The sequence below is a fragment of the Camelus ferus genome, chromosome 7 (genome assembly GCF_009834535.1).
Source record: "Camelus ferus isolate YT-003-E chromosome 7, BCGSAC_Cfer_1.0, whole genome shotgun sequence".
NCBI lineage: Eukaryota > Metazoa > Chordata > Mammalia > Artiodactyla > Camelidae > Camelus > Camelus ferus.
The window spans coordinates 30,230,581-30,518,938 of record NC_045702.1 but is presented as its reverse complement, the minus strand read 5'-3'; the positions used below and the strand labels follow the sequence as shown (position 1 = coordinate 30,518,938).

General features: G+C 34.3%; 1 protein-coding gene and 1 non-coding gene across 2 annotated transcripts; both read right to left on the bottom strand.

Moving 5' to 3' along the window:
* Positions 1-108,766: 108,766 nt before the first annotated feature.
* On the bottom strand, positions 108,767-241,612 carry TFEC (transcription factor EC). Its single transcript, XM_032483645.1, is given in 9 exon segments — positions 108,767-115,084; positions 115,921-116,068; positions 121,453-121,528; positions 125,123-125,179; positions 126,940-127,054; positions 144,955-145,041; positions 156,134-156,385; positions 241,390-241,472; positions 241,475-241,612. Coding segments are annotated over 9 exon segments (1,308 nt in total). The 5' UTR covers positions 241,584-241,612; the 3' UTR covers positions 108,767-114,703.
* Positions 173,366-173,469, bottom strand: LOC116665143. The gene has a single exon (XR_004321706.1). It is a non-coding gene; the product is annotated as a U6 spliceosomal RNA (small nuclear RNA).
* Positions 241,613-288,358: the final 46,746 nt, after the last annotated feature.

Genomic DNA, 288,358 nt, shown 5'->3' with positions numbered 1-288,358 from the left:
GGAGACGGCGGTATGTTGGGAAGCTCAGGTTTGCCTCTTTGGAATTTCCCCTGGATCCAAGAAGTCGGTTCTGGCCACAGAAAAGAATGAGATTGCAGCATTAAATTCTCAGAATCTGGGAAGCTAATTTGGTGCTGTGTTGACAAGGGCTCGGCAGAAAGGGATGTGGATGCCCTGCTGTTCCCATTGCTGCATTCGGTGGAGGCCAGATCATGTGTTGGGGGAATAACATCGGGGGCTGAAGTGGGAGATTATTTTGGACAGTGGCAGTTTCTAGGCACTTCGGGCTGGTGGGCTTGAGGTTCTGAAGACCACGTTTGCCCTCCATCACCTCTTCGGTGGGCACCTAAAGTAACCAAAAAAAGAAGAAAAAGGGGAAGGAGAGAAATATTAGCATTACAGAGAACTGATCTAGATGATTCATTACTTATATAATAGGAATCTTAGATATTAATAAACCAATAAACCAACAAAACAGACTCTGGAAAAAATTAACGTTTTTATTTAGAAAATATATCCTTCTTTAGCTGGAAGTGGGAGAATGTTTACAGTCAACTGAGAAATAATTGAATACATACATCCACATCATACAGTAATTTAATTTTGAAAGAGTCAAATAATGGGGGGAAATACTGCTAAAAGAAAATATACAACACTGAGAATATGTTAGTCTTGTCGACTTCATGATTTATCTTGATTCAGTATAGTTAATATTTTCTGAAAACTACCTTTCTTTTCATATTTTGAATAATTTTTGCTTAGAACCCATATCTGGTGTCATGTCCCTCAAAGCATTGTCGTTTTCTTGTATTTGGGTTTTATGTCTTTATTAAGTTTGTTAAAGATTGTTTATTCCTCCCCTTTTCAAATACTCCTACCTCCTGTATATGTTGAATCGTAGTGGTGATAGTGGGTACCTTTATCTTTTTCTGAACTTCAAACATAATTCTGCAAGATTGAAACATTAAATGTATTGTTTAACATAAAGTTTTCTCTATGGGCTTTTGCTTAATTCAGTTTATTGGGGCTCCTGTGAAATGACTATTTGTCTATTGCTCATTTTTCTATTGAATTGTTTATCTTGTTCTAATTAACTTCTAGGGGTTTTTTGAATATCCTGCATGCAAATCATTTCTCAGTGATATAGCTTGGAAATATCTTCTATTTGTAACTTATCTTTTTACTGTCTTCCTTGTATAATCTGATGAAAATAAGTAGAATTCTGATGTAGTTTGTTAACTTCCTCTTTCCTGTTTTGCTTTATGTTTTATTTATCTTGCTTAAGCAATGCTTCCATATCCCAAGATCATCAGTTATTTTGTCCTTTGCCATAATTTACCACTTATATTTAATCCACTTGAAATTTTTTTTTGCATTATCAGTGAGGTAAGGGCCAAATTTTATTCTTCCAGATGAATAAACCAATTGTCACAGAATCATTTGCTGAAAACTCAGGCTTTCCCCTAATTGATCTGAAAGGTCATTCTACAATATTACGACATAAAAATTCAATGTTTAACATTGTGTGATATTTGCTATAGGTAACCTGGTATTTTTTTTTTTTTAATCTGGTATGTATTTTTGATCAGGGTTAAGGAAATTCCCTTCTATGTCTAGGTTACAGATCTTTATCATGAAAGTACTTTATCAAAAACGTATTTTACATCTTTTGAGGTTAACATATGGTTTTTCACCTTTTAACATTTAATGTGATAAATTACAAACGTTGTTTTTAAAAAAATATTAAAGCAAACTTGAATTGCCTGGACAAACTCCACTTTGTCTTTCTTGCTCTGTCTCTCTTCCTATCTCTCTTTTTCCCCTCCTCCCTCCCTCTTGCTGTTTGTTTACATTATTTGAATTTAATGCCTATGATTTTGTTTAGGAGTTTACATCTATGTTTATGTTTGAAATTGGCTCATAATTTTCTTTCTCATTTTTGTTAGGCTCTGCCAGGATTAAGTCAGCTTCATAAAATGAATTAGGAAATATTCTCTATTTTAAAATATCTTTGGAAGAGTTGGTGTAAAATTATTACATCAATTCATTGAATGTTTGGAAGAACTTATTAGTAAAATTGTTTAGGCCTGAAATTTTCTTTGTGGAACAATTTTAAACTACACATTTAAACCTGTTGAAGGCTATATAGATTTTTACACATCCATTTCTATCCATTCTCATGTACCTTCTCACCATTTACTTTGGTGAGCTATATTTGTGTAGGAATTTGTCCTTTCATATAAGTTTTCAAATTTCTTGTCATAAAGATGTTTCTAGTTTTCTTCTTATCTTTTTATCACTTTATTTTTTGTACCCCGTATGTCCCTTTTTACATTATACTAAAGTTGTTTTTGCATCTCTCTCTTCATCTAGAGATTTTCCAGAGGTTTGTGATTTTTACTTTTTTGGGAGAGGGAAAAAGGCAATATGTTGCTTGGTTGATTCTTTGTTTGGATTCGTTGATTTTTTTTTCCTTCCTTCAGTTTACTACTATTCCTTCTTTAACATGAGTGGATAATTTGCTCATTATCAGCCTTTCTTATTCTCTAATTTAAGCATTTTAAGGCTATGACTATTCTTCTAAATACTGCTTACCTGCATTCTGTAAGTTTTAAGGGGTAGTATTTTCATTATTGTTATTCATTATTATTTTTCTTATTTCCATTATAATATTGCCTTTGCTCTATGATTTATTTAGATATGCAATTTATAGCAATTTATAATTTCACAACATATTGGAGCTATTAAGTCATCTTTTTCAGCACACACAAAAGCAAGTTTCCATGCTCTGCTTAACTTTCTAGCTTTCTGCCTTCCCTCAATATTTGGATTTTTTTATTATTATTATACAAATTCACTGAAACACCCAAGACAACTTTTCAAATATTTTATATCCAGGACTTTAGATTGTTTTCAGAGGGATAGTCAATCATATTATACATTTCTTATTTTGTGGTATAGATACTTTAAAATTTTAAATTATTTTCAGTGTAAAATGTGTATTTTGTGATAACATGCTGGCATAGTTTGCTGTGTACTATTGCTATATTTTATAACTTTTCCATAAAAATAAGGCATTTAGTTTGAAGAAAATAAGAAATTCAGAAAATCTTTGTCTAAATAATGATAGATTTTTTTGGATGATTGTATTTGATTGTTTAAAGCTAGCAAGTCATTGGAATCACCAAAAAGCCCATTATAATAGAAAAATAAATATTGTTGAAAAAAAAATTCTAAGCCCACAATGGAGCTGCTCCTGCTCAGGGTACCACATCAACAAACTGAAAGTTAGATAACTTTTGTGTCTCTGTGACTCCTCCACTTAATCAGAAGTGCAGTATATTCAGTCAGCCAGCTCCCAAAGCCAATCCAATCCTGGGACAAGAAGCCAACTCTGGGCCTTCTCACCTCAAGCAAGGTTAACTATATGGCCCCAGCTAATCAGATACTTTTTTGTTTCTTCTTATTATTTATCCTATAAAAGCTTCTTGCCCCCTGCCTTATTTTGCAGTCTTCCAAAAGGAGACTGTCTACTTCATGAAATGTTAAATAAACTTTGTTTATATCACCTAAATTGTCTTCTTTAATCATTTATTAACAATTATCTACAAAAAAAAATTTGTTTTATGAGAAATGTAGGTCTTACGACTTCAGAAAATAGATTTTTTTAAATAGTTGGGACTGTTTTTAAGATTGATGGCATGCTTAATATTAAAAACAAATCCCTTTTATATTTAAAAAATAATACAGAAAGCAAAATAGAAAATATTGAAATACTGATTTTTAATTTAAAATTAACATTCAGAAAAATGACAAAATGTTCATGTCAATTATACTCATGTATGAGAGAAAATATCTTGAAAAATTGATACTCTGATATTATATAAACCTGTTTTCTGATTTAGTAAATGCCAACCTTACCAGATGGTACATACCAAATGAGACAGAATTGAATAGTGTCTCACCTGCAAATGTTATGAATAATACCTCCCACTTCCAAATTGTAGGTATCAGGGTCTTTAAGGTCTGAAGCACTTTTTATGGCACAAAGTAAAATATTAAAATATGGTAAAAATACTGAAAAATTGACCAGTGTTAACTGTAGAACTTTTCCTGGAATATAGTTTGCACATTTCTTAATTAAATATTCCTGTGGTAGGTAGGACAGTTGTCCCCTAAAGATGCCTACATCCTAAACTCTGGAACCTGTGATAACATGAAGTTATAAGGCAAAGATGAATTAAGATTACAAATGGAATTACAGTTGTTAATCAACTGACCTTTAAAAAAAGGAGATCGTCCTGGATTATCTCAGTGGAGCCATTGTAATAATTGAGGTCCTGAAAAATGTGGAAGTCAGAAAAGGGGCCAGAGTCAGAGAAAGACTTGAAGATATTATGCCGCTGCTTTTGAAGATGGGAGAAATGGACCAGAAGCCAAGGAATGCGGTGGCCCCTGGAATCTGGAAACGGGAAGAAAATGGATCCTCCCTATAGCTCCAGAAGGAATGCACAGTTCTGCTCACATTTCGTTTTAGCCCAGTGATACCCATTTCAGAGTTCTGATCTCCCTAACTCTATAATAATAAATTTTTATTGTTCAACCTGTAAAGCAGGACCCTATGGGGCCTTCTCAGAACAGACCATTCCCCCATATCCTCTGTTTTAGCTCCTCTCTGAAGTACATAGATAATAGTATCTGATGACCATTTCCTGAGTTGTTTTACAGATGCTAAAACCCCCATGAAATGGAAGACATTAACTACTTGATGACCATGAGCACAGATCCCCCAGGCCTACTAGAGCCTAAGGATTGATAATATTGATTCCTGTGACACCACCCTGTTACCTCACCATCAACCAATCTGAGAATTGTGCACAAGCTGATCACATACACTGGGACTACCCTCCCTCATGGTGCCTTTAAAAATGCTTTGCCAAAACCCATCAGGGAGTTTGGGCTTTTTGAACACCAGCTGCCCCACACTCCTTATTCAGAGCCCTATAATAAGTGCTACACTTTCCTTCACCACAACTGGGTGTCAGCAGGTTGGCTTTATTGCATGCAAGCAAGAAGACCCAAGTTTGGTTTGGTAACAAAACCACTAAGTTTGTGATAAATCGTTACAGCAGCAACAGAAAACTGATACAATTTAACTTTTTAAAATGTATTAAGATACTTTGCAAAGGCCAGCTGGTATATTCTATCTGAAAAGGTTATAATTAAAGACATTTCAAATTGGTTAATTTGTATGTAATGGAGGCATCAACTTTCTGCATTCCCACCAAATTGACTTGAGGTCAGATATTGTTTTTATTCTTGATCCATAAATTACTATGTAGGCTCTTTTTCCATATGAAAATCTAGTCAGGAAGAAATATGTATTTTTTTAGGCTAATTCCCATGGGAACATCTTAAATGGGTTACTGCTGCTTAAACTGGACACAAGCCCTTTAAAACAAAGTAAGATGAGTACGTCTAAAGAGCTATAATTCTGAGATTTCACTATGAAAATCTGTCATCACTAACAATTCAAATAATATTTTAATATTAAAAAAAAACCTTTATTTAGTTTAAAATTTCTGAACCACAGACATTACTGTACTACCAGGTTAATACTTTGAGAGGTCAATAAATTATTTTAGGAAAGAGTAAAATGCAGAAAATTATGTTTTAGGAAAATAAGAAGTAGCAATATAGGAAACAGTTTGATTTCCAGCCAAGATGGTTGTAAGTTCATGCTTTTGGACAATCCCATGCCATGGTTCCAACTACATAGTGATGATACACAAAGTAAAAAATAAATAAATAGAATAAACACTCAACCTGACACAAAAATTAGATAGTCTTCCCCACTGACCACGCAAACAAAGCCAAAGAGTAGGCAGAAGGAATTAGCCTGCTGAATCCAAAGTCCAGAGAAAACAGAGGTAGGTGGGGTTCTGCTTGTGTAGAGAACTAGGATTAAAATGCTTTACATTTCATAGGAGGATTTCTTGAAACCAGAGAATACTGTGGATTCCAAGATGCTGATGACACAGAGACTGGACCTGTGCCTTATATAAAGCTTCAAGCCTAGAAAGGTAGCTGAAAATACACACATTGTCACAAGAAAACTGAGAAAAATTACATGAGGACTGGTATGCAAGAGCCCCCAAAATACCTTGGTACAGAAGGCATTTCTGCACATGGTAACACAGCAAATAAAAAACCATTCAATAGGGATGAGGAGAGAAATCATGAGAGTGAAAGGAAGAGAGAAGGAGGAGAAACAGAAGGAGAATGTGGAGAAGGGGGAGAAATGAAGTAGTAGTGATGGAGTAGGAGAAAGAGAAGAAAAAAGGAGAAAGATGAGAAAGAGAGAGAAATGGTACATGTTAAAAAGATAGCCACAAGTATATAACCAGAGGTCAATTCATCAAGATTAAAATAATCAATAAAACAGTATGAAAGCATATTTTTTTAAAAAAAAGCGTAGGATGCTAAAAACATCATTAACATCCATACAAAAATAATTAGCTGAGGATATGAAAAGAACAAATTTTAAATTTTAGATGAAACAGTTATCAAAATATAAACTTTTATACCTAGAATAAACTCCAGATTGAACTTAGAAGGGGAAAAAAAAGGTGAAACGAAAAGTTTCTGAGGGATTAACTCAGAATAATACTTGGGCAAAAAGAGGAAAAGATATCAAAAAAAGGAGAAGGAGGAGGACGAGAAGAAGAAGAAAAAGGAGGAGAAGAAGAAGAAGAAGGGGAGGGAGGAGGAGGGGAAGAAGAAGGAGAAGGAGGAGGAGAAGAAGAAAAAGGAGAAGGAGAGGGAGAGGGAGAAAGAATATTGCAGGACATGGAGCATAGCCAAGGCCCACAATAAATAACTGTATTCCAGAGTTAGAAAGCAGTCCTGGACTGATGGTGCCCTTGGATGGCAAGCAAAAGCAAATTCAAATCTTTCTAGAGAAACCCATCCCCATCTCCATTCTCACTGAACTACCACAGATAAAATTTCTAGAAAAATAAGCCTACAGTCAAAATCTACAAAACAAACAAGGAAATAATATACCATGAGCAAAAGAGAGCAGAAACAAAGAGATGACTGAATAAAATTCCAAGTCTTGAGGAATAGAAGTGACCAGGAAACAGAGTACAAGCATATATAAAAGGCATTAGAAATATGAACAAAGATCAAGAGAAAAGAAAATGATCTTATCTGAAAAAGAAATGAAAAGAACTTCTAGAGAGGGGAAAAATATAATTATTTGATTGAAAAATAAATGAGCAGAAGTAATAGCAATTTAGGCATAGATCAATAAAAAGAAAATTAGTGAATGGATGATATAGATGAAGAAATTACCCAGAATATGGCACAGAGACACAGAAGTAGAAAACATGTAAAAATTGTTGAAAGACACAAAGGATAAAGTGAGAAATACATAGGCTTATAGTGGCAGATGTATGTGTATATATATATTTATCACAAATATTTGTAGGTATATATATGTATATATATGCACAAATATATGTATGTATATATGTATGTATTTATACCAACTTAAGGCAGATAGTGCAACAAATTCCAAGGACAGTAAATTGAAAAAAAAAATTATAATCCATCATAGTGAAATGGCAGAAACTAATGACACAAAGACCACCTACAGAAAAGAGATCATCCTCAAAGGAATGGCAAACAAAACCATAAAGAATAGTTTGTATTAGAGTCTTGGGAAAATACAAGCCAGCCAGACACTAGCCAAATAAACTAGTTTAGTCATTTTAGTATCTGATAAAATAGAATTTAAGGAAAAAGAAGATACACAATTTCAAACACGTGATAATAAAAAACAATCTACCAGGAAGTCACAAAAATCTTAAAGCTATATGGAACTACAAGGTGGATTTGAGAATGGATTGGAGAAGGGGAAGATTGCAGTGTGAAGCCTGATGAATAAAGTAAGAAAAGATTGTCTGATGAACGTGGTATTAGAGGATGCAGTGGTGATCTTCAAGAGAGTATTGTTACTGAACTGATGGTCAGGTGAACTAGATTGAAGTAGGAGGAAGAGTGACGAGGTAAGAAAGTGGAGACTTCAGAACTGTGTGTGGGATGTGACAGAGGAGCAGCTATTTTAGAAGCTGGAGGAGTCGATGGGGCCAAGTGGTTTATTCTTTTTTTTTTTCCCTCATGTGGACATATTTTCAACAAAGGCTTAAGTTTTGTGATTTTTGCTTGACAATATGGAACATTATTATGATACTTTTATTTCTTTGCCCTTTTCCCCTCTGACCATGCAAAAGGAGGAATCAGAAAAAGAAGCCCTTTAGGGCCATGCCACTTGTTGGTTGAGTATGAGAGAGAAAGTAGAGAAGATTTTGGAGGAGCACAGCCACAAGCATGGCCTTCTGCCACCCTGTGATGCCGCCTGGCAAAGTGGTTTCATCAGTGTCCTGAGAGCTCAGTGAACAGGTAAGCAGCCCTTTCCTCCTGGGGAAGAGATGGCAAAGAAGTGAGAGGTTGTCATGGGCTAATTGTGTCCCTTCCAAATTCATATGTTGAAGTCCTAACCGCCAGTATCTCAGAACATGACTGCATTTAGAGACGGTCTTCAAAAGGGTAAGTAATGATGAGGCCCCTAGGTGTGTCCTAATCCAATAGGATTGGTTACTTATAAGTAGAGGAAATTACAACACCAACATACACAGAGGGAAGACCATGTGAAGATATATTGATCTGCAAGGCAAGGAGAAAAACTTCAAAAACACTAACCTTGCTGACACCTTATCTCAGATTTCTCACCTCCAGAATTGTGAGAAAATAAATTTACTGTTCAAGCTACCCAGTCTGTGGCACTTTGTTAGGATGCCCTAGCAAAAATAATACAGGGATGATAGGATGGAATCCTGGACTCATTCCTTCCTTAAATCCCCAAATCTGTTTATTTTTTAAATTAAGATATGATAGGATATTGCAGCCAAGCCCATGGTCAGGCCAGTAATCAAAACCAGAGAGTCAGATCAGTAGATCAGAGAGTGACCCTAAAAGTCCCAAGAAGAATAAAATGCAAAGCCAATTTTTGAACAATTATCCCTTTCTCTATTTCTTAGTCTTGAAGTGTGTTCAGATAATGTTATGCAACTCAATGCACCAGGAATGGTGTATGTTATGCTCAAGTCATCATGTAGCCCAAATGATACAACACTAAGAATTTTTAAATTATCTGGTTGAAGAACAATAATCACATTCCATTGTTGACAACCCACAGAAAGTAACTGATGGCCTCAAAGAAATTTAAGTTCACACAGTGAAACTCTGCTCTTGCTATCACAGAGAAGTCTCATGTGTTCAAATCACAAATGTGTAACTTACTAACGGCACAATATTTTGTGAAATACTTTAGTTCTTTGGCTTCCAGTGTTCTCAATGTGCAAATAAGAATAATAAAGCAAACTGTCCATGATATTATAAAGATCAAATTAGATAGTTTCTGAGAAACTATTTTGTTAACCTTAAGGCATGCTATTAGGAATATTATCTCATTATTATTTTTTTAATTTACTCTTAAGTAGAAAAGTGGCCATAAGGAATTTTTCTTTCTGAAATTTTTCAATAAAACCTATTTTTCATATAGGATCTAGAATTAGCATCTCATCTAGAATCTTATGGATTGGTTGCTGTTAACCATGATGCCCTGAATACTATTTGCTGCAAAAATGTCATGAAACCCAATTTTCTCCTTTTCTAGCACCTCAGAGTGCCATGTTTTACCTCTTAACTATGTATTTTTAAAAATAGATAATAGGAAGCGATGGCCATTTTGGCTTACTGAAGCCAGAATTATTCTGTAAAGAGTAGATGTTTATAAAATCCATCCCTCATAGGCTAATACAAGGGATCCTTGGAGATCAGCCTCCCTTTCAGGATGCGTCCAACTGAACATACCAACAGGCCAATGGAAAAAAAGAAATCCGTTTTTAAAGAGAAAAAAATTCACTTGATTTATCTTTGAACTCAATAATGCATGATAGTATGTTACAAATTGTGCTTAAGGTGGGGGATTTTAAAGTTTGAGCTCTACATACTCCCTCCCCCAAAGATTTGACACCTCCTGTTCTTCTGAGTGTCAACTGGGTAGATAAGGTGTATTACTTCTCTGGAACTTCATGATCTAGGTTTTCCACCCTTTAATATTTATGATGCTATATAAAGGCTGTGTGTACTTGACATTTCCAGTGCCAATTTTTGCAAATGGTCTTAACCCAGCCTCTAAATTTGCAAACACAAATTATTTGGGCAAATATTTCTAATAGTGAGATAAAAATGCAGTGTTTGAGGATATTATTTGATACACACAATTTTAGACACCATGCTGAAAGAAGGTAGAATAGGCCCCCTAAAAAAATCCTTGAAAACCTGGAAGTTTAGTTATATCCACAATTTTTTAAAAATCTAAAACAGGAAAAAGCAAGATAGAATTATGAAGTAGTTTATAGTACATACCACGTGATCTAAAATCTTCACTCAAGTCATTATTATTTGCAATTAGCTTCATAAAAGAAGACAGGTGGCATCGCATCTTCTATTTTATTCCTGGGGATTTGACTCTCATCTCATTTTCCCCATTATAGACGATACAGTAAAATACTAAAAACTAACCAAGAGATTTACAGGGATCAAATAAGTAGGAGGGGTACCTCTCCTCCTCCCAGGTGCATGAATGAAGGGCTCAGGGGAGCCTTTTTTCCGTGATTAACTGGCCAAGGTCCTAACTGTCTCTTTCATTTCACTCATTACAACATCAGCTTAATGCAGTCACAAGGCTTCCTTCCAAATTCCAGTAATAAAATCAATATAAAATGGAATTTTCCAATCTGCATTTAATTGTGATTTTCCTTTATTTGTGTTTTTAAAAAACTCTTTTCTAAAGCTCCATTAAGTGGTCTGCCCAAAGTGTAAGTGCCTGACTGATTGACAGATTATTTTAAAACCAGTACTTAGTATTTCTTTTTATTAAGAGCTGAGTGGCTTTTAAAGTAAAAACAATAGGGTAAAGAAAAAGGTCTTTGATCCACTTATTTCAAATAGAAAATCAGAGAGAAAAAAGTTATAAAGTCAGTGATTTGGATAGTATGTGCATTTCTTGCATCATATATTCATTGCTAGTCATAAATTGTTACAAGTGGACACACAATGCAAAAGGAAAAGGTAAGATTTACTGAAGAATTTTAAAGGTACTATGCAGTAGGTGATAACTGATCTTTTCTTAGTACTTAGAAATGAGTTTTAAAATATAAAACTAAAATAAATAGAAGTGGGGATTGTGACTCTAGTGTATATTTTATGAAACCGTAGGAATCAGTGCCTATATATAAAAGCAGGTGCTGCTTTCTCCATTAGTCTTTATAATGTTTTCGTAGTTGGATTCTTTTTAAAACTGTACAAAATTTAGGTGACTTGTAAATTTCTTTTGCTATTCTTTGTCATACATGTATATTCTACATATAGCTTTTCTAGATTACTTCCTGTTTTATTTACCCTTGGTTGATATTTGGGGGAAAAAATCCAGTTGGTAGAATTCTTACTTTAAACCCCATGGAACCAGTAAAACCTATTGGCTACATTCTGTTCTTATTGGGTTAATTTTAAACAATTATGAGGTATCTAAGAAAACAGAAACTCTGTATAACTTTTAATGAAAATAAACAAGAAAAAGTTTAGCAGCCTTGAGCAAGATAGGCTTCTGGTTTAATCATAATTTTCAAAAATCAGTCCTTTGAACAAATTTTAATTACCTGATATGGATAGCAACCTAGAACTTAACAATCATATATAATCTGGGCCACTGGTTTATAATGCTTCATGTATTTGATATGTCCATCTAATGTTTGCTAGTCATCAATGCATGAAACAAAGAGAAGAGATTAAATAAATTACCACGCTATTTGCAGATTACTTGTATCTCTTGGTCATGCCTCTCCAAATGGCAACTCCTCCAAGAAGGCTATTCAAATGGTAAAGCCTACTTTCTTTCTATGAAGTCTACATGAATGATCACTTCTAATGTGGTGGTGGCTAGAGAAAAGTTTAGTACATTTTGTGACCATTGGGCTCATCAACGGGTTTTAAAAAATTCTGTGGGCAAGTGGGGGAGCTGATCTTAACAAGCTGGGTCTAAATTCCATATCACCACGTACAACAAACTTTCCACAAACGTAAATTAACATTGTTGGGCTTCACCTTTCAGGCCTTGTAATTGCCCACTGGCAAGACCCAAGAAAGAGCCTAGAAGCAGCGACAGAAACATCAAGGATTGGTTGGATAGGGAATATTACAAGTTAGAAGCAAAAGTCTTGGAGCAACAGTACACGGCAGACAGCAGGCAGGACAGAGCAACAAGCTACACCACTTGAGGGAGGAGGAGGGTACCATTTATAGAGGAAGCTGATGTCAGATTGGCTCATCAGTTACTAGGGAAACCAGAGGCTGGGGCAGGGGGCAAGCACGTAGGCAGTTCTGATTAAGCCTGATAATTAAGAGGATTTGATAGTCCTGTGAATGAGCAGGGACTGGTCGAGCAGGGGATGTACAGAGAGCAAGAGAACAGCCATCTTGAATGGTCTGACCATACAAACATCCATGACCAAACTGAGCCAACAGACAAGAATAGGAATCAATATGTACAGCTGAGTTTTATTTATTTTTTATTTTTTAGGGTCATTCAAAGAGCTACTTCTAAACTCATACTGTGAGTGTCTTTAAAATGCTTTTTTTTTTTTTTTTTAGGGTTTGTGATTAATTTTAGCCTGAGGAGACTGCGTTAGAGCTCCAAATTTAGGTGATACTGCTGAGCTCTTGAAACTGAATGAGGGAAGTTGTTGAAAGTTTGGCCTAGAAACTAAAGCATGTTACATAAAGACAGGCCACAGCACGAAGGTAACATTGCAGGAGGCAAAACCAAAATGAGTCTGCACCCGAGGAGTTCGGCATACTTTGAGGGGGAAGGGCCGAGTAAATTATGCACCTGCACCAAAACTAGGTTCCTGAATGAAAGAGAGTGATTGATGAACCGAAGTGGGGGCTAAAATCACATTAGTAAGTGGAGGAGGGTGGGGAGTATGATTTTTCATAGGAGATACTCGTGTAAAAGTGTCATTCCATGCTGATTTTTAAACAGAACCCATTTAGAGGAAGGCGATTCCTAACTGCTTCCTGCCTGCCACTCTCCCTTTATTCAGTGTCTGCCCAGCCAACCAAGACTTTCTGGGCATCCGTCTTTTCTGGAACCCAGTCACCTCAATATGCCTTTATTGTTCTACGCACATTCGTATTTACCTTTGATGCCTCCTGCTTTTCCCATGCTTATTCCTTCTTTCCTTTCTAAGGCATCTTACCTGTTCATATTCCTTTTTATCTTTTCCTTATCAATAGTTGTGTTTAGCCACTATTCTGGGTTCTATGATGATCATTTCACTGTGTGTTTGTTTCTTTGATTTGAAAAATCACCCTGTTAAAATTGGGTAGGGCAGGCATACATCCAGTTGTCAAGGGAATTTTTTTTCCATTAATTTTGCACACTATTTGAAAATAGTCTTTTAGAAGGGTTACACTTTCCTTTTTCTTGATTTTGCTTACCTAGGAAGAAATAAATAAAAAGACAGTTAAGAAATAAAAGGAGGTAAATAACAGAATAACCAGAGCTGTCATTCATTGCACCACTACTTTTGGTGCTGGAGAGGTTTTAATAAAGTTCGATATACGCCTACCCTATGATACAGAAACTCCATTGCTATGTATATCTCCCAAAGGAATGAATGCTTACGTCCACAAAAAAATTGTACAAGAATATTCATAGAGACTCTAGTCATCATAGGCAAAACACTGGCAACAATGTAAATGTCTCCCAACGGGAGAATCAATTAATGAACCACATATATGCCCAACAATATGGGTGAATCTCAAAACAATTGTATTTAGTGAAAGACATAAATGAGTACATAATATATATTTCCATTTGTTTGAAGTCCGAAAATAGGCAAAGACTCACCAATGGTGATAGAAGTCAGGATAGAGCTTCCTCTGGGAAGGAGTATGAAGGAGTTTCTGGGGAATGGAAATATTCCAGTTTGCTCTGAGTGATGGTTACTTGAATATAAACATACATTAAAACTTTCTAAGCTATACACTTAAGATTTATGCATTTTACTGTATGAAAACTATACCTTATTTAAAAAGAAAAAAGAGGACAGATAAGATGTGGTGAAAAGAGCACAGGTTTATAAATAAGATGAACCTGAATTTAGAATTACAGCTTGAGTTTAATAATTCTATCAGTTTGAGCAACTTACTTCATTATTTTCAACCTCAGATTCGTCATTTGTAAAATAGGAAAATACCACCTACCTTATAGACGTGTTAACCACATTAAATTATTTCATGATAGTCAATCAAGAAATGTTAGTTCCTTTCACGTCCCCTGCTTCTCTGTTTTGACTAATTATTAGCAGTGGCAAGATTCCTAACAAGTATTCTCCCATTGTGCCACCAGACAGGTTGGTATGTACATTAAGTTTGAGGAACACGGCTCTAGAAGATTCCCAGTGCTTATCCACACATTCAGGGCTCTCATAAATTATGCATTAAGGTAATCTATTTAGCACGGCTTGAAACAACATCTCCTAATCTTATTAGATCAAAGAACTGCCCCCAACAAACATGTATTTTTTAGGGGGAAGACAACTATTATACCACCACAATATTTTGTTTTAAAAAAAACACCTTGAGAAACATAGAAGTGTAGCACATCTCCCAGTTCTGAATAAAAATTTTTGGTACCCTCTGGCATATTCCAGAAACACTGAGTTCAGGATTAGTCTGCAGGATATAACTGCAGCTCTTAGAACCAATTAATTTGCTGCTTTGACTCTATTAATACATATAGGACAAATAATCCAAGTATGTGATTCTCAAATGTGAATGAAGGGCAAATCAGAATCATATGGTGAATTCTCAAAAATACACATTGATACATGATTTAAATTCTACTTCAGATAAACATGAATGGCAATACAAGCTGGAGGAACTTGAAAATACTGTCCCGGGCCCCCACCCCACATTCTGTGCATTATAGAAGATATCTCCTAGTGATTACACTATGCACCCCCACCCAAGTGAGGACTATTGGTTTAAATAAATGCTTTTCAACTCTGATCACCCATTCGTATCACTCAGGTTTAAAAGCACCAATTCCAAAGCCCACCCCTAACGACTGATTTAATTGGCCTGGGGTTAGACTTGGAGATTGGCATGTTTTAAAGCTTCCCAGGTGATATCAATGTGCAACATGAGCTGAGAACCACTGGTCTGAGAAAAATAATGGTGTTCCTTTGACCCTATTGCCTAAACTACCCATCATTTTGTTCTTAAGTAAAAAATAAAGTCATTTCAGTGATGGATATTAGTCAAAAGAATGTCTATGCTGAAATTCCTTATGCAGGGGCCCTTGTCTGTATATGGAGTACCCGTGAACATCAAAGTGGTATTTCAGAAAGTAGAGGACAGTGAGGCGGTCGAGAATTGCTGCTCTGAGTCATTAAGATAATATGAGGATCTGGGCAGTTTGCACGCTGCCCTCCATCCATATTCATTCAGAGCTTTAAAACTGGGTATTCCATACAAGCAATTTGTAGACATCTGGGTGTAGAGAATCCTCTAAAAGGCTTTTTTCATTGTCTTTAAAAATAATCATTTTATAATTTAACTTCATTTGAACAATTTTTAAGTAAATGTAGTTATCAGAGTTTTTCCCAAGTCACCTAATTCATACTAAGTAAAGGTCATAGCAAGGCTTTAAAAAATAAGCACTATTCTTCTTCTTGAGAAAGAAACCACCATTAACAAAGATGTTTTTAAAGCTTCCATGCCTAATACACTAAAAACTTTATTTTAATATTTATTATAAGTCAAAACCAGTATTCAATTAAATGTGTAAGTAGTAAATGATTAAAAAAAAAAACACCTTAGGAATGCCTTATCTAAATTCTAGCCTTGGGGGCCTATTTCTTGTTTACTTGGCTGGCTTGTATATAAATACCCACTTTTTTACCATTTGGAAATAGAAATAGAGATTCATAAGTATAGGTGGGAGGTTTTGTGGAAAAAGAAATATCTATTTACATAAAATGGATCAATACTATCAAATGGGGGAAGCCTGAATAAGCCTCCTGGAATATGACTTAATGTGATTTTTTTTAAACCAACCCTACAAATGGTGTGGGCATGAACCTAACAGAAATCTGGGCATTGATGTGTTTTGTCTTTACTTGTGTTAACTGTATTATTAACACACACACACACGCAAGCACAAACTCTCATTATCAAATGATAGATTATGAATGTTTATTGAAGTATGTAATACTTTTTTTTTAGTAATGCTATATATAAATTGAAGCAGTCAGTTCTTTTATCAATTGAAGGTATTATAGTGTTGCTATTGATAGAACTTTTCTAGACCTTGCCTTATATAATTTAAACAGTGCAGGTCACCAAATCTTTGCAAGGTTTAATTGCTCTTCAGGGGAACAGTGTGGAGCAATTATATGAATGATACCAGATATCAACGATTAAGTTATGTGAAAAGACAGGGAAAGTTGAGCAAATTCTCAGTGGAAAAGAAAAGACTTCGTGTAACCCAATTGAAGTTTTAAAAATTATAAAGTGGATTGATAAAATTGATCCAAGCAAAGTCTTTATGCTTCAAGACCAGAGAAGTGAGTAGATATGATCTGAAAATTAGAAAGTTGGGAGCAAGGAAAAAAAGAAGGCAAAACTCTTTTACACAAAGGATAATAAGCATACGGAATAAATTACTATAAAGGGCCCCTGAAGCAAGGAGCATCATTGAATACAGGAGGGAATGAAATGAATTTCTAAAAGAAAAGGGAAGATAGAGAAGAATAGGAAGAAAATAGGCTAATGGAAATAGGGGAACTTTAAAAAGCAGGTGTGATGAGCAGGGAAACCTTTCACTGGGGTCCCTTCATTCCTTTCTGATAGCGCTGTTAAATGGCTTTTGGCATAGCCTGTAATCTAAAATAATGTCATAGCATGGTACTCTATGCTGTCACATTTAACGAAATGCTACATGGCATTTAACATTCGTCTAGCTTCAGGGATGTCTAAATACAAACCTGTGTAATGTAATTCTACTCTGCAAATAGGTGACTTGAGAACTACCCATCTTTGTGACCAACAAAGTTAAACTTTTCTATGGATGTCACATATTTAAAGGAATTCCTCCTTAGTTTATCGTTTTTAAAAAATAAATTAAATAGTTCCCATAAGCACCTATAATCTAGTGCATGTCTTAATAATAGATGAGGTGATTTTCAGCAGGACATGCAGAAAATATGAAGGCATATTAACCATTTGTAAACTATTCATAATGGGATTGGTTGTTTCTCCTTAAGCACACTGTCTTCTATTATATCTGAAAAGAACGCTCTGCTTTCTTAGCTGCAAGCATGAATTTTTTTTTTTTTTTAGGAAAGTGCGCTGAGGCTGAATACAGGATTTCAAATGATGGATGATTTGAAACATTAATACGTGGTTGCTAGCTAATTATTCAGCAGTTACTTCGGTGACTTAGATGGGGAATAGGTTACCTTTGGGAGACGGGATTCTACTTTCAAGTGGTGCTAACTAAAGTATTATTACCAAAAATTATATAGTACATGTTATCGCTAACTCTCTCCCAAAAGGTACAGATACATCGCTCCCTGGTCTAAAATATGCAATTCTTAATATAGGGCGTAGTCATCGAGTGCTCAGAAGATATCTACTTGGTTAAAACAGACAAGAAAGGAGAATTTCTTTAATTTAGGCTTAATTGTGAATTTTTAATATTCCTTTCATGGGTATAGTCTTTTCTAGACACTTGAGCAGCACATTCTTTTGTTATTTTTCTGAACACCAACAAAAATCACAAGAAATGCAGATCAGGACTATGGCTTATTAATGACTAACCCACAACTTCTTGAACTGCTCAGATATAATGGGGCATTTTCAGATGAAAAGTTCATCAATAAATGCATTGAGACCATTATCAAAGTTTGTTGACCTAGATGTCTGACTTTGAGATTCAAGTAAGATGTGGGACATGTCCAGTATTCACAGGCAAGGTCAGTATAAAGTAAATTGATGATAGACCATAACTGCCAAAATGCCCAAAGAAGATTATAGTTTTAAGAAATGGAATCTGAAATGCTATAAGTTTATCCAGAGGCAAATAGGGCAGGTTCCACTAGATTTCTAGATTTGGGCACCAATTCTATAAACTGTAAAAGAGTGGCCAGAACTGGCAGCGTGCAAATTAGGTCTAAACGTCGAACGCTTCAGTCAAGGGTGGAGTTGACAAAATCATGGAACTTATCTTACCATTCTCATGTTCTCTGACTCACCTCATCCCAAGCCAAGCCAGCAAAAGGCATTGCTAAATAATCATGGCATTCTTGGTACACAATCTTTCTTAAAACTGTCTTCCCAGGAGATCCTCACAATCTACTGGGCTTGGCATTGGAGATGACACCGCTTTAACAACTCTTGCACAGATCCTTACGTAGCTGTAAATTCAGAATAGGGCTGGAAAAATATGTCTATGGAAAGTATCAGAGCGACTGTGAGCAACAGAACAAGCCACTTTCCTATGAAAACAATGTCCTTCCTTTCTGATCTATTGCATAATGAGTAATAAAGGGCGTGGTGGGGGGAGGATTTTCAGTGTCAAAGGCACCAAAAGTTAGTTAGGACATATTCGTTTGGTGGAGACGTAATCTCAAAATGGGTTTTCGGTTTTTTCAAAACAAAGACTTTTTGGCTTAATTTGGCCAAAAGTTAGATATAGATTGGTAGGCAGGTAAGTAGCTGGGTGGACATATAGGTACATAAAGAAATAATAGCACTGATTCCTTTCAGTTGACGATGCTTTGAGACAGGTTATTTTGCAAACTGGTTGTGTGTTATAGAAATACAGAGCCAACAATACCATAGAGAAATATTTGTCCTGTGTTTAAATTTTAGGGGCACTAAATTTACAGTGTATATTTAAAGCAACACATACTAGTATTTTGTGGATGCTGAGAGGTTAATTTTCAATATGCAATCTCCCTTGGGACATTTATATTCTTCCAATCAGCATAGAACTGTCCATCAAAACTAACGGTATAATTTTTTTTAACTTCGCACTCTGAAATGTTTCACGGTTTTCTTTAAAGAGCTCCAGACAGATTAGCAATCTTCCTGTAAAAATGACCTCTGTCATCCTCCCCAGTGCTGGCTAGTTATTTCAATGCAGTGAAATTCAGAGGAGGAGAAGGGTTTCCCCTCTTTTTCTCCCTCTCCCTTTTAGATAATTTTAGAACCATTTGTTTAAGGCATAGAACTTATAGCTATTTTAAGAAAGAACTGATATTTACTTTAGAATGCAACCTGCATTTTGGTTTAAAGTTTATTTCTAATTAGACCAGTAGAAAATAAATAGTTTCCCAAAAGGAAAATACTTTTTTTTGCACAAATTGCCTCCCTAATTTTTGAACCCCACTAAGCATTTTAATAGATATGTGCCCTTAGCTCATCTTTTGCATGCTAACAATTTAATCTGAATACCAATATAGACACAAAATAAACGATTGTTTCCTGCCAGAGGTATCTGCAGAAGAAATCTTGGAGTAAAACATTGTCTTTGCAGCTCATTGTGTCTCTAATTAGAGTGGAAGGAGGCAGAAGCTTGCTGGTGTCAGTCTGTGTTTAGCATGCCCTAGAGCCTCAAACTCCTGTGGGTATCAAAGTGCACTAATTAAATGAGGGGTCCACAATACGGCACTAAACATCAGAGTGCGAGAAAGAGTCCAGTGTCCTCAGTGCCTTTGAGAATCTGTGGCCCACGCTAATTACCCATTGTTGAATTGACTTTCCATTCTGTGAGGAATGAATGGTTCCACTCTCCCTCCCCCCCACCCCCTCCCTTTTTCTATTTTACCATCTTTGCTTTGGCCGCCTAATTAATCTTATGGAAATCTCCCGAAGCCAGATTCCAGCAAGGTTGCCCCGATGTTTATAATTTGATTTGTGATGATAAAAGTGAAGGCACCCGGTGATGGAACAGTGTCATTTTCAACACTCTTGAGAATCGAAGAGGCTATCAATCTTTCCCACGTGCATGGCAAACTGATATCCTAGAAAATTAACTTCAATTAATAACAGAAATCCCCAGACACACGAGAAAGTGAAGCTGCTTTGAAAGAGAACCTTCAAAGATGTCTCTGGACTGTCTTTTATATGCAGACCTTTTTTTGTGTAAGAGATCCTCAATGAGGAAATGTGTGTGTGTGTGTGTGTGTGTGTGTGTGTCTGTTTGTCTTTTTTTTTTTCACTACTAATTTCAGGGAGGTATGGTATCATTCATACCTAGTGTAAAAAGAATTTAACCAGAGTTCTCTAGGCTTAATATCAAAGCATTCCTATCTTAAGCTCCAACATTTGGTGCCTTTTTTTTTTCTTTTGATTGGATGAGCAATGCAATTTTAAACATCACTTAAAAACTTTTCTTCTCATCGATAAAGACTTTATGTGGGCAATCAACATCTTAAATGTAATAATAAAGTATATGTGCATGTACAAACATATGTACACAGATAAAACTCACTGAAGTTTATGACAGGAAAGGGTTCAGGTGAACCTGTCCAATATAGTAATAGTTGGATTGAATAAGGAATAAAAAGCCTCTTTCCCACAAAGTTTTAATATCAAATATTACTTGATTTAACTCAAGTCTATTCTCTGTCTAATTATGTGCTCCAATTCTGGATTATACCTTAAAAAAGCAATCATGCTTAGACAGCACAATTTCAGTTTATTGATTAAAAGATTTTAAACATTTGTAATATTTTATCAGAACAACTGGAATGAATGCCCCATCCAGAATAATCTCTGAGATATACGCCTAATTCCTTCACTCCCTCTTCTCCTTCAGCTTCTTTCTCTGCTTATATTTCTATTTATTTTTAAAAGCCATTAGGTTATTAAATCATAATTCTTAAAATATTAAAAGAAACCTAATTCCCACCAATAAGCAGTGAGCACGTGTCAGCATTTTATTCAACTTATTAATAGGAAATCAGCAGGATGGCAAAACTAGTTCAAAAAAATGAGAGGAACTGGGCTTGTGTACAGCCATTGAAACAAGAATAGTGAAATAAGATTAGGAAATTACAAAATCGATTAACCCTGTGGTTCAATGACTATGGAACCTCCTGAGTTAAATTTTCTACTGGATAGAAAGAGTATTATCAAACATTAGTTTTCCAAAGGTTAACTTCTAACTTTTCAGAGTTGTAAAATGCCTAGGCTCTAGCCAAGTGTGAATTCTAAGTAAAACAAAGTTTCTTTCCCAGAGGCAATCAGGTGACCCTCAGACAAGGACAGCCCTGTTAGATAATTCTCTTGCATGACATTAAGGAAACAGAAGTTTTGGATAATTTTCTTTGACAAGGTGAATACACTTACCAGCTTTGTAATTTAAATGGATGACCAAAGTTAATACTGTTTTAAAAGTCAAAAAATCAGGAGGACATTGAGGTTCTAAACTGAGCAAAACAAAACAAACAAATAAAAGAAAAAAATCACTTAGGGCCTTGCTACCTGGACCATTTATGTATGCTGTATTTTGATTGGCTGAAACTTTGTTTCTATCCTGGATAGCTAGGACCATGTGTTTAAAAATGTAAAATTGCAGTTCAATTAAAATCGCACATTTTAAAGTAAGCAAATGAGATAGCCACATGCTGACGTTAATATTCTGAGATCTCTAGCAAGTAATTAACAACTACTTTTGCAAAAGAGAAGTAGTAATATCAATCTTAATGCTTTAAATTCCATGCATTAATTGTATGTCCCTTAAGTCATAGCTAAATTAGGTATCAGAATTGAACATTCTTATGTCTTTTCATTTAAAAAGATCATATCCTCCAGAAGTGTGGAAATTCATTGACAAGGAAAAACATTTTCTACCATAACTTACTTACACTCATGTTGTCTTCAGGATGTATAACATCAGCAACATTGATATTCAGAGATGACTTAAGATAAACCTTTTATTTCTTAAAAAATACAAGGTATTTTTAGAGATATGATTTCATTCTTACCACAGAGAAGAATTATTCCTAGCACATTTTTATTGTACACAATTCAATTATAAAACACTGTTTAATCTCACACTATATGGTATGCTAATAATGACAAATAGGATTTTTTCCCTATGAAATAAACATTTTCTTATTATGATTGGTTTTAATAAAGTGGAAAGAACCAAGACTGAGAATAAACCAGAAGTATCATGCAGATACACGAATACTATTAACTTGATTATGCAAAATCTGCCCATGGACACCCTTCCATAGAAAGAGACGATGAAATAAAAGTGTTTATATATGTATTGTTATGATTAACACAAACTTTATCTGAGAAATTGTATTGTGAAAGTCTAAAGGTGATATTTAAATTATCAAAGCATTGTAGAAAATGTCAGGAATGAGAAAACCCAAATTCATGCTGAATGTCAAAAAGATGTTTACTCTGGGTACTATTAGGTCATGCAACAAGACTGTCATATGCCAAGAAAAAATTCTTGCCTATGTGCAGGCGGATGTTTTAAAACATATCTTCACAAAGCTACTTCTTAAAGTTATCTAGGATTCATTTTTTCTGAATGATAGATGTTTGTGGCTTTACTAACACTCCCCCAAATCCAGCTAAAGATAGGATACATATTTTTACCAAATATATATATTTTTAAAAAACATTAATTCAGTTTTTGCCAAACTATGTAAAAAAAAACCTAGCATCCCAGATTGAGTTGTATTGTTTTACCGTATTTCCCTGTTAGCACTAAAAGGATCATTTCCAGATCCAGTAGGCTTCCCGTTTTGCCAGCACTGGGCTACCTCCACATAGCATGATTAGCTCTCATCTTAGAAATTGTTTAACACATTTCATGTTAAATAAAAAGGAACTGGATGATGTAATAAATGCTTTATATTCAGTAAGATAATCATCATATTTCATACATTCATTCTTAGAGAGTGCCTGTTTCCACCCTTCAGAAATGGCCTGCAAGTAGCCTAGCAATAATGTTAACTCTATATGGGCTTTATTCTTTGCTCAGTTAATCACACATTCAATTTACCTATCTTCCTGCCCATGTGCATTATAATGCAAATCAATTCAAGTAGAGATGTGAGAGCTTAGGAAGCCTGGCCTGGCGAGCAAGCTTCCTTTATTTCTTGCCTTAGAGCTAGCCAAGCTCCCGAGATGAAGATGAGCTTAATTAGAATTATAGAAGGATTTAAAAGTCAGTTAAAAAAATAGAAAACTATTCAAACTGAACATTCAATTCGCAACAAAGTAGAAGAAAGCCTTCGCTCCCCATGTCCAAACATATCAAACCCCAAAGGGTCAGAGGACAGTCTTGAAGAGAAAGCGGTCCTTCCCCAGGCAGAAAAGTACCGAACAAGTTCCACGCGTTTGCCACACGGCAGTCAGGCCAGTGAACAGGGCTCACCTTTCACCTGTCTGGCAGCTCCAGCTCTATTCCCTTCAGCCCAGATGTAATCCTGGGCCAGGTACACGACACTCCAGGTTCTAAAGGCCCAAGAGGCCCAGGAGATACAAGCACAAGTGCTGCAGAGTCCAAGTCTTCGAGCTAGCTAAAGAAAGCAACCTCTAATCTGACAGTGTTGAAATATACTCAAGCCCTGCACTCCAAGAAAATAGTGATGGTTAAGAAATCGCCTCACCCTCGTGTTCTGAGAACACCTTCCCCATGTGACTTTCGTAAGACGCGCTGATGTGCCCCTGCCTCTGCCTCATCTACCTGTAACAAGGCCAGACACAGACCCTCCAAATTCCAGGGGTTTTGCCTCGTAAATGATTAGCTGAACTGCTTGTTCCCACAGATCCATCAGGACAAAATGCTCGTTAACCAAAATTTGGTTAAGCGTTTCTGCATCTCTCAGGGCTCTGAATTCTGGCCCACGCTCACCTGGCTCCACTCCTGAGAACAGGCTGGCCCCATGGAAAAACATTCTCTGATCTACTCTCAGACCATGCCTCTCTTTCATCCCACTTCCCCACATCCAGTTCTTTCCAGCCTTGTTTCTCCCTCCTGATAGAACATAGTTTTTGCTGAATTCTCAGATACTTGCAAACCCTAGGGTCACAGGTCCTCCCAATTGCAATTGTCCCTGTCCTTCCTCTTGCAATAATCTTTAGGAATAAGTTTCTTTACTACGATTGGATTTGATTATTTGACAAATCTTATCAAGGTCTAGGGATTTTGGAAAGCTTTAGTTCTGCTCCTCATCTGAATCTTCCTAGATTTCTGGCAATAAACCTCTAAAAGATCCTCTAGACCTAAGTTTCTGCAAATTGTACACACGTTTCTGTGGTAAGCTTCATATGGCCAACACTTCGAGAGAATCAGTTTCATCCATGATTTAGCAGGAGGAATTTTTTTGTGTTTTTAAAATCACATTTTCACAAAAGCAAAATTTACAGAATCCTAATCATGCAGGCCTGTCTTAAGAATTTTAATAAAATAATTTAAACATTCCAAAATTTACCTGTATGGAGGAAATGGTCTGTCATAGTGGAAACCAATGATACAAGTATTGCAGCCATATCAAAGTCAAGGGAGCATCAAAATAGATTCAAATTCCATGACGCTGATGTAAATCTCTCAAGATTGTCCTCATCAAAGGAATTGGAGCTGGACCAATCTGAGCAGCTGGTTTTTGATAACTGAATTTGTAACTCAATAAACCAGTGGTTTTATTCATTTGTTTTGTTTACACACACACATGCACATACATACACACAAAATCACACAATCATTGTCTCCCAAATTAGTTTAACTTCAGCTACAATTGTTCTGAAAGCGTAGGAATAGAGTATCCAAGGTGCCGTATAATTTTAACAGTATAATTTTAACCAATAATTCTGTTTATATAAATGTACTTATATCAGTCTTTACCTACCCTATAAAAGGTGTGATAAGTCTAAATTAAATTTCCAACAGTGAACATATATGAGTTCACAAAAACAATATATAGTATGCTCAGTTAATTAAAATGTAAAAAAAGAATGAGAAATTCCAAACAACCGAAAATCTGGGGTTACATCATATCAGATGCTTCCTCTTAGGCTCCCAACAATGAATTTGGCAATGCAGATGAGACTAAATTGCCCTAAGAATTAATTTATTAATAGCAAAGAATTGCTTCAGTTTAAAAAGGTGTAGGATGCACGTAGATACCTATTTAAAACGTGGATTTTTAAAATTGCGGCTAACAGGATGAGACTTTGGTGTTTCTCTTGTGAAATCATCTTTAACAATAACAGCACTGAAGTATCCCTCCTTTAAAGGATTTTCAAGTTTAGAAGAAAGATCACTAGAATGTTTTATAACAAAGAGAGATCTTGAAGGGAGAAATGACATTATAGCGCAATAAAAAATGCAGATAAAGCATTTTTTGACAATCAACTAGGGAGAGGGTTTTAAAGTTGTAGACTGAGAACACTGGAAACTACCTGGTACAGCTGAGGATGGGGTTGAGGTCGCTGGGGAGAAGGCACAACCCTGAGATGCAGACCCTTAGTGCAGTCCAAAGACTGAGGCTTATGTTAAAAGATTAGAAAATATCCGCCTTGCCCTACATCCTACCACCAAGCTAAGATTTCAGTAGCAGTAACAGTTGAACACAGCTAGCAGAACTCTGAAGGGCAGAAGTTTTCTGAGGATCAGCAGAAAAGGAAGCACCAAAACCAAGGAGGGACACGAAAATAAGGTGACAAAGTGATGGCAAGAATTTGAAGCCTCTGATGCTCATAGTTACAACATATATCTTCACACTAAACACCTGATTGCCTCAATTTCTACTACCCTATGCACTGTGTTTTGCTTTCTTCAAGAAATTATACAATATGCCAAAAGGAAAGAAAAAACACAAGCTGAAGAGACAAAGTAATCAGGACCATATTCGAATACAATACAGATGGTAGAATAATCAGACAGGGAATTTAAAATTATTATGAATCATATGTTAAAAGCACTAAAGGAATATTTAAAGATAAACTGAGGCACATAAAAATTTTAAGAGTTTATATGAGCAAAAATCAACTCTGATTGGACATCTCTAAACCGAGAGTGGCTAGGAGCTCTCCACCAACCAGAAGGGGGAGACTTTCATAGACAAAAGATGGAAGCAAAGCAAGGGAATTATTTGATTGGCTATGTTTGCCTTATTTAGAAAAGCCTCCTCATTTAATTAATTTAACCAGAAAAAGTAGCAAGGCTAGATAGGCAATATCAATAAAGAGATGGAAGCTGTAAGAGTCAGAAGTAAATGCCAGCAATTAAAAATATGAAGCGAAAATGAAGAATGCCTTAGGTGGGCCCAACAGAGACTCAGCACAGATGAGGAAAGAATGAATGAGCTTTAAGGTAGATCCATGGAAATTATCTAAACTGAAAGGCAAACAGAAAAACAGTGAAAATAAAAACAAAAGAACATACCTTCAAAAACTGTGGCACAATATCAAATCGTGTAATATTCACATAACTGGGATGTTGGGAGAAGACAGAGAGAACAAGGCAGAAGAAATGGCTGAAGCAAGGGAAACTGACTCAATCTAACTTGAAGGTTTCACCATCATGCTTTTCAGCAGATGCTTGGAAAGCTAGATGTTACACCCTTGGCATGGAAATGCAACCTAGCCTGGGTATGATGCTAACCAAGAGAAGGAAGGAATAGTTAGGAAAATCTGAGAAGGTACTCAAGGTTTGTATGTATTCCTGGACCAATCACTGTTGACAGGGGGCAGGGACCAGACGAGCCATACCCTGTCACATGTCCCCCCTTGAGTCAGGTGGACTCAGTGCCTCTGGAGGGGAGACGGGCAGCCCTGCAAGCTGGCAGGTGGTTCTCCCATGGCCCTTGTTCAGATCTCCAAATACATGAATAACTATTTTTTAAAATACTTAACATATATTTATCTATGTAAAATTTTAGCACATATAGCAGTGACTTACCATATTTCTTACTATCGCTATAGAATAGAAAAATGTAAGTACTGTCAAGGACTGTGAAGGGTCTAAGATTTTACTCTACCTGCAAGTTAATAAGTTAGGCTGATACATTTTCATAGTTGCTGGCAGAAGACACCGACCCCTGAACCACAGAAGAAAGATGTTATTACTCAAGGCACAACAAGCAGCACGGGCACCAGCATGTGTCTATTAGCTTCCCTTGCCTCCCAAATCTCACAGGGGTGAAATGGGGCATCCAAGTGGATGTCACACATGCAGAGGGTTTGTGTTACAGCTGAGGAATCTAGGGAATCACAACCTTTTATAGCAGTCTGCAAGGAAGCAAACATGCCTGACCTTTTCCCAAAGGACGGCATTAGCTTTATTATATGGACAGTAAACAAATAGCATACCTTTTGCTATGACAGACATTGTCTGTATTCGTCCAAGGTTGTTCATTACACAGACATTCTTGAAAAGATATTCCAGAACAAAGGCTGTTGGTGACTCTGCTCACAAGTCATGTGGAAATATGTGAAACCCTGGAGAACTGTTTCCCAAACAGGATCTACTCATGAAAGAGATCAGATTGTGTTATGTCAATCTAAAACAAGGACATGGACCACACTAAGGGCACCAGCACCTTGATTAGAAGCATTTTTATATGCACTCTTAGTGTGTTTAATGGAAGAGAAATGTTTGTAAAAAGAAGTTTTTAAAAGTAGTTTAAATAGATATTATAACTATAACTACATAGTTTTAATGAAATAAGAAAGATTTTGAAAAATTGTTCTAGAGCTTTGGAAATCATAATTTTTTCATAAGGAAAAAAGAGGGAAATGTAAAAAAAAATTGAATGAGTTCATGAAAAAAGATAAAGACCTTCTCTTAAAATTGCTTATTTCAATTTTTTAAGGCTAACCACTTTCAATGCATAGTTAAATAGAAGGCAAAACTCTCGAGTTTTGTGTTCATAATTCAAATAAAAACACATATTGTTAGTTGAATGCCTAGAGTTTACCATGAAGATTGAGTCATCTAAAATCCTAGTTAATTTTCATGGGATAAAAATGACAATGTTTATAATAAGAACACAAAGAACATTAGCAGTTATTCTTCATGGACGATCACTAGGATATTAGAAACCCCTTTCCTTCTACCATCCAACATGCGCAACTTAACCCAGAAATAAAAATATACCTTACCAAAATGTCCACCAACAGCAAATTGAAATAACTCCATGTACCCCTTTGGAAGATCACTTCTCAGTGATGCCCACTATTACATTAAATATCTACATACTGATATGAATTCAGATTCTCATGTGTTTGATACCAACACAGAGAAAAGAAATTGCCTGGATGTTATATCTGATATATAGTGTCAATTATCTATCCATTTTCCAAAATAAGAGCTTCAAGATCTGTTGAAACCCAAAATGTTTTAACCACAGCAAAAATGGTTTGAAATCATATTCAGGCATACTACTTATCCAAGGAAGGACTCTGGAAAAATTAAAACACCGAAAAACTCATTCAAATAAAAGTATAAATGACTGACAGCTGAGCAACCAATCAACATCTATATTTAGCAAGAACTAGTGGGTTGTGGGTACTATGCAAAGAGCTGAACAAAAAAATGTACACTAAAACATTAACCATGTATGAAAGATGTTCTCTTATGCTTCACTTAATATCACTGAGATTCAGTTTTCTCATTCACAGAGTTCAAATTAGAAAAAGAACGCTATGTCTCTTCCAGGTCTAAGGTTCTTTGCATCAGATATCTATTTGGCCTGAGCTTAGGTGCCTTGTTAGTCTGTCTAAATTAGATGAAGTCATCAATGTTTGTATTAATACCCTTTTGCCTGCCCATTCTCCTCTCCTACTTTTGGTACTCAACCCTTTCTTCTTTCAGATGTCCAGAGCCAACATGGCCCTGTGTTTCTGTGTTTCTCCAATGCTGTGCAAGTGTTGGGACCATTCCAGTTTCTGGACATGTCTTATACCAGCTTGCGTATTAAAATTTTAAAGTCCAGATTTCCCTATTTGTTGAATATTTTCTCTTCAACTTGCCAAAGTGATGAAAAATTATGAGAAAATTAGTCCAGCTGTAAGTTTTAATACCTAATATGGAATTTATATATTATACTTCCCAGAGGAACTTTTAGTTTAACAGTGGATTCTTGGAAATACACATTCTAAATCCAAAGGAATATGAGTCATTTTATCCATTATTATCGTCTATCTGAATATAAGGAAACTTTTGTAAAATTTCCAATATAACAAGGTAAAGAAAAGATACGTTTGGATTTCATAATGTATAGACAGCTGCCTTTGTGCTCAGGATTGAGTCATCATAAGATGATTATTCCCCCCACTAAATAAACTCTGCTGGGAGCTGGTATTCCTTTTAAGAGGCAGAATGAATCCTATTTAATTATAGGCAACAATAAACCCAAGCAGTGCTCTATAGTAGAAAAATCATGGAGTTAAAAAAAAAAATAACCACCTCAACAAACACCATTAACTATCAGTATGCCTTAAATCTTACTTGTTTTTACCCTTCTCTCTCCCATTTCTCTAATAAGTAAAATTTATAAGGGAATGATATTTGGCCTATTATGTGAATCAAATATGATAATCTGGTACATCATACAAAAGTCCATGGGAGTAGATAAGCATGTATTACAAAGGAGAAGAAATCTGGAGATTAAAACACAGGGTATGGTTTTTAAAAAAAGACAAAAAGTGCTAAAAAAGAAGTCAAAAGAAAATATTTTCCAAATTTATTTTCCCTAAAGAGTAGGGAAGCATCCACACTCTTATTCGAACTTCTCATTATGGCGATTTTTAGCCAAAGGTACCCCTCAGCATCACTTGGGAGTTTTTCTAAAATGTGCACCCTGTTGAAGAACAGCCATGGGGCACATCATCAATATTAACTCAAGGGTTGCTGCAGTACATCTGTCTCCAGTCGTACCTGACCCCTGCTGTACGCACAGCCCAGGAGATGAGAGCAGCACTGGCAGCAACGTGGAACCTCAGGGAGGAAAATTCCTAGCAAACTTTGAATCTGCTTCCCATGGATTCAGTATGGTTCAAGTCACAATACACGTCAAAGGCCTGACTGACTAATGGACCACAAGGTATACATAGGAATTGGTGCTTCATTAAAAAGAGTATCACAAATGTTAACAATATATTTTTGAAATCCGATTTCACTCCCTCCATCCAAAGTAAATCTTTCATTGAAATATTGCTCCTACCGTAAAGAACTTTGCTCGTAGGAATCATATCATGTGGGATATTAACTTCTCATGGGTACAATTTACTAAACCACTCAATTGCAAAGACAGTCACTTCACTGTCCAATGATTCTGGCTTTTCCTATTCCGCATATAGTTGATGGTTTACTTTCAGAATGTGAATTGTTCACCTTTTGTCTCCAGCAGCTACAGCTGTTGAATTTTCCATTATAATCTAAACCTAAAGGACCAATTTTTAAAAAATTCTTAATATCCCAAGGCACCTTGCTGCTTTAGACATGAATATTAAATAGGGTGAAGGCTTAAAACCCTCGGTGGCAAGTCCCGTCAAGAGAGGCCACATGAGGACATTCAAAATACAACTAGCCAACTCACATTCTATTGTGGGATTAATTAGCCGTGAGCTACAGAGTCAGTGTTGTAGTAAAGGTACTTTCCCACAGAGCTTTTGTCACATGCTTCTGCCACGTCCACTTATTTTTTTCTCTCAGTCTCAAGTCATAGTTTGAGGAAAAAGCAGCTGGACATGGTGGAAGGAGCAGGAGACAGAGGAGGAGGGTTCTGGAGGATCCCACTCTCTTTACATTACACTTTGCCCAGACAGCAACTCACTAGTGACTTCCTCTGAGCAAGTCTTTCTCTTTTTCCAGATTGACACCATTAGAGGAAGCTATTCTTAACCCCCGGATCAAGTAAGCTGGCTAAAAATGAAAGTGAAATCTTTTAAGTTAAAAAATTTCATATCGTTGTCAGTTTGGTAAGATGAAAGAAAGAAAAAACTACTCTCCATCTAGCAGAGAAAAAAAAATCTCTTCTTTTCAAAGTCATATGATGTTTTTCCAGTATGTTGCTCAGAATTGAAGAAAGGGCTCATTTCTTAACTATCACCATGATTTTCACTGAGATTTATGTTCAATGATGCCTGAAGATTACACGTAAACCCTGACAGCAGTGGAGGCTAGATCCTGCCGCCTGAACTATAAAAAAGGATGATTGTAGATGCATCAGAAGGCTAATTAGAAAGTCTTACTTCTCTGCTCAGCCAGCTACTCTTGGTTTCAGTTACTTTCTCTGAGGGTGGACATCTTCCTTTTTTGTTCTACTTCTTGCTATAGTTTATAAAATGTTGAAAATTTAAAATGCATTTTCTCCCAAATAAAATTAGGTAATAAAAGTGAGATGATTGAAGAACTATGTGTTTTCTGAGTCACCAATTAGCATTATTATTTTTGAATTGGCACATTTCTATTTCTATCAGACCATTCCAATTAGGACGATTATACTGTGTTTCAAATCTTTCAGTAAAACTAATACTTAAAACTTTTTCTCCTTTGGTTAAGAGATTTAAATGTGTGGGTTTTGGGCTCCATAAATCTCTACATGTTCTGATTTTGTTTGTTATAGAGTACATTATTTCCCAGGAGTCTTTAAATATTATCTAACTCCTAAATGGCTATACTCATTGCAGATGTTGTGGGAGTTTGTCATAACCTTTTCAAGCAGGCATTTGTCTCTAAAATTCGTGTAGCTTCAAAAATGTACAGTGATAAGAATATATGATTCAATTGTATGATTCACTGACAAAGAATCAAGCCAATCTATATTGTCATTTAATTGAATATATTATAATGGCTAAATTATGGTCATCATGTAGCATAAAATTATTGATTAAAATACAATCACAATGATCATGAAAATTGCCTTTTTTGCTTTTTGAAATATTTTTTACTGAGACTAATGTGTTTAACTATTGGCTTTGAAAGATATAATCTATTCTGTGAATATATCTACATTGACCCCTTTTCTCTGAAGGGGAAGTTGTATATGAGTCAAAACTGCCTTCACAACACTCTCTCTCCCTCTAGTGTTTTGAAGGCAACCAAGACACCTATAATAATTTGAATACTTCACTTTTGTGAAAGGAATATTCAGAAATAATAGCAGGTAGATAAGAAAAGGAGTTGGTTTGGTCAGACCTGAGAAGCGCCAATTTGCCAAATAAAAAACACAAGAGATATTTAAAGGAAAAAAGCAAGGTTAGCAAGTTTACGTTAGTTTGTTCATGGTGCAAAAAAAGAGCTATATTTTCTCTCATTATTATGTATTCAAAAATAATGGCATATCCTCTGACAACAGCATTGTAAAAGTCAGTGATAACGTTTTTATTATGATAGCAGTAATTTGCAGAAAATGCTTAAGGTTTCATTTAATTTGGGGACTAGAACTAGATAGGTCAATCCTTTTGTTTTTTGTTACCTAAAGGTGTAAAGTGTGTGTTTTTTCTGACTGTTGGACATGTGTGTTTCTGTGCCTCCTGCCAAGAGTCAGTCCGCTTCCAAAGACCTCTCACTGTGGGCAAATCTCTGTCCCTAAGGCATGAATTTGACCACACACATTTTTAAAAAATTAATATTATTAATTTGATATTTTATTTGATCAGTTTTATTTACAGGAATTGAGAGATATTAACAAATGACACAGAACTCCTTAATATCTAGCCTTAAAAATGGAACCACAGGATTCTAAAGCTTATGAGTAAAAAACTATCCATGTGGAGAACTTGTAAAATCTCCAGGATAGTAATTTACTGTTATGTATCAGAAATATTTTTTGCCTTTGTAAGCTTATCTACTGAGATCAGGAACCAAGAATCTTCAAAATCACATTTACTGGGTTCTGTCTATAAAATCTATAATCTGTAAAACCTATGACCAATTCTTTCTCAGAGATTCCCAAGTTTGGGAATATTCCTGACTTAGCTATCAAAAGGTAACATTCTTGACTATCTGTGAATATAGGATTGCATGTGTCACAGAGCAAGACCAAGCCATTTTCCTGGCAGAACATTATAGGCATAAATATACAACAAGAGTAGCAAAAATGGTAGGTCTTGTAAGCTTCCTATATTATATGTGAAATAGTATAAAATTAATTCAAGTTAGACTGTAATAAATTAAATATGTACATTATTACCTCCAGAGGCTAAAAGCTAAAACAAAGACTTACTCTTAAGTATCTAAAATAGGAGATGAGTGGAAAATATTGAAGCATACTCAACTAATACCAAAGGAAGGAGGAAAAGAGAAATTAAAAGGATGGGGAAAATAGTAAGCAAAGAGCAAGGTGGAACAAATATTGTCAGATATAAAAGAAGAAATAGATAAATCCAAAACCATAGTTGGAGAACTTAACACTCCATTTTCAACAATTTGTAGGACATGCAGGGGGAAAATATAATTAATGGTATAGAAGATTTGAACAAATACATTAACAAACTTAACCAAATGACATTTAGATAACATTATACACAACTTCAAAATAACTCTTTCCAAGTGGGTATTCAGAGTAATCACCAAGCTATGCCATGGAACAAGTCTCAATGAATGTCAAAGAACTGAAATCAGAACAAAAAGTTGGCAGAAGAAACAAGTGCCACTACTTAGCCTCTGTCACTCTTGTCACCCTGTTGAAATCAGTGCATCTATTTCAATTATTCCTTTTCTCCATTCCTTCCCCAGTGCTCACTCACTTTGGCAAATAGTTGCAACTGAAGGAAGATTTATATATATATATATGATTATATATATTAAAGATTTCATATATATAAAAGATTATGTATAATATATGTATATAGTGTTGGGATATTCCCCTAATGACAACCACTTTTCCAATAATTCACTTCTGGGAATTGCATGGGGGATGGGATATAACTCTCTTTCATGGAACTTAGGGCAAGGTTTTTTTCCACCAAGCCTAAGGTTATATTCACTGAAGAGAGCAAGCAATGCCTTAGTGTACTTTTCATCTATTTCATCTTGGAGACCCCATGATCCATTATCAAATAGCAAAGATTCTCATGGATAAAACAATTCTCACCCCTGTTCCCACATTGTGTCTTTCATAGTAACTCTGCCTTCATTGTCTCTGACAGTAAAACACTACTTTAATGATTTCATAACTCCCATTGAAATGAAGGCGGAGAGGATAGTTAGAGGGTGAATGAGTGGACTGCACATGATACACCCCTATCTCCCTATGTATTGGGCTTTCTTCTTGTACATAGTATCGAGGGCTATTCACTTCATTCGTTGTAGACCACAGTTGAATTCTGCTTTTAGTTAACTAATTGGGGAAATGCTCATAACTGCTCAAGCTAGCACACTGAATCTAGCATCTTTGGCAAATATCCCTTATTAATAATTTTGCTATATTTAAAAATTATTTTTTTCTCCATGGTCCATCTGTTACTAAAGAATCCACATGCATATTTCTCAAGTTTTTTATTCTTTTTATCTGACATTTGAGTTCTTTTGACATATACATTTCTGTTCTTGGTTTTACTTGGTAATTGATCCCTTGGGCATGCTGAGATCTGACTCTGGCTAGAAGATTGGAGGTTGTGGGGCATGGTAGTGGTAAAGCATAAGAATAACTAGCAATCATCCTTGGTAAAGTTAGTCTAGGCTCTCCAAACAAGGTAAACCAGCCTGTTCAGACTGGAAGATGGAGCTGCTTTTGCTCAGGACAGTTTGGAGATGGGGTACTCAGAGTCATTTGAATCCTACCAAATGTCACTATTCTAATTCTCAGAGCCTCATTTTTCAGTTTTTCAAATTGAAACCCTAAACTTCACAGAAAAAATGTAGCAGTAATTCACTCTGTATTGTAGAGTTTCTGACTTGTCGAATCAGGTTCTTTACATAAATTTGAGTTATAAGAGATGGAATGTTCTTTTCCTCTGATGCTGCCTTGAGCTGAGAACATCAAGCCCTGAGCCTGTCATGTTCTTCCTCTAGCTCCCAAGTACAGTTAAACACAGTCAGGCTATCCAAAATTTTTGTACTCCTCATGCTCATCATTCTGTTATGTGGCAGTTACTATGCGGTCTGCCAAAAGTATGCCTTTAATGGACACTTTATTCCAACCAGACATGTTTTCTTAAGGAGCCATTATGCTGCTGGTTGACAAAGACTACTAGTGTTCTGTACTCTGCTTGTAACCAGACCCTCCTGCCTTCAAACCTAATCAGGTCAGATGACCCATTCTTTAATAAATATTTATTGAGGATCTATTATATTCTAAGCATATAAACATAAAAAGAGAGATACCACTCTGACTTCATAGAATTTGCATTCTTTTTTGAATATAGATAAAAAATAGAAAACAAATATATAATACAGTAGAATATGGGATGATAAGAAATATGGCAGGATGTGACACGATGTGATGTAATGTAACATAACAAATCATAATATCAGGTAGTAAGATCATTAAACATGCCCTTGGATTCATAAGGATGTCAGGGATACTATTTTTAAATAGAAAAGTTTCTTTTCAAGGCAAAAAAATTCTGAAAGTATATTCCCATTGGTTGCTGATTCTATATGTTTGATTTTCCTTTAAAAAACTGACATTTATAAATATTACTTCATATTTAATTGCTTAAATTATTTCACAGTACACTTAAAGGACCTTAGTGAGTTGTAAAGTCAAACAACTAAGTAGAAAATAAATATCAAGATCTTAAAACAAATTAATAATTTACCCGCATTCCCTGTGAACTTTAAACAGTTAATAATGCTCAGACTCCATGCCTCGTGTCAGAAAGCGCATCCTCCTCTGTGAGGTTGGGCTGGTCATACCACCCACACGCTTTTGATCATTACCTAGATATGCAATGGTCATGTCAGTAGCTAATTGCCCACGTTAGCTTCATCATTTTTCTTGTTAAAGAGAGATTTTTAAAATGAGCTCAATATATCAGCCTTTTTAGCAGAATTATTAATAATACGTAACCCTCATTTATTATTTGGTCTTTTTTTTCCTGAGCTCTTCTTTTTCTGATTAATTTGTAAAGCCTCTGAAAGACTGTTAGGAATCATTTTGCTCTCACTTCACCTTGCTAACACTTTTACGTAAAACTACAACAAATTCATATCTTACAATTTATTCTTTCTTAGTTATTCTGGTTTGAAGTTGGCCTAATTGTCCAAATTTATTCACTTGAACTTTAAACCTTAAAATAAAGCACATTTGACCATAAGCAGAATGAGATAAGATTCTGTAAATGGGTAAAGTATGAAAATGTGAAATAAAAAAAAAAAAAATATAAGGATCAACAACAACCCAAAAAATGCAGTGATCTGAGTGGAAACCTGGTTATAAGTTCCTAAAGCAAAGTTCACGAAGGAAACATGAATTAAAAAAATATCACTTTAATTATATTTCCCAAAAGGCATTTTTCTCCTGGTGCTAGAGCCTAAAAGAAATTTCCCATTTAAGCTATTTTATATGAACATTAACTAATATAAGTACGTGATTTTCACCAAGTTACTTAACCTTCCCACCTCATGTTCCTCATCTGCAAAAATGGCTTAAGTTTTTGTATCTTGTATATCTTCCAAAGTTGGTGAGACAATGAATTACAAAACTGAATCTTAGTTCAACAAATGTTTTCTATGCTTAGCATCTCAGGCACAGTTCTAGGTATGAATATAAGCAGTGAATCGAAAGTCAATGTCTGCCCTCATGAGTTTATGTTTTACAGGAAAAGGGAGAAAATGAAAAAGGGAGAAAATGAACAAATGAAAAGAGTACAGCATAATGGTAAGTGCTTTGAAGATAATGGTAAGTGCTTTGAAGCAAAACAGTGAGAGCTATGGGGAAGATAGATGTGTATTTTAAATAACCAACTCGGGGAAAACTCTTCAAGAAGGTGGCATTGGACCAGAGACTTGAATGAAATAAGGGAGGGAGCCACAGAAAGATCTGAGGAAGGAGAATTTCTGCAAGAGGGAATGTCAAGAACAATCTTTCTGAAGTAGGAATGAAACTCGTAGATTTGGGTGAGGGTGAGAATGCTAGTTGGCCAAAAAAGAATCAGTGACGAGAAGACTGAACTAGGTTAAGGGGTCAGAGATACAGGCAGGCGTTAAATCAGGTAGACCTTTTTGTCTGTGGCAAGGAGTTTGGATTTTATTCTGAATAGAATAGAAACCATTGGTGGGCTTTGAGCTGTTACATGACTTTATTAATTTTTTTAAATAAAAGGTCACCAGGATGTCTCTGTTGAGAACTAACTGCAGTAGAGCAAGAACAGAACTGTGGGGTGTCAATAAATCAGCATTTAGAGTAGTTTAAGAGGCTTAGCTTAGGGAAGAGGTTGCGTTTATGCTGTACTTTGAGTATAAACGTGACATCTGATGTTGGTGGGGCAGACAGTGTGTGTGATGAGAGGATTCAGGGGTGGCTCCATGGAGAACCAGGTTTCCAGAGGGAAATCCATAGTTCTGGTTTAGACATTTTAATTTATGCATACTCATTATTCATTCAAGTGTAGATGTCATACAGGCGGTTGAATATGCCAATCTGGAGCTCAGGGAGGAGTGAGGGCTATAAGTGGTATCTAAAGCCACAGGATTATACAATAGTAGCTAATGAATAAACATATATAGATACAAGAAGAGGGTGAAGGTCTTAGCGTTGGAGCACTTCAACATTTAAAGAACAGAAAGAAGATGGGAAGCCTGAAGAAGTGATTGAAAACTAAGATTCAGTGTAATAAAGGAAAACCAAGGGAGTTAGATATTCTAGAAAACTTGTGAAAAAAACCTAATTAAAAAACAAAGAAGTCATCATTAATGTCAAATGTTGAGATCAAGTAAATACAGGTGAAGAATAGACCTTGGATTTGGCAAGACAGGGACCACTGGTGACCTTGACAGTAAAGTGGTGAGGTTGAAAGCCTGAGTGAAGTAAGTTTAGAACATGAGGGATGAGGAAATGGAGACACAAAGTATACACAACTCTTGCTGGAAATATCTTCACCCTTCATTTATACTCTCTCAGGTTTACCTACATGTCTTTCCCCCAGATCCCCTTGTTCCTGAGCTTCTGATTTTTCTCCTTCCAGGTCCCTGAACAACCAACTTACAAGTCTGTATGTATTCTCATCTATGTCACATAATTTCCTATATGAAGTGGATGACCAGGTACATCATCTCCAAAGTTCTGCCCACTGGGAGAAGTTCCCCTCACCACTATATTTCAGGGTCATACTTGAGTGGAGCATCAGTCCATACGTAAATTAAGCATGAAATTTATTCTCTCCATCAGCTGGTTCTATGGGACCCTTGCAGCCACATGCATGAGTAATAGGTATAAATGAGTATAAGTACAACAGTGGTGGATGATGTGAGGGTCTACCCTTTGGCTCTACTCTTGCCTGATGCCACACATACCACTTCTGTCTTACAATAAATTGCTGGGCCCACTGAAGCTTATGTTTTAGAAAGCCTAACAGAGCCTGGCAAAAGATGGTCAGCTCTGGCTACACGATCAATTCATGTCCCATGATCAGATGCTCATTTACATATTTTTTTTGCGGGGGTGTTAGGTTTATTCATTTATTTATTTATTTTTTTAATGGAGGTAATAGGTATTTACCCCAGGACCTCATGGATGCAAAGCACATACTCTCCCAACTGAGCTACACTGGCCCCCACCCTTCATTTGCTATTAGAGCCTGGGAGCATCCAGCTGCTGTTTTTGGAGTGGTGTGAAATTTTCTGCTAAAGATTTTTTTCCCAGAAGTCAACGGGTCTATATTATGCTTATTCTCCTAGGAATGGGGATTCCACATGGCTTCTTTATCAACCACAGATATATCTAAAACTAATGTCTATAATCCCCATCTCAAAGGCTGCTTCCTAAAGAGCCCAACTACAATAGGTATCTAATGGTTTTCATCTTTTAAGCAAGTTTTAAAATAACAGATATGCTACAACAAAACCATTATTTTCTTTACATAAGAAAAACTAAGCAAGAAGTTGAAAGAACTTTCTAAATCAAATATAAAATTAATATAATGCAGCCTAACCATAATAGTATTAACTTGCTATTATTTGTCACAAATATTACACCACTGAGACTTCATCAATATGTAGTGTTTTAGGGGTAGGAGTAGATAGGTTATTCTTACAAATGACAATGGTGAACAGTGATAAATAGTTAGAATCTATTCAGTTTAGGACCACAACAGTCAGCTTTCAGTTATTTTATTGCATTGATTGCTGAGAAATAACCTAAATTATGCTAGCATGAAGATTTGGGGCTGAATCACCTTTTCATTTTTAAAACACATTATTTCAGATCTAGAGTCTGTCTGGCCAATTTAAAAAAGAGAGTTCGAGAAGCTGGACCCTCAACCTTGAGATGTTTCATATCTCTTCTGGATGGAAAACTATAATCTTTAATTACATCTCAAATCAATTTATTTAATATCATACCATTTTTGCTATAAAATTAATGTGACACAAAGGAAATATTTACAGAGTAAAAGACAGCCATTAAAAGTTTAATTATAGTATCTCTAGACAATATAACTCCAAGACACAATTTAAAATCAAGTTTCCAAAAGAAAGAATTTTGTGTGAGTACTAATCTACAGAGCTGACCCTCTGAAGTCTTTAAGTTCAAGAAAAATAAGATATTTCAGTTCCAGTTAATCAGTAGATTACTGACAGTAAAATTGCTAATGATACCTTGAGCCCTAAAATTGGATTTCTTTATCTGTTAGACAAAGCAATGGTTTCTAAAATGTGCTGTAAAGAGAAGGTAAAAGTACTTGGTCAGGGCCAAATTCAACTCCAGCTCTATCTTAGTCTCTATAAACAAAGCAACTCTGCTTTTGCCTACTTCATATTGTAAGCTTCTGAAAAAGAGTACCTTTGGGAGACGATCTTAGGGAGAAAAGGAGTAGTTTGTGTAGCATTGTCTTAAGTCTGCTGCACTATACATACAGCTGAATCAATCTGTGCTGATACTGTAAATTTCGACAAACCTATTCTGCAAGGTTAAAAACCTACATTAAGGGTTTGAGATTTATAATTAATGTCTCTATGTTAGTTGACCCTCTTGATTACATTGATGAGAATGTTTTGGTGTAGGGGAAAAAGAGGTGGGTTTTGTATGCACAAAAAGACTATTTAGAAATTCATTTTGGGAACTAATGGTTATTACTCAATAAAGTTACACATTCAAAACCCTAGTTTTCCCCTAATTGTTAAGTTCAAGTTGCAAATTTAATATTGTATTTGTGACATTATAGATTTTAATAAACATTTTTAAGAAGACTTTGAATAATGTTTGGTTGTATTTACATATATATAATCTCCATATATTCATTCATATATATATATATACTGATATATTTCAAGTGACATTTATAAATTTATAAGTTATTTTTATTTTTACATACTTTAACTCAATAAATTAGAGCTTGCTGAAACTAAATATGATTTTATTAATCTAAAAATTAAACATAAAAAGGTAGTGTGCTTTACATTTTCTTGAAATTCTTGTTCTGTAAAGAAACATAGTATGATTTCAACTTAAAATTATTTTTAAATAAATTGCTCAATTATACATTTTTAAATGGAGTAATAAGGCTTTACTTTAAATGCCAAGATTCTCTTTAATATCAGAGTAAATAAAATGGCAGCCATGCACACATTCTTTTCTAAGAAAATATTTATACTATGTTTTTCATTTCCCTTTACAGTAGATTTTGTGATGAGCTGCTGTGGCAGATTATATTTTCCAAAAATGGTCACAGAGATCTTTCTGGTCACACCTCACTTCCCATCAAATGGCAGCATCTATTTCTCTATCTCCTAAACCTGGGAAAGTTCTTTCCATTGCCTCAAAAAAATAGAATGCAGAAAAAGTGACAATGCCACCTTGTTGTAAGGAAGCCCAGGCCACACAGAGAGGCTACAACTCAATTTCAGGTCTTACCTGATAGCCAGCATCAACCACCAGACGTGAATGAGCAAGTCTTCAGATAATGTCGGCTCCCAGCCTTGAAGCTACTGCAGTTGATGTTGAAGGGAATAGAAAAGAGTTACCTTCACTGAGCTTTGCCCAAATACAAATTTGTGAGCATAATACATGTTGTCATTGTTTTAAGCCACTAAAACAGGGGGGTGTTAAGCAGCAGTAGGTAACTAATTCAGTTGCTCAAAACCCCCCTTACGACTGTGGCACCCATTTCTCTAGCTGGTGAGGGTGGGAGCAGCTGATGGGGAGGTTTTCAGCTGAGTCACTCTCTGGAAATAGCCCTCAGCTAAAGAGATTTGGCATACAACACCCTAAGTAACTTGTCCTTTTGGGGTCATCTCATACCAAATGACTGGTTGATGCAGGAATGCTAACGTCCTCTTGTCCTAAACACCATGAAGGTGGAAGAGTTTGAATTATCTGAACTCCCTATGAGACCCTATGAGACCTTCTTTGGGATGCATCACACATCAACTCCTCTCTTTTCCCAGTGGTATTTCCTTCACTTCCCACAGGTGTTGATCCTGAGAGCATTCCCCAAAAGAGTTCCTATTCACAAATCCCCAACTCAGACTCTGTTTCCCTGGAATCCAACCTAAGATGGCTTTCCGTCTTTAATTTAAAATCTTCCCATAGTTAAAAGATGCACTCTCACTAGTGAAGACAACATCTAAGCTTTTAAATGGAAGCTGACTGGATTCTTGTTGGCCATCCTGATGTGACACACTGAACCTTATTTATATTTGCTGTGTCAATAATTTCATTACTCAAAGGAGATGATCCTGTAGTCCAAATCCTTTTATTCAGTACTCAAAGAAGTCTGCAAAACCTACACAGGTACATCATTCAGAGTCCAATCAGGAGACAATAACCATAACGGTTACTTGAATTTAATAAAAAGAATTGTTAACTAGTAGAAGGTGGATAAAAGGGGTAAAAGAAGACTTGAAAACAGCAGATACAAGAAAGTAACTGCTACCTCTAAGCTGAGGGAGTGTGGACAATAAAACTAAAACAAAAACAAACTCAAACCAAGTAGAAAAATGAAAGACTAGGAGAGCCCTGGCCTCTAGGTTGAGATTCAGACCTCTTTCAATAGGGTGAGCATGGAGACTGCTTGTGGCAAAGCAACTTCCCCAAGGATATGAATGGGACCTAGTCTGTAGAAGTGGCCTGTAGTTGCTTGGTGGGTGTGGCAGGACAGAGCTGCTCAGAAGTGACCATTGGCAGGAGATCATAACCAAAGGGCACAACTGGACTGCTTCTGCAGGAGGCTCCTAGGCTCTCTCATTGAATAATAATACTGCAAGACCAGAACCCCAGAGGAAGTATCTTCCTGTTACAGGCTTGTAGTATCTCTCCAGTGCCCTCTGCTGATGATCCTTAGAATTTTGCCAGTTGTCAAAGTAAATATGTTAAGGGGGTCCACTTTCATTATCACAAAGCATGGGAAAGAGATGGATTTAGGGCTGAAAGAAAATGATTGATTACTGGCACATCAGGTTAAATATTCAATTGGATGCTGCATTTATTTTGCTCTTTACCTCTATCTAAAAGCTTAAATACCTTTGAACTTGACAGAATTCTGCCCAATTTCAAATTCTCAGTATCATATAATTCCAACTACATTTAAAATGCTATCTGGTTGAATTCTGGTTACCTCACGTGGCTTTTTATAACTGGCTTTTGCCCTTTAAGAGATCAGCTTATCCTCATGCTGCATAGGACAGTATTGTTATCTCAATTAACAAGAAATTTATTTCAAGAAAGTACATGAGAATAAGTAATACAGGAAAGGGAATCTTAGCTATGTGATCAATTTTCACAAGAAAGTAGGAAAAAGTCATGTAGTTGGTTGTCTCTGAAATCAGAACACACTTGCAATGGTAGGTAGGAGAATCCAATGTTGAACTAGTGACTGGATTAGCTGATTGCCCCTCAGTGGTGGAAATAATCCATTCTTAGTGTAGTCTCTTAAGCAGATCTCTATCTTTTCTTTGGCATCTACCAACCAAGTACTTTACTTTTACTCTGTAATGATTTTTCCAACCTAACTGGATATTCTAACTTAGACTTTATCCTTAACTGTAGTTTATTCTCCCTTCTAGCATCTGCATGTTGCCTTTTCTTTGTAGGTACTTTAGCCTCTGTTTCTGCTATGAACATGTTGATGTTCCCCCATATGACGACTTCAGATTACAAAGAAATAGACTTTGATTGGTTTGGCCAATGAATAATATCTCTTCTTGGAAGTGACTGCATTTCAGGCCATCCCATAATCTCCTGGCCATTCTATAGATTGGCTCTCATTGAGTTAATGGTCAATCCCTGATCCAATCACCTATAATGGGTGGTATGAGTTCATATGGTAGAAAGTATAGTCACCACCTCTATGTTAGAGATCAAATAGAGTTGCTTTTCTCAGTAAAGTACTGTCCACATGAAAGGGAGATATTTGAATGCTGGAGCAGACCAGAGACTTTGAAAGGTTCTCCCTAGTATAACACTCAAGCTAAAAACCCTGATTAAAGGGAGTTCCCCAAAGAAGCTCCAGTCAATGGTTCCCAACAGTGGCTTTTATCACTTTCTGTCAGCGCCATCAGCTGCTTCTGTTGACTCTGCTAACAACGATAGATTCTCCCATGGGTTTCTCTCTTTGACAGTGCCCTGTGTGCCTTGCCAACAGCTTGCAAACCCCTTGGAGAATGAAGAGTTCACAATTGCCCTCTCAGCATAATTCACAACTGAGCTACTGCTGAGGCACTTCTTTTTCAAGGTTATTTTCTATAGTCACCTACTATTGCAGTTGGAATTGGGCCATTTCTCTGAAGCCTCCTTGGTTCACAGTCAGCTCACGCTCATAAAGCACAATATGCCTTTTTAAGGGGAGAGTTTTACTGTATGGAGCTCACACACACACATGAATTTTAAAGGATGAAAACTGCAGGGATGGAAGGAGCATATCGGTTTAATGTAAATCCTACTAACGTGAATTTGGACTTGGCTTTAATTTTTACCCTTGTACAGACCATAAAAAAAGATATTAAACATCGATGCTGGGAGCCTGAAGGACTCCTCTGGATCACATGGTCAATGCCCCTAATTTTACAGATGTAGGAAAAAAAAAAAAAAAAACCCAAAAAAAGTTCAGAGGCTTTTTCTCTTTGTCAATAGATAATCTGAGATTAGAACCCAGGCTCCTTGAAGCTGAACTCCATCCCCTTTCTAAATATCATGCTGCCCCCTAGTGTTACCTAGGTTTCATAAGAACTTGTGATTTCATTCACAAGAACAAATTTCCATTAGTGTAAAGATTTACAAACCTAAAATGCATGATCCAAATTTAGATTAAATTTAAAATGATCCAAAGAAGATCTAATATAAAATATATTTTACAGTATTTTGTTATTTATTAGGATCACTGAGCATACTTGAAAATATGTTTGTCTTATCTTCAAAAATAAGTCTTCTAAGATTAAATTAAGGCCCTAGCAAGTAAAGAACAAAGTTGTGTACTAGGGCAAGGGGGCAGATTCACTTAAAACAACAACAACAACAACAACAACAACAACAGCAACAACAACTTTAATTAATTAAACTCAATCTTTCTCAATATACCAATGAGTTCCTTTTCTGTAGTTACAGGTAGGGTTAATTGGCATCCTGAGGCAACTTGGGGTCTATGAGAAAACTCACAAAATAAAAGGAATCAAAGAACCACTTTTGTAATAGGAGGAATTAATTATTGTGGAAAAATCAGGGGAAAAAAAGCCAAATTAGAGTACCATTGTGAGTTTTACCATATATTTTCTTTCACCCCCTTCCAACAAAAGGCTATATATTTATAAATAGAAGGGCAAAACAAATTGAATGCAAATAAGCAAATAAAAAATACTGACTTGATACATTACTAGAAGAAAAAGAATCAAAAAGTCTGTAACAGATGTAACGGGGTAAGACAGAAACAGAAGAGAAAATAGGGCAACTAATAAATGAGAGGAAGCAAAGAATTAATTATTACACTAAGAAGGCTGATATATTGAGCTCATTTTAAAAATGTCTTTAAGAAAGAATGAAGATGAAAAATTTAAATAAGGGGGAACTAATGAAGGCAATGAAAATTGCTAATAAAAATGTTGAGAGGGAAAATGTGGAATACACTGTAAAACACAGAATAGTGATTCAGAGGATCTTAAGCAGAATTATGGGAACTTTAAAAAGAAAACTCTGTGACTGATATACACAGTCAAACATATGAGCACTGTCTTGGATTTAATATGTTTAATTGAATTAGCTATGAAATTCCAAAGACATGAAAATCACACTTCAAATATGTATTATTTGAGAAGGATTTCACAGGAGGTGCAGAATTAGTACACAAGTCTGTAGTATCTTCTTTTTCTTCTTACCTCTAAGTTTCTATCTGATCATTTTTCAAGAGATTTCTGGCATAAAATGGCATTTGTTCAGCACTTTCCAATGCAACCCATTCTTCTAATGCAGTCCTTCTTAGTCTAACATCACACACAATGGTGAAATCTTGAAAACTTTTCCTCTAAGATAAGGAAAAAGACAAGGATGCCTACTCTCACCACTCTTTTTTGCACAGTACTGGAAGTTCTAGCCAGAACAATCAGGAAAGAAAAAGGAAAGAAAGCTTCCAAATCAGAAAAGAAGAAGTAAAAATATCTGTATTTACAGATGATATGATTTTATATATAGAAAACCTTAAAGACTCCACCAAAAAACTGATAGAACTGATAAAGGAATTCAGTAAGGCAGCAGGATAAAAAAAATCAACATTATGAAATTTTGTTGTTTTTATATACTCTAACAAAAAGCTATTTTAAAGAGAAAGAATAATTTCATCTATAATAGCATCAAAAACAATAAAATAATTAGAAATAAATTTCACCATGGAGACAAAAGATCTCTACACTGTAAACTCTAAGACATTGATGAAAGAAATTGAAGAAGACAGAAAACACAGATAAATGGAAAGATATCTTGTGTTCATGAATTGGAAGAATTAATATTCTTGAAATGTCCATACTGCCCCAAGCCATCTATAGATTCAATGCAATCTTTATCAAGATTCTAATGATACTTTTTACAGAAATAGAAAAAAATCCTAAAATTCATATAGAACCACAAAAGACCCTGAATAGCCAACATAATCTTGGAAAAGAAGAACAAAGATGGAGTCATCACATCTCCTGATTTCAAACTACACTACAAAGTTATAGTAATCAAAATAGTATGGTACTGGACTTTAAAAAGACACATAGATCAATGGAAAAGAACCAAAATCTTAGAAATAAACTCAGGTACATATGGTCAACTAATCTATGATAAAGGAGGCAAGAATATACAATGTATGCTCTCCCTTTTATGTGGAAGCTAAAAAAAAAATCCCTCTAAACTCATAGAAACAAAGTAGATTGGTGATTGGGATGTAGTGGGAAAAAAAATGGGTGAAGGTGGTCAAAGGGCACAAACTTCCAGTTATAAGTTGAATAAATTCTGGGGACGAAATGCACATCATGATGACTATAGTTAATAATACCATATATTTGAAAGTTGCTAACAGAGAAGATCTTAAAAATTCTCACCAAACACACAGAATACTGGCAATTATGTGAGGTGATGGATATGTTAAGTAACTTTATTGTGATAATCATTTCATAATATACATGCATATCAAACCATGAGGTTATATACCTAAAGTTACACCATGTTATATGGCAATTCATCTCAATAAGGAAAAGAAAACAAAAAGATGGAGGCCTATTAAATATTATTACTCTCAAGATATTTTTGATACAGAAACTGAGAAGCATTCTCTTTCAAAATTTGTAGTTAGGTTCTTAATTAAATTAATCACTACCTTTAATGAAAATGTAGGTGACATACGGTCAACTTTGAAAGAGATAAGGATTTGGAACACAAAATTTTAGAAATCATTGAATTTATTAGTATGTGTACCTGTGTGTGTGCACATGTGAGTGAGTTAGGAGTGGAGAGCATAAAAGGGAATTTTGAGATAGGAAAACGTGGAGAAAGATGTCTTTTTACTTACTAGGTCAGTGGGTCTTTCTTGGGTCACATTCTCTGGATGTTAATCCTTCTTGTCCAAGCAATAAGGGTAGGGGCCAATTAGATAATGAACTGTTTCATAATACCTGTGTAGCAAAAAATACAGTGGTCACCTATTCCTACTCAGAATCCATTTCTTTTCCAAGGGCAGAACATTAGTTTTCTGGGAAACATTTGACCCATCCCTGAGTCCAAGCTTTCGTATTGAATGGGAGGTGACACGGTCTTAGTGGCCTTACACCTCAAAGCAGAAATGAACACCTGACTCAGGCTAGGCCTGTCAGAGCCCTTCTCTGGATTTTTTTGTTTTTTTACTTTGGATCATAGATAATGTTAACCAGTACTTTTTAGATGTATGAGAACGATAATTCTAGAGTCGCTCGTTACCATGTTCCCAAATACTAGAATGTCAGTTTGCACCGAAAGGAGGTATGGCCAACATAAAGAGAAAAGCATAGACAATGATGGACCAATCGTCTTCAGGATTAGTCCTGCACTTTCTGGAATTTGTTTACATAAGATATCCTAGTAAGTTTCAAATACATTTCTTGCTGCATTTAAGCTTATTCAAATGGGTTTCTTATAACTTGCAACCAAGAGCTCTGGTGAACACAGTATAACAGTACAATGCATGTTTTCAACAGTCAGAGCAATTCTACTGAAGCAATATAATGGTCAGTGGATTATTGATGTGGTCACTTTAGAAAGGGATGATGGTCACAGTGTGGTCAGAGAGAGGAACAAATACTAAGTAGATTTATTAATTTAATGAGAAGAAAGCCAGGATGGGCTCATTTAGGAAAAATATTTTTCAACATGTAGCCATCAGACATCTGCATTATATTCACTTAGAGTGACTGCTCAAGTGCACATTCCTGGGCCCCAGTCTGGACCCAGGACATCAAAATCACCAGGGAAGTGAAAGGAATGTCCTTACAATAGCACCCCAGATGATTCTAATGTGGGTTAGAGATCGAGAGCCACTGCCTTAGAGTTGCCATTATTAGGATGCTAATAAAATGCAGTGTCGAGAGGCAATACATGCACATTAAGGATCCAATTGTGCAGAGTGCAGAAAAACAAAATAGAAGAAAAATCCAGATAGTGTTTTCCTATTGTTATTATGTGACAATGACCGAAAATGGAGAAAATGCAGATAAAAGCACACAACCTTAGAATAATAAAGTAGACTGAATTTATATATATATATATAAAGAGAAAACATTGACCTGGTTTTCTTACATATGATAATAAAGATAATTTCTACATTCATTTGATGCTGGTATAGGAATGTGTTTTATGCCATTGCAAATAGCCAACATATACATGAAAAATTAAAAATCCACTTGAAACAATGAACTGGTGGCCTATTATAAAACAACCACCCAAAATGTCTGTTCAGTTTCCCCTCGACTGTATCAGATAAATTTGCCACTGAAATGGTGATTTCAGCTTCTATTAAGACTGCCCATCTGATTTAACCAAATTTCCTCACCTTGAAAACGAACTAGTAACTTTATGGCCACTACTGATTTGAAGGATCTTAAATCAGAGACCCAAATCCAGACAATTTCCAGAGGAAAACTATTTGCTCCAAGTAAATTTCAAACCAAATGAATAAAATATCAAATGAAGAGCCATGGTGCATAAGACCATTTGCTCAATGCAATTCATTTTTGTATCTAGCCAGCAAGCAACCTTTTTTTTTTTTTTACAAGAAATGCAGGAGTTAATACCTCTGAGAAGAACAGCCACAATCTAACCATCTTGTCAAATCCATTCCCTGGAACCTCAGGGGCAGAGCCTTTCTACCAGCTTCAGAGAGGCCACATCAGCCTTTCCTTCCATTCCTCAATCTTCCATTGTCAGACGGTGTTGGTAATTGGTTTTTAATTGGTTCATTTACCCGAATGATTTATACTGCCTCAGGTAGACAAGATTTAATGACACCCATTACAGGGCTTTAGATTATTTCACAAATAGATATGCTGTTGTCCTTCAAGATTGAAGATCCATGCATAGCAGTATTATCACTCATACATCTCTGATGTAGAAAAGTCCAGTGCAAGGCTAACAATGATCAAAATAATGGCTTATCAGGTATGAACTGTGGACCCGGCATTTTACTAAGTGCTTTCTATATACATTGGGGCATTTTTATAAGAACAGAAACACACAGAAACAATGTCCGAAGAGTTGCATTTATTTTGAATAGAGACTGTTTAGAACTGTTTCTCCTCACCTCTCCAGATGATCCATTCCTTTGCTCAGAATTAGTCACTCCACTTTAAGCAGTAACAATGTACTGGCAAAATCACTAGAGAAACTAGGTAAGAAATCTAGGTTTATTCCTGATTCTGATAATAATTGTAAGACTTCTATGAAGTTACTTAACTTTCGGGTTGAGATCCACTCTCCTGAAAGGATTCTTGTTGTTCTGAGGTAATGGGGCTCACTACATACTCCTATCTCTCATTTGGATTGATTAGCTACTTGGGGTGCTGTCAGATCTTCTATAATATGACCTATGCTTGTACTTCAGTGTTCTCTTAGAACATAATTTCTGCCTTACAGGAACACAGTGAAATTTTTTAAAAGTTTCTTATAATTGGTTTGTAATATATACTATCACGCATGTGAATTGGGAGGTATTGATATTTAGATACAGATTCTAATGTTATTTATGTAAAACAACAAATTCAAATGGATCTTTCTCATTGAGTTTAGATAAATTTAGAGAGGCACATTTTAGGATTGGGGCTTTGTCCAACTATAAAGACAAACACTTGGGCATGGCATGAAGTGTCTTGCTTTAACAAGAAATAATCTTTGGCAAACTTAGATATTTCCACAAGAATATTTTTCCTTACTTGGTTTAAAGGTTTTTCTTTGTTTGTTTGTTTGTTTTTAGTGTTTACTTTGTACTTATAGCCACTGACAGACTTTTTAAAAATATCAATTTCTTCAACATGTACAATTTCTGAGAACAATATTACATTTTTCTGATTGTTTCTCACTGTATCCCAAGTTTAGGAAAGCAAATTTACAAAGATTTTACTTAAGTATTGTTGTGTCACAACCCTGGATTACTGCAGGCATATTTAAATGTGATCAGATCTTTACCTGTGCTAACATGTGCATGCCTTGATACTTCAAATAAATTCAACTCAGTTGGATAGAAATGTAACTGGAAGAAAAAATAGAGGAGGCAGAGGCTTACCTCAGAAACTTATCTCTGCTAAGGAAGCAAAAAGTAGCCTTTCAGTGTCTGTTGTATCTTTTTGTACCCAGATGATGAGCACGACAGGGCTGAAACCATTGCTGACTAGGAAAAGTTTAGCAGCAGCAGGTCTGTAATGTACTTAAAGGCATCTGTGTATATTTCTCTTTCTTAATGTAGCTCCGTGTTGTCCAGTATAGTAGCCAAAAGCCACTTGTGGCTACTAAACACTTAAAATATGCCTAGCCTGAATTGGGTATGTGCTGTAAATATAAGACACACACCAGATTTGGAAGACCTGGCAAATAAAAAAGAATGTAAATTATACCATTAATAATTTTTATATTGATCAGGTATTGTTATTATAAATTTTAGATATATGGAGTTAAAGAAAATACTTATTAAATGTAATTTGTTTCTTTTTACTTTTTAAAATGTGGCCCTCAAAAATTTAATTTGTATTTGTGGCTCATATTATGTTTCTACTGGACACTACAGATATGGACTCAGACTGCATCATCCCTGACAATTATTTCTCATCATTGGGCTGTGTGTATGTGTGGTTTCATATGACAATTACCTGAGGAAAGATTAGGAATAACACAGGGCTTTGAGTGGTTTACCCAGACCAGTAGTAGTCAAATCTCCCCTGGACGGTCTTGCTGAAACCCTGCTTTGCATCTCAGCTCACTACCATCCCTTTCTCCACCATGGTATCAGTTACCATGGTATCATTCTAAATTTAATAATTTAGACTTTGGGAAACCATGATACACATCACATCTAACACTATGTTCTAGAGATAGGTCTCAACCACTCACAACTATCAATTTATTTAATTATCATAACAATTCTATAAAGTAGGTTTTATTATAATCCACATTTGACAGATGAGGAAACTGAGATACAGAAAAGCTAATAAACACACCCAAAGGTCACAGAGCTAATAAAAAGTAAAATGAGGCCATCTGGAGTCAGAGACTGAGAACATATTGTTTACTCTTGTTCATTTTCATTGACCACAGATTGCACACCCCTCTTACACTCCAGTTGCTGAGTTCTTCATACTTCAGATCCTCCTAGATCCCTCTATTCCTTCCAGAAATGTCACTGTTTTTACTCTATCATGCAGAGCAATTTAGCATTCTTGGCTCCACACACATGTCCCGAGAATCAGTTTTTTTAAAACCAAATGGAAAAAATGGGGAAACTTTTTTAAGAGGAAAAAAAAAAAGTATGCCCTTAGAATATTTGTGAATTTAAATGAAACTTTGTTTCTCACCACTACACTTCCAATGACTTTGTGTGAGAAATATCTTCATCATTACGAAAATAAGAAAACTGAGTCACAGAATGTAAGTAACATTCCCAAAGTCATACAGCCATCAAGGCGTAGCAAAGGGAATCCTGCCAGGCACTGTACTAGTCATACTGCACATCTGTTCACATGACTTGAGGTTCTTCAGGCCCTCTGTCCTGGGGCCTTGTCTCTACCATAGCTTGAACACTGGTCCATTTAGATGGTCATAGTTCTGCCTACCATACATGAGTTGCCACCACACTGCCACCAGACACCACAGGGATACCTCAGCAACCCTTCCTGATAGCATGGCTTTATGTCATCCAATAACTTTAAGATCACCCCTCCCCACCATCTATGTCACTGTCTTTCTCCAGGTTATGGGAAAGGAATCTATAGTCATGTTTTATGGTGAGCACACATGGTGTCTTTGGTCAAAAACTTACATGTCTTAGAAAAAAACAAAACTCCTCAATCTATAATTGTTACCCCCAAGTAGATAAAGGGAAGATGAAGGTCAGGAAGTGCCATTTTGTCTCTGCTAAATAAGGAAATAAAAAATGCTTCCCAGACATAAGAAGATGGAAAAATTGAAGCTATTAGAAAAGAAATTATTAGTGGATCAAAAATAGTTAAAAGAAATGTGAGTGTTCAGAACTTGACTGGAGAGCAAACTAATCAGCCAATGAAACCCTTTTGAGTTAATAATGAATGTCTCATCTCAACTTGAAACAAATCTGTCTGCTCTATTGGAAACATATAATATCAAAGGAGAGGAAAGCTGTCCCATAAAGGCATGGTAGCATTTGAACATCAATTTGACAGGTAGTGTAATTTTCTTACTAAGGACCGTGAATATCATATTGAAGTCTACTACAGAAATACTACTCAAATTCTCCACATAAGTCATCTGAATAGGAAAAGTTTCAGCAGAAGTCAGAGGAGATATAGGAAAAAAGGCTGAGGCTGATGAATTTCACTTATGACCAAAAAACCATGACCTTGACTTATTTCCATTTAATACTAATCTATTATCTCTAAACCAGGAACAAGTGAAACTGAAATCAGTCAGAAGCCAGAGTTATTTCTGCTCCAGATTTACTCTAAGTAATGCTATGTCATCTGAATACATTTGTATGCAAGTGACAAGACTCAGAGAATGTTCAGTTCTGATCTGTGCTTTTTCTACCATTTTAAGTCCCAGGGAAAGATGATAGTGATTTGAACCCCTGTGTTTCCAGCATAGAGCACATGGCATGCATGTAGAAGATGAGAAAAACATTTTATTAATCTTCTGTCAGTGTTATCTTGTATAATATATTCAGCTTTTTATTACCCATATAGGGAAAAGTTTTGAGAAATGTCAAGCCAAAATTTCAATTGTTTTAAAATATGTTTTTCCCTGGGCATCCCAGAAGTCTGTCACTGTGTAGAGTGTGGGAAAACTTCGACTAGGGATGTCTTTCTGTTTCAATGTGATTTACCAGAATTCAGGAAACATAACAGAAACTATGATGACATCTCAACTCCTCAGTGGTCTCTGGATTCAGGTTTGGTTACAGCCAAGTCATTAAACAAACTTCTTTAAATATTTTTTGAATGGTATCCAAATCTTGGGTGAAACTTTATTCTGGTAGGACTAACATGAAAGTATGATATGGAACTAAAAACCACTGTTGACGTTTACATACAATTAACCTTTGCAAGTTCACAAGGAGAGTCACTTTGAGTACAAATCACAAACTAGAACTATAGGTTATTTATGAAGCATAGTGGGGTTTTTTTTTCCAAAGAGCCAATGTTTTAAAATTAGACTTATGTTAAATTCTGCATTTCTATTCTCTTTTGAAAAATTTGAAGTTATGATAACTTGGGACCCAGGCATTCTCAAGGCAATAATTTGCAGGGTCCAAGTATCTGAAGCCCCTTTAAATTTCCAGTTCTTCACAGCTCCATCCTCCTCAGGGAGCCAGTGGCCAAGAGCCTCTAATTTTAGTTATCTAACAAAATCCTACAAGCATTTCGTGTTATAACCTTGAACTAAAGAGTCCACGAAAATCCTTCAAGAGCAAAACTGATAAAGTATAACCTTCATGAATTTATTCTCTACTCCTGCTCTCAGAATGCAAACATCACTGCAGAAAATGGCAGTTATGAGAATTGGTACTAATGTTGAGTTGATAGTTTCTCACCTTCACAGGGCCCAGCAACATTTGTACTTTCTTTGCAAAGGTCCCTTTCACACTATATAGATAGCCTATTCCCTATTCTTGATTCTCTCTTTCCATGTTCCTGTTGTTACAAAGAAGCTGAAGTCCATGGAAGAACTCACTCAACTTACTGTCCTGCTGCTACACTTCCCCATTTCACCTCACACAGCTGTGTGACCTTGGGCGAACTTCTGAAGATTTCTTAACTTCTAATTTCTCATTAGGCAGTTGAAGCCCCTGTGCCTAGTTCTCGGAGGTGATAAATGATTAAATCAGATGGTTGATTTAATAATCAGTAAACAAGAACAGTGACCAGCAAAGAAATGTGTTTTCCTTCATGGTGCCACTTACCTCCTCTGTGGCTGCCTCAGAGGATGGACATGTTTGATCAAGTCCACCTGGTCTCTTTCTAAATTTTTCTTCCTAAATGATCTATCTTGTTTGATCTGTCACCTCCTTGAACTCTTGAAGTATAGTTCATCCATAGGATTTTGCCTTCGCTCCTTTTCTAATCTCATTCTACTTATTTTCCAAGATTATCCCAGCCATCCCCATGGATTCCCAACTACTTGCTTTATGCTGATGTCTCCATGTCTATATTTCAACTTCTTTGTTCATACTCTGGCTGTTGAATTCTCACTCCTGTCCATTCACCCTCACTCCACTGCCTAGGTAACATTCCTCAAGGCAAAACCGATCCTGCCAAAAATCTCTTTCAGTTTTGGGTTAACCTACAGGAAAAATTTCAAATTCTTTAAATTACTGTACAAAGATCCTTACAATAGGCACACGACCCATTTTCTATGTCATCCTGTATCGTTCTGCTACAACACACAGTGTGCCGTCCTAAATCTCTCTCCTCTGCCTGCTTCTTTCAGCCACTTTTCCCACTTTGTGCTTTTCACATGCCATTCCTTCCTTCTTCCTGGTATATATATTCCTCTTTCTTCCCCCTGATATGAATATTCTCCTTCTTTCTTTAAAATCTAGGTCGAGATGTACCTCATTATGAAGGCTTCTTCATCTCCACAATTGATGTTGTTGCCTAGTTCTCTGGGTTCCCAAAGCAATGATCAGTTTCTTTACATCACTCGACTGTCCTGCTTCTCTCTCACACCCCAAATAAATAGACCACTGCATTCATTTTGAGAATTTTTAAAGGCAGGAATGGTGTTTCACATGTGACTCTTAAAGCCCTAATATGTTACCTGTTGTGTGATAGAATAGAGAAAATGATAATTTAGTTCAACGAAACTTAATTTTGTCCTGACTTCGCTGTGTTACTCATCTCAGTCCCCACAGCAACCATATGAGTTAGGAGTTATTAATTAAAGTACAGAAAAAATAGGTTCAGTGAAGTTACTGGTTTAAATTAGTAAATAGCAAAATAGGAATATCTATCTCTAAAGTCTATGCTTTATTTAATACACAGAGCTCATAGTTCCTTCACTAAATGCTTGTTGAATTAGCGTATGATTCAATAAATCAATACAAGGTGTCAGATAACTCATTGCCAATCTTCACATAGGCAACTATCAGGATAGTATGCACTATAGTGCACTTTAGAAGTTTGAGCTATCTTAGTATTTATTCATCACTATATCTAATTAAATTCACTATCCTTTATGTTGCCAAATTAAATAAGCAGTGTCCCAGATAATAGTTTCAAAAAAGTACCTTAAATTTACCTACGGAACAACATATTTCACTATGTTTCTTAAATAACATACAAAGTTTCATTTGTACATGTTTGAATACACTATGAAACTAAATGTTAAAGTAATCCAATTTTAAAATTAATGCCAAGTAAAGCAAAGACACATAGATTGTTGTTCTATGTCTCCTAAGGTTATTGTTATAAGCTTAATTTAAATTTTAATTATTTTGTTGTAAAACAGGATCTTGGAAAATCCAAGCAATTATTAAAAACACTTTATGGGGATTACTTTTAACAAGAGACACTCCATTAGTCTACTATGTAGTATAAAATGTGTTTTTGGTAATCATTTCATATTTCACTTAGTTATAAGCATATTCCATTTTTAGCTGCATTATGAAATGCTAATAATAATACTATTAATTAGTAATACATATTCATTGAAATTTAGTGACTCAAAGACCTATCTAGCTTCATATTTGTATTGTCCTTTGGGACACATATTCCAGACTTAGCATCACATTTGACTACAGATAGAATAAGATGGTCTAGCTAGCCTAGTGTTTTTGCAACAAAGAAAATGAAGACCAGAAAGCACAGGCATCCTTTGTCTAACACGACCAAGCCAGGAGAAGACCAAGGACTAGAATTCAGTCTTTAGATTCCTAACCCAGTAAATACTTTTTCTATTACAGTTAAATCTATTTTCAATAGTGAAATGATAGAACAATGATTTGATAAAGACAGTTCCCTAGATAAGGGATCTATTGTCTTGCTTTCCTTTCTAAGGTTTCTTACTAGCCTTTACGACATTAATGCCTCATATCCAGTACATCTATAAATTGATTTCTTCAGTCAAATTTGTTTGAGCTGCTAGTTCGACTAATTTTATGATTAAATTACTGGTTAACAAGAGTGGCTAGTAAATTCATGTTAAAATAACTAATCAAAGCAGTGTTGCTTATAAATAAACACATTTGGTGGCTGAGGAAATATTTTATTCTTTATTCTATTGATTTAGTGCAGATTTAGCTTCTGAGTGAGGCTGTAGTCAATTGTTAAGGGTTATAATAAACTCAGGACAATTTTTTTACATGACATCAAATAATCACTTTGACTTACTTTTCGTCTTTCTTCTAGTAATTCTGGCATCATGTTTCCAAAGAAGACAATGTGTTCTGGATTTCCTTTGTTCACTTCTGGAAATCATCATGAGGAAGAAAAGTTGGTACTGTTTGCCACCTGGGAACTTAGGGCTGGAGGAGACAGAAAGAAACAGGAGTAATAGCTCACACGAGAAAGTAAACAGACAAAGAACAGATACAAAAAATGTGAGAGAAAAAGTAACAAAAGGGAATTTGGTGAATGTGAGGTATCACCATTACACAGTTGTGATAACAATTTCACTTAGTTACATTGCTTTGCTCCAGAGCTTAGAAACAATTTCAGCACCTAAAAGATAATTTTTCTTCTATTTAAATATTGATCTCACCCTACCTGTGTTAAAGAGTCATAGCATATGAAGTCAACGCCTAAACAAAGATATGTATTACAGAAAAGAAACTCATAACTTCTAGCTAGTGTTTTACTTCTGAAAAATGTCCAGAAATTGTTATTAGCGAGTAGTCAGGTCTCGTGCTCCTCTGTGGGGCTGCAGCTCCCCCACTTTATTTCAAATGCTCACTTCTCTGGAGATTATGTGACAAATGAGATGGGGTGGATGAGAAGTGATTTAGCCACCTCTAAAGATTATTTTCTCTGGTGCATCCAAATTGTCTAAAATAATTTTTTCCTAGGAAATAGATTTGGGTTTATTTTATATAGAGGAGGCTATTCTGAGAAAAAAAAAAGAGAGAAGAAGAAAGAAGCACATGTCAAAAGATGAAATAGTGCAGGAGAAGGATTCATTGCCTAGGTAACTTTTTTCTTCTCTCATTTTACTTTGCGATAAGTTCTCAATGGACTGATTCATTTAAGCTATGATTTTTATTCATATTTTTAAGCTGTTGGGCCTGATGTTGAAATCTCCCTTGTCACCAGTTAGACTTACTAGTTTTAATGATTTGGATTTTAAATGAAGGTCATTATATAATATCCTGCATTGCATGCAGATTATAAAGTCCTGCTGGCTTTGCCTTTTAATTAAATTATTCTTTCAAGTGGAATATAGGAGTAGAAAAGTCCATCTTCTTTTTATATTGAAGAGACTCTATAGCCAAACTTTTCTGTTTTATTACTAATGAATATTTAAAATAATGTTCCTGAATAAATGTTGATTGGATCTAAAAGAATTATTTGTTTAATAAATCTTATCCCCCGCCCAATACAATTACCCACATTCTGCAGATAACATAATCCAATATATGACTCTCTCTTCCCACGTGTGTGTGCGTGTGCGTGTGTGTGTGTGTGTGTGTGTGTGTGTATATATCCTCTATCTTGTCCTTAATTTTCCAACATCTCTGACACATAGCCAAACAAAAAAAGAGCCAAGAGAGATAAGACTTAATATTGAATCTGTTGATTAACACTCCAGAAAAAGTGATGAACTAAAAGTCAGGGCTAATGGAAGAGAAAAGCTTATTGGAAGGGACAGAGTGATAGGAGAAGCTCTGTGGGAAAGGCCCATTGCCTGGGGTAGGCCCATTCCATCCACAAGTTCAACTCTCTAAGACAGGTATCCACCATGCGGGGAGATGGGGAGAAAGTCACCGACTCTGGTTGGAACAAGAGCCTAAAACTTAGTATCTGGAGGGGTCTCTGCCCATCGATGTGCTAAGGCATGGAGAGCCAACAGTGACAGCCAACTTGACAGGGGCATGAAGTGTTTCTGGGCCATGGCAACAACGTCTCCAACTCAGATTGGTTTATAACTATTGTGACCACCTCAGCAGACTAGGAGACCAAGAAACCATGTATGAGACAGAGAAAACGGACAATTCTCAGGTTAGAAAGTGAACACAAAAAGCCAAACAATGAAGCATGATACCAGGAATAATCCATCCAGTAAGTCATAGTTCAGAACTAAAAAGTTAAAAATCATCCTTGAATAGACCCATTGTCTTAGGAAAGCTGACGGAAGGCTAAAAAGAGAGTTAGAAAAGTGAATTTCTGGGAGAAAGTAGTATAGCAGGAAAAATTGGTCTTTTTTCTTATCTATTGCCACCATGAACTGTGTCATAAATCTTAACCAGAAATGTTAGTAGATTACACCTGAATGCTTTTTAAATCTTCCATTTCTGGAGGTTAGTGCTCTATCCTCTCTGGATAGTCTCTGCTATCTAGATAATAAACATTGTTGGGTGGCACCCTTAAGTCAATGGCCTGATTAGGCTATCAACTTGCAACGTCCCTGCAACTCGTAACTAACACTATCTGCTGAACCACATGATTGACAACCTGAGCTTTAGTCTAGAAATCGGGAACCTCTGCATCCACTTGATGACTAATGATGCAGGGCCCCTTGTTTATTTGCTTTCTCTGAAATCGGATCCTGTTTTTCAGCGCCCCTTTCTAGGTTTGATAGAGAACTAATTGTTGGCAGATGTGGCGAGTATATTGAGCCAAGATATAGTATTTGTTTGCACTGTCTGAGTTTTCAGCCTTAACCAATGTCAGGTCATTGCAGCTGGTTTCTATCAAGGCTCTGTATACCATAGACCATCCACCTGATAAAACAAAATTTTCTCATGTGACCTTCAGTTGAAAGCCTTAAATACAGGAATTTCACCAAAATAATAGGGAAATTTTGTTGGAAATTCCTAATCAAGTTAATGAACAGCTTAATTTAATTTTTGTTTACATGTATATGACTATCTTACAAAATACAGGCAAAATATGTCCTTTAAAAATGTATTCAATAAGATTTAGTTTTAGCTCATCATGATTATTAATTTCAGGCTTAAAAACTATAATAAATCCTTATCCTCTACATAGGTATTTCTCATAAAACAAAGCTTACAAACCACTTTTTAGCCTTAGTGAAAAAGAGTGATCTCAGAGTCAAAACTACAGTCAACAACATGAACTGGATCCAGCAAACTAATTTTGTATTAACATTCCTTTCTTTATTGACAGGGTCTTCACTTTTCCCTTACATGCCAGAATCAGTATGGTGAGTTATTTTCATGACCTTCCTCGTTGTTTTAAATAAATAGAAGATTAGCATTTCAGCCACCCTGTTTACATTAAACTACAAATTCCATAAGCCACAGTAGTGTTTGTGTTTTCAACTTTCATGCATTTTCTTTTTTCCATGGGTGCATGAGTTCATTTGATTTGTTCCAACTACCCAAAATATTTTAAGAGTGCTGCACTGTGGAAAAGTATTTATTTGAAGTAGCTGTGGATAATTTGCAAACTTTATGATAATACAGTGGTCTTTACTAATGAAACAGAAAGGCTTTTATTCTGTAGTCTCCCTGACATGCAGGAAATAAAATCTCAAAGAGACCTAAGTTTTTATTAAAATGATTTTAGTTTTGGAACATATCTACTCCTTAGGTTGTAATGCATCTAACATAATGTGATTCAAAAGCAATTTTACCTGTTTTTATGCCATCTATGTAGTTATAAGATACTTTACAGTGCTGTGGAATAAAAATTTTCTGAATCTGAAAGTCTTGCTAAACTACATAAAAAGGTCTATGGTTAGAAAAGCACAAAATAAAAGGAATTTCACTTTCAGATAGGAAAATAAAATTTTGGGGAAAAGTTTAAGATATCTTCCAGTATCAAACATAAGGTAATCATAAAATAAGGTAGCTCCTCACTTTTCCAAAGAGAAGATCCATTTAAAGATTTTTTTTTCAGTCAGTTTGAACAGAGAAATACTTAGGGATGCAAGTGTGATAATCAAATGTCTACTTAAAATATTTAAAATAATCAACTTATTTATGCATATTAAAATTTATATTATGTAAAATAATAAAGTAATTATTAATATTGCTTAATTTTACTCTAATTTCATAATTGGTTTTAAAATTCTTCACCTATATCTTTGTCTCAGTCTCTTGATCATCGCTGAGGAAAGTTTTGAAGTTTTTAAACACATTTTTTCCTAGAGAAAATCATTTTTAGATTCATCTATGGTTACAGTACAGCTCCTCTTTTTCATTCTTGTGTGAATTATCCCTGGAAAGTATATTCCAAAAGATAAAGAAACCCTGAGCTTAACATTCAGACATATTTTTCATTGTTGTTTTGATCTCTAAACAGTAAAGTACATCAATTTTTAATCAAATCCAAAACCTATTGAGAAATAAAACTTCGTTAAATTTCTGTTTGTTTATAACAATCCCATCAGTTAACCTCTAAGGTCATGCAAAGCTAGCATTGATCTTAAAAAAAGTAAAGTGACTTGCCAAACAGAATGTTGATATTCAAAATAACTGGAAAAGCACTTACAGTGTAGATATTTTGTAAGTGCTTACATGTAAATTAACTAATTTTCTCCTTTAAAAAGATAATGGGAGAGATGGGAATCTCTTCTTATATTCAGGCATGCACAGAGCACTCTTCTTCCATATCATTCAATTATCAAGGTATTATTTTAGCTTCCAGATTACTCCCAAGATGAGTTACTTCAAATTTGTTGAGATATATATATATATATATATATCCATTTATTAAATAGGAAACGCATTCTTATATTTAATACTCAAAAGATATTGAAATATATGGTGAAAAGTCTCCCTCTCATCCTATCTGCCCCTATCGGTTACCTGTCCTGAGAGCAGCCAAATGTTATCAATGTTTGTGTATTATTCCAGAGATATTTTATATTTATATAAGCTAATATGTATGTATATTATTTTCTGGGTTTTTTAAAATACTAGTTATCACAGTTTGTGCATATTAGTCTATACCTTAGTCTTTTACTCAACATTATATTTTGGAAATAATTTCATTTTATAGGTTATTTTTAATATCTTGCTCTTACAAGTGACACTACAACTAAAAGTAAGAGACAAGAATTTTTATATATGTCATTTTGCAGGTAAGTTTATAGCATAACTTCTTGGAGGTAGAAATCCTGTGTTGGAAAGTAAGAACATTTGAACATTGATATAAATTGCCTTCCCAATTATCCAATAAATATTCCAATATTATCCAATAAATACTCAGTAAATAATTTTAGTGACTTTCCTTTTTCCATAGTAGAGTTAAAGTATTTTTTAAAGGATTAAATGGTACCAGCTACCTTAAGTGCCATTAGTAGATGAATGGATAAAGAAGTGGTATATGTATATAAAGTGGAATATTACACAACCACAGGAAAGAATGAATTCTTGCCTTTTCAACAACATGGATGGATCTAGACAGCATTATGATAAATGAAATAAGTCAGACAAAGACAAATACTGCATTATTCCACTTTTATGTGAAGTCTAAATAAAACAAAACAAATGAACAAACATAACAAAGCAGAAACAGAGTTATAGGTAGGAGAACAAACAAGTGGTTACCAGAGGGGAATGGGTGGGGGAAGGAAAGAAATAGGTAAAGAAGATTAAGGGGTCCAAACTTTCAGTTGCAAAATAAATTGATTCAGGGATATGAAATGTATACTGTGGGAAATATAGTCAATAATTATGTAATATTTTTGTGTGGTGACATATTGTAACTAGACTTACTGTGGTGATCATTTTGAAATGTATAGAAATATCAAATTACTATGTTGTCTAACAAGAACTAATATAATGTTTCAGATCAATTATACTTCAAAAACAAACAAATTCAGAGAAAAATAGATCAGATTTGTGGTTGCCAGAGGCAGGGTTGGAGGAAGGGGAATTGGATGAAGACAGTCAAAAATACAAACTTCCAGTTATACGATAAATAAGTACTAGGGACATAATGTACAACATGGATAAAATTAATATTGCTGTATATATATATATATATATATATATATATATATATATACACACACACACACACACATATATAAATACGAAAGTTATTAAAAGAGTAAATCTTAAGAGTTCTCATCACAAGGAACATTTTTTCTATTTCTTTAATTAACTTTGTATCTGTATGAGATGATGGATGTTCAGTACACTTAGTTTGGCAATAATTTCATGATGTGTAAGTTAAATCATTATGCTGTACTTAAACTTACACAGTTTGTATGTCAATTGTCTCTCAATAAAACTGGAAGAAAAAAATGAAATGAAATGAAATGAAATATAGTTGAATCACAAAGGTAAAATTGGAGTGAAATAACTCAGAAAAAACACCACCTCTCTGAATATTTAATAGTTAAGAAACAGCTAGAAATTATAAGACAACCATGAGGTGATCAAGGAGTGCAATGAGCATTGGTCAATAGGCTTTTGGTCAGTAGTTTACAGATGAGGAGAAATAGCATTTTGAAAATATGAGTCAAAAAGTGACTGAGGTAGATAACCAGCACTGTTCAGACTTCAAATCTTACTTAATCATTCAGTATAATTTTAGAATTTTCACATAAGCGGCATCATGTTTTATCATTGATATAATTTCTTAAGGCTTACCAAAGCAACATCTAAGTGACTAAAGATTCAAATTGGCTAATAACATGAAAAATTTGGAAACATCATTAATCAGAATAATCATCATATCATCAATTTGCCTGTCATAATTCTCACTGCTAAAGGTAAACTTTGAATTTCAACAACTGTTTTGGTTTTTCTTAATGTTATAATTCAATAGCACAGCTCGTATATTATTATATACAGGTAATTGCAATCAGGTAATAGAAACTTACATAGCTACTTATTGTTTTGTTTGCTTTACCACCAAAATATACATTAAATTCTAAACAATTTTCTAATAATTCTTCTTGCCTGTGAATATTACTTTAGCCCCATGATGAACAATAACATTTATACAAATATTTTATTCATATCTATTGATTCAATGAATAAATTTAAATTAGGAGTTGATCAGTTAATTCTGTCATCATGCACAAACTGTTTATAAGAGTTTGCTGCAGAATGTTTCTCTAGTCAAAATGGTCTATATGTTTGGAGAAAGTGAAGAAAAAGGAGAAAGTATGTTTCCATGGTGAGGAAATAACCAGTTACCTGACTTATTCATCCTGTGTAGTTAGTGTAATAAAGGTACTGTTCAAAACATATACAATTTGAAATCAGATCTTCTTATTACAATAGTAATAAATGTTCACTGAAGATATTTTAAGAAACATAGATATGAACAAAGAAAGTATAAATCCTATGCAAACCCATTTAACACATGCATTGCTGGACAGTCTATGAATATCATAGTGTACCTCTAGACCTCTACTGTTTTACTTGCCTGAGAGAGGCTTTTGTTTTGCTCCTGGTCTGCTAAGTAAATGCTTCATCAAGGTCTCTGATAAGTACAGTGAAACTTCCAACTCACCAGCTTTCATTCCCACCTGCCATGGCTTGGCCTTAGCTTACAGCAACAAAGACTTGCCATCTGAAAGTTCAAACTGCACTCTGTCTCTGCCAGGTACCACTCTGAACCTTGTAGCTCCTTCTCACTAGTAAGAGGGTTTTGAACTTCTACAGTACCTAAGTGGACTGTGGCTACATGTTTTCTTCTGGTTCAGGACTAATGGTGGCTGATCCTTTTGACCCAGTCCATGGTTCTGACTATTCCAATTGTCTGCTAGGGCTATAGCTTTTTCAACTGGCCCTCAAGCCATTTCTTTAATTTCTGGATCTGGAACACTTTTTTGAAGTGCTTCACATAACCTTGGATGGACTTCTTTGTTCTGTAACTCATCCACTCACGTAATGTTGAGACTTCTTGCCACTGCTTAGAAATCACATTGCCATGCCCCATCAACTGGTCTTAGGTTAACAAGATTCTTTGATGTCAAGCCTACATTGGACTCGAATTTTTCTGTGTTAATTTTGACTTGTGGTTTGAACTGTTTCAATCCTTTGTGTCTGTCAGATTTCTCCAGTATCTGTTCTTAAGAGCCTCAGGCAATTTCCCTTTAAATGCGAGCTTTTACGAAGTCTGATCATCATGGCAGCAAAAAATATGAGTGGCCTCTGCCTAAATACTTAAAGTCATGGCCCATAGACTCCCACACTGATCAGTCATGAAATACAAACTATCCTAGAAATTAAAGACTGCATATGTACAACCTAGTTAATCTGTTTATTCTAATGCTGAAAGTCAGTAATTCCAATTTTGGGGTTACTTCCACAGGTGGGTCCCTGTAGGGTAAAAATGCCACTGTCTGGAGCTATACTCCGAATGGACAATTTCAGAGTTTGAGAATTTATCCCCCAGGAAAATTCTTAGTTTGTAGAGGAAGAAGGATGACCTCTGGAGATAGGGGCATAAAACTTTTGGACTGAAGAATATACATTACATACCTCTGTAAGATCAGAATGGACAAATTTGAGAGACAGTTCAGGGGCTGCTAAAGGAATTCCTCAGTCATCTTGCTAAAGATGACATTAGGCAAAAAGCCTCTATTATCACAGTTAGCCCACTGGGAACTGTCTTAGCCTTTGCTCTAAGCGTGATCCTTTACCTTTATTCCCTTCTTTTTCTTAGGTACCACCCTCAGTCAGATCAACACCCCTGTTCTTTGTTCTATCTCTGATTTTCTATTTTATCTCTTTTACATAAGTTCTACTTGCTCATTACTTTTCTTTTTGATTAGCCTCTGACCAGCAATACAAGCTAAAAATGCAGTTTCTACCTCTGGTTGCCTGGCGCACAACCTAAATCACTGTCTCTGATCCTGTAATTCTAACACCTACAATAGACCTTGACTATGTCCCTCACATCAACTCTGACTTGGCCAAAAATTTCTGAGTATTAAGGGTAGTAGGGATGCATTAAGAGTCCTGGCTGTCTATATTTGGAGGTAACATAGCCTACAGATGGCATTAAGCATATATAAGGGAAAATAAAATTTTGTCAGGTATCTTATTTTTTTTAAACTAGCCTTTTGTTCAGATGATGTAGATTAGTTCAAGTTTTTTTTCAGATTAATAATTCTCTTAGTCAATCATATTATTTTATGCAGCAGAAGCCGTAACTTTCAGGATATAAAACAGTTATATGAGACTAAGTTCTGCAGAGAAATCAAATATTTTGATTGTTTTTTGTAAATATGTAGAGAATGTGAGCTTAGACTTTAAAAAACAAAAATGTAGAGATTTTTTATAGCAATCAATAGAAATTAAGAATTCTCAACCCTTTTCATTTCTTTTCTCTTTGATGAAATTCTGTTAGGTTACAAGTTCTACTATGAATAAGAAGACACACTGAGCATTCAGAGGACTGACCTATGAGATACTTTTTTCCTTTGCTGTTTGGTCCAGGGTCCATAAAAAATTGATGTTCTCTTCTCAGGTAACATGCTTATTTTTATCTACATGAAACTCATTGATCTCCTTCCAATTTGGTGTTAGCCTCTTCATTCCACTATCATTCCCGGGGTAACAAATGATATTTTCATAGGCATGGCTAGTAATCAATACAGACAAGCTCTGCTCATTGATCTGAGGAAGACCTTTGATCTGGAAAATCACCAATTATGGCTATTTAAAGTGGATTCAATCGGATTAGGCAGAACAAAAAAGAACTGGTATCTACAGTATTCTTTAATAGTTCTAAAACCTAGAAAGACACAAAGTTAAATACAAGGCCTTTAAAAGAATAAGGGTTAATTTTCATTCTTTCAATTTTAAATGAAGATTTTCCTGCACATTCCACTTTGTTTCTGAATTTTTTATGGCTGTATAATGTGATACTCTTATACGGGACATCCTAGGTACAAGGTAATTGACGATTTGCAGTGAGTTTCTGACAACCTTCAAATCCTAATTAATAAAAATAGATTCAGCTTAAATATTGATATGCTAAGCATTAGTCTTATTTTAACTGAAAAAGGTGGACTCCTGGTCCCAGCAAATTAAGTCTTTAATGGTATGCAGGCTACCTGGTTGATTGATCTATTACATTTTCAAGTGGAACGTGGAGTTACTATTATTTTCAGGCTATGGCCAAATTTGAATTCAAAATGAGAATGTGGATTGTTTCTTGCCCACATAAGACTAATTATTCCCCAGAGTGCAATCTATATTAGTTAATGTACAATGGTCTATACTGCTTCTGAAGACTATGAATCGTGAAATATACTGAAGGAAAAATGTAGAAAGCCAAGCTGTGTTTTCCCCTCTGTCTCCTCTCTGTGTGCAGGGAGTCCTAAATTCTGTCAGGAGAGCTAAACTACATGCTGTTTAATTTGTGGTTTCCAACACAGGTTATGTAGTAGAGAGACCTGGATTGAGATCCCAACTGACCTCAACTTGATTTGCTGCCTATGCAACTTGAAAGATTATTTATTCTCTTTTCCTCTAGTTTCCCTGTGCGTAATAATAGAATTCCACCTCACAGGTTTCCAGACAGAGAGAGATTAGTACCTAATAACAGCAATTCTTACAATTCTTATTTATTTAGCAGTTAGTACGTGATAAGCAATGTTCTAAACACTTAAAATTATTTAATCACTTCAACAACCCTATGAATTACATACTCTTCCCCTCTCCACTTTATAGATAAGGGAATAACTATAGAGAATTTAGAGTCATCTGCCCAACGTCATAAGCTAATAAATTATTGAGTGAGTACTAAAATACAAATAGTCTCACTCAAGGGCCTGTCCTCCTAATCGTTACTAGATGTATGCAAAATATTTAGGATAGAAACTAGCACATAGTAAGCTCTTAATAAATAATGTTGAGTGTTAACAAATGTAAACAATAAATCCCCCAAATTTCAGAAACTGTTAGATTTAAAGAAAAATAGTTTCACATCTAGCTTTAAAACCATTTCGTATTTCTGTCGGTTTTGGATCCTGCAGAAAAGTCCAAAGGCTTCTCTCCTTTCAGTGCTTACTATGGGCTAATTTGTAAGTTCAGTTCTTTGTCTTTGATGCTCTTAACCATCCCCATCCACCATCCACCATCCACTTCTTTCTTCTTAACTCTTTTCTCCCCTAAATATCTACCTTCTTTCTAATCTTTGCCTTTAGATAGAGTTCAGATAATTTTTGATTAACTGTTTATTTTTATCTCTAATATTCACTCACCTTTTCTGGGGAAACCTTGACCAAAATTCCTTCTGAGAGTGTATCCTCTCACCCCCTCTTTGTTTCTGGGCTTCTTCTGTTGGGCTGACCACCCTCCAGGCTCCAGGGATGACTCTGTGACACGCGAGTCAGTGGGAAGTTCAGGGATGGGTATGGGAGCCAATCACAGCCAATGGGATATTGCTGGAATATCTGGAAACAAATCAGTTTGATTTTTTTCTGTTATTTGCCTTGAAGTTGTGAGGACATAAAATTTGGAGCTGCTATGCCATGTGCAACCGTCAAAGAGGTACTTTTCTGAGACTGGAGTCAACACAGAAGTAGAAATAGATAAACAGGCTCTTGGTGGTTTCATTTAAGCACCCCCAGTTCTCCTACTGACACTTCCATGGTGTGATCCAATAAGTTCTCATTTTGCTTAAGCCAGTTGGATTAAACTTTCTTTCACTTACAACTAAAAGAATTTTAACTGAAACAGTTCCCTTAGGCTTTATGAGAATATTCTTTAAGACTCAAAGGGATAAAGTTATTGTATTGATATGTTAGTAGTGGGTTTGGATAGTGTTGATGGGGTATGTGCTGGAGACCTTTAGGATAATTGTAGAGGTAGCAATAAGAGATGATGAAATTATTGATCCCCTTCTCCATCTTTCTTTTGGTCAGAACCTTTTTCAAGAATTTCTTCATATCAATAAGTAGTCCTCAGGGCTTCTGCAGGCTTCTTGTTATTGTTCCCCTGGGGTTCAAGCAGTAATAAAAGAAGCACAGTTTTATCCTTGGAGACTTTGCGTCTTGCTCACTCACTCCCAGGGCTGACACTTTTAAGTGAATATCTTTCAAGTATATCAAATGTCTGTCTTGATGCTACAGGCTACTCATCTAGAAAACATCACGCGTTTAAACCCAGACAGTTTTCTTCCTGGCTATATTCCCTGGGCCTGGAATATAGAAATTCTGCAGCTGCCTTAGGAAACATATTGGTAGATGAAGAAAGACAATTTGAAAGAGAAAAAAAAAAAAAAAAAAAAAAAAAGCAAAGACCAAAGGCCAACTTACTGAGGACCGCAGAGGGGAAAGAGAGCAAGAACCTAGGTTCTTGCTGACAGCATGGGGCTAAAAATTATCAACCTAGAACTCCTCAACCACTGGACTTCTGATTCTATGGGAGCAGTAGAGATCTTCTTTCTGACTATCCAACAAGCCAATTCCCTTGCTATGTTAGGACGTCCTCCTTATTAAGTAGAGCCAGTCTTACGTAATAAACTAAAGCTGCCACATGCTCACTTTCCCATTTTCCCTTGCAGATCAGGCATGGGAGCACAAGCTAGATTCTGCCCTAGATCTTAACAGAAGCCAGTGACATGAAAGAACATGCACCATGAGGAAAGCACTTTGAGTGCAGGTAGTGGAACCAGCAGTGGGTATGTCCACCTTTCAGAGGCAACTGGGCAGCACTGCTAGCATCTGTTAGGTTCAGCTTTGGTGATGCCAGTGGTGAAAGTTGCACTGTCCATGCCCGAGGGTGATGACAATGGTGTTTTCATGGGACAGGGTTTGCAAGATGATTTCACTTTTGTCATTGGCTGCATAATCTCCACACCTATTTCTCTGATCATCCCAGAGATTTTTGAGAGCCATCATATTCAAGATTTTTTTCCCTTAAGTTAGCTAGAGTTGATTTCTATCACCTACAACTAAGAACCTTCTGTGATATAGAGAGATAATACATTTTGAGTGTTCTTTTAAATTGTTTATTATTGTTAAGCAGTTAGCTTCCTGCTATTTTTGCAGCTGAATAAATTTTCTAAATGTATTGACTAATATCTCAACAATCATGAATCTCTAATATCTACAAGGCACACTCTGTTGCTGTTACCAGAAATAAAAGAATTTCTAATCAGGAAAAAAACTTTCTAGATTTGGTAGCAATCAATCAATCAATCAATCAATCAATAAATAGAATGATTACTATTTTCTCCACATAGATAGTCACCAGGTTTATTTACATGACAGTATATTTCTTGATACAGTAGAAGAGTTATTTATTATCACTTTCTTTCAAAGTCTTATCTAACTAAGACTTAACGCTCCTGGTTATAACATGTCTTTAATGAGTTCTTTTATTTTATTCTAATTTTGAGACACTGCACTCCCTGACTTAACCTGGGGCTAAAATTGAGTATAGAAATCCCACTGTGGTTTCTGGTTCATCAAAAAACACACTGAGCTCCCCTCAAAGGCTTATTTCTCTATGTTTATAACAGAGAAGTGAGTGAATCCAGGATAAATAATGCTTTCTGGTCTCTTTTAATTATTAGAATGCAGAGCCTCGGTTTGACAATGATACTGCACAGCTGATGCAACAACACTCGGGGTCCAGACCCAGGAATAACCTAGTGGTAACAAAGACAACGCTCACCGTGCTCTCCCACCGTCAACTGCAGTGCTCTTTTTCCTGAGCCTCACAATTCAAGCTCAGGCTCTTCTTATTAATACACCCTTTCCCGACCCAGAGGTACTCTGTTTGTCTTATCTCACTCTTTTTCCACGTTGTAACTCACCTGTCCTAGTCATGTGGCTTGGAAGTCATGTGGTATAGTCACCTTTCACCACTATGTCCAGAGGATTTTATCTGGTATTTTCTGACAGAAGATGCTACTGGATAACTCAGTTAACTTTTTCTCTCCTTCACTGGATTCAGCTCATTCTTGGTGCTGTAAAAATAATCCTCTAGGATGTACTTCTCCAAATTCAGAACAATGATACATTTCTTGCAAATGAAGAGCTCTTTTTGAAATTTGTAGGGGCCATATCTCTGTAAAAGGAATAGTGCCTGGGACCACCTTGCCTGCACTTTTTCCCTTTATGGATTGCTGCAAGTTCAGGAGTATTATTTATAGCTGTGAATCAGGATGTTTCTTAATCTTCACAGCAGAACTACAATTTCTTGTCAAATGTTTGTTAGAGTTTAATAATATAATAATTATTATTAATAAATGTGGGGTTCAGAATTTCTTTCTTCATTGTCACCTTTTTCTGACAAATTCCTTTATTATTTATTACGTAGGAAAAGGCCAGAAAAAAATGGTAAATACAGTAATGTGAAATGAAGAAAAGATCTTGCCTTCTTTTAGAGCTCCATTGATTTAAAATGCATCATTGACAATATCACCATCATTCAAAGTACTATACTTTATTCAGGTGGCAGGTACTATTTGCAAATGAAGAGCTCATCAGAGACGGCTTCTTTTTTTTTTTTTTCCTTTCAGTCCCACAAACTCTTTTATTCCATTAAAACAATGAATTAGAAAAATTATGAAAAACAGCTGGAAGCTGCCTCTTTTGTTCTTTAACATACAGTAAAGTACTTCAATTGAGAATTTCAAGTGGAATTTATTCGTATGTCAGATTTATAGGATTGGACTAACCTCATTTTGAAAAGTTATATATTCTTCATTATTCTTCTTCCCGTATCTCTGAATGCTTTAACCAGTACGTTGCTAGGCTATATTGGTTGGTCGCTGATCAAAGTTGTCCTAATTCATAACTTTTGCTTTCCCTTTCATATTAGGGCTGGTTTCGAGATGAGCTACTATTTTCATCCTGGGCCACTCCTTTTAAGGTTAAAAAAAGAATTTTTGCTTTTCCTTTGTGCTGTTTATTCATGTAAATTCAATAAAAATAAAAGATACAGATGTGAGTTCCTTGAAATAGTTATGATGTTAGAAAGCATGCATTTATAAAATATTTCTCTTGATTCTGAAAAAATCATCTGTAAAAGTTTAAATATAATTTATACATATAAGAACACACATGCATAAAAAGTTATAGGAGTTATGTACCATATACTTACTTGAGAGAAGTAAGAAACAAAATAATATACCTTTATTTAATATTTTAATGCAAAAGATAAAAGAGCAAGCGATTACTTCATTACATAAAAATGGAGTTATCTAGTAGTGAGGATGGCAAACTAAGGCCCACAGGCTTGTTACCCATTTTTGCAAATGCAGCCATGCCACTCATTTACATAGTATCTATGGCTTTTCTGTGGCTGCATTCCCCTTACAAGGGCAGAAATGAGTAGTTGCAACAGAGAACTTAAGGCCTGAAAATTCTAAAATATTTATTGCCTCGTCATTGAAAGAAAAAGTTTGCTGACCTCTGATCTAGTACATATATTGGCAAAACAATATTCCTCAAGTTTAGAAATCGAATGTGGTAACTGTCACATTTTCTAAGGGTAAATCATAAATATATTTTGTTTTTAGATAACAAGGCATGAGACTTAGCAACTAGAGTCAATGAGTAAAAGGAAAGAACATTATGTCTCAAAATGCTCCATGTCCTTAGTATAAACCTCCACCACTTGAGATAAACTATAGGAAACTTTCTGTTAGACCTGAAGGAGCTATTCATCATCCCTACAAAAGATCTATCTTCATACAATGGGGAGCACAATGTTTCAGCCATTCCACCAAGAACCTTATTTTAATGTAAAAAGGCAAAAAGACCCATGCAAGCTAGTGGGAGGTCTACAGCCTGCTCTTTCATGAAACTCATCCTCTGGAGAGATGAGTCCAGAGCACCAGGGTAAAGTGAGGACATTTTTTAGTTAGCCTGCTTTCAACTCATACCTCGCTTTGGTTCTGTAACCCTATGATGTTTGGGGTTTTTAAAATTTCTAATTCCTCAAGAATTGTATATGGCACCATTGAGATAATCTTTCAATATTTAGCTTTCCAGTGTAGAGTGACTTCACCCCTTGAAAAACTAGTTCTATTAGTTGTGATTTTACATTTGCTTTACTATCACTGATTGTTTGAAATACTGTTCCATTTTTCCATCCCTTCTCATGCAATGTTTTGGACTTCATTGTTTGAAATTGTTCAGACATATTTTTATCCTAATAGCCACTAACCTTCATCTGGGCTACTTAATAGTTATTAATGAACACAGTTGTTCTTTTCAGAAAGAAATCCTCCTTCAATTAGGCATCTGTGTCTCCAATGATAGCGTGAAATTTGCAAAAATATGATATTGCTATTTTTCAATATGTAACAGTCTGCCCTGGTTAAAGATCTAATCTCTATGTTTCTTTGACCTCATAACCTTTTACCTCAACTTTGAGTCTGTGTTCCATTTAAAAATGTAAATATTATTAGTGCATATAGGAAAGATCATCTCTGTTTGAAAATTGCATATAAATAACTCCAGAGGACTGGAAAGGAGCCTAGGCTAGAATCACTGCATAAGGATTAGATCTGTATTACATTAACTGCAGAAAGAGGGAATTTCATTTATTAACATATAGAGAACTAGCAAGGAGGTTTGAGCCAAAATTTATAAACAACACAGAATTGAGCCAGTCAATGGAGCTCATGTTGAAAGATCTTTTCTCCACTATTGTCTCTCTGAATTTTAAGTTTCATACTAGTTATTAAGTATCAATACAGTCAAGTGATTAAAACAAAATGAAGGTTCTGCTTACGCTTTGGAATATTGAGAAAGCTGACGACTTGAGTCCAGGGGTCTAATTTCCATCCTGTTACATGTCTCCTGAAATGACCAGAGGAATATAAAAATAGACAGTAATCTGCATCAGTTAAAGGGCCAGAGAAGGGTTATCATTTCCATTGTCAGAAATAGCAGTGCATTTCTGCTAGATTTAGTGCAGACGAAATGACAAGGCACCAAAGGCTGGTTCAAAATTCCTCTCTGGAGAAAACGGTTCAGATTCTCAGGAAGCAATCAGAGGCTGGGCTGGCAGACCCCTGTCACCTTTTTAACTGGAAGCATGAACATTGGAGGCAAGGACAATCTATGGGGCAGATGGAGAGTTTAAATTTGGGATCCTTTTTACTGTTTTAGATGAAAAGCATTTCCATTCAGTAGTTTGGGGGAAGCCTGGCATTTCCATGTTTCTCAGAACAAAAACAATACCTAATAATTATAGAGAGTTTATTATGTGCCAGATAATGCTTAATATGAATTATCACACATAATGGTCCTATTGACCCTGGAAGTAGGTTCATATATTAAACTCATTTCATAGGTGAGTAAGCTAAAGCACAAAAAGCTTTAGTAACTTATCCAAGGTAAAATAGTAAGGGAAAGAGATGCTGCCGGCAAGTACGATTTTATATGGTCTCTTAGAAAGTCAACAGTGCCATCAGCTATCTTGGCTTCTCAACATTACACAGAAAATTCTACTGGGTAGGGTGTGGCTGGGTTTGTTTGGCCAACAAAAAAAAAATATATGGGATGCCCAGAACATTCGTATTTCAGAGGAACAATGAAAAAATTTGCATTTCCCCGGTACTTTGGTACATACTTCAACTAAAATATATATTTGTAGTTTTTCTTACATTAAAATTCAAGTAGGTGTTCTGTATTTCATCTGTTGACTGTAGCATGGATCCTGCATGACAAGGAGGCAGCTGTGCCAGGAGGAGGCAGAGGTGCAGCTTCATGACACACTTGGCCAGGAGGTTGGGCAGAAAGATCAGAGCACTTTATTCCTGGTGCACCAGCTCCACCAAACAGAGAAAAAACTGCAAAGGACTACTTCCTCTGCTGGAAAGTTCAGTATTTGAACTACCCTTTGCTTCTCTTGGGAAGCAAGGTTCTACACTGCTAGTGTAAATTTGCATTTACCGGCCCTCCAGCCGAACAGCTAAAAGCAGAAATTTGAACCACCAAGAAAATAATTCAGGGACCCAAAAGGAGAAGCTGTATTTATGGGCAGCCTTCTAGCTGGATTTATCTCTCTTTTTTCAAGAATAAGTGAATGAGTAAAAACCCAAGTGAAGATTGTCAAGAGACTCTGCAATATGAAAAAAATCATCCGTTCTGAAGTGTCTAATTCTATTTCTTTTAAATCTAGAGAAAGTAGAAGTAAATGTTTCACAGTCTACTCTGAACTACTAAAAATTCAATAAATCCAATATTAGTTGATCTCTTACTATGGTTGTGACATGCTCTGGTGAGATAAACTGAAACATAGGCCTTGCCAGCAAAGAAAATTTTGTAAAATAAATAAAATGTTAAGTGCTGTTGAACCAATCGATCAATCAGTAAGCCAATCTAACCAAACCAAAGGAGGAGTAACTATGTAGGAAGGAGCTATAAACAGGATGCTCTGGCTTTGCATGTTCATCCACTGTGCCTTAAAAGCTGAAAACATTTCCCAGACTCTTTTGCAGCTTAAATCCTGGTTATGATTTAGGCTCGAACAATTAAATGGCCCTGGGTAAGATTTAAAGGCAAAAATGTGGCAATTGCCTGAATTCTACTGCAGGCAAGTGTGCCATAGAGATACTAGGTTACTGGTAATGTTAGTAGACACCCTAGTGTCTGAACAGTATCTTTATGGATGTTGGGAGGTAGATGTCTCCATTTTCTACAGGCCTTCCAACAGTTCTATGAGCCACTTAAGATCCTGTAATAAAACATTTTGGCTTTAACTACCCAGAGTACCACACCATTTTCCACACTGTACTGTGATAGATACAGTCACTGTACAGGAAACACTCAGAAAATTATAGTATGTGGTTGGCTCCCTGAAGTAGTTACATTTGAAAGCAGCAATGATCTTGTTATCTTCAGAAGGTGGACACATGGTGGCAAAAAGTTACTTAAATCATCACCATCATGAAGGGAAAACATGAGTCTCTGATGCTGGTTATGAGCACTCAGCAACCCATAAAACCATTGCCTGGGTGGCCTACCCAGCCAGCAGCTGGGCTATACATATGATTCTACCACTGAGATGCACTCTAAGGAGATTTGAAAGGTAGAAGCGAAAAAAAAAATTTCTCTATTTCTGCTGGCAAGGATGGTCTAAGTGGTATGTTCCTTTTTTCTTTTCTTTTTTTTTTAACTGCACCATTAGCAGAGGTCTCAGTACCTGGTCATTAGATTTGTGGATGTCAAGGCAGGATGTACGGCATCTGTTTGGCTGTGCAGATTGCAACCTGGATAGCGTTGGTCTCGAGCTGGTATCAGAGCAATTTCCTCATGGCAGTGCTGTAATGATTAATCACTGTGGGTCCTGCAGATGCAGCAGCCATGTTCCACATTGGAAGGCAGCTTTCTGCTCAAACAGGAAGTATTATCTTCTGAGCTGACCAGGCTCTGCAGTGTAGTTATAGAACCACTCCTGAAATCTCAATCTGCAATTTGTTTCTTCAGATATTCTGGCAATTCTGTAAGCCAGAGCCCCTATAATATACTTTGACCTAAGCTAGGTAGAGAGAATTCTTTTCTATGACAGGAGCCTAAACTTGCAAAACCTTGACCACAGTGGTTGAGTTGAGAAGTAAGAAGACATAAGAACAGGCTGAAAATAGACCTGTGGAGGAAATTAGTATGGTTAAAAATGAAATTTAAAAGTTCAAATTTTCATTAAATGCAGCAGAGATTAGAACAGACACTGCAGAAAACTGAATAGGATGTGACAGATAAACTTAAGAAGCCCTCCGAAAAACAGGGAAAATACCAAGACATGAAACAATAAAACAACGTAGTAGACATGGATGTCAGGAGATATTAAGTATGTGGATATTGAGTGTTACATAAAGAGAAATTATAACTAAAGAGAGGCAGTAACTATTATAAACTGGGACAAGTGGGGCAAATCAAAAAAGAAAAAGAAAGCAAATTTAATTCGGAAAACTATAGACCTGAATGTGTAGAACACCAGGTCTCCTCCAGAGCTTCAAGTAAAATTTCCTGATAACATGTTTGAATTTAAAGGTGGATAAACAGTATGCAAACATTGAAGCTCAAACACCATCTTCCAAATACCCCAAAAGGAATAAGTTCTGGTTTACGTAAGTAGACCAAAAAAAATGTCTTTTGCTCTATAACATTCAGTAACAACACATGAAGTAATGTGTACAAAGTTTTGATGAAAACATTTTTATGAACTAAGAACTATAAACCTAGCCAAATTGTGTGAAGTCAATAAAAGGAGCTTGTGGTATGTAAACAAAACTCAGAGATATGCCACCCACAGACTTTTCCTGAATCCTGAAAGCAAGTATTCAATGAGTAATGGCAGTCAACCAAGATGAACCAAAGTAAATAAATTAAGACTATGGTAGGTGTAATATAAAAGGATGGGGTAGTGATCATCAAAACCCTAATTACAAAATAGAAATTAAAGTTGTAAAAACTTCTTGAAAGTAAAGATAAATAATGTAAAATTATAGTTTAATTTTTATAAATTTGATGTTTTTTAGAGTATTTTTAAATGGATAGTATATTTGGATACAAAGTTTGGTTCAATATGTTCCAAAAAACACCTTTTATTAGACCACATTGCTATAAATGAAGCACTAAGCACTTCTACATGAAAAGGGTGGTGGTGGGGAACACTTCAAAATAACTCCTTATACAAAGAGAGAAAATTAAAACTTCAAATGTGAAATAAAATCAAAGCTAAGAAAAATAGAAGATTGAGTTAAAAAGTACAAAAGAAAAAATTACGAATTCACAAACGCATGAACAGTAGAATGGTCATCAAGTGGCTCTAAAAGTAATACACAAACTCATAATAAAATACATTTGTTGTAATCAAAGAAGAAGATGATACAATAGAAGAAAAGGAATGTGCAAGTCACAAATCTAAAACTGGACAAACAAAAACCTAAGGTAAGGTATAACCTAAGGTATAATCCTATTCTAACAAAAGTGGAAATTTAAAGAAAAATGATTTTCAAGAAAAGAACACCACCCAAATTAAAACAAAAAGAGTATCTAAACAAATAGCTCTGAAAAGCTAAAAAAATTTAAACATCTAGAAATTTGATATAAACCTGTATGACTGAATTTTCTATAATTTTCAGGGGATTGACAACAAATTCCCAAACTGCATTAGTTATTCAAAAAAAAAAAAGAAACCACTGTGAAATGGCAACATACCAGTTCATTGACCAACCTAGCGTACTATTGATATTAAAGCCCAAGAAAGCACATATAACAAAAATTATGGACTAATCTAATTTTTAAATAGAAATACATAAATCCTAATATAATTAAGCAGTATTTTAGAACAGAATAGAATTAATCAAGTATTTTATCAGTTTTATTAGTTATTTATCAAATAATTTTATTGATAAATGTTTATAAGTTAATCCAAAATTTTCTTGTGTAAAATTTTAATTCCTCTAGCAAGTTTTTAACTATACATTTTCACTTATTTTCTTAGTGGCTCATCTAGAGTTTCCAATATATGCTTAACTTAATAGAATCTTCTTTCTATTTATACCAAATTAATTCCAGTATGATATAGAAATATAACTCCTCTATAGTTCTATTCCCTCTTCCCCCTTTTTGTGTTATTACTGATATACATTTGCATTTATGTATATTGCAAATACAACAAACATAATATTTATTACTTTATGTAATTTGTTGTCTATTAAAAATTGATAGAGGAAAGAAAAGCAGGTACATACTTGAAAAGTTTTGTATATTAACTTTCTGGTTTTCTTCACTTGCTCCTTCAGATTCAAGTTACCATTTGGTATCATTTTCTTATTCCAATACAGCTTTGATCCTACTAAGCTTTTTGTGCTATTATTGTCAAATATATTGCATTGCCATATGCTTTAAGCTCACTGATAAAATTATATAAAATTGGTTTATGTAGTTTTCCAGTCAATTAAAAGAAGAAATAGGCATTTATACTATCATTTTAAATTACCTAACTATTTACTTTTACTGGTGATCTTTTTTTGTGTGTGGACCTCGTTTATTATTAAATGAGAAATTACCAAGTACATGGAAAACACCCCAGTTTGTAGTTTTGAATAACATAAATTGAATAAAATGTAACAAAATATCAGTCACTGTTATGTATGATAAATACCAATTTCAAAGCCTTTTATTCACATTAATTCATACATTAATGTTTTCTAATTTCTATAAAAAGAATGTATATCCATCAAACTTCATCATTTGTAATCATCCCAGTCAAAGAATTTATTTCCCTCAAAGAACAATGTAGCATCTTGTCAAGAAGAAGTTTTCCAAAGAATGTGAAAATGGGATAACAATCTAAATTGGAAGAAGGCAGCCTCTCATATAAACAAAATTTTGAAATTTTTTCCTTCTTACTATTGAATTTTAGTCATAAAGGTTTACTTGTAGGAAACAAAAATCGAAGCATGTCATACAGCTGAGCTGGCATTCCCATGTATAAATGCCTAAGAGGATGCTAAGGAAACTGACCAAAACCACTTAACATTGTTTCCCTCATTTCTACTAGGAATAAATAAATGCAACTGAACATTGACCCCTAAAAGGGGATGGAAGTATTCTAACTGCTCTAGAGCTAATTTAATTTTTTAAGTGACACATTAGGTCTTTGCCTTGTACTCAACTTTCTTCCTTTGAGGTTCCAGTACATTTTAATTTGTATTGTTTTAATGTTATCTAAAGGGCTTTTAAACAGGTCTTATTTGTGAATGAATCTTTTTTTAACTCATCATATTTTCATTCATTTCTCTAATACATGACTATAGTTGTGTTTCAACAAGACAGATTAATAACAATTGACTGCCTTGATTATATTTATTCTCTTTTTGGGTGGTTTTAATATGCAAAATGAGTTAAATAATAAGCTACCCATGATACTTAGACCTCAAAATGAGAGCACTGTCAATTAGAGGCCACATATGATATAGGAACAGTGTGGGAAATGTTTAACATGATATAAGTATATACTTAATTTTGGGCTTCACTTTTAAGAAAAAGAACCTTGGGAGAAGAAAAACTAGAATTGCTCATCAGACTTTAAGGAAAATTAGACAACTTTAAAAAGTAAATGGAGTGAAAGTTAAGCACTTTGCTTTCCAAAATATTAATTTCATAGTAGGTAATAACTTCATTGCTCTCTGATTATTGGCAAAGGCAAGATGTACATGTTCCCCTTTTGAACACTGTATTAATGAAATTGAAGGTTGTGTGCTTTACGCAAAGTATGTTCTGCAACATTTTGAAAGCTTAGCTGGGAATCCCTGTGGTGCTGACTGAAGGAAAAAAGGAAGGAAAGTCTTCTCCAGTTTTTAAAAACCAGAAGTATTTTTCAGAAGTCATGTATGAAATAAACTGCTTATGAGAAAATGACTGTAATGCTGCCTCAGTTTTCAGTGATAGGGGGATCTGTTTAAAACACTCTGACATAAAAAATAAATCAGCTTTAACTTCAATTATTAAGTGCTAAAGTAGCATTCTTTGATAGAAAGGGGTGGGTTTCTGGCATTTCAATGATAAATATGCATGAAAAGAGTTGTGTCACCATGGAAACCAAAACCTCACCATATTTTTTTAGACAAGGCAAATAGTATAATAGAAACTAAGGATCTCTAAAAACAATGTTGAAGACCACTTTTAGGAATGTTTTTGCATTATTAAGTTTTAGCATTCCTTAGTTTTTAGCATTCATTTAAAGTTCTGAGGAATACTTTGGGGTTTTCATCAAGTCGATTTTGAAATTTCAAGCATTTTAATGAATATTTCTAAATAAGCATTCAGGCAATCGTCTACATGGTTGCATTAGTAACTAATGTGTTTTACAAACTTTGAATACAACCTCTCCTATAGGCATTTAGGCAGATACCTTTTATATTTTTCCTTCAGTTTCTGTTTCCTATGAGTGAATTCTGGACTAGAAGTGATGAAGATTAATATCTGAATCTAGTGATGTTTTTCTGGTGACAATTTTTACAAATACTTTCTGGAGTTTCTGATAGAGTGCCCCCTGGCTCTTTTAGCTGGGACTACCTCCTGCTAGGAGCCAATACATTTCGTATTCCCTCTTTCCCTAAAAGTACAGAGTTCAATTATTTTTAATGACTTAATTTTAAGTATATGTATATTTAAATGAAGGATATGGTAGGCAATTCAAATATACTTTCTGATATAAGAGGCTATATTTTTAACAGAAAAGATCACTGGTTCAAGATATCTAAATGTCTAAACCTAGTTCTATTTTTTAAAAAATAGCAATTTGGTCTTGGAAAAGCCATCTCATCTCTCTGAGACCTCATTTCCATGTTTATAAAATGGGACTCATTATATAGCCACGTGACCAGGATTATTTTGAAAATCATTGTTCATTTGAAAAATCTTAAAAAAAAACCCCTGTGAATTCTATTTCAAATGTAAGGTGAAATTAGGTTTTATTACAGATATAAAAGCATCTAGGCTAAATCTTGCATAATACCAATATATGATAAACTAAATTAAGTTTATTGCTCATAAAGTATATCTAGGTTGTGTTTATGCAACACCAAAACATCTGGCTCAAAAGTGAAAATTTATATAATATGTATTTTCAAATAAAATTTTACCTGCTTGCTTTCTGTATTTATTTTTTCAGCCATAAGAATTATTAGTGATTATGTAGTTACTGATGAGCAGTTCAGTAGACAACTTCAAAATTAAAATCACTGTGATAACCTTTTACCACAAGAGACATTATGAGTGTTTACCTGACTGATAACTATGTTACTTCAATGAGCAATGAGAAATATTTGATACAGCAGGTCATTGGTTTTTTTAAACTAAGTAAAATGTATACACATGATAATGAATAAAAAATATTCCAATCTTGCAGAGTGTCATTCTACCAATGGGTTTCTTCTAAAGAGGTTCTTACTCCTTCCACAACATTCTCCTCATTCTCTAAAATTCATAGTCCAGGGCTGCTGCAGACACAGCATCCTGGCCATGTCCCCTCAAGTTGGTGCCGTATATTTAGCATCACAGCCAGTGTTGCTTTTACATCCTCAAACTGCTCTTGTGAGGATGTAAAGCCTCTCCAACTTTGGGTGAGCCCTCATAGTCAGGAGGCACATAGCATGGCTTTCTGCACACCCTACAGTTCCTTAAAATGCTGTCACACTTGCACAATTAAGGGCACATTAAAACACAGACAATACATTGTTTACCCTATCAGAGCAACAGCTTTTATTTTTTTCCTGCAGGAGGAACTTTTTTTCTTACATAACTTTCAGAGTAAGTCCCTTATTAACACAGTATCAAGTCTGACTGAGTACTTGAAAAGCCTCAGAGTTCTATTTAACATGGTTAAGGACTAATCAGGTCTGATTCACAATCTCAGTGACCACCAGAAAAAATGCTTATGGAATAGTTTGTGACAAGAAACATGCCCATCTCCAAACAGAATAGTTAATCTTATAATACTCACTTTTCATTTACTCTTATTTATTTCAATGCAGAGTATATATTTAATAATTTCCTTTTATTGGACAAATTTATGTTTTTAAGTTCCTCACATCTTTAAATAAGTAGCAACATTTCTGGCTTCACAGATAGTCTCACATATTTTCAGAAAAATGTACATTTATTTTCAAAATAAATTTTCTTCAGTGCTTTCTAGGATCAGAACCTATTTAAACAAAGTTGTAGACTATCAGTAATACTTGAAAATCAGAACTAATAGAGTAACTTTCCTATTGAAAGAACACTTGAGTTATAAAACTTTGTATATGAAACTTTACATTTATATCTTTAACTTTACATTTATATCTTTAAATATTGTCCCTATTTATTATAAAAATTTAAGTCTCAGCCATTTTTAATGACAGAAAATAAGGAGTTGTTTGAACACGAGAAAATAAGGAGTTGTTTGAGCACATTTGTCCGGTTTTACTATAACAGACTGGAATATTATGGTCAATAATTAAGACAAAACAGAAACAGATCAAAATCATTCCCAAATCCAGATTATTCCTTACACAATGACTAACATCCTGAAATTTCTAATTACCTGAAACTATTTTTTAGCAATACCATCAAATATCATACAGACATAGCAATCACTTAGATAGTTTCTACAAAGAGCATCACTATTCAATATTGCTCCCAGAACTTCTAAAAGTTAATTTCTTACTGTACAGGAAAGACATCTACTTCTGTTTTTTTTTTTTTTTTTTTTTTTTTAACAAGTACAGATTTTAAAGCTTTATTTAAAAGTTCCATGAAAATCTTTGGTGTCATATTTTTGTTGCTAAAAAAGCACTAAAATTTCTCATCAAGTTTGATCAAATAACATGTTTTCAAGGTAAGCTCTAATGATGATTCTCATGACGATTTAAGAAAACATATTAGGTTTTAACAGCTTGGAATATCAGAAAGTAAAAAGTTCATATAGACCTATTTACTGACTATTTTTAGGTAATAAGTGAAGTAGTATGAGACATAAAATAGCAAGTCCTTTTTAAAAGAGACACTGCTTTAGGATATGCTGTTAAGCTAAAAAGAAAATGTCATTTACATATATTAAATAGCCAGTAACCTATTTTACCACAAAATTTTCCCTCATCCCTCCCTCTTCTATTTAGCTGTCTGATGTGTGAACATGTGAACAAATATATCACCAAGAAGTGAAAAAAATAAGAGAAAATAAAGTGAAAAATAAGATTCAGTGAAAATCTATCACAAGTGAAAATCTTTTCTTCTAAGAAAAGACACTCAAAATATACTACAACATTGGTATCCAAGTTTGAAAGAAAAAGTGACTTGAACTCTAATTATGAAATTAGAGTGTAACAGTTTATCAGCTATTAGCCACTTCTTTCAAAGTTGCATTTTAAAAATATCATACTATTTATCATTATTACTGATTATTTGAGAAACCTAGAATTAAATTAGTCAAAAGGAGATCTAGCTTTTCATACTGTACTTTTTTGAAAAAAATACCCCCCTATATTTGAATGCAAAATAGCTCAAACAGGTTAATGTATGGGTAAATAATCTGTGGTGTGAATTTAGGGACATGAGGTAGGTAAAATTTTTCTCAAGTGTCAATGATATATCTTTGTCCCATTTTATTTAACAATGTAATGACCATTAAAATGGTTGGAAAACAGGGTGGAGTGAGCAGGGTGGCGGAAATTTTGTAAAGAAGGGAAGAAAGCATAAGAATGCTTAGGGTTTGAAGTTGAAACAGGGTATAGAGGAGGAAACTGAGGTCCTTAAAAATAAATTTTGGTCATTCCAAGCTCTTCTAAAAACTTGACTGTATCCTTCTTTCTCATTCAAGAGTCCATCTATGCCCTTCTTAACCTTGCATAGGTGGTTTTACCTTCAATAAACAAGGTTTAGCTCAAGCTACGTGGAACACACCACCACAGGTATCCTCTTTTATATGGCAATGTTGTCAACCAATCATGCTTTGACATTTCAAGTTGAGAATTGGAAAAAGGAAGACTAACTGAAGAGATTTTTCTGAGGCCAGATCCACAAGGAACCAGGAGTAGAGGATCAGCATAAACAACAATACAAACAAGAAATTTTAATGAAAACTTTTAAAAGTGGAATTGAGCTATAAAACTTCAGCTATTTGATAGCATCTTTTGAATACAAAGCTCAATTTTTTTTCTTTTTTTAATTGTGTATTTGAAGCTAACATGTTTCTTTCTAATTTTTTTCAGGTACCTTTTTCTTCACTTACGAAATTTTCCAGGACACAAACTGCAACTTGTAAATAATTCTGGCTTGGCAAGTCCTCAGATGCACTCGCCGATTACATACTGTTCTGATTAGGCACGCCAAACACGCTACTCAGTATGTAGACATGTTTCAGCTCACGATGACAGTTGATGTATGATTCACTGTGCTGACTGCTCAAGGCATTTGTACTAGTTCAATATTCAGATTTATTTACGTCAAAATTTTGTTGTAAACAAAGCAATTGAAATGATGTATCAGATGGCTACTGACAAAGAGTTTTTAAAAACTATTCACTTGTACTTAAAAGGAAAAAGAAATCGCATAAATATGTCTAAGTCATATGAAAATAAAGTAGCTGCTTTTAAAAGTAAAATAAAGCCAATGACATTCCATTATGTTTCCTGTACCATTTTAGTTATCCGCCAAACTGAAAGAATTGTCAATAAGATGGTTTGAACCATTAGTTTCAGAAAAATAATTTCTCTGTTAAGAAAAAAATTCTTTAAAGAGAGAAAAGCCAAATTCTTCTTTTAAGTTCATACGAGTCAGAGCTAAATCCATGTGCCTGTTGCTCTTCCATGCACAAACTTCTGCATGACCTAGTCAGTGAAAAGTTATTGCACAAGCAGGATAATGTGCTATTTTACCTTAACAGCCAGCATTAAATCACTCCATCAAGGGAAACCCTCGTTAATAGCTTAATCGCCAGACGAAAAAACATGTAAATTTCCAAAAGTAAAATAAGAACCCATTTCTGGGTTTATCTCATAAATGGCACCCACACCCTGACTGACCACACAGGAAGGCCCAACTTATTTCTTAGGCAATAAACCAAGCCTTCACAGTGGAGGGAACACACTGTTGATCCACATCTTCTTGCATTCTTATCTCCGATCAGGGTTTACTATAACCTATAATTTAACACTAGGAGGGTGTACCCGAATAGTTCTATTTCCGCGGTGGACTTAAAAAAAAAGGCGGCAGGGGGGTTGGGGGGAATAGATCTATATATACATATGAATCAAGAAGTACATCCTTTAAAAATCACCAAAACGAATTTACATTGTCTTTCAAATAGTTTGTGTTGACCTCAGCAACCTCACGAAGGATTTAAAATGGAAGTGGGAACAAAAGTTAAGCAAATAACTTTCTAAAATGTCACAGGAGAATGAAAGAGAGAGAGATTTTAAAAAGGATTAGAAGACAGAGGGAGAAATAATGAAAGAGGAAGAAATGAGAAAAGCACTTGGAGGGGTGGTTCTAGGCTGTTTTACTCTCACTCCAAAACATAATAAAAATAAATCTTTCTAAGTACTGATTGCATTTAAATCTGAAGCAATATGATTCAAACCAATTGCATTCCTTTATAATTCCCTGATAACTAATAGAATAAACACATTTTTACCTAAAAGGCCATTAAGAAAAAAAAAAGTGTAATATGACTTTTTAAAGTTCGGAAATTGCTTATAACACTTTTTTCTTCCATATGTTCAACATCAGAATGTCAATAATTTGAATAAAAGTGATTTGATAAACACACTGAAATACAGTTATCAACTACCCTCCTTACGCAGTTATGTGGAAAAAGGCTTCATAAGGATGCAATATCACAGTCTTCAAGGAAAAAGCCTGCTTTGTTCCTTCACTTCTAATTTCTTTTGTAGAGATTTTCAGTTTCCATATTTTAATGACAATTTTTTTTACCATCTGATTTTCAAAATTATATTTTGAAATGCACAGGTTTGACTGTGGACTAATTTCAGTGACAAACTGGCTTGGAAAGAGCAAAAAAGAAGAGAAAAACTACCACTTTAAATCCTTTTTCATTGTTTTAATTTGGATAATTTTGTTGTTGGTTCGATCAGGTGTGGCTGATTGGGTCAATCTATACTCTTAATTAATTAGAATTTTCTGAATTAAATAAAAAATAAGAAGATCTGCTTGAAACCAGAGATAATAGTTCGTAAGTTAGGAATAGAAACACGAAGGAAACATACCTTTAGGGGTATAGCGTCCTCTGATAGATAAAATACCCTCCTGCATTGAATGCCTATCCTGAGAAACCATCTTTTTTAAAGATAGCACTTATTTTACATTCCATTAAAATGAGCCAATTAATATTCAAAAGTAAGTTTTTCCATAATAAAATGCTGTTAACCTGTCCTTAACTCTCAAAGCTTTTAGAATCTATACATCTCTGTGGTATATACACTGTCTATATTGCTACCAAGCTGCTATTTGTTTTTCAACAATTTGAGTCTTTTTCTCAACTACGAAAATAACCCCATCATACAGGGGTCCTACAGTAGTCACTTAACCTCTTTGAATAATCTCTTCAAATGTAAAATAAAAATTTGGGCTCTAAGACTCCTTCCTGTTTGTCATACCTCCTGCTATTATTTCAGCCACCTGAACAGCTCAAACAGATCACCTGCTTGTGCTTTTTTTGCGGGGGAGAGGATGAAAGGGAGGGCTGTCACTAACACAAAGAGATCAGAACTTTGTAAAACCATCTGTTCAATCTAGTCACTCAAGTTGAAAAATGTGCCCATCTCTTATTTAATTTCACCAATGGTTTGTTATTAGTTGACCAGTAATTCAGTTATAAAATATATTGATAGCTGTGAACTGGTGTTGAAAGAAAACATGTACTTAACTGCTTAATAAATTACAACTGGAGGAAGAGGTATCGGGTAGACTCTCTGGGTAGCAGAATAAAATCTGAATAATGTAAATAATGCATTATCTATTTTCTGCTTCTGTTTATAGTATAGTTTCTGATTCTCCAAACTGTTGTCTGACAGGTCTGTTTTCTCCTGGCCAACTGGTGGTATGTTTTTCAGCTTGTCAAATTTCCTTGCGCCCTTTTTCATTATACAGCATTGCTCTGTGCTTAGCCACTGTATCCGTGCATGCAGACACACTCTACCTTCAGTGTAACACTAAAATTGATTTGCTAGGCGCTCCTTTGCTTCTTCACATTTCACATCTTCCCATTGAATTTCTTGTGTCAGGAGCACAACGCTTTCTACTTCCATCCTCAAAAATCTGAACACTCTTTGGGTTTTCTGAATATATAAGTGGCTTTGTGACTGATGTCAGTGTGTTTCATTCTATAGTACTATGTTCAATGCAGATTTGTATTATTCTTTGAGAGTATTCAGAGTTTTCTTTTTGGATTCTTTCTGTTTTAACGTTATTGAATCTTGTTGGTCCTTTTGTGTGAATTAATGACGGGAGACTTTTTTTTTTTTTTGGTAAAAACCAGAGTTCTTAATTAGTATTTCCCCCAGAAAACATATATTAAAAACAAACAAAAAACCCCTTCATATTATAATTATGGATTTGTTTGGAGTTAATGGTTTATTTTCTATAAAAGGGATATATAAGGAAACAGCAAAAGCTAAATATCTCTACACAAATGAGAAAATATGCTTTCTTTTCTTGCAAAAGTGGAAGAAATGAATGTAAAATGATTCAGGCTTGCAATTATATGATCTAAGTTAGCACCAGATTGTGGATGTTCTCTGAAGAATTCAGAGCCTGACTGTTCAGTGCTCTTTGATAAGGCATATTTATTGTAGCATATTGTTTTAACTGGTCAAATTTTGAGACTTTTGGAAGCGTAGGTGAAAGTTCAAACTTCCTTACTAAAGTGTAACCATTGTGTAATGAAATACCCAAGATGATTCATTCAGTCAACCTGATGTCTACTCATCAAGGAAGAGAATAAGCTGAGGAGGTATTATATCTTTCTCTAGCATAACATGTTAGGTGCAGCATTCCAATCTAAAAGGTAGAATTGTTCCTTTGAGTAAAATAATTAATAATCCCAACAAAAGGAAAGCTGTTACGAGAGAGACCTCTAGTGGAAAAAAATGCAAGTGCCTCCAGAAGGGGTTTTATTGTTTATATGCTTCATCTGAGAAACGGAACTTGCATCTGCTGCTTAAGACAGCGTCCACAAAACAGCAAACTAAATTCCTCTTTCATCCTGAGTAAACGTGATTTGTTCAAGCAAATAATCCTTTTCAGAATGGAGACAAAGTACTTGAGGCAGGCTTAACTTCTTAGACATTAGATTTTGGAAAACAAGTTATAGGCATCTAAGAAGAAAGACAAGATTTGTAAAAGAGCACAACTGGAATTTGGAGGCACTACATAAGTGAGGAGCTATAGCTTTATTTGTTTGTTGAATTATATTTTAATTGTAGGTAATTTTTTTCCATGTAAAATATCAAAGCACTTCTCTATGCGTAGAGGGTGAAGCAGGGATTAGGGATTTTCCATCTTTTCATAAATCATAACATTTAATAAAAAAATAATAAAATACTAACTCAATGTTATTTTTAAGAGAAACGGCAAAGGTTGATAGGCGGTGTAAGAAGGCACCCAAGTACAGGTTATTTAAAGAAAATAATTGTCTCTGGATTAGAGTATCTCATTCAACTAGTGGGCTCCCTAGTTTTAAGATTAGTTTCCCTCCGTTCCTCATACAACTGCATTTAATTCGCCCTCTGATGTATAACTAATTTTAATCACTTACTACAACTTTCTACTTTAAACAATGTTAATGGTAAAATGATAATTAGGGTATGTTTTCTGGTTGGGGGTGTAGCAGCAAATCCCAGAGAAATCTGGGTCTACTAACTGTGTTTACCAACTAGGTAGTAATAAAACTTTTAATTTAAATTAGGACACCTACTTTAGTTCAGAGAAACACCGTGACCCAGAGCTACATAATTTAAGAAAGTGCTCCAGGCATAAGGATGAAATTGAAAGAAGTTGATAATCCAAAGTTGTAGTACTAACTCAGCACTGAAATATGGCCATAATTTTTAAGGAAAGTATTATAGCTGTAGGAACCATTTGCTTACAGTCACAATTTCTGAAATTTGCTTCTATAATAATGATAATTGTTACCTTTTTAAAAAATTAACCACAGTGGAACTTTAGATTTTGTTATTGTTCAGATGTTCGTCCAAATTTAGGAGAGGAGTATTTTTGTGAGGCTATTTTTTACTTTCAGTGTCAGTTGCTAGTTTTCTTATTCATTCTTAATTCTTCCTATTGTCTTTAATAAAACTCTCTTCAATTTCTTCTCAGGACAATGAAATTTTAGAGCCTATTTGCGAGGCAGGTTATTCACAGCCCTTATATTCCTCATACTAATATATCTCAGTTAATGCTGAAGAGGATCTATCTTTCCATTCTTACCAAAGTCTGAACATCCCATAAAACAGGACATCATAATTCCGAGGAAGCATGCTTCATGAATCTTTTCAAATTTGGGCTGGTGGCTGGCAGCCAGTTAAATGAGAATTGGTGGTGGGGGGGGGCGTGTGGGGGTGCTGGAGAGTGTCACTCAAGCTTTATTTCCCTGACTTTGTTTCCAATTTAGAATGGAGTTTCTACAGAGAAAAAAAAAAAGCTTCAAATTTTGGAGGCTTTGAATGAGATTTTTGTAATATTTAAAAATAATTATAATGGTTAAAAGAAATCATCTGAAGATAGAAAACCATAAAGCAACATATTTATCTATCCTTCTTTCTAATTCTTTCTTGTTTAAAATAAAGCTACTCACATTTCTGGGTCGTTGTGTATGTTCTTTAAATAAAACTGCACACTTTGGTTTATAACTGTTTTCCCTTAACAATTTTGAACCCTGTCTCTATTGGTATGCGCACTTTGTGAATGGGTCCCTTGAACTCTTTCTGATCTTAATAGCTCTCTCCATTCATGCTCCACAAAAAGACTAATTTCCACAAGCACCTTAGGACATGAGAAAGAGTGAAGGTGGAAACAAAGTCTTCCAAATTTGCCAGAATTCACACTGAAAAGGAAAAGTCACAATTCGGTCTGGCCAAAGGACTAAAACGCAAACTAGTCTCTACTCACCACCGTAAGCTTTGTTTGAGGGCCTCATTCACACACACACGCGCACGCGCTCACACATACACACACACACACACACACACACACACAACTTATACTGGCAACAGGAAAGAACTCTGCAAATACAAGTTCATTCTTATTTTGGGTTTGTTGCAAACCTCTGTCTTAACATAGTTATTAATATTTATACACATACTATTGCCCTTTTTGCTTCTCTCTTGGGTGCAAATGATGAGGGAATAATTAAAGAAAGGAACGAAGAGAATCAGAGTCCTTTGGGCACTGAAGATGTGGATTATTTTTCATTTCGCTTTTTGGTCTGGGGCTGTGTTTTCATACACTTTTCTTCAGACCGCATCAAATTGATTCAAAATTTAGCCTTTTTCACTATTAAATGTCATACTCACCCTTACTCCTATTCCAACAGCAGGAACCACCAAATAGGCACTGGATGTGCTGTTACAAAGAAACATTCTTTTCAAAAACAAACACCCTTGGAATGGCATTCAGTTGACCTGAGTGTTCTCATTTCTGCAGCACTGGCTTATTGTCTTTGCTCTGCCACTAAATAGATCACCTTAGTATGTCCCTAACTCTTCTGTGCTTTGGTTTCCATATCCACAACATGAAGATACCACTATTTTCCCTATCCAAATATTGATATAAAGATAAAGTGCTTTGAAGAATTACAAGTACAAGGTAACATTATGCATCTGAAAATGAAGAGAGCAGCTGTAGGATACTGTTAGGAGAATCCCTCTGCCTAATAGAATAGATGGCTGTACTTGAAATCTTCTAGTTTAAATCCTGTGCCCATTGCTTTGGGACCTTACTATAGTGGCACAAACGACTGACACTGAATTGTAGGTAAGGCTAAGCCGAGCTTTGAATTGAACTGTGCGTGTTCCCCTCCCTTTGCCGATAAAGCAGGCTATAGCCAGTTAGTGTTCAACACCATCTTCTAGCCAGTAAGTGATTTCAGGTTCCAGATGCAATTACACCAAAGAGGGCTGCAATGTCTAATCCCTGATTGTTCTAGGCTTTTCATCCTCAGGGAATTTTAGAGGAAAGAAGGACCTAATAGGTCATCTGGTTCATTCATACAAGAATTTTTTAAGTACCTACTAAGTAAGCAGGGTTTTCTCTGGTTTGTGAACAAGAACATTTCTGGTAGGAAATATCCTTGAGATGTAAGGTATTATAACCGACATCTTAATCAATTCAAGGTTTTTTCACTAGAGTTAAACATTAGGCTTACTTTCCCTTTATCATGAGAAATCACAAAGGTCAGTCAGTACGGATTTTCTGGAAGACCATTGTTCCTACATCAAGTATAAGGAAATAGTAAACGGGGGATTTTCACCTATCTTCTTTAAAAGAATATTCATATAGTATGGGCTTGCCTTCCTCACCACATACGTTATCTAAAATAGCTCTTCCAACTCTAAATACTTTGATTTTATTTTTGTTTGTCCATATAGTAAAATATATAGGAATTTGAAAATAGCACATATCAGCATGAATGTGATTTTGTGTTTGCATATTGTTCTGCAGGTATTTGCACACAGAAAAGAAGGAATAGAGAAACTACCACATAGGGATTAATGTGACACTGCTGAGGTTGTGCAGGTATAATTTCAAGTTGTGTTATAGTATATTGTACATATATCCACCTCCTTTACTAGATTATGAGTTTTCTCAGGGCAAGAATCATAAGAATCTTTGTAGCTCTAATATCCTGAATTTATTCATTTGTGCATTCATTCGACATTTATTGAACACCTGCTTTATGCCAGGACTATTGTTAAGAGTAGAAATTTTTATGAAGAGGAATACATGATCCTAGCCCTAAAAGAGCTCACAGTCTAATGGAAATAAAATAATATTATATTTATATGACTTTAGCAACTGCACAGTTTGAAAAGCACATTTACTTCTATGATATCCTTTGAACCTTAAAAACCATATGAGGTTGGTATAATTAGCCCCATTTTTACAGATGAGGAAAGTGAGTTTCTCAGAGGTTAATTATGTTGCTTCAGGTCACTCAACTAATCAATGGCAGATCACCGGCTCCAGGCTTCTTACTGCAAATCCTGTGGGTGCTTCACAAATACTACTACTAATCCAACAATACAAGATTGTGTCGTTCAGTTATTAGTACTGTTGGATTATTAGTTGTCTTGCTTCTTTTTCTTTTGATCAAATGAAAATATTTATAAAACATCTTCCTAAACCATCTGTCTTAAATCCATTCCATAAGTAAATTACATAGAATCAAAACTGAAACTCCTGATCTGACCAAATTGTGAACACAGAATCTTTCAAAATACATCAAAATATTCACATACCCTTAAAAATTTAGTACCGCAAATCTGTTTCAGTCCATTTCAACAGTCAAAAAAAAAAAAAAAAAAAAACAAAAAAACCCTGCTTTTGTGCATAAGGCATTGCATGCAATAGAAGGATACGTTAGTACTTGCCCTCACGGTTCCAGTTCAAAGAATTACTGTGCCAGAAGTTGTTTCCTCTGTTACGGGTCCAGGAAAATCTGATTCTTGTTAGTATCACTTCCTATACACAGGAAAAGTAGGAGAATGCTGCTTTGATTCAATCCAGTCTACACATAGCACTGTGCCTGCCAGGCTGGATTTGTATTAAAAAGAGAAAAAAGGATAATATGTTACTCAAAAAGCTTCTGTGTTGCAACCATAGGAGTAGTGGGGAGGGAGTCTGGGGCGACAATGGCATCCTGTGTATACTGAAGAAATATTATAATGAATCATTTAAGACAATCAGACCATATGATATGCATGCTAATTAGAGTAAACAATAGATCAAACCGGATACAAATTACGTAAGGAATTATCAATTGAGGAATAATTAAACAGTGTTGTGTTCTTAAACATCAACATGACATATCTTGATTGAAATAAATGTAGAAAGTTCTGTGGATTTCATCTTGACTTTGGGTCTATTTCATTCTCAAGTATAGCTACACAATAAGCCGGGGCACCTCTGGCCCGATTTGAATCAAGAGCTTCCCTTTCTGCTTTTTTTCTTTTAAATTTCCCCAAATCAAGGTTTGGGATAAAAGAGTGTTTAAGAGTACTGAAAATACTGTGTCATGGGGATGTTTGAGTATCTCAAACTGACCATTAGCAAGCTGCAGATCGCAAAGCAAGTATGAAAATTCTGCTGGTATGTATCTTGTTTATTCATTCATTCATTAATTCATTCAGTCATTCTATACATTTTTATTGAACCCTGGGGTTATAAAAATGATGAAGCATAGTTCTTTCCTTGAAGAAATCCACAGCTTAGTGAGGTAAGAGAGACAAATGCAATTATCTCTTTCAGTGAAAGTATATCAGTTAATACTAAAGATGAGAGTCAAAATGAAAATGAAGAAGGCCAGGTCACTTAATGAGGGTAGAAGGTCAAGATAATTATAAGGCCTTTAAAGAAAGTGGCACTACATAGTTCATCTTTTCCCCTAAGTGCCTCAAAGAGCTGCTGATACAAGGAAGACAGTAAATACTGAGTAAATGAATGAATGAATGAGTAAAATGAACATGGCACTCAAAGAATCAAAAAAAAAGTCAGTTTTCTTGGATTCTGTGAATAAACAAATGTTATGCTAAGGGTGAATGAAATAAATACTGCAGGCCTGATGCTCAAAATATCTAGAATTGGCCAGGTTTCTTTGGATGAGTAGCTTGACCCCACACTGCACTGCAATTTTCACCCAACTACCTCATCATTTCACGAATGGACTAAGTGAGAAAGGAGAGTAAGTCGACTATGTGACAGGCAGGGCACAACTGGTCTTCACAGGGGCCTAGTCTCCCGGGTACAGTCTGTATCATCTCCATATAATATTTTGGTTTTAGGGCTCCTAATGAGTCCTGAGTTTTGTTTTTTTTCCCCACATACTGAAAGCATCATCTGTTTTAGTGTTTTGCATATGACATCACTCTGACATACTGTAAACATGATAGCATATTTTACAGCACTGGAAAAATAAGCAAGGAAAGGAAATATCCCTCCTCTATGCTTCGGTCAAATATATTTTATAATTAACTAAACTTAGCACACATGAGGTTTCCAGAAATGTTCAGAAATGAACTTCCTACTTTGAGTAAATCTGATCTAATGAATGCAACTACTCACTGTGAAACTTGGAGATGCCTTGAAAATGTATTCTTTCCTGTTTCAAAAAAAATTAGTGCCTCTACAAAAATTTTTTACTGTAATTCTAGTTCTAGGTCACTAATATTGAAAAGCTTATGGCTCACTTTCAAGCTCTCAGAATGCAAATAAAGGACTAAACTCTGAAGGTTTCAATCAATTTTAAGCTGTTTTTTTCCCCCCACACTTAGCAGAATCACAGCCATGGGCTTGAGCTCATTTTTACTGAACAGTCATCAGGAAGAGAAGTGAGAATAAAATGGGAGGAATTAAATTCAAGTAGAAGACAAAAGGAGAAAAAAGGGATGGGAAGCAAACAGAACCAAAGAATTGAAAACAGGTCAGCTGTGAGCTTCCGCTCCAGCAGAAGGTCACATTGGATCCAAGATCTTAGTACTCTCCTGATGCTTTCAGAGGCAGGCCTTATACTTGATATTTGAAAGTGCAACAGGGCAAGAGGCTTATCATGCAGGTTTTTCAAAATTATACAAAAAAGTAGTATGTAGTCATTTCTGTAAGTATTACTAAAAAGCTCAGGTTACAGCATCCCAGCTTTGCCTGGCTTTTAGTTTCTCTGAAAGCAGACAGTTGAAAATACCCATTGGAGTTACTGCTTAAATAGATAGCCTCAACTTATCCTGTTAATGATGTAAGTCATCTCTGTAGTTAAAGCTTAAGTATGAAAATTGTTTTTTCATTAGGTTTTAATTTATGACTCATCTTAGATATGTTAATAGGATAAGGCATTTGCTTGATTAGTTTTTTTTAAAAATTAAGGAAAAAAGAATATATAAAGTTCAACTTGTCCTGTGTTCCTTAAAGATATAAAAAATCAAGTCCATATGTTAACATGTTAAAAAACAATGTAAAAGAAAAAAATTCTACTGCTTAAGAAAAAAAATATAACTTGTTTGCTATCTGTCTTCCTGCTGGCCCACACAGAGGAGTTCTGTTTCATTATCTTGAAGTAAACTGCTACTTGTACCATTATAAGCATAAGGTTTTTTTGTTGTTGTGGTTCTAGCATTTATTATGAATGTTTAAAATAATCTTTAGTACTTCAGCAGCTATTTATCAATGCATCTTATTAGCTATAATCTTAGTCATTTTAGTACATAGAGCCCTAATCTTCAAGTCTGTCAGTCCCATTTTGCATTACAAATCATTTGTAGTTTTATAACTGTCATTTCCAAGGACATCTGGAAAAGATGGATTTATGAAAGGTTACCATGCATTCTAAGAAGGCCGAGAATTAGCATGACTTTGTAAAGGTTCTTATAAATAGAGAAGGAGCCGTCACTGGCAATAAGGTGTTTTCTGCTTTTGTCAAGCGTCTTTATTTAAATATTAAGGGAGAGATAGGACTTTTGACCTTAGAGATCCCCATGACATGGGACATGGCAATGGCCCAATGTATTAGCTGTCAATGGAGTGCTATGGCCTGATTCTCTCAAGGCCCCTATTTATGGACAATGTTATAATAACCCTTCCATTAGGCATCCCCAAGGCAAATAACCTCAGCTTTAACAGAGTCAGTTTAAAATTCCTTAGAGTAACATTAAGAGACTATCTGGTTTGTGTCAGTTTAAGATCAACTACTCCCTGCATAGGTTCAATTCTGTAAATTTTAAGTAGCCACAGTTATTGAAGAATTATTTCATATATGCCTGCGGGTAAATATTAGACACATAGAATGTAGAAAGAGCCCCATCTACTTCTTTGATTTCTTAACCAGCCTCTTTAGAGGTTAACTGAATCCAAATGGCCTTGAGAATCTATTTTAAAATGACTCTTTCTATCTGTATACATATCTTTTGTTGACAGAAATTTCACAGAGTTGCTGGTTATGGTGTGAATAGGATTTGAAGACATCAAATCACAAGTGAAAGGGACAAGATAGTATTCATTCAATAGGAAGCAGGCATACTGCCCTACCTGTGTGGCAGGACTAAGTAATGGTTACAAGACCAGAAGTATTTGTTTTTTTCTGCCTTTTCACCCTGATTTTGTTTGCCTCTTATACTACTTTATCCCCAGGTAGGTAAATCTGGTTATGCTCAGATGAAGTGCTTGCATTTGAACCATGAATTATTACTGCCCTTATCTCTAACTACTTATTACTAGGCTTTGTGGAGAAATCTAAGGTCAAAAGAAATCTTTATTCTGTGGAAAATCAAGGCCAAGCTACCCTAAAATGTTTTGAAAAATCACAGTTGTCATCTTAAGTATTAAAACAAATCAGTGAAGATGATGTGAACCCTTCAAATATTTGACCGTGAAATGAACTGAGTGTCTCCTCTATAAACAACTTTTGTGTTTGGGTGCCTGTGACTTCACTTAATAAAACTTATCATTCCAAATTAAAAAATCAACCAATTCATTGCTGGCTATAGATGGCTTCTCAAGTGCAACCTTCATTGTTTCATATTCTTAGTCAAATATAAACTAATAAATTACTTTAATTTGGAATTTTTCTTTTTAAAAGTAATGGAAACTACAACAAATATTTATAGAGTGACTACCATGTATACATGGCATTTAGATAAGCATACGCACTTTTAAATATTCTTTTCATTCTTATGGTAAAAATCCAGCCAACGTTTAAAAGAATAGACTGAGCTTTACAGAAATAAATTATATGTTTAGTACTCGCCTATACTTTTTAATACTAAAGACGTTAAAGAGTAAATAATTGTTGTTTGAATTAAGTTTGTCCCACATCAGGTTAACTGCTTAAGGAAAAAAAAATTAAATGATCTCATGAGCTAAACTCCAGTGCTCATAAACAACGCTTAGCTTTTGATTTACAGTGAAATCACAATTCTCCATTTCTTGTTCCCTCTATCTGTGACATTGCATGTGAGACCACAGGGCAATACATGCCCTACGACATAATATAGGACGTAATTTAAAGGATTCTATTGATGCTGTAAATCACAAGGAGTTCTGCTGAAGCAGTTTATGAATGGCAGTAAAACACTAGGACTGGATTATATCATTAGAATTATGTACCACATGCAGGTATTATTATTTGTAATTGGGGATAAGTACTGCAAAACACATACAGGGGAATGTCATTTTTCTTAGTATTTATGAGCTTCTTTTATGCAAGAAGCTGTGTTTTTGGGTAAAATAAGAAATCTAAGGTTGTAGAATTTCTGTCATTCTGGAAAAAGCATTTGTGTGCTCTGAGAATAGGCCATAATAGTTAGAACATATTCTAACAGGTCATACATAATCCAATTGCTAGAAGCACAAATGATTATCTGCATATGGGCTACTAGAAAACTTAATAAGGTTTATTAGTACACAAAGAGACATAACACCACAATGACTATGACAGTATGATGTCTAAAAATGAGTTGAAGAGTATAAAATATCAACGAACCTGTTAGTGCTCTCTGTAAGAAAATTACAATTATGATGGACTTAATTTTCCACTGAACAGACTGGTTTTTGTTGACAGATAGCCATTCTGAAGCTCTGAAATTGTATCTGTATCGCCAAGTTTCTTTTCTGGGAAGATAAAATGACAATGGCAGCTCTTCAACTATTCTGGGCATATCTTTGATGATGAAGAGGAATTCCAGTCTTCTAGCTCGTTTTGCTGTATTCTTCTGTTATGAGTCCTAGTGGATGTGTCCATGTGACTAAACCAGATGGCCTGGATAGTAGCCAAACAGTTCTTCCATCTGCTATTTTAATTTTTTCCTCAAAGAAACTAAAATAACATATAGTGGGATATCACAAGTAATTTTAGAATATTCTAGGTAAGGATTTAGTTTCTTCAGATTAATTACCCCAAATGAGGTCAATCTCCAGCAATATTCTAAAATAGGTTAAGACTTGAGCATCTTCTACCTTTCTCTCCCAGGTATTGACCAGCAATGGCCATCATACCCAAGCTTACTTCCAGTCTCCCAAGAATCAAATAGGGCACTCCAGAGTTATTCCTCTGGATTATCACCTGTCAGAGCCAAGTTTTATCATTTTAGGACTTTTGCAGCCATATTTCCCTTTCCACAGAAACTAATTTATTCTAGTCTTATTCCTGCAGGACATAGATAGTAATTAATTGCCTAATAAACTAGCTGCATTTATTTGCAAAGGAATTACTATATGGAGAGCATTTTCAAGTGACTTTCTGGGAATGACTCTAGAATCAATTAATCCAAAGATTAAACATGAAGGCAAATAGAATGGGCAGTTGATACTGTGGCAAGCCAGTGTGTTAGCACTTATTTTGAATTGTTTGGGCATTGAAGTTCATTCATCCTGAAAAAAAATGTGTGTGTATACACATATACACATACCCTCATACATACAGACGTATATCCATATAAATATAAATAAACACAAATATATATGTATATATATAATTCACCCCCAAAACTTTAATTCCACTTAGATGAAAACATTTTCATACCTGCTGATTTTCAGAGGCATACAACATTTCCTAAAATTCAAGAAAAACTTTTGATATTATCATATGACTATAAGCAAGAATTCATGAATAAGACTACCTGGGTTCCAATCCTTACTACCTGTGTGACTTTGGCCAGGGTATTTAACTTCTCTGTGCCTAAATTTCTTCATAGAGCAATATAGAAGATTTAGTATTTTAATTTATATAGAGAACCCACAACAATGACTAACAAGTGGAAATTATCATATATATGTTTGTTAATAAGATAGTAAATTGTTGTCTAAGGAAGACAGAAGTTAATTAGCCAACATCCTGAAATACATACACAAATTTTTACAAAGCAAATTCTGGATTATTGAATTATTGATTTTGATTGTTATCTTTTGTTTCATAAATGTACTCATTCAACAGCTTTTTTAAACACACATGCTATGCACTAAGCTATTCGCTAGGAAATACACATAAAAGTTTTAAAAGATCCTTTTTCTCAATGAATTTAAATTCTATTATCCATTGAATCATGAGATATACATAACTAGTTATAATCCAAGATGGAAAGTGATAAGGCCATAAAGAAGGTGGAGATAATATGCTATGACAGTTTAGACATGGTAACAGTAACTTCCAGCTAGAAGCCTATGGAAAGCTTCTGGGAGGAGATAAAATTTGAACTGATTCATGAAGATTGATTAGCATGCAGAGATAAGAAGGATGATCATTCTAGAAGAACTTCGTCAGGGTACAAGGGCAAGGAAGTGAGAAATTCTGAGTGTGTGAAAGAGAAGATAAGACACTATCACTGTGGGAAGGAGATACAGAAGCATGTATACAAGAAAGTAATGATTTTGAATTATAGTCTTGCAGCTAAAAATGATCAATATAATATTGTCACACATTTTCTAGTTGTTTCGTGTATATAATTTTATTTAAATAATTGAGAATGTACTGTATATATGATTATAAATAATTGTATACTGATATGCATATGTGTATATATGTATGTTAGATACATATACAATATTATTTATTTAAAATAAATAAGTATTTTAAATGACTGCATACTTTTTTATAATAAGGATGAACAATTCATCATTCAGCTTTATAGGAAATATATGTGCTCCTCATATTTTGCTACTGTTCATAAGTAACTCAACTGCATTTCAGAACAAATATCCATGTGAGTGAGCTAGGAACTGGCTCTTTCCCAGTTGAACCTTAAGATGACTGCAGCCTTGTAGAGGCTCAGAATCAAAGGACAGTCTGTATTCCTGACCTACAGAAATGTTTGTGTTGTTTTTACACTATTAAATTTTGGTGTAATTTTTTATGTAGCAAAAGATAACTAATACACAAGGGAACTTTCACAATCTGACAAAGGACATCTATGGAACACCTACAGCAAGCATATTTAATGGTGAAATAATGAATATTCTCTACCCAAAAGATCAGAAATATATAAGGATGTCTGTTTTCACCACTTTTGTTCAATTTCTATTGTGGGTTTTAGCCAATGGAGCAGTCAGGCAATAAAAAGAAATACAAAGGAATCCACACTGAGAAAGGATGAGTAAAACTGTCTTTATTCACAGACAACATGTAGAAAATCTGATGGATTCTACAAAATTCAGGGGTTGGAAGGCTCAATTTTGTTAAGAAGCTATTTCTTCCAAAATCAACTTACAGATTCAAAATAATCGCAATCAAAGATTCAGCTGCCTATTTGCAAAAATGGCAAGCTGATTCTAAAATTCATATGGAAACATAAAGGATCTTGAAAAAGAAGAAAAAATTCTCAGATCTACACTATATGCATTCAAGACATGCTATAAAGGCACAGTAATCCAGACAGTGTGATTTTGACATAAGCTTATCAAAGAGGCCAACAGAATAGAATAAATAGTCCAGAAATACACCTACAAGTACATGGACAATTGATTTTCAAGAAAGGTGCAAAGACAGTTCAGTGGAAGAAAGTAGTCTTTTCAACAAGTGGTACTTGAAAAATTGGAAAGCCATATGCATAAAATAAAAAGAAAGAAAAAAACTAAATTAAACTAAACTCAAGGCTCCCCAACATACACACCATAAGAACAGGTTGAACCTCCCTAGACTGATAAAAACAATTTACTAAAAACTTACAGCAAGCTTCGTATTTACTGCTAAAAAATGTATACATATTTCTGTTGCCAAAGCATAGTTTTAAAAAGTTAAAACATAACCCTCATACAAACATAAAATAAACTTGCATAAAACCAATTGTATGACAGCCAGATAAAATTCCTTTGCACTGCCAAAGACAAAGATCATTTGCTTTTCTCTAACACAAGAATAATTTACATTGCAATCAGTTTTCTGCCAGTTCACATCTACCTCTTCAGAGCTGTAAAATCATTTAGTCAATAAAAAGTCAATCAAAGTTACAAGCACTGGAAAAGCATCCAGTACTCTCTTGTACATTTTCCCAACTTTGAATACCTTTTTCTTGAAAGGATAATCTTTACTGACACCACTAAAGTAAGGAAGCCCCAGTCATTGCTAATTTAACACTATACTATTGACAGAAGTCAATAACTTGATACCTAGGAAATGAACTAAAAGATACAAGCATTACAAAGAAAGGAAAAAGTTTTCAGAAACTGTCTATGTAGAAAATTCAAGAACATCTACAAATGTATTATTACAACTAACAAAAAATCTAGTAAGATTTTTGGATTAAATGTCAACATTCAAGGATCACTGGCTTAGACTGACAAAGGAAAAAAAAAAGAAATTTGAGTAAAAGACTCAAATTACTAAAATCAGGAATAAAAGAGAGAAGTTCATTACCAACCTTACAAAAGTAAAATGGATTATAAGAAAATATAATGAATAACTGTGTGCTAACAAATTAGAAAACTTAGATGAAATGGACAAGTTCCTAGATATACAAAAATAAATAGCTCTCCTATACCCCAAAGGTAAGTATAGAAAAAAATTTAATGTAAAAAATTTGCATCTTAATAGAAGAAAAAAATTAAAACAGAGACGTAAATCTAATAAAAAATACACAAGATCCTAGAAAAAAAATTACAAAACACTGTTAGGCACACAAAACTTGCCATAGAAGGAAAATTTTGACATATTAAAGATGTAAATTTCCCCAAATGGATCTTTAAATTAAATGTAACTTTAATAAAAATGATTCACAAAAATAGAAAACTATTTTTCATATTCACATGAAGACCTGTGAATAAAAAAGGCAGTTCTAAAGAAAGGGACTAGGAACCTATTTTATAATCAATGCTTGTTATAAAACTGCAGCAGAGAATTAGTGTGGTACTGGCAAAATTATATTTAACAGAAAAACAAAAAGGATAAGACAACACAGAAAAATGCTCAAGTATATATCATAAAATAATATAACACAATCATTTTAGAAAAGAGAGATAAGTCAATAAATACAATTTCTGTTTTAAAGGACATATCACCAATGATTTTTTTTAAAAAAAGCCACAGACTTCCCCAAGGGGAAAGGGCTGGAATGAATGATAGTCTACGTCCTTTCCATGCTGTTGAAGAAGACTATAAATGCTTTTGCCAACATTCAAATGTTTCAGAGTATGCTTTTAACATATTTATAATCAATGCCTTCTAACACTCATGGGTCATCTCTTTCTGCAAGTTATGTGGCAGAGAAAGACATTCAATACTACAAGTGACTGACTCAAGAAATATCCTAGGCACCAGTGTGCTAATCACACTCTCCAATTAGTACTGGGAAGGAGAAGTCGTAGTAAATAACTCGCTTATATCTTAACTGGTAGTAATCTAAAATTGGGGTATAAACAGCCTAATATTGCCAGATACATATGGCCATAATTTTAGCCCACAGAAAATCCAAACAGACTGTCCTACTATAGTATCTGTTTGGAAGATTAAGTTGTAAGCCGGAATATATGCAGGTAATACATGCAGAACTAGAAGTCGCTACCTGTCTCTATACCCATGTCTCTAAATCTAGTCTTCCTATTTCTCTACAATCCAGCACATTGGCCCAGACAAGGCAACTTGTTTCAAAAGTGAGGCCTTTTTAACATTTTCTCTCTCTTCCATCTAGCTTGGTCCTTTGTGTAGCTTGTATACTTATAGCTTTGTGATCTCTGTTCAAATGTCACCTCTCTGTGATGTTCTCCCTGATCATGTCTTCAAAGCATATATCTCCACTCTTATCACTGTCTATAATTTTATCATCCTTTATTTCCTCTTGGGACTAATACTACTTCAGAGTATTAGATATATATTTTTACTAAATTTTACTATTTACTATTTTTAATTTGTGAATTGTTTATATTCCCTATTTAAACCTAAGTTAAACGAAGGCGGCATCTTAATCTTATTTATTACAATGTCCCTGTATCGGTAATAATGCCCAACAAATCACAAACGCCACTTTTGTGGTGAAAAGTGCAAATATCTTAGATTAAGAAACTATAATCTGGGTTATATGATCTAAGACCTGTCATTTGTCACTTTTATGCTGAGATTTTGGATATTTACAATATATAAATAACTATTATATGGGGAAGCAACTTGAAAATTATAAAATTCTGTGCATTTCAAATTCTTTCTCTAATAACCAAGTTGTCTGATGGATGGATAGATGGATAGATAGACAGTCAGAAAGAAATGCTGGAATGTGTGACAGAACTATGATAATAGCATGCCACCAAATAGCTTACCTAAAAACTAACTAAATAAAAATTTATTGGGAAATAGCAATAGAGAAAAGCACCTCATCCTCAATAATAGTTACCATAGCTATTATTTACTGGATGCTAACTAAACATATGCAGGGAGCTGTGCTAAATTCTTTATGCGCTTTCTCTTATTTAATCCTCACTAACAACTTAATATGTTGATTATTAAGTGCGTTGCCATTTTACACATGAGGAGACTGATACACAGACAGATTAAGCTGAATAATTAAGGTTACATAGCCCTTAAATTGCAGAGCAGGGACTTGAACCAAGTCTGTCTGACTACAAAGACTGTGGGGCTCTCAAATATTACAAATATCTCAAATATTATATGCAGTCTTAACATCTAATCTGAAAGTCTCTATAAGACACTTTGAGTTTTCTTGTGTGCTAAATGAATGTGACTTGTCTGGAAAAACCCCTAAAATGACAGGGGTTACTCAAAAGAGTTCCTGAAAACCATAGAATCTAGAGTGGAGAGTACAATTTGAAAAACAAAGTCACTCAAAAGCTCAACCTTCCTTTCCTTTTATGAAAAGGAAAAATAGGCTTTTTCAAAATCAAGGTGATATATCTTCATCTCCTCCTCCCCCTTTTGCCTTTATCTTTTTTTCTTGCCTTTTCTCCTTCATTCCCTCTCCTCTTCTCCCTTTTATTCTTAGCCCCTCTATCCTTCTTTTTCTGTTTTTGCCTTTCCTGAGACCCCAGTCATACTCACAGTTTTGAAGATCAAATCTGCTGTGAGCAGCCTTCCTCTCCTTGATGCTCTCTTCAGTGATCTACAAAAACTAGAGCTATTCCACTGTACCCACTAATAAACTGCTCACACCACTCTAAATTGGATGATTTTAAAGCCCCAGTCCACACAGGTGTTATGATTTTCCTCATCTTTAATGTGTAAAAACCTTGAACTAATTCTTTACTGCGTACTCCTCCATCTCTTGACAAATTCTAAGTCCTATTCATCCAGTAAACCTTTACTGAATAAATAATTGTATTGTAATAATTATATCAACTACTCCTGCAGCTAGACTGGGGTCCTATGATCCGGTCATGTTGATCTGAAACCAATTAACCTGGGATTCTAATCCTAGGTTTAGTTCTGCGATGGTGACAAGCTACACAATTTCTCCTATCGCAGTTAAATACTATACATCAAACAATGAGGCAGTCTTATCTCTTTCTGACCATGGCTGGGAAAGTTTCTCTGCTTTTACGGACCCATATGATTAGATTGGCCCACATAGAAATAATCTCCCATTTTAAGATCCTTAATTTAGCCACACCTGTGAAGTCCCATTTGCCATTAAGTTATTTATAGGCTCCAAGGATTGGGATGTGGACTTTTTGGGGAACCATTAGTCTGACTATCACAGAGGTCTTAAAGCTAATGTTTGTATCAAGGTGGAGATCTAGTTATTTCTAAGAATACACCCCCAAAACAATATACGTACAAACACTCTACTTCCGTTTTGCTTCATCTGCCCTTCTTGTCTTCAAACACCGAAGTTAGAACTGTCATTGGTCACAGAACTGGAAGACCCAGATTGCAGAAAGTACTATGGATCAATGAGGATAATGGAAATGGAGACAACTGGGTCAGTAAACAATTAATGTAAACATACCATGCATCTGAATTTCTCTTTGACTAAATATATTTATATGCTTCAAAAATTTGAAAAAAATAATAAAATATGTACTGAAAATATTCCCACATCTACCCCTACTTTAACACAGATACTAGGTTCTTGTGCAACCTTCAACAGATTACTTTTGCATATACAGCAAATGTAAATGCATACTGCTCTCTTTCTCTTTATCACCCATAAGAGAACATTCTATACCACACTATACACGCAATGTGTGTGTGTGTGTGTGTGTGTGTGTGTGTGTGTGTGTGTATAAAACTAAGAGTTTATAGAAACTTCTCATACCAGAACACAAAGTAGTTTTTTCCTTCATTCCTCATTACAGGCACAGAGTATTCCATTTAATGAATGTCTGATAATTCTCATATAGGTGGGCATGTGGTGTGTTTCCAAAGCCATTTATAGAATACTTTCTTCTCTACTGAGCCTCAGTGTTTCCTTTATATTTAATTCCAATATGTACTTAGGCTTATTTCTGTCCTTTGGACCATTATTTGTGTCCCAGACCACAGAGATTCCCTCAGTGAGACTTTTGAGATATATTTTAGTATCTAGTAGCCATTATCTTCCCTCATTGCTCCTCCTTTCCAGCTGTTTTCTTCTTTTTCTTATTTGATTATCTTTTCTTATGATGTTTAATACCAACTTATCTGGTTTATATAAACATACCTGGTTTAATAAACTTTATAAATTAATTTAGGGAGATTTGAAAACTTTATATATTGAATCTTCCCATTGAGGAATATAGCATACCTTTCTACTTGCTCAGTTTTCTTTTCACACTAGGTTTCTTATATGTAGAATATTAATGAAAAGACTCAAAATCTAACTAGGTATTGTTGGGTATTCATAGACAGTGTAGGAAAGGTATTTAAAAGGTAAGCATTAGGTTTACTATATGTTTGATAATAAGACAAAGAGCATCCTTATCCCCTGTCTGGGAAGGAGAGGTGAGCGGTGGTGGAGCTATTTGAGAACAGTGTGCCTTGGTTAACCGTATCAGTATACTTCCCCCTCCTCCACCTCCTCTTCCTACACACACACACTGAAATAAATGCTTTCTTAGTCTGGGCCTAGGAGAAGTGACACAAAGGTCCTCTGACAAAGTGTCTGAATAACCTCAGTCCTGAGTGATAAAGAAGTGAGATTTTAAGGCCAATTACTCCAAATAAATCTAAATTTTCTAACCCCAAAGAATCACATTCTATGTACCAAAAGCATGTATGAGCTCTCTCAATTAGAGTAGTTTGACTGCCTCTGCCCAAAGAACCCTTACACATCTCTCTCTCTCTCACCTCTTCCTCTTCCACCAGACCAGCTCCTACTCAGCTTTTAGGTCTCAGTTTCCCTGAGACTGGTCCAGATGCCCTGATCTGTGTTTCCATAGCACCCTTAATTCTGCCAGCATAGCACATACTACACCTTATTGAAAGATCATCTTTTATATTCCCCTCAGCAATAACCACTGTTCTTTAGGGGATGCTTACTAAAGAAACAGTGAAGGAATTAAGGGTGAATTCTGGAGTAGAAGATTTCTCTGTATTCACTATTGTGGGATATAATATCTTTTTGTTATTATTTTCATTTCTGAAACTCACCTTTTAGATAAACCAAAAGAAGACGCAAATACTTATCTCTCTTCAATTGAAAGACTTGACAAAGAGAGGATGGAAGAGATTCATTCCAATGAATCACAGCCTTGAGTGAGCACCACTTCATTATCTGAAGAATCTGACACTTGAATACTTCCCTCACCTACAAATTAACCATCGCTTAATCATTTATTAAGAAAATAGTATGTTAAGCAAGACACTATGTTAAATAATGAAAGATATAAAGAAAGCTGAGGCATAATGTTTGCTTCCATTGCCCATCCATCTACTGAGAAAGGTAATATAGGCATGGCTATAATAAACAACAATACAAAGATAGATTTTTAAGTAGCAGTTAATGCTGTAGCCAGCAAAGACCATGACAATGTTGACTGGGGTGATGAGAAGAACCCTCAAGGTAGGAAAATCTTGAAGTGACCTTAGATTAAAGAACAGAGGTCAGACTCAGATGGCAGTTGGAAGAACTACCTTTGTCGATTTGAGAATCTGTGCAGAAAAGGTAATTCATCTATATCTGAAATCTACTTTTTATATTTACCAATGAATAAATAGAAATTTAATGCCAGAATGAATAAAGTCTCAGGGATCCCTGTCTTCCTGTCCTTAGGAATATTAGAATGGGTTTTATACAACTACATACTGCTTCTAACATAGATGATTGTAAAGTCCTGGAAGACTTAGAAACTTATTTCTTCTATGTAATTATATCAAAGAAGTATTTTTGAAGAGATAACCATATAACTCAAACACTATTCTTCCCCACAAAAACACACAGCATCACCTTTCACTTAAGTAAACAAATAAATTATAATCTTGATTATGGTATTGTTTGCGGCAATTTAACTTTTTCTGAACATAGCTCTTATTTTATTATAATGCTTGAATGATTCACATGCAATGTTTCCGATCCACTTTTCTTGGCTTGTGAAACTTTTTAACGAAATGCTAGCATTTGCAGGCACCAGATGTTCTGACATAAGGAGAAGCAATATGTAAATTTTAATCCATGCTAGGAACAATAGCCTGCAGGCACCTTTCTCTTATTACATGAATTATATACTTAACCACATTGTGGTCGATTCTATCAAAATCACCATCTAGAATGTTGTACTCTTGTCTTATGGTTGCCAATTAATGAAACTGATATATATTTAACATGATGGGTATCCAGTACTTAACCAATAAACCTTACTGTATTTTATCATTTAACCACCCCATAGCCAGAATTCTGCAGGTGATTTTAATAATATCATGACTTTCTAGGCAGATTTTAATATTCCTCTTGGTGGTTAGTAAAATTAATGTTTGTATTATATCTAAATGGTTTATGGCTGCACATGTCACTTATTTTAACAAAAATATTAAAACCTGTTACAACTTTCTTCCTTTTTTTCCATCATTTTGACTCAACTCAGAGTAGAGTGTGTGTGTGTGTGTGTGTGTGTGTGTTTCTAATAGATGAGGTTTGGGGCTAGCTTTAAATGTTGCCTAGATGTAATTTCCATTAAAAAGTAACAGAAGTAGAGCATATTCTTATATGTGGAGTCACTCCTACTATCAAGAGATTAGAAAATTTTTTGTAAGCTCCCACATAGGCAGACATGTTTCTATACCCAAATACACTATATATGTACATACACACACTACAAACAATCAAGTATAAAACCCATTCAGTATCTACTTTCTTCAGTCTATATAGTGTCAAAAAAATCATTCTCACTTACCTTTAGCTTATCAGATTGGTTCTTTTCACACAGAAATTATTATATTGATCAGCATTTTTTGGTATTGATAATGCTTTAAGAAAATATTTATCTGATATAATTTTTTTAAAAAGCAATGAATCTACATTTGAATATAGAATACCACCTTTTATAGTCACCTCAGAGCCATCCTATTTTATTATTTTTGAAGCAGGTATGTAGAAAAAAATTCATTGACATGGTATTAAATATTACAAAGTCTTAACATTTAGCTGAAATTCTTATTAATTTCATTATCAAGGGATAGGTCTAGTCAATACCAATTAGCAGCTTTAAAATGTTTTACATATTAAAATACAGCATTCTATTTATCCTAGATTGTCTGGGGACTATCTAGTATATTAAAAGGTTTTGCAGAGCTTCTTAGTGATTTCATTGCTACAATTATGCCTGTTAGCGATTTTGAAACATTTTGATAAATATTTTCCATAAATCAAAACCATAACAGCATGAAGAAGCAGATGGCAGGAGACTATATTTTAAAATCTAACAATTACTTTCATTAATAAGAAATACTGGATCACTGTTTTTGGCATGGACTATAAAGTAAGCAGTTGTCAGCTGTGAAATCTTGAGGCTGTTAAGTATCCTCTTAGATGACTAAAACACATTCTGTATTTTCCAGCGCAGTCTATATACAAAGGCAGAACAAAAAGTATATTAAAGCATTTAATAATTCTTTGCTTTCATTTTATATATGTGCAAAGAAATGTTGGTACATTTTAAAAAGCAAGTGTACAAAGATTCATGTATGTATTAGAGAACACAGTGCTTTCTATATTCTTAGAAAATAAGACACATTACTTTGTTACTAAAACTGAAAAATAGCAATAGTTATAAATTCTACAGTCTTATTATGCTAACAATGTTTTCTTGATCTTACCAATGTTAGATTAAAATTATAGGAATATTATTTCAACTATTCATATATATAAAATGCTATTAAAGTCAAAGATTTTTAACTACATTGTTATTATTAAGATTAAATGGCTGAATTAATTTTAGCCTTGTATGCCATAAGCAACTGCAATGCTATTAGATAAGATCCTTAAATTTGGTTAGCTTTTAAACTTCAGTAGCCATGTTAAAGAATAATATAATATGTAACTTCCTGACTGCATATAATTCTTTCAGCATATTTTGCATATTTTCTATTTTGTTTGTTACATATAACCACCAGCTTGGAATAACGTACAAGTAAAATTTATTTCTGTGGAAAAAGCAAAGTTGTAAGTACAGAATTTCTGAAATAAAATGGCAGTGCAGGAATTGGAGGGGTAGAATTGAAAACACAAAAGTCTTTAACTTTATTCTTGAAGCCTGTTGGATAAATGGAGGAAACAGATTGTTTACTGAAGATTTCATCATTAGAAAATACAATAGAAATCATTTGGATATGTAGAAATATATACACAAATCCCTTTACAGGAAAAACATTAAAAGTTCCCTTTTATGTATAAAGCAACAGATAGCAGTATTTCATCATTAAATTGGTTGAATCCAGTGGGAGTTTTTTTAATCAAAGTAACTACTTTCTGACAAACTCCTATATCCTCAAATTCTCTATGACTCTCACAGAAAAAAAAAATGTAGCACAGTAAATTTTAAAGGAAACTATTTTTATCAGATACTGAATACTTTGTTTACAAATTAGAAACCATACAAATGATAAAATATTGGTGTATACAATGAATAATGATTACAGGAAGGTCTAAGACACATTAGATCAGCAACACTCTAAATGTGTTAAGTATTTATTAAGTAAATGTAATGAAATCTCTGTATATGTAACTTACACTAACTCAAACTGACATCTTGTACTCATCAACAAGCAGGGCACTGGAAGGGCAAATGATGTAATTCCATGTAGCAGATACAGGCTGGGCCATTATCAATACTGAAGCAAAATTCAATCCTTCAGGTATTTTCAAGAAACCCAGATGGTTGATCTAGTGCTGATAATACGGCAAAATGATTAACTGATTCCAGTTTTCATCTACATCTTAGATATTATAAAGTTGATAAATATCAGCCTAGAGATATTATAAAAACATTGAAACATTTAGTTATGCCATTTATTTATTTAAATATCAAAATTCCACAGTATCAGAACAACAAAAAAATATTTTCATTATACTTTGAAGGATAAGAAAATTCAAATATGACAATCTATCAAAACAAAGAAAAAAACATTCTTTTTTACCTTGTGAAATCTAACTTCTGCCCTGACATAAAGGCAAATGAGCGTATCAAGTCAAGTAACTGATTGTGTCTAATTTTTTAGAAGTAACAGCTATTAAATATTTTATTTACAGTCACGTGAATGGAAAAGAGTGAGTTAAAAAAGGAGGAAGAAGTCTATTTCTCAATGTCCTTAGCTCATCTATTTATTATTTAGAGCTTTTGTACCCATATACAGAAATCTGTAGTCACTGACATCAAATCTGTAAACGGAAGCAATATGGTTCGAATATATATTCTCCAGTTATGGGGGAAATTTGAGAAGAAAGGACACTAAAAAGGAAAAAACATGAAGAGCTACATCTACTAATAAGATGCCTTTGTTATTTTAAGGTAACTGGGTGTTGGAAAGTTTGCTTAATGTGAATCCACAAAACGAAGCCAATATTTTAATAACAAATAGAGGAAAAAATTTGGATGGGACCTTATCTTAAAAAGATAGCTAAAAAATAATAAAAATAAAATTGTTTTATCTCATTTTTACAAAGTTTTTATTATGATTGCAATTATGCATTAATTCCTTGAATGAACAAGGCATTGTTAATTGTGTGTTCATATTCCAGTGACAGCTGAAGCTCCTCAAGACAAAATTGTTTTGTAAACAATATGCTTCTTTTCCTGTTTAAGTCTCATTTCTGCAAAAATATTCTAGGCATCCATCAATTTTCCCAAGGATCTCTCTCGGTCCTTAGATATTCAAATAATTTGCCTGAGGAATTTACATTATTTTTGCTTTGATTTTTGTATATATCATTTAAAAATGCTATTGCCAGATATTTACAACATTCAATAAGGAAACAACATCCAGTAGAGAAACTGATCCATAAATATATAACATAAGTATATCACAGAAGGTGTATATATAACAGGGATATTATAACGGGGACAATTATAAGTGAACAACTTTCTTAGTGAATAGCCTAGTGTTTGGTACACTTTCACTTACCTATGCAACTTTATCATTGTTCGGGTTGGGATAATGATATTCAGGTAACTAGGGCTTCCTCCTCCATCATTATATATGACATTAAGTGTGCACTTAGCTCTTGATAGATACGTAGTTACAATGCTATTTATTAAGCAACAGAACTGATGCTGGAATTCTTCATCTGGGATCCAGGGAGACATTTAGGAGGTCCTTCATGCCTCTTAATGCATACAAATTTGGGTCTGTATATACAGTTCTGTATTTTTTCTGTGGAGAGGGTCCATAACTTTCACTAGATTCTCAAAGCCTTAAAACGTTAAGAACTACTGACTAAAATTAATTATTGAATTTACTTCAGTTGACTGTGACAACACCTTTACTGTTTACTCTGTCTTTAAAATTTTAAAATTAAAAATCCATTTTACAATCCTCTGATAGTTATCATAATCTGAAAGTAGCAGCAAATATTAATACCATTTCCAGATCTCTTTTGTCCATACTCTATCATCCAGTGTCAAGCCCTTTACTAGCTAAGATTATAAGAAATGGCTTTCAAGTCTGGGTGGTAGTACTTTGGCAGAATGGGAAATGATGACAGAGTAATGACATTGTCAGTGTAAGTTTTCTCAGAATACAAAGAAATTAGAACAATGTATAAAATGAGAACAGAATTTACGGTCTACCTAGAATGAGGTGTTTTCCACTGACCCCCAAATATATTCCTTCTTTATCGTTTGCACTATTAAATATCAACAGACAATAAAATGGAACTTTGTCGTAAAGTTAATAATGCTCTCTTGAAAATTCTTGAGGGAGTGTATCTTATTGCTCTCTTTCACATGGCCTATTTAAGATGAATTTACCTATCTGTTGTCAGGCTATTCTTATAAATTAAGAAATTTTTCCATGTCAAACAATGAAAATTATTTTAATTCTCCAAGTTCTGAGCTAATGCTGTAAGCTAAGCTTGAGATAATTAATATATCATAAGAATTTAATATTTTCCCACTTTCATTAGCATTAAAATCTCAAAGTTTGTGATGATGTATTTTTCCTGTAATACCTGAAGTGCCCTTTCAAAAACTTATCCCAAAGTTAACATTCATGAAAGATCACATCTCAATTGCATTGGTAACATAGCAGTAGCATTTTAATTTTTAAGCTTCTCCCTCCTAGTTAAAAAAAAAAATCTATTTCTACTACATCATTTCATCTTGGTTTTCAAGGGCTTCCACAACTTAGTATTTTCCAGGACTCCCAACAGGCATCTTCTAGGGTGGCCAGAACTCTCTAAATGAATATCTCATGAAGACACTTTCCCAACTTGTTCTCACTTCCATAATTTGGTTGATGTTATTCCCCTAAATAACTTCTCCTTCATCAAATTATGCTTTTAAAAGGAGTTAAATTGTATTGTTCCCACAGACTTTGGTGATTCTCCAACCTTCATTCATCTTCATTTTCTCTGACCTTCTGTGTTTGTAGTTTACGCTGCACCATGTAGACTTTAATTTTAAATGTTTTCTATCTTTTGTTGTTTCTCAGGTAGTTTTGTTAACTTCCCAAGGAGTAAGATCTTGCTCATCTGCTCTACATTTTCACAGAACCCACTGCAGTTTTGAGTATCCCTCCATAAATACTCATTGATTAGATGATCATTCACGCAGGTCCAGCATAGAGCAACATGATTGGTCAGTCACCACCTAATGCTTAAAAGAAGCTCAAGGGAGAAAAATCTAAGTAAAGCAGCATAGATTTAAATATTCTTAATAAATGCTAACAAAGCTCAAAGATCACAGGGTACTCTAAGTACTTACAGGAATAGAACTTTATCCTCCATTCGAGCTGAATGTAATAAGAACGGTCTTCTGTTTTACTAATTATTTTGCCAGTTGGCAATCTAATTTTCAATATTTTGTCATTTTGGAGCAAAACTGTATCAACTAATTAATTTAGACCCAATTTTGGCTACAGTGATTAGTTTTATTTAACAAATTGACAAACTGTCCTAGTAAGGGGGACTTTTGATATTTTATTTGCTGAAACTGATTACCCAATATCTCTTATTGATGAAGAAAAAAAGATTTGGTACATGATTTCAGATGCTGACTAGAAAATCAGAAGAATAAAAGGGGGAAAAGGGCACATGCTACCTGCATTGTGTACCTGTGTGTGGGGGTATGTTTGTGTGAAGCAATAAAATTCTAGTCAATATTCTTGAGGAAAGTATTCAATGTGTTCCTTTTCTGAACTGAGCATGTCTCCATAAATATGCAAAAATGCTTTGAGAATTAGTGTGATTGAACTGACAAAGGGGATTACGGTGTAATTTTAAAATCCAAAGTTTTTTGTAAATTTTCTGTATTTTATTGTGGAAAATTCTAATGTTTATTGTAGATTCACTTTTCAATTGAAAGTGGCAGGTAATCCATCTTTTAATTATTTTCTCTATAATGCTTGAACTTCAGACATGTCTACCAGACAATGGAGAAAGGCAATGAACCACCAGACCTGTTGATCTTGATTCTTGAAAACTACTGTTATCAGAGTTAAGTAGGAAGGTGATGGAAGTAAATAAGTAGAAAAACATTTGTATGTTTCAGGTTTATACTCTGCAGTCTGTTTAGTTTCAATAGCACATCACCAAGTCACTACTTTTAAAATACCAGTAGAGACCTGTTTCTTCTGTTGTGCCTCTTACCAAGAGAAGAAAATTTAAGAAGATTTGGACTCAGTAGTCAAAGAGAAAATAAATCTTTTTTAGCGCTCCATAATTCTTCAATACCATATTTCTTCTTCTTGTGAATTCTTCTGTTATTTCTAATCAATCAGTTTTCATGAACAATATATTCCTTTCAGAAAAAATAAGCCAAAGCAATACATGAAACACAGAACTTAATTGCATAGCACCAGCATAGAATTGCTTCCCAGTTGATGAATTGAGACTGTTTAATTTTTATAACTCATCGCCATCAACTGAGCTAAAACTACTTCTCCTACTGCTCTCTTTGGAAACTGCAGGGGAAGTGGTAGACAGCAGAGGATCTGTTCCAAACGGAGATATTGTGTCATCCAGTAGCATGTCATCCAATCTTTGTTCTTCTTTCAGAGCCGCACTAAATGATAAATCTGTGAAGTGTGACAAAGGATCAGAGAAGGCCATAGCTTGATCACAGAGCTCAGGGCTTGTCCCCTGAGACAGAGTCAATTGTTGGCAATAGTCTACTGAATTCTGCTCAAGATGGGTCTGTTGTTTGGTGACATGAGCACCTAAATCAACTGTGCCAAGTGAAGCCAGGGTTGGCAGACCATGAGCACGAGCCTGTATTTCTAGTTCCTGCAATTTCAAATAAGAATAATTAAATAATGACTTTAAAAGTGAACTCAACTCTAAAGAATAAGCCAAAAATAGACCTAAAATATTAACAAACATTCACTTTGCAAATAACAGAGTGCAGTATATTTCTAATGCCTGAAAAACAACTCTGAGAAAAATACTCAGATTTTTAAAAAAATTCTACTCCCATTGTTCTTTAAAGGAATACATTACATACAATGGTCCCGTAGGGGCTCAGACTACAATACAACTATTTGGAGACAGAGGGAATCTTCCATTTATTCTCCCTGATTAATTTCTCACTATTTTCTTAGAAACAGAGTAAGTGTTTTACCTGGTTATAATAAGCATGCTCACATATTAAAGAAAAAAAACTTGAGAGTAATGAAAATCTATATTTTGAGATTTTGTGTCACATGAACAGATGAGGAGTGACAATATAAACTGGCACAATATGCCTTTCAGCAATGAAATCCATAGCAATGTTGCTAAAGAAATAAAAGAGAGGAGAATTTAATGTCCAATATTATCTAGAGAAACAAAAAAGTTCTGCTTATTATTATTTTTCAGCTGGGATAATATCATGTGTGTTTATAAAACTGATTCTTTTTTCTGCATTTTGCAATTGTCATTCATTACATACTTTAAAACCATCTTGGTTCTGGATATCTAATCAAAACCTAATCGAATCAACCTAATTCATAAACTTCTAAAAGGCAATAAAATTATCCACGGAAAGGAAAGATAATTGTTAATAAGAAAAAAATAAATTAGACCAATGAATAAAACTGATGACAGGTAAGCTACGTGGTTCATGACAACGTTCTTATAAAAACCTGAATCCGGAGTAGAAGCCGCCTGTTAGCCTGTTCTAATTTCTTCTGTCTGTGTTCTAATTCTCGAGCTCTCTGTTGTTCTTTTTGTAGCCACTTGATGTACTCCACTGATGCTTTTAGAATGGTTCCTTTGTTCCAGCGCATATCACTGTAGAACGAAGAGATAACCTTTTCACAATTGTGCGTGTCAGCAGAATTCATAAGAACTTACAAAATCTTTTACATTAATATGAAATAATGATTTACATGACTATTATTCACTCTTAGATATTATTGCTTCTGAATAGAAATTTTAATAGAATAGTTAAGAAGCCCTTATATAGTAAAATTAATCCCAGAATGAAAATAAGTGTCAAAAGAAAGTAATAAAGTGACTTTTTGTGGGAGAGCTAAATGCAATATCATGATTCTACCATTACAGTTTTTATATTTTTAGTGAAAATTGCTTTTATTATTAACTCTGAGATTAAAATCTATGTGCGGTATTTCTGCATTAATGAACTAGGAAATGTACATTACTGAGGACTTAAGCCTAAATTTTTTAAGATCATTTCAAATGTACCAATCTTTTAACCTACTTTCTAATATGGTTGCTTTTATGCTTCTAAGAAAAAAAAAAATAAAGTCCCTTCTGAATGATGATACCGAGTGATTGTGAAACAAATCAGTTTGGCAACATCACTTTATGCAATAGAGCAAAACTTTCTAGAATCATTAGGCAAGTTTTTCTGCAGAAAAACCAACAATACTTTTTTTTTAAGGCTGGATATCTATTTTTGAATAAGTTTAAGATAAGTAAATATAACTAGAAATTGCCGATAATCTTCAGGCTATAGCATAGAGAAATACGTTATTAAAACTTCAGGATAAATAATAAATCTGGAATTACAGAACAGGCTACTGATTTTAATATCTGAAAACATACATCAAAGCATTTAATAATACCTGAGAATTGATAATATGTATGGAGAATGAGGCCAAACTAATTGCTAAAAGTTATTCCAAGTTGCTGGAAAAAATCTAGATGAATTTTCAATTTAGATTCATGAGATTTCTTTTAATATAGCATAAAGTAAGCTTGTAGGGAAACTTTTAAAAGACATTACACTGCATGTATTTTTGGTTAATGTGATCTACATGAACTACATGGAACTTAATATGTATTTATTAAGTGCCCAGAACTGGGAAAATACTGCTTATGAAAAATCTGACTGGCATATGCTTCACTAGAAGTTCAGGTTAGAAGAAAATTCCATTAGCTGTAACAAATTAAAGGAAGATACATTTTTCTACCACAGGTGAAAATGCTTATTAGGTGAAAATGCCTGAATAAGCCACCTTCCACTGAAATGCACCAAACCATTGTCAGTGTCTGCCTCAAGTTTGAAAATGCTTTGTCAGTTCTCTGGGGCCCTAACAGCTGTTGATCTCATTCCACTCACAGTGATTTATCTGGTGGTGGGAATGGTAGGGGAAATGAGGCTCCTTTTGCCATTAAACCAAGAAGGTGTCTGTCACTGAAAAGTGTAGTGAACTCCTAAATTAAAACTCTAAGGATCAGCAGGAGCCTTATGGTCCTAATTTTGTTTCATTTCTTCTCATGGGAAGGAAAACTTGAAGGACAAAAGGAATAAGATGAAAAGAATAACCTCAGTCAACTTTACAGTTTAAGGTTCTGTTTATTTAGGTGTAAAATAAACATTCAAAGTGGTGGTAGAAACCACACAATAGGTTTTCCTACAGTATCTACCTGATGTCATTTCACTAAATTTTTTAAGGTTCACTCTATTTTAAAACCATTTTTATATATGAGATTTTTTCATAAAATATTCCAAGTTTTTCCAAACTTACTAAGGAGATGTTTGCTTCTCTCCCAAAATAATTTCAAGCAGCTAGTCATTTTCATTTTCTACAAAATAATTTTCTTTGAAAAACTTAAAACTTTGGGGGAGTTAAAAGCTTGAATGTATGCAGGGCTAAAGCAGGAAACAGAAATATATAAGTTGAAATAATAGTGCTGCCAGGCAGAACTATGGAAAAACTATCTGTTGTCATCTTAGTAGTACACATCCACTTAAAAACATTAAAAAAGAAAGAAAGAAAGAAAGAAAGAAAACAGCACAACACGCCTGATTCTTCTTGTTTTGATCAACATTTTATAACTTCTACTTTAGAAAGTCTTACTAGGTTTCATTTACTACCTCAACTGCCATTCTTACACAAAAGCAGAAGAAAGTTCTGACTGTAGAAGAAAAAAAATCAATTTAGTTTTTAAAAAGTAATCAATTTATATATATATATATATATATATATATATATATATATATATAAATAAATTAGAAAAAAGAATAATTTGATAGCATCAATAGAATAATCCATGCTCTGTTGGCATTTTTATATCTATGAATAGGACTTTTTTGGACATATGATTTAAAAAGCACATATAAAGTAGGTCACCACCATATATCTGTAGAAATGCTTTACTTTTTGTTAATTTTGTTTGGTTTTATTTTTCACTAATGGTTAAGAGATCATCATTTCCTGTTGTTTGTTTTTCATTTAATCTTCTCAACCTATTATCTCAACAACAGCTGTTTACTATTTATTTTCCTTCTGACCTTACTATTTTGACCTAGCAAAGTACAAATTTCTGAATGTTTTTGATACACAAAAATGGCAACTTCATAGAATTCAAAATGTCTCATGTGTTAGCTTTCATTTCCTAAGCCAACCCCTAAGTTTATTCTCGTCATGAGCTGGAATGGTCCTCGGAGCCTTTTTATAACCAAAGCTTCAGAGTTTCTGCTGTTTGCCCAAGAGCATGTGGTGTTTAGAAAATAAGTCCTAGGTCTCTTCTCTCAATTCAGTGCTTTCTGCAAATCTGTGGCTCTCTTCCTTTTTCAAACGCATCTGCCGTAAGAAATGTGTTTTCTATTGTGATCCAGTGCTCTCTTTGCATGTAGAACTGCAACAAAGATTTCATGAGGTACTGTTATCTTCCTTATGTGTAATATGTAATACTCTGGTATTTTTAGTGCCTACATATGACATAATACAATTAAACAATTAATAAACCCCCTTTCTGAAATCTACAAGGAAGAGAAACCACTGAAGAATGCTTATAACGAAGTTTTCCCAATTATGGTCCCTTTCAGCTCTGATTCTGTAATGAACTGATTTTTATATTCTAGATCAAGGGTAGACAAACTGCAGCCCACAGCCTGTTTTTGTCACTAAAGTTTCATTGGACTTCATCATGCTCACTCATGTACATATTGTCTATGTCTGCTTTCATGCTACAATGGCAGAGGGGAATAATTATGGCAGAGACTTTATGCTCACAAACCTTGAAATATTTACTATCTGGCCATTTAGAGGAAAGGTTTGCCATCCTCTGTTCTAGACAATGAATTAGAACTAGAAAGGAGCCATTTTATAACCAAAGTTTCTATAAAAATGTAGAATAATAATTATCCCTCACACAAGCTTTATAATTTTAAGGCATTCTCATACATATTATCTGATTATATGTGTGTGTGTGTGTGTATGTGTGTGTGTGTATAATATATTTGGTGCTTTATGGGCATGGTGACATCTAAAGATGTTCAGTTAGGCTTCAGAGTCCAATCTTACAGTCTCATCTGTTTTCTGCATATAACCTTGCCCTGGCACTGTTGGTTAGCTCTATCAGTTACAAGAGAAGCTCTCTTAACTGACCTTTATCTAATCACTTTCAGGATTAATTAATGTTCTCTGTTCCCTTTGTGACACTCATTGCCTGTTGTCAGAACAAAGTAGATAATAGAGGCCACTAGGTTACCTTCTGAGACACCCAGGTACTTCTGTTATCCTTGTGGTGACATGTACTTACTGACAGGCTGTTAAATGAATGCCTATTGTACTTACTATTGTGAGAGTATAATTAAATTATATACATGTTAGCTAATGAAATATGAATGGAAAATAAAGATTATTTATAAAAATAGCTATTGCTTTTAGGGAAAGTATATTAAAGGCTTTAGAAAAACTCAAATTAAACATCAGTAAAGATAGGTTGCTAAAAATATACTGTAACAAATTAAGGTGCAAATATTTTTTAAAAATCCATGTACACTTAGGTTGTTGGCACTTAGGTTTTTGTTTTATCTTTAGGAAATCAAAATAGACTATACGTTTTTGTGCAGTTTATGTTAGAAAGAAATTGAAACATATATTCAAGGCTTTGTTTGGCCTTATAGCAAATGTTTTGTGAATATGTGCATTTATATTTTAAGTGTGAATAAAAAGTCCTATCTGGAAAATGGGTGTTCTTTTCTGCTAATAGAGAGTTGCATGCTTAGACATTTCAAAAGACTTGAAAAGCTATTAGTAGGACCTACACCAAGACTGAGGTCTTCAGATTCTCCATCCAGTGCTCTTTCTGCCATTCTACTCTAGATGTCATCACTATCCTGAATGCCCATGAGAATAAATATGGCATTTCCTTCCATTGCAGATGATTAACTTGTCCTAGTAAATCAGCACATTTGAATTTAGGGAAAGAGTATTTACAAATTTTACAAATACCACTTTATCAAACACCATCATTTCTGAATAATAGTTAATTGCCAGTATTTGGAGAGTCCAGTTCTTAATTTGAACAAGAAATTTTTTTTTAGGTCATTATTAATGCTACAATGTTCTCATGATTTTGGAGAAACACTCAATATTCTAAATCGATATGTTGATTAATCAGCTATTTCCTGAAATTTATAACCTCAAACATCTTGTTAACTGACTTTGTGTCTGTATGATACCAAAACTTGGCTGAAAATTTAATTACAATAACCAATTTCTGGTTGGCATCAACCAGTATGTTTTTAAAATTCCATTTTTTTGCTTGAATATCTCCAAAAATTTGAAACCTCTGAAAATTCAACAATCCAATTTTTATGTACACATTTTTTAAAGTAGCTGATCTTTATTTGCTGCATTCTAAAAGGCAACCTGAAAGAAGACAACAAACTGAAAGTAATATGTCAAGTAATTCAAACTCCTGCTTAAGAAAAGTACCACTGCTAATAAGACAGTAAAGGCTTGCTTAACACTGCTTTGTTGAAAAAATTCATTTCTCTCCATGGCAAGTTGTGCTTACTTAACAGTCATTATAGAAGAGGAAAGGAGGGAATCAGGGGCAAAACTTAAGTTGGAAGAATTGCTATAACCATAAACTGAAGATATCGTTATCATGAAAGCATTTGATACTACTAAATTTGCTAATATTGGTACCATACAGAATGATCCACTAGGTACTGAGAAGAAATCATTTACTTATTTCCTATAGCTCAAAACGACAAGTGTGTAACAACCTTGATGCTTAATAACTCTCAAACTTGAAAAGACATTTTAAAATGAGACCAGCAGTAGCCTTAACTTAGCCATAAGCTGCTTAGTTTCCTAGTCATTGGCTCTCCCCTTCCCCTCATCCCTCCCACTCATTTTGGGGGTTACTGAAACCATAACACTATTAGAGAAATGATTTTTTGAACTCACGGATCATTAGACTTTGGAATAAGAGTGCCAAGCTCCTTGATTCGGTAATTAATATTATACCTTCTTCTTCTTTCAACTATTAAAAAAGAAATATTATTGATTATTCTCATTAAAGAAGAATTCACTTTGGTCAGTTGTAAATTTTAATAATAATATTTTAAAAACAATGAGCAAAAATTTTCCACTTAGTCAAAAGAATACTCAACAATAAAATAAAAATTTAAATGTTTTATTCTAAAAGTAAGAATAACATTAAAATTGTGATTCTATTGTTCACAATGATTTAAAAGCACTTACTCTCAAAAACAACGTTTTTATCATTCTTTGAAATCCTATAATATTGCTATAATATTTACTCATACTGAAATTATATATGTATATATATTCTCTCCTCTCATATCTTCTCATATACTCTACTAAAAGGCTAACACAGTTTGGCACATGATAGGTGTGTGTGCCCAAGTAGACCATGACTTCTTTAAGGGCAAGGACCATCTCTTACTTCATTTTGTATCCCCAGAGGGCTTGGCATATAAAAATAAATATATGTTGATTAGACTATAAATACAGTTTTCTAATTGGACAACTTTCAATAACATACAGAGCAATGATTCTTAAACTTTGGCATGCATCAGACACACTTGGAGGGACTGTTAAAATCTATTTGTATCCCATACCTAGAGACTCTGATCTTAGTAGGTCTGGGTTGGAACCTAAGAATGTGCATTTTTAACAAATTCCCAGGTGATGCTGATGCTGTTTGTCTAGGGCCCATACTTCGAGAACTATTGATATAGGTTTTTATTCAGAGACTCTTTTCTCTGTTTGTATTTCCATGCATTCATTGCTTAGGGAAATTTTACGCATCTAGCAAATGTTCAATAAATGTTAAATACACAAACCAAATATACAAATAAGTAGAATTCCCTATACTGACCCTGACCTAAGAGCAATCTTACAGAGCAAAGAGTACTCTTATAGTCTACTCTACATTTCCAGTATCAGGAACCACAACTTACATATATTTTCTCAGTAGATAATATTTTTAAAGTTTTTCAGGGAAATGAAGGAAGAAAAAATTCATGAAGAAAAAGAAAAATATATGTCAAAACAGTAAACAATACATGCTTGAAAAATAAGATCTGCGACTGGAAACAAGGAAAGACATGAAGGAATATCAATTGTCTTCATGAACTGACTCTACAAAGCAGTTTAACATGAATGAATTTGACCTTGAGGAATAATACATTGGGAGTCCTCTGAAATTAGGATATAATTGATTCTTGGGAGAGTTTATTTTCCCTCTTTACAAATCCTGTTTTCCCTGGGCATGTGATTCAAAAACTTACACCACACAAAAAAACTGAAAAGAAAATAAACAAAGATAAAACTGATAGAAATATATTTATATTTTACAGTGAGAATTTATGAATAATTCTATGTTCACACATACTCACTCCTATATTATAAAACAGATTTTTAAATATAAGATGAAGAGCAGCTATGAGGGATGTTCAGTTTTATCTCAAAATAGGAGACTGGTTTAGTCCTATAATGTTTCTTCAAAATCTATTATTTAAATGCACCTTATGTAAAATATCAGAAATTCCTACTCTACTCTTCTTACATTGTGCTCAATCAAATTATTAATGAATAATTATAATGAGAAGTTTGGTTCCTTAATGTTCTCAGATTCAGTACACTAGTTTGTAAAGGAGTCAAGTTTCAAGAAATTGCTAAATTATCTAATGCTATATGTGATTTCACTCTTCACAAAGTTTTTGACATATTCATTCATTTCTGTTCTTAGATTCAGGCAAGAGGTGCCTCTCTCCCATACTAAAGAGAAGCCCCCTTTAGGGCCTTTTCTTACCACACCCATCCCTACTGAGCAAGGCACCCACAGGGCAAAGGGACCTCCACTTCTTAACTACACTCTGGGTAATTTGCCCCAGGTATATCCTCCCAAATGCCCGGAGCCCACTTCCAGAGCCTGTGTAGACTGCTTCCCACGTCCATCCTCCTGAGGGAGATTCATGACTCCAGGGTGCTCACTCTAGGCCCAAGACACAGACAAGCAGCAGTTTGTAGAAAAATTTATGAACTTCAAAATATAAGATGAGGGCTTCACACTCATGTTTGAGGCCACTTGCAGCACTGAATGGAATAGGGGGTAGAGAGAAAAGTGAAATGGGCTGCTGGCTATGGGGCTGGCATTGCCCCACCCTGACATTGCCACTCAGAATTCCAAGGATCTGAGAATTATAATTTAACACCTCATCTTCCAGTCTTTAGGGAGGATAGAGCATACTTAATTTAGCACTTCTAGACTTGTTATAACTTTTAAGTATTTAGACAAATGGTAAGTGGGACTTTGTCCTCTAGCCATGATCTTCATAAATGTTAAGGGTTGGCCTAGATTTACATTAAAAACGTGATGTTAGTTTTTTTTGTGACATTGATATCTCCAAAAAGCAAGATCACTCTCTAATGGAATCCAGATTAGAAAACACTTTGATAATGGGCATACCGGGCACCTGTCATACTTTACATGAAATGACCTGTCGCTTAAAGTGCAAACAGAGGAAAGAAGGAGCAAGGAGAAGAGTAGTTAGTAGGTTTAAAACTAAGAGAGAAGTCTGCACTTCCTTGATTTATCAATTCATTCTGCCAGCAATTAGCTCCCCATACTCATCCTCTACTTGTCTCATAATCTGGACCAACACTTAACTGCTCTGCCTCTAACGGATCAGAATCAGATCACTTCCCTTTCCAGGACTACCCCAAGGACTGTTGTAACCACCTGCCAGTTCTTTCCTCACTCACATGGTCATTGTGACATAGGCAGGTGCTTTATGAACAGACAGATGCAGGTTTCACAGGTACATGTAAAATCTATTTCAACTGACCACATGTAAAGAAATTCCTGGTTTGTTTTAGAGCTTTAAAGTTTGTATTTATTTTTATTCTATTCTATACTTTTGTCATTTTTTGATTTGGTTCCCAGAACAAAAAGGCTTCACATTCAGTTAGTCAAGCTCACTTGGGACAGTTAAGAACTCGAGACATGACAAAGCATCTAAAGCTCACCTTGCCCCTAAACAACTTCCCTCGACTGCATTTATCCATCTCATGTGACCCATTATTGGAGTCAAATTGACCCCCAGGTAGGCATCTGAACCCCCTTGTTTTGCAGCAGTGGAATTCATCAGTACAACATAAGCAATACTTTCAGATAACTTATCACTAGGAAGGAAGGAGCAGATTGACACAGAAAGATAAGAACCTGGAGTTATGTTTCTTACTGTTTAAATGGGGTACATTTTCTAAAGTCACTTTTATCTCTTTAAACCTTGGAGTCAATGAGTCACAACAGAATTCAAATGTAACTCAATGTACTCATCTCTGTCACATGAAGCTCTCTTGAGAGGGAGAGAATGATCAAGGAGAGAACTTGAGATGTTTCACTTCATAAAAATGTACAGCTTTTCTGAGAGATCACAGTGTTTAAATTTCCCAAAATAGCTCTTCCAGTGAGATGTACAATTAATTTTGGTCATCTGACCTCAAAATATTTATGGAGCGACAATAAATATCACACATTTTAACCTCTAAGCATTTTGTCTTAAATAAATTAATTTTGTTTAGAAAAAAAGGAAAATATACTCACTGAGGTTGTGGTTGTCCTTTTTTTGTCTCTCTTTTGCCAAAGCTCGAGTATCAGTTTCTGATCAAAAGGAAGACAATTGAAACAGTACTTATTTCTACCTTACAATCTTTCTAGTCAACATAATTCAGAAATGCTAGGTAAAAATACAATATTACTTGCTCCAAATGGTATAATAATTTTTTGCAAATACTTAGAAATTTGGAACAGAGTGTTCTTTTAGTAAGAGGCAGTAGCAAAACCTATGGGCTTTGAGTAGTAAAACCTGGATTTCTGTTCTGGCTTTCCATTTAATAGCCTCGTGGTCTGTTACCTAAGTTCTCTGTGTCTCAGTCTCTTCATCTGTAAAATTGGTATAATATAATACCTACTTGATAATCATTGTGAAGATTAAAAGAGGTACAGTACACAGAATATATTAAACTACTTAACCGGAGGAAGGTATAGCTCAGTGGTAGAGCGCATGCTCAGCATGCAGGAAGTCCAGGGTCCAATCTGCAGTGCTTCATTAAAAATGAACAAATAAAATAAATAAACAAATAAACTGCTTAATCGTTTTTATTGTGGCTTCCAAGATTAGGTCATAAGAGACATTTTCCAGCTTCCACTTTGGTGTCCCTTGGATTGCCAGTTGTTATGTTATGGGGACACTTTAGCAGCCCTATGGAGAGGTCTACAAGGTAAAGAACCAAGGTCATTTGCCAATAAATAGTACTAACTTGCCAGACCCGTGAGTGAACCACCACGGGAGCTCATCCTCCAGCTGTCATGTGGCAAGAGTCTGTATCTCTGGCTAACATCGGGACTGCAATCTTAAGAGAGACACTGAGCTGGAACAAATTTTCTAATCCATCCCTCTATTTCTGAACCATAGGGGTTGTATGAGATAATAAATGTTTATTATTTCAAGCTGTTAAGTTTGGGGTAATTTGTTATACATCAAAAGATAATTAATACAGTGTTCTTTGAATTATTCTAGTTTTTAAAATAGAGGTATAGAACATTTGTACATTTTTACATTTGTCTTTTAAACCTATATTAATTAATTTTAGTCTAAGTAATTTGAACGTATAGACATTATTGAGTTATTGATTAGACACCAAAATGAATATATTGCATTTACTAAGAATATTGATATTAACTATATAAAAAAATTTTAAGACTAGTGTCTGAGTAACAAACTAAAAACTTGATACAGAAATTTCAACTGAATTTTATTTTATTTTTATGGAGAAACTAACACTGGACTTAAAAGTCAGAAAATCCTTATTTTGATCCACTTCTGCTCCTATTCAGCTGTATGACTTTGGGAAAACAATTCCTCTGATTCTTGATTCCCTCATTTATATACTGGAGGAAACTGACAGTGCCATTATAATTCCTTTGAGTTGCAACAATTTAAAAATTTACTATTGAAAACCAAGGAGTTTTTTAGCCATGTGAAAAAGTTAAATGTGAATCATAAAACCCATAAAACAAGCTCAAAAGGGAAAATCTAACTTCCTCTAATCTATTAATTAATTATTTTGCAGCCATGTTAGTAAGTTGCATCTTTCAATATCAAAATGAACCTATGTTAAGTGAAGAACTTAGTCAAGCTGTCATATACATATGATAGAGGTTATGTGTTTAGAAATATGCCCAATTACTAAAATAATTAATTCAGCTGAACTGTAAATTATATTAACTTATTGCTTGGTTGTCATAGAATAAGAATATTTTCAAATATTTTTAAAATTCTATTTAGCTTGGAAATATATGTTAGTCATGTCTTATGTAGTTGACTTTTAAAAAGGATAAAACTATAAAAGCAACGTTACCTGTAATTTCTCTTTTCATTGGTAGACTGCTTGGACAGGAAGCACTTGTAAGTCCCATGTTAGCTGGTGAAATTCTCTGCTCACCACTATACACGTCCAAAATACTTCCAGATAGCTTTAGAAGAAAAAGGAAGAAAAGATCAATCAAATTCTTGGTGAATATTGGTATATTTAGTTGTATATATTAAATGTCATTTTGTTAATAATAATTTGTAATATATAGCATTTTAATTTTAAACAAGAGTATGCATTGACTGTAAAATCATTGTAGGATACTTGTGGATAAGATATGTTGAGAAAAGGTATTTGTGTTTAAGAGAAAGGAGAAATTAGTTCACTTGTGAAGAAAAATTTTGGTTAATATTTACAAAATTAATGAAAGTTTGATCCAGGACATTACCTGGTGAATAAGATTTAGACAAAAATCATTATACATATTAGCAAAGCTGGAAAGTTCACTGCATATCATAAATTAGATATAATGGTTGAACATTTTGGAAGCCTTCTTAATACCGTCAGTGCTACCAGCAACTCATAGTCAAGAGGTATTTTACACTGTTAATTAAATAAGAAACTTTCTTTCCTTCTTGGAAGACATACTTTTTCTCATTGTACACTTAATGTTCTAGATTATTCTAAATAACCCAGCTAGTAACCAAAAGTAGTCTAAAACTGCTTTTGCCTCTAATGGATATAGTGTATGTCTAATTATAGAAACACTGCAATTCTTAAAGTGCTTCTTGGGAACAATTTTTCAGAATGCTAAGATGCTGTATACACAATTCAAAATTGTACCAATTTGTTATTTGAAATGTGCTTATTGATTTTTATCTCCCAAGAAAATTAAATTTAAATAATATTCATAACTCAACATTCATTATTCCAGAACAAGCTACATTTAAAAGGTAAAATTTGAACATTTAAAATATTTCCATTCTAAGTATCTTTATTTCATTTCTGGGAAGTCAACCATGAGCGACATTTCTTTCCTGAAGGACAAGAAGCAATATAAGTAATCAAAAACTACAGCCAGATTATTGCAAAGACTCCTTAGTCCCACTTTTTGTAAAACTCCAATTCAAACCAAGGGAATTTTCTTAATACTTATAAAATCAGACTGGAAACAAATGTAAATAAAGGACACATTACTAGTTTCTGACATAATTAGTTCAAAATTAGTTTCTGACATAATACTCTATTAAACTACATATAATTAATATTGTACATTTCTGAAAAAAAAAGAACTTTGAAAGTATAGTGGAAAAGCAGGCTAATACCTAAGAGTATGTGCATATCAATAAGAACATTACAGACTGCAAATGGTATTCTGATGTGTGTTTTCATATATCGGTTCTTTTTGTTATTTATTAAAACTCATTTTAATTTTATATAAACTCATTGTTTTAAAATGCATTTTTACTTCTTGGATGTTAGAAGAAAGCTAATTAAGGGGGGCTTTTATTCCTTTTCAATTTTCTCACCTGAAAAATAGAAACAAAGTTGATCAAATTGAATAAATGATGAGTATTAATGGCAGAATAATACAATTAAGAAGAAATTCTAAAAGCAGATATCTCCTTAACATCTGAGTCATTTAGCTATATTTGTAAAATTAAAGTCTCCAAGATCTTTTCCTGAAAACCCTGTTAGTTATAAGCTGAGGCATCACCAACCTGAATTGTACATTTCTGCTGTGCCTTTGAGAAACATAATGGACATGCTAGACAAAAAGACAGGGAGTGAGGGAGAAGGAAGAGGGAAGAAACTATGGTAAGGGTACTTTTCTCTGAAGAGCTTGAATTCAGATGGATTTCAATGCAGCAGTGTCAAATAACAGAAATGTTTAAGAAGAAAAGAAGCCATATTACATACACACTGCAACAATAAAGTGATAGATTCTTAAATACAGCATTTCCCTGAGTCCATATTACCTGGTCAGACTGTATCCAATGCATTTTTCCTTAGAAATTGGGCTGAAATTCTGATAATGAATCTAATCCTACTTAACTGTAGGTATGGTACATCTTCTCCTGACCTTGGTTATTGTCTAATTTATGCCCTAAAGCACAATGATTAATATCCTATTTAATTTTATGCTGTAGGTACTACTCTATTTCATGTAAATGGCTAATCACTTTTTGAATATCATTAGACAATTGGTTTCAGTTTCAAAGTATGTTACATTTCATGTACTCTAAAGAGATTTTTCTCCATTAAAAGATATGAGGACAATGTTAGTGAAAATTTAAAGATTGCATACACATTAGAAAAGACTTACAAAGCTAAATTATATCTACTGTTGTCAAAAGTATAAGTTACTTAGGTACTACGGTCTAAGTCTTATGTTTATTTCATAGAGTAGTAGGCAACCGGAGAAATATTTTATAAAGAAAAGTTTATTATTCTTGTTAAAAAACAGATTACTTTTCAGTAAAACAAAATCATTAACATAGCAATAAGGAAACATATTATTATTAGAAACAAACTCACAAATTTTAAAGACATCTAATATAAACTATTTTTAACAAAGTAGAACATACTGCTCAAGACAATTCTTCATTCCAGTAGAAAAAAATGAACTCCTGATCTGAGAAGTGGCTTTGAGGGGAGAGGTGATTGACAGTGGTTCCTGGTGTCCAAGATTCTTACCCCAGATTTTATTCACATCTCCTCTACTAAGATCATAGAGACTGAAATGAATAGGGAACTGACCTTCTCACATAGACACTATTTTTCATAGTAGCCAATATTCCCTAAAGAAAACGTGCTCACAGGTCACAATGTCAAAATATTAGAAGAAAATGACTATTTTAAATATTAAATCACACACAGTGTTAGAAATAGCAAAAGCAAAAATTTTACAAATAAAAAGATCACATGAAAACAAGTTTTTAAAATTAGCCTAATATACATTCCAAAAGAAATAAAGTAAAGTATTTGTAATAATTTATGATATAAAATAAAAACGAGTAAGCATAAAAATGGCCAAAATAATCAAGCAGAAATAGAAGACATGAAAATATAATAGCTGAATAAAAGAAAACTATAAAATGGAAAATAGAATAATGGGTACACTGAGAAAGAAATAAAATTACTGGTGAATTATAAATCTAAATTAAAGTAATCTCTCAGGAGGATGAAGAAAAGGATCAAGAAATAAAACATATGAAAGAAAATCTAATCAGTATGGAGGGTAGAATTATTAGAACTAAAATATAGATAAGTATTAGGAGTCTTAGAGAGAGAGAGAAATGAAATTGGAAGAAAGAAAATATTTTAAGAAATAATGAAAAAAAAAGAATGGAGATGCATTTCTTAGAATTAACACTAAATAACATGTCAAAGTCTTCTTCTAAAATCTCATTTTATTTTAGCATTATTTTATTTTGATTTAAAAATGAAAGGGACACCCCACAAAAAAGAAACAAACAAACAAAAAAGAAAAAAAAATGAAAGGATCTATATACTATCCAAAGAAAAAGATAGGAAAAACCTACATTCAGACACATTACAGTGAAATTTAAGAATATACAATGACAAGGAGAAAAATATAAAAGCCTAAAAAAAAGAGAGAGAGAAGATTATGTCCAAAGGAACAAGAATCTGATTAACATAAAATTTTTCAGTGACAAATGGATGAAAGAAGAAAGTGAATCAGTATTTTTAAATGTTTAAAGAAAAGAACTTAAAATACTCACAGAGAAAAAAATGTGACAATGAATATATATATATATGTTCATGTATAACTGAAAAATTGTGCTCTACACTGGAATTTGACACAACATTGTAAAATGATTATAAATCAATAAAAAATGTTTAAAAAAAAGAACTTAAAATGAAGAGTTTTATATCCAGCCCAAATATCATCCACATATGAGGCCATGATAAAAATATTCTTAGAGGTATAAAATGCTTAAGAATATTTACCCACAAAGACTAACATTGAAAACAGTTTCAGGTGAAGTAAATATGATATAAATAAATACAAATATGATATGAACAAAACCCATCAACTATCTTGATAAAATAGTTGTTGTCTAAAAAAGAAGAGAGAACCAAGATCAAAGATAAAATGAAATATAAACCATATAACTCAGTATTAAAGTCTAGGTAATATCAGTATGATTGGGTTGTAGTAGTGAGGAAACCAATGGACATGAAAGTGGTAAAAAAAAAAGTACTAAAGAAAAACATTAAAATACTTAACACTTAAACAATAAAATAAGATGAGACAAACAGGTGAAAAATATATCAATAATACAATCAGTGTAAATAGGTCAAACTCCTCAGCTAAAAGTTTGACAGTTTGAGTAAAAATATAATATTTAGATTTATGTAGCTTACAAGAGACACAGCTTCGTAGTAAAAGGCCACAAAGGTTTAAAGTTAAAGGATTAGCAAAGATATATCCAGCAAATTCTAACCGTAGGAAAGCTCATGTAGCTATATTAATATCAGAGAAAATAGGCTTTACAATTAGAAAAATTATTAAGGATAAAGAGAGTTACCATTTAATAATAAGGAATTCAATTCTCCAAAAAGGCACAGCAATTATGAACATGCATATACTGAACAAATTAACCTCAAAATATGTGAAATAAAATGTTTTCAAGCACAAGGAGAAATTAATAAATCCATCAATGTAATGGGAGATTTCAACACATTTCTCCCTTGTTTTTGAAGAGTCATATAGACAAAAATAATAAGCAATGTTATAGATTTGAACAACAAAAGAATATTTTGGCCTAATAGACATATATAGTTCTACATCTAAACATTAGAGAATGCACAGTTTTCCTAAGTACATGTGGAACATATATAAATATTGATTGTGTACCCAACAAAAACCCAAAATACAAAAAACAAAAAACTCCAAACATTTAAGAGTCCTTGATTTCCTAAATATTTGGAAATTTTTAAATGACCCAAGAGTAAAGATAAAATCATACTGGAATTCAAAAATAAATAAAAGGTACCGAAAACACACTTGAAGAAACTTCTGAGACATGGTAAAGTAATGCTTTGAAGGAAATTTATACACTTAAGAATGAGAAAAATAGATAAAATTTTGAAATTTGATAAACTAAGTATTTTTTTAAGAAGTTAGAAAAATAACCAAATAAACCCAAAGCAAGTAAAACAGGTAATAATTAGAGATCATAAATCAGTGAAAAACAAAACAAAGCAAAATACAAAAGTTTTATTTTCTTTTTTAGGTTAACAAACTTGACATGCTTCCCATAAGCCTGATTAAGAAGAATAAAGATTAAACAAATGATATTTTAAATGAAAGGAGGATACGACTACAGTACAAGTTGAGATTTATCAGTTTTTTTCCCCAAGGATCAGGAATAAACAAGACCAGTATACCTGCTTTTGCCACTTCTATTTAATATAGTATTAGAAGTCCTAACCAGAGCAATTAGGCGCGGAAAAGAAACAAAGTCATCCAAATTGGAAAAGAATAAGTAAAACGATTTTTGTTTACAGATGACAAGATCTTACATTTAGAAAACCATGAGATTTCACACACACACACACACACACACACACACACACACACAAACACAGAGAGATATGTGAGCTAATAAATTAATTCAGCAAAGTTGCAGGATGCAAAATCAACATGCAAAAGCTAGTTACATCTTTACACACTAACAATAAACAATCTGTAAAGGATATTAAGAAACCAATTCTATTTGCAATAACATCAAAAAGAATAAATTACTTACTGAACATAGACGCCAAAATCCTCACCAAAATTTTAGCAAATAGAATCCAACAACACATAAAAAAGATTATACATCATGACCAAGTGGGGTTCATCCCAGGGACACAAGGCTGGTTCAACATATGCAAATCAATCAACGTAATACATCACATCAACAAGAGAAAGGACAAAAACCACATGATCATCTCAATCGATGCAGAAAAAGCATTTGATAAAATTCAACAGCCATTTATGATAAAAACTCTCGCCAAAGTGGGTATAGAGGGAATATATCTCAACATAATAAAAGCTATATATGACAAACCTACAGCCAACATAGTACTCAATGGTGAAAAACTCAAAAGCTTCCCACTAAAATCTGGGACAAGACAAGGATGCCCACTATCACCACTCCTATTCAACATAGACTTGGAAGTCCTAGCCACAGCAGTCAGGCAAGAGAGAGAAATAAAAGGGATCCAAATTGGAAAAGAAGAGGTAAAAGTGTCATTATATGCTGATGACATGTTACTATATATAGAAAACCCTAAAAGGTCCACACAAAAGCTACTAGAGCTGATTGAAGAATTCAGCAAGGTAGCAGGTTACAAAATTAACGTTCAAAAATCAGTTGAATTTCTTTACACTAACGATAAATCAACAGAAGAAGAAAGTAAAGAAACAATCCCCTTTAAAATAGCACCCAAAGTAATAAAATATCTGGGAATAAATCTAACCAAGGAGGTGAAAGAATTATACACAGAAAACTATAAACCATTGATGAAGGAAATTAAAGAAGACTTTAAAAAATGGAAAGATATTCCATGCTCTTGGATTGGAAGAATCAATATTGTTAAAATGGTCACACTGCCCAAGGCAATCTACAGATTTAATGCAATCCCTATCCAATTACCCAGGACATATTTCACAGAACTAGAACAAATCATAATAAAATTTATATGGAACCATCAAAGACCTAGAATTGCCAAAGCATTACTGAAGAGAAAGAAAGAGGCTGGAGGAATAACTCTCCCAGACTTCAGACAATACTATAGAGCTACAGTCATCAAGACAGCATGCTATTCGTACCAAAACAGACATATAGACCAATGGAACAGGATAGAGAGCCCAGAAATGAACCCACAAACTTTTGGTCAACTCATCTTTGACAAAGGAGGCAAGAATATACAATGGAATAAAGACAGTCTCTTCAGCAAATGGTGTTGGGAAAACTGGACAGCAGCATGTAAAACAATGAAGCTAGAACACTCCCTTACACCATATACAAAAATCAACTCAAAATGGATTAAAGACTTAAACATAAGACAAGATACAATAAACCTCCTAGAGGAAAACATAGGCAAAACATTATCTGACATACATTTCAAAAATTTTCTCCTAGAAGAAATAAAAGCAAGAATAAACAAATGGGACCTAATGAAACTTACAAGCTTCTGCACAGCAAAGGAAACCAGAAATAAAACAAGAAGAAAACCTACGGAATGGGAGAAAATTTTTGCAAGTGAAACCGACAAAGGCTTGATCTCCAGAATATATAAGCAGCTCATACGACTCAATAAGAAAAAAATAAACAACCCAATCCAAAAATGGGCAGAAGACCTAAACAAGCAATTCTCCAAGGAAGACATACAAATGACCAAAAAGCACATGAAAAAATGCTCAGTATCACTAATTATCAGAGAAATGCAAATCAAAACTACAATGAGGTATCACCTCACACCAGTCAGAATGGCTGTCATTCAAAAATCCACAAATGACAAATGCTGGAGAGGCTGTGGAGAAAGGGGAACCCTCCTACACTGCTGGTGGGAATGCAGTTTGGTGCAGCCACTATGGAAAACAGTGTGGAGATTCCTCAAAAGACTAGGAATAGACTTACCATATGACCCAGGAATCCCACTCCTGGACTTGTATCCAGAAGGAAATCTACTTCAGGATGACACCTGCACCCCAATGTTCATAGCAGCACTATTTACAATAGCCAAGACATGGAAACAGCCTAAATGTCCATCAACAGGTGACTGGATAAAGAAGAGGCGGTATATTTATACAATGGAATACTACTCAGCCATAAAAACCGACAACATAATGCCATTTGCAGCAACATGGATGCTCCTGGAGAATGTCATTCTAAGTGAAGTAAGCCAGAAAGAGAAAGAAAAATATCATATGAGATCGCTCATAGGTGGAACCTAAAAAACAAAAACAAAAACAAACAAACAAAAACAAAGCGTAAATACAGGACAGAAATAGACTCACAGACAGAGAATACAGACTTGTGGTTACCAGGGGGGTGGAGGGTGGGAAGGGATAGACTGGGATTTCAAAATTGTAGAATAGATAAACAAGACTACACTGTATAGCACAGGGAAATATACACAAAATGTTATGATAACTCACAGAGAAAAAAATGTGACAATGAGTGTGTATATGTCCATGAATGACTGAAAAATTGTGCTGAACACTGGAATTTGACACAACATTGTAAAATGATTATAAATCAGTAAAAAATGTTAAAAAAAAAGAATAAATTACTTAGGAATAAATTTACACAAGGAGGAAAAGACTTAGACACTTAAAACTAAAAAAAATATATTGCTTAAAGAAATTAAAGAAGACATAAATAAATGAAATGACATACTATGTTTTTGATGAGAAAACTTAATATTGTTAAGATGACAATACTACCCAGAGCAATCTACAGATGCAATTCAGTCCCTATTAAAATCCTAACTGTGGTTTTTGCAGAAATAGAAAAACCCATACTAAAATTCATATGGAATCTCAAGGGACCCTGAATAGCAAAAACAATATTGAAAAAGAACAAAATTGGAGGACTCACATTTCCATATTTCAAAACTTACTGCAGAGCAACAGTCATCAAAACAATGTGGTACTGACATAAAGACAGACATACAGAGTGGAATAGAGAGCAAAGAAATTATTCCTCAAATATATCATCAAATGATTTTTGACAAGAGAGTCAAGACCATTCAATGGGGGAAAGACAGCTTTTTCAATAAATGATCTTGGAAAAACTAGACAGCCACAAGCAGACTCTTATCTTACATCATATACAAGAGTTATTCAAAATGGATCAAAGACTTAAACATAAAAGTTAAAGCTATAACACCCCAGAAGAAAATATAATATTGGTGTTGGGTTTGGTGATGATCTTTTGGATGTGATACCAAAATCACAGAGGGAGGAGAAAGGAGGAAAGAATGTTGCCACACAGAACACACGAATCCATATATGCAGAATATTTTTAAAAGATGATGAAATATAAGCATTATCATAATACATATATGCAATGTCATAGATAGTTGAGTATTTATTCCATGCCAGATATTAAGCTAAGCATGTTTCATACTAATGACAAATAACAGTATCTCAAGTAATCGTTTTAACAACTCTATAAGGCAAGTTCCAATTTTAAATACAAAATAATTAAAACTCTGAAAAAATAAGTAATTATCTCAAGATCATACAGGTCTGATAAATAGAAGGCTTGGGATTAAAAGGTCTAGGTCTGTCTAACACAAAGAGTGGATTCTTAACTACCTTATTGTTGAAGGATCCTTGCCTTAACAATTTTAATGGTAAGAAGTGTTTTGAATACTCAAAAAAGTTGAAAGCCATTGGAGTATGTTTTTCTAAGTTTTATTCTTTCCCACTGCTGTTTTCTGCACCTCAAATGTCCTTGCCTCTTCTTTAAGTATTAAAATCTAACTTATTCTCTAAGGCTCGACTTAAGGTCCAAACCATTTCCAACTCTCCCTTATCACATCCTGATTTAATTTTTTCTTCACCCAAACACCATAGTACTAGTAAAGTTGACCACAAATTTAATAATTTAATTTTTTTATCCTTTGTCCGTCTTCATTTATATTCACTCAGCAAGAGAGCGGTTACCTAGTATATACTCTTCTTGTTTCTGAAAATTGATTATTTATGTAAAACCCTAAGAACTTTCTGAAGATACATATATATGTGTGTGTTTGTATATATACAATATATAATATGCATAAGTGCATTATATATTATATATATGTTTGTATATGTGTGTATGTGGTATGTGTGTGATATCTCCCAAATAATCTCATTATAAGTACAAAAAAAGGAAAGAAAATCTTATATGTATATATATTTACATATTATATTTCCAGATAATTTTTCAGTTTAAATACTAAAAGAAAAAATACTTTTAAACTGTTACATGTGTGTATCTATATATCTATATCAAATATTTAATGTGAGTTTCATGGGAAACTGAGGAGAAATTTTGAGTTGTTTGGATTCTCTACTCTGCTTTTCTCTGAAGACATTTATTGTAAACCCAAAATGGCAAAAGTGAGCATGAGACTATTAGATAGAATAACTGTAGGCATAGAAAGAAGATAAACTTCAATCATAAAGAATGAGCACTGTAGGAGAGCATATATCACACAATGTAAGCATACATAAAAAAAAAAACCTGGCATTTAAAAGATTATTTTCTTTCCTTTTGTGTAATTATTCATTTAAACATAGTAAACTAGATTTTTCCAGTTTTAAGACACACACAATTGATCTCCCTCTAACTTTATTTTATTTGCTAAAGCAGGGCTATGAGGTTTGAATGATAAACATTGAAAAGAGAAGTCCCACTGAGTTTTTTTATTTTGTTCTATTATAAGTGAATAAAAATAATCTGTTGGGCGGGAGTGGGAGATTCCTGTCCTTGGCCAGCTGGCTTAAAACTCAAATAGAAAAGGTAAAATACAAAACAGAGAATGGTAACATAAATGCTTTTGCATCATATACTTTATATACATATGAACTATTAGTACTAAATTAATAAAAACAGTAATTTAATGTAAACACTGCCAAAATAATTAGTGGAACCCTCACTTTTTGATAAGAAGGTCACAATAAAACATTATTTTTAGTAATTTTATGCACTAAATAGACTATAAAAGTATTTTTACTGTAACCAGAGCACTAAAAACTATCTTGTAAGTAAACAAGCTTGTCAACACAGCAGATTATATACTATGCTTTTCAAAGCTCAATTTCTACATACTTTATTTTATTGACTATTAGTTTATAAAGTTTAAATTCAGTATTTAAGGTGGTTTCATCTCCAAGCATTGAAAGAATTCCAAAATGCACTTGCTCACCAGTTTTAACTTTGAAGTGTCTATAACCTTCACAATAGCAATGGTTTTCTCTTTCTCCTTCATCATTTTCTTTTCCTTAAACCTGCAAACAATAACTGGGAGAGCTGTGCAGAAACTTCTAAGGTGAACTTTGGTTCTTCCTTGGACTTTAAGACTAATCTGGTCTAGACTGTGATTGACAAACGCTTGCTTGTTGGTATTATGCTGTCCTTTCAAGTTCCAAACAAGCACAGAGGGTTGTTAATATTTACTCAGTCCTCGTCTCTGAAATACTCTTGAAATATAACGATTTACTGAAATTGCCAAATGCCACCAGCACTTACAGATATCTGATTGAAAAAAATATATATATGATAAAAGAAATGAGTGACTATGCACAACCACATCTCTGAAAGGAAGAGGTGAATATAAGCCCAAAAGGTGGAAATTATAGGGAGATAGATCTAAACTCAGAGGCTAAACAATCATTTGGGTGGAATGTGGCAGAGGATCAGATCAGGCTGAGGTCTTTTCAAATCCTAAGATTCCACAGTTCTCAAAAACAGCTTCCTTTGGAAGCTGCTGACACAGCAGAGTGGGTAGGATTTTTGCATTTGCTGTCATAGAGAATTGGATGCAAACCCTTACCTTGCCATTCACTAACTATATGAACTTGAGTGAGTTACTGAACTTTAAGCCTCTTACCTCATTTGTAAAATGATAATAGGCAATAATAGTCTCTACCTCATATGTTTGTTGTGATGATCAAATTTTTCGTGAAAAGTGTTTTGCACAATCCTTGTCACATTGCAAGTAACCAAAGGCATTGGTTATTATTAGCTATTATTATTGTTGTTATCCTTATTGCTGCTGTTTTTTGCTGTTAAAAAGTTCCTAAACAGTAATGTATAATGGGAACAATTTTTCAAATACTATGTGTGAATTTTGAAGTACTTATTTCATATACATTTATTGAGATCCTATGATATGACAGGCATTGTGCTGGGTGCTGAGAACAAAATAACGAACAGGTCACTATTGTAGGCTTCAGGGACACAGCAGTGAGTAAGACAGACAAAATCTCCAGCTTCAAGGAGTTTATATTCTAGGGCTTGGGAGCACACAATAAATAAGTGAATAAAATAGTAAACAAGATAATCTTTGTAACTCTAATCCTAAGTGTCAGAGGGAATTAATTAAATAAGATATTGATTTAGGGAGTGATGGGATGGGGCCTTTCAGCTAGGGTGATTGTGAAAGGCCTCTCTGACAAGTTGATGTTGACTAAAAATCTGAAGCATAAAAAGACAGTCATGCAAAGATCTGGGACAAAATCATTCCAAGCCCAAAAAAGAAAGTTCAATAGTCCTAAAACGATAATATGCGTGTCAGTGTTCAAGGAGCAGGAAGAAGGCTATCAAGGCCAGAGCTAAAGTTAAAGGGAAGTGCTGACTATGGTGACGTGTCTGGATTATATTCTGAGGATTTCAGGAAGTTAATAGAATGTTAAGCAAGAAGAAACAGGATCTAAATTTTGCTTTGTGAAGATCATTCTGGCTGCTGTGTGAACAATAGCTGTAAGGGGGCAAGAAGTAGCAGAGAAATTAGGGTGGAGTCTGTTTCTGAAGTTCAAGTGAGAGATGACAATAGCCTAGAAAAGAGTAGAGGAGCTGATAAGAAGCCGTGAGATTCAGGAAATCATGGATGCTGATTAGAAGGGCATACTGATAGATGTGGAGATGCAGAAGTAAGAGAGAGAAGAAAAGATCACTTTTTTTTCTTTGAACAGGGGTAGTTCTAGATGAACTAAATGCAGGTTTGGGTGGGGAGGGGGACAAAAACTTCTTTTCAGTCATATTAAGTTTGAGATGTTTGTTAGGAGCACAAAAGGTATCAAGGTAGCAGTAGAATACACAAGCCTAGCATGTAGCGTTCAGGGGAGAGAGAAGGGTTGAGATTACCTATAGAACATATGGATATATGAGTAAAGAGGGCTGAAGTCTGAGCTTTGGGACTTTAGCATTTAGATGTATATTAGAGGAGGAAGAAACAGCAAGGCGGTGGGAAAAAAAAATGGTGCCACAGAATCCCAGATAGTCCTTTAAGAATGAGGGAGTGGTCAACCATGGCAAACGCCACTGAGATACCAAGTCTGGTCAGAGGGGAGAATTTACTATTGGTTTCTGTATTGGGTGGTTTTAGGAGCTCTTTTAATTGTGAGGGCAACAGCTGTATTGGAGAGTGGAGAACAGGAAGTGAGGAAATGGGAGCAGGGTGAAAATGGAAGCAGAGTTTTCTGGTGGGCAGGGGAGTCATGAAATGGTGAAATATCCAGAGAGGAAGTATATTTTAAGGGAGTGTTTTATTTGGTTTTATTTTTAAGAAATCTTAGTAAAGACAAGTTTAATGCTGATATTTATAATTCAATACATCAGAATAGACTGATGATATAGGAGCAGTTGCTATTTAGAAAGGGAAAATGCTTGGGAAGGTAAGAATTAATGGTATCTAAGACACAGGTAGTTGGGTTGGCTTTAGAGTATGAACTGGGACAATTACTATATTCTAATAAAAGAGATGACAGAGAAAATCAAAACAGATACAGATGGTTTGGTAGAATTTGTGATACAGAGCTAATGAGTAAATCTTAACTTGATTACATATATTTCCCTCTCTGAAATATGTTGTGAAAGAGAAATCAGCTGAAAAATGGAGAATGGATGGGGAATCATGGAAATTTGAGGAGAGAAGAGGAGGTATAATTATATCTCAATTAATTGGAATTTTTTTATACCAAAGAACAGCTGCGGTATTGTCTGGTAGGGATGAAAGCCCCTATGAAACTTTGGCGATGTATTGGATGTGAGTGCCGGAAGCAATGTGGTGAAATTTTATCCATTCAGCTTCTCAGGTGAAGCTGTAAAGTATGATGAAAAGAAGTTTAATCAAGGTTGGAGTTTTTTTAGGGGAGTAAAATGAAGAAAATCGAGGACATGTTAAGAGTGTTTGCAAGAGAAATGGATATAGTGCTTGACCAAAATAGGTTAAGGAGGAAATTTTCAAAATGTCATGAGTGGGAAATAATAGCTATTGAAAACGGTGATAGAGTCAATTATGTGGAGTCTCCACAAGCTTGAATAATTGGTGAAGTAAGAACACTAGAGTAGTTGCACTGAAAAATATAATGTAGAGGTCAAAAATATGAAATCAAAATGTTATGGGATAGAAAAATACGTAACAACAAGATTTAGGATATCATCACGTGAAAGGATGGTTGGATGGGCAGGAGAAAATACCACTGACATTATGGAGACTGAGAAACTGAGATGTTAAGGTGTTGATGAAAGCACAGTTGATTTGGCTGAATTCTTCTTGCATGTTGGCTCTTTCCAGTCCAGTTTACATAGCTGTGACAGTAAGAACTAATTACAGGTGGCTAACTCTTGATCAAATAGAAATTGAGAGGTAACTTATGCTTAATTATTCTGAGTCTAGTTACTAATCACTCAATATTCATTTCTGGGTCAGAAATGCCTGGGCTGAATTGATCTGTGAAAACCTTGATTTATTCCATTCAACCTGGATAAATCTGAAGGACCACCACAAGTGGTCCAAGCTTCCCCTCAGTCGCTTCCAAGTTTTCGACCAACAGAAGTTAGAACATGACTTTTCATTAAGCCTCTATGCAGTGGTCCTGGGATTAATCTTAGCTAAGTGACATCCAAGGTTTCCTGCTTAAGTCACATCGAAGTAATCCCAAAGTGACTAATAGCACAATCAATAGATTTCTCCTGAGATTTGCAATTTCTGTGAGAACTAGAGAACTAGACATAAAATATTTAGAAAAGTGCCTGTGATACAGTAGTGAAAAATTAATAAAAACTATTATTATTGATGAATATCCTCACTTTGAAGCTTACCATAATGGGCATCTGTTGGTTTAACCTCTCTAGAATTCATTTACATTTATTTGTGACAATTCCTGTTCTCCTGGTTCTCATTGTTAATCTAGGTAATTTGTTGTGTGTAGCTACTCAATCCACAGCTCTAGGGTGGGCCCAAGACCCAGAAAATTGGCTGAGGGATAGATATATGACAAAAATTGCTCCAAAAATAATCACCGCTGGGATTTAACTGGAACTAAAGGGAAAAGGAAGCTCTCTTTCTCTTAAATTTTTAAGCCGACTGAATGTATTCATCATGATGCATTTTGGTTATGACAATCAGAAAATCCTGACAGAATAAGCTTATAAAATAAAGGAAAAAAAATCTTACATAATGTGTGAAATCCATAGGTAAAGAATTCTCCAGGGGCATGTAAGCAGCATTTCTTTGCATTCCTCTTGGATTTTCCTCTCTCTTTGTTTCTTTTGTTTTTCCTCAGTTTATTTACCTTCTGGGCAATAAAATCGCTATATAAGTTATATTGTCTTACAACATCATAGAGAGGCAAAACCTTCTTTTCCTTGAGTCTCCTTTAAAGACTTTAAAGAACATTCCTAGAAGACTCCAGTAACCTGCTCAACATGCCAGAATTGCAACACAAGCTTATTCTGAAAACAATCTCTGGCAAGGGAAATGGGGCCACTAGAGTTGGCTTAAATTCATCAGAAACTTCCCTTTTCTTGTGAAGGAGTGGATGTCTAAAAAAAAAAGACTGGGTTAGCAAGGAAAAACTGTACATAGCTAGGAATAGGTTATCATAGTGTCTGCTCAATGGCTGAGAATAAAGTCAGTGCAGAAAAAAAAACAAAAGCAGTTATGGAGGGATGTCCACATACAATATTACTTAGGAATTTATGGATGACATGCATCAACTAATTCTTTTCATACTTAAGCCCCGCAGGAGCCAAATTCTATCGTCTACAACTGAAAGTTCACTGGCTAATATGCTTACTCAAAGCATTCCTCTGAATCTAACATGTCTTTAGTTTTATCCACATGAACTATAAAAAAATCCTTCAGAATTTCCTATCTCTGTTTATTAGCTATTCTTACACATTCTCTTTTTTCTCCCTTCTTGCCTTGTCTAAGTAGTTCTCTTAACTTGCTCCTTTGCTGCCTTCATGTCTACCTCTTAAAATCTTAACTTTCCTTCATAACTATGTTTCAAACATCATCTTTTACTAATGCATTTCAAAAATATCTCAGTTTAGCATGGCTTTTACTTAAAATCCAGGGCAACTCTCTGACTAGCATTTGAAATATGTAAATACATGCAGGATACTAAGACTTAGTATAAGAATAGCCTTGGCAATAAATATTTTTAATTAGTCTCATAATTCAGAAGAAGAAAACACAGTTAGGAGAGGTTAAGTTACTTGCACAATATCTAAATTAGAGCTTAGGTTTAACAACAAGATCCATATTCTTTCCCTCTCTGCCTCTCAGGTGTGCCTCACTGCACTGCCTCACTGCCATGTAGTCTCTCGACATGTGAATTGTGTCTCACTCAATTTTTAATTCCCTACAGAGCATGTATTATGCTTTGCATATAATAGTATTAAATAAGTATTTGGCTAATTGAACTGCTTGGGATATATGTAGATCCAGATTTGTCAATGATTGTTGACTGGCCAACAGCAGACACGTCTTAATATAAGTACAGATAGGCCAGTAGTATTGATCTTTTAAAAAGTACATTCTGTGTATCAAAACCAAATTTCCAATATTCATTGTCCCCAGTTTGCACTGACTAAGCCATCTATGCAGCCTCTACAAAACAAGTAAGATAATTTGACAAACAGAATGTTTCAGCACACAATTTCAATGAAGTAAGTACCACATACAAGGAAGAGAAGATTACAAGAAATTAATATCATTTCCTCAAACCCAGAAGTTGACTACTATTTAAGAAAATAGTAACCTCATGCTGTGGTATCAGACAGGGAAAAATTAGCATTAATAACATATTTATGTAGAGAATTAGTCAGATTTCCTGTAACTATGCTGCTTGAAATCTGAAGAGAGAAGAGGTAGAAAGAATTGTCACTCCATTCTAAAAAAAAAAAAAAAAAAAGCCTCCAATAAAAAACTAGATTTTTAACCTCATTTGATTTTTGTCAGATTATACTAATATTAGTGATGTTATAAAGTGGAGGTCCTTTGTACCAGAGAAAAGGAGGAAAGAGATAATTCTCCTTTACATCATCTATTTGGGAATTAGTAAAGAAAAGGATACTTGCTCCAATTTTTTTCTTAAAGTCTGAGATTTAAAATGTCCATCATTAATATTAACACAACTAAGCCCACTGACTTACTGATGAACAGTATCTACATTATGCCATATTGTCAGAATTCACTTTTTTAAAATGAAATGTTTAAAGTAACAAATTACAATCTTTCATATTTTTCTCATGTTTTCTAGAAACTCAAACTATAAACAAACAAACCAACAACAATGCTTCAAAATGTATAGAAAGAGCTTGCACACTATTTACAGATTCATTTATAGAGATTAATGTATGAACAATGAGAAGGCAACAGCAACAAAATAGGAGATAAGATACTATCTCTTCATTGCATATTATTCCAGGAATTTGTGATTTCAACATAGAAGTCTGCCTACATGCCTTAAAGTAGGGTGAGGCCAGTTCTACATTTTTTTCGGTTCATCTTTAACCTTTGGGTATTTGCTCAGAAATAAAGTTATATTTTTGTTGTTATAAGCTTTTTCTTTCCTTTTTAAGGTATAGAGCTTCTGAATCTGATAGCTATTAGTTACGGTAAAATAGTTTAAATTTAGCCTTGGATTTATGAGAATATAATGATATATTGTGCTTCAAATAAGAAATCTGAAGATTAATCACTCATCACTCATAGAAAATGGTATAGCAGATTAGATATATAATTAGATGAATGTTTATAGAGACTAGGTAGACAGATAGGTAGATAGATAGATAGATAAAATGGTATAAGCCCAATTATCTTCCTCAATAAAATTATATATCTTTTTTCTGCATCAATAAATATTTTCTAATATTTATCTACATTGTTCTTGTTTCAAAAGTGCAGAAGAAAACGCCATTTACTAATCAAATGACATTTCTTTTTTTTTAATCATCAGATGCTTTTTTTTTTTCAATCTCATTGAAATTAACTAATTCAATCTCATTCAGTCTCCTCAGGTCTGGAAACACTTACTGTTCTTTGCATTAGCAGAGGAGAGTCTGCTCCTTTCTCTTTAAAACTTGATTCCATACTGATTATATCCTCAATAACGTCCTCCATCTAGCAAAATATAATATATTTAGAATATTGTGCATAAAGATAAAATGTGTTTCAGTCTGAATTCAGTGAGAAAATTTTTAGCAATCTTTAAAAATTTTTTTAGAATATTTAAATTAAGGTTACATGTGTATCAAAATCCAGAATATTTTAGAACTTAAAGTAATCCTGACATTCTTTGATCTGTGTCGCTTTTCCTTGCATTTGCTTCTACCAGATGGCAGGTGATGGCTGGGCAAATCACCCTGGGCTAGTCCCTCAGAAATCAGTATCTACATAAATAGAGTGGTTATCATGACTACTTCAAGTCAGAGCTCATATGCTTAATGTATAAAGATGACTTCCTACAAACTTTATTTTCCTTTTAAAATATTTTGAAAGCATCTTACAAGTGGATATTCAAGTATCAGTAGTCAAACTTTAGCCAATTAGTCCACACAAATAAAAACTACATTGAAATGTATTATCCAAATTTCCTTACTGATCACTAATAATAATAACAACAACAATATGATGAACAACAATAGTAATCACAGCTACCTTAAATAGTAACACAACAATAATAATCACAGATACCTTAAATAGTAACAAACATATAATGCAGGAGTTGTTAAAGGAGCTATTCCACATACTTTGCATACATCAGCTCATTTATCTTTATGAAAACCATACAAAGTGGATACTATCAGTATCTCCACTGTACAGAGGAGGAAACTGAAAGAAAAAGTTCAATAACTTGTTACAGATTATATAACTAATACGTGACAAAGGTAGAATTGAAATTCTGGACATCTGACTCTATAGCCCTAACTTAAATCAGCTATTTACTACCTTTCTCAACTCCTTTCTAAAACAGCTTTCCTTTCTGTCTGTACTACAGCTGGAGGAGATTTTAAAGCTTATATTTTGTGAATATCATGCCCTTCTTGATCTCTCTTTCTCTCTAACTCTAGCTCTCTTCTCACCCATTATGTTCTCTTTAGTGAAATTTTAAAATATGACAAGAGCAAAGATAGTGGGGATGTTGAATTTACGTAATTGTAGTACTCTGATTTTCCCATGACATATGCAGAAACGACCAGGAGTAAACTCTGGGAGATTCACAAAAGTATTTTGTTTCTATTAATGTTATTGTCTAAGCAAGATTTCTGAGGACCTTAGAGAATCAATTGTTCACAGAATTCTACTAAGATATACTCCCAAAGGCAATATGCCAAAAAAACCGAACACTATTCAAATGATAATTTAATAAATACTTATTGAGCAATTTTTATTGCAAGACCTTGTTTTAGTACTGGAGCACAAAGTCTGCCCTCATTGAGCCCAAACTATTGAAGAAACTGACAATTAAACAACTTAATAACAAACATTGGTCTCAAGAAATTAAAGTAGGTTGGGGGATACAGCTTGATGAGAATGAGTGTTACTATAAAAAATGGTCAGGGAAGGATTTACTGATATTTGAACAGAGATATGAGTAACATGAAGAAAGGGTAGTCCTTTGAAAGAAAGCAAAACAAAATACAGACCTCAAGGTAGAAACAAGTTTAGAGTGTTTGAGAAAGAGTGAGAGGCCAATGGGAACGGAAGAGTTAGCAAGAGCAAGAGAGGTTTTTGAGATGAAGATAAATAGTAGGCAAGGAACTTACAGAGAAGAATCCTCTAGACTAGTAGCATCCAACTAAAATTTCTGCAACAGAAAGAATGTCTTATACCTGCACTTCCAATACAGTAGCAACTAAACGCATATGGCTATGAGCACTCAAGATGTGGCTAATATTACTGAGGTACTGAATTTTAAATTTCATTCAATTTTTAAAGATTGCTTTGAATTTGAATTAATTTAAAATTAAATATAAAAAAAAACCAACATGTGACTATTGGTTACCATATTCCAGAGTGCAGCCCTAGGCCCTGTTCTGCACTTTGATGTTATTACATGCACATTGAGAGATCTTTAAAGGATCTGGGATAATAAATATATATGTTTTGTTTCTTTTGGTTAGTCTACTGTCTGAAAGTTTTTATGTATATTATTGATTGTTACCAAACTCAAATTTTAACTTCATGATATTTTTCTCATTCATATTCTACCATTAAATGGACAACAAATTTGTACTGAACAGATACGAAGAAAGCCTGATGGAAGAAGGCTGCTAAACACAATTCATGAGAAATGCTTTACTTTGGAGTAATTCTGGTAGTTTCAGTAAAATTATGCATGCTATTTGTCCTTTTCTCTTTCTAGAAGTTTACATCATAAATGACCCAGTCTTTTGCATCTCTAATTTTTCCCTCTTGCCTATAAATATGCTCAGGTTTCTCCTATTCTGGAAGAAAATCCTTGTTTACTACATGTGAAAGTTCATCCTCCTTGGAGACTCTGCTTTTGCCTTTAACACCTCTATCCCTCATTTCTCCATGACTCCTCCATGAGTATCTTTTCCCTTAATTAATTGGAGACACTGTCTCTTTCATTATCCTAAATTGATTTTAAGATCTAAAATCTAACCCAAAACTTTGCTTCACTGCTTCTAGGAGTCTTCATAATTAATCACCTTTGAATCCAGTTGCTATTTTAAGAAAGATAACAAACACAACATTTTATATCAGAGGAAACAGAATTAACAGAATAGACAAAACAATTATGAATCAGCAGAATAAGCATTAAGCATTCTTCAAAGTGATATATGAAGATGATGAAATACAAAGAAAGATATAATTTTTTTAAAGAACGTAATGTTTTTTGACTAAAATAAAAATGGAGATAGCAGGTATGGAAAGTATGAGATTCGAGAACAAAGGAAAGCATTTGTAAGGTTTGAGAGATTAAAAGTGAAGGTCTACAAAAGACCAACAATCAAGCTTTTCAAGAATGCTGGGTTCAAGAAGATAATAGGATAATATTTGACGTGTTAAAGGTGAAGAATTTTCAACCTAGACACTTACAACCAATGAAATATCCTTTAAGTTTGTGCATGAAATAAAATTTTTCTTAGGTATAAAAACTCAGAAGTTTTTGACCTTTGGAAAACACTCTTTCAGGAAGTATACGAATCAGAATTAAGTAAAACTATGAAATCAATGCAAAATATAAGAATGAGTAACAGTAAAAATATTTATAGTTTAAATAATAAGAATATATATATTCTAAAAATACCAATTTAGGAAGATAGATGAAAACAAGAGGGAGATAAGATCTTACCCAGGTACTCAGGTAGAGTTTTACTTACGGGTATGACATAGATATTGCTAAACAATGATATAGTTACAGAAAAAATGTAACTATGTGTCTTAAATTAGGAGTAACAAGAGAGAGAGAAACTTAACCTGTCCAAAGAAGGCTAAAACAAAAATGGTAAATAAACAGAAAGCATCGTAATTAAAAAACATGAGAAAGATAACTCCTAAATCCTAGTGGTAAAGTAATTGTATGAATATAAATGAGTTAACATACTCATTTATTGTTCAAATTGGATTTTTAAAAGGTATTGTAATAGTGTGTCTTTAAGGGACACATTAAAATAAAATAGAGGAAGTGGAAAATTAAATGAAAAGTTGTACCACAAATAAGGGCCAAAAGGAAAGCAACAGTAGCAATGTTAATATTAAACCATATAAAATTCAAGATAGAATGTTAAAGGGAAAAAAGAATACCAAGTGCCATGAATGCATATGCACCTAAAAATATCCACAGCAACAGGTGACAGAAATCTAAGAAAAAAATAAATCAACGATTGTAATTGAGTATTTTACTCTCAAAATCATAAATCTGAACTTAGCCTTCTCTTCACCTATTCTCTAGGCCATTGCCTAGGCCCTGTTATCCTCTAAACACTTCATTTCCGAAATCTTAAATTCCATTATCTCGCTCATCAAATGCATTCTTCCTTTTAAATCCAATCTAGACCCCCTGAGGCAGATCAACTGAAGAGTTTTCATTTTATGACTCTCTATGCCTTTGCCCTATTATCTTTCTGCCCAACCATCCCAAACACCCCAGGAGTTCAATCTCTCCACTTCTTGTTAACTTAAAATTCAAAGTAGAATGGTTCTTGCCCACCATCCTACCAAAATTCCTTTTGTTGCTATTTTCTTCGAGTGCTTGACTGCCAAATTCAATAGATATTTATCAGTCCTTATTTTACTAGACTCTGCTGCTACCTTTGAGTGTGTGGGTCATTTCCTCCTTTAAACCAACTCCTTCAGTGGCACCACCCTAGTTATCTTTCACTTTACAATCTTGTGTCCCTTAAATGTTGGTGATCTCTTCAAGCCCACCCTTGGTTCACTATCCTTCTCACTGTATTTATGTTCTCCAGGAGCTCTCTTTCTCATCCAAGTTTTTAAGTACCACCCACAGGCTGACAATCCTTAAATCTCTTCCTCCAATCTAGATTATTCCTCCTTAAGGCAAACTTGGATATCTAGCTGTCACCAGCATCTCCACGTGGTGGTCTCACAGATACGTCAGCTCTAACATGTTCTAATATAGGGCCTCATGATCTCTCACTGCACTATAGAAATAGCCTTCTGACTTCCCCCACCCCCGCCACCATCCTTCTAGGCTTTTTCTTCTACATAGTTGACAGACTGATATTAAAGTCAAATCTAACGATGTTACCCAAGCCCCCACATTTAAGCCTTCCAAGGATTTGAAATTAACTTAACAAGGAGTCCCAGCCTTTCTGAGATTTGCCTATTGCCTACTTCTCTGGTGTCACCTTTTATCCTCATCTGCCTCTCATTTTCTGCTCACCTCATCTGTTTCCCATCTCTGTTCTTTGCTAATGCTACCTTACTTGGCTAAATATACCACTGGCCATTCTCTTCTAAGTCTACTTGACATACTTCTGGAAAAGAACAGCACATCTACACCCCTATGTATACCACTGCCCTTTCTACATAATAATACGATTATTTGCTTACTGTTTTTTCCCTCTTTCTTTCAACTTAGAGCTCCTAGAGAGTACAGAGGATGAGAAAAACAAGACAAGGAATAATGAAAATGTAGCATGTGAAAATGCTAGGATAAGATCAATTTTATTCACATGATATAGGTGTTACTATGAAAATGCAGAGAATAGGCACCTAATCCACACAGAGTATCCTCAGGGAAAGCATTTTAGAGAAGAAATCTGAAGTGAATTTTGAAGAATCAGTTCAAATTATCCAGACAAATGGAGATTGAAGGAGTAGTTGGTAAAGAAAGGATATAAGAAAGGAGAACCTGGTCACTGTGAGGATCACTAGTGAACCATATGGCTGAAGAACAAAGCAACATGTGGAGGTATAATGATAAGTCTGGGTCAGGTACCAAGGGTGGAAAGAGTCCTGTGTGCCATGAGTCCAAATTTGAATTTTTCCTGGAAAGACCCATGCTATAAAATGTTTCTTTGATTTTACATTTGATTGTCTTAGAGATCTTAATCACCAGGTTACTCCTAATTCTAAGCCCTGAATCCTGAATCTAAGGATATTCTCACAGACTTACTCTGTGGTAGCTATGATTTCTGAGGTCCACTTCGAATTAATGAAATGTTTCCTGATGGCACAGGAGGACAAGGTTAGGAGAAAGAAACACCAAAATATGGCAACAGCCACCATCTCCTGAGCCCCAACTCCGCCCTTGTGTTAAGAATTTTTAAAATATAAGCATCAGAGTGATGTCACCAAGATGGCAGCAAGGTCATTCCTGAGTTTACTCCCTCTCACGAGAAGAATAATTCACATCTATTCAGGAACAAGACAAAACTAAGCAATTCCTAGAGCACGAGGGTGAGGCTGAAATACTCCCTGCCCCTCAGAGATTAAGACAGACTCCATCAGAAGGTGAGAGAAGCGGCTACATGTTGACCACACCGATCCTCCTCTAGGACAGTGCAACACTATGCAGAGAAGTCTTCCCTGAGCTGCTGGTTCCTTCAGTGGGAACAGAGAAACAGGGGGGGCGACCAATCTCCTTCAGCATTGTGGGTTGCTTTGTAGGAGACCCTACTTTTGATCTCCCACCACGGGGGAACCTGCAGGGGAATCTGTGGGGCCCACCCACTGGGAATCTGACTGAGACAGACAAGCAGGGAGGGACTTGCAACAACCAGCACACAGATCTTGGCAGACTGCATTCATATCTGCAGTGCCCAAGTTGTAATCCCAACCAGTAACTTCGCTTGTCTGTGGAACCAAATCAGAGGCACCCTCTGACCAGGTGATCTTGGGGGAAGGAGCACAGATCTGCCAGATTTAGATCCACAAAGAAGTTTTACCAGCCTGGAGCCCAGCCCACACCCAGATGAGGTGCTGAGTCACAGCCCCACTTGCAATGAAAAGAACCTTCCAGCCCCATCTGACTAGAAGAGCTAGTGACGACTGCTGGAAACTGCGCAGCCCAGTGGTACTCAAGCCAAAAGAAAGGAAGGCAGGCAGAGCATATTGCCCTCAGAGGAAAGTAGTACCAGGCAAGGGGTCTTCCCATGCTGTGGACAGACAGGAAGATTAATTCATAGCAAGGCTGAGAGTAGCTCCTGGCTCTTCTCAACCAGTGAAACTGTTTGGAAAACTGAGAATAACCTGGAGGGGCCCATTTCCCTCCTTCCCATGCATAGGGGCTGAGACACAACCCCACCCACTGTAGACAGTGTCTTCTCGCCCCATCTGATCACAAGGGCTGGCAAAAATACCTGAAAGCTGTGCAACCCAGTAGCACTCAAGCTGAGCAAAGGGCAGACAGAAATGATAGTTTGCAGAGCAAACCCAGTAGCCCTTTTAGCCAAGGAACCTGGGTTTGAATCAGCTTGAGTTAAAACAACAAAGTGCTTTACTGGTTTTAGAGCAGCTTTTCCCACTGTGTCTGGGTAGGGAATCTGATTCATAGCCTTGCTCATCATAGAATACAGACTTGAGTCTATCTAACGAAGGAAACTAATTGGAGCATATGGGAAGCTGCATAGCCTATTTAACAGCTGCTGCATACAGCAGCACTTGAACAGAGAGCACAGCCCATGATTCCCCCAACTGCAGAGCAAAATAAGTGGCCTCATCTGACCAGGGAATTCAGTGCATACTTAGGCCTTATTCAGGCCCCCAAACAGTAAACTGCACAGGCCCTGGGCCCTGGTCTGCTTCCCTGCCAGGACATGGAAGCTTATTCATAGCTCCATGTGCTATATCCAGTCCCAACCACCTAGTAAGCCTGATCAGAGAATTCAGGCAACTATCGAGCCCCTTCTACAAACTCACTTGTGTAGGAAACAAACCCAATAGTATATTCAACTCTTCTCAGCTGGTAGCATCCCTATCCTCAGAGTTTGAACAGTTGCCTCACCCCAAAATAGATCATAATAGCAGGCCCCACCTGCCTAAGGATATCGGTGGCAGACACACCCAGAAACCCCAAAAGAGAAGACTGGTGAAGAACTGTCTCTAACAAAGCAAACCTGTAAAGTCTGGGGCCCACATTACTCAAATCCACTGATACCAACATGAGTGCTTAAAGATCACAAAAAATCGGATAAATATGATACCACCAAAAGAAACTAATAAAACTCTAATAACTGATCCTAAAGAAATGGAGATCTATGAACAGTCAGACGAAGATTTCAGGATAATCCTCTTAAGGAAGTTTAGTAAACTAGAAGAAAACACAGACAGATGCCTAAACAAAGTTAACAAAATTAAGAAAATAATATATGAACAAAGCAAGAAGTTAGAAAAGGAAATAGCAATCATTTTTTTAAAAAAGGCAGAAATCCTAGAGTTGAAAAATACAATAACTGCACTGAAGAATTCAGTAGAAAGCTTCAAAAGTAGATTTGACCTTGCAAGAAAAAAGAATCAGCCACCCAGACACTAGGACATAAGGAATCACCCTGTCAAAGAAGCAAAAACAAAAAGGAATGAAAAAAGCATGAAGAAAGCCTATGGAAATTATGGGACACAATGAAAAGAAACAATATTTGCATTATAGGAATTTCAGAAGGAGAAGGGGGGAGGACACAAAATACATTTAAAGTAATAATGGGTGAAAACTTCCTGAACCTAAATGAAGAAATGGACATCCAGATCCACAAAACCCAAAAGACCCTAAATAATTCGAACCTGAATAGGGCTACACTAAGAGACAGTATGGTTAAATTGCCAAAAGTCAAAGACAATGAAAGAATGTTAAGAGCAGCAAGAGAAAAGTGAGAAGTTACATACAAGGGAACCCCCAAGACTATCACTGGATTTTTTAACAGAATTTTTCAGGTCAGGAGACAATGGGATGACATATTTAAACTATTGAAAGAAAATAACTGTCAACCAAGAATTCCACTAGTGAATCTGTCCTTCAAAAATGAAGGAGGGATAAAGACTTTCCTGAACAAACAAAAGTTGAGGAGTTCATTACCACTAGACCTGTTTTACAAGAAATGCTAAAGGGAGTTCCTTAAATGGAAGTAAAAGAATGCTAATTAACATAATAAAAACACAAAACAGTATCATAACTCTCACTGACAATGAAAAATATATATATATATATAGTCACAGTTAATTCTGTGATATAGTGGTAGTTCCATGACTCACAACTCTGGTTAAAAAGTTAAAAAAAGCAACAAAAATAACCATAATCTATTATTTGTAACCCAATATAAAAAAAATAAGTTGTAACAGAAATAACCTAAAATGAGAGAGGGAGAAAAAGTGCAAAGAATACAAATTCTACTAGAGTTATTATCAGTTTAAAATAGGGTTTATAAGTTTATGTTATTTTATGTACATCTTATGGCAACCACAAAGGAAAATCTTACTAGTAATTATGCAAACAAAAACAACAACAACAACAACAACAACAACAACACAGCTTGATAAAGAACTCAAAGCATGCTGATACCAAAAGGCAAAACACACAAAAAAGGTAGCAGGATAAGAAACAAGAAATGATGGATCTACAAAATTACCAGAAAACAACTAATAATATTTTATTGTAGTAAATCCTTATCTATCAATGATTACTTTAAATGTAAATGAATTAAATTCTCTAGTCAAAAGACACAGTATGGATGAATGGGACAAAAGTTTATTTTCTAGAATATAGAAACAGCTCATATAACTTAATAATAAAAAAAAATCCAATCCAAAAATGGGTAGAAGACCTAAAAAAGCAATTCTCCAGTGAAGACATACAAATGGTCAATAGGCACAAGAAAAGATGCTCAATATCGCTAATTATCATAGAAATGCAAATCAGAACTACAGTGAGGTATAACCTCACACCAGTCAGAACAGCCGTCGTTAAAAAAATCCACAAATGATGAATGCAGGAGAGGTTGTGGAGAAAAGGGAACCCTCCTACACTGTTGTTGGGAATGTAATTTGGTGCAGCCAATGTAGAAAACAGTATGGAGAATCCTCAAAGAACTAGAAATCGACTTACCATATGATCCAGCAATCCCAATCTTGGGCACATATATGGAGGGAATTCTAATTCAAAAAGATACATGCACCCCAATGTTAATAGCAGCACTATATACAATTGCCAATATATGGAAGCAAACTAAATGTCTATCTATAGATGACTGGATAAAAAAGTTGTGGTATATTTATACAATGGAATACTACTTAGCCATGAAAAAGAATAAATAATCCCATTTACTGCAACATGGATGGACTTGGAGATCATCATCCTACGTGAAGTAAGCCAGAAAGAGAAAGAAAAATACCATATGATATCACTCATGTAGAATCTAAAAAAAGGGGAAAAAAAAAAAGAAGAAGAAGAAACCAATGAACTCATCTACAAAACAGAAAAAGGCTCACAGACATTGAAAACAAACTTATGGTTACCAGTGGGAACGGGGTAGGAAGGGATAAATTGGGAGTTCGAGATTTGACGATACTAACTAATATGTATAAAATAGATAAACAACAAGTTTATACTGTATAGCACAGGGAACTATATAGTAACTTAGGGTAAAAAAGAATATGAAAACGAATATATGTATGTTCATATGTCATGGAAACGATGCTGCCCACCAGAAGTTGATACAACATTGTAAACTGACTATACTTCAATTAAAAAACAAATATATATATACATCCAAAAAATGTTATAAAAATAAAGAATCACAGTGAGTTCCCCACCACCACCCCAGTCAGAAAATGTAAGCATCAGAAAAACTCTTCAAGCTGTAGAAATGTTGGTGAGAGAAGTGAAGGACTGAGATCACACAAGTAAGTGGTGATTCTAACTTTATGCCATCTGACTCTAAAGACTGAACACTTTCTGCTTTGTGAAGAGGACTCCAGCAACAATCAAAAAATATTAGGAAATTGCAACAATATAGGATACATATTAGCTACTAAAGATAGCAAGACTGGGAATGATAGTAGTATGTGAAAATGTGTACATGATAAGCCAAATTCAAAGAGAACACACATTAAAACTATAATATATGGAATAAAATTATGATTAAGTAGACATCAATGATTGAAGAGACTTTTAAATACACAGTTTAAAGAACAATGGTTAAAAAAATTGAAAACTTTTGTCTGCAGCCAGTGTGCACGTTGCCCCTAGACCACTACATCTATTTACGTTTTCAACCTTTCCCAGCCATGCAACTCCATTTGACTGACACCACTTAGAGGACCACTAAGATCAGGTAAATTTCTCTTATAATGTATAAACTTATTATAAAATAAAAGGTAAGCTGTGTGCCTAAAGAAAAAAATATTTACTAAGAAATTGAGAAGAATGATATATGTTACTTACTCTTTCTCATTTTTTAGAAAACATATTTCATAAGAAATAAGATCATTTTCTAGGTTTTGCCTAGAATTCAGTGGCTTATGCATATCCTTTAGGATTTGTTTTTTCCTTTAGAAATCAATCTTCTGTACAAGGAAATGAACTTTGGAAGAAAGCAGTTGTAAGATAAATTGTATTGGGTGAGTTCTAAATTTACTGTACAGATGATTTTCATCCTACATATATTTTTATGCTTTTCAGAGTGAATAGAGAACCTAGTTCTGCATTCTTTCTTTTTGGAAAATTCTTTATATATCCATTATTGAAAAGTTTAAGTAAATATGTATGTAGAGATTTATGACATACATGCCATTCCACATTGTCATCTTCTTTCCCAACAGTTAGCAACTTGGTGAGTGGATTTCCAGTGAGGCCAGCATCACTCTCAGGAGACGGGTGTCCATGCTGTACCATAAATGTACTGCTTGGTGTTGGAGGCTGTGACCGTTTAAGAGTCTGATTGACTATCTGATGGTCAAGGGTCATGAAGGGTTTTACTTGCTGTCTCTGAACTTTCTGTAGCTGAGTCCTTGCAGGACTTTCCAGGTGTGCTGGGACCTACAAAATAGAAACCAAACAATTGCAATGTGTAGCAACAGCTCGTAAATGAATTCCACTTTCAACAACTGGATTATGACAATAAACACTATAACATGCAGTTTTTTCAAATTTATGGTCTATGCTTCTGTCATAATTTACATAAGATATTAATGGATTACAGTTTTTAAGAAGTAATTTAATCTTTATTAAAATACTTTAAATGCTAACAGAGTCCTAAAGAACAGCCCTTCAAGTAACATGCAACTGAAAAAAATTTGAAGTAAGCATATAAGTAGCAAAACTTTTTGAGGGTCTGAGAAAGAATGGCTAAAATAATAAGAAGAAAACACAGCTGATTCACTATTACTAGTGATCTTTATATAATATATATTTCCTGGGTTTCTTTATACTACACATAAATATTTCATTGGATATAATCACAACTATTTTTTACTAAAACTAAAAAAAATTATCCATTAAAGAGCAGAGACCAGAAACACATATACTAAATATTGTTTGATACTTTATGGGTAGTGAAAATCTAGGTGATTTTTTTTTCAGTTTTCTATATTTTCCGAAGTTTCTATACTGAGATTAATTTTTTAAAAATCTTTATTTTAAACACTTCCATCTTCTCACTTAATAATAACAATACTTTGTTAGAGTCATTATGAATTGAAAGAAAGAAAAATTCAGAGAAAAATCCTAAACAGTGTCATGAGCCACCTAAGCAATTTACCAGTATTTTGAAATCCCTTTTTCAAAATACAGACTTAAAATTCTGGGCGTCTTCAGTCTAGCTATCATAGTTAATGATATACCATTATTTGTATAAGGACAGTTTTAAGTATTTCAAGCTTCCCCTTTAAAAGCCTCTGAAAATAGTATTGCCTGCCAGTCCCCTTTATATTTACTATGCTGTGATGTGGCTTCTAATACATTTTCCTCAAGTGACCTATATATAAACCTATTTAATATTTCCCTCATGTTAAACAATAGTAAAGATTGCTGTACAGTGCTTATTTTTCTTTTTATTTCTGTAACACAAACTACTCCTTGAATCCCTTAACATGCATTAGCCCAGATAAATAGCCTTTACAAAGTATTTTGCATTTAAATTAGCTGGTTTGGGGTACAATATTGTAGTAGTTACTTTAGTTTAATTCTGTTATGCTGACATTTTTAGCATTGTTTTAATTGTACTACCATAAAATAATTTTTCAGTCATGTAAAAAAGATTAAGATTGGTAATAAAGATTACACATATTACTAATTATATTGCTATGAGCTTTAAAGTTGTAAAATAACATTTCATTAAAATGCCAGTGGTAATTTTTTTAGGGTAGCTATTTAGCTTATCCTACAGTTTTAAGTTAATCCTTCTTAATCTGTGTACATTTACAAAATGTACATTATAAATAGCATTTTCAGATTCACAAATCTGAACTACTTTCACACAGTGTAACTGAATGCTAAGGAATATTGTTTATTAGTCTAAGAAAAGTATGTTGAATCAGAATTTACAACATTCATTAACAAATTCATTTCTCCCTTTACATCTATTGACTCCAAAAGCTTTTGCTAGAGTATATATTGCATTTTGTGTTACATCAAGAGTACAAGGGAAATTTTAGGTGTGATCTTAAGGCTCTTGAAATTTACAGTCTACTTGGGCAACATTAATATCAAAGACAGCAAAAACAACTGATAATGATAACAGTAACAATATGTAACAGATACCAGGCACTATGCTAAAGCATTTTACATACATTATTTCATTTAATCCTTGTTACAACCTTAAAAGACAGATATCAAAAGTAACCCCACCGCACCATATAATTTAAGCCATTGAGACTAAGAGGTCAAATGGTGTGGCTGTTACCACTATCACTGTAGCAGCTAGTGGCTGTTATCCACTAGCAAGGGATGGAGCTAGAATACAGGATCTGGCTTCCTAAACACTACACAATATTGGCTCCTGACTGAAATGACTGGAATACAAAGCAAAAGCTCAGTAATGTATACAATGAATTAAAAATGCCACGAGAGGCAATGGTTTCTAAAAACTAATTTAAGAGAAAATAATTGTAAGTCTGGTATTGGAAGGAGATAGTCCTATACAGGGGACAGAGGGAAGGAAATCTCAAATGCAAAGGATCAGAGTGAAAGAAGACAAGAGGTTGGCAGTCACAAATATTAATCCATGAAAAGGAACTCACACTAATATTTTTCTCAAAGCAAGACTGTCATCTAATTAGACCACTCTATACAACGTCACAATAAAATATGAAATTCTAATTCTGCCTAAATTATTGGTTATTTATAGGGAATTATGATGGTCTACCAAGCAAAAGTGAAGACTGTCTTGGACCCTACCTATGTAACATCTATAAACTAAGCATAATAGTCTGAAAGCTCAGTAGTGGAGGGGAAGATTCAATAGAATGTAATTAAGCTACTCCCAAGAAAACCTCTGTCTTTTCCAATGGGCTGATATCAATGAGACAGCTAAGTGTAAAACATCAGTTAAACCATGTGCAACCAATTTTAAAATACTTTTAATGCCTGGGAACTGAAGACAACCATAAAACCATTGATTGGATTTGTTTTACTAAAAGTCTCAGTATTTGGTGAGATGAAGTAAACAAAAGTATAGGTTGTCATTGCTCATTTATTCACTTACTTAAGAAATATTTTTGAGTGACAAGTGTGTGCTCACTGAGTGGTACACTGAAGGTAGAAGGGAGATAACCATAGGGTGTACCTTCAAAGAATTTGCCGTCTAGTCACAGTTTAGAAAGAAAAGAAAAACAAGAGATCTCCAAAGGCAAGCACTGCATTTCTCTTGCTGGCTGCTGGACTGCCATATTTCCTATATGACCCAGCAGGCACTTAAAATACATGTTCACATGTATTCAATGAACGAATGACTCAAGTACAGTGTGTGAATAACTATGGTGATCAGAGTTTGGGAATCCACCAGAGGAATAGGTAAACCATAATCAGAATGTATTAAGTCATCACCTTGAAGACTAGAGCAGCTGTAGATTGTTATATGTGGACTGTCAAAGAGATTAAAACCACCCAGACATAGGAAAATTTTGCTATTGAAAACAACAAATCATATCTCTGAACTCTGAATTATGTCTCAACATTATCTCTCTGGCATGCTGTTATTGCAAACTAAAATTATGGACCAGTTTAAGTTCAACGTTTTGTCTACGGCACAGAAATCTGTTTTATTTCATTTAAAATAATTTATTTACTTATAGTCTCTCTATTTTCCAAAACATTATAAACAAACACGATGTGTAAATGTGGTATTTCTGGTGTAATGGTGTAAGTATTTACACCAGAAAATGTAGGCTGAAGATAATATGTAATATTGCAGTTGAGTACAAAATTTACCCACAAGCATCTTGGCAGCCAAAGAAAAAAAATTTAAAAACTTATTAGAACCTTATGAAATTGAAAATATTTGATCATTTTTGATCTACAAAATGTCTATTCCATATAGTTCAAACTAATACACATTTCTTAATAAATAATTAAATCATATCAGTTCTGAGGAAAGACAAATATTTTTAAGAATAATATCTAAGAATTTATAAACTAGATTTTTGGGGAAGACATGAATGATAAATTCCAATAGTAACTTTTGCAAAATATGCAGTGAAATTATTTGTATGCCCATATTAAAAATATATATATATATATATATATATATTTATTGTCCTAAATTGAGTTATTCAGGAAAGATAAACTGAGACTGGCTTGTCGGAGGTTTCTTGGGGAGTGCTCTCAAAACCTGAGCTGCAGTGGAGTGCGGAAAACAGGATCAGGTGGAGGCAAGAACAGTTCAGTCTTGAAGGGGCTTATGTTGGCTGTGCACCATAACATCCACCATGTTTATTCTTGATCAAAGGCCCAAAGCATAATATGAATCAGCTCAGGTGAAAGCCCAAACATATAACTTTGTACTAATCTAACTTGACCCTTAGGTAACCTGGACAGCACTTAGAGGAGGCAGTGTTCTCCAAACCAGTTTATACTGCAGACTCCATATTTGAATGCACTAACCCAGAGGATCATCTGGTTAGATCATTAACCCAATATCAATTATGTCAAACTAGGCATTCAATAGAAATTATGATTTTTTTAAAGGTCCATTATTTGCACTTACGAAAATGAAAAACTTCGCTTAAAAGGTCCAATTAATTTTTTAAAAATATGCTTCAAATGTAAAGTTTCCATATTCTAATAAAGGGGTGTGGGTCTCTTTAAAAAGTAGAAATACATAGATTGGTGAGCTATAAAAAGTGTTTAGATCCATTAATAAGAGAACCAGGACAAGGGCAATGTGTTTAATGAGTCAATTGAAGTATTTTTTAAATTAGAAATACACAAATTCCTGCAAGTACAACAAACTAAAGGGAAGGAACTGGTCGAGAAGGAAAAGAAGGATTCTCCTGGTTGTAAAACATCATCACTGGGGGACCACAATCACAAACACAAAATGTATGTATCTGTGGATGGTTTTTTTCTACTCATGTTTTCAGACCAGAATAGGCGCAGGAATCCTACTGACAGAATTGATGGAAATCCATGAGAAAGCAGTCTAATGCCATAGAAAAATGTCAGCTCTCATTCTCTGACAACAGAAATTGACACAACAGAAGATAATTTAGAGTATCTGATATCTGAAGTTTTTTTTTTTTAATCCTGGACTTTAGATCAGTATTGGGAGGTTTTAACTCCATAAATCTTCAAATATTTAGTTAGAAACTAGTTAAGACTAACAAAATGTTATGTGGCCCAATCTGCATTGGATTTAAAATCTTCTGGTAGGTAGAAGAACTACTGAGTGATATGGGCCAGGCAAGCAGTGCTGGCTAGAAGGGCTCTCTGTAACCCCACAAGGAGGCATCCTTATTTTCACACAGTGGTTTTAAAATTAGGTACCTGGATGCATGAGTTCATTCCCCTAATTTACACTTCATTGTTCCTCACTGTAGCCTTCTGACTTAGTTCTCATGTGGGTGTCAGATCCTATGCGGTGGATAATAACACAGAGAGTGCATTGTACAAGGAAATTTTAGAAACAAATGAGTGGGTAGTTATACAAAAAAAATCTTTGAAGGACTTCATCTGCCCCATGATACTCTATCTACAATAATGTCTACTTGTATCATATCTTCTTAGATATTGCTACATGTCATATAAACACTTTTAGACATAATTCATATTTATGCAGATATATATGTGTGATAGCTTCTTTAAAATGTTCTTTTTATAGAGAAACTACAAGATAATGGTAAAAGCCCTCAGCTAATTCAACATCCACTCAGCAAACATTTAATGAGAGTTTGCTCTTTGTTAAAGCCAGTCCCAGGGGAAAGTCATTCCTCTCCAGAAAGCTGGTCTGTGACCCATGTGTCACCATCCACCTGGAGACCACTTAACTAAACTGAGGGCACAGAACCTGGGAGGAGACGAAACACCTTCTGGGTACTGGCCTTTTGAAATTCAGAACTAAAAAGTGATGGCAAACATCACACTAGCAATTATCTCAATAACAAGACTTTTTCAGACCATTAATTTGACTTGCCAGACAAATTAATCAGGCAAACATGGGCACCTACCTAATAAGCGTGTTTAGACTATCTGCAAGAACAGAAACAGAAATGTATTGAGCAAGAAATTTATTTATTCTATATTTATATACTATCCAGTGATAGTAAATAAAACACATTCACTATCACCAACACACACACAAACACATACACATACTCAAGCATGTATATACACACAACCCCACTGAAAAGCAAGACAGACAATACCATTCACTACAACACGATAGTTCTTATTTAATTTTGTTAATTTTGCACTAAACTTGAATTTAATGAATGAAGTAAAAGCTTGGACTTCACAAGTGAGTAATAGGTAACTATTAATTATGTTCCTAGTATTAGAGGTGTGTAAGAAGAAACCTATTTTGGGGGGCTTATGAATCTACTACCTCCTAGATACCTACTCACAAAAGCCAAATGACATTTGTTAATGTTCTGTAGCAAAGATTAATAACTCATTTCTTCAAATCTTACTTTCTTCACAGCAGTCTTTGGATATGATATACCCATAAATCTCATCTTGACTAAACCTAAAATTATACAGTCGAGCTTGTCTGATTGAGATATAACTACTGAACAAAGTAAGGCCGGGTTCATCAAAAGTTTTACATAGATTTCTGAATAACTGTCAGCATATTTCAGCTGAATATTATTTAACGGATAATAATATAAAATGTGATTGTAATATATTCCTCCAGTCCCCATCATTTGAATTTGGATAATTCTAATGGTGTGTCTTTAGAAGAGACTCCACTTAAGAGACTTTAAAGAGGCATGAATATTACTAAGCAGAGTCTTCTTAATTCAATAGTGTTCTAGCAGTAAAAACGGTTGCACTACATGGCACTCATATTTTTACTGTAAAGACAAAGCTTCCTTTACAACTCCATCTAGTCCCATCTATACTTGCATTGATTTGTTTTATGTTCATATCTCAGGAAAATTATCATATTATACCTTTAAAAGAATTATAACAAATACCAGTAATAACTGTGGTTTGTTTAGTCTGATATGTTTTTTAAGAATATGTGTATTTAGAATTTTTGAGTCATAAATATCAATTAAGAATCACATCAGAGACTGACCACTTCCTGTTGACTTCAAAATGATAGAACAGCCATGCACACACTAAAGTCAACTGGCAACATCATAAATAACCAAAATAAGTTAATATGAAAAATACAGATAACCTAAACCATAATACCATAAAATATGTTTGACATTGCATTCACAGGCTTAGGATTCATTAATTCTACAAATATTTTTAAGTGCCTACAACACATCAGGTTTTATGCTACTGTGATAAGCTCTGGGGATACAATTAGGAACAAAACAGACATAACCCAGTCTTCAAAGAGTTCACAGTCTACTAGGAGAGACAGATAATTAAACATATAATTATAACACAATGTGATAAACCCTATGAAAGAAAAAGGTGTCACAAAATCAAGCAGAAAGACCTAGATAAAATGGAAACAAGTCATTCAAATGACAGTTTCTGCTACTAGTTTCACAGATTCATTCACTTAATAGACAAGTGTTTGCCTAAATATACTAACCATTAGCATGGGTAGCAATAGTAAGCAAAGTGAAACATGGTCCCCCTCCTCATGCAGCTTATGGACAGGTGGAAGAAACAGATTTTAATCTAATAGTCATACAAATGACTGTAAATTTTCAAGTGCTGTTAAGTGCTGGGAAGGAGATAGACACATGAGTATGAGCATGTATAAAAAGATTATCTAGACAGAAGCTGGGGACAGGCTTCCCCAAGGAAGGAATAATAGGGCTGAATCTGGAGGATAAGTAAGAACTGACTAGAGGAAGAGTATAAAAAAAGCATTCCAGGGAGATGAAGCAGCATGTGTGAAGACCCTGGTGGCAAGAAACAAGATAAGAAAAATGCACTGAAAGGAGATGATAGGACTAGAGCAGAGATTATCATGTGGTGTGGGGCTGGAGAGGCTAGTAGGGTTAATTAATGCAATCCTTTAGAAATATAAAGATGCCTTATTTTCTTTATCATAAAAAAGGGGGCAATAGAAGCTCAGTCAGATGAATTTTATAGGGGTAAAATGAGAGAATCCAGGAGAGAATAAGGAAGTGTTTGAACTAGGGTTGTGTGATAATAAGGGTTGCATAGTCACATGGAAACAAGTAGATGGATTCAAAGGATGTTTAAAAATGGATTAAGAAATGGCACCTGAGTTAACTGGCTTAAATGACTGAATGAACAGTGATGCCGTTCACAGAGAAGACTGAGTTTTTTGGGGTTTGTTGAGGGTGACTGAGAATCATAAATTTGATTTTAAACATACTGAGTTTGTGATGTTTTGAAAGTGTTCAATAAGGTATGTGAAGCAGATAGTTGGATATATGGGTCTGGAATTCAGAAGTGCGATACGAACTGTGGATAAAATTTATGTAACATCTATACTTAGGAGATTACTGATGACATGATCACTGGAGATTATACAAAATTAGAAGATGACAAGGCCTCGTACCAAACATGGTGGACTCTCAAGTTTTAATTACAGGTAGGGAAAACCATTCTGATTCTAAACTTTATTTTCCCCTAGGTTCTACTGATTTTTTTCACACATTTTGCAAAATGCTTATTTGAAGTTTGTGTGTTTTACATTGTCAGGTAAATCCTCAAATAATTATTGGTTTGCCCTACTTCCAAAATGATGCATTCAACACTTTAATGTAGATACAGCCTTATCTTCCCAATAAAATTGCATTTTAATTCTCGTATTATCAATCATTCACCTCTTAACTGCAGTTCCAAAATCCAAAAAGCTCTGAAAATAAGAAGTTTTTTTCTTTTTTTTAAGGTTTGGCACAAACCCATTTTGTGGCAATATCTGATCTAAAACAAAGTAAGGCTATTTATAGCCTTTCTTTATCCTACTTGCAGTAAATCTCCAAATGCACTACTATAGATATATCAATGTGTTTGATTAGAGGATGCTGTCTTGGACTCTTCTGGAGGGCGCCAAGGAATAAATAGTATATATGCCATATTATTTTTCAAAATTTAAAATATTGATACATTGAAACACATCTAGCCCTAAGGTTTCGGATAATGGATTTTGTATCTCTTCTTGTTTACTGAGTGAGTAGCCTATAGAAAGCTCGGTACTATAGACCTTGCATATATTATCTTATTGAATCTTATGGTATCATAAATAAATATTTAATTAGGCCTCCACAGTTGTTTTTAAAACTTCACTACAATATTTAACTGCATTTTATTTTCAGAAAATATAGTGTATCAAAATTAAAATGAACCTTGAGCATATTCTCTCTTGCAGAAATAATGAGATGAGGAAATGGTCTTTCCAACTGAATGAATGAAAGGAGTATTCTTCCTTTAATAAGAAAGAATTGACAAGGTGTAACATTATATTTTGATATCATTAGACATATTTATGATTAGTGCTTATTGCTGTATTTAAATAAGTTAATACTACAGTTTATATTCTTTTTAGAAGCTTCTCATACAATTAAATTGTTTCCTGCAAACATGGAAATATACAAGTTAATTATTCACTATATTCAGTAAAAAGTCTTAAATTATTTTAAAAAATTTACCTAACTCCATTAAAGCTTAAACATTAATATTTATTAATAAGACTTCCATAAAATAAAAGACATTTTGCTTCAGAAATCAACAATTATGTTTAGATGATGCTTTATACTTCACAGTTACTTTCAACTTAAAATATATCTCTCATGTGACACTTAAATGTATATATATTTTTCATCCTCAATATAGTGAACTTTTGATATCATTTTCATTATGAAGTTGTGAATGTTCTTTCAAGGATGCAGAGAATAAAGGAGAAACAAGACTGATTTCTTTAAAAGGTCATATTTCAAAATCTTGGAAAGTCATCAATGCATTTTTAAAAAATTTTACATGTTCTAAAATTGATCCAAAACCATAAATAGGAATATCTGTGATAAAAAATCCAAACCTCCCTATACACTTGTCATCTCTCGTATCATTCTGCTGAAGAAAGGTTCATTATATTTTTTATTTTTATTGTATCTTAATGGCAAGATTTGGGATAACATCAATACATTATGCAGACCTTATTAAAGAAATTCACAGGCCACTTAATGTAAATGAATTTATAATAAATAAATTTATGTATTTTTGTGAGAATAAAAGGATCATGAAGGTTTATCCCTAAAAAATTCTTAACAATTCAAATTGTTTTATATTATCTTAGGCTTGAAGTTTTTTTATATCCCTTATCTACTCTATGACTTGATATATGATCATCAATTAATGAAGTCATTTTTATCATAATAAAATGTCATCATTAGAACTGCAGTATTCTAGTCTAACCATTTTCTAAAGAATATGATTGGGGCATTTTAGGTAGTTAAATATTAAAATAATCTAATTGAAAATGAGACTTTGAAATTATTCATTTTGATTGACAAACGGCAGAAAATGGCTTTGTTTCATAAGTACATCTTATCACTCAATTTTTGTAGATATTATAGTATTTTACAGAGAAAGAAGTAAAATTTATATTGTCTTTGTTTTACCTAACTAGTACATATGATTATTTTTGGCTCTCTATGTTTTAAAGGCACTTATGACAACATTAATTACATAAATCAAATTCCTCAAGTAACTGTGCTCTCATCTAGGAAAGGCTTTCAGTTACAAGGTTGTAGTTTCACACTTCCCTTGTCACTGAAGAACAATGTTCCTTTAGAATCAAAGAAATATACTTCTGTTTTAAATTTTTTATGGTTATAGAAAGTACATAGCCATGAAACATTAATTCATTGAGGAGACTGATCACAGGACCTCATGGACTAGTTAAAAGCCCTAGAATGCAAAATAATAGTAGCCACAGTCACAAGTTGAATCAAACACTCCAATGATTTGAGTAAAGACTTTTATCTTCATTTTACAGATGAAGAAACTGAAGCTCACACAAGTTATCAGACTTGCTCATGATCATAAAGGCAAAAAAGTGAATTTGACTTCTCATCTTTTGATTGTAAAGAGGGTGTTCTTTCAATTGCAAGTTATTATCAGCTCACAAAGATAGTAAAATTTAACTCCAGACTCCACAATTAGAAAAAAAAAAAGTGTCCTGTATCAGTATACAAATATGAATCAACTGACTCTGTTCTCTAGTGGAAAAACCTTTGGAGTTGCTTCCCTACTATTAGTTGAGTTTGATTTGATTCACTTTTTTATTGTGTGTGAGTATATATATATATATATATACATATAGTCAGTTTACAATGTTGTGTCAATTTCTGATGTACAGCATAATACTTCAGTCATCCATGAACATGCATACATTCATAAGCAAAACAAAAAGACAATCTACAGAATGGGAGAAAATATTTGCAAATGATGAGACTGACAAAGGTTTAATTTCCAGAATATATAAACAGCTCATACAACTTAATAATTAAAAAAAATCCTAATCTAAAAATGGGCTGAAGACCTAAACAAGCAATTCTCCAATGAAAACATACAAATGGCCCATAGGTACATAAAACAATGCTGAATATTGCTAATTATCAGAGAAATGCATATCAAAACTACATTTAGGTATCACCTCACAGCTGTCAGAATGGCCATCATTAAAAAGCCCACAATCGATAAATGTTGTAGAGGGTATGGAGAAAAGGGAACCCTCCTACACTGATGGTGGGAATGTAGTTTGGTTCACTTTTGATTTTGTTTTTGTCTTAGTGTTTCACTTCATCTATCTTGTGTAACCACCATATGGTGTAAGATCTGGGTTTTCCAATACAGTGTGGGACAATGATATAACTGAGTCTACCATCAGAAAATATGAACTCTAGATAAGTGTTTCTTTTCTTTAAGATAGTTTTTCCACTTTAGTTTCTAGATCTATGTATTAAATGTACACTGTTCTGAAGAGTTTTCTCCAGGAGACATTTTATTTCCCTTGCATCATTTTACTGTTACCTTAATGTTTCTTTCCTGACATCCTTTACTCCTGTTCACAAGGTTGGATGGAAAGGGAGCAGGTGGAGAAGGCAAAAAATAATATTAGCCTTAATTTGGCTTATTCTAATTAAATATCATAATTATTCTATTCAGTATCTTTAAACTTCTTTCTCTGAGGGATAGATTTAAGAAATGAACAAATGCATACAAAAAGTTGGCAAGAATTAAAATTACAGAAAAGATCTTTGTAAGAGCTTTCTTTTGTGTCAATTACTTTTAAGAAATAGAAAAAATAAAAATGCTAGTTAATATTATAGCTTTGAGAAATACAGAAAATATTTTACTGTAACTTCAGATATGAGACAAGATTCTATTTTCCTTACTAATTTGAGCAGACAAACCAAGTGAAATAAAACTTTCACTGAAATCTTAAGAGAGAAAACAAATATATTTGAAAATATTGGTTTTAGCTTTTAAAAACTTTTTCTGTTTATTTTCATCTGTTCTGTGGTAGATAAAATAACACCTGTTTCACCAAAGATGTTCACATCTTAATCTCCAAACCTGTGAATACACAGCCCTTACATTATAAAAGGGACTTTGTGGGTGTGATTAAATTAAGGATCTTGAATATGGACATTATCCTGGATTATCTGGATGGGACCAATGAAATCTCAAGGAAGGGTCCTTATAAAAGAGAGACAGGCATGTCAGAGTCAGACAAAAGGAGATATGACTATGGAAGTAGATGTCACAGTGATGAGAACTGAACCAAACAGTGCAGGAAGACTCTAGAAGCTGGAAAAGGCAAAGAAACAGATTCTCCCCTAGAACCTCCAAGAACAAACTAAGCCCTGCTGAAACTTTGATTTTAGCCCTGTGAAAATGATTTCTGATGTCAGTTACCTAGAATTTTAAGGTAACAAATGTGTATTGTTTTAAATCACTAAGTTTGTGGTAATTTTGTTACAGCAGCAATAGGAAACTAATGTGTCCTCCTTTTAAATTCTGAGTTTTAGTTTCTCATTCTTGTAGCTTTAAGAATTTTGATGATTGCTTCTAAGAAACACCCTGCCTGGAAATGCTGGCGCTGTGGGATTTCCTCATCATGGCTGAAGTCATTTGAGGAAAATCTTACAGAGTTCAGTTCCCCAAATTTAATGTCTTTAATTAATAATGTTATTAAAATCCTCCAGTAGTAGATGTTACAAAGGCAAAATGATCTTTCTTTCTTATGCCTTCTTCCCTTCCCTTCTTTCTTCCTTAGTATGATCTGAATAGAGTACAGGTGAGGAAAAATGAAAATAGAAAACTAGCCAGAAGCCTGCTCAAAAAGAGGAATAAATAGTACCCTAAGCTTTGTGCTTATGGCTGTGATGTGTCATATAAGGCTTTCAGCAGGATAGTAACATGATCAGTCAGTATTTCAGAAATATCCCTTTGGCAACAATGTGGAGACTGAATTACTGAAAGATCAGACCGGGCAGAAGGAGAACAATTAGGGGTTTCGACTGATACTCCACAAGAGAAGAATAGAGGGCCCAAGCTAAGGCAATAGTATTTGCTATTGGAAAGGTAGGTCAAATATTATCCATAACATGGAGGATTAAGATTAAAAGTACACACAGGGCTTCTGAATGATTTACACATGTGATAAACAGGAAAGGAAGATTTACGTATGATGCTTCTACCTTAAATGGGAAATGGTAGAGAAGATGGCATTTATCAAAATAAGCAATAAAAGTGGAGGCAAAAGATTTGAAGAAAAGATAACTTCAGTTGTGGACCTAGTGAAATCAGAGTGTCTGTGAAACATGCAAGACGGAGGCCTAGTAAACAGCTAGATTGTAGATTTAGACATACAGACTGGCCAGCTTGGAACAAACTACTGAATCAGAGTTTTACTTAAAATCACACAGGACAAAGAATTAGAATTAAAAAGACAGAATGCTAGGTAAGTAACTCTGAGGAACATCAACATGCAATGGTCAGGAAAGACTAAAGAAATCTCAAGAACGTATAACAGAAATTAGGACAGAGTGATATCACAAAGCCACAGTAAGATAGAGTTTCAAGGAAAAAGTGGTTAACAAAGTCAAATGGCACAGGGATGAGGGACTAGAGAGAGCAAGAGATATTGCTGGCAGATGGGGAAATAACTGGATCACTGGTGACCCTCAGGAGACTCATTTCAGGGAGTTAGTGAGAGTAGAAGTCAGCGTGCAGGGACTGGAGGGACATTGTGAACTGTAAATGAAGAGACCTTGGGGCTCAGTACTAAGTACATTCTCCTCTCTCTCTCTATTCTCCCCAAGGAGGATTTCGTCTGTTCCCCTGGCTTTAAATACCTCCAGTATGCTAATGACTCCCAAATTTGCATTTCTCTTCCAGAACTCTCTGTGAAGATGGAAACTGGAATGCAGTGACTTGAGAAGTGAATTGGAGGTGACACAGGACTCAATGCTAGGCACCGTCTCCTCTTTCTCATCTAGTAGTTGATATCATCTATTCCCTCAGTTATAAATACCAGTTAGATACTAAGAAAACATAAATCTCAAATTTTCTCTCTTTCTGGGAGGTCAAGATTTATATATATTAAATAAATAGGTTTATATTTCACAAATATCTCAAAATTTAGAACCTGCATGACCAAGTTTTCGACTATTGTCCTTAAAGCCTGTTTTCTCCTCAGTCTTCTCCAAATCAGTTAATGGCATCATTATTCATCTAATTTCTCAATTCAGAAACTGGGTAGTCTTCCTTTGTCCTTCATTTTCCTTACCCCAGACACAACCTCCCCTGTCCATTCTAGCTCACAGGTGGATCTCACATAGATCTATCTTTCTCTCTACTACCAGAGCTTTAGTACAAGCCACCATCATCCCTTACTGTGACTCCTTCATTACTGATCTCCCAGCTCTCTCCATTGCTCTCTTCAACTGTTCTTCATACAGCCTTCACAACCGACTTTAAAAATCATAAAATGCATTAGCCTCTCTCCTGCCTAAAATCTTTCAGTTGCTTCCCATTTCTTCTAGAATAAAAATCAGGTTCCTTATCAGGGCCTTAAAACAGGATAGGTGGTCCCCCACCTACCTATCTAACTCCATCTCATACCGCGTGATCCCGAGTTCACTGTGATCTAACCTCATTGAACTTTTTTTCTCAGTTGCCACAATAAGTCAAGCACTATCCCCCCACAGAGCCATCAGACATGCTTTTATCCCTGCCTGGAATGCTTTTTCTTGGGTTCTCTAAAGGACTGAATTCTCATCTTTAACACTTGGTTATAATGTATCCTCAACTCTGTTTAAGTAGGTTCTTTTCTAATATTTTCCATTTTTGAACCCTTCATAGTGTTATGAACCCTTTTCTAGCCAGTTATTCATATGTCATGATTCATTTATTACCTATTTTACTGACCACATTCTAAGCTGCTTTTGGACAAAGAATTTGTCTCTCATATTTATAAATAGACATCCAGTGCTATGCACAGCATCTGTTATATAGTAGGTTTTCAATAAATATTTTTTGAAATAAACAAGTGAGTGAATGAGAAAAAAAATCAATGGCAGTAAAGACTACAACATACTGAGTGCTTACTCTGTGTCAAGAACTATTCTAAGCAGTTTAAATGTATTGATATTTTAATCTTCCCCCCAAATCCTTTGGGGTAGGAACTGTTACCTATCCCAATTTCAATGATGAAACCACTGAGACAAAGAGAACTTAAGTAATATGCCAAAGGACACAGAGCTAGTAGAGCCAAGATTTGAACCTAGGAAATCTAGTGCAGAGTACATACTCTCACCCTGCATTAAAGATTTCAGAATGCTTGACCAGAAACAGAAAGAGAAATCTTGGGAAATTTTATTATAGATGTCTCTAGGGTTAATACGTGTGTGTGTGTATGTGTGTAGAGATTTCACCATGCTTACATTCAAAGGGTAATATATAACTAAGGAGAGGCAGTATATACAAGCAAGGAAGGATGACTGATTAAGCAGGTGACTGAAAAAACAGGTGTTGAGTGGAACTAAAGCAAAGGACCTAGCTTTTGTGGAAACATTCTATTTCTATGAAACAGGAAGGAAAAAATGCACTTTATTAAAGATATTTTTAGATTTCTAGGGGGAGGGGTTTGAGAATTAATTTCTTTAAATTAAATTTTCTTAGTAAAGTTATCTGCTGAGGTTGGATGAAAGAAGTAGTGTACAAAATGGAATGGAAGCAAATGGGCTAGAACAAAGCCAGCTAGGTGGAGAGCCCTGCTGAGACTGAAGACCACTAATTTGTAAAGGCCCCACTCTGCAAATTGTCCTGGGACTGTCTTCTTGACAGCATCCTGGAGGCTGAGCTGAGAGGCTGCAAGGATGGTCAGTGTAACAGAAAAACAATGGGGCAAGAAGTGACTCTAACTATGAGAACTCACTGAAATGAGTGGGGCAAAGGTTGTATCAGGAAGGAAGTAAAGTCCAGAAAGTGAGAAGGTGGAGAAGCTAGTGAATTAGAAGACTTAGTCAGCCCACAGGGTAAGTACAATGAGAAAGCAAGAGAACTGAAAAGCTGAGAGCTGTGGTCTCACCTAGGACATGGGATCATCTTCTGAAAATTCCTGAACTTGCAAAATGAGGTGCTCCACAATCTACCCCCATCAACTTTCACAACACTGTCCTCTTTCCCTTCAATTGCTCACTAACCCTAAGCTTAAGGGATCCACTTGACATTCCCAGAAATAACCATGCTTGTTAACACTGATCCTTGCTTGGTGGTGACAAATGTCCTAAAATAAAAGATTTATTGGTAAAGTATACATGTCTATCAACCATACTTCCTTTTCCCAAGGAGAAATTATCTCCAAAAATAGCAGCATTATACATTACTGTTTGTAGATTATCTTATAATGACAAAACGGTGACTACGTTCTGAACTTTAAATAAATGTTTCCATGAGACAACCAAAACAGGATACACTGCATAAATAATTTGGCTTTTAAACATTTCCACCATTTAATAACTTTCACCAAATGTCACAATTTGTGTGAGTCTTTTCTGTCATTGAAACTGACTTTTTAAATCTGTAACCACAAGATTATAGGGCAAGCAGACAACTGGCATGGACTCCAAAGACAATAATGATTAAAATAAATCAGACTTATAGTATAGTGGACTTTATATGATATTTCACTATTTACAGAGTACCTCCTTAGCCATGGATCCCTTTTATGATCTTTTATTTGATCCCTTATGATTATGATCCCTAATTTGACATATTTTATTGATGAGCTAACTAAGGCTCATGTTAAGCAAAAGCAGCACACAGAATTAAACATCAATCCAAGTCTGCTTATCTCTACCCTGGTGCTCTTCTTCTCTCTTTTTTTTTTTTTTAACTAAGTATAGTCAGAAAAATATGGAATTCACGAATTTGCATGTCATCCTTGCACAGGAGCCATGCTAATCTTCTCTGCATCGTTCCAATTGTAGTATATGTGCTGCCGAAGCGAGCATGCTGGTGCTCTCTTAAAAGTGAAAAATTGTGTTAATAATCATAATGATAATAATGACATGCATTGCATAGAAAGTTCGCTTTGTGTCAGACACAGGGCATGGAGCACTCGCCACCTTGCCTCATGTAATCCTCACAGCAAGCAGTGAGATGAGCAGCCTTGCTCTCACACTTTCACGAGAAAGTGGAGATAAAGGATAGGTTAAGGAGTTCTGAAGCAAAGCGAGAGTTCAAATCCTCACTGGTCTCGCTGCTGAGCCTTTGTTCCTCATCAGAAGTGATTATTACAATGAAGATGTTTTCCTTTCAAATTAACAAGAATTTTTAAATGATAGTGCTGAGGAGGGAACAATGCAACAGAAATCTGTGTGAGTTGCTGCCCGGGAAGTAAATTTGTACATTTGAGTAGCTTAAGGAAATAATCCTAGATGTGCAAAAGATGCAAAGCATCAAGATGGTCATTGAAACATTATTAACAACGATTCTATAATATAGAGAACATATAATAAGTATATATCCCAATAGACTCTCTATAGCATCCTTCAAGCTGAAATTTAACTTCTCTCTTTTATTGGGTCAAAGGGCTTTACTGCTAAAACCACTTAATCATAAAAAGACTAGAAAGCATAAACTTTGAAAGCAAAGCTAAAGTAAGCTTCCTTTCCCTCTATTAATCACAATTTTTTTTAAAAAAAATGATACATCAAGTGACTGTAACACAAGGAAAATATGGCTATTAAGTGAGCTATTTTAAGAAAAGTATCATTATTTTAGTCATTACTGACACGCTGGCTTTAACTTCTATCTAGTTTTACCATTGAACTTCTTCAATAAAAGTACATGAGATAGCATCTAAGTCCTGAACATTTACAAAACATTTCCATGGGAAAAGTTAGGATTTTGGGAGTGTTGACAACCACCACATGAATATCTCTCAAACAATAACAGGATATTTCAAATTCTCAATGTAAATGTTTTAAGATGCTCAACCAACATAAACCAGGCCCTATAAAAATGTGCTCATGGCAAAGAATAACCTCATTATGTTCTCCCAATAAAATCCAACACTATAATGTGAGAATAAATCATTCTTTCCGTCCTTATGGTATTGGTTTTGAGTTGTCCTAACCTGGGAGCTCATTTCAAAGTAAATTTCCTAAAGGAACATAAACACAGATATATAAAAGGGCTTGTTTTTAAAAGTAGCTCAAATATTAGCAACCAGATTCTCTTGCCTCTTAGCAAAGGCTTTGTTTGGTGTTTTATTTTGGGCTTTTCTTTTTCTCTTTCTTTCTCTCATAAATTCTTCTTAGAAGGACGACTGTTAGTGGCAAGGTCAACTTTGCTTTACCACAAGTCACTAAAGACTGAGTTGGTAACCTGATATCTGAGAAGTCATTTGCTGTCATATGTCTATCACCAATCCTTTAGAAGAGTAAGAGAATATGATGCCTTATTAAGGCTTGGCCAAGTTAGGGTAGAGTTTCAATGTTATTGAACTCCATATGTGCATAGGGAAAAATATGATTGTTTTGTAGCCTATAAATATATCGCCAGTCCTAGCAAGTGGCAAGACATCTCGCTCTAGAAAGTCAAATGCTGCAATATGTCACTTTCAAACTTCTCTCACTGGTCCCAGGAAAACAGGTACAGATTTCAAGTAAAGTTATTTAAAGTAGATTCTGGTATACAGACACCCACGTACTCCAAAGTTAAATTTTCCAGTTAGACTGTCTCCAGTCAATCTGACCACTTCAAGCTGACAGGCAAGCCAGTCAAATTAGCAGTCACAGTGGGCCAAAAATCTGTCAAAATAGTTTGCTTAACTGGTGATTACTTTTTGACTGACTTGAGCAGTCAGGTTAATCAAAACAGTCCAACCAGATTTCCCATGTGTACACAGTCTTAGCTCTTCCTGTGTTAGTAGGTGTGCCCTGTTTATTTATTTGAGAGGAGTTTTATTAAGTTACATTGTTTAAGAGAAACAAGTCAAAAAAGTTGTGAGCAACTAGTTTGACAATTAGGGCTCCCCTTAGGGTTGGACCTCAACTTCAGCACTGGGGAGAAAAGGCCAAGAACTCCAGAGCAAGGCAAGGATAGGGGCAGAAAAGGGAAAAGCACCATGGGAGCAGGAAGAAACCATATGCCCTGCTCCTAACATTGTTTGCTTAGAAGGACTGAGACACATGTTTTGACAAGGGAATGGACTGGTTGTATCTTTTGAAATTAAATAAAAGCACTTAGAACCCAAGGAAGGGTTTGATGACATTGTTGATCATGGATTTTCATTCTTGGTGTGACTAGCCATTTCTGTCAGACAAAAGAAAAGCTTTAAGAATCCCCTTAATTTAAAAATGAGGGTGAAGGCAGTTTAAATTTTCAGTTTGCACAAATGACAACCTTGAATTTTAGTCTTATATTTCCAAAGTAGTGTTAGAGCAGTAGTTAGGAGTGCAGGGTTTGGAATCAGCCCATCTTGCTCTAAACCTGGGCTCTTTACTAACAAGTTGTGTGCCTTTGGACCAGATATTTCCCTCCCCATATGTAAATGCTCTTACCTGAACACTGGGCACAATAATACTACTTAATTTCCAGGATTATTTTGATTACTAAATGACTTAATGTGAGTAAAGCATTTTCAATAGGGTATGGTCAGGAGAACTTGCTGTAGAAAGGCATCTGATCAGAATAAGATGGTCCAGCTTAAGTTCATCATAACTGTGAGAGTATCTTGTTCAAAGAAAGGATTTTTATAAAGCACTAAACTTCTTTTACACCAGGTTCTTATGCCTCTTTTAAGTCATGCCCCAATTAATAGTTTTATCATTTAATATCTTTATAGTTTCTAATAACAATGCCAATAAGCATATGGCTGAAGTTTCTAGGTCCCCATTCTATGCAGGCTTTGAGCTGAGGGTTTTACCTTTTTCTCATTTAATAATCATAAAACCCAATGCGGTATATCAGGTTTACATGAGAAGAAATTGAGTTTCAATCAAATTGCATGACCTGTCTGGGATCCGACTGCTGGTTATGACAGAGCTGGCTTTGAAACCTAACCATCTTGCTTTGAAACCTATGCTCATTCTAATACACCATGTTTATAAGAACCTATAATTAATAAATATCTAGTTAATAATAACTTATATTTCTGGTTCTTCCAGCAAAGAAGAGCAGCTGATATTGCAGGTTTGGGACTTCCTAAAGAGAAACATTTGTCTGTAGGGCCTTCGAAGGTATTACAAGCAAATCAGAGGAAACAGGATGATCAAACACTGACCTGTCATATCCAGAGCCCATGTTTTTTCCACTTTCTACATTGCCACTTTGGGTTCCAAAAAAATCCAACAAAATGATGGGAAGACAAAACTCACAGGTTTCAAAGGATTTATAGCTAGAAAGGATCTCAAATATTGGTTAATTAAGAAAATACAAGGTAGAGTACCTCGTTAATTGAATATGGCTCAAGAATCTACTAAGAGCCTGAAAACAAAGTAATTCTTGTAACATTAAAACTATTTCATGCCTTTTCTTGGGTGATTTTTCTGCCATTGACTTAGGTAGTAATCTCAGACAGTAATGTGCAAAAAGTCTAGACTCTGAAGGTGCATGAATGAATGATACCTCTGGGAAGAGCCCAGACTTCCAGCTAAAACTCAGCATAGAGGGTGTAACCCAACATACAGGATTAACATATCAGGAGACTTGCCCTAGGTCAGCTCATCTCTCTGTGATGCCATATTCTCTAGATGGAAATAAAAACAGTGAACTCTCTTAAATGTGCCCTACGGTCTGATTAAAGATTGAAAAGGTCTCTAAAAATCCACAGCACTCCCAGGGAAAAATGCTAAATATCATTGTCATTATTATACCAAATGCCATAATTTGGTCTCCTCAGATTCCCTTTTTATGTAGATTCCATCAAACTCTGACTTTTGACTTTTTGCCTCTCTGACCAAATCTCCAATGACAAAGCAGAGGGAAATGTTGAGGCAATTAGTGGGAAATAGAAGCAATTAATTCCCTTTTTTAGTGGAGACCTGGCCTCTGTGAACCAGTTTAACCAAAAATAATCAATGACCTTTCTCTGACCAAACTGAAGCAAATCTACTTGATATTTGTCACTGGTTATCCATCTACTGCTTCAACATTAATGAGTCTCTTCACTTTGCCCCTTTCTTCTATGAAGTAGAGTCATCTATTCTGGTCCCTTGTTACCTCTGCAACTGCTATTTTCGCAAATTTAATACAGTCAAAGACCTCGTTATCCATGTGTAAGCCTAGGAACCATTTTTAGCATAGCTATGGTTTCTGGTTTCCCCCCAACCCTTCTCCCTTGAACTGTTTCCTCTTCTCTGCTATAAAGATGGAATCTTGTTCAAAATGAATAAAGTAGAACAAAAAAGATAAAGTTTAAATCCAAAAGTACCCCAGAAAAGAGTGTATTATTGACTTAGATCTAAGCCCCATATAGACCCAGGTCCAGGTCACGGCCCCATTACTTACTCACTGGTCACCTTGGGAAAGTTACCTATCCAAAAGCTTCACTTTTCTCAGCAATGGAGAGAGCAGCATTTGCCCGAAGGGCATGTCGGGCTCAAATGAAGTGAAACATGTAAAGTCTTTAGTACATGATGAGAATCCAATCAATGTTACCTATTATCAACTGTTGAAGAGATGATTTCATGTAATGTAGCTGATTTTGATACTTCATTAAAACTCCTTCTAGGATGACTGCTACTCAAGCAGAAGTAATTAACACTCATTGTCTCTTTTATACCCCTGTAGAGGAGTGTTTCAGCTTATGCATTTATTTTATACATTCTTTCCATCTCCTAGCATATTCTAGGATATTTTTGCTTGCTATTTTGTCATTGTTGGTGTTTGTTTTATCTTTAGACAAATGTATCTTAAGCAACTCATTCAGTGTGTTACATTTCACTGGGTGTGTTCAGTGGGACTGAAACTAAGTGAAATCAGTTACAACCAGTGTTTCATGTTGAAACAAATACAAATGAGGATGAATTGGCAATACATTTTTAGAAAATATAGAAAAGTAGAAGTGACCTATGAAGAAAAGACAAATTATGCAAAGAGTTGCTTTATTCTCTACTTCATTTTGCTCTGACAGCTCTGTCTGAAGGCAGAGTCCACCAAAGCTGTTTTCATAAGAAAGGATATATAAGATAGTAGCCCATGGTTATACTTTTTTTTGCTCTAGAAATCTGTCAGAAATATGAGATCAAGGATCCCACAGGGAAAAACAGAGAGATGCTCCCTTGGGGTTGTGACCTGGATTTCCAACTTAGACCTCCCATATCCAATCTAAGTTTGATATTCCAGAACTACTCTTCAAGCACAAGAGATCTAAACTTTAACACTACCAGACCCCTCTTCCTTCACTCTGAGGCCCAGCCCCAGCCCCAGCCCTTCACTCTCCACATTAGATTTTAATTCAATTTAAAATATTCAGCAAACACACACACACATACACATGCACACACACAGACTTATTCAAAGTCACATGGCAAGTTAGTGACAAGTTAAAATGCTGACTTCCTATTTTACAGTGTGTTCTATCAGCACTAAACCTAGCAACCACAAAGAAATCACTGAATCACTTACAAATATTTGCTTGGCCCACTGGTTTGGGAGCTAATCCATGTTCAGTTTGGTTATTTCTACAGCGGAAAATGACACAGTCTGCCAACTTTGATTTTCTTATGAAGTAGGTTCTATCATATTTTTAGCAAAGCACTTGCCTTCTGTTCTTGCCAGGGGTGCAATCAGTTTGCAAAGTATTACCCAGAGACACATACTTGTCCTTGGTCTCTTAAAGCAGACACAGGAGCACTCTATAAGCAAAACCTAAAACTAATGACTCTTGTCTTTCATCCCTCCAATCTGTGACCAGAGATATCCTGCTAAAACACAATCAGATCAAGCAATCCCTCTTGTTAAAATCACACAACCCTTAAAAGCATAGTTCTTATGGTCCCCTCACTTTAACTCTCCAGCCCTATTTTGTTATTCCCCACAACGATCCCAAGCTCTAATCAAAGATCCCTGAATGTTCCATGCTTTTCACATCTCTGCAAATGCTAGTCTACTGGTCCAATATCCTTCTCCTACCTTAAGCCCATCTATAGAAATGGTTAATTATTTTTCAAGATACACTTTACCCATCATCTCTTTGAACCTTAATAAACCCCTAGACTCACAGAGAATTCATATGTCCTTTTATTATAACACTTAGTATGATTCATTGTTGAAATGCCTCAACTGCTCCTTGGCAGGTAACATATCTTATACATCTTAGCATCCTCAAAACTTAGTGTAGCACCTGGTATACTCCTCTATCTATACACCTTCAACTTATATATCAAACTTACACAGATATTAACTGGGTTACTGATCAAGGCAAAACCATACATTCTCTATCTTCTCCAGAGGATAGTGTCATCAGTATTCTCACTAGGCAGACTCATCCACTGAGTCTGAGTAGGTTTGTTCCTACTCTAAGAGTGCATAAGCTCAGAGTTTTTGAACACCATATCCCCACATGTCCACAATAGTGTTTCAAAGGCTAATAAGAAAAAAAAAATGGTTGTTTGCAAAAAAAAAAAAAAAAAAAAAAAGAGAGAGAGAGAGATGCTTTAAAATTTGAGAGCAGAGAGAAAGTAAAGAAAGTTGAATACACTTAAGGGAAAAATCTTTAAGGGTAGTTATAATTCTGATGGAGAGAGAAAATCATCTATCATGTGAAAAGTGCCTTGCATGTGTGTAGGACAATCATAAGCTATAGAAGAGGAAAAGTGATTGACTAAATTGAGAGAAATTTGAGAGTATGATTAAAGTATCAGATGCCTCTTAGCCTAAGACTGATTAAGGAGAAGCCCAAAAGTTTATCAGAACTTAAAGGCTGATGGTACAAATGCTGCTGACAAAACTTCTGCTGCAGACCTCAGATAGTTCAGTAGGTTCAAATCTATTTGAATTTGCACAAGATCAAAGGGAGCAGAGAGTGTAAACATCGTAGCTGCTGAGGAATTCCCCACAGATCCTAGCGGAGAGCATTACCTGTGTATAGACAGATTTTCAAAGCAGTAGGTACTAGATTTCTGGGGAGTGGGGAGAGATGTTTGATAGAATGGGTTTTCACCAAAGGGGAAAACAAAGGATATAGTGAAATATCTGATTGAACAGATAGAAAGTCCTGGCTCAAATTCTTATTTGGATGGAAATACACCTAAGCAAGCTAAAAAGCTTTCAGAACTTAATTTGTTCATGTGCCTGTGTACTTCTGTATTGGAAACATGCTCACTAAACAAGAAATAAAGAAAGGAACAAAGAGAGGGATAGAAGGATTCTCTCGCCCTCTGGAAGAAGTTAGAAAGTGAACCACAATCTGTTTCAGTACACAGGCTGAAGGAGGAGTGTTTCAGGAAAGGCAAGAGATGATTTGGAAATACTTTTCTGCAGTAACTCTTGGGAATGAAAGTAAAAGGACATGGGAATCCTTACTGAAACTCAATCTCTATTTCCTAACTCATTCCCTTAAATTGCCCTTTTTTAGTTCTATTTTTGAATCTTACCTGTTCTTTCAAACCTGAAGTGATAAAAAGAAAAACAGCAACCTAATGGGTCTTAAAGGTCATTAAGCTTAACCTCCCACTGTTCCAGAAAATAATTACAAAATTGGAACCAAGGGCTTTCTTTCCTTGACCAATCTATTCTTAAAACTGGTCACCTAAGGAAATTCCACAACCTACCTTACTATTTTACTTTTCAATAATACAGATTCCCCCAATTTTCCTAACGTTTAACATAAGCTACCTGTAATTCTCATACCATTCTTTTTTGTTGATGAGTAAGTGGCCAAGACTTTCCATTCTCCAATAAATACAACTTAATGGAATCACAAAATTATCATTGACTAAGTTCTCACAGGCAAAATAATAACTGCCAAATTTTGGTATATCTCCAAACACCTGCACCCGGACCTACAGATTCCTTACTGGCTGGTAACTAACAACTTTATAAAAAAAGGAATTTTTTTGTAAGTTAATTTCTTGATATTCATTTTTTTTTCCTACAAGACTACTGTTAAGCTCTTCCCTCACAGGTTATGTTTTTGAAGACACTTGTGATTCTTACTGCTTTCTTCATACATCCTTTGCTCTTTGTCTCACAGACTCTTCTTGATCTTAGTAAATATAATCAGTAAAACCTAAGCAAGAAATATATTTTGCCCTATATATATATTTTTTTTCCCAAATGGTATAAAATTTGCAATCTGCATCACTTCTCTGGATCAGCTATCACTCCACTGCTTAAAACAATATTTTTTACTATAAAGAGTTAATTAAATTTACCTCCACGAAGAATCTGGCATGTCTAGTAAATTTTATTTTGTACATTGATTTGTACAAAAATCAAATTGAATTTTATTTATACTTTGGTTAATAAGAATTGAATGATTATACTTCCACTTGCATGTTTATTATTTTATCAGTATCCATCATTATTCTCTTTGAATCATATTTCATTAGTTAACTTGAAACCATTGTGTAAGAAGATTTTATTTCTTTCATTTTCTCCTTTCCTTATATCTCCTTTCTGACTAGTCAAGCCATGGTTTTCAAAATTATTTCCCACTTCCACTGTGTTAATTACCACAATATCTGAAAATATCACTAATGCTAGAAATTTCCATCAGATTTCAATAACTCTTAATTATTTTGGCTATCTAAAACTTATAATAAACCCTTGTGCTGCAGTCATTAAAATTAGGCTGATTTTTAAGAAACATTTTTCAGTTTCATTTTTGACAACAGTTCCAACTTCCAGTTCAACAAAATTACTATACTACTGCTTTGTAATGAAATGGAAAAAAATTTTTAAAAGCATGGTAATCAACCCAAAGAAATAGGCAACATGAAAATTGTCTCTATTCCATTTCTTATATAGCTAACAGAATTTTTATTTTCATTATTTTCATAATGGGGTTTACAAAGTTTGACCTATTTAAGGTAGCTTCCACCAAATAAGTAAAAGATTTAGTATTAATTCAAAAGCTACTCAAAAGTGTAAAGCTACATTCAGATTCATCTAAAATAGAAGTGAAGCAGAATTGTCTGAATAATCTTGATATTGAACTCTATATTCTGTTTCACTTTGCTTTGTCGACACAGTCTCTGAACAGAGAAGACTTGCGAAGGTTATTTTAAAGTCTCTTAACTTTAAATGAAGTCTCTAGTAAATAAGCTACTAAAAGGCTACCCAAAATCAATTAAAGATTACCTCAGGTTTATTTTCTCCTCAAAATGTCTATTCTTAATAGAACATTTTAAGACAGTACTGAAAGCACGGGATTACAATTTATATAAACAACTATATATAAAAATATATGTGTATTTTATATGTGTGTATATACAGATATATACATCTTCAAGTCCCTACTATAACTCTGCTAAGTATTATAATTGAAAACTATCACTATAAAAATTTATTGTTTTGGGACACTTGACATTTCCTACACAAATTATTTAGGTTCAAATCTTCATTAAAAAACAGAGTAATTTTTAGTCCTGAAAAAATAACATATGCTAAAGTATTATCTGGTGTCATTTCTGCTATGAATAGTACTTATTTTCTTACCTTTAAAAGCCAATAAAATATAAATTGCTAAAATGTAAATAGAAATTAACATTTACTCATAAAATAACATATAAGATGCAATAAAATGTTAAATCATGTTCCAATTTAGTAAATATCCAAGAATATTACACTAGAAGAAGAAATTGCTTTGGTATCATGAAATAAAACAGTGATTTCTATGTCTTGATTAAAATAAGACATTAATAGACACAGTTTCAGATATATTTTACCCAAATTACAGCAAATCACAGCTCAACTACTCTAATACCCTGATATCTAGTGATCACACAAGACGAAACCATAATTATCAGCAAGACACACATATCAAAGTAAAGTAGATATTGATTAGACTTGTCTTTATAGTTTGTTTAAAGTACAGAAAATTAACCTGCCAGTTTAGTTACCTACCAGCAATGATTGGATTCTATCAGTGTTATCACCTTTACAAACAGCACCGAATTATAATCCCTCTTCCCATAACATAAGCACCATGCCAAAAGAGACAACCAAAGTAAATGGTCTAACCCATGAATAATGAATAGTTTGGGCTGGTTGGAATCTACTTAGTTGAGGAAAGAGAAAAGAGAAGTGGCTCATTAGGGCATTTCCTGAACCTTGGCTGGAATTTCAGTTAAGGAAGAAGAAATGACACAGCAGTTTCAAGTAGGGGGACTTCCTTTCTTTATCTAAAATATGCTAACAATTTGAGAAACAGCACTCCAACAAAACTACTCAACAGTAAGTGGCCACAGTAAAAGCTCTCGTTGATCCCATTATTGCCCCATAAATCAGCATTTCTTCCCAGAATATACACAAGCAGTATATAGTTGTTATCAAAGTGGACTAAGATCCCACGTTTATTGCAACATGCTAAGTCTCACATTTAACATTTCTTCAACAAACTGACCTGCCCTAATTTTCAGTTTTTAAGAATTGCCATCTTGTTCAGAGTATTAACAGATTTTGAGTTTTTGCTTGAGGCCATCAAATTTTCCATATTTCAAATAATCACATTCTCCTAACATATGACTTTTCTCTCAAAGTGACTCTAGGATAATTTTCATCTATTCTAAGAACATTTTATCTTCCCTTGTAGCTGGAAGATACATAAATCAGCTTACAAGATTTATAATTTTTATTATTATTTTTCATATTGCAGTGTGATCTATATTTTTAAGGGACATGAATACTGGTTACTCACTTACTACTTTTATAAATGAAACATCTAAAGAAGTCCCATTTTATTTATTAGTTAACTGCATGAACATAAAAATCTAAAGATACAACTTCATTCCCACACTAGAATTTATGCTGTATATTTTGCATTTATTTTATAACAGTTACAGCATTTATTTACTTAACCTATATTTTTAAAAAATACATGAAGCAAAGGCTTCATGTTAATCATTGAAGTTTCATGCAAAAGTTATGTTCAAATATCTCTTGCCTTTGTGTTTTATAATATCATGCAATTAAATTGACTTTTATGTTTGTCAAGGAGTGGAGTTTATGTGAATATATCTCAGTGCTTTGTGTCTTCTCTGAAGAACTGCAAAACTATTAAGTAAAAAATAAGTTTTCTCATTATCAATTACTAATTTTTTAGTCATCTTACATTTTCTGATGATGGTATCATACATTTAAATCTCCTAAGGTGATGGGAAGGAGTAAATATGTAATTTAGAGTAAAGCTGATTAATTTAAGTTAATATCAGAAATAAAGAAACAAGATTAATAAAATACATTATTCAGAAAGAGAAATATTTGGGATTTTAACTCATTTTAGAAACTACTTTATATTGAATTATAGTTTAAAATATATTTGTGTGATTCAAAAGGTAAATTTTGAAGCTCTATTACTATATGGGCACACATTTTGGTTTTTGAAAACTTGAAAATGCACACATGGATACACACACCTGAAGCAATAGACACTGATGTATCAACACTGCTTATATCCTAATGGTGGTACAAAAGGGCGTTTAAGATATTTCAAAAATCTTATTTACCTATAGTTTCTATATTTTATATAATAAACATGCTTGTAATTTATATTAAAATATAATTTTAATTTGAAAAAGTTTGTACACCAAACTATTTAGGGATAGTATACTATTTTGTATAATATTGTGATATAATTAGAAATAAATATTTGACCTTCATCCCTGGTTCCTGGTTCACGGTTTCTGATAGGGGTGACAGGAACATCTTTTGCTACTTTGAAAGACCCTTTGAACAATATATGGGTTTAGGTTAAAGAGATGGCCTGATGGATCCCTAAATAGCTTCAAGATGAGGGCTGGTTATTAGAGGGACCAACCATGTGATTAGAAGTTTATCTTTCTAAATCATAGACTTGATCATCTTATTCTCCTTACTTATAACCATCAGAAGCTTTCTACCACCTAAACTGATTCCTCTAGAATAGCATATGAAAGTCTTCACAACTAAATCTAAGTCTGGGTTCCAAGCTTCACCATAAACATCCTCCCTTCCTTCTGCTCAGAATGTCTGGCTTCAAGACTCTCCTTTTTTTCGATGTCTAGATCGTATCTGACCTCCTGCTTATAGGTTTTCAGGCTTTCCTTGAAAGATAAGAATTAAACGTGTGTGTGTGTGTGAACAGATGGAACTTGACACATCTTTCTACTATAAATGTTAATGTCAATATAATTTAATCTCAAAGAAATATATAAATTCAATATAATATCCATCAAAATTCTAGTTACATTCTATTGGATATTTGTATTACTATTTACTAAGAAGAATAAATGAAAAACAGCCAAAATATTTTGAAAATAAAAAATAGTGAGGAAGGACTTGACCAATGAGGTATTGAACATATTGTTTAACTACACTAACTAAAACAGCTTATTGCTAGCATATAGTAGACAGACATTTCAATGCATTTTTAGAAATTTAGTGTATACAGAATTTTGAATTTAACATTGGTAGGAAATGGATATATTCCTCATTAATTACTTTAAGGGCAAATAACTAACAATTTGTTGGGAGGTAGGGAGAGAGAAAAAGAGAAGTAGAAAGAGATCCATACCTCTACTATACCAAAAATTCAATTTCAAAATCTTAAAGACATAAATATAAAAATTTTTAAATCACTCAGAAAAATGTGATCATTTAGTAACCCACAAAGCAGAGAAAAATATAAACAAAGGAAAGTCTAACATATATGACTACATACAGATTAAAATCTTTCTAAGAAAAGAAGTATTTTTTTTAATTTGACCAAACAAAAACTGGGAAAACGCTTTCTCCACAGCTTTGAAACATATATTGCGTAGGTAATTGTTATGCTGTATTATAAGGTTTTGATTATTTGTTTGTCTTCTTACCTGAAAATTTACTTATTGATGGATTGGACCATAACATTTTCTTCTCTATATCAGTAATTCTCTCTTAGTTTCATGACACGGAAAATCATGTAAAATACGCATCTCATACTTATTCCAGGTAGAGGACAAAGGACCAGGAATATTTAGATCCCACTAAAATCCCCCTAAAAGCCAGGTAGTTTGGTTTCAGACTGCCTCTAGGGGAATATTAACTCCCAAGCATATCCTGTCCAAGTTACATGTGGGCAAAGTGTGTTTTGCCATGCTGAGGGCAGCCTGCTGACAAAACTTCCATTGTAGGCTGTTGGAAAGACAAGCTGTCATTCGCTGAAACAGTATGTGATATATGGAAATATAGACAGAACAGAGACAGCATATGCTTCCAAGTACTTAGAATTAGTCCTGTCACACAGCAGACAGTATATATTAAACACTAAGCCTTATGTTCTTTACAGTAACGTCTCCATCAAAACCAATATTCATTTATTTATTATTCATTAATAAGCTTCTACTGAATGTCTACCATGTATCCACCACTAAGATACGAAGACGAACAGGTATGATCCTTACCCTTAAGGAGATTAAAATCTAATAGACTTTGGAAGACAAATTATCCATGGTTTAAATTAAAGGGAAAAAAACCCCAGAAATTTAGCGAGGTAATACATGAAATAGCAAATAAAAATGATGTAAGGAATAAACGGATTGTTTTCTTACATCTGATTTTGTTAGGGAATGGGATATTGAAATGAGAAATGCCATTAAAGTAGAGATTTTTTGGTTTCTAAAGTCAAACATATTTGACGGTGCTAAGGTAACAATTAGTAATAGATAATGTCTAGGTAAAATAATGTTAAAAACATATTAACAGATTATACAGAAAAAAATGCTTGTCAAATGGCAATTAACACACTTTTAGAAGTGGACTCAGAGAATAGTTCTACAAGTAGAAAGCAGATATTAGCTTTTCAAAAAGAAAAAGCAATACATTCATTGTTACTTCATATTGTTTTCATAGAAGTCTCAAAGATACAAGGCAATTGATAAAAATCTTTTTAATGGTAATTGATTTTATACATATTCACCTGGGATGTTAAGGGCCACTCTGCCCGTAAGTGTGCTTTTTTTCTTACCAACATGTAGCCTAGTCAAAAACAATCGTTAATTTTTGAAAAACTCTCAACCTGATAAACAATGAAAAAAACTAGCTTCTCTTTTAAAAAGCTAAATTCAAGGAAAGGGTATATCTCTCTAGGAAGTTTGGAAACTCCAGAATCAGTATTACCATAGAAAATAAGCAAACAAAATCAGATATGAGTATATAGAACTGGAATTTATATGTCACTCATGAGTAAGAAATTTTACTTTTAGAGAGAAATTAATATTACCACTAAGTTATTTGGCAAATAATTTGCATTGATTATTCAAAAGTCTGATTTAATTACCAATTTGGTGACGTGCATAAGCTAGAAAGTGAATGTTTCCTATTTTTGTGTAGTAACTCCAGACTCTGCCTGAATAGCAGTTTAAGACAACCACTAAATGTCAAATCTGATCTTGAATTCCAATATCATTTAAGAATTACAGACTAACATATAGGAGTTCATCCCACTAAAATACTAACATTGAAACTTATCTAGATTTCTACGATTTCACTAGCACATTAGCAAGTACAGTATTTGTAAAGTTTTAAAATGCCTTTTAAAACTGCACTAAAGTTTCATTCCATCAAAGTTATTATGTCCTTAACAAGAAGCATACCAGGCACTAGGACTGTGGAACATGTGTAAAATGATCAATTACACATATACAATTGCAATAGTAGTACTTTTTCAGTTCTAAAATGCTCTTCATCTATCTCAGTGAACTTCAGAAACATCAGCTCATCAATTCACAGTGTTAGCAAAAGTGCATGACTTATCATTGCTCTGCGAGAAATGGAGAATCAAATGACTTTCGCAAGTTTTTCTGTCCCCAACAACTCAGTTTTGAAGAACAAGGAATCTCTAAAAACCTTTAAGGCATTAATATAATTTAATTCTTCTATGATGCCAAGGGCTTTAAGATTTCTCTAGAGCTTATGTTTAATCTTGCCATACACTAGAGTATTAAACAAAGAGCCAGCACTTCTGAAAATTATGAAGTAGGTAAAATTTGTCTTTAACATGCAATCTCTATGTCCTTTTCCCTTTTGCCAGACAGGTGCCACGATCCCTTATCATCTCCCCAGTTTGCTACTATCTAAAACTATTTTTAGAAAACTCTCTAATTAATTCATTATGTACTTTATTCACCAAGGTATAAATGACTAATAAGACTTAAAATATTCTCCTTCCCCAAAGCTTTTGCATTTGGAAGGTGTGAATCCTTAAGGTAAAGAGAGAAGATATATTTAAAATTGGGAAGGGAAGATTATATATAAAACTCCAGAAGTAAGAATTATTCCATGAAGGCTGTCATCTAATCTATACTCAGATTAGAAGATGTGTTTATTATCCATAAAATAAATAAAAGTATAAAGCTTCTTCCTCTGTAATATTAGAATGTTTCAAATGAGATGGCATCTCCTATGACTGACACTGCAGCTCTTTAGAGATGAGAAAAATGACAATTCTTCTACAGTCTACCAAAATTGTACAGCTGCTGTCTGCCAGACAGAAGAGGACAGGATATGCTATACCAGACAACTCCAAAAAGTACAGAATGTTAAAAACAAAATGTTGTTTTATAGTGTACAAAGTCAGTGTGGATTGGTGAGGGAGCTCTGTTCCACATAGTTACTCATAGACCCAGGATAATGGAGGCTCCATACCCATATATGCTTTCAACCCTACTAAGCAGGAAACAGGATGTGGTGAATCATACGCAGGTTCTTACAGCTTCTGAAGGAAGTGACACTCATCACTTCTGTTCACTCATTCATTGGCCAAAGCTGTCAACGACCATGGCTACTTCAAAGGAAATTAACCTCCAATATTTCCATATGCTGAGAGAACCAGAATATTTGTCATTAGGGAAAATGACTATAAATCTCTCCTAATAGCCTTTAACTTACCGACTCTCCCCAGGGAATCACCCTTTAGTAAAGTTTAGTTCTTCTATAATGTCACCTAAGAAACAAATTCAGTCCTTCCAATAATAAGCTATGAGCTTTATTCTAAAACATTTCACTAAAATACAAATAAGAAGAGAGGGCAGGTATAAGAACAAGGGAGGGAGCAGGTAGCAAGTTGAAGATGATGATTTCAATTATGATTTGGGGAGATGAAAACTAAAATAAAATAAAAACTCTATGACTATAGACATGTTTATAAGTATTATTACTTTTGTTCTTAAGATACATGCCCAAAACACCTTCCAGAATCTATCTACAAGCGGGGAACTGTCATCTTTCAAAGGGCATAAAAATACAAGTCATTTCACAAATTCATATTTTGCTTCAAGCAAACACAAGTTTTCATGATTAAACTGTAATAATTGTAACAATGTGATGATTTTTAAAGAGATATTATCTGGAAAGGTAATAAGATCAGAGACAAAGAAAGAAGTGTAGAACTATTTTTCCATATTGCCATTTTGACACTTTTAAAAATTCCTGTAGAGATTTAAAAAAGGCCCATGCATACAAAAAAGCATGAGCCTTTTTGTTTTAATTTACAATTTTTGGTTGACATCTTTAACTATGATAAATCTGCCTTTTGACAAAGTGAAATAAGAAGAAACAGAAGGAGGAAGGAGTAAGACTGTTTTTTTCCTCCAGTAAGTTAGGGTGTAATATGCAATAATGTATAAAATCTAGATGTGACCTAGACTAAGCAATGTGTAAATGTTGTCTTAGGGATCATTTATACTCTTGGTGACAAGAAATGCCAGTAGTATTTAAATTCACTTTGATCGGTAGGTGCTTCATGATGTGGGTATAAAACAAAGGAAAAATGAGATTCATAAGACTTCAATAAAGATGTCAACAAATGCCAAGAATGATGGTATTGTGGCAGGAATAGTCTTTTTTTAATTGATAATCTCTTTGGAAGTTGCCAACATGATTTGTTAGTATTTCTTAATTTAAAAAATGTATACAGACAGTCCCCAACTTATTATGGTTCAAAGTATGATTTTTTGACTTTATGGTGATGCAAAAGGAATAAACATTCAGTGGAAGCCATACTTAGAATTTTGAATTTGGATCTTTTCCTGGGCTAGCCATATGCAGTAAGATGCTCTCTCCTGATGCTGGCCATATCAGTGATCTATAGCACCCAATCAGCCACATGATCACGAGGATAAAAAAACGGATACGCTTTCAACCATTCTGTTTTTCACTTTCAGTACAGTATGTGATAAATAGCATGAGATATTCAACTTCATTATAAAATAGGCTTGAGTTAGGTGATTTTACCCAACTGTAGGCTAATGGAAGTGTTCTGAGCACATTTAGGGTAGGCTGGGTTAAGCTATGATGTTCAGTAGATTAGGTGTATTAAATTCATTTTCTACTTACAATATTTTCAGCTCATGATGGGTTTATTTGTACACAACCCCATCGTAAGTTGAGAAAGATCTGTGTGTGTGTGTGTGTGTATGTATACATACACACACATATACACATATAAATATTTAGAAAGAGAGGATTAAAATTTTCAGTTAATAAGACTTTTAATCTCATTTGGGCGGATGATAGAAGCCAAAATAAATTCACAAATCAATATTCAAAATTTCACTTCAATTTTTCCAAGGTACATAAAATAGAAATTACAAGTAGAAAAAACTGATACTTTAATATTATTTTGCTTTAGAATCTGCATTTTGAGTACTCCATTTTTATTTGTTTTTTCTCCCCAGATTAAGAATCTATTGTAATGTCTTAATTGCACAGTGTTGTGATGGTCAGCTTTGAGTACCTGGACCAATGACATCAAGTCTGACAAACACAAACATGTAGCCACACATTTACAACATCTATCCACTGACATCATGGCCAATGAAAACCATTCTACATTTTCCAAATCACATTCCCATCCCTACCTTTGCCATCTGGGACTCACCTGATAATCCAGATTTGCCCGAATTCATGCATGGCCTCTACTGTTTGTAAGAATTATGATTCTTATGCCAAATGGTAAAGAATTAACATTGGATTATTCACTTTTATTTTATCAGAGTTGAAATTCTAAGATAAATTAAATATAATGCCATGGCTTAGAAACTTTTTAATGGAATACATTCTTACTAGGTAGAGGTTTCCCTCAAGGGAATGTTAATAGTTAATTTGCCAGGATACTTAGTTCGTGTAGCTTGAGTATCTATCTCCTGCCATGACACTGAAATGAAAAGGATTTGTTAAATATAATGAAATACTTCCTGAAACATAAATTACTGGGTGTATCTAGACTAGCAGCTTGTAAACATACTAATTACATTGGGTGTAAGCTATGTGAGTGGCCTTATCTTTCAATATAATATTTGTATTTATTACATTTCCCATATGGTAATGCTTCCTTTCATTTTGCTATCAACTAATGAGGAAAAAGTTGAAAAGCATTAACAGGAAATAAAAATATCTCCAACTAAAATGGTAGAGAAGGGAGGCCAAGTATTATGAAATAGAGGCACAAATGTATTAAAGTATCAGGTCTAGATTCAAGTAATTTGTATTAGGTGCCAGGAGCTGTGCTAGGAGCTTTCATGGAATATGGAATGCAGTGATTTAAAAAAAACTTTTTTTTAAGGAAACACACTTAAAAAATTATAAAGTTAGAAGTCCGGAAAATTAAACCCCTTAAAAACTTCCTATGTTAAACAAGAGAAAAAGAGAACTGGGAGAAAGAAAGTGGCAGTCACCATGCTGGTATTATCTGAGAATCTATGACAAGTAATGGTGTGTTTAGAAGTGATTCTTTTCTCCTGTGTACGGATGTTGAATCATGCAAAAAACTATACTTTATTTTCTGGTTGCAACTCAAAGCAGGCAGAGTTTAGCTTTGAAAAACCCAGGGACTACATGGGTTTTATTCTCCCTATTTTGGATGAGAGCTCTGAAACAAAAGGGACACACACACACACACACACACGCAAATAATATGGCTGTTGGTGACTTCTGATCCTCCAGTTCCTGAAACTAGGGGCAAGAGATGTACCTCTCATACTGTATGCAGACCTACAACAACTGTTAACTTTCTTCTGGCAAGCTGATATAAAGCCGTAGATTGAGTATTAGAGAAAAACGGCTGTGACAAGGAAGGAACAACAGTGAAACTGATGCTGAGTAAACTTAATTTTAAAGAAAAGAGAATACAAGTAAAAGTATCAGATACAATAGTTAGATTTTAGATGCCTATACTATCAATTCGCAGAATATAGGAAGCAAAGTGAAAAATGACATTTCAGCATGGTGAGAAGAACGCAATTCCACGGGTATAGCTAAGAATTAGTAGAACGGCGTTCTCTTCTAGATTAGAGCCAGAAAGTGAGTATAGCTTAGTGGCAGAGTGCATGCTTAGCATGCAAAAGGCCTTGGGTTCGATCCCCAGTTAACTCCGTTTAAAAATAATAATAAAAAAGAAAAAAGAGCCACAGAAAAACATGCTTGACTTTAAAAAATACATAATACAGTATAAGCATTAGAAGGACTGCATTGCACATAAAGAGGAAACAACCAAATGGGTTACATGAGCTCAGGGAAGCATTCACAGTGTAGATAATTTTGACCAAACATTGATAAAAAGAGAAGTAATATGAGATAGGTACCACCCGATATCACAAGGTTGGAGTTATTCAGCTACCTTATTTAATTCTGAACATTAAGATTTTTAAAATTTTATTTTTCTAGCTTTATTTTGGAATTGACAAACATAATTGTATATATTTAGTGTACAATATAATGATTTGATATATATTGTGAAATGATCATCACTATCAAAATAATTAACACAACCATCACCTCACATAATTAACTTTTTAATGTGAGAACACTTATCTACTCTCAGCAAATTTCAAGGATATAATACCATATTATTAACTATAGTCTAGTTGAAAGCAGAACTTCATAGTTAAAATGAGCAAACTTAAGTTCATTATTAATTTGTTAATAGCTCATCCCTACAGGAATATTAAACCTAACTATAGACATAATAAGTAATCTGCAATGGCTTTTTATTAAATGTAATTGCCACAGAATGATTTAGAAGCTAGAACTAAACATTAAAAAGAAAATCATCCATGCCTGAATCCAACAGAATGCAGGACTCATTCAGTAGTCAGGCAGGGATGACGGAGAAAATGAGTAAGTCAATATCTAGGTCAATATGACGCTTCTCTGTCTAAATTCCATTAATAAATCTCATTAATTCAATGAGGAAATAGCTGAATAAAGCTCAAAATTATAAACTTGAATAATATTTGGGGCTTCTCTTAAACCTCATGGCTCGTATTTTCCAGAAATAGAAAATAAACTTCCCTTACATTGAGAGAGGGGGCTATGTGTGATCACAAATATATGTACTTTTGCTGTTAAAACTTGAATCTTTTTACTCGTTAACTCAAACTGCCTTGACTTCTCATGTTTATGCAAAACAGATTTTTTGGAGAAAAAAAAGAAAGGTACGTAACATCAGAGGAAATCATCAAAGAACTAGTGGCAACATCTTAAGGCTTTTATCAAAGTAGTGAGGGAATGCATTAAAGCAACAATATCTGAAGCTTACATGTGATGGGACTACTAAATTTAATAGTGTATCTTATGAACATATGTGGATATAATGATTTTTCTTAAGAATGCTCATTCTGACAGACTTTGTTTCTAAGTAAGAGAACATTATTCTCTCAAGACAATTCAGAAAAAAAAAATCCACCAATACTTCATTAATAATAGATGCCTCACACTCTGCAAACAGATGAAAGTTTTTGAAAAACTATATGCACTATAAGTGAAGGTTATACAAAGCAGAAGAAGCTTATGAATGGAAAAAAGTCATTTAAAATCCTTCATCAAATTCCTACGAGAAAATGGTGGGCTATAAGATGAATTGTTAAAACTGAGTCTTAGTACATGAGCGTTTAAGTAAAACTAAGGGGCTCTCATCTAGCAAATCTTGTTAAGCAAACTATTGTTAAATTTGAGATTTCTATTTACATTTATCAAAATGTGACACTATGAAGAAAGATTCTTCTGGGTGCTATATGGGGCCTTCCCTTATACGTGAATTACAAAGTCACTGGTATCTAATTTCTAGACTCTCAGCTGCCACGGTATAATGCTTAGTTATTTCCTCAAAAATAAAAAGATAATCTACAATCTCTAAAACTATATCATTTAAATTTATGGAAGAATTGGAATCTATGCCTTCCAATGTGAACAATATTAAATTTTACTCAGTTGTAAACTTGGGCCTTTGAACATTAAACAAGGAAGTGACTTGCCCCAAAGAAGACAGGAGTGGGAGTCATTAAATACACTAAAGTTCTTCTGCACATATTCTCCATCATGGTCAGAGCAGGTCTTGTTGGCTATCACACAGGAAAATAATGTGTTACTGCCTTCTAACTGATATTTTAAAGTATTTGTACAAAATCTATTTAATGAGAATAAGCATTTGTTCTTAATAAAGAGCTATTAGCATAGCTCTTTATATTCAAAATAAGAGATTTACTGCATGCTTTGTACATAAAATTCAAAATATTTGGAATATTCTTTACTTTCACAGTGATTGAGTTACCAAAAATAGATATAACTGACCAACAATTATTTTGTTTTAAAACCTTATCAGAATGTAAGTTTATTTTCATCCAGCTATTGTATCAGCAAAACGTCCTTCAATTCCTTTAATGTTTGTGTTTTCAATTTTTGTGGGGCAACAACTACTTGGGAAGCATATTTAAGGGTCTAAATGTTAGGTAATAAAATGAATCACTGGTTCCTGGTAAACAGCCAGATGCTGAGTGTCATTCTCTCCTTTAGCATTTTTAATGCCTACATCTGCTGACTTCAGGCAACTGACAGCTTCCCAGTCTCAGGCTCGGAGGCATAATCTGTAGTTCCACTTGGAACCTGCCTATGTAAGATGCAAAATACTCAGTTGGGACAAGTGGCACCCGTGAAGAAGTTTCTCTTTTCCAAAATTATTTCCACTGAGCAGCACTGTCTACTTTAGTGGAAGGGAGACCAAATTAGATTTTACCAGTTATGTAAGAAATTGCATGGGGGAAACCTGAGCAAACGAGCACCCCGTATCCAACGTACCCCAGTGTTGCTGCAGTGCTGCCTAAAGACTTGCATGTGTGATGCCACGAAGTTGGCTAGAGCCTTAAACCAATACAGGTATCAAAAAGGAAATCGTTAGACTTATAGTTATTTATGTGAAAGATGTCTTTTCCTTGTTTCATACTGTAAGTTCAAAGAAGGCAGAAACTTTTTCAGCTTAATCACCATTGTATTCATGTCAAAACAGTGCACAACATATACTTAGTGCTTAATAGCTCTCTGTGGAGTGAATGGAACTGACAGGCGTTTGGTATTGATTATACTCCCCACACTTTAAACGTAACCAGTCATCCTTTTGTTCTGGAAACATATGCATCCAAAAAAACGGCAAAGGATCTGGGGCAAAATTACACTGTAACTTACATTTTTGAAGTTGAGAAAAAATGTTCCCATATGCATATACCATAACACCTGCAACAGAGATGAGCTATATAATACAATCCTTTGAATTTGTGCCTTGGAAACTTCTTATGAAGAAGACCACTTTATTATAACAAAGACAAAAGTGGTGAACACTTACAAAGCATTTATAATATCTTAGTAACCACACTAAAATTGCACAAATTTGAAAAACAATTGAACAATTCTATGAGGAGGTACTGTTGCAACCCCATACTACAAATCAGAAAACTGAGTTATAGAGTTCAAATAAATAACCAGAGTCATACCAGAGGCAAAATTCAAGCTCAGAAAGTCCAGTTCAAGCTAAATTTTTAACATCACCCAACATCACTTCTAAACTCATATAAGTAATCCAAACTAAACTCGCATGAGTATTCCAAAAGAAACTGCTTTTCTACAGAACTGGGGCAAATAGTATACCGTATATTAATACACATCTGATGACATTTAAGCCCACAGTATTTATATTCAGATGCATGTGTTTGTATATTTACCTATATTAGCATAGTCTGGAAGAGGAGAAATAGGAAAAGGAGAAGAAATAATAATAGTAAAAATAGCTGCAAATATTTATTGAATATTTACTATACTCCAGACACTGTGGTCAGCATTTTTCAGGCATTATTGGTTTAATTCTCTTCCAAAATTTTGATAGGTGCTACCATTTGTTTCAGCTACTTTTTCCAAATTATAAAACTCAAGATTGGATAAATGAACTTTTTGGTTTCAGGTGCTCTTCGGAGCCTCATGCAAAGGATGTGAGATGTGAGAGGAAGGGAAGAGCCAGGTGCTTTGTCCTGGGATCCGTAAGGTTGGAGCTGCCATCGGCTGAGAGGGGATCATCTGCTGGAGAAATTCCCAGTGTGGTTTAGAATGTGTAACTTTGAGATGCCTATCAGATATCTACATGCCAATATAAAGGAGAAGAGGAGATGAAGTGTACAAATGGGAGAACTGGTCAAGGTAGGGGCACACAGAATCCATTCAGAGTGAAAGGAGGGAAGCCAGAGGGTGGGACAGACTCACAGAGGCTGGGAAATTCGGCTGGGAGAGTTTTAGGAAGTTCTTTTCTGATGCCTCACATTTCCTCAGTGAATTAGAATGTAAGAGTTAAAAGGCTGGTGAGCAAGGACACGTGTAAAACAGAGATGGAATGAATCTTGGACATGTAATTGGATTTCTGGGCAGTAGTAAGGGCCAATGTGAAGTTCACAATTATCAATTTAAATTGAAACCAGACAGCCTGTTTGTTTGGGTTTTTTCCCCCGTCTACTTTCTATGGTCATGTAACAGAGTACAATTGGATTTGAATAAAATTGAGGTTTTGCCAGATAAGAAAAGTGAAGAAAGAGATGGAAAAAGGATTTAAGAGTGTGAATTTGATGTTGCCAATGGTAATAATGTTAACAATGGTAATGATAATGAAAGCTAAACTTATAGTGCATACTTTGTATCAGGAGGGGACTGTTCTAAGCGCATTATATAAATTATGTATTCTTCACCATAACCTTATGTGGCATGTGTAACTACTAGTATTGCCATTTTGTAGATGAGTAAACTGAAGCAGAATGATTAAGTAAATTACGGATATAAAAGTTATAGATAGTAAATTGTGAAGGTGGGATTTAAGCCCTTTAATTCCAGGTAGTCTGGCTCCATATAACAATAATTCCATACTGCCATGAACTACTGTGGATTGTATTGAATAAGAAGAGAATTAAGAACATGAAGAATGAAAGTAATGAAATGGTGGAAGAATCAATGGATTGTAGCTGCCAGTAGAGTAAAAAATAACAAATGTTTAGAGCTGTGGGTCTTCAATGTACAATAAAATGTAAGAAGTGTTAGTTAAAGAGTGGAATTCTTAGAATTAAAGATTATGAAGGAGGTACATATATTTGGAATGATGAAATCTAGAATATAATCATGTAGAAGGGTGGTTAACATAATAGAGTAAGAACATTGGAGGAAAAGAGACTAAGGAAGTAAGAGACCAAAGTATTGGAGATATTATCTGCTGAGGAATTGAAATCACCAAGACAGAACAATTTGAGGGGAGAGTGACATAGATCCAAGGGCCCAAATATTCAGAGAATAAAGGGGACTGACACTCAGATGGTGACTGATGGGTAGGGTTGCCAGATTTAGCAAATAAAAATACAAGATGCCTAGATACATTTTAATTTCAAATAAAAAAAATAACTTTTCTTTAAGTATGTCCCAAATATTGTGTGGGACACACATACACCAAAAAAAAAAAAAAAAATGTTATTCACCTGAAGCTCAAATACAGAGCTGGGCATCTTGTATTTTATCTGGAAACCCTACTAACAGAACTGGCATCTGAATTCAGATTTTTCCAACTCACAGATTTAGTTCCTAAACTTGATATATTATATATCTTTATTGCTAGTAATAGATTAGGCAAACAAAGTAATGAATAAATCTTATCAAGTCAAAATTATACTCCTAGTATGCTAAATTAGAGTAAATGCATTATATGATCTTACTATATGATAGTCATATGAATATATAAATACATATGGCATTTTATGAAAGCAAAAGCATTTTGAAAGCATAAACTGTGATCTAAAATTTTGATCACTATATGAGTAGTAAGATATCAATGGGTAGGCTCCTTAATCATCCCTGTTGTTAATACAGTTTAGCGAGTAAGTTCAATTATGATGGCAGGAAAATAGCTATGCATTATCACAAATCATCTTTCATCTTTGACATAAATGGGAAAAGACTCCTCTCAGTAATTCCATAGTTATATTTAAAACAAATTTAGCATTGTGTTTGAAGTCATGCTGTTAAAAGCAATAGGTCCCATAGTTTGGAATCAATGCTACAGTAATGTCTGTCATTTAAATGTGGTTTTTGTTGTTTTTTTTTTTGCTTTTCCAATACCACTTCATGCTGTCTCATCTTTAATTTAAATCCTTTTTGAATTATGTAGACAAAATCAAGAAAGACAGTAAAATATGAGTGTAAAAGAATAGAAATCTAAATTCAAAATAAATTAAATACACAAATATTTTCTGATGTTAGTTATACAGTGATTTTATAATGCATTAAGAGCCTTTAGTGTTTTCATTATGACCTTTTCCTGCAAAACATATAAGTAATACAGGAAATATACATGGATTGTATACTGCAAAAATATTTGTAATAAACATTTTATAAAATTGAAATTTAAAACAATGGAAGAGCATATATATATATATAAAATGTTGATTTTTTTTCAAATAAATTTTACATATAACATCCCAATGATTTCACAAGTCTTTGAAGACGATACTATATCCATAACAATCTCTTTTTTCACAATTGAAAAAAGCAAGAATAAACAGAAAGCTTAAAACGTGACAAGCTAATTAATGTCAAGTTTCATGCAAAGACCAGACGTTCTTATTGTTTCTGTGATCTTTTTACTGCAATAACCTGCATCCTCAGATGCTCCTATTTGATGCATACTGTACCAGATTGTTTCTGTTTTTATTGATTTCATAATTAGCAGCTATTACAGATCAATTTATAATTATTGCTAGCACATTGCTGAAATCTCACTAAAACCTTAATGAAAACGTTAAGAAAGCACAAATTTGATATTACTACAGCTGACCAACACAGAGTAACATGGACCAAATTTACCCTCCAAATGAAAACAACCAAAAAACACACAAAATATTTGAAACACCAGCTTTCAAGAGACAGAACGTCAGTCAATAAAAGAGTGATCCTAGAGAGACAGGAAACATTCAGGGAAAAAGTGAGCGCAGTGATTTCCCTAGCTTACTGCCATGAGAGAGTTTCAGGCTGTGGTGTTAATAGTTAAGTTAATTGAGGCAGAAGCTGGCAGTCTCTGTGAATGGAGGGGATCTGAAAATACGGGGAGACCAAGGTGACTAGAATTCCCAATATACTGGGGAGGAAAGAGCTGCAGAGCAGATATCTGCAGGTATCTCTCTCAATGTAGTTAGCTAAGTACTGATTAGTATATTCATGTAGAAAATACCTCAAACCAGAAAAAGAACCACTAGAAACAATTGGAGGTAAATGATTAGAGCCATAGTGAAAAGCCTATGATTCACTGGCGTGGGGTAAGGAACACAGAAGGATCTTGACTCAATTACGAGGATAATTAGCTCTAGACCTAGCACAGCTCTGTTCCCATCTAAAAGAAATATTAAAAACATAACAGTCAAAATTCAAACTCTTTCCAAGTAACTAAATCGTATCCCAGAAAAAAGTTCAAAAATATTTACAAGAATAAAAAAAATAGCCAACATCCAATGAAGTAAAATTCACAGTCTGAGATCCAATAAAAAGCTATCAAATATGCAAAGAAACAAGGAAACACAACCCACAATGAAGATAAAAAAATCAATCAAACAATAAAAACTGGCATAGATGTTAGAATTAGAAGAAAATGACATTAAAACCTTGTAACTGTATTGTATATGTTTGAAAAATTATGTAAAGATACGTAAGATATAGAAAGGACTCAAGTTGTACTTCTAAGGATGAAAACTACAATGTGTGAGATACAAAATGAGCTGAATGGGAGTAATAGCAGATTAGATATGGTTGCGAAAAAAATTAGTAAACTTAAAGTCATAACAAAATAAACAATCCAAAATGAAACACAGAATAAAATAAGAATAACAACAACAAAAGTGAACAGAGTGCCAGTTAGCTGTGGGACAATTTTATGTAGCCTAAAATATGTGTGATTATAGTTCCCACAGTTAGGAAACAGAGAAAGAATAGGAAAAAAACTTGGAAGAAATAATAGCCAAAAACTTCAAATATGGTGAGAACTATAAATCCATATATCCAAGAAGCTCAATTAACCCCAAGTCCTAAACATCATGGCACACCATTACTAAATTATTCAAAGCCAGTGATAAAGACAAAATCTTAAAAGTAGCCAGAGAAAAACATGTACAGAGGAACAAAGATAAAGATGACAGTAAATTTCTGTCACTGAAACAGTGAAACAGCATCACTAAGGTGCTGAAAGATAAAAATGGTAAGCCTAGATTTCTAAACTCAGCAAAAACATCTTTGAAAATGAAGGTGAAATACTTTTCCAGACATACAAAATCTGAAAGTATTCACCATCAACAGACTCATACAATAAGAAATATTAAAGAAAGAAGAGGACTAGAAATAGTAATTTAGGGGGTAAATGTTTAAGATTTTTTCCCATTCTTTAAATCTCTAAAAGATAATTGACCATTTAAACAAAATTAATAACAATGCAATATGAGGTTTATAATATAATACAAAGTTAAAATTAATGAAAAATAGCACAAGGCAGGGAGAAAAGAAACGGAAGTATACTACTGTAAGGTTCTTCACTATATGTAAAGAGGTATAATATCACTTGAGGGGAAACTGTGTGAAGCCAAAGACATAGCTATAAACCCTAAAGTAATCATTAAAATAACTAAACAAAGAGTTACAGAGAAAAAGCCAATAAAGAGAATAGAATAATAAACAATATTTGTTTAATTTGACTAATTCAAGGGAGAAAGAAAAAAAAAAAGGAAAGGGGAAAAAGGAAGAGATAGTAAAAATAGAAAACAAATAGTACAATAATAGGTTTAAACTACTGAAATTAATAATCACATTGAACATAAATGGTCTTATTACCCCAAGTAAAAGACAAAGATTATAAGATTGTATTTTAAAAAAAGTAAGACTCAACTATATGCTTCCTACAAGAAATGCCCTTTAAATATACAGTAAAAAATAGCTTTAAAGTGAAAAGGGTAGGAAAAGCTATACCATACTAACACTAATCAAAAAAAATTGGAATGACTATATTAATATCAGTTAATGTAGGTTTCTCAGCAATGAATATTAGCATGGTGAAGTAGGTCATTTCATAATAATGAAACTTGATTCATTTAAAGCAACACAATGATTTTAAACAGTTATACACTTAATAACAGAGCTTCAAAATATATGAAGCAAAAATTGATGGAACTACAATGAGAAATAGAAAATTACACAATTTTAGAAAGAAACTTTAATAACCCTCTCTTAATAACACATAGAAGACAGAAAATCAGTAAGAACATAGATGTGAACATTATCAACCAACTTGTCCTAATTGATACTTACAGAACATTCCATCTAGCCACAACAAATACCCATAATTTTTACATGCACATGGAAATTTTATCAGGATAACATAGTGTGGGCAATAAACAAATATTAATAAATATGACAGAAATCATATCATACAGAGTGTGCTCTCTGCATAGTGTAATTAGATTGGAAATTAAAACAGAAAGATTTCTGGAAAATCACCAAATACTTTGGGACAAAAAGAAGATCCTACAAGTTTCCAGAGAGGTAGAGGCAGAAAGAACACATACAAAAGATTACGTATCAGACAGCCTCTTTCTTCTCAATAAACCATCACTGAGAAATGGTTCAAAAATTCTGAAAGAAAATCACTGCCAAGCAAAAGATATTTATAGGCATGCGAAGATTTGATACGTTGCTTTATATACAAGATAAGGGATTAAACCTGTAAGGAAGACATGGGGTAGGACATAGTAGATCCAACATGGTAGAATAGATGAGAGTACCCAAGGTGATGGTGAGGTAGATTCCATATGACTGCTACGCACCAGGTATAAGGTACAACTAGTCTGTATTGAAGATATCAGGCCTTTCCAAAAACAGATGAAATTGACAGTATACTGATGTAGTTGAACATCTTGAAGGAAGACATAGACAATGTTGGGGAGTCTTTGGCACTAAATTAGTTACAAATATATAAAAAATAATTTAAATGGGAAATGAAGATAATAACTCCAAGAAATACAAAACATTGAGTAGTAAAGGAAATTAATCACTATCATATTCAGTTCTGAATAGTGCTTACATCATCATAATAATGTAAAACATATCATATTTATGTAACCTAAATAGAAATATAATCATATATGGAAATGGGGTTGGGAGATGGGAAGGTTTTATACGCATTGTGGGGTGGGTGGAGAAAAGAGTTAATTCCTGATCCTTAGGACTATGAAGTTATTTGATAATGAATAAAACTGACAAACCAAAATATATAATTTAAATCACATAATTTAGATGCTAATACCAAACAAATCAACTGAAGTCATGAATGGAGTTGCTTCTGGCAGAAGGAAAATGAAGGAAGAGGGTGACTACTGATTTTTGTAGAAGCCTTGTTGAACTACTTGAATATGTATAACTTTGATAAAAATGGAAACCAACAGAAAGATTTATATCCAGTACAGACTTTTATTATAGCACATTCACGTACTGTAGCATGAATTATAAACTGATCTTAAACCAAATAATATTTCACCATTTGAAATCACTACAGTCTTCTTCACTTATTATATGATAGTGGCTAATACAAAAGTGTCTATACATATGTGCACATTTATGTATGGTTATGATGTGGATGATGTTCCACTAGAAACATGGGATTGTCCTCTGCAGCAGAATTAAGACGTAACAGACCACACTAAATTTACACAGTGTCATCTTAAAGAGAGAAAGGGGCCTGCCGGTTAGCTAAAAAAAATTGAATGCAACCTTACTGAGGTTATTATCTTACCCCAGAAAGGAATACATCAAACAGAAGGAGCTTTAGTCAGCAAAGGAAGCAAAGTAAATTAGAATCTTCCTGGTAAATGCTGGCAATGTCTGTTCAAGGTCTGCCCAAGGAAGAATATGCCCTGTTTACATAACACAGCCTGATGGCCCCTGTGACTCTTCTATCCCTATTCAGGAAATGAATTTACCCATCTTTCATTACCTGCTGCCATTTAACATTTGACTCTCTATACCAATCTCCCTTCATTTTTATTCCAGGCCCAACACAAAGCAATAAAAATCACACATACTCGTCAGAGGACATAAGTACATAGCACCATTGATAGTTGAATTTCTTATTGGAAATTAATATAATTTAGATGCTTCTTTTGATCTAGGTTAAAGCAGGTTCTTCCCTAAGAGATTAGTCAACATTTAATATGCTAGAAAATAAGACTTTTTTTAGTTTATAATTCTGGGTTGGGGAAATGAAATAGGGGATCATGTTTTAAAAACTGGCAGGGAATATGTGTGTGAGATAAATCTGAAGAGCAATGCATATTCTAATTCTAAAATACTGAATTACACTTGAGAATAATTTTTTTCTCTGAATTATAATGAGCCTGGGAAAAGTTTAAAATGCTTGCTTGGGAACTTTGAACTTAACTGAAGAAGTGTTTAACTAGTTCAGATAAAGCAAGTCAGACAAATTGTAATTGTTTTGTATGATGTTTAAAAAAAAACACTCACAAATTTTTAGAAAAATATCTGAAACTGAATATATAACATAGATTATGTCCACTGTATAAGACTCTCCAGGAAGCTGATTGGTATCCCAGTAGTCTTGAGAAGATAATGCAATTTACAATTTACTAAACTATTTCCTATGCATGGTTTACACAGTAGGACTATATGACCTATTAAAGTCAACATACAGTTTATGTGAAGACCACAATTTATCTTGGCCAAGAGGTGATTTCAAGTGAAATACTGAGAGTTCAATCACCTAAGAATTATTTGTATTTAAGGAAAAAAATTAAATGATATAATGACCTTTGAGATCAGTTTATGTAAAATGTAAAATACATTTTTAAGCAAACATTTAAATTCTGATTTGTCTACTAATATTTCCTAGATTCTAATTATTAGTATTCTAATATGGAGTCTCATACAGGGGAGAATTAGAAGGATCTTTGGGGCAACCCCTCTAGCTCAGGAGGATAAGGCCATAAAACATGAGGCAGGACCGAGGAAAAGCTCTTTACCTTTCATAGCTTTCATTACTCAGGATTCCCTGGTTTTGCACACACTTTGATTTGCTCATTTCAGATGGTTAGGCAAATCTATTTTTCATGAATGTTTCTATATATAAGGTGAAAATGAATCAATGATTTTTCAAGTGCTAATTATCTGTAATGCCTCTGATTTCAGCAAAACTACTATGGCACCTTGAGTGAGATATTAACCATTCTTAACTCTGGATTATGGAACAGAAGGTGAAGCAAGAAATAAGGACAAGAAAAATATGGAAGAACCTGTAGTCAGTCCACCAAGAACTTTGGATATCCATGACTACAAGCATTCTACAAGCTTGACTGACTTTCATGTTGTACTGTTTAGACCAGGTGCACAGGGCAATTAATGACACGTTGTCCCGTCTCAATTGCTTTGAATGTTGATGCTTGCTTCTACTTTCTTTAATCATGCATTTATTTGCTAACTTAGTCAATATTTATTAAGATTTACTATGTACTAATTTTAGCTATTATTCCCAAACTCACTCAAATAATCAATCCATCTTTAGTTAAAATGGACCTTGGTCTTGACTGAAGTCTTTCTTCCACTGATACTGCATTTCTCCTCCACCTAATAAAGTGTTTGGCCATTAACCTGCAGCTTTCAGTGCTGCCAAGCTGCTCTTTTGTAAATTAAATTCCCTGAGGGAGAAGGGAAAGGGAGGGGCTCTCCTCTCATTTCTATTCCTCCTCCACCTAGTAAAGTGTTCGGCCATTAACCTGCAGCTTTCAGTGCTGACAAGCTGCTCTTTGGTAAATTAAATTCCCTGAGGGAGCAGGGAAAGGGAGGGGCTCTCCTCTCATTTCTAGCCTAAAGTGCAATTAACATCACCTAAGCCCTTCCTTCACTGAAAATCTTGACCTAGAATTTGCTCACCATTTTCTCCTCTCAGAAGTCCTACTCTATCTTTCCAATTTATCTAAGATAGAATAAATCCATATAAATGTCCACTATTTGAGAATTTTTTGTTTGTTTTGAAAGGGAATACTTAATGTCTGAAATGATTGTTTAATTGGTAGAATTTCAGTAAGTGTTGCCAAGTGAAATGAAGATTTCAAGCAAGACAGAAGCAATTTTTTTTTTTTTTTTTGAGATGGCTGGGGAGACTTGGAGGTCTCTCCTTCCCTTACATTGTATGATAGGATGATTACTTCTTTTTCCTATAAGCCCAGCCCTGATCTCCCTGAACCAGGGAAACAACTATTTCAACATTGCTAAGGTTGAAAATAGTGTATTACATAAAGTGCAACCTAAAAACAGGAATTCAGAGAATTTGACTCTTAAAACCTAAAAAAGTAGGAGAGTAAATTGAAGATGTACAGTGTGGATGTATAAATAAATGGGAAGACAAAAAACTGGGAAACATACCATCTATGTCAAAGAAATAATGAAGCTGTGTCCATGGCACTAAAAAAGTTCTAATATTACAAACAATATTTATAATATACTGTAGTTAGTTTTGAATAATTTGGAAAAGTTTGGAATAACTAACAAAGTGGGAGAAAAGTTGACACATATATAAACAGATCATCTATCAAATAAAAATTTAATGATTATTTTAACACTACCAGAAAAAAATGCTTTGCCTTCACAAGTCTTAATAATAAATAATAGATCTAAAAGTAAGAGGCAAAAAATAGATCCTAAAGTCATAAAGCAACTGTAGAAAATCTATTAGATATATCTAGTTCTTTTCACTTATATGTAGGCTATTTAACAAAGATCCACTTTCTAATTTTTTAATAACATATATTTTCCAAGGATATTTCCAAGAATAGAGTATACTGCACTTGAACACGCTGAAATAATAAAAATGAGTACAAACATAACAGGAAGAAGTAATGTAACAAAGAACACAACTTTTAGACAACAGGAAAAAATAGATTCACAAATTTATTAATATTTGTTAAATTTGGGGTTTGTAAACATTACATTCTCTGTACTTGATTCTTGGCTAACATGTTGTCTGTCATATGTAGAAAAAGTGATTATTTTAAAAATTCAATGAAATAGTACTTAGAGGCACTCTAGAGAAAATCAACAAAGCTGCAGTTAGCTGTTTGAAGGAGAAAAAGCCTAACAAAACAGATAAATCTCTGGAAAAATTGATCAAAATAATAAGAGAAAACATAAACAATATAATGAATTAAAAGAGGGACATAGCCACAGATAAAGAAGAGACTAACAAGGTAATGAAAGAATATTATCAATACCTATATGGTTCTGATTTTGTAAACAAAATTTATACATTTCTAAAAAGATGTCTCATCAGAATTGACTCAATAAGAAATGAAGAGCTCGAGTAATCCTATGCACATACTTGATACACAGTCCCTCTTTATGTTGATGATAAAAATGTTGAGGAGAAAAAGTTCAAAGACTGTATTCTCTAAAATACTGCTAGAGCCTCTGCCAGATGGATAGAACACTATTAATCAACAATGTAATAGTCTGCTGTCATGATTCTTAACTTTAATTTTAGATTGGCATGATTTATTCATGTAGGTTTTTAGTGAGCACTGCTTCTTTTTCCAGAGAGGTCATAATTAATGTTTAATCTTATACCATTATGTGTTAGTCAGTAGTTTAAAAATTTTTCCACTTTTTCCCTTCTCGCTGCCCCTGCCTTAGTTGATGGGTCAATGGTTTTTTGTCTGAAAAATTATAAAAGCTTCCTAAATGGTCTTTTGCCAACCACAATTAATCTTTCTACTAATCAAATTAAAAATATTTTTAGAAATTTACCTCAAATTACTGGTCTGGGGTAATTTTAATCTATCTAGATATTTGACCATTTTTAGCTTCCAGTGATGATGTATACTCTGATTCTCTCAAGTATGCTTTTTTTAAACGACATATATATTTATATAATATAAACTATACATATGTAAAATAATATAAAATCATTTATTAAATAATATAAAATAATATAAATATAACGTGTTCATTTTATATATACATAAACATATGCATATATAAAGCAATATAAAAGCAATATAAATGTGTGTGTGTGTAGGAATACAACCATTTTCAAAATTTCCAAAGAAATCCAAACTTCTTAATTCTTAATAAAATGTATAAAATTCAATATGCTTCTTTGTATTAAAATGTCAAGTATATTTATTTATTGCTTCTTTGTCACCAAAGTAATAGATAAAATTAATCCCTAAAGCAAACAAATAGGTCATTTTTGTTGATTTACACAAAAACATCCTAACATGTATTTATTTGAAAAACTAAGATTATTTATAAATGTGATATTTATGAACAAATATTGAACAAATAAATTCTCTCAGATCACCAAATACCAAATTAGGTTAGGTATTTTGGTGTTTGGTACTTAAGAATCTAGTATTATACCCTCAGAAATGAGTATCATTAGGTTATAAGATAAAACTGAAGAAAACATAAATATAAACACGGAAATTAGAAGAAACACATTCAATGTACGTATTCTATTTGGCCGTTGTTGAGAAACATTATCTTATAATATATATCACAATAAACATGAGTGCCTATTAGATCTAAATTAAGTTTTAATTTTTGTTTTAAAGTTATAATGTTCTCCTATGACCAATTATGGTACACTCTTAGATATCTTTATCATGTAGTTAAAATCAAATTTAACAATGTGACTACACGTTACTGTGATCAGACATGCAAGAAAATAAAATTTTAAATGTATTTAAAGAAATAATCCCTTAAGAAGAGCAAGACAGAACAAAAAAGTAAGGGCATAAACCCCAAAGCAACATATAGACACACACATACTCACTAAAGTAATGCACTATGAAATTGACTTAAAATATTCCTCTACACTATAAATCTGAACATGATCTAAATTGACTTAAAATATTCTTCTACACTATAAATCTGAACATGATCTGTATTCTTTATGCATCATGACTAAAAGGAAAAAAGAAAAAAGACAGATTCAAATAATAAAGTATATGCAGATACACATTTTAAGCTATTTTAGTTGACTATTGTATAAGAAGAGGAATTCTTAAAATAAAATATTCTGATGATCAACAAGTTATATTGCTTGTGATGCTAAAATAGACAACTCAATGAAAAGGAAAAATATGCCCAACACAAAAATAGTTTAAAATATTACTTTTAAAGTTTGGAGCTTCTCTGAAATTTAAGCATACCCCAACAGCTATGACATAATGATATTCTATATATCAAATGAAATTAATACAAGATGAGATGACTCTTTCATCACAGCAGGCCGACTAAAGTTAAAAAAAAAAAGCTTGAATATGAATCAAGGTATTAGGCATTTAAAGGGCAAGTCAGGTATGTAGCAATACAGAAATATTTATCTTGAACTGAGATTTTAATAGACTATATAATCAAAGGTACATTCAAGAAATGACATTATTTTAAGAATAATGACTAAATTTGAAAAATATCCCTCCTTCCTTTTCCTAAAAAGTGTACTTTATAAGATATAATAAATGTCTTTAGTCTGTTTATAATGATTACTATAATTATGTAAAGGGTACAGTGAAAGAAATTCTGCAGCTGCCACATAATACACAAATCTCATTTTAAATAATTCTCCTCTAAATACTAATAACTTCATATTCTGATCTAAACAACTGCTTATAATGCCTCACTGTCTATGATAATTTCTTGATTTTCTCAAGTTTAAATACTATATATCAAAACAGAAAGGCATTTTCAGTAACGTATGCCACCATTTTACGTAAAAATGCATAATAGTATTACCTAAACTGGAAAACGTATGTGTATTTCTCATAATAGAAATACATACAAGACTTTATGAATTAAATTCACTTATTGTTCATTTCTTTTCCAAAGATTAGACCTTATTCTGTCTTTATTGAACATGAATAAGTACAAAAAATATAGCTCCAGCTTTATATTTCTGTGTGTTTATAAAATTGTTTAATTTTTTAAATTTGATACACAAAAAGAATGTATTTTAAATCTTATACAACAAGATATATTCAGTATGGCATACAGATCATGCTTTTGTAGTTGGGCCCAAACATTTTTCTTAAAAAATACACATATTAAAAATAAAAATTTTTACAAAAATATTTAAGTAGCCTTATAATGTTGAATTTATGTTCATCCATGGACTTCTAAATTAAAAAAAAATTAATTCCATCTCATCAAAACCACGTGAACATCTCAGTAGATGCAGAGAAAGCATTTGAAAATTTTAACATATTTTCATGATTGAAAAGAACATTCAGTGAACTAGGAATAGAAGGGCACTTCCTCAACTTGATAAAGAGTATTTTTGGGAAAAAAAAGAAACATAGTTAAGCTCATACTTAATGATGATAGACTGAATGCTATCCCTTTAAGACCAGGAACATGACAAGGATGTCATACCACTTTTATTCAACATTGTACTAGAGAATCTAGCCAGAGCAATTAGGCTAAAAAATAAATAAATAAATAAAAGGCATCCAGATTGGAAAGGAAGAAAAACTCTCTCTATTTGCAAATGACATGATCTTATATATAGAAAATCCTAAGAAATCCACTGAAAAACTATTAAAACTAATAAATAAATTCAACAAGTTTGCAGGATACAGGTTGATAAAAAATAATATTTCTATAAACCATCATAAGCAATCTAAATGATGAAATTCAGAAAACAGTATCATTTACAAGAGCATCAAAAAGAATACATATTTTAGAAATAAATTTAATTAAAATGTAATTCTTCTATTCTAAAACTACAAAATATTGTTGAAAGAAAATAAAAATCTAAATATTTGAAGAGATATCCCATTGTTATGGATAGGAATACTTAATTCTGTTAAGATTGTATTATGTACCAAGTAGATCTACAGATTCAACAAAATTCTTACTAAAATCCAGAAGGCTGTTTTGCAGAAATTGCCAAGCTGATCCTAAAATTCATATCAAAATTTAATGGACCCAGAATAGCCAAAACTAGTCTTAAAAAAGAACAACAAAGAACTAAGTTGGAAGACTTACTATCCACCATTTCAAAACTTAAAACAATGCTACAGTAATCAATACAATGTGGTACTAACCAAGGATAGACATAAATCAAGGAAGAGAATTGAAAGTCCAGAAATAAACCCTTACTTTTATGGTCAATTGATTTTCAACAAGGGTGCTCAGACAAGAAAATGGGAAAGAATAATCTTTTCAAAAAATGGTGCTGAGACAACTGAATATTCATGCAAAAGAATAAAGCTGAGCCTCTTACTCACACCAAACACAAAAATTGACTTAAAAGGAGTCCTAGACTTGATAAGAGCTAAAACTATAAAATTCTTAGGAAAAAAATAGAAAGAAATCTTTGTAACCTTGGGTTAGGCAATGCTTTCTTAGAGATGACAATAAAAGCACAACTGATGAAAGAAAAAATATATGAACTAGACTTCCAAAACTAAAAATATTTATCTTCCAAAAGACACCAGCAGGAAAGTGAAAAGACTACCCACATAATGAGAGCAAATATTAGCAAATCACATAGCTCAGAAGGGGTTTTTATCCAAAATATGTAAAGAATTCTTATAACTCTTATAATTCTTATAATAATAAAAAAATATAGAGAACTCAATTTAAAAACAGGAAAAGAATCTGAATAGATATTTCTCCAAAGAAGACACACGAATAGCCAATTAGCACATGAAAAGATGCTAAATATCAATATTCATTAGGGAAATATAAGTCCAGACCACAATGTTGTCACACACACACTAGGATGACTATAACAAAAAGACAGAAAATAAATGTTGATGAAGATGTGGAGGAACTGGAAGCTTCATGCATTTCCAGTAGGAATGTAAAATTGTGCAGTCACTTTGGAAAACAAATTGGCAGTTCTTTAAAATGTTAAACATCGAGTTACTCTATGACCAAGTAATTTGATACCTTGGTGTATATTTATACTCAAGTAAAATAAAAGTGCCTCTACATAAAAGCTTATACATTTTTGTTGTAGCAGCATTATTCAAAATGGCAAAAAGTAGAAGCAACCCAAATGTCCATCAACCAATTAATGGATTTAAAAAAATGAAATATGTTCATACAGTGAAATATTATTTGCCAGTAAAAATGAATGAAGAATCAAGTTCTGATATATGCTACAATATGGATGAACCTTGAAAAGATGCTAAATCAAAGAAGCCAGTCACAAAGATTACATATTGTATGATTCGATTTATATGAAATTACAATTCTACATGAATACACAAAAAATAGAAAGCACAGTAATAGTTGCCCAGAATTGGGAAAGTGGGGATAGTAAGTAGTGATTGCTAATGGTTATGTTTTGTAGGGGAGGATGATGAAACTATTCTAAAATTAGATTATGTTGATTTTGCACAACTCTGAATATGTTTTTAAAAAAAACCCTAATGGATTGTACATTTTAAATGGGTGAACTGAATGGTATGTGAATTATAGCTCAATAATGCTATTTTTAAAATGTCCATCTCATTATTTTCCCATGAAGAAATATTACACCTACAATGTCTCAAACACTGAAAAAAAAAACTGGGGACTTTTCCTCAATGACACCAACTTCTTTACCTGGCAGTATCAAAATCCTGTGGAGTCCATCTTAGCAATCTTCTTTAAATCCACCCTACTCTTCTCCATGCCCACTGCCCTTGCATAGGTTGAGTAGGTCACGGTTCATTGTCTAAATAATGATAGCAGCCTCCGAGAAATTCTTGCTGTCATCCACCTGTCTCCACCATCTCCAGACCAGCTACTCATTGCCTATACACTTGTCTTCTTAGAGAATTCTAGAGCTCCCTCATGACTCCCAGAATTAAGTCCAAAATCTTTAGCATAGATTCAAAGCACTTCAACACCTGACCACATACAACAAATTAGCCTAATATCCCTACAACTTTCCAACCAGTACTCAGTACTCAAAGAAATATTTTAAGCAACATTCGCTATTTGAACTTAGTATGCTCTTTATGCCTCAGTAACTTTACATAATATATCCTCTCAACTTCTCCCCTTTCTTGTCTGATTAGATTAATGTGTACTTATCAATCAAGACACAAGTTTAAACATCACCTTTTCTATGAAGTCTTCTACAAGACCCCTCAGGCATATTTAGTGGCTCCTTTCTTCTGCTTGGGAAGAATTTTACTTGTATCTTCATTAATGTATTGAACACTGTTGTAGCATTAGTATTTGTTTACACATCGCTCTCCCCCAGCAGACTGTGAGCTTAGTGACGACCCTTTTATTCATCTTTGATTTTCCAATCCATCCATTAGAATGCTTGTTGTATCAGGAAATGTTTAGTTAATACGAAAGTGTGAAATGTATACAGAAGTAATGAATGCATATACATACACACTTGCTTCAGGGTAAGTGGAGAATTTAACATTGAGAGAGAAATTCTCCAAAAGCCTCCCTCCTAAATTTACCATTTCACCTAAATTTAGCATAGCATATTAGAGGTAAGGAGACATTTTGCTAGATTAACTTCATAAACTTAAAGTCAAAAGATGCTCTCTAAGAATTCTTTAAAACTCTAAAATTTTAGGTGCAAAAATTTTTGAGCTCACTACAGGAATTATTTGGGCCAATATTATGTATTAATGAATCATTTGTTAACCAAAAAGAAAAGGTGCTTTCTGTTACTGATGAAAAAAAAGAGTATCATCCTCATGTACAGTCTAATGTACCATTGTGATCTAAAACAAAAGAACACATGCTAAGTTAAACACTGTCCATCAGGAAATGTAAAAGTTAAATTTGTAGATTCATGGATTCATTAGACTGAATCATAATGAATATAGCATAATGATTTTCCACAATATGCTCAAATGAATTAGTGACAATGTCATATTTTGTTGGCAAATTGTATTCTCAGCAGATATGTGCTAGGTAGTTAGTAGAGATTTCATTACTGTGAGATAATAAAATTATATATATGACATATATATATATATGTGTAGGTTTCTAGTTTATCTCATCTCCATCAATCATTTTCAATACATTTTAATAGATGTTTAATTAATGGGAATCCCAAAGCTAAATGTCTAACTCAATCAATCTCATATTCAGTACTTGACTCCAGTTTGTATTTAAAGTTTGAGAGAAATTTGCTTGAAACATTAACAACAAATAAATGGCTTATTTACCAGTAAAATGTATGCTTTTGAAAAAGACAACATAATAAATCACTGAAAATATAAAAGCTTTTAATAAAATTCTAGTTCAAAATATAAGCTAAGTTTTTAGTTAGATAAAATGATAATATTAAGCACTATGAAAATAAGTGAAATTTTAAGTGATAAACATTAGATGCATTAATTAGTTTTAGAGTGATATTTGCAATTGCATAATGATACTAATTTCTAAAATTGAAATTAACTGTACTAGTATGATAATATAAATTAATAACTGCATGCTAACTGCTAACTTCTAAAGACTTTGGAGTGATTAATAAAGAAAGATATTTTTAAATATCCAAGTTCAAAAATAAAATTCACCTTGCCTTACATAATAACCACACAAAATTAAGTAAAATAACAAAGTGTAAGTCTTGAAAATATACACATATCTTGTGCACAACAATGAAAGTTCTTACTAAATTTAGCTTAGTAAATTAAAAAAAATTCAGAACAATTATCTCAGAAATTTCTCAAAAAAATTTCCATTATTTTCCACTTTTTCTTCCATTATGACTGAAAGTAAATAATCAAAGGAAATCAAAACTTCTGCAACTTATAATTCAAAAATATAAGAAAAAATCTACAGTTACATGCTTAGAGTGACAAAACCCTTGGTGTCTATGTGTGTCATATGCCAATAATTCAGTTCATTTAAAATAACATAGGGAGTATAAACCTTTCACCACAGACTCAAACAACAATCATTCAAATAGAAATACACATACCTGCCCACACCAACCATATTCCAGCATTGTAGAGTTGGAGAATATAAGGCTTTCAAGGTTCTGAATATGTGTATAAAAGCTGTTGATTCATTTAGAAAGAATCTGTTATTTTCCCTCCTCAAAGAGTGGTTACCAACTACAACTTCTTACTTAGCCATCAACACTGCCACAATCCAAGCTTTGTTGTAATGTTGTACTCTTACAGCTAAAAACCTGTTGATAATGAACCTGAACCCATTATTTTGAGTCAATGAATTGAAAGAAATAGGGCAAAGAATGAAAGCCACAGGGCCAATTACGAGCATTCTTTGATGTATTACTTGCCAGCACCCACCATATCACTTTGTGTCTTTGTCTTGATCCCCTCTGTTACTCATTAATTATTCTGGAAGGGTTAAAGTTCAGAGAGCTAATTGCACAAACCGTCTTTCTTGGTAGGGATTCTCCCTACTCTGACACTTTCCCCAACTGTGCCCAGCCACCTTGTATTATGCCAATTATCCCAATTCTTGGCATTTTTGCTTGGCCTTCCAGCATCTTTGCAAGCTTTGCCTAAAATATTTTCACTGGGTTACCGACGGAATAAACCAAGCAACTTTAAGAATTGATTCAAACTTACTTCATGATATACATACACTTCATACACTTCTAATGATACAATTAATTTTTCTTCTGTATTAACTGTCATACACATTATTTATAAAAAATAAAAATACTTTACCAAATTGCTGAACATTTAGCAATATTGAATTATTTACTCTACCTTCCTACACTGAGTCACAGCCCATTCTAATAAAAATGACTTTTTGTACATTTGTCAGCCAAGATCTGAACTGAGATTAGTTTTTATGTGGTATATTGAGGTTTTATAATATATGAATTAACTGCAATATTACAAGGATACTTAAAGAAATCACCTGTGGTGAGTCTACATAGTTTCTGGAAATTTTCAATATTTGACCATTATTATAATTCTGAAATATAATTCCAAAAGTAAATAATCCTGCCTTATAGTGCTTCCTGGGTATACCTTGTACGCCTTTACATTTTTTCAAAATCTTCAAGAATCCATTGCTTTCCATGTATCAGTTTCAATAAGTATCAGGCAATTGAGGAATGTATTTCAAAACTATGCACTAATTAAGTACTTGATTAAGTTTCAATGATTGGAATTGTGTTTTCATTGATTAGTAACTAATTGAGCAGCTACTACATATCTAACATTTGCTGACTGCTGTGGATAAAGAGTGAATTAGTTAAAAAGAGTCTCAACTCTCACAGAACTTTAGGTTAATGGAGTTGTCAAAATTTCAACAGATAAATGCTAACATAAATACTAACAAACAGAAGCTAACTTGAAGGAGGCCTGTTAACAAACAGGACCATTAACTTGAAGAATGAAAAGGAATCAGGCATGCGAAGAAGAGCAGGGCAGATGGAATAGCATATGAAAAAGTTCCTCATTAGGGGTAAGCAATCTGAGTTTGAAGAACTGCTAAATCAGTCTGAAGAACAGCGAGAGGGAGAAGAATGATTAGGGACTAGGAAAATGGGAACCAGATGATGCAGGGTGATTTAGACTATGATAAGAAATTATATTTTGTTTAAAGAACAATGCATATAATGTGATTTTTTTAGAGTGCTAAGAATACATCAAAGAGTTTTTGAACTGAGAGAGAAGTGAAGCCAGAGATCAGTTTTTAAGTAGAAATTCCGTAAATCTTCCAATTACTTCTGTGGTAGAGGGCATTCTTTGCATATACCCATAAAACTTACTTAAGAGTCTAATTTATAGAACTAATTTGACCACACAGATTCCATTATTTAATCTCCATTAAACAGATAATAGAATCCCATACTCTACAAAGCAACTATGTCAGAAGAACAGGCCAATAACTTCTTGGCTTAAATAAAATACATTTAAAAACCCAAAGTATATAATTGTTGAATAAGATTTTTTTTAAGTTTGTTTATAGATTTCATTAAATGTCACAAGAATAAAATAAGCCCAAGGTGAAGTCAAAATGAAATTATTAGCACCAGTGAAGTTAGACCAATCATTCATTCAAAGTTACATAGATGTCACCTTTAGCTTCAACTATGTATTAAATTTATTTGGTTAGTTCATTCACAGTGCTATCAATGGCAGAATTTTTCAGATTGACCTTTTGATAAAGCTAACGCAAAAATAACTAACTGTGATTCCAAAGTTATTAAATGTATCCTTTTAACTTCTTTTTCATAACATGCTCTAACATTAACATTAGGATGGCAAAAATAGTTCCATGAATTAATTGACTCTTACATAACATCTGCAAAAATATATCTTTCAGAGCCTGTGGCTTGCCTATTCCTCATTTTTAGAATGCCAATTATTCTCTTTTAAATTTAACTTCTTTCACTCATGATTAATTAAGATATTAAGCTATTTTTCTTAATATAAATGAAAGGTAAATGATAGTTTTAAAATGTAGTTTCATTCTGAAGATTTTCCTAACTAGAAGTTCCATACTAAAGAGGGGTGCTCTACATTGATGTTAGTACCCCAACTCCCTCCTACCCCTTGCAGAATTCAAAAAAACTTATTTGCTTCATTCCAAACCCCTTCATCTCCCCAGCCCAGTATGTCAAACTATATATTTCTCTCTCTATTTCTAGCTAGTCACATTACGGGCATTTCCTAAAATAATGATGCCACATTTAGGACCAGGGAAATTGAAAAAGGCCAACTTCAAAGGACCATTCAATTGTTCTTGTTCTCATTTTTTAAGAGTTTGAATATTTCTTTATGATTACCCTCTCCACTGTTTCCCAAGCTGTAATGCTATAAGACACAACAAAATCATTGTCCTGCATGAATTGTTAGCAAATACAGGGTGACAATATCAATACTTCAAGAAAGTTGGATTTTACCTTTAGGGATCAGATTCTAGAAGAATGATAATCCAGCATTCCACAGGAAAGAGAGAAAGCAGAATGTTATGCCAACTCATGATTTTAAACTTCCCTCCCCTATTTATAAGCTACTAGTAAACTGCTTGCACTGAAATAGATTGGAACCTATATAATTATGTAATTTATGCCTCTACATTTGCTTCCTCAGATCTCACAAGATATTCTACTGACATATTCCTTTCTGGATCTATGGGTGAGATAGTCCTGAATCTGCCAAATGTTGTAAAAGAAATGAAGTGACACTCTTGAAGCAGTAACAATAATATTTGAGCTATTTTCCATTGCTAAATTAATTAAGTATCTAGCTTAATTGCCACTATTTGGACCATCACTGGGAATTTTTATAGTAAAACACTTTGCTACATGATACACCATCAGTTACAGGTCAAGGAAGAGAAGGCATCCCAGCCAATGTTAAAACTTCCATACCTCCAACTCACACCTCTGGGTCTCAAATTTTATAACAATAAAACTGTTCTTAAAATACATTTATTCAGCATGAGTTGTATTTAAAATGGTGTTAAAGACTGTACTAGACCATTTCATATATCACAAGAAATTATTTCTCTTTTAAAGGACTGTTTCAGGTGAAAATTAAAAAAATAAAAATTGTTACATTAATATGAAGGCCCTGCAAAACATGTATCCTATCAAAATAGAATGTCTAAAGTGCTAAAAAATATTGACAAGATTGCCTGTGATATATCCCTCTCTCCATATGTAAACTTAAATTGTATAAAATAAAAGACCATACTTTTATATTCCTTCACTATTTCTCCGAAGTACATAGGTTTTTGATCCATGAGCTACAAGACTGCTTTCAGGTTGAACTTCAAATATTATCAGATATACCTCCTTTTCTACAAATTCTGTTCTCAGCAAATTCTGTACATTCCATTGCCCTTCGTTTCTTACAGCACCCTTTCCAATCTAGTAATGGTTTCAGAAGTAGGTGAGGTGGAAAGTATCTTTGAGAACATTTTTAAGTTCTTTCCCAATGAGAGAAAGAAAAACAGAACCTGTTTTGAACTTATAATGTTGATTTTTAAAATATAAGTGAGAATCTTAACATTTAAAGTTACTTTTCATCTTAGCCAGTTGTTCCAGATAACTGAAATATGTATGCATTTAGTATCTTCAGTTAAAATATGAATAATAAAAACATATATAATATATATGTATATATGTATGTAATATATGTATACACACACAGAGAAACAGAAATAGAGAGATGGAAGTGGGAAGGGAGGGAGAAATGGGACAGATAGAGAAATTTATTAATTAAGCACAAGGATTTTGGACATAGTCAATCTTGGGTCCAAGTCTCAGTTGTTGCAACTAATGATTGTACAAACTTGGAAAAGTTTAAATGTGAATGTTTAGCCAACTATAAATTTGTCACACCACAGTGAATTATCACCAGATCAATATTTCATTATGACTTTGGTGTGTATTTACTTAAATCTATAGTAACTGGAAACCATCTCTATCCTTTGAACCTAGAATTACTCTGTAGTATTTATCACAGAGAAGCCTGAAGCATATTTGATGAATAGTAAATATCATACCTGGTCCTGAAAATATGGTACATAAAAAGTAGTAAAGAAGTAACATTGGAAAGGTGGGAATGAGCTATATTGTTTAATGCCTTGAATACAAGGGTGAAGAGTATACATTTATTTGGAAGAGTAGCCAATAAAACTTTTTAGCAGAAGAACGATGCACCTGGACCTCTACTTCAGGAATGTAACGTGTCAGAAATATGCAAGATGGTAAGAGGGGGTTGCCTCTTAAGCAAGAAGGCCATTTAAAACTTTTTGCAGTGGCCTGAGCAAGAGGTGAGCCAAAAGTGTTTATTAAACTACCACCAGGCACCTATCACCATCATTGATGTTGAAGGGGATATACTGATGAAATATATACATTAGCCCTATAGGTTAAAAAAAAAATAATCAAGTGAACTGAGGAATATGGACATACATATATTTTAAAACTCTGATAGAAGGCAGCTATGACTACTCTTAAAATAGAAATTCAAATGATGATTTAGGAGAACATATATTAATTCCTGCTGAAGATGAAAAAGACTAAGGAAAGTATTTCTGAAGAAGGGCTATTAAAGCTGGGCCTTGAAGTAGGTAGCTGTCAACCATTAGCTACAGGGGAAAGATACACACAAATAAGAATGTATGGAGAACCTGATTTTGAAATGAAAGAGTAAATCCTTCCCTCTGTTCTACTAGCCAGTATTCACAGAACTTTCAGGGAATACCTGTGTCAAGGTTTCGATCACATAAATCCAGCCCTCTGGGAAACCCTCTGAGGTTAGGACCAGCATGGCTTCCCTCAGATATCAAGGATGCTGGTCTTCAAAATGAGGTCTCACCACTGGGGTGGAAGTAGAAAACACTAGAATTTTTTACCACTGTTTATTTTTTTTCCGCAAAGATAAAAGGATAAAACTATTTTATCTGCAAAATATGTTAGTACACTGTTATAAGTATACATTTTAAAATGTAATAAGACATACATAATTTGCAGGTGCTTAGAAAATGTTTTACCAATAGTCACCCAACATTAAAAAAGGCTATTCCAGCAATCTGAACTGTGGACTTAAAAGAGAATACACAGAAAATACTCTGTCTTCCAAGACTTTATGCATAAAAAATCCTCTAGGAAAATTTATTATATAGATCAGAATTGTGTGAAGAAGACTGAATAATACAGTGACAAATAGTGTTAGCATCAAAGTGATCTTTCTAAAGTCTTACAGATTAAACTATACAGAGCTTTCAATTGCTGCAAAACCTATTAAATGATGTAAGATCCTAAATAAAAATAAATACTGTGTAAATGGTGAAATAAGTGATTGGTCCTGCCTTTCACATAAAAGCTTAGGATTATGTTTTCCTCCAATTTGCTTTTCCCTCAGGTCATCACTAACAGGAGAGTCTTAAAATAGGAAATTCATAAACATTTGTAATGTCTCTGCCATTAGAAAATCTATTATTTATATACAAAAGCTTTCCATGAGAGAATAAAAACAGACTCAAGATTCTATATAAACAAAGATATCTGGCTTCCAAATGGATGTCAAAATTGACTGAGTTGCATTCTAAATGGAGAAACACCTTCAACATGAATTTTTTTAAATAAAAATAAAAATAAACAAGAACGCTAATCCTTTAACCCAATATACAAAATCATATCATCCAAGACTGAAAATGTGCCTCACTCCAAAATGCTCTTTTTATAAACATGTCTGTTTAGTTTTATAGAAAAAATTTGTCCAGTTGCACATACCATTGAAAAAAGAACTTCATAACTTCACTTAAAAAAAGCAATTGGACACATATATTCATCCCCATTAACCATTAAGCTAAACTGGCCCAAATGAATTTCTGAAACAAAATAGCTTCTAGGCTAGAATCTTGATGCCAACTTTAGCCTGGAGCAAATCTTTACACTGACAGTGTTTGCTCTGGAAAGTGGTGTTTTAATGGAAACACTGTCAGACCTTTGTCTCCAGTAGAGCTACTGGACCCATAAAGACATAATTTAAACTTCCAAACATAGGGGCCTTTTTTACCTACTAATTGTCCTTTCAGAGATCAGATCTCATCCCAATGTCTCCAATGAATTGCCCTGTGAACTCACATTGCCCTAGGTTCAAGTGGAAAGAATAAATGGCAGAAGTTAGACATTACGGTTTGGTTCTTACACTTTTCTTCCTGTAATACTAGTTACAACTTGAACTTCACCTAACTGACAAAGCCCGCAGAATCTATTCAATTAGCTTTAATAGGATTAAAACACAGCCTTGAAACTGCAGATTTTAATAGACAAAAATCTTGGCAAATACATCTTTCATGTATCCCACTAATTCTAAAATAAATATGTTCCCTGAGGCACAATAAGCATAATTAGATATTTTAGCAAGTTACTTTTTACGTAAAGTATTTTTCCCATTATGGTGAAGTTTTAAAACCAAAGTTTAAAAAGAAAGATTGATGTGTGTGTGTGTGTGTGTGTGTGTGTGTGTGTGTGTGTGAATTAAAGTTTTACTCAATATACACTCTTTTTTGGCAGCATTCCTCTGACCTAAAATCAGGGCTATGGCTAAAGGAGATACTTACTACATAAATAACTTTAATTAATTTGAGTTAGGCAATCTCCACTGAGTAAACAAGGCAGATTTCCATGATCACTACTGCTATCCTTCCCCATATTTTTTTAAATGTAGGAAATACAGGTCACTCCAGTAGTCACTGAGTAATTGCCAAATTGGCTATTTAAGTCCAAAAAGTACATTACAAAGTGAGTATGATCGTTATTAGATAATCAGCCAACTTCCATAAATTCTACAAACAAAAAGCAAGTTAGATTAACAAATAGCCCCACCAAATTCCCTTACAGCAATTTAAACCAGTCCTAAGAAAGAACAGATTAACCATTCTTAACAAAGGTAAAAGAATCTACATCCCTTTCATTGGCTCATTTATTCAACCAATTAACATTTACTGAGTACCTCTTGGGTTAATACATCAACAGAAGAATACTTTGAAGTTTCAAAGAAAGCGGTAGACTTGGGCCTTGTCCTCTAGGGAAGGTTTCCTAGTAAGAGACTATATGTGACATCCATGAAACCATGGGAAGAGGATACATGAACTCTGCAGTATTGTCTATAGACAATACATGTTTAAAAACTGTAAAGTAAAAGAGACATCTACAGGTACAGTTCATACAAGAGGCTTCATTTTTGTTTTTAAGGCAAAAGAAAATTTCTCAAGGACACGTATGTGAGGAAGAGAGATTATAAAGGCACAAGGCAACAAAATGAGCAAAAAAGGGCTCTAGCAAGAAAAATAAAGAATGCAGAATTTGAGGCTTTGATTCTGAAGATTAAATTTACCTAATCTACAATTTAATACATGACTTATCCTGCTACATGGTTTTAAAGCAGGTTTTGCTGTTGGTTTTTGTTTTATTGCTTAATTTTATTGCTTTGTCATTTTGCTCTTACCAAATGTATGTTCTCTTTGTGATTTCATGTTTCATACTCTTTTTCTTCACATCTGTTTATGCCTAAAATAATCCCTCACTTTTTATAGGAAAACCCCTACCTTTATTCCAAATACAATTTAATTGATTTCTGAAGCTCTTATAGTGAAACAACATCTAAGTGGATGCTAGGAAAATAGATGCATAGGTAGACAAACCTGAGAAAGAATGCAAGCTCTAAAAGTTTGTTACAGACATAACCCCATTCAGAAAAAAATCAGAATCATTAATGTAGTTATGTTCACTTATTTTGAGTTTTTGAGATACCAAATTTTTAAAGGTGGTTGCAAAATACAGGGTTTTGTTTCATTTTCTATTTTTCCCAAGCTGTACAATTTGAGAGAATTTATTATAAAAATGAGTGTGTGTTTACAAAAATAAACGCCACAAGAAATATTTAAATGGATCAGGAACACATATAAAAACCACAGAGACAGTTTGGGGACCAATAAAATAATATATACAGTAGTTTTAAAAACATTGAGATAAAAAGGAATATAAATACTCTTGATTCCTGAGAGTGAAATTATAAACACTACAGAGAATTTGCCCCAACATCTGGTAATCTGAACACTTTTACAAAAATCAGAATTGGTTTGAAGTCAGATGGGTAAGACCAACTGCTGCTAATGTGATTACTTTTTTCTCATTATGCTGAGGACTAGAGTAGACTTCAGGTTTTAGCTTCCCATAAGCACTATCATGTCATGATAAATGTATTAAAATAAAAAATTAGACTACATTTTTTATTGGGATGCAGTAGCTTTCTAGATTACCAAACTTGTGGATGGTTTTCCTCTACTCTTATTTTTTATTCAGTGGTCAATTTACTGTTCATTATTATAATAGCACCAGTCTTATAGTATGAGCTCACCACACCTAACCTTTATGCTGTAAATTGAAGTTAAATTGCTAACTCCCTTCAGATGCTAATTAAACTGACTATCACTTATTTTATGTAGCACATGGTGCTTTAAATATATATGCCTGGGATACCCAGCAGATGAATTGCTACTTATAGATACTAATAATGAGGATGTTGGTTATTTTTTCAACTTTAATTAACAGGTGTAATACCCACTTGCAAAGATATCATTAAATTGTATCCAAGATTCACAGAATTTATAATACAGAGTTGGTTACTCAATATTCCTTTTAGAGGTTGACCTTTTCAAAATGCAGTTTAATATTTAACCATAAAACCACTGAATTTTCAAAACTTTGTTGCCTTAGCTCACCTCAAAACTTGTTTTCCCTGTGAAGTGCTTCTGTTTTATTGAAATGAAAAACATTTCACTAATGTCACTATACCAATTTCAAAGACAAAATAAAAGAAAGTGTGTGGCTTCTGGTTTGTGGTCCAAATGTAAGAGCTTAGAAGTAGCCACTCCATCCTAAAAGCAAGCAAAAAAACTGAATTACCTGAAAAATCAATTCTTTTTAGGTCCATCATAAAAATGAGGTCATGGGGCAAACTCTTGCCCCTCAAATTGGAGAGACAGACAGAGAATCACCACTAACTCAAGCAGAAATCCATAAGCAGAAACCTCCTTGGGAACCAGTAGCATGGAACCTATGGCTTGCTGGAAGCCTAGTGAGAACAACACTGAGAGTTAAAAGCTCTAAGGTATCCAGACATTTGTGGCCTCCCACTTTCATTCGTTTTACCTCTAGGAGCTCTACCACGTTCTCACAATGAATAATCAGAGAAAAATTCCCTTCTGCTTCTGTCAAAGGGAGAGGGGATAGCAGCCATTTTAAAATATACGAGAGCATTCTGTTATTCTTAGCTTAACAAGACCTCCTCTCAGAAGAAACTATTTTACCAGATCCTAACCTACTGGGAAAAGGAAATATACAACTTCAGACCCACCTAGCCATCCTGTCCCACCTAGGGTATGTGGGAGTGGGGATTAAGAAGGTGTGCAGTTCACAGTCCAGAGGTTTAGGCTCACCAAAAGACTAGCACCTAATCACAGACTATAGAATGTTTCCCTTACTCTCACAACTTATCATTATATTGCTTAAGACCTTTATATAGCAGATTCCTTCATGCAATATATCACGTCCACCTTTCAAGAAAAAAAAATATAAAAAAGGTGAAAAACACAGTTTGAGGAGATTGAACAAGTGTGGGAACCAGAATCAAATATGGCAGGGATGTTGGAATTATAAGATTAGGAATTTTAAAAAAAACTGTGATTAATATGCTAAGAGCTTTAGTAGGAAAAGACAGCACGTAAGAACAGATAGATAATGTAAATAGAAAGGTGTAAATTCTAAAAAAGAATTTTTAACATGTTAGAGAGAAAAAAAACATTGTAATAGTGGGAGGAGGCCAAGATGGTGGAGTAGTAGGACGCACAGAGCTCACCCTCTCCCACAGATACACCAAGACTCACATCTACGGACCCACTCAGCCAACCAGAGCACCTGCGGAACTCCGACAGAACATTGTCCTCTTCAAAAGACACAGACGCCAAAAATCTGGTAGGAAAAAGGGGGGAAAAAAAGGAAGATGAAAAGGCAAAACAGTGCGGGACCGGTCCGGGGAGGGAGCGGCAAAGGAGGACTGGCGCTCGTTTGGTGGGTCTCCCCCTCTCCAAAGGAGAGGCCAGCGGGACTGAGGGGGAAGCTTCTGAGGCTCGGATCTGTACGGAGCAGCCCTTGACCGACAGAACTGGGTTGAACGGGCACAGAGGGTCCCTGCGACACCCAGCCCGAGACCCGAGCCGGGAGGTGGGGGCCAGGACAGGCCGCCCAAGCTGGGCGGAGGACGGGGATGGCTGCGCTGAGGCAGCCCCGGGGGGCTGCAGGGGGCTACACAATGTGGATGAGTGGGTGCACAGGGCAAAACAACTTGGGCCCTTCATGAAACAGCACAGCTGATGTGCCCTGGGGAGAAGGGTGCATACCCCTATCTCTGAAAACCCAGGGAAGGTTTTCAGAGAGGAGAGGCGGGGCTCAAGCGCAGCCGCCATATCCTCTGGCGCTTGGCACCCAGATGGGGGCAGGGGCGAAACCTGAGTCCGTGCCTGGGGGCTTGGCAGCCTCGGAGGCCAGACAGCGACTTGTTTGCAGCCCGAATCAGACAGGAGCCTTCCGCCCTGTGCCTCGCAAAGTTTGTGCCACCAGAACAAACAAGGAGCTGAGTTTGGACACGGAGCAGGGGCAGGACTGTTCCGCAGTCTTCCCGGGCTCGCCTGCGGAGCGCCGACCTGGGGCGGAGCGTGCAGCAGCGCGGAGCTATTGGCGCTGGGAGGCCGCGGGTGGCCCCTAGCCTTTTCCGGCAGGAATGCTGTGCTGGGAGGGGGCGCGATCAGCTTGCCGACAGGCACTTGGAGCAGCACAGACGAGGGCGCCAACGGAGGGCCCTTAGGAAACAACAAGCGGAGCTCGGGAAAAAACAAGCCGAGCTCGCGAAACAGGGTGAAGACAGAAAGACTTCTCATTAAGAGCACACAGTCTCTAGGAGAACACCCCCTCCCCTTTTTATTTATTTATTTATTTTATCTGTTTTTGCCTGTTGTCTTTTCTGTTTCCTTTTTGATTTTTGCTTTTTAAACAGTTGTATATCCTCCCAGTTTTGGTCCCTTTTGAATTTTTCTTTTAAAATGGTATTGTTGTTATTTTGAAAGATCCACGTCGTGTCATTTCTCTCTCTCTTGATTTTGATCGCCTGTTGTTGATTGTACACAGGTTTCAAATGTGTTTTTTTCCTCTTTTGTCCTATTTTGGAGCTTTTTGGGAGACGTCTCAAACCGATTGCTGTTCTGCTTCAACTTACTCTTCAGTTATTCATTGGACGCTGTTTTCAGGCCTGTTTCCCCTCCCCTTCTTCGGAATTCTCTCTTTATCATGTCTTTTTTTTTTTTTGGCGGTTCTGTTTTTTATTACCTTTTTGGATTTCTAATTTCTGGACGGTTGTGTGTACTTCAAGTTTTGATTCCTTTTGGGTTTTTCTCTTAAAGTAGTTATATTGTTGTTTTTTAAAGAGAATCCACTTGATTGCATTTTCACTTCTTTTGGGTTTGATCTCCTGTTGTTGATTGTAAACGGGTTTCAGATGTCATTATTTGATCTTTTTTCCTTTTTTCTTTATTTTTTTGAAGGTTTTTAAAAAGATCTCAATTTGAATGCTAGTCTAATTCAAATTGCTCTTCTATAATTGACTATGCACTATTTTCAGGCTTTTTTTCCCCTCCCTTCTCTTAAAATTATCTCTTTATCTTTTTATTTTTTTATTTGTTCTATTTTCTATTACCTTTTTAATTTCTACTTTCTAAACAATTGTATATGCTTCTAGTTTTAATTCCTTTTTAAATTTTTCTGTTAAAGTAGTTATATTACAGAATAGATAACTGATACTCCATAAACCACAGTGCCAGAGAGGTATGAGCAAGATGAAGAAGCAGAGAAACCATTCCCACTTAAAAGAACAAGAGAAATCCCCTGAAAGAACGATCAATGAAATAGACATCGATAGCCTACTAGATCAAGATTTCAAAAAAGGAGTGATCAAAGTACTGAAGGAACTAAAAGAGATAGTTTAGAGATACAAAATATGTCATAAATGAAATTGAAGCTATAAAGAAAAACCAAGTAGAATTGGTAAACTCATTGGTTGAGATGAGAGCTGATCTAAAGGCTGTGCAAAGCCAACTAGATAATGCAGAGGAACAAATTAGTGACCTAGAAGACAGGACAATAGAAAGCACCCAAACAGAAGAGCTACAAGATAAACAAATAAAAACAAATGAAAATAGCACAAGGGACCTATAGGATAATATAAAGCGTGCCAATCTTCGCATAATAGGGGTCCCAGAAGGGGAAGAAAGATCCAAGGGGATTGAAAAGGTTTTTGAAGAAATCATGCCTGAAAACTTCCCAAACTTAAAGAAGGAATCAGATATCCAAGTACAGGAAGCTCAGAGGGTCCCAAACAGGAAGAACCCAAGTAGACCCACACCAAGACATCATAATCAAGATGGCCAGAGTCAAGGATAAAGAAATGATCCTAAAGGCAGCAAGAGAAAAGCAAAGAGTGAGTTACAAGGGAACCCCCATAAAGCTCTTGGCTGATTTCTCTACACAAACACTACAGGCCAGAAGGGAGTGGCAAGATATATTCAAAGTCCTGAATTAAAAAAGGATGCAGCCTAAGATACTTTATCCAGCAAGGCTATCCTTTAGGATAGAAGGAGAGAGAAAGAATTTCACAGACAAGAAAAGCTACAAGAGTTTAGCAACACTAAACCCATGCTAAAAGAAATACTGGAAGGTCTACTCTAAATAGAAAAGCAGCAGGATGCTACAGAAATGAGAAACTCACAACTGGAAAGGTGATAACTCATGAATTACAAATAAAATAAACATGAAATTATAAAAGAAGACATACAAATCATTGAGAGTGGGAGAGGGAGGCAGGAAAATACAGAATTTTTTTTTCTTTCTTTTTAAAATTTTTTCTTCTTGGTAGGATGGGTTTGAGATAATGTTACTATCAGTTTAATAAAAACAGTTACAGTAATGGGCCAATAGACTTACAAAAAAGGGTAACCACAAGCCAAAAACTTACAAGGGAGTCACAAAAAATAAATAAAATCCATGATAACACAAAGGAAAATTACCAAACCATAAAAGGAAGAAGAAAGGAACAAAGAGGAAATACCAAATCAACTGCAAAGGTAAGTTCAAAATGGCAATAAATACACATCTATCATTAATTACTGTAAATGTTAATGGACTAAATGCTCCAGTCAAAAGACACAGAGTGGCAGACTGGATAATAAAGCAAGAACCTTCAATATGCTGCATACAAGAGACCCACTTTAGGGAGAAGGACACATATAGATTGAGAGTGAAAGGATGGAAAAGGATATTCCATGCAAATGGAAAAGCCAAAAAAGCAGGTGTTGCAGTACTGATTTCAGACAAAATAGACTTTAAAACAAAGGCCATAAAGAAAGATAAAATAGGACATTTTATAATGATTAAAGGAGTGATATTACACTCGTTAATATATATGCACCCAATATAGGAGCACCTAAGTACATAAAACAATGACTAACAGAGATAAAGGGGGAAACTGATGAGAATACAATCATTGTTGGAGATTTTAACACTGCATTAACATCACTAGACAGATCTTCCAGACAGAAAATAAATAAGGCAACAGAGAAATTAAATAATACAATAGAAAAATTAGATTTGGTGGATATTTTCAGAGCATTACACCCCCCCCCCCAAAATAGGATATTCATTCTTTTCAAGTGCACATGGAACATTTTCCAGGATTGATCATGTACTTGGGCACAAAAGAAACCTCAGCAATTTTAAGAAGATAGAAATTATCTCAAGCATCTTTACTGACCACAATGCCGTGAAACTAGAAATCAACAACAGAGAAACAAAGGAGAACAAAAGGAAGGCATGGAGATTAAACAATATGTTATTAAAAAACCAATGGGTCAATGAGGAAATCAAAGCTGAAATTAAAAAATACCTTGAGACAAATGAAAATGAAAGCACAACCACACAAAATTTATGGGACACAGCAAAGGCAGTGCTAACAGGGAAGTTTATAGCGAAACAGGCCTTCCTCATAAAAGAAGAACAATCTCAAATAAACAATTTAACCCACCAGCTGAATGAACAAGAAAAAGAAGAACAAAAATCCCCAAAAGGCAGCAGAAGGAAGGAGATTATAAAGATTAGGGAGGAAATAAATAAAATACAGGTTAAAAAGACCATAGAAAAAAAATCTCTCAAACCAAAAGCTGGTTTTTTGAAAAAGTAAATAAAATTGACAAACCTCTGGCCAAACTCACAAAGAAGAAAAAAGAGAGAACACAAAGTAGCAAAATAAGAAAGGAGAATGGAGAAATTACAACAAATAAGATAGAAATACAAAATATCGTACGAGAATATTATGAAAAACTATATGGAACCAAACTGGATAACCTAGAGGAGATGGACAAGTTTCTGGAAACATACTGTCCACCAATACTGCATCAAGAAGAAACTGACCGCTTGAATAAACCAATCACTAGAAATGAAATCGAATTAGCAATAAAAAACCTCCCTACAAATAAAAGTCCAGGACCAGACAGCTTCACCGGGGAATTCTACCAGACATACAAAGAAGAACTCATACCAGTCCTTCTCAAACTCTTCCAGAAGACTGAAAAGGAGGGAATACTCCCAAACTCATTCAATGAAGCCACCATCACCCTGATACCAAAACCAGGCAAAGACACTACCAAAAAAAGAGAATTATAGGCCAATATCACTGATGAACATAGATGCCAAAATCCTCACCAAAATATTAGCAAATAGAATCCAACAACACATAAAAAAGATTATACATCATGAGGGTTCATCCCAGGGACACAAGCATGGTTCAACATACGCAAATCAATGTAATACATCACATCAACAAGAGAAAGGACAAAAACCACATGATCATCTCAATCGATGCAGAAAAAGCATTTGATAAAATTCAACAGCCATTTATGATAAAAACTCTCACCAAAGTGGGTATAGAGGGAACACACCTATATATGACAAACTTACAGCCAGCATAGTGCTCAGCAGTGAAAAACTCAAAACCTTCCCACTAAAATCTTGGACAAGACAAGGCTGCCTGCTATCACCACTCTTATTCAACATAGTCTTGGAAGTCCTAGCCACAGCAATCAGGCAAGAGAGAGAAATAAAAGGGATCCAAATTGGAAAAGAAGAGGTAAAAGTGTCACTATATGCAGATGACATGATACTATATATAGAAAACCCTAAAATGTCCACACAAAAACTACTAGAACTAATCGAAGAATTCAGCAACATAGTCGGTTACACAATTAACGTACAAAAGTCAGTTGCATTTCTTTACAGTAATGATGAGTCAACAGGAAAAGAAAGTAAAGAAACAATCCCCTTTAAAATAGCACCCAAAGTAATAAAATATCTAGGAATAAATCTGACCAAGGAGGTGAAAGACTTATACATGGAGAACTATAAAACATTGATTAAGGAAATTAAAGAAGACTTAAAAAAATGGAAAGATATCCCATGCTCCTGGATTGGAAGAATCAATATTGTTAAAATGGTCATATTACCCAAGGCAATCTACAGATTTAATGCAATCCCTATCAAATTACCCAGGACACATTTCACAGAACTAGAACAATTCAAGACAAGATACAATAAACCTCCTAGAAGAAAACATAGGCAAAACATATCTCATATACATCTCAAAAATGTTCTCCTAGGGCAGTCTACCCAAGCAATAAAAATAAAAGCAAGAATAAACAAATGGGACCTAATGAAACTTACAAGCTTCTGTACAGCAAAGGAAACTATAAGTAAAACAAAATGACAACCTATGGAATGGGAGAAAATTTTTGCAAATGAAGAAATTGATGAAGGCTTGATCTCCAGAATATATAAGCAGCTCATATGACTTAATAAGAAAAAAACAAACAACCCAATCCAAAAATGGGCAGAAGACCTAAAAAAGCAATTCTCCAAGAAAGAAATATAAATGATCAATAGACACATGAAAAAATGCTCAATATCACTAATTATCTGAGAAATGCAAATCAAAACTACAATGAGGTATCACTTCACACCAGTCAGAATGGCCATCATTCAAAAATCCACAAATGACAAATGCTGGAGAGGCTGTGGAGAAAAGGGAACCCTCCTACACTGCTGGTGGGAATGTAGTTTGGTGCAGCCACTGTAGAAAACAGTATGGAGATTCCTCAAAAGACTAGGAATAGACTTACCATATGACCCTGGAATCCTGCTCCTGGGCATATATCCAGAAGGAACCCTACTTCAAAAAGACACCTGCATCCCAATGTTCATAGCAGCACTATTTACAATAGCCAAGACATGGAAACAGCCTAAATGTCTATCAACAGATGACTGGATAAAGAAGAGGTGGTATATTTATACAATGGAATACTATTCAGCCATAAAAACTGACAACATAATGCCATTTGCAGCAACATGGATATCCCTGGAGAATGTCATTTTAAGTGAAGTAAGCCAGAAAGGGAAAGAAAAATACCATATGAGATCGCTCATATGTGGAGTCAGAAAAAAAAAAAAACATAAATACAAAACAGAAACAGACTCATAGACATAGAATACAAACTTGTGGTTACCAAGGGGGCAGGGTGTGGGAAGGGACAGACAGGGATTTCAAAATTTGTAGATACTGACAGGCATATGCAGAATAGATAAATAAGATTACACGGTATAGTACAGGGAAATATATACAAGATCTTGTGGTAGCTCACAGCGAAAAAAAATGTGGCCATGAATATATGTATGTTCATGTATAACTGAAAAATTGTTCTCTACACTGGAATTTGATGCAACATTGTAAAATGACTATAACTCAAAAAAAAAAAAAAAAAAGAGAAAGATACAGGTTACCAATATCAGAAATGAAATAGGGACATCATAAAGTTCTGATGGATGTTAAAAAGTTAATAAAGGAATATTATAACCAACTAGGTGCTCACAAATTTGGTAACCTAGATTAAATTGACCAACTTCTTGAAAGACATTATTTTCCAAAACTCACATGATCTAAATAGACCTACATCTATTAAATAAATTGAATCAATAATGAATAACCTTCCAAAACAGAAAGCACTAGGCCCAGATGGGCTCGTTAGTGAATTCTACCAAATATTTAAGGAAGAAATTATACCAATTCTCTACAATCTCTCCCAGAATACAGAAACAGAAAGACTATTTCCTAACTCATTATATTAGGCCACCATTACCCAAAGACAATACAAGAAAAGAAAACTACATACAAATATCCCTTATGAACATAGATGAAAACTTATTCAACAAAGTATTAGCAAATTGAATCCAACAATGCATAAAAATAATTATATACCATGACAAAGTGGGATTTAACCCAGTTATTCAAGGCTGGTTCAACATCTGAATATTAGTTAATATAATTCATCACTTTAAGCTAAAGAAGAAAAATCACATCATCATATTAATGGATGCAAAAAAGCACTTGATGAAATGCAAAACCCATTCATTACAAAAAAAAAAAAAAAACAACTTTCAGCAAACTAGGAATAAAGAGAAATTTCCTCAACTTGATGAAGAACATGTACAAAGAACCTACAGCTAACACCATACTTAATGGTGAGAAACTTGAACCTTTCTCACTAAGATGAAGAACAAACAAAGGATGTCCCCTTTTACAAGTGCTTTACAGCATCCTCGTAGAACCCCTAGCAAATACAATAAGACAAGAAAAGAAAATTAAAATATACAGATTCGAAAGGAAGAAATAAAACTTTGTTCAGATGATATAACTGTAGAAAATCTGAGAGGATATTTAATTTAAAAAAAGCACCTAACTGTCTTCCAAAAGAGCTGAACCATCTTGCATTCCCACCAGAAATTAGTAAGAATTCCTGTTGCTCCACATCCTCATCACTATTTGGTACTGTCAGTGTTTTAGATTTTGGCCATTCTAATAGGTATGTAGCGGTATCTCGTTGTTTTAATCTGAAATTTCCTAATTATATATGCTATTGAGCATCTTTTCATATGATTAACTGACATTCGTATATCTTCTTTGGTGAGGTCCCTGTTCAGAATTTTTGCCCAGTTTTAAATTGGGTCTTTGTTTTTCATTGTTGAGTTTTATGAGTTCTTTCTTCATGAATTTTAAAAATCACATTTGATGGTTTAAATGAAAGTTAAAATACCATTTGGTGTGTGCTCTAAGTATGTAGAAAAACTAATTAAGAAAATTTTATTTTAAAAGTGGGCAGTAAACAGATCTAAATGGAAGTCAGTTTTCTATACTTTACTCAGAAGTTGTAAAATGTTAATACTAGTAGACTGTGATGTATGTAGATTGTGATGGTAGACATACGTATATTTTAATAACTAGAGCCACCACTAAAAAAACTATAAAATAACATATGCTCAAAAAAATCATAAATAAAGAGAATGAAACTTAAAAACATTCTAGTAATCCACAGAAGAGAAAAGAAAAGGAAACAGAAAATGATAAACAGAGGAAACAAATAGAAAACAAATCATAAAATAGAAGACTTAACCCCTAATATATCAATAATTGCATTAATTATAATTGTTCTAAATATGTTAATTAAATGACAGAAATTAGTAGGCTGAATAAAAATGATTAAATTATATGATGACTACAGGAAACTTCCTTCAAACATAATGATATAGGCAGATGGAAAGGATAGAAAAAAGATATACTACGCAAATTTTAATTTTTTAAAAAAGCAAGAATAGCTCTATTAATGTCATGTAGAGTAGACTTCCGAGCAAAAACACTCTTACCAACAAAGAAGGATATTACATAATAATGAAAAGGTCAATATACCAAGAAGACATAATGATCCTACAGTGTGTATGGACCAAGCAACAGAGCATCATAATACATGAAACAGGAACCAATAGAACTGAAAGGAAAAGTAGAGAAATACTCAGTTTTAATTGAAGATTTCAATTATATACCCTATAACTGTTAAAGAAATCAAATCTGTAAATTAAAAACTTACAAAAAATTATCTCTAAGCCCAGGTGGCTTCAACTGAGGAATCTGCCAAACATTAAATAAGAATTGGCACCAACTCTACATAATCTCTTCCGGGTAATAACAGAAATCAACATTTTCCAACTTTTTTTATGAGGTCAGTATTATCCTAATACTCAAGTCAGACAAAAACAAGAAAGAAAGAGAGGGAGAGAGGAGAGGAAGGGAAGGAGGAGAGAAGGAAAGGAAGGAAACTACAGATAAATATCTTTCATGGACTTAAATGCAAAAATCTTCACCATACTGATTCTAGCAATGTATAAAAAGGGTTCTTACAGATAATACCAAAACACAACCCATAAAAGAAATAATTGATAAACTGGATTTTATTAAAGTTTTTTTTTTTTTTTTTTTGCTCTGTGAAAGATCTCATTAAAAAGGTAAAAAGAAAAACTATGGCCTCAGAGAAAATATTTGCAAATTGCATATCTGACAAATGACTTATATCTAAAATGTAATAGAAAGAGGATAGATGAAGTAAGGAATTAGTTTCACTGATCTTTACATCATTTACGCAGTTCCCTTGCATATTTCCCTGCACAATATTCTAGTAATGGCTATACTGTATTTAGTAATCAGGAAGGTAAGATTTTGACAACTGATAATCCTGGATAGCAATACGTGATAGATTATTATAGTTAGAGCGCTCAAAAACATCACACTTCTTTCTATGGACTCCATTGCATAGTTTTTCCCCACATTGACTCTGGGCTTAATCATATTGGCTTGACCAATGAGATATCATGCAGAACAGAAGTTTAAAATAATTTTCACATTAAGATTGTTCCCGTTTCTTCCTGCTTTTAAAACCCTGCTACGAATGAAGAAGCTGAGTTATCCTACTAGAGACAAATGGTCCAGTAGATAACCAACAACCAAACTTTTGAGTGAGGATAGTCACCAGATAATATGCAGAATGAGCAGCAAAGGAACCACTAAAATAAACTGCCCATATTGTTGACCCAGAGAATCGTAACGAGGTAAAATAGTTGTTTTAGGTCACTAATTTTCATAGTTGTAAGCATTGCCACAACACATTAACAGATACAGCTTATTATTACTAAATATTTAAATCCTACTTAAACATGAACTTAAATAAATAGGTTGATTCAATTATGTAATTGAGTACTTTCATTTCAACTCTAATTTTGAAAGCCTTTCATAATTATACCTTCTAATTTTTGAATCTGAAGTTGGTCGTGGTGTTCTGAGAGTCACTGAAGAAAGTAACAGCATCAATGTAGATGGCTTGGGAAATTGAATTGTGTGAATTTATTCAGAACCTACCTTACAATGTATTTTTAATTTGACAATAATGATTTTGGCTTCAAGTTCTGCCTGCCTTCTGAACATCAAATGGCTAAAAATCAGTAACTTTAGAGTTTACTCAAAACCAATTAATAAAAATTTTACTAGTTATACCTTTATACAAAGATTCAAGTATTGAACCATTTTGGACTGCAGACTTTTTCAAATCATCTTTTGAAATGGCGTAAAGAAGAAGAACCAATTACCAAACATGGGGATCAACACAAAAAAAAATTAAAATGTTCATCTGTCATTGTAATTTTGCCAAATAATGTTATTAAGACTAATTTATGGAATTATTATTCAAGCTATTATTTAGGTCAATCTAGTAAGCACATTAATATGAAAAACATCTCATTTTTTACCATCTTAGCTACAATAAACTTTAAAATATGCCAGTCTTCATGCTTTAGGGCATAATTTTGTTACCAGCTGGGGTCAGGAAGAAATTTTCCCCATAGTGTAGTATTGCCAATTACCATAGGTGTAGAGAGAACGAGAGAAAGAGTCAGGGGGTTACATGGCCCTCTAAAGCATCTGGTATTGGATGCTTTCTGAGTGAGAAATCAGGATAAGATGAAACAGTCAATTGTTCCTGTATGTCAATTCCGATATTCCTATGAGCTCCCAATATGACATTGCTGCCACAAGGGAGGGATTTCCTACAGAACAGATGTCACTTACAGTATTATGTGGGCTATCTATCTCAACAAATAATTGCTTGGCACTTCTGCCCTATGGCAAGGGTCTGAAAATATGTTAGGGTGGGAACACACTATACAAGCAGATGGGCATAGATAAAAGAAAGAGCAAGAGCATACTGAGTCTGAAATGCATGTGTAAAAGCCAGATGGGGGTACTGAAGCACATGTCTTTCCTTATCTTCAGCAACTAAAGCCCAAGATCAGAAATTTCCAGTTATTAGTTATTTAGAAGTTCTATTCTAAAATTTCTTTGGATGAATATGTGTTACATAAGGCTCCATTTTATTGAAACAAAGAAACCTTGCCTTTTTAATATAAACTGCAATTTCCATTTGAAATGAATGCTTTTTGCTTAAGGCCTGAAATTGATATGAGACTCCCAACACCAGTGCCCCCTACTTCCACCCTTCCCCCCCAAAAATGAAAAAGGAAAAAACTAGGCTGGGATAAGAGGAGGGACACAAAGACTGACAATGAATGACAAAGTACAATTGAGATGGGACTTGCCTGAGAGAGACAGCAAGAGAGGGAAAAAGGTTCTTTTAAAATATCAATAAGAGAATCAAAGAAAGCAAGATCCTTTTTCTGATAAAAGGGGAAAAGTTAATAACAGTGAAGAAAGAAGGCAATTGCAATATGTTCCAACTGTAATGGAAGAAAAGAAGATGAAGGTAGAATCAGAAAGTAACCATTTTAAATAAGTTTAACATATTTGTAGTTTTCACAATTCAAGGATCAAAGTTTTAAAAGTATTTAAACTATTTGCCTCAATAGCAGACCTGATTGACTAAATAATTGGTTGGAGAAAGAGAGTCCTCCTCTTGGTTTTGTTCACAAGAACCAGCAAAGGAATTTTTACTTTTAAAATAGCATTGACTCCAGAAAAAACCTTGGGGTTGGGGGTGGGGAACAATAATGAATATATTGTAAGTTATTAACAAGCATTAAGTGATATCTGGAATGGAATTTGGAATGGAAATGTATACTATTCCTACTTTTCTCAATTATTCGTGTTTGAGATTTCACCCACAGGGTTAGTTACCACATCTAGACACCATGATTTATCTAGTAGAAGCTACTAGAAATAATTAGCATCTATATATCTGGGCTTACACATTTAAAACATAATTTAAAATGATGATAGCTGTGTTGACACTAAAAATTAGCAAAACAAAGTTACAGGTTGAGTATATACTATTTTAAAACTCTAATGAATTTTTTTTTTGGTTAATCCCTATGATGCATTTTCAAGTAGCTATGAGAAATTTGAAGATTTCTTGAAATTTGAAGTCATAATGATTTGAAGTCATCGTAATTTATTCAAAGCCTCAAAAAAAAGACATACAAGGAAAAGTTGAAAATGGACAACAGTCTTCACATTTATGGAGGGAGATTATAAAGTGAAAGGTGACCAATTTTCCATGTTTCAAGATAAGTAAAAGGAAATTAGGCTAAAATTATAGACCAATCATAGTGAAGAAGAACATTAATAATATAACTACCATGGATGCCACAATATATTACCCAAAAGGTTATGTAATTCTCTCTGCTTCATTACTTAAAATCAAGACAGGCCCTGAAAAGCAGGTTATTGATTAATAAGAATCACAGTGCCAGACTGTCTTATACTCGAGGTCTCTAAGGGAATAGGTGACTCCCACTCTTGTCCCCTTTGGCTTCAGTGAGCCATTTGCCTCCATTAGTAAGCTTTTGAGCTATAAAGACATTTCACAGGGTGTTAGACACTACTAGTCTCAAGTGTATAATAAGTATTCAGACAACACAATGGGGATTAGATGCCTTTAGTCTTCTTGATTATGAAGTTGGTCATAATTTGGATGAACTTACCTTAAACCACAGCTACCATTTCAGTTCATCCATTATTCATTATCAGATAGTAGTAACATTTGCTCAGGGCCAACCATGCATTCTCATATTTATAACAAAAGGGAACTTCTTGGAAAAAATGTCCTCACTCTGATTAAAACACCTTTTTATAGACAGTGTATAATAGTTCTCACTTTATGTTTTTCAGCTCTACAGCTTCTATAATTTCTATTCCTTTTATCAACACTAGAGACAAAGGGGCTTTTAAAGTATGTTAGGTATAATATACAGGCCACTTGACATAATTTCTTTTTTAAGCTTGGGTTTTCTTTTTGAAAAAAGCAAAGGTTTTAAAAGGTTTTTGAAATAGACAGCTTCAAAAGTTTGTTCAGCGTAAATGTAAATGAAATTTGTGTCTGGAGAAAATGACCAAATCCTACAGGTTATTTAACAAATTTCAAATACTCAAAGTACAACTAGAAAGTGGGGTCTAAGCATGGAAGATTGAGCAACTGATTCTGTGATTCGATTTTTGGTCTTTTACTCTTCTCTCTTGTTCTCTAAGTTTTACCTCAGTATCTGAGTTAACATCCTTGATATATACCTCTTGTGGATTTCTCCTTTTCTGTATTCCAACTCCTTTCCCTGCAGACCTCCTGCCCTATGACTCCAGAGAAAAGTAAAGACAAATGACAACCCTGGAGAAATGAAGATGTGGGAAGTTCTTGGCAGACCAAGAAGAAGTAATATGTTTCCACCAAAAAATATTTATAGAAAGAGGTCAAAGGGAGACAAGACAATAGATATGAAAGTCCTAATTCCCTGTTCTGGGAAAAAACCATCTTTGTGTATGGAGTAGAGAGTTTCCAAAAGGACAAAGACCCCATTAGAGGGAAGAAGAAACATGAACAAGAGGGATTTTGCTCTATTTTCCATTTATGACTTTAGCTTAATGGGCAAAATTAGACAAAGCCCCTCTACCCTGCAGATGTGATTTAACAAATATAATCAATCAGAGTGTTAACTGGTAGAGAATTAACTAAGGCAACAAGAACAGGTACCATGATGGCCTGTGTTAATGAGCCACAAACTGGGATGGCTGCCTGGCTATACTAATTTCTGGAACCATGTTTGTAAAGCATCCCCTCTGCCATTCTAATTACATACTATTTCTTCTATCTCTCCCTACAGCCACAAAAGTGAATACCTGACCAATAAACACTATCATAGCACCACTATCACCTTAATGACCAGGCTAAGGGCTGGAAATGTGATCCTAGGAAATCTGGAATTTTTCATACTGGAGCTGAATAACATAAGCTCCTGTTTTCCTGGGTGACAGGTTGTAAGGATGTGAGCCTTGAGGGAATGAAGCCCACGCAGTGTGCTGCAAGGAGTTGCTGGTCTAAAAACAAAGACAATATGCAAAGAAATAGACACTTCCTAATGGTATTCGAAGTCCTGGTTCCAGTCACCCCTGATATCAGCTATCCTTCCTAGTAATAGGAGTCAAGAAATTCTCTTTGTGACTTAATCTACTTCCAAGTGGGTTGTTCTTACTGGAAATCAACCGAGTCCTCACTAACAAAGCTAATGAGAAAGTGGTAAACCCCAACCAGATGGATAAATGATAACTGCTAACATTGTGATGGCATAGAACAATAACATTTTTGCTAATTGTGCAATTTTGAGCTAATTTCTTAAAATCTCTGAATCTCAGTTTATTATCTGGAAAATGGGGCTTACAGTTACTCTACTAGATTATTGAAAAATTAAAAATAATGTTGCAATGTATTAGTGTGATGGCTTTCCATGGCACTTCTTAACAAGGGCTAAAAATTTATATTTCTGATAATAAGGATATGAGGATAATGATGATGATGACCCTGAAAAGACAAAGATTATAGAACTCAGACATGACTAAATATGACTGATATAGCTAGTCCTGGAGAATTGGTGTAGCAGTAATTTTAGGCTCAACTCAAATGCCTCCAGAATAATAAAGGCTTCCATGACTTCATCAAACCCATGTACAATTACTCGGCAACACACCTATGGTTCAGAGTCTTTCTTTCATTGTATTTATTCATTTACCCTTCTACATTATAAAACCTACATAGCAAGGTCTCTCTTTATCATATCTGTACCCTATAATTATAGCTCAGGAACTTGGTCAGAAGTAGCTGCTAGAAATAGTAAATTAAACTGAACTCCAGAAGTTTACTGGGAGTGAGAAGAAATTTATTCCTATCTTTTCTCTATCATTTACTCACGTGTTCCCTTAAATAAACCACTAGCCTTAGGGTCATATACTCACTGTATTGGTCTTCAAAGTTAGATACTCTAACCTCCTACTCCAGTGCAAAAATCCCATCTAAAATACATTTGCTACCTTTGTACACTCAGATAGACCCTTTGCAAAAAGCAATCTCCAATCTAACTACTTTTTGACATAATTATTCTCTCTCACATTGAACAACTCAACAAAGCAAAGCTTTAAAAGGCCCCAAATCAGAGTCAGCAATAGAGACCCAGAATTCTAACTCAAAAACGTCAGCCTTTCTATACACTACAGCCCTTACTTGTGTATTAAAGACTTGGAATGTCTTTAGAAAGCTTATCATTCTTAATAATCTTCCTACTCCTATGGCACACCTCACTGATTGGTTCAGATAGTCAAATGAGATGATATAAAACTTCTCGGGGAGTACAAAATGCTCCGACATATCAAGTTGTATTTGTATCTTAATGATGGTGTCGACTATAATGATAATAGGATGCTTTGTTGCTCTAATATTTACATGCTATTTAATGAATCACGTGTTGGGAATTGAGAGGACACTCTGGATTTTTATCCTTATTTTCTCTTCAACTTTTGAGTATAATTAAAATGTAAGAATTAAATAGTAGATGATTACCTACTATATTTACTTAGAAATTATGGAGATATATATATATCCACACACACACACACACAGACATATACCTTGGAAAAAGATGGTAATTGACTTGAAGAAATTTCTGGTCTTACTGGGAAAAGTCTCTGAAACATTGGTTTGTATGAATATTCATATGAAACTGTGTGTGCTGGGCCCTGGCTTCCTGGCTAAGTTGAAGCCTCCTCTCCTTTTCTAATTGTCCTTTCAGGTGAAATTGGAGTCCAGTTAAAGCTTGTAACATATTTTTCTTCTTTTCTTTTCACTATTGATGGATTTAAAAAAAAAAAAAAAAAAGGACCTCTGCAAAAAACTTGCAAAGAATTATTTTCTTTTATCACTTGAGATTACATGTTGTAAAATAAATCTAGTAAATGATAGAGGAAGCATCTGAAATAGGAAAACAAACTCATTCTTTAATGGCTATGATTCACCCATAAAGATACAGTTCTTAATGTTTCAAGTTTAAAAAAAAAAAAGATGAGAAGAAACAGTTGGCATTCAGCTAACAATTGTGTTTGGAGATTTGTGCCTGACTTTGTTATTCTGAGCAAAGCCAGGTGCCAGTCTCTTGGGATTATGTACAAAGGCAAGAAAAAAAGTGGACATGTACAAACCTCAAAGGTGACTGCTGGGTTAATAAAACAGTCTGTTTTCTGTTCACCCACTCTTGCTCTCAGTGTGCAAGTATATTAAAATATGTCAAAAGGAAAACCATTCGCTGTGCAAAAATAATTCAACTACAAGTCACAGTTTCCAGCTGCTGGAGTGCCTTAGTGCATTTAAGTGCACTAACAAGTGACCCATACATCTCCCTGGATGAAAGTTGTGTCCTCATTAAAGGAGAAACAAACACAAAATAAGAACAACTGTCACATAGTAAAACAGACCACAATAGATGCTGCATTTCCCCACTCTGTTTCTGACTTGAGCTATTACAGACTGAAGAGCAGTGCTGTCCTAGAAGTCACCTCTTAAAAAGCCATGAAAGTAAAACAAGGAAGCTGCTAGAAGAACTGAATGTGTAGCTAATGGCCATTCATATTAGTGTTCAATGTATCTGGAAAAACATCTTTTTCTCTCTAGTCTCTGTAAAATCTCTCACCAAATTAAACATTGTAATAATGTGAAGTGGCTAGATTAAACAGATGCACCCCAGGGAATTTAGAATTGATGTTCTAATTTATATCTTTAAATAACCCCTCTTAGATAAACTCTGGCTTAAGAATTTATAAGATATTCATACCAACCTTTGCTTTTCTGATTTTTCTCTAGAAAACTATATCATTGATATGAATCTGCAAAAAAATAAAGATAAAAAAGAGGTTAATGTTGTTCAATCTAATAATACTGTTTTTGTTTGATTAATATGTTGCACATTAAGGCAAAACAAACATTGGATGCTCAATGTGATAGTTCTGGTCTTCAGCACAGCAGGATATATGTTTAAAAACATATGTGATCAAAAGTAGATAATAATCTGGAACAATAAGGGAACGACATTGGAGAAAATATAACTAATTACAAAATGTGGTACCAGCAATGGTTTCAAAGCTATGTAAAGTGTTCCTCTTGTATACAGGGACCTCTTTGTTCAGCTGTTTTCATAGCAGTTACCAGACATTATTGCAATTGCCAATTTACTCTGTTGTGCCTCCCATACTAGAATGCAAGCTCCTCAAAGGCAAGATTTCTTATGTGTCATTTTTTATGCTGTTGGAACCCCCATCTCATATAATCCCTGGCACATAATAGGAATTCAAAAATTATTGATTGGTTGGGTGGTTAACTGACTAAATATAGTTGTGCTTTTGACAGTCTGTGTTTCACTTTGAACTACCAACCCTTTTCTGGAAGACAGCAGAAGAACTGTAAAGAGAAGGTGGATCTAGGAAGACATCAACAATTTCTGTGACAAATTACAGCCCAGAAACAATGGAGATACACATAGAAAAGCAGAGCTACTCAACTCTGAACTATGCTTTAAACTTACGTATATAGAACAATCATTAAAATGAAATTGAAGCCCAATATAAGAGGAAAGGTAATAAGGGATAAGCAAACCAATCCAAGAGAACTAAATTATCCAGGCCTAAAACAATTATGTAAGCTTGGAACAAGAAAAGTATTTGAGGAACCCAAATTAATGATAAGAATAACTCATTAAAAATGGGAAATGATCTATTTGGATACCAAGAAGTAGTGGGCTTGATTTTTAGCCCCCATGAAATTCTAAACAGAATATCGAACAGCTAGTCTAGGAAGTCATGAAAAATAAAGTGTAATTCACTAAGAGATAGTATTGTATGAAGTCAAAAGAATATTGTATGAAAACAAAATCCAGGGTTCATGTTCTACATGTGTACCCTGGTTACTTTTGTGATTTCTTCTTTTCCCTGTTTGTTGTGAGATGAATTGTGTCCTCCTCTAAAATCTGTTGAACCTGTAAATATGACCTTATTTGGAAATAGGGTCTTTGCAGATGTAATTAAGTTACAAGTTAAGATGAGGTCATACTGGAGGAGGGTGAGTCCTTAGTCTATATGTCTGGTGTCCTGAAAGGAAGTGGAGAAGAGACATAGAGAACACAGGCAGACATGGAAGAACACGGTGTGATGATGGAGGCAGAGACTGGAATTGTGCCAAGAGAGAAGCATGGAACTCTGACTCTCAGCCTCCCAAAAAGCATCACTCCTGCTGACACCTTGATTTTGCACTTCTGGGCCCCAGTACTGTGAGAAAATAAATTTCTGTGTTTTTAAGTGACCAAGTTTTTGGTAATTTGCTGTAACAACCCTACTTAACTAGTATGCCATTCTATAGAATGAAATTAGTGACAAATCTTCATAAAGTGCTTGTCAGGAAGATTATATAGTTTAACATCAGCAATTCTTAATTTCAGCAAAGCATTTCACAAAGTTTCTTGCAATGTGTTCAACAATAAAATAAATTTATGTGAGCTCAATTATTAGTTAGGATCACAGTTGTTAAAACTATCATTCTCAAAGAGCTGATTAATAATTCAGCATGAATCTACTTTTTCCCCAAATTTTCATTTATCGGTATATTGAAAATAGTTCTCAGGCCTTGAACCTCTATATTTTAGGGCCCTTGGAGATAAATGGACAGATGTTGGGAAACTGATCTTGAGTAATATTTGTAGTGGTGGACATAGAACCTTCATTCACCTGTTGCTTTTAATACATTAACAACACTTAGAGAAATTCACAGAATGGAAGCTACTCAAATATAAGAAAAAATAAGTTGGGAGAAATAACATTCACTAAAAGACAAAATCAATAATTAAAATTAAGTTCTTATTATTTTAATGATTATTATTTAATAATAATTTTTATAGTATGATTTAATCATTATTAATAACAATTTAATAATTTGAATCCTAACAGTACTTATACATAATAGATACTCAATAAATTACTATTATTATTAATAGTGTAATACTCTAGAATAATGAGTCTAACTCACTAAGGTGGAAAATACAATATTTCATTTGAATTCCAAATTTAAATAGATGTCAAGTGGGAAATATATAGGTTCATCATAAATTCATATAAAATAGACATGGAGATTTCAGTTGACGAAAGTCTTAATGTGTCCAATCAGTGTTTTTCTGGCCTCTAAAACAAAAACAAAACAAACAACAAAGGTGAGAACTTGGGATGAATTAAGAGGTGTATGTAAGATTGTGATAATTTGCAGAAGGAGAAGATAAGAGGTATGTTTTTCTCAAAGCAGAGATTCTTCTTTTGACATTTGACAATACCCTGCGTGATAGAGAAATGAAAGAGAGTTCCAAAGGAGATGGAGGGTTTCTATACATTCCCACCCAAACTTCTGAAAGATAAAAAGAGGTAGGCTCCCAAGGCATGCAAATCAGTGCCACAGGAAGATCTGGGTGAAAGATATTTCTTCTGCTTCCTAGAAACAATTGAAGCTTCACAGTAGCAGCATCCAAGAAATGTAACAGCTTTAAGAAATACCAGAGTTTCCCTCAGACTAAAGTGTGCAAAGAATGGCCACAGGCGTTTGAGGGGCTAAAGGAAAGATGTCAGTTAGGAAGAGACATTGGAGCATCTCATTCTCCAAGATCCAAAGGAGGCCCTAACAGTATTGGGAAAGGGAGACCACTTAACAGAGGATGAAGACAAAGGTATGAAAAGAGAAAAATTTCCCCCACACTGTCATGAGCTTTGGTGATACCCAAGAAAAGGGGGGAAAGTAGGGCAGATCTAATGTTAGTTGGCTTTTTCTTAATTAAACCTCTGTCTCTAGGCTCGTAGGTATATCACATGCAACGGGGAACCTTCTTGATATAAATTGTGTTTCCCTAGATGTTGACCAGGACACATTGCCTATGATACTCATCACAGAAGTAACTCAGTTCTTTATACTTGAGTTCTTTCCAATGTCAGGTTTCAGACAGGTTTGGATACCCACTGTACTGGTTTCATATGGATACTGTAAAACAATTACCAAAACTTTGGTGGCTTAAAAAAAAACCCCACAATTTTCTTCTCTTAAAGTTACAGGACAAACACCTGAAATCAGTTTCTCTGGGCTAAAGTCAAAGTGTCAGCAGCGCTGGTTCCTTCTGGAGGCTCTAGGGGAGAATCCATTTCCTTACTTTATTCAAATTTTAAAGATTGCCTATATTCCTTGGCTTGTGGCTCCTTCCTCCATCTTCAAAGTGGGTCACTCCAGTCTCTGCTTCTGTGGTCACATGTCCCTGACTGACTTCTGCATCCCTCTTATAATTACTATGGCAATTACATAGGGCCCACCCTGATAATCCAGAGTAATAGCCCCGTCTTAAGATCCCTAACTTAATCATATCAGCAAGGGCCCTTTTGCCATATAATGTAATACCCACAGGTTCCAGAAGTTAGGATGTGGACATATTTGGGGGCCCTTTATCCAGCATAGCATGTTCATTTTAAAAGAAACATTATAGAAAGGGAGGACAATATAGAGTGAAAGCATAAACTAGCTCTGCTTGCTTCACAAATGCTTATAATGTTTTTTCTTGGCCAGATGCTTTTCTAAATGCATTACAAATGTTAATTCATTTAATCTTCATGACAGCCTTAGGATGTAAGAATTATTATAATCCCCATTTCACTGATGGGAAAATTGAGGCACAGAAAGGATAAATTACTCACAGATGGTTTTGTGGTTATTTACAGCCAGTATGACTTAGGAGATGGCATCCTAGAGCCAGGATGCCATCCAAATGATGCCTCTTAGCTGGGTGGCCTTGACACTGTGTTTTCACTGGGAAAAACTTAATTTCATATGGTTGGTGTAAGGATTAAAAGAAATAATGTATATAAAATAGTTATTACAGTTGCTTATTCAAAATGTACTCATTACACAGTAAATGACAAAATAAACATATCAGAAACATTGACCAAAACAAACCTCCCCCCTCTACAAAAAAACAAAACAAAACAGGAAAAGAAGAATAAGGATGGTTAGGGAATTGGAAATGCCATCATCTGGAAAATGGTAGTTTAGCTTGGAGAAGAAAAGAATTATGGGGACATGATAGCTGTCTTGAAATATGTGATGAACTTTCATGTGAAAGGGGAAGTAGATTTATTTTAATGTTCCCCCATAAAACCAAACTAAAACCTAAAGGTGAAAATTACACGGCAATAAAATCAGGCTCAAAAGAAAGAGAATGATCTAATAATTAGAGTGATCCACCAATGGAAAAACCTGCCTCAGAATTTTGTAAGCTTTTAGTCCATTGGAATGTTCAAGCATAAGTTAAATGACTTTCTGTAGTATATGAAATACAGAAAGAATTTTAACAATGAGAGAGATATTAAAATACATTCATGCATTTATTCAGTAAATATTTACTGAACATCTGTGTGCAGCACCTGTAAGGCCCCTTACAGCTCTGAAAATAACAGAATCTACTATTCTATAATAGAAGGAACATATAAAAACACATGTCACAAAAACGGACATAATTTCAGACTGATTCTCATTGGAAGGATCTACTGATTTTTCAGCTGCCAGGCTCTTTGGCTGGTCTGGTATGATCTGCAATAAGCCTTTATTTCCACAATAATTTACACTAGTCACAGGAGGACTTTTTCTACAGTGAAGAATCAGTTTTTAATAGGAAAAAAAAATCACTCATTTTGCATTCTGATAGCAGGGGCTTTTCTTAAAAGGAGAGAATAGAGTTTATTCAACAATGGTTAGTTTTTTTTTTTTCTTTTGGCCTAGGCAAACAAGTATAATAATCAACATCCTTTAAACAAAAGAAGGGGGAAAGATGGGATACTTCTAATTTGATCTGAAGTATATGCCACTTTGGAAGAATCTGTGCTTTGTCATTGTCTCCAGCAAAGATATGCAGAGAATTTACCCACTCCTGCCGACCCACAAACAAATTAATTATGGTAAAAATCTATTAAGTCTGAATTGTCCTGGGAATTATTAAGAAGCTATCTACTTACCTTCTCACCTAACCGTTCTAAGGCAGATTGCTTTTGGAGATTTACCTGAATTACACAGGTAATCTAAGAAATTCTCCAACCACTGAGCAGAATGTGCCCAGTGTCTACACAACCCCTATGACACTTCATCACACAGCACCCACTGGCATTTATTACACAGCTGTTAGTACTTGTCAGAATTAACCAGATAATTGGACAGCCCTCTATTTTGATTTTTGCTACTTACAATCTTTTCTTTGCAGAAGGCACAGAGCAGGGATAATAATAACCCTAATACAAGTTGGCCTTTAATAAGCTCTTATTATGTGATGGTCATGTCATATGAACCAGCATAGCCAATCCTTTCAACACCCTGTTAGGCAGGTACCACCCTTATCCTTGCTAACGAACGTGATGAGGTCAAGATGAAAACGCAAAGGGACGTACTCTTGAGCTCCCATTGACTGATAAACCACAACTTTTAAACACCTCTCTACCAAGGACAAATAATTAGAAGAAATATTGAAAAGTAATTACAAATCTTTGTTTAGATATCTTTTACAAAAATAAACAGTGAGCCAAAGATGGGGTCAGAACCTAGTTCTTCAGATAACTGTGCTCCAAATGACTATTGACTAATTTAAATATAAAAAGCACTGTCAGCATCTGTGGGCTAGCCACATCACTGAGTTATTAAATATCATGCAAGAGCCTGTATAGGTAAGAACTTATAAAAAATATGGTAAATTTTCTTCTCTTCCTCTTCAAAATGCCCCAAGGCACTCGTATACATTATGGACACCACTGGCCTGAAAATTCTCAGTTGAGGGAAAAAGAAATCCAAAATCCTTGAATTATAAGAGCACTAAAAGCATCTAAAATGATAACCATTTTGCCCCTTTAACACCAAAAGATCAACTGATTTTTATTTTTCACTTGGAGTTGACCTTTATTTAACCCATGGCATGCCAAAGTTATGGCCTGAAGCAATTTTTTCAGTGAATGCCTTGACTTGGGACAAGAATAGATATCTCTGTTTCTGAATCATCATTTTATACCACTGCTGATGGTCAGTCTAACAAAGAAAAAATATTTCTCAACATTTAAAGAACACCAAAACTTTCTATTCAGTTATTAATTTTTCCACTTCAAATACATTCAGAACTATAAAATGTTTGCAAATTCCAAAATAGTCTACATTATTCAGTTATTATTAAGCTCTTCACTAAAATGTTGTGCTCATTTATACATTAAAAATAACCAACTGATTGTGTATGCATTAAAAAAAAAGTTTTAATTGATTCTTTTGATCAATTGACTGCCTGCTGGCATCTTTTCCTAACAGGGAAATTAATTTTAAGGCATTATGGTGTCTCTTTTACTCTCTAGATAAGTCCTGTACCTATACACAATTGTTCAGGGCTATCCCATTATTTTGAAAGTAATAAATGAGGTATATTTAAAGGATTTAGACATGATTAGTATAGTCTAACAGTTCTTCTCTAACAAAAACAAACTCAATAGTTGCATATTATGAAAGATTACAATACCAAAGAGAAAAGTCCAAAAGTACAGTGGGAAGTATTTAATTTGGAGATTAAGAATTTATGGCTATAAGGGCTGTGAGGCACCTCTGTGAGTTATCCAAGGGAGAATGCAGATTTTCTGGATGTTTTTAATGATATAAACAGTTATATTTCTAAGTTGGCATAAATAGGATTCTGGTTACAGGTACACAGCATAATAAAATAAAATATCAGTGTAGAAAAAGTAGATATAGTCTGGCTCCAGGATGTCTAGCAGAAACTCTTCAACAACTATATTTATATGAAGGTAATTTAATAGTATTCACAAATATTCCTGTATATCATCTCCACATAGTTTTATTTCCTGGGCAGCATGAATCTTTAGAAGTTCCCCAAAAAGAAATCAGTGTCACCATACACTGAAAATTTGCTAAGCACTTTGTATCTGCTAGCTCCTTCAACATTTTCAGTAAGCCTATTTATTAATGTTCCTTATTATTATCAAATGGAGAAACTGAAACTCAATAATCACAGTAATTTGCCCCTCACTACACATTTAGTAAGTTGAATATTAAATTCAGATCAGTTTGACTTTAAAATATATATTTTCAAATTCCTATATTATATTAACAAAATAGTCTTAGCAATAATTGAGAAGAACACGAATCCAGCCAATGCAATAGATCAGGAAGAAGAAATGAGTTAAAAGTAGTAAAAGGATACATGATTATTATTTGTCAATGATACAAACAGCTACATAGAAAACCTAAGAGAAACCAACAACGAAAGAAATCATTAATAATAAGAGTTTAAACACAATAGATTTTTAAAAAAATTTAATTACATGTACAAACTTATGAATATAAAAATTGTAGTTTAAGAGAATGAATTATATAGTCTGAAAATTGTATCTCAATAAACAGTAAAAAAAAAAAAGACTATACTACCAGTTAATATGGGGAAAGTAGATGAAATAAAGACTATTCACTGATGGTATGAATGTAAATTAGAACTTTTTTTCTAAAGGGTAATTAAGCTTTGTTTAATTAAAGTCTAGTTATTATAAATAAATAAATTTCTAAAAAATGTATTCTAGGAAGCTAACTAGAGATGAGCCATTAGATTTATACACAAAAATAATTATAGTCTTGTTCATAACAGGTCTCCCCCGAAAATTAAAACAATGGAAACTGCAAATCCAGAAAATTCCAAGTATACTTCAATATATCCATAAAAAAATCATGTTTCAGAATAGTTAATAATATTGGAAGTGCTCACAATTTTAAGTGAAAATGGCAAGATACAAAAAAAAAAAGAAACTAAAGGTTAAAAAGAAATTAGAGCTGCAATAAATGGTATGAGAGAAGAGGATTTTTTTGCAAAAATATAATGGACAAGATAAAGGAAACTGATTAAAAGGTGCACTTGAGTCTAGGAATGGTGGGGAATAGGCTGTGACTGGTCTAACAGGAGGTCAAGGAATTCTAGCTTGTTCTGTGTGTAAACCCTACATGTTAGGGAAAGAAATGGGATGCTACTCCTCATCACTTTCCCTCAGAAACCCTAAGCCTACTCTCCCCGTGGAGTATTTGCAAAAGCTGTTTTCTTTCCCTGGAAATTGCTTCTCCCAGATTTTAACTTGACTGGCTCATGATGCACATTCCACATCCATGTCACCACTGAAAAGACACTTACTAATCGATAGGGCCTTTTCTAAGTTTGCCCAAAGCAGCAAGATTATTGCCTGGGAATTTGTTGGAAAGACAGAATCTCACGCTCCATCCAAGACCTACTGAATTCAAATCTGTTGTTTAACATCATCCCCAGGTGATTCTCATGCACACTAAAATTTGAGAAAACTGATTTTTAGTCTGTGATAGGGACTTCATACCAATTTCCTGCATCATTTTCTTCATAACTCTTATCCATATGTAAAATTCTCTCTCCTTTCTTACATGTAGTTCCATTAGGGAAAAAAAATCTTTTCATCTTTTTGCCTGTATCCTTAGTTCTTAAAATCATTCTTGATGTACAGTTGGAATTCAGTGAATGTTTGTTGAATGAAAGCAGAGAATGGGAGCAGGGATGCCTCAGCGATTTTGATTGAAGAAATACCATTTCATGTTTCTTTAACTGTCTAAGTTACTCTGTCTTTGGAGCCTTACTATTGTATATGGAGACAAAAGCTAATGGATTAATATTCCAGCCCAAGAAATCACATGAAAATAGTATTTACTGGTGCATAATAAATCCTATCTAATAACTTTCTGAAGAATAACCAATATTAGCATGTAAAAAATAAAAGTAGGTTCCTAAAAGGTAAACCTAGAATTACCATATAACCCAGCAATTTCACTCTGATGTATATACTCAAGGGAATTGAAACCAGGTGTTCAAATAAAAATTTGGACATGAATGTTAATAGCAGTATTGTTCATAGTAGCCAAAAAGTGGAAACAATCAAAATGCTCATCAATGGATGAATGAATAAGCAAAATGTGTTTTACACATACAATGGAATATTATTCAGCCATAAAAGGGAATGACGTACTGATATATGTTACAACATGGATGAACTTTGAAGTATTATGTCAAGTGAAAGAAGCCAGACACAAAAAAGACACATATTGCTTGATTCCATTTGTATGAAATGTCCAAAACAGGCCAATCCATAGGGAGAAAAAGCAGATCAGTAATTGTCAGGGGCTAGAGGGAAGGAGGAATGGGGAGTGCCTGCTTAATGGGTATGGAGTTTCCTCTTAGGGCGACAAAAATGTTTTGAAATTAGATAGTGTTGGTGGTTGCACATCATTATGAATGTACATTAAGTCACTAAATTGTACATTTTAGACTGGTTAAATGGTGAATTTCATGTTGTGGGAATTTTATAAATATATAAAAGTAAATCACTCTTTTAAAGTGTAGCAGCATAAATAAAATGGAATTTCTTGCTATCAAGAAACTTTGTGTTACAGACTCATTTATTTCAGGGTCAGGGTTCCAAATGATTAATATTATATGATGATTATCTCTGTCAAACAGAGATAAAGCAGGGAAATAAGGTAAAAGAAATGAGTCTGGGATTTGCCTAAGCCAGGACTCAGATTTCTTTGATTCTTGGCTAAAAGCCCTGATTGGCCCAAAAGGTCAAATGGGAAGGAAAAAGCAGTCAAGAATAAATCAGTAAAACAAAAAATTCATTAAAATTTAGCTAGTGGGAGGAAAGGAAATAACCTTCCTCTTCTTCTACTGAAGAGAAAATTGGCAGCCTAATTTTCAGAACAGGTAACAGATGTATGGCTGTAGCAAGGTGCTCAGAATTTCTCCTCTACAGGGAAATGTTGGGAATAAATTTAGGAGGAGCCTTCAGATTTACTGAAGCCACTGAAGCTGTAATTGTTGTTATAATTGCAAGGGTTTATTAAGAATCATCAGGAAGTTTGGCATTAAAAAGTGTTTGGATAGATAAGACCCCTGTTTGCACTTTAAGCCTTTACTGTTAATTACATGTTTCTGTGACTAAGCACTTCAAAAGTGACTTTTGTGAACTGTGTTATTATTTAATAATAACTTTGTATAAAGTCACAGGTTAACAAAAGTTCATTAATAAGTTAGATGTTTGGAGCTCAGAAAACATTTCCCTCACAGAACAATGTTAGTCATGGTGGTTAGGCTTTACATCCATGGGGTACAAAGAACCAGGTAATCCATATACACCTGCACCAATAGTACTAAAGAGCACAACACATGTGTGAAAAGATTTCCATGGCATTCATTCAGTATTCTGGGACCACCTCTTCCTCCACTGCATTACTGATGCTCATTCATCTTTCAGTCACTCATTTGATAAGCACTGGCAGTGCCCGCTATGAACCAGGCCCTTCGACAAGTTGTCTCCCTTTCTATCTGTCAGGTAGCAAACTTTCTTCAACTTGGAGTGAGTACCTTGTGGCATAGCTTATAAATTCCACCATGCTAGGGTCCCTATAGGGTCAAAGATGAGGCTCGAGGGCAAGCAGACATAAAGAGGGTTGGGAACAAGTAAAACAAGGTGATGGCATAGGAACCATCCATCAGTCAAGCTGCCTATGTCCCTCTCCCCATTCACCACACCATGGCCAACACTGTCTTTACAGCAAGAAACCCCTAAAGAGATGATACCAACAAAGGCCAGTAAGACAAAGGATGCTTTTTCCTGCTTCACTCTCTCATAGGGCAGTGACCAGGAGTGAGTGAGAAATGCCAGAAATAGTGTTGAAGCCAAACAGGTGTGAGGACTGAGATCTATTTATTTCTTTCCCAATACCCTTACCTACCTGAGAGGACTGTCATAAAGGAATAAAGGAGAAGGGGAAATATTTATGGCTATAAACCATATGTTTGAATGTTTTATATCGGGTACCGTATGAAACAAAAACTTGGGTTTTCTTGTAACTGTTGAACTCATATCGTGAAGGAATCACAAGTTACCAACTAACAAAGATCACCACCTAGTGGCCCCAGCAGGATAACTGCACTTGAACAAAGTGCATTGAAATTCAAAAATATTGGGGATTGTTATGAGAATGTAACATAACATTGAAGTTTCTTCTTTTGTCCCTTGGATTCCAACCTCCCCTTTTCCTTTCATTCTGGCGTTGCTCCCTCTAAGTTTATAATTCTAAATGTCTCTAAAGCATTCTATTTATAGTTATTTTTATTTTAATCTTTACAATTAGCTGTCTACTTTGTCATATTTTGAGTTCCTCTTCTTTCATTGTATGCCATAAGCCCCTATGAGTTTTACCTGAAGCCAGTTTCTTTAAACATTACTTTTGTCATACCACTCCCCTAAAAGCTTGAATGCTTAAGTAGATCCTGTTACGGTCTTTAACAGCCTGGTCTAACCCACAGAATCCCACACTCCAGTTAGCAAATGTATTGCCTGCTCCTTAGGCGACTTTCCTCACTGTTGCTTCACCACCCCCAAATCTCAGACACAACCACAGCTTTACCCATCTCTGAGTACTCCGCTCCAACTCAAATTCCACTTTTTCCATTAGTTTTATACTACTCCTGCCAAGCTCACTTCTTTCTTCTCTAACTTCTTACTTTCGAGGTGATTACCACAGAATTTACTATTAATTATTTTCTAATTGCCTTATGTGTATTACGTCTGCGAAGAAAGTTCCATACCTTAAATATGTCTGTGTTTCCCACAAGTCTCAGTGTGGTATTAAACATAATATAGAGTCAATAAATAAATGATTTATTTAGAAAGGGAAAGAGAAGAATCGCTGTAATTAAAGTACCTTTAGTAGTCTGGTGCTGGGGGACAAAGGAAGAGAGGGAGAGCACAGTGGGGAAAGACTGCCGTACTTACAGCCTATGAATTGAAAAATGTTAATTCTATTCCCTTGTATCATCTAAAACTGCAGTGACAAGTAAAATAGAAAAATATCCCTCCAAATGCCAGGATACAAGTAAACATATTTCAAAATATGTAATACAATTTAATTATAGAAGTTTGCAGTAGAATATAGTTGCTTTGGGTGCAGACAGTGAGGGAAGCTCACTTCACAGATTAAAAAGAGGAGAAACACAAGAGGAAAAAGAAATTGTTATTAAAAAGGGAGCAAAATGTTAACTTTCATTCTAAGGTAAGACAGAGTTTTAATTCTTGGACAGTAGCAGAAAATCTGCTCTGGGGATGTGAATTATAGACAGATCAGGCAGCTGCACACTTGGAAATAATACGACCAAGAAAAAGTTCTCTGCACTCAAACTCTGGCATACAATTCAACCAACTTTGAATGTGAACAGAAATATTTTACCCCAAAAATGTGAATAATAAAACAAATAAAATATTTAAAAATCTACTCAAATGAAGAAGTCTGCAGAATAAGTAATGTGAACTTGAAAAATCTCATTAAGTGACACCAGAATTCTATTTCTAGTGCAACAGCAAGTAGTTTTATAACTAGGCCTCCAGTAAAATAATTAGACTATTTTAAGGGGTAGCAGCTGTTTCTAGCTTAAGGAGAGAGAGAAAAAAATGCTTCTCCTATGTAAATTCCCCCGCCCCATTCCTCAAATTGACATTTTCAAAGGGATCAAAGAAGGACAATTACTTATATGCTATAAATATATATACATATATATTTTTATTTTATCACAAAAGAGCAATATATATGCAAGGCATTGTGCAAGATACTGTAGAGGGAAGAAAAGAATATAAATGCCAGAGACCCTGGCCTCAAGTATCTTACTGGGGCTAGAAGACCTATTATAATTTAAAATTCAACAGGTAGTAAAAAATTTCCATGGTAACTTTTAAGTAAGTATGCTACATATTTTGCAGATAGTCTATATTTTCATACCTCAACAAATATTAAAGGTCCACAATTAACAAGATGCTAGGTATTTGGGAGTAAGAATTAAATCAGTTACTCAACTGACTCACGAGAGCAGTATGTCTAGCAAAAAATGTATGGCAGGTCTGTTAAATAGGAAAACAGAGTACTTGATAGAAGAGGAAAAATTTGTGATGCATCTTAAAGTACAGGTATAGTTTAAATATGCAGGGTTGAAGAGTATTAGAGAAAGCATTCCAGGCAGAGATTTTATCATGTGCAAAGGCATAGAGTTGGTAAAGCTAGGATGAATATGAAAACATTAGTTAATTTTTTTACTGAAATGTATGGGAAATGTGACATGAAACATTGAGAAATTATATTGGAAAGTTAGATTGGAACTAGAATATGGAAGACATTCAATTCCAGGCTTAGGAGTTTAGATTAAATCTAGCAAAGGCAGAGTTTGAAATTTGGAGCAGTTAAGTGAAACAATCACAGTTGTGCTTTAGGGCAGTTAATCAAATGACAATGCATGCAATGGTTTTGAATGTGGAGGCAAGAGGAATCCATTAGAAGGCTATATTACAATAGTTTATAGAAGAAGTAAAGTTGATGGTATGTATGGTAGTAACCAGGACAAAACGGAAGAGACAATTCCAAGACATCCTAGAGGGATAAAACTGACTGAGACTTGGTTGGTTAGATTAAATATAACCAAAAGAATCAACTCAAAGATGATGCCATTTAGGGAAACTAAGAACAAAAGAGGGATAAGATAAATATCTATGGGGAGCTGATTACTTCATTCAGATCTATTTTTCAGCTTAAAGTGCCTTTCAGAATGAAATATTCAAATGAGAATTACAACATAAGACAATTGAGATCAGAGATAAATTTGCAGATTTGGAAAACACCCAGAGTAAGTGTAAAAGAGCTGAACAAACTGAAATCTCAGCCCTTGTACAAAAGGGCAGCAAGAAGAGCCAATCTGATATCACAGAAACCTAGCAGTGAAAATAGGGTGAGAAAAGGTGAATAGAAGCAGTTAGCTCCCCAGGGCCCCGCTCTGCATTTAGCCCTCTTCCAATATGGTGGGAGGTGGGAAAGTTATACTTAAGAGAAATTAAACCAAGTAGTACAAAATTATTTCCCAATAAGAACATCACAGGAAAAAAAACCTTAAAGTAAATGATATGTGTGATATGTATATAGGTGGTAAAAGGAAAAAAAAAAAAGCTTAAAATTAGCCTGAGAACGATTAAAGAATATAGCTTATGAAATAAAAATCAGGATGCACTAAAAAATGGAAAAAAATCAATCTTAACCAAATAAATGTAAGAGACTACTTCAAAATGCAACAATAAAAGAGTGGTGGAAATAGGAAAGGAAAAAAAACCAAGAAATACATTAAGTAAACAACTAGGAGTTCTGGAAAAGAAAAAAAAGGTAGGTAAAATTATCAAAGAATTAATAAATTAATAAATAAGATTTTCTAGAAATGAAGCTGATTAATTACCACATTGAAAAGGCTTTTGTGAACTTATCCCAAGGAATGACAAAAGTCACACTATCAAGAAATTTCAGTGAAAAAGAATCAAAACTCCAGATGGAATTGGTATCAGTAACCTACGAAACTAGAAAACAATGAAATAAGCCTTCAAAATCTCAGGGAAAAATGACTTTTGGTCTAGAATTCTTTACCAAACTAGTTATTAGGTATGTTGTCAGGGTAGAAAAAAATATCTTACAAACCTGTGAGATTTTGAAATTTCATTTCCCTTGTATACTCTTTTGAATAAGGTATGTTAGCCAATTGTAGAAGTAAAGCAAGAAAAAGGAGGAAGAGTGGGATTCAAAAATAAGAACAGGGACTCTAACAGAGGAGAGAACAAAGGATACCTTAAGGACCACTATGCTCTGAGCTTACACAACAACCAGTCCACAGTGGAGTAAGAGAATGGAGGACTCCTAAAAGGATAACTCTTAGAGGGGGAATGGAAAAAAAGAAGTGCTTCTATGTAGAGAACTAGTAATTTTAGGAGTCCAAGACAGTTCAGATGGAAACTTTTACCTAATTTAAATATTGCTATCAGATTTCTTTATGTTATGTTCCTAGATTGTTTTTTCTTTATTTTAATATCAACCTTTCTGAGTGGTCTTGTTTTAGATGGAGGTTTTGAAAACTGCTCATGTCTGGGCCTTGATTTTTTTTTTATCCAACACAATAATCTCTGCTTTTAGTAGGTTAGTAACCTTCCCGGTCAGTAATATTGAGGCAAATTCAAATATCTAAAAAGTTTCAAGTAATTACTCTCAATTTCTGTAATTACTACAGGTCAATAACAGGTAGTTTATGCATAAGCACAGATCTAATGACCATAATTTGAGTAGCACTGATCTAAAGTTTTAGTTTAGCTTTGATTTATAAAAATAAAAATTAGTAATTTTATACAGCCAATAGTTAAATAGATAAATGAACATATTTTATCATTTCTGTGCTCATCACTTTTTCTTATAAACCACACATTCCCTTTGACATCAATTTTATTCTTAATGAAAAATTCTTTTAAGTAATTGTAATTCTAAAAATGGATTTATTACCCTAACTCTAGAATTATAATTTAGCTAGGTATGAAATTTTACATTATAATTATTTCCCTCTGCTAGTCCATTATCATCTGGCCTCTATTGTTGTTGATGAGAAATCTCCAATTATGCTAAGTTACACCCCTTTTAAAGTAATCATTCTTTTCTCTCTACAAGCTTTAAATATTTCTGCTTCATATATGATGTTCTGCTGAGTAGGTATTCAAGTTGGTCTAGCTTCCTGAATAAGGGGAATGTGACTTCAAACTAGTATGTTCACAGCTTCAATTTCATTGACTATTTTGCATTTTACTTTAGATCATGTTTAGTTTGTGTTTTTAAAAGGTATATATCCTTTGAGTTACCTCTTTTTTAGTAGTTCATCTATTTATCCTGTCTTACGGTTTCTGGCTTTGGTTTTGTATTTAGAAAAACATTATAAACCCAAATACTATACAAATATTCAGATAGGTTGAAAAGACTGGTTTGACAAAAAATGTTATTTAACGGAAAGTGAGTAAAGAATAATACAGGAATGATATGTATACTTGGCTTGAGAAGGCAACCTAGATAAGCCATAACATGATATGGATCTGTAATGTGGAGGAAGAATTATTACTGAGAGATATAAGGGAAACAAGCACAAATTTATATTTATAGAAAAACCTCATTAATTTGAAAGAAAATAATGGAAAACAATGCAGAAGCAATAATATATTTGAATTCCAGAACAGAATCCATCTAACATTCCATATGTTGGAAGGGGACTTAGAAGTTGTCCATCTTGTATTTCATACAATAAAAGATTTTCACAAAGTGCTTGAAAATTGTTATGCAACCCTAACCCTAATCCTAGCCTTAATTCTTGTGATAGGCAACCATATCTATCAGCTCTCAGACCAATCAAATCTTTACCATTTATCAATTCTTCATAATTATAAAACAACCACCAAGGCTTAGAGAAGTCTTCACTGCTTCGTGCAAAGTTATCTAGTTCCTTAAATAGCATAGTTTATCACTGTATCTCAACCTGGATTTAAATTTGGACTCTACCATTTACTAGTTTAGGTTAGTTAACCTTTTTTTCAACTTCTTTTTTTTCTCTCATTTTAGAATGTAAGCTTCAGAAAAGCAGGGATTTTTGCATGTTTTGTTAATTGTTGTATCCCAGCACTTAAAGCATTTATTGGCAGATTTGGCACTTAATAAATATTTGCTACATAAGTCAGTGAGTGAATGAATAAATTTTTAAAATGAGAATGGTAACTGAGTCACAAGTTTTTTGTGAAGATCGAATGCAGTAATAGATGAAATAAATATTACATAATATAATTTCACACGGGTGATAACTACTACTCCATAGGCCATATTTGCAACCAACTAATGGACAGCTTCACCTATGTACCACAGGCACGTCAGACTTATCATTTGTAAAACTGTTCATTTAGAGCTAAACTATGTGCCTCCAGTCCTGCTGTTTCTACTCTGTACATAATTTCTCACAGATGTCACTTCGTTTTCTTTCCTTTTGTCAAGACTTTGCCTATATCAAAATTTCCCCAAAAGTATTATGAACATTAATTTAACTATATGGCATGACTATATGGTTGAAATTTCCTTTTACTTTAATAGAATTTATATTAATATGTGTTAATAAAAAATCATACCCAGCACATTAAGATCCATGATCTCATTTATAGTATTGTTTATGTGTAGCAAATTTTTAAAGTAATTTCATTTATAAATAATTATGAAATATTCAATAGATGGTAAACAGATATGGCTGTGCTTTCAGACCATCAATAAGCTGAGTTAATATGCCATCAGTAAGTCATCCAAATCCTCATGCAAATAATAAATATCTTAGAGAGGATAAAAACAAAGGTGGAGCACAAAGATCAGCCACTACAGAGCTTCTTCTTGGATAATATGGACCCACTAATCAAGACTGGCTTGTGAATCAGTTAAGATTAATTAACATATCATCATTCAGATCACAGATCTTTACTTTGGCCACAAAGGTATCATGAAAATATATATGTGGAATAGATTTCCTCATTTACCAGTCTAACAACATTGTATCTATTGTAAAAACAAATGTAATCATATTATTTTATATTACTTTTACTAAATGCAGACAAAATACTACCTCACAGAAAAAGAGTACTCTAAAATAAATAGGGAAAAAAATAATGATTTTAATTAGCAATATTTATTGTTTATATTTAAGCATACTTTTCTAGAGAACATGAGAGTACTTGAAACAAATTGTTTCCTCAAGCTTTTATATCATTTCCACTACTCATTAAAAAAAGAGATTTCTAAGCAATGATAAAAATTAAGATAAGCCTCTGCCCTAGAAGTACTCTCTGCCAGGGATGATTTGCAATATTTAGTGCCCTTGAGGTGTTAACAATACTAAAGTGGCTTGAGAAGAGCTTTTTCTACAAGGCACAATAAATGGTAGGATCCAGGTACTCAATTATAGTTTCCACTTTCTGCTCTCCTAAAAATGTTCCTTTGAAGTTTTATTCTTGTTTGTAATCATATTAGGTCATTATGCTTCACCTTATGCTCCAAAAATCTGCCCAGAGCATTTGATGGAGAGGTGGGAATGGTGACTTTTTAAAAAAGTAATAAACTAGTGCTCTTCCCTCTAGATCTAGACAACATTCCATCATCACATGCCCAGCAGGTGATGGGATGTACTGCAGAGCAGCCGCGGCATCCTTTTTTGGAGTTATTGCCTAAAGTTGACTCCATAAGTCCAAAAAAAATATGTACACAGCCAAAATTATCCATGGAAATCCCTTCAGTCAACCATAAGCTGTATCCTTTACTGTTGTTTATACATCACTGTTCAAAAACATCATTTCTCAATGTTTTCTTAAGGATTTGAGTAAATTTCTGCTTTTTTGGGTATTAGATGAAATACTTGGCCGTTTAAGTCTATGCTTAGTGAAAAATACAAATGCAAAAAAGATCAAAGTTATTATCCATGAGTTACTTAGAATATCATCAATTAAGTACGGCTTTTGAAAAACTGAATGCTCAAGGGTCAAAATTTAATAGAGTTAATAATACTTACTGCTTCATTCAGGGCATTCTTAAGTAAAACTTGCAGTTTGTTTCTTTAATTGTGAATACATGGCAGTGAAGAACCCAGTGACTAGTAGCAGTTTGGTGCCACTGCCTTGATTCATGAAAAAGCACCAAAAAATTCACTCACCATTGCTTTTGCACCATTGATGCAAATATTAGAATTGTGAAAATGGCAAATAACAGCTTGCAATTAGTATGAAAATAATTTTGACATTATGGGCCTCCTGAAAGGGTCTTAGAGACTCCCTGGGGATCATAGAACACTCTTTGAGAACTATAGCATTTAATCAATGTTTAAACAAGCTATAGAATATCTATAGCCGAAAAAAGTGAGAATTCTTTTTTTAACAGCAAAACACCTTTACATTTTATTGTGAATGTTTGTATAATGAATATTTATATAAAAATTTAAGCAATACAATAGATACCACTTTCAAATCACTTTCATTTTTGTTTTTGATCTCATTTCTAATTTGTCCTTTTTCCAGAACAATGTCAATTGTAAAGCTTTGCCAGTTACTTTTAAATTTTTCTTCAAAATAGTTTTCTTCTAGATTAGGAGATGAAGAAAGTTACTATTACAGTAACTTAAGGAGAAATAAGTGTATGCAATAAAAGCTATCATAAATCTTTAAGGTGTTTATAATATTTTTAAGCTTCTGTTGATGTTCGAAAGTTACATAGTTATTTTTATAGTAATAAATAGTGATTTAATATTTGTATAAATCACAATGCTTTATATTGAGATTCCTGGCAACAAAGAGTGCAAACATTTCTTATTTAGCAAACAAAAAATAATTCCTTCCTTAATTAGAAAAGTTTCTTTACTGATAAATAGTTTTTGGAAAGTATAACATAATTTAATCATTCAAATTAAAGATTTTTCATGCTACCCTTGTTGATTTTCCAAAAATTCAGCCTTTTCTTTCTTGACTGAATTGTACTTTGAAATAATTGAAAGTAAATTTTAGATTTTTACCTCTTTCTGTATTTTTCGTTTTCTTGCATTATTTTTCCAGGCTTAACCTATGCTACTGTAATAAGCCCTAACTGAAGCCTCACGAATAGCAGCTTACTAGATGCCTAAGGCATCTTTAAGATTTAAAAACAGTGTTTACGAAGCAGAATACTGTTGAAATCATAGAGCAGAAAAAAAAGAACAGACTATGAAAGATAAGAATGCAAAAAAAAAAAAAAACCCAACAAAAAATAGAGTGACACAAGCTCCAAACATGTAATCATTGACAGGAAAAGCCTGCAAATCAACCCAAAAGATAGCAGGCCAGGCAAACCAGACTAAAAGGTTAAGCTAAAAATAACTACCTCACTAGTCTTTATAGAAAAATTCTGCATGCTGAGGATGTCAACTTAAATGGGTCTAGTTTATGAATAAAAATATTTAAGAACAAAGGCTGCATACATTAAAAGAAATAAAATTAATATAAAAGGCTGAATCAAGTAAATGATCTATGTAAGTTCAGAAACTTCTCGATTAAAAAGTTGAAAAGCTGTGAAACTAGAATGACAGCTTTTATCCTTTATCACACGTTAAACAGGGAGTCTATGCCTGACTTCTGTTCTATGCTAAAAATAAAAAAGAAAATAGGATAAAAAAGAAAGAGGGAAGGAAAAGATGCTCCCTCTCAATCAATTAATTGTACACAAATTGAATCACCTTCTTACTTACAAGTTTATCAGAAATATTACTGTGTACAGAAATAACCTATTTTCCACCTCAGCTTCACTTCAAACTCTTCCCTTTAGGTCTCTGACATTATTTTCATGTACTTGACAATTAACTTTACACATCAAGAGGAAATGTGATTATTTGTGAACCCCTTATTTTGGAAGAAGAAATATTATGAGAAAACCTTGAGATTAATAAAATTGTAAGCATTACTATATGAAAAATTATAAGTCCTAGTCTCATGTCTTTTATTTTTGATATCTGAATTATGTGGACATAAATATTTTAATCTATCTATATGAATCTTACAAATGTGGCCATATTAATGAAAAACAAAAGGCATGCTGCAGCCGCACGGTGGGGTGGCAAAAATGCACCAACCTATACTTGAAGTATTAAACAATGTTGTAACACTGGTCTTTGAAACCAAAATAAATGTCTTATTAATTAAGTGTCAGGCAAACCTCTTCAGCTTCAGCTTCAAATACGTTGCACATTTGAATAATGCCAGTCTCTGTAGGACTGATACTGGACTATGAATATTTGACCTAGAATGTCATTAACAACTTATACATTTTAAAATCACGTTTTGAAATGCGGCAAAACTAAGATTGTAGTGAATTTAATTTCAAAGTCATACTATCCCTCCTTTTATGCTGTATGTGGTAATCCTTGATTTTTTGCACTGATGCTAAATGTTAATGAACAGAGCCACCATGTACCATTTCACCTGGAGCAATGAAAACATTAAAATCTCTTTAGAAGCCTGAATAAAACTTTATTTTATAAATATAATCCATGTTAAAGCTCCACCGTTTCACTGTACTTTTGAAATAAGGGCACATGGAAAATATGGAAGCGTTTCCTTTGAGATGGCTAACTAAAGCTACAAAATGAGCACTGTACGGCATTTCCAAGGAACATGGTTCAAAAGTTGTACGATTACTACTAAGGTTGTTTTATTCTCTACCACATTTGGAACAGGAAGTCTGTGTTGTTCTTGAAGAATTCTGAAAAGCAATGTCACAGTCTGATGACCTCTTCTCCTCATTAAAACGTTCCCAAAGACAGCGCTCTGCATGATGTTTTGTAGCTTCAGCAGCCATGAACTAATTTGTACCTCTTATTTTGATCATGCACTAGTGAAAGCACCAAACAATATTTTTCTTTAAACACAGAGAGGTCTTTCAACAGCTCAGCATGCACTTCTACCCTCTTTTTAATCTTGGAGCACCTATTTATTTGCTCTTTTCACCACTAAATCTTCTTTGCTCCTTTCTGCCCCCTGCAAAGCGGCTAGTTAAAAATCTTCAGTGTTTTTTCTTCATAGGCTTAAACCACTAAAAGGGTATTACCATAAAAACAGAGATGAGGGCTTATAGATATAGTACAAAGAGAATTTGCATCTCTAATTTTTAATCCAATTAAACTAAAATAATATTTATTTAGTTACTACCTTTCTATAATGTGCACGATCACTAAAACCAATGTGAAAAAATATTGCTTTAGAATATTAGTTTTTAGGGTTCTCTGCAGAGACTGGTTCCTCACCATGAATAAAAGATTTTACTTAAAATTTATTAGTATGTATTTAACTTATTTGTTTATTTTGCATACCCCTATAGTTTCTTCTGTTCAGTTATATGAATCCTTTCTATATATTCTCTATATTACCAGGAAGGTGTTAAGATTATTGTATGCATTGCATAAGAAACTGATTTTAAAGCTATGCATTTAATTTCTTCACGAAAAAAGGGGAGGCAGAAGGAATCATAATAAAATGCCATTGTTAATGGATATGACTTTTTAAGCAGTAATATTTTGAACTTGATTAATGAAAACAAATTCAAATAACTTAATAATTCAAAAGCACTGTTTTTAAATGTATGTTAATTGGAGTTACATAAAACTCACATATGGATAATGCTACCAACTGAATAAATTTTAGTAAATTTTATCAAACCAGTGGTATAGCTGTAAATAGGACATACTGTAAGGTTTACAGATCTAGGTAAGGAGAAATCTATAATTACATACTAATAAGTGGATTCTTTCTTCACTATGAAAGATTTATTCTTTCAAAATGTAATTACTGAACACATTGGACTTCTCTTAAAAGGATCAAAGATAATAATGTAAACATTTCACTGCTAATGAGTCATAGCATATTTTCAAACTCAACAGAAATTTAAATATTAATATTATTTAAAATAGTAACTTAGTGACTTTCAAGTTTTTAAAAATCAGTTGATTCTTGAGTACTGTTTTATAAAAATATGCAATTTATACAAAAAGTTTCTCAATTTATTTGTAAAAATAAACATTTGTATGAAAATAAATGAAATACCAAAAAAAGGTGTTGTTTTTAATGATATGACTAATATTTAACTTTAGTGACATTTAAAAAATATTTTTATCCGAGTAAAATTAATCAGATCAATATATCAAAATCAATTATGTGACTTTTTAAGTCACCACATCTACTTAATTGATCCTTCTCTCTATTCCAAATTGCTTCCTAATGAATATTTTTCATTCCATTTATCCATTTTGATGGCAAACTGGAATGTGTGAAAATTGTTCATTTCAAGTACTATTCCTTCAAATTTAATCAATTTTGCTGTTTAGAATTGTTTCTTCCATAAATTTGTCTTTGGCTAATTTAATTTTTAAATGTACTCACATGTCCTATTGTGTCTCTATCATATCTTAAACATCATTTTTTTGTTAGTATAGATCTCATAGTGACCAGCAATTGTCAAAAATTTTCTTGATCTCCCCACATCCAGTAAAAGACTTACTAAGCTGTTTTATTTTGTATTTTAGAATAATTTTTTAAAGATCTTGTGAGACAGTCAACTCAGTTGTATTTTCATGCCTGTGTTTTTGTATCATAGGTCTAGTTTGAGACTTTGGGAACACCTATCCACAGGCTTCTAAATCCTCAGGGGAAATAAGCACATACAGCACCCGCTTCCTGTGGTTCCTGCTTTCTGGGCTTCCCGAGTTTGGTTAAAGTATACTTCTCAGCTTTATGTAACAAAGTTGGAGATCTGAATGTGAACATGGGCCCCATCACAGACCCTTTGGAGGACTTGAGTAAGTTATTTCACTTCTTTGAGTCTTAACTTTCCCAATTTTAAATTGAGTTTAAATGATCCTTTTCTGCAAGGTTATTAAGATGATTAGAAAGGATGTAGGTACAGGATATGGTAATTGTAGATGCTAGCTGGTAGTTACTAGCTGTTGACAGTTTAGCTGGGTTTCCCCAAACATTGAGAAACGTACTGGTACTGCATCAACAGTGAGATCTCCTAGAAGGAGGTCAGAATGAGTGTCTAGAAATCTGGACTCTTTCTTCAGTTCGTAAGTCACCCTACCTTCTGAGCATCAATGAATGAAATTTTAAGTAAATAACTAGGACATTTTTATTAAAAATCTGTTTAGGTGATAGTTGTGAAAAGCCTTTGAAAAGTATAAAATAGCATAGAAAACAAAAATAATATTATATGAATAGGATCCCAAATTTCCAAATCAGAAAAAAAAATTATTTAACCCCACACTGTAAACATGAAAGAAAAGAAATCCTGACAGGCTTTCCCAAGATTACATAACTAGCCAAATACAACATCCTTTTGTCCTAGGTAGATCTGCCTCTCCAACAGCGATAGTGAAATATCTCCCTCTACATATAGGATGTGTTCATTTAAAATCTGACACTCCCATAATAAACTATACCAAGTTAATCAAGTGAGATAAGCCATTATATTCATAAAGAATTCAAAATAACAAGGTTAAAATCAGATTTAAGACGAACATGACATTTTATCTTCAGAGAAAGCATACAGATTTTGGTACAGTAGAGAATTTTTTTTTCTGATTTTCCAGAAATATAATGTTATCTGAAAGTTAGGATACTGCTTCAGTGTCTGGTTTTATGTTCCATTCTGACTTTTGTCCACTAGATGTCCCCAGTACGTCATACAGAAGCTCTGATCTCAGATGGGGCCTTGTTAGAATCTGCATCTACTGTTTCTTTTTGAAGTGAGTTCCTAAGATACCGTGTCAAATAATTTTTATTCCTGAGTTCATTTCATCCTCAAAATTAACAAGCTACTAATCTACAGAGAAATACAATCATTTAAAGATTTTTGTCTAAGAGACAGAATGTAACTTTGCCAATTTAAGAAGCAATTAAAGAACATGTATATCTTCTTTTCTAAAATGCATTAAAGAAATCAAAGACCTGAAACAAGTTCAAAATCCTTAGAGAAAAAGTTCATAGCCTTGAAAAGAACGACTTTTAACACAACTTTTAATTGTATTGATTTCAAAGGGGGAATAACATTTACACAAAATAGTTCAGAAAACTTTGGTAACAGCAGGAGCCTTGTTTAATTTGAACTTTAATAAATTAAAGAAAAAAAAGTAAAAGCCTGAATAGTCACCAAAAGCATCCCCTCCTAACTCACACAAAAACCGCTATGACAAAGGCTACAAGACTGAAATACAATAATAATTGCAACGTGGGGATGTTCAGTTAGAACTAGTCTAGCAAAATGCTGTCTTTCTTCCCCCAAAGCCCAGTGAGCCCATATTACAGGCAGCTTCTGCCTCTGACTGAAAAAATAACACCCTCTGGGGTTGCTGTGGCAGATGGCTGCACTAGAGGGCTGAGAATGTACTCTTCTAAAGCAATTCAGTAAGGATTCCTACAAGGTGTCTCAAAATGGAAGCACTCAGGCAGCATGTTTCTGCCTCACAGGGCAAGAGGTAAAAAGTTCAGCCTGTGAAGTAGAGCAGTTTCTGCCCCAGAGCAAGAGAGAGAAAAAGTACAAGAGCGTTCTGATGAATTCTCTCTTCCTCGGAGCTAACGCAGTCTTCCGAGGAACAATGGCCAAGTCTAACCAGAGTTGACAGTTCCATTCACTGCCCAGCACTCTGTCCCGCACGGTGTCGGAACAATGGGCCATTCTCACCGCTTCCCAACCCGTCCCCAGCCTTTCAACAAATCTTTTCCATTCAAGAGCCACTTCTTGATCGTGTTTTCTTTCATTAAAGCTCACCTTTCATCTCTCTAGTACTTTATTGTTATTATTTATGGAGCATGCCAAGAATGGAGGTAATGTCAAAAAAAAAAAAAAAAAAAGGTTTAAACCGTGGAGCCTTGCATCTCTTTAGTTAATTAACAAGATTAGGAATGTCAATCAAATCATAAGGAACAATCAGAAAACAATTTAGCAATAAACTATGGGATCCTGGCAAGAATTACTATGGTAGCTCACAGGAGTTATATTTGTGTCTTGGAAAAGAATGTTTTATAAAGGAGTAGGGGCTTGAATTAAATCTTAAAGGATTCAGGGAACTAGGAAGAAAAAAAGAGGCAAAAGGAGAGACCAGATGAGAAATCATCAAGTGAAAGGACATAGATAGAAAAATGATCATTGCATAAGCAGAAGAAAGAGAGAAGCCAGCTGAACCAGGCATCCAGAGGCACTTGAACAAAAATGGACATAACTTCCAGTAGGCTGGATTGTAGCGATTCAAGAGAAAAGGGTCCACAGCTTTAAAGCGCAGAGGGTAGCCATTATAGGGTTTTAGGCCGGGACATGAGACAATAAAAGGAATATTCTAGAAATATAGTCACAGCAGATTTGGCTGTGGCAGGAGTGGAAGGTTACCAAGAGAGGTGAAGTACTGTCAGGAAATGCATCCAGTGGCTATTAACACAGTCTGAGGTTTTGGTAACAAGGATCAAGACCAGAGGATTGGTTGTGCAGTATAGAAAAAGGCAAGTCTGAGAGATCAAGCTTGGTGAAAAATGAGATAAATGAAAAAAAGATCTGGATTAGGCAAGGCAAAATCCTGCCCTTTGTTAAGATACTACAATTTAACATTCTTCACCCAAGTGTAGAGCCAATTTCATCTGTATTTTCTATTTAGTATTCCACAGAATGAATAAAACATTTCAATGAATGTGTTTTTTGTCTTTTTTTTTTTTTTCAAAAAATGACCCCATAGCAAAAGGAGATATTTTATGTCCCAAGATACTATCTCAGCATCTTTGAAAGAACATGTGAGGTAGTAATTTCACTCCAGGATGAAAAGCTGACTATCCACGTTACACCATGCTGAAGCAGTTAGTTAAATTCCTTCCAATAGTTTCTGGGAATTCAAATGATATTGCCCCAAAGATGACAATGTTTTAGGAGAATTATTTGTTGAGTGTAAGAATTTCAAAATGTGGTGTCTACTCTTTATGATAATCAAAGAAGTACAGCATAAAAGAGGAAACCAGTCCAGGGTTCCCAGCAGTACACAGATAGAGAAAATGTGTTTAACAAATTGAATTTGATGCGGTCTAAATCAAGAAACGAATAGACGTCTTGCCAAATTTAATCATGCACAACACTCCTGGATGTGTATATTATTGATGTTCTATTATGGAACTGTAAGATCCTGCCCGTTGATATGGGATCTTGGAAGAGTGAGAAAACTGTTCTGTCTCTACCCTTTCTATAAACATATCACAATGTCTCTAAATACCAAGTTTAGCACAGGATTATGAGGAGAAAGAAAGAGGCCCAGAAAAGACTAGAGATGAAGGTCTCCCAGACACTATTCCTCCATCTGATATATTGTAAATATTTCCTGATTCACTAATACTCAAGTATTAGGAAAGGGTAGTGTCTTAGCACAAAAACTCCATGAATAAGACTCATCTGGGTATTACTAAATTTGGATATGCACAAGGAATGACACAAAAGTTATGAGTATTCAGTGAATTGAATCATGTTAAAATTGGCAGGCAGTCCACTAAGTTTCTATAGGATTATGTGATGATTAATTTCTTATGCCAACTTGCCTAGGCTGTGGTGCTGTGGTGCACAGTCATTCGGTCAAACACCAGTCTAGATGTTGCTATAAAGGTATTTTTTAGATGTGATTAGTATTTAAATCAGTACACAATGAGTAAATCAGAGTGCCTTCATGAAGTAGGTGGATCTCATCTAATCAGCCAAAGGCCTTAAGAAAAGATCTGTTTCACAAAGAAGCAATTCTGCCTCAGTATTGCAGCAAAGGAATCCTGCCTGAGTTTCCCATCTGCTGGCCTGCCTTGAAGTTTCCAGACTCAAGACTGCAACATCAACTCACGTAGACTCAAGACTGATACAAACACCAACACACACAATACAAGTTCTGCTTTTGTGGAGAACTGTTTTAACCAATACAAATTGCACTGCTGGGGGAAAAAATGCGCTCCTGGCTGACTGTGGCAAAAGAGTAAAAATAAATACGAATAAAACTGTATATTACTAATAATTACCCCTCTTCCCCTGATCTTAAGAAATTCTTGATGCTTATTCTTTCACAACAGTAAATTGTTCAAACAAGGTAAAACTGATTCCTCTTCTTTCCCTAGAAATTTACCTGTCCTAAATCTTTTCCCTCTGGGTTCTCAACCTTGGAAAGTGACATTTACCTTATCTTATAATTAAATCCATGCTAAGAAGAGAGCAGGCTAATATCTATAAATTCTGCCCTTTCCCAGGATGAGGATAGTGACTCCTGCTTTTGCTATATGGTGTGAAATGACTAAAACAGCCATCGCTGAGCCACAGCTAAATGGAAGAGGAAATCATTTGGTCAGGAGGGACCTGGCAGCACCCAAAAAATCACACCACAGAGGCCACTTCCTTTTCTGCTCACATGTAGAATATCATAATTGCTATTCTTACATCCAGCAAATACTCTGAGCTCAACAAATGACAGGCATTTCTTAGAGTATTTCCAACCAAATACCAAAACTCAGAAGTCAAAAATAAAGTTTTGATCTGTTAAGGGATGCAGGAGATATAATCAGGTCTTAAGTAGTTTCAGTTTCAGAAATACTCTCAGGAAACCAAATTTTTTGGATTAATTTTGGTTCATATTGAGTCCATACACAAATGGATCTGAATTTCTCATTTACATTGTCTCAGAAATACCCCTGACACCCACTAAAACAAGATAATTCTAGAACAAGCAAAACTTCTCAGATTGCTTACAAATTGAAACACCATAAATTTTATGACACCCCAAAAATTGATATTTTAAGATTCAAGTACGTTACATGATAAAAATCAGTCATCATCAATTTCTTTACATTTTCAAACTCAGAGTAAAATGGAGAAAGACAAATTTTAAATTATAGACAAAGGTAAAACACTGACAGGGAATGAAAAAGTTTGAATTCTGTTTCCAGCAACTAAGAAGGACAAGAAATTAAGCGAAAAACCTACCTAGTGTAGTATACCTAATACAGTTGAATAGCATTTTTAGAAATCACTTTAATGTCTGTCTGAGCAAGAGAAGACAGTCAAGAAATTCCTTAGCTACCAGAAATACAAAAAAACCCTGCAAATCCAGAAGGAGAAGTAAACCCCAGAGTCAGAGTATGTCAAGGACTGTTTTCCAATCCCTGACAAACTTGCAACCAAAATTTAAAAGGCTCGCAGTTGGGGCAAGAGAGACAAAGGTCTGGAACCTAAGTTGTTCAAAGAAAATCCACCAAAGCCAGAACCCTTGAAGAAAGGACACTACAGTCAGTGCCTGAAAGAAATTGCCTTGCTTTTAGAGCCTGTGGAGACACGTGCATGTTGCAGCTTTACCCCTGAGTGGAGAGCAGAGAGAGGTCAGGGAAATTTAATGGTCTTTCCTTCCTAACCGCAAGTCTCAGTCCCAAATGTCTAAGGTAAGAATTCATGCTATCTCTATGGTCTAAAATACCCATGTCTGGAAATGTCAAATAAAGTGATCCAGGGTTGGTAGTACATATGGATTCCTCACAAACGCAAATGCAAGCCTTACATAAACAAACTCACTTTAACACGTCTCAAAAAAATCTCACGGTGAATGCTTCCTGATTGGCTCACAGTGAAAAGTCACCAAGCACTGAAGGATCAAACAACTATAATAAGAGTCAAGATATAAATTAAGAAACTGCCAAGTAAGATCTCAAAGATGGTTGATCTTATAATGGTCAGCAGAAGCCTACAAAATGAGTTTACTTGCTTTCCTTAAATAAATTAAAGAGAACATTATCAAGTACAATTGAGGAAGAAAAGATTATGGAAACTGATTAGAGAGATTTGAAAAAGAACATAATTGTTGGAAATGAAGAAATGTATTAACTAGAACTAAGAACTTAGAGTTTGGGTTAAACAACAGATTAGGCACATAGTTGACAGGAGGAGAAAGAATGATCCATGTGTTGATGGAAGGAAAACCGAAAGAGGTATGGTGTGCCAAGTCTAGAGAATATATTAAAGAGTAGTGATTTTCTCTGTCAAACACTACTGATAGTATAGTATGATGGAAACTGGGAATTTAGCATTGGATTTAGACATGTAACCTTGAAATAAGCGATTTCGTGGTGGAGCACAAACCTGATTGGATAGTTGTATAATTGAGAGAAATGGAAATAAGCCTTGAACAGTAGTTATTTTAAGGACCTCTCTTGCAAAGGGAAGCAGAGAAGTAATTGTGGTAGCTATCCATGCAAATAAGGGCTAAAAATTTTTTTAGAAGTGTTAGGAAGAAACAAGAATATGCTGTATGCCGATCTGAATGTCCAGTAAAAAGACACAAGTGATTGTGCAGAAGAGAAAGGAAAAAATTGCTGGAGGAGTCAGTCAGCAAAAGGATATGGGGTTCAGTATACACTGGGTCATGGCAAGTTCATCTGAAGTTTCAGCCAGGACAGCAGAGTGTAGATGCAGATGGTGCTGGATAAGCAGGGTGGTATTGGAAATCTCTGCCTATTCTCTTCCAATTACTTCAACTGTTTCATTGAAGTAGCAAGGAAGATCATCAACTGAGATTAAAACTGCATCAAGCAGGAAACATAGGAGGAAAGAAGAAAAGGCCAAAAAAAAAAAAAAAAAAACAGAAACGGATTTCAAGAATTTTTTCAAAATGAGGATGAAATAAAAACATTTTTCAGATAAATAAAAACTGAAGGAGTTTACTAGCAAAAGACCCTCACTGAAGGAATTAGGAGGAAAATGATCTGAGAAGGAAGGTCTGAGGGGCTAAAATGAATGGTGAGCATAGAAGTAGTTAAAAAGCAGTTAAATTTAAATGTGTCTGAATAAATCATTAACAATAATATCTAACTTTAAGGATTACAAATAATCAATATTTAGCTATAATACTGTGTAATAATAACATATACGTAAGGAGAGGGTATGACTGGTATATGTATTGCCTCCAAGTAATGGGGCATCCATCCTGTAATTCCTTTACAACAGCCAATGTGCAACCAAACAGAAATCAGACTAAACCAAAAAACTTCATCCTCTCTATCTTGATTTCCCACCAAGTAAGTTAATTCTAGAATTTAGATGTTTGCTTCTGATGACTTTTAAAATCCAAATAATTACACGTTCCAAAAGACCAAAACATTTTTCACATTTAATTTAAAATTTCTTTTTTGTTATACCTTGTTTATTTTTGCAGTTTCTTACTAATCTTCTGTCTCTTACGTATAATTCCTTAATCTTTATCAGAAGACCCAACTTCTGTTAAAGCTCTCCTTCTTTGGGTAGTGGAACTATGACTTGCCAAATCCCAACTTCTGTTTTCAAGACTTTCAATGATATGCATGAATTATTTTTACAATAACAAGAATTAAATCTGTCTTTAAATTAGAAGTCAGGGAATAAATTGTATTATATCTTCTGGGGCCTCTATTACAATATTGAATACAATGATTCTGGGCTTCCTTACCTTTGAATTTTATTTAGGAGTCACTAGAACTATGATTCAATGGCCTAAAAAAAAAATCCTGAGCTCAACTTCCTGCTCAAGAACTGAACCACTACAGTCACACAGTGATATATTACGTGATTAAGGATATTAAAACAACAACAACAAAAACAGCTATCCTGGCATCTACATGTTTAGAAAATGTTTGCATTTTTATTGTTGTCACACTACTTTCCTGTAGAGTATATAGTTAGGGGAATACTATTTTAACACTGTGTTAACTGGAAGTGAAACTAACATTTACAAATTCATGAGAAGAGTTTTTGTGTTCTTATATTAGCATTCAGAGTTAGAGCAAGGATGATTGGAAGACATGTGAGTGTGACTCAAATTCGAATTGTATTTGTTCATATAGAAATAAAGCCCTTGTGATATATGGTTTTGTCTTGGCTCAAACTTAATTTGTTAAACATTAATTTTGGTATGCATCATTTTTAAGTGATTATAATTAATAATATAAAAACAACATTTGATATTTTAAAATAAATTCTAAACATAATTTTATTCAAACTACAGTATTTTCATTGATTTCTTTGGAAATAATGCAGTGGACCCTAGCAAGTTGTATGTAGCATTCCATATACTCCATAATTAGCATATGAAAATGAATAAATGTCTGACAAAGTCTGAATTTCTTTTGAAAGGTTAATTGATCAATCTTAGTTAAATTCAAAATAGATTTTTTTCTAACATTACCTGAACACAGAGAATGTTTTCACTTGATATTAGCTTTTGAAATTTTTACCCTGCAATTAAAATTTTCTCCTAATCTTAATCTTTTTTCAACAAGAATGAAAACCTGTTACAATGGAATTTTCTTTCATCCAGCAAGACAAATATCCTTATCTCTTTATATCATTATATGAATTTTCATAACTGGAAGATTCACATTTTTGATAGTGTGATATAATTTTAAATGATCAATTTGGTTGGTTCATAGGATAATAATAATAAAATCTGAATTGATTTGTTTCACTGGATTTTAACATTTTTGTTCACTGAGACATCCTTGCTAATTCAGTAAGCACATTGGACTTTAGCAAAGATTAAATTTCTGGAAAAATTTTTATTCTATCCCAATGTAGGAAGTAGAATGATTTAAACGTAAATATAGATTCCTCTGGTTATTTTATCAAAAATGTTTATTAAAGACTTTTCAAATGATACTGTAGAGTAATACTCAGATCTCTCCAAATGTACCTAGATTAAACTTTGAATTTTAAAAAACAGCATTTAGGAGTGAGCTTCAATTTGGTGGGGAAAAAAAAGTCAAGGACTTCCACTGCCAGCCAAGAAAGAGGAACAAGGACTAGATTTACACTCATACTTTAAACAACTAAAAAGTCAAGAAAAATATATGAGACAATGATTTTCAGACATTGAACAACTGGCAGCAGAGAGCAGTGGTCCCTGAGAAAAGGGAAATAAACTACTTAAGTTCTATGATTGCTTCACCTTACTTGCTAGAGAGAGTTTCCAAACCACAGCACAGGGAGAGAGAATACAAACAGAGCCCAGAGTTCTCTCTGAACTGAGACAGAGACGAGAATCTGGGGAGGCCAAGGCAGTTAGAATTTGCAGGGTGGAACATGGCGCAGAGAGAGCTACAAAGAGGGAGCTCCTGAGATCCACAGAGGGTTCCCCTAACGACTTCAACTGAGTACTGATCAGAGCATGTGCATAAGCAAACTACCTTTTTGCTGGGCAACAAACTCCTGGAAAGGAGCAGCAAGAAAAATATCTAGAGAACATGCAGAGCTGGTTCATGTTCCCAAGAGCCAGGGGTAGAAACTTGTAATACACAGGGTGCATCGAGAAGAGTATTCAGAAGGGTATTGGGACAAATTAGCCTGAGACTAAAGACTGCTTTGATTCTACCTGATAAAGATTAAAGCTAGTTGTGAAAGAATTAAAATGTTTCTAAGCAACTTAACTTCATCCCAAAGCAAAGTAAAAAATGTTTCTAAAAAGTACTAAAAGTGCCAACACTCACAACACTTGGTTTCCAGTTGAAAATTACCAGGCATACAAAAGGTAGGAAATATGACCAATACTGTGGAAAAAATAAACAAAAACCAACTAATAAGTGACACAAATGACAGCAAATATAAAAACAACTACTATAAACATACTCCTTATGTTCAAGAAGGTAGAGGAAAGAATGAGCCTATTAAGGAGAGACATGAAAGATACTATAAAAGACCTAACTCTAAATTCTGGAAAAGGAAAATATAATGTCTAAAATAAAATTTATTCTAGATAATATAAATCCTAGCCTGGGAACTGGAAAAGCTTGCAACCAGGGAACACCAACAAGCTGGAAAAATAGCCCTGATAGTCCTTATCCTTTGAGCAAATTAAGGAACAATGGTAATAATCTGGTTATTTTCTATTTCTTTGATGTTATACTTACAGTTACTTGTTTTGTGCTTTGCATTTCCTCCTCTGATCATTCACTTTACCCACAGTGATTAGCAATAGTTAGGCAAAGGGGAAAGAAAAAGCTCTTTGTTCCTTCAATGTTTTAGTAAACCAAATAAAATTCATAATGAAGTAAAAAAAAAAAAAACCAGATAGGATTAAAAGCAGAGTAAACACTACATAAGAAAAGATCAGTGAACTTAGAGACATAACAATAGAAACTATTCAAAATTAACCTAACATAAAAAGGCTGAAAAAATTAAGCGGATGTGAGTGAGGTATGAACAACTTCAAGTGGGTTAACATACGTGTAACTGGAGTCACAGAAGGAAAAGGGAAACAGAAAAGTGATCCTAGGTTTTGAAAGCTTACATTTTGGGGGCAAACCTTGAAGCAGAGGATTAGATGAAACCATAAGGGAACAAGAGTGATCCTGCCCCAGCATAACGGTAAAGAACACAGTGCTCACTAAGTACTGTCTTGCAGCAGACATTAATTTTAGTTGAGAGTATCGAGCTACCATGGCCGTTCTTCATATGACTGTCTTCCCACTTCTGACAAAAATCTTCCCAAGGTGATATATGTGCTAGAGTGGCCTATGAGCTGTGAGGGTGAGATGGATAAAGCAGTTAAGACTCAAGCTGAAGAAAAAACTTTAAGCTCTGAAACTCTGTCACTTATTAACATACTTCCTTTCCTTCCTATCTCTCGTCTCTATCCTCCACTTTCTTCAAATGGAAGCCTTATTATCTTGGTGTATCACAGAGCTCCTATTCACACTGGCACTGGAAGGAGCTCATAACTCTTAGTGGAGAGCATGACTGTAGAAAGTACAGTGAGAATGACAATATTCATTCATACATTATTTTTTCATTCATTCAAAATCTTCTATGGGCCAGACACTATGAAATGTTCTGGGAATATATTAGTGAATAAGGCAGGTACATGTTTGACCCATGGAAATTACAGACTGCCTGGAGAGATTGGAATTACCCTGATAATAGCATTAATTAATGTATACTTATTTAGTATACTAACATTAATTATCTGCCCAAGATCAATCACTTTCTTGCATGTTCTGTGTGTATCACAAGGGATCAGAAACCCCTGGAAAGTAATTTCCTAGAATTCCTTGCCAACCGACTTCCAGTTAGATTTGGCCAATGAGAGTTATTGATACAATATTAGAAGCTGACAGGAGGGGAGATGTCCTGGGTCCTTCTTCTGTACTGGGCATTTATTCCTCTCTCTTTACACTTATAGTCTCTGAAAGTGGCTGTGAGCCTTCAGGGCCCCATCCTTGATTCTGATTTCCCTACTTCAGCCATAGTAGCCTATGCTGAGTTGTCCTCTTTGGGAGGTCTAGCACCCTACTAGGCACCCTAAGAAGTCATAAACACACTCCCAATCTGGATTAACCCACCCTGATTTTACATTTCCTGAGTGTAGCCCACAAATCCAACATCTTCCATATCAGTGTTAATAGGCTCCAGTTTAATTGGAAAAGTAACCAGAGTGTGGAATCAACCCCTTCACCACTTTTATAACTGATTCCTTCTATTAAGTTTACTTCCCTTGAAAGACCTAGTGTGATTTCTGTTTCCTGACTAAAACACATCATCTTGATTAATGCTAAATACATGGCCCAGTGAATATATGTAATGGGAGATCTACTCTATGCAGAGGAATCAGAGACAGTTTCCTTGAAGAAATAATATTTAAACCAAGAACTGGAGTATGAATAGAAGTTAGCCAGGTGAAAGGAAACAACCACAATCACATGGTCAAATACCACATTATTTAAGATATCAGAGAACGACTATTCTACAAAAGGCAGTTCCTTGCTATACAGTTAACATATGTCCATGTTGTACTTCTTCCTGTGCCACTGGACCTACAGCAAGCCTGCCACAGTCTACCTTAGAGGGCCAATGCAAAGAATTGTTTTGTTTCGGTCTGTTCTTTACTGTGATTCTATTAAACTCAATGATATTTTGCTTTTAGCAATTCTGATGTCTTCACAGTGCAGTAAAAACATTTCCAGGGAGAAATGTCCAGCTTATGAAAACTCTTATTCTGTGCCTTGATCAGCATCTCCCAAGCACATTTCTCACCTTGCCCCCTCGGGCCACACATTTAATCAGGAGCCTTGAAATGTCAAAAAGATTAGGTTGGCTGACTGAATAACTGCTTCTATCTTTCTATCTTTTCTATAACATTCCTTGTGATGTGGCTGCCTAAAATAAAATCTAGCTTATCAGTAAAATAAAATTCCCTATTCTTTCCCAATTCTTCTGTCTGTATTATCTTTTTTTTTTTTTTTTTTTTTTTTTTTGCTTTTTGTCTCAGGCTCTGATACAGCCTAACACTGCAAAGTTACTGATCCTTTGATATTTTTGTTCATTATGCAGTTTTTTGTATTTAAAAATTTCAGTTTTTAAAAAATATTGCATTAAAATATTATTTGTTATGATTTCTGACTTTTTTGGTGCCACTTAAATTTTGCACCTGAGGCAAGTGCCTCTTTCTCCTCACCCTAGTTCCAACCGTATATAGTTCTTGATACTCCCTGAAGGAATCTTAGCCCATGGTGGGAGCAGAGCGGGATATCTGTCTACACTGCCCCCGCAAGAGGCTCCTGGTCATGAGGGAGGAGAGGATTCATTCTCTTAAAGCACAAGTCATTGAGCACGTTTGCACAAACAAATTTGAATATTAGATGCCATCATTTCTGAAACTCATTATTTGCTTTAAAAAAAATATTGTGGAGGTCAAATACACTTTTTTAATCGAAGTATAGTCAATTTATTATAATGTATCAATTTCTGGTGCACAGCATAATGTTTCAGTCATAAATATACATACATATACTTATTTTCAGATTCTTTTTCATTGTAGGTTACTACAAGATATTGAATATAGTTCCCTGTGCTATACAGAAGAAATTTCTTGTTTATTTTATATATAGTATTTAGTATCTGCAAATCTTGAACTCCCAATAAATACTTTTGAAGAGGAAAAATCTATTTGAAAAACTACTTAGAGTTTTTATCAGTTCTACTTCAAAGATTACAATCAACCGACAATTAGTAAAAAAAAAAAAAAATTAAACATAGAAAAATAAGATATTACAAACCACAGAAATTTTTAATTTCATGTGGGCTTCCCCATAACTGTACCCATCCTCAGCCTTGAATCTTTCAAACAGTTTGGCCACATAGAAATGGGTCACATGTATTTGTAGCTCTCTCGTGATTTCTTTTTGTGATTCTCTAGAATTTCTGCTTGTTTTCTCAAGGGCTTACTTTTACATTTCCTGAGTGTAGCCCACAAATCTGATATCTTCCACATTCATATTAATAGGCCTCAATTTGATAGGAAAAGAACCTAGGCTATGGTACCTAGTTTCAAATTCTATGCCCACCATTTACTATTCACATAAACATACACTAGTTTTTAAGATTTTTCTGAGCCACAATCTCCTCATTTATAAAATTCGGAAAATACTATCTCGGGATTAAAATGAAACAGCTAGAGTTGAGCTTTCCTTAAGCACCGGGGACTTAATAAAACTTTTGTTTTTAAAAGCCTCAAATTTTTAACGATATTAAACTGGACTCTGTGAGAAGGAGACGCCTCTGAAGATTGATGAAGAAGCAAACTGTCTAATCCCTGGCAGCTGGACTCTTGAGGTTTGGTGGGACAAGAGGGCGGCAAGTTCTCAGTGTCAGAGCGCTGGCTCTCTGATGGGGCAGGCCTCCCACAGCTCCCGGAAACAGCAGAGCACTGAGCGCCAGGACCTTTGAATGGACCACTGCAGACTGACAAAGTCTCCTCAGTGTTTTCCCTGTACAGTGCAAATCCAAGAACAACCCAAAGAATGAAGAAGGAATCACAAAACAGCTAGATTTGGTGAGTGGGGAACTAAATTTTATTTTCCCCTACGGAGAGATATGACAGCCCTTGTCTTTCCATCATACTCAAGCAGTTCAAATGATCTTAGAAAATCTAATAACCTGAGGTTTCTGGTCAATGTGAGCTTAGGCACTACAGTACAGAGAGCCATTGGTTGTTTGGGGGAAGCTGATAGGGAGGTCCTTTTTCAGAAGAGCATCTTGTCCTAACTAGGAAAAAAGCTTTGCAATTTCAGCTCTGAGCTAGAGAGGAATACACTAATCTCACCAGAGGACAATCTAAGGAAGATTTTAATCAACAGCTTACATTTTGGAAATTATTTCCAAAGATTTTTAAAGCATATTTTCTGGAAGTAGCTGTCTCTGTGTTAGGCCATCCATAGCAGATCTCAGAAAATCCTTATTTTTCAATACGTAAATGAATTCAGTATTCCCAAATCCGACACTTCTCCACATACATTTAAAATCCTTCTCTATTTTCTACATTCATATTTATTTTCTATTAATGAGTGTGGTTCACACTTATTACTATTCTTCCTCAGTGTGTCTTATAAGATTCTTCTAAGGAATAACAATAGTGCTACTCAAATTTCACAGATTTAAGTATAAATATTAAAAAAAAATTCTATACAGTCTATGAATGGGTAAAGGTAATAAGCAAACCAACAGAAAATATTTCTAAAATTCAATCCTATATCTGTCTCCTAAGCTTCTCCAATATAAAGCTATGAAATGATATTTCTGGCTCATTTCACAGCCTGTAGAATATTTTTAAATGATTATTTCTTTACTTTCTCCTTCATTTTCAGTAAAATATCAAGTAAAACTCTTAGCTTTAAATGAACACTATGGGCAAGAAAAGAAATACTTAAATTGAGTAAGTCAAACTAGTTGTGTGAAAAATTCTGTAAACCTCTGAAGTACGTATTCTCTCTTCTTGTTGGCCTCATGTAATTTAAGCAACTAAATATATCTCTATCCAAGTTTAACAGATTCACACCCTAAGTATGATCTCTAAGCAATTTATTTTCAATTTTTAAAAAATTCTAACAAAATTACCTCCAAAAGTGAAAGGAATGCTAAAGGAAATTTCAATGATACTCAAAGAAAAAAATTTTAAGTTGTGAGCTATAAAAATATTTTATGAAGTTCTGCATTGCTTTGATTAAAGTAAACAATAATGGATAAACATTTGTTTTTCTTTCTTTTATGACAGCATACAATTATAAAAATATAGTACTAATGTCATACTATAATAATATAACTAATATTTTATAGTATTTCACAAATCTTCATTAGTATTAGGAGTTAAAGAGAGCCTTTGCTTAATTATACTTACTTTTATTTTTGATATTTTCTCATATTAAAAGTAAGAAGTAGCAAAAAGTTACAAATATTCTCTGATTTTTACCTTAAAAGATTGTAAAATGTTGTGCTGATTCATTTATTACAGAATGTATCCTGCTTCAAACAACAATGAAAATCAACCTTACAAATACGAATATGATACAATTTGTATTTCATATCATTCATATTTAATTCAAGTAACTTATTTTAATAGTTTTTACTTTTAAATAACTAATTTCTCTCCATTCAAGGGCTAATTGAAATAGGATTCAATGCATTAATTGAAATGAGCACTAAGTTACAAGTATATTTACTGCAGTGGACAATAAAAAATAAATGTCTCACGTTAAATAATGAAATACAAATTGATTTATCCCTCACTTTAAGGAAATATAATTTTCAAAATTTCAAATTTATAATGCATACATCTTTATCAAAAATATACTCTATAAGATAACTTTCTTATCTGATTCTCTTTCTTTAAATTAGATGATTGATAGATGATAGATAAATTATATTACCTACATTATTTAATAATTATATCTTCAACTAATTCTTTGTAATCACATGTATTACATAAAATGAGATAAACATACTCATGCCAATTGTCTATAAACTTTGACAAAATTGAAACTATTTTTGCACAGCCAAAAGAGAATACTATTTAGAAATTTCACATATCAGTTCTTCAATTCATCATTCCCTTTTTCTTCTATAGAGTTCATCACTGAAGCATTATAATCAAGTGGTACCAATGATTTAAAATTTTTATTTATTTCTAATTTATAAAGCAAAATATAAGTTAAAATATAAATATTTTTAATACTTAAACATTTAAAATTAAGTTGAAATTTACAGTTGTGTGCTTTTAAAGCCCTAGATATAAGGAATATTATATTTTATAATTCTAATTAAATAGTTTAGAGGAAGAAAATTACCTTTGGTAATGCCTCAGGAGCATAATCTGTGAGAGTCAATCTTTCCATTTGCTTTTTAAGTACTGTAAGCATGATCTTTCTGTTTACTGTTACTTCTCTACTTATTCTACTTCTAAAGGAGGCCAAGCTATATAAACCATAATTTAGTTCCTCTTTTTGGCATTACATTCATTTCTCATATTCCTGACTATAATGTTGAAGAGAATGAGTAATATCTAACAGATCATCATTTGAATAATTTGCAGTTACAAAGAACAACCCAATTCTTTTCTTATTTTTCCCTCTATCAAATAGTTTATTATTTTATCAACAATGCTCTATATACAAATAAAAGTTAGAGGTGCTTAATATAAAAACTGAGACATAAGCACAAATTTCAATGTATAATAAGAGGACAATGTTGCCACTGTTAGGTGAAGGCTCCTAAGAAATGATAAACTATTTCTTTGTCATTTTCATCTGGCTTTAGTTTCTCTCTATTTTACAAATCTCTTCTGGAAAAATCAACAAATAAACCCAAGTAGGAAACACTGGGCTTGCTTCAGTCAAAGATTTGAGAGAACAAGTGAATTATCTTCCCAGAAAAAAAAAAAAGAAAGAAAAAAAGAAAAGTAACATACATACATCTGTGTGTCTATGTATGTATTTGTCGATAGGTGGGTGTGATAATCACTACCAATGTTCACTATTTCATCCATATTCCATACTCTGGCTCACTCGAAGTTAGAAGTGGCCATGGAACTAACTTCTGGCCAGTGAAATGAGGGGGCTTAAAATATTTAGGTGCTGGTGCTTGGCTTTATAGCCCTCCTTTCTGGCTGTCTTGGTGATAATGGAAGCAAGTGTCCAAAAGGAGCTTCAATCAACTGAGGGCCCCAAGTAACACTGAGAGACAAAACCCTCCTACAACCTACATTGGGCTTGTGGCATAAATGAAAATTAAACTATCTTATTAACTACTGAGCTCTGGAGGTTATGTGTTTAACCTACCCCAATTCTAACTAGCTCAGGAGATGAAATTATAATTACCCTATTTTCAAAAGTGGTGTACTTTTAACAACTCATATCTAGAAGAACAGGCTTCTGCTCGCTCCTGTGAGCTATCTTGCCCCTATGGTGATTGTGCAGAATAGCAGTGTGCAAAGAGGACAAGACTTGGAGATCTGGATAGTTAGACATCCAAAGTAACAGAAACTAATTAGTGGCAAAGCTTGGACCTCTCACTAATGTGTTGCATTACTTTGGGCAAGTCATTTAAGTACTTAAAACTGAAGTTTCCTGTTTGTAAAATGGGTACAATAATAGCATCTCTGTTTACATAACAAGGTTGAGTATAAAATAAAATAATATACAAGTTTTATGTATTGCCCTTACTAGAGGATAGAAATGTATTCTATTCTTCTCTAAATCCCCAATCACTTAGTAAAGTATTCTATATCACAATGGATACTAAATAAATATTACTAACTATAGGCAAATTCTATTGCAACAATTATTTAAGCCTTAATTAATGTCTAATGTTGGTTTATAGATTAATTGAGAGTATCTCTTTCAGGAAATACTAGCAAAGTGCTTAATTATTTTTAATGTGCTAAATATTTATTAATCCTTTATCACATGTCAGGTACTGTTCAATGCACTGGAGGAGTGGATAACTGAGCAAATTAGGCAAATTCTCTGCTGTGATAGAGGAAAACAGACAGTGACAAGCAGAGGCTCTATATAGGAAAAGAAGGAGGGGAGGGTGATTTTAATAAGTGGTAAAGAAAGCCCTCCCTATTAAGCTGACATGTGAGCAGATAACTCAGTGAAAGAATGTGGCGCATGTAGATACTTGAGGGAACAGCATTCCAGGCAGTGAGTGCAGCATGTGCAAGGGCCCTGAGGCAGGAGTGTTCTTAGTGTGTTTGAAGAAAAGTGTAAAAACCTTTTAGATTGAGGCACCTTAAGAAGAGACAGGATGAATATAAGGGATGAGATCAAAGAAGTAGAGCAGGAACCAAGTCTCTTGTGGGCTAGGAGGAAGGCAATGAGGTTTTTTCTAATGAAATAAAAAGCATTAGAAAGTTTTAAGCAGAGAAGAGGTAAGATTTGACTTACAAAGGATTACCAAAGCTGTTTTGTGGAGAATGGATTGTAGGAGGCCAACTATGGAAGCAAGAAGGTAAACTGGATGGTTATTGAAATAGTGCAGATAAGACATTTGGCACCAAGTAGTTTTATAGACATATATATTTATATTAATATCAATTTTTATATTTATATTTATATACCTATATCATTATATCTCATCCAGAAAAGATCGGACCTCCTTTCTGCAGCCATTCTCAGAGCTATGTTATTATAGCAAGCGTCAAACTAGAAAGCCAAAGAATTTGTTGCATATGTAGTAAGGAATAGTCTCCTGATATGGGGAGGGAAGAGAGGAGGGCTTTGCCTTAAGAGATGCACAAGGACAGTCTGTGTAGAAGAAGAAAGAGAAGCAGAGAAGGAGGTGGAGAGATTTTATTTGCTAAAAAAAAAAAAAAAAAAAAGTAGTCTTCAAGTGGGAGGTTTGAGAATCAAGATAATCTCACAGAAAAACATGAAGGCAACACGTATGACTTTAAAAAATGACTTGTGGACCTATTTACTGGAAGAATCAGAAGAGTTATTTAGAAAGAACAGCCAGCAACAGGCAATGTAGGCTTATGAAGTGCAACAGGCTCATCAGCCGAGAAGACTAAGATGAGCCTCTGAATCAATTAAATCTTCTATAACACAACTAACAAGGGGCAAACAGACCACGAGATAGCATGGAATTACAGTGACATCATTTTGCAAAATATTCAATAGTTGTTGGTTTCTATTATTGCAAGAAGATTTCCCTGTGTTACATATGATCAGCAGGATTAGTGTCTGGGTTTACAAATCTCAAACTCTCTACAGAAGGCATTTTCATAAACTTCAGTGAAATATGAGTCAAACAAAAAGTGACCCCCTTAAAATATAGCTCAGTGTTTAATGCCAGAGAATCAAGACAAGGGACTCACATTCCCAGGCAGTTCCAAAGGACAATTACAAGGTCAATTGTTCAGGTTGTTTGGGCAAAGAGGCATAATCTGGGTGGTGTATGCCAAAGGAGCCACAGGGCAGTCAGGAAGTAAAGAAGAAGTTAAGGCTGATGTGAGTCTACATCTTGAAGTCAAGGTAGTCAGCAGGCATCTCCAAGAGTTGTTGAGAACTTCTGAGACCATTAATGTTTGCACAGCTCAGAACCATAAATCACTACTCAGTAAAAATCTCTGGAATTTTTTAAAGAACTCTGACATTTCTGACTGCCACTACCAGTTTATCTGGAGTGTCCACTCATCTGGTATAGACATCACAACAATGTTTATCTAGAAACTGCCTACTTTTTCTCTAGGACAATGTTGTGTTGCTCAGACGGGTTGAATTAGGAGGGCATAAGCTAAGCTGCTACAACAGAGACCTAAAATACAGTACCTTAAATGAAGTAGTTTATTTTGTGCTCATATAATCATACAGAGTTAGTAGGTCTCGTGTAAGGGACTGGTGTAAGGAATCTGCCAATCTCAGTGGGGGCTTCCACCTCTGGGCCAGTGTGCCCATCCCAGTCCCACCATCTTCTAGTGGCCCACATCACTGTCTGTCCCATCTCTTTGGTCAGAACTAAGTCTGTGAAGGAAACTGGGAAACATAATGGTTAGCCAGGCAGCCATGCCCCCTGCAGAAACTCAGGATTTCTTTTAATAAAGAAGGGAGAATGCATCTTGGTGACATCTAGACTTCACCATAGTGAACTTGACAAAGTGCTGCAAAAGTGACACTTGAGAGGAAGAAATGTATGGGTTTTCCCCCCATTTTATAGATGAAGAAACTAAAATATATTTCTATGACATCTTTTAACTTATTCAGAAAAATTGGGAAAATCAGTGAGTGACTTTCCTTGCTATCGTGCATTATAAAAATTCCATGTTCATGTACTTGTTTTCCTTAAGTATTTATATCTTTTGTATTTACACAAAATATTGCTGGAAATAGTTTTATTCTTCCACCTTGTACTGTAGAAAATCAGTGGTCCAGGAGTTTGAAGACTAAGAATTATAGAACATACCATGCAAAACTTAGCTATAATTGAGCTCTCCATTTCTTCTACTAATGAAGAGACATTCTAATAAACATCTGCAGACCATATCCTCAAAGGAAAACCCCTTTGACTGAGGAAGATTGAGAATGATGTATGCTATCTATTTCCTCCCAAATTATCACTCCCATTAAAAACAAATGCATCTAATTCCCTAGCTAGAGATTACTTTTAAAGCTTGAATCTTATTTAAAAGTAAATATACAAGAAAAGAATTACATAAAATAATTATGAACTTCTATGTAATAGGTAATATTAGTAATATGGCACCATAATTGCCTGTGGTGGTGATAGTCATTTTACACATATTATCTGTAATTCTTACAGCACTTTATGGAAGATAATATGATCCCCATCTTAAATCTTAAAAATGTGCGCCATGGACTGTTTAAGTCAGACAGAGAGCTTCTGGAAGGTGGCAGCACTTGAAATTATCATTACTTTCCCTGAGTTTCCTTTGATTTTTACTCCATTGCTAACCATTTCCTTTCATATTATAAGTATTTGGAGAAAAAAAAGTCTGAGAAATGTTCACTACACAGTTAGAAGTTTCTCTTTTTAAGGTATTAATATCAAGTAAAGACCTTGGCTGATAGATACAAGAAGTTGAACCCACACCTAACATCATTATGGGTATTTGTAACTTGCTCATTCAAAGGACCTAAACTGAGAAAAGAACATTAGCCAGAATGTCCATCATAAGGTTATATATTGCTAACCTCTTCAGTCTACAAGTACAATTAATTCTCTTACATTTTCTATATTCAGTGCAATTCCTATTTGGAAGGTTGGTTCAATTATGGCAATCAGAAAACTCACTTCACTTGCAGACATAAAACAAATAAACCAAGCAAATACCCTGAAAGCACAATTTTCTTTGGGAAGTAGATCTATTTTCATAAAATAAAATCTACAGTGGAGTTTTTTTTTTTTCCTTCTAAGACATGGGCAATTGGTATTCTTCACTTCTCTATATTCTTGTTAATGTAGTTCCTCTTTATTCTACTTGGGTAATAATAAAACTAATAACTGTCTTGGTTCTTGTTAGAAAGTCCCTGGGCAGTGGTGAGACAGATATTGAAATTAAACAGCTGATTCACTCTCATATGACTGCGCTGTAAAGTCCTAAAACTTAGGGGATCTAGAAGAAAAATTCTGTGTCAAGTCCACTACACAGTCAAAAGAAAGAAGCAAATTTAGAATTGAATAGACTATGGCTAAATGGAATTTCCAAAGGCACCACAATAAGCATGAACTTCTAATTATAAAAATCTAAGGTTCAGTTGTACCTTCTGTGGATTGAGTGAACAACCTGTTACAGATCATGTGAGGGGACGACTGGACGGAATTATGCCAATGAAATCTACACTGCCTTAAAAGGCTAAAGAACAGTATTGAGTAGGAATACACCATCTCAAATAGCATTACTACACATTTATGTGAAAGCAGTAAGAGGAAAAAGTGGCTTCTATGAAGGCATGGAGTAAATCAATTTCACTAAGCTGTTGGCCATCTCTCATGCTATCCTGATAAACAAAATGATTAAATATCAGTGGATTTATGGCTGGTTGAAGAAGACTGATATCACTCTGAAGTAGAGGCACTAGTGGAATGCCAGCAGATTCTACACATATCAAACTTTTAATCAACTACTTGGAGGAATTTATAAGGCATGCTGTTTTGATTTTTGCCCATTTGCCCTACTCCCACCCCAGATTGTTCCCTGCCCTGCTT